The 288,358-nt window shown below is 45.6% G+C and overlaps 1 protein-coding gene across 1 annotated transcript; it reads left to right on the forward strand.

Moving 5' to 3' along the window:
* Window positions 1-7,656: 7,656 nt before the first annotated feature.
* CPZ (carboxypeptidase Z) lies at window positions 7,657-167,648 on the forward strand. Its single transcript, XM_063924203.1, has 11 exons — window positions 7,657-8,094; window positions 45,247-45,276; window positions 65,783-66,157; window positions 71,548-71,763; window positions 79,676-79,872; window positions 89,836-89,997; window positions 119,144-119,302; window positions 122,177-122,312; window positions 134,415-134,554; window positions 153,364-153,463; window positions 166,608-167,648. Exons 1-11 carry the CDS (start codon window positions 7,992-7,994, stop codon window positions 166,958-166,960), a joined length of 1,971 nt encoding a protein of 656 aa, XP_063780273.1. The 5' UTR covers window positions 7,657-7,991; the 3' UTR covers window positions 166,961-167,648.
* Window positions 167,649-288,358: the final 120,710 nt, after the last annotated feature.

The following is a 288,358-nucleotide window of genomic DNA, read 5'->3' on the forward strand; positions in this document are numbered from 1 at the left end:
CCCCCCCCAGCCCCATAATTGGCACTAGTACAGGAATGAGGCTGCGCGTGCGCTGCTAAAAGGGTGTGTGGCTTTGTTGAAATGGGCGTGGCTTCACATAAAGGGGTGTGGCATTGCAGGAAAAGACTACATTATACCCCAGTTTTGCAACCTGCACGCCCAGACGTTGGCCACCACAGGAAAGAAAAATAATCCTGATTCATGCCCCTTACATTATTTGTCATTTTTCCTCCTTATAGTAATGCCCAATATACATTATGCCACATACTGCAATGGCCCTTATACATTATGCCACACACAATAATGCACATGACACAATGGAGGTCATTCCGAGTTGTTCCCTCGCAAGGCGATTTTAGCAGAGTTGCTCACGCTAAGCCGCCGCCTACTGGGAGTGAATCTTAGCATCTTAAAATTGCGAACGAAGTAATCGCAATATTGCGATTACACACCTCGTAGCAGTTTCTGAGTAGCTTCAGACTTACTCGGCATCTGCGATCAGTTCAGTGCTTGTCGTTCCTGGTTTGACGTCACAAACACACCCAGCGTTCGCCCAGATACTCCTCCGTTTCTCTGGCCACTCCTGCGTTTTTTCCGGAAACGGTAGCGTTTTTTCCCACACGCCCATAAAACGGCCTGTTTCCGCCCAGTAACACCCATTTCCTGTCAATCACACTACGATCGCCTGAGCGAAGAAAAAGCCGTGAGTAAAAATCCAAACTTCATAGCAAATTTACTTGGCGCAGTCGCAGTGCGGACATTGCGCATGCGCACTAAGCGGAAAATCGCTGCGATGCGAAGATTTTTACCGAGCGAACAACTCGGAATGAGGGCCAATATGCACACACCATAATGCCCCCGACACATTATGCCACACACCGTAATGCATGTGACACATTATGACAGGAATCGCAATGCCCGTTATACATTATGCTACACACTGCAATGCCCCTGATACATTATAGCACATACAATGTCTGTGACACATTATGACACACACCGCAATGTCCGTGATACATTATGCCACACACTGCAATGACCCTGAGACATTATACCACATACCACAATGCCCGTGATATAGTATACCACACACTGTAATGCCTGACACATTATGACACACACCGCAATGTCCGTGATACATTATGCCACACACTGCAATGACCCTGAGACATTATACCACATACCACAATGCCCGTGATATAGTATACCACACACCGTAATGCCTGTGACACATACCGCAATCTCTGTTATACCCTATGCCACACACCGCAATGCCCGTTATACATTATGCCACACTGCAATGCCCCTGAGACATTATACCACATACCACAATGCCCGTGATATAGTATGCCACACACCGTAATGCCTGTGACACATTATGACACACACCGCAAGGTCCGTGATACATTATGCCACACACCGGAATGCCCATTACACATTAAGTCCCTCAGTAAGACTTCTCATTACTTTTAAATTACCTGCTCGTTGCCAGGGGTTTCATGCTCTTGGTTCCATGCACAGTGCCAGGGGTTTTCATGCTCAGGGTGTCATGCTCGTTGCCAGGGGTTTCATGCACTGGGTGTCATGCTCGTTGCCAGGGGTTTCATGCATTGGGTGTCATGCTCGTTGCTAGGGGGTAATGCTTGTTGCTAGGGCTGTGTTTTCCCGGTGCCACATATGCCCCCAGTGCCAGATATTCCCCCACAGTGCCAGGTACACACATGCCCCCAATGCCAAATATGCCCCCCCGCCCAAAGTGCCAGGTACACATATACCCCCAGTGTCACATATGCTCCCTCAGAGCCACATATGCCCCCCCAAGTGCCAAATATGCTCCCCCTCCCCCAGTGCCAGGTGTACAGCTCCCCCCGCTCCCCCGCTGTTTTGTGAAGGAGGGACACGGAGGGCACAGCGCGCGCCTCTCCTGTGTCCCTCCTGCGCCTCCGGCTTGTCTGTTAAATGAAGTGCCGGTTCGTGAGCCAATCAGAGCTCACGAACGGGCACTTCATTCAATAGACACGCCGGAGACGCAGGAGGAACACATGAGAGGCGCGCTGTGCCCTCCGTGTCCCTCCTTCACAGCAGCGGCTAGGGAAGGAGGGAGACAGCAGATTGACATGCGGACGACCCATCCACATGTCAATCTGCCCTAAATCAGTGGCGGCGCCCCCCGCAGCCCTGCGCCTCCAAGCCACCGCGGGGGCAGTAGTTACGCCACTGTACCCACCATATGTCGGGATTCTGAGTGTCAAGATCCCGTACCCAACCCGGCAAAGGTTATTGTCACTAGGACATGGTTTGCATGAGATCCCCCTGATATTTTTAAGTGGAGGGCTTTAGTTAACGATGTCTCTAAACACGAACAGTGTCTCTACAAGAGTCGTGACTCCATGGCCAGTTACCATAAAAAATAGGATCGATGGTGTCAGTCCAGGTTTGGTAATTACGTCAGTAGTATTTTGGACCCGTAATGTAAAGTCTAGATTTTGCCTTTTGCCTGTTTGTTCCCACTTCCTTTCTTCCCTTTTTGTGTTTTATTCTTATTGTTGTGTGCGTGTTTGTCCTTAAGTTGACATTTCTCTACCATAGGAATAGTTTGGGATATTCTGATTGGTCAGAGAGTTGGAAGAGCTGTTCTCTGACCAACCAGAGCATCTCAATCTATTCCTCTTGCAGTAGGAAGAAAAAGTTCTATTTATATGTAGCTAAGATATACCGGTGTGGAGTTTGTATGTTCTCCACGAGTTTGCTTGTGTTTCGAGCAGATGCTCCGGTTTCATCCCACAGTCCAAAAACATACTGGTAGGCAGTGGCGTCACAAGGCGGGTGCGGGGGGTGCGGCCCGCACCCTGGTGTGACGCCTGAAAGGGGTGAAACCAAAATGTGGGCTCCTCCACAGTGACAGGAGCCAGGCGCTGCAGTGTGAAAGTCTGCTACAGCACTCGGCTCCTGTCATAGAAGAGAAGCGAACAGCGCTGGGAGACTGTCTCCGGAGGCAGCCCAGCATCTCCGAAAATACTGGGCATGCCCCCAGAGTGACGATCCCATGAGGCCACGCCCCCTTTATTTATGGCCACGCCCCTTTTTGCCTCGAGCATGGCCCGGCGCGCTGGGATATCAAAGGTGCGCAACGGGTGTTGTGACGTCAGTTCCGGCCCCGATCAGCCCGATTCTATTGCACTGTAGGAGTAGGTCCTGGGCTACAGACAGGCTGCACAGACTGAAAAATCATTCGATGGTGAGTAAATTGCGAACGGATTTGCAGCTGTCCAGCGATCGCCGAGATATTTGCAAACCATACGCAGACTCGCATGGGGCGGTGTTTCACTCTGTCTAGGCAGCTGCTATCTGATTGCAAACCTCTACAAATTCGCAGAGGACGATCAGGTCTGAAAAACCCCCATAGTGAGAGAGATTTTGAGCAAAAGTTTTGCAAGATAAATTCATTTGAATGCTGCATTAGAGTTTATACTGAAAAATACACTATTTGTCCAAAAGTGTGCCATCACCCAAAAATCACACCACTGGAGGTAGTGCCGCATGCAATGGCAATGTAGATGGAGTATAGAGATTTTTTTACTACTGCACATGAGCACAAAACTCTAAAAACTCCCACGGGGGCATGTGTTCCAGTATCAGGGATGTCGTGGAAAAGTGCTGCCCGTTATTGGATGGTGACTGGGAGGTGGCTAAACAGACGCACAGAGATCGTCCGTCTTATGGGAGTGTTATGTGAGTGATACGGGTGTGTGGCTGATGTGTTTTTGTACGCAGACGCTCAATCATGCACTTTGGAGGCCACACTCAGACAGTAAATCTGCCAGCAAACACTAGCATGCAGCGGCTGTGGCTTTTTCCATACCAAGTTCTGTTGTGCACACAGATATATAAGTGTTGTATATGAAAGTAATCAGCGCAGTCTCCTGGTGTGTCCTAGTTACACCGTGCTGCGATATAGATGCATTTTCGGGGGGGAAAAAGAAGCCTAATACTAGCAGAATTGGCATATCGCTCGCACCATGCATCTCCAGCTGTGTGGCATATCAAGGCTACACGTACATCTGTAGGAGCTGATTGGTTGCTAGTTTATCTCTCTCCACTTTATCACTCTCCAAGGCTTAGTACATCGTCCCCCAAAACTGAAAATTACACAATGTCAAACCCTACTTCTGCTGACACTCTCAGCCAAAGGAAAGCTCAACAACTGACACAGCACGGGATGCACTGCGAATGTGATGTATCATTCATATCGGCGTTTACTAACACCATATGCATGAATATTTCAATAAAGTACAGCTCTCCCAATGAGAGCTGTCCTTTGAAGTGGAAAAACATTTGTGTTTATAATGTAGGAGTCTGTCGGCGCATGCGTCGTACGATACACAGGCTGCAGAGGGTGCTGGGAAGGATCCAAAGCAATAGATCCCAGAGGCATCTGTAGGTAATACATACCATTTGGGAGCTTGATGCATACAGTATGAGAAAAGCAGCCAAACCTCCAAAAAACGGCACAGTTTTATCATTGCTGCATTCCGACCACAGACTTTACCGCTGTGCAGATTGCAGATCTGCCTACCGCAACATGCCTTGCACTGGGTAAAATAAAACGTACATATGTATATACGTGTGAGGGTATTAGTAAAACTCCAGCAAAAACTTGTTTATTCAACCATTTAAAACAAAAACGTTCACAGATAAGCAGACATTTAAGCCAGAGGGAAAGCCAATTTTCAAACATATTTAAGCCTAAAGGAAATTGGTGACCAATATCACACAGGAGACTTGTTGCAACCTACGGGGGCTGTGGGAAATGAAGGGATCGCAGGAAATACTAGAAATATCTTCTGTGGTTCCTCCTTCTTACATTTGGGGGATACTTAACATTTATGGGTAACCCGCGAAAAACGCCCATTTTATTTAATGATAAATAAAGGAGGCCTATTGTAAATCATGCAAATTTGGTACCCCTAGAATTTTTTTTTTACAATTTTTATTGGCATATTTTCAATGGGTTTGATTGCAGCGAAGAGCCCTAAAAGGAAGGGGGAGGAGCGGGACACTTTACACTCGCAGTGAAGTGTGGTGAGGTCTGTGGCTGGGGAGGCACTTGATGATTCACTAGCTGCCCCCCCCCCCCCCCCCAGTATTAAAAAAAGGCGCCTATCGGTGCCTCCCAAAGTAAATTTAAAAGTCGGAATGTTTAAAATAATATGAAGCAGATACTTATGACACAGAATATGTGTCATAAGTATCTTCTTTGTATTATTTAATCATTAAAGACAGGGGAGGCACTGTCCCACAGTATGGGTGTAGTATGGTATGACGGTGGCCAGGCTCCCGGCGACCATCATACCAGCGCCGGAATCCCGACCGCGAGCATACCGACTAGCTGGGCAAGAGCAAATGATCCCCTTGCGGGCTCGCCACGCTGTGGGCACGGTGGCGCACTACGCGCGGCCTGCTATCTATTCTCCCTCCAGGGGGGTCGTGGACCCCCAAGAGGGAGAAAAGGTGTAGGTATGCCGGGTGTCGGGATTCCGGCGCCGCTATACTGTGCGCCGGGATCCCGACAGCAAACTGAAGACCACCCCACAGTATAATGTATATTTACGTTATTATAGTACCAAAAGAGAGGCTTACCATCTGTGCCCAGGTCAGGATGCCCATTCTTGCCTGTACTCAGTGCCGTTTCTTGCGGCGGGCGAGCCGTGCAACCGCACGGGGCGCCCACCGCAGCACTTTTTGAGGACTTTGAAACCCTCCTCCCCTCTCCTCCCGAGTGCCCAGCTCGGGAGGCGAGGTCTCGCGGAATGACGCGTTTGCGTCGTGACGTCACGATGCAATCGCGTCATTCCACGAAACCCCGCCCCCTGAGCTGGGCACTCGGGAGGAGGGAGAAGGGGGAGCCAAGGCGGCCGGCCGGCGCCGCGCAGACGAGGTAGAGGAGGCTGAAGAGCGGGAAGAACCGCTTGAAATGTAAGCCAGCCCCTCTCCCTCCCCCCCCCCTACCTGCCGTACTGTGTAAAATGGGGACACCTGTCTGCCGGAATGTGTTAAATGGGGACTCTTGCCTGCCTTAATGTGTAAAATAGGGACACCTGTCTGCCGGAATGTGTAAAATGGGGACACTTGCCTGCCGGAATGTGTAAAATGGGGACACTTGCCTGCCGGAATGTGTAAAATGGGGACACCTGTCTGCCGGAATGTGTAAAATGGGGATGCAGTCTGCCGTAATGTGTAAAATGGGGGCACGTGCCTGCCGCAATGTGTAAAATGGGGACACTTTCCTGCCGCAATGTGTAAAATGGGGACACTTTCCTGCCGCATTGTGTAAAATGGGGGCATGTGCCTGCCGCAATGTGTAAAATGGGGACACGTGCCTGCCGCAATGTGTAAAATGGGGGCACTTTCCTGCCGCAATGTGTAAAATGGGGGCACTTTCCTGCCGCAATGTGTAAAATGGGGACACTTTCCTGCCGCATTGTGTAAAATGGGGGCATGTGCCTGCCGCAATGTGTAAAATGGGGACACTTTCCTGCCGCAATGTGTAAAATGGGGACACTTTCCTGCCGCAATGTGTAAAATGGGGGCACGTGCCTGCCGCAATGTGTAAAATGGGGACACGTGCCTGCCGCAATGTGTAAAATGGGGGCACTTTCCTGCCGCAATGTGTAAAATGGGGACACTTTCCTGCCGCATTGTGTAAAATGGGGGCATGTGCCTGCCGCAATGTGTAAAATGGGGACACTTTCCTGCCGCAATGTGTAAAATGGGGACACTTTCCTGCCGCATTGTGTAAAATGGGGGCATGTGCCTGCCGCAATGTGTAAAATGGGGACACGTGCCTGCCGCAATGTGTAAAATGGGGGCACTTTCCTGCCGCAATGTGTAAAATGGGGACACTTTCCTGCTGCAATGTGTAAAATGGGGACACTTGCCTGCTGCAATGTGTAAAATGGGGACACTTTCCTGCCATGCTGTGTAAAATGGGGGCACGTGCCTGCCGCAATGTGTAAAATGGGGACACTTTCCTGCCGCAATGTGTAAAATGGGGACACTTGCCTGCTGCAATGTGTAAAATGGGGACACTTTCCTGCCGCAATGTGTAAAATGGGGACACTTTCCTGCCGCAATGTGTAAAATGGGGACACTTGCCTGCTGCAATGTGTAAAATGGGGACACTTTCCTGCCGTGCTGTGTAAAATGGGGTCGCGTGACAGCTGTAATGTGTAAAATGAGGGCTTTTTTTTTTTTAATCCTGTGGCCGTGATGATGAGATCAGATGAGGTCACGCCCACTTTAATGAGGCCACGCCCCCTTGCCGGGAGCGTGCGCACCTTCGGCGCACGCGTGCTTTCACTCTTTATATCTATGGGGGGGGGGGGGGCATTTTATTTAGTGTGAATGGGGGGGGGGGCGCATTTTTAAATCTCGCACTGGGAGCCAAATTGGCTAGAAACGGCCCTGCCTCTACTACACAATAATGCAGTCACCTGAGCACAATACAGGAACATACCTATGCCTTCTAAGTTCTAAAGGGTTAACATTTTCTAACGGGTTACAGTTGCACAGCAAGAATTTGTGAGCATTTTTGTGGCAGTGTGGTTAGTTGTTTCTGCACTTCTGTAACCTGGGGATGGGAGCAGTTACACAGAGTGCATTCCCTGCAAGCTGTATATAAGACATCAGCCTCCTTTACACAACCACTCACAGGCAGCCCAGCCAGCACTTCCAGCAGCCTTCTCCTGTATACCTAGTACACATCTCTACCATTAATGACTGCCCCATGTGCAGACAGAGGGATTATCAGCTGATCAGGGGGAATCCTATGCGGGATTTGCAGTACAACTTGCATCTGTGTAACATGACCCAGGGGACGTATTCATTGTAATACGTGAGCAACTTGGCTGTCTGGAGGATAGAGCCCAGGCTGTGTGTGCACAGCTTCCTATCACTGCCTCTGCCACATCAGTCTGCTGCTCAGTGCTACCATGGCTGGACACAGGCATCCCCTGCTGCTGGGCTGCCTACTCACCCTCCTGGCTGGCTTCCTGCACTGCTCCCCAAGCTGCCCCCCTGGAGATCGAGCCCTGGGTAAGAAGAACACAATGAGATATAGTATTGCACATGTTAGCTAGCTCAGAGTTATAACTTGTATTCTACTTAATCAGCTACTGCAGCTAGGAGTGTGGTACCTGACTGACACGTGTAAGTATGTATCATGTATAGAATTTCTCTGCAAGCCTCTCTCTCCGTCTCTGTATATGTGTGTGTATGTGTAAATAAATATATATATATATATAATTTTATTTTTATTTTTTTCCTTCTATATTTTTCATTTGTAATGTTATGCTATTTTTTTGCTGGTTTACCTGTCTTCATATATACAGTGGCCTACACCCAAGATAAAATAATTTTTTTTTAAATTCTTATGAGTACTCGCACTCATAACGCTGTTGGAGCTTTAGGGGTACATTTACTAAGCAGTGATAAGAGCGGAGAAGTGAGTCAGTGGAGAAGTTGCCCATGGCAACCAATCAGCACTGAAGTAACAGCTATAATTTGCATACTATAAAATTATACAGAGCTGCTGATTGGTTGATGGGGCAACTTCTCCACTGGCTCACTTCTCCGCTCTTATCACTGCTTAGTAAATGTCCTCCTAAGTGGATTATTTACGTTTATTTGTGATTTATCCCCAATAAGTACAATTTCTTTTTCAACGCATATCACACCAATGGGAAATTAGATATCGAGCGTTGTATGAAAGAATACCTGCAGGAACACGACCCATATCTGCAAAGTGTAAAAAGGACAGTGATTAATATCTAGGGATCAATTCAGTTAAGGTGAATACACACTGGGTGATATATCGGGCATTCTGTTGATCGCCCGATATATCATTGGTCCATCGTCCAGTGTGTACCAACGATATGTCTGTGAACACCGTCGTTCACAGACATATCGCATCGGCCCTGCGGCACACATGATGATATATCTAGAGCTATATTAGTGCATCGTTCTGTGTGTATGGGCGGACAGCCCACCGCCCGTACACTTCCTGCACAAGCCTGCGGTGATTGACGGTTCAACTGGGTGGGCGCATGTAAATGCCCGGCCAGTGTGTGACGTTAGTCACAATGGATTGGGCATTGTGTATGCACAACACACTGCCTTATCCGCTTATAGATATACAGTATCTGCAGATCCATTGATCTGCAGATACAGTATATTTATCAGTGTGTACCCACCTTTAGACTGACTTGTTGCATCTGTGAGTAAGTACTGCCGGAATTGCGGATATTGGTGCGGAGCTGTGTACAGCAGGGCTGTTGGCGGCGTTTCCATGCTGTCACCAGTGGCAAGTCACCCCCGTTGCATCTAATTGCATACCGCCCAACTTTGGAGAGCTGAGAAGCGGGACTCCTCAGGCACCGAAGGCGCCCAGGCGGCCAGAGGGGATGGGGCCCTGCAAAGGGGTGGAGCCTGGCTGGACCACCCATTTTCATCACTATAGGGGCATACCCAGCATTCTCAGAGATACTGAGCTGCCCCAATGCTCCCCCCAGCACGTGCACGACATCTATTCTCTTCATCTCCTGCGGCTGTGCCATGCAGAACAGCGTTGTTTGCGCTACCCCCCACACCGCGGGACACTGCCATCTGCAGGTGGGACAGCAGAAAAGTCCCAGGAAAACGGTACTGTCCCGCTGAATGTCAGTTGGGAGGAGTGTTTTTGCGCATGCCAGCCATTGGACCATGCATGTGCAAGAAGGAATATAAGCCAAAGAGATAAAGTACCAGCCAATCAGCTCTTAACTGCCATGTTATAGGCTCTGTTTGAAAAATGTCAGGAGCTGATTGGTTTGCACTTTCTCTCTGTCCACTTTATTTTTCTAGAAGGCTTAGTACATAGACCCCTGTGTCTCCTGAAAAAAATTGGCAAAATGTAGCACATACTTAGGTTACAATGTCTAACAGCATCTAAAGATGGAGTTTGCTACTGGCGCCAATCACCAGAAAGCATAGTTTTTCGGAGCAAGGTACATTTTATAAGTTAGCATCCCCTGTAGAAACCTATGGAGGCTGTTTAAGTGATCGAAATAGGAGGGACCCCAGCATACTCGTATATATCGCCAATATCGGCTGCGGTGACCACCTCATACATTTGGGGGAGCCTTCATTTTTGTGGGCCTCATCCGAAAATGTCTCTTTTTTGGAAGATTAATAGGCCCTACACACTGGGCGATATCAGTCAAAGATATAAACGATCTCGTTCATTAATGAACAAGATATCGTTCATATCTTTGAGTGTGGAGGCACCAGCGATGAACGATGCGCGGCCCCGTGCTCGTTCATCGCTGGTTCCCCGTGGCTGTGCATGCAGGCCAATATGGACGATCTTGTCCATATTTGCCTGCACTTCTGTGGAGCTGGGTGACGGGGGGAGTGAAGAAACTTCACTCCCCCCGTCACTGCCCCCCCCCCCCCCCCCGCCGCCGGGTCCGCCGTCGGCCAGCTCGGCGGCGGATCTTTAAAAGTGTAGGGCCCTTAACCTTCACAATGCTGTTAATAAATTGGCCCCTAACTCATCTCAGTACGATGTGCAAGAAGTGTATTCAGCTGTGTCAGATTAGTTTAAACACTACTTTTCACACTCACTAAATCAAAGCTTTGTAATGTGTCTTTTGACCCAACATCAAGATTCCTCTAGAGCAGGGGTTCTCAAACTCGGTCCTCAGGACCCCACACAGTGCATGTTTTGCAGGTAACCCAGCAGGTGCACAGGTGTATTAATTACTCACTGACACATTTTAAAAGGTCCACAGGTGGAGCTAATTATTTCACTTGTGATTCTGTGAGGAGACCTGCAAAACATGCACTGTGTGGGGTCCTGAGGACCGAGTTTGAGAACCTGTGCTCTAGAGATAAGTTTATCCTTTTCCATGTGATGGGTAATCACATTGCTCATTCCTTTTACCTAAACATAGCCAGGGGGTATAACAGAGTTTAATGAGCTTCTCCTGTGAGTAGGTATTTTTACCCTGGAATAAGTATTGTGGATATGCTGAACCAGTGATGAAGTGATCCCAGTGACCCTGCGTTCATTCACATGCCAGTATAGTGATACACCTCCGGGTGCAGGATTATCGCATAATGAATTCTGCATTATAATAATGTGACAGGATGTGTGTAACAGGCAGGTCATGCTCAATTCTATTAGTGGAGGTGGTCAAGTTATTCAGTTATATGTCCAGATAACTGGTGGTGATTGTTCAGACTTGTCCATTAATTGGAATGTGGAGGATTTACCTGGACAATTAAATCTTTAACCACCAGTAATTATAGCACAACATGTTTTCATCTTGTTAAAGAATGTTTGTGATTTTGAAAAGAAAAAACAGAAAAGGTAAATATATTTTTCTGTTTTTATTCAAATTTGATATACATCTTCCCATGCATCACTTTATAGTTTGCTGCGCTGTATTGTAGTTCCACACCCTCCAACATTTTACACATAAAAATCGGTACAAATTAGGAAAGGGGCGTGGCCATGCGTAAAGGGGGCGTGGTCACGTCCCCCTTTTCTATACTTTCAATGGAGATTTGGAGAGTCAAAAATCGGTACAGACAGTTCTAATTTTGTAGGTTTTATCAGAGGTGTTACTATGTTGGTGCAGTGAGTGCCATTGCTATGGCGCCCCGGAGGCTTAAGGGGCCTGCCTCTCTAGGACCATCCTACCCTTCGTCCAGCTCACAGCCAGCGCCTGACCAACCAACAACGGGCAGACTGGCCAATGGCCATGGCATCATGAGATAGATATATATACATACATACATACATACATACCAGTGCGGCACTCAGCAATCAAAAACCAGGTACAAATATCAGTTTTATGAGCAACGTTTCAGTGCTATTTTATTCAGCACTATCTTCAGGATACATGTATCCTGAAGATAGTGCTGAATAAAATAGCACTGAAACGTTGCTCATAAAACTGATATTTGTACCTGGTTTTTGATTGCTGAGTGCCGCACTGGTATGTTTTATATTCAAAAATGATTGTGAAGGCACCGGCGTGATTACATTGAAGTTCTCATGAGTGCCGGACTGATGTATTGCTATATACATTGCTCCAAAAAATAAAGGGAACACTAAAATAACACATCCTGGATCTGAATGAATGAAATATTCTTATTAAATACTTTGTTCTTTACATAGTTGAATGTGCTGACAACAAAATCACACAAAAATGATCAATGGAAATCAAATTTATTAACCCATGGAGGTCTGGATTTGGAGTCACCCTCAAAAGTAAAGTGGAAAAACACACTACAGGCTGATCCAACTTTGATGTAATGTCCTTAAAACAAGTCAAAGTGAGGCTCAGTAGTGTGTGTGGCCTCCACGTGCGTGTATGACCTCCCTACAACCCACATAAGAGGCTCAGGTAGTGCAGCTCATCCAGGATGGCACATCAATGCAAGCTGTGGCAAGAAGGTTTGCTGTGTCTGTCAGCGTAGTGTCCAGAGCATGGAGGCGCTACCAGGAGACAGGCCAGTACATCAGGAGACGTGGAGGAGGCCGTAGGAGGGCAACAACCCAGCAGCAGGACCGCTACCTCCGCCTTTGTGCAAGGAGGAACAGGAGGAGCACTGCCAGAATCCTGCAAAATGACCTCCAGCAAGCCACATATGTGCATGTGTGTACTCAAACAATCAGAAACAGACTCCATGAGGGTGGTATGAGGGCCCGAAGTCCACAGGTGGGGGTTGTGCTTACAGCCCAACACCGTGCAGGACGTTTGGCATTTGCCAGAGAACACCAAGATTGGCAAATTCGCCAATGGCGCCCTGTGCTCTTCACAGATGAAAGCATTTTCTCACTGTGCACATGTGACAGATGTGACAGAGTCTGGAGACACCAAGGAGAACGTTCTGCTGCTTGCAACATCCTCCAGCATGACCGGTTTGGCAGTGGATCAGTAATGGTGTGGGGTGGCATTTCTTTGGGGGCCGCATAGCCCTCCATGTGCTCGCCAGAGGTAGCCTGACTGCCATTAGGTACCGAGATGAGATCCTCAGACCCCTTGTGAGACCATATGCTGGTGCGGTTGGCCCTGGGTTCCTCCTAATGCAAGACAATGCTAGACCTCATGTGGCTAGAGTGTGTCAGCAGTTCCTGCAAGATGAAGGCATTGATGCTATGGACTGGCCCGCCCGTTCCCCAGATCTGAATCCAATTGTGCACATCTGGGACATCATGTCTCGCTCCATCCACCAACGCCACGTTGCGCCACAGACTATCCAGGAGTTGGCGGATGCTTTAGTCCAGGTCAGGGAGGAGATCCCTCAGGAGACCATCCGCCACCTCATCAGGTGCATGCCCAGGTGTTGTAGGGAGGTCATACAGGCACGTGGAGGCCACACACACTACTGAGCCTCATTTTAACTTGTTTTAAGGACATTACATCAAAGTTGGATCAGCCTGTAGTGTGTTTTTCCACTTTAATTTTGAGGGTGACTCCAAATCCAGATCTCCATGGGTTAATAAATGTGATTTCCATTGATAATTTTTGTGTGATTTTGTTGTCAGCACATTAAACTATGTAAAGAACAAAGTATTTAATAAGAATATTTCATTCATTCAGATCTAGGATGTGTTATTTTAGTGTTCCCTTTCTTTTTTTGAGCAGTGTGTGTGTGTGTGTGTGTGTGTGTGTGTGTGTGTATATATATATGTATGTATATATATATATATATATATATGTGTGTATATATATATATATATATATATATATGTGTATGTGTGTAAAGACGAAGTCTATGACGAAACGCGTTGGGGCGGAGTCTGGTGACGTAAACGATCGTTGGTACTGCTGAGCGAGGAGTCGAGGGACGTGAGTGATTCCTGCCCGAGAAGTCTGGGGAAACCAGCCGCCGACGGGTGGAGGTATCCGGTACGATTGCCTGACACTTGTTCCTGCTGCCTATCGATCTAATGTTTTGAATCACGTGGTAACCAGCCCACACTGGTTGCCTTCTGGTACGAATATTATCAATAGGATTTTAACATTCTTTGTGTGTACATACTTTTAAAATAAAAACTTTTATGCACTATGGAGCGCCCCCTATATATGCTCTATTGACAGATATCTTTTTCTCCGGAGGAGTTCGGACTGTTGAAAGGGGAGCTGCGGTCCAAATAATACAAGAAGGATCTAGTGCCTATGTGCAGCATTCAAGAAAAGCTGCAGTGATTCAAATATATGGACACACGCTAAGTGTATTTTATACACATACATATTATAATCACCTTGCTAATAATCAGCGCTATATCATAATTGTCTGCATATATATATATATATATATATATATATATATATATATATATATATACACATTTATTTTTTTTGTAAAGTGCCTTGGAGTGGGGGAAGGGTGGTTTTGCAGCTTGTGGGCAAGTAGTTCATTCCTCCTTTTACGGGACCTGTGCAATTTAATGACAAAATGCATGGCTAGTCCTGCTGACACAGTGCACTGGCTTCACTTCCTCTTTGGCGAACCCTCCTCCTCACATAAACCGATTCCCTTGCAGCTTTCAGCGCTTAATAACAAAATGTAAATTAGGGGCACTACAAAGTGGCATATGTGACCAGGAGGCACTACAATATGGCATAAGGTGAACTGTTGGCACTAGAATGTGGCATTATGTGAACTATCTCGGGGCACTACAATGTTGCAGTATGTGAACTGTCTGGGGGCACTACAATGAGGCATATTGTGAACTGGGTGCACTACAATGCGGCGTTAATGGAACTGGGGGCATTACAATGTGGCATTAAAGGGGCGGGGGGGCACTGCAATGTTGTATAATGTGAAATGGAGGCCCTACATTGTAGCATAAAGTGTACTGGAGGCACTATGTGGCATAATGTGAACTGGGGCAGTGTGTGCTATTATATGAATTGGGGGCATTACAATGTGGCATAATGTGAAATGGAGGCCCTACATTGTGGCATAATTTAAACTGGAGGCACAGTGTGGAATAATGTGAACTAGGGCACTACCATGGTGAATAATGTGAACGCAGACAGAACTGTGGGGTGTAAAATGAACTAGGGCACTACCGTGAGGTATAAAATTAACAAACACTGCGGAGAGGAGTGTCTCATTAAAAGCATTGGACCTCCGTCAAATGTTGCTATACAGATGTGTCCACATACATGTATTCTCCTTTCAAGTTACACAGCCCTCCTAGTCACGCCATGCCGTGGTGTGACTCGGTAGCACAGAGCGACTTTTCATGCAACTTTTTCCATTAAAATCCATCTTATTCTCAAAACAATGCGAACAGGACGCACAAGCAGCTTTTACTGATTAAAATGATATGCGTCCTAACTATATTCTGTGTGTGGCCGCGGCTGTATCTGCATACGAAATGCTATGCTATAGTGTTTTTCAAGAAATCCCTAGGTAACAGTTTTAAGGAGGTGCCGAGACTGTTGGAGACGAGCAGCGGGAACCTGTCATGAGTCGGAAGCATGCCATAGGACTTGCCTTCACAGGGTAAACCAGGGCGGGATTAAGGTGGTGGGGGGGCACAGGGGTGAGTACCCCCGGGCCCCCCTCACTCAGCCCATCTTTAATTGACTTTGATTATGACTGGGCAACGTGCCTGCGCTACTGGACTAATCAGCAGGGCGCAGGCAGACTGTGGAGCCTGCTGCCGCACTGCCTTAAGGAGGAGTAATAGGAAGATCCAGGTAAGAAGTGGTGGGGGGATGGGTAACTCAAACACAGGCTGCTGCTGCAGAGATATACGGGGGAGAGACACAGGCTGCTGCAGTAATGCAGGAATGGGGGCACACAGAGACTGCTGTAGAGACACCATGGTAGTCAAAATTACTGCCTTGCCCTGGCTGACAGAAATCTAAGTTTCCACCCTGGTTACTGGTTTCTGGCAATGTTCTGCGTGCTGCCTATATCATTGTGTCTCCTCCAGTGTGTCATGATCACTTTAACACATTGATCGGAACATGCAATTCACAAACTGCTCATGAGATTACAGTTTTTAGCATTTAAAAAAGGGAAAGCTTGCAAAGGCGCCAAAGTATTCAGTGAAAAACACATTTATACAAATTAGGAGCAACTTCATTTTCCTTATACACAATTTACAAGTTTACAAATTTACGAGGAATTAGATCAGGGACGCAACAGGACGATAAAGCACCATGGATCTGTTCTGTTCCCCCCCCCCCTTCCCCCACATCTGATGTCACAACAAGGGGACGGGACCACCACCAAGGAAGAAACTGTGCAACTTGAGCTTCCTACGAACGCTGTGGCTGTCCAGGTTGCAGGCTGCCGTTCCAAGGACCCACAAAGGCAAATACAGCAACTGTGCTGCCCCTAGGACCTGCAACCTGGATGGTGGGACATTTTGCACACCCCTAATTAATATTTTTAATTGGCTTTACAGGTTCCTTTAATACTATAAACAGAACACACGTCAAGACTAAAAAATCGATACAAACTATGCAGCACCAGACAGAGTGTAAATCACATAAACATAATAACAGATCATACAAGTACAAATGAAACAAACATAATAACAAATCACACAAGTACAAGTTACTTACAGTAACATCCTCACACAGTCCAGATTGGTTGGGAACGTGGCACAGCAAAACCAGCCATTGCGGCCCCTCCTTTCCTTGAAGATTTACTGCAGTGTTTTGAAAAAAGAAAAAAGCATCATCAGGCGCTTTGCCTCATCCACGTTACCCAGAAGATACCCCCAAATTTGGGAGTCTCATGGAAATTCACAGAGAATGGAAGACTATGGGTTACCTGTGTACACTTATTCAAATGAGTTTAGTACTTATGGGATTAGTATTAATGCGGTAAGTGGCAGGATGTACCGCAAAGGCTTGGTACATACCAACTTATGACTGACATGTTAAAGGAAGTGTTATGAGGTGAAAGAGATGTAAAAAATGTTGCTTGTATATCCGTGCGCTGTAGTTAACAGACAACTCCAGTCAAAAGTGGTAAAAAATAATAATTTCCTAATCAAAATAACTTGAAATTGCCCATAACCAGTAATTAAAGACTTCCAAATGGCTGTTGCTATAATTTTACAGACATGGAAGGTGGTTTCTACGGATATATAAGTTGCTAAGTATTGTACACCTTACACATTCCTGCAAAATAATAATAATAATAATAATAATAATAATAATATTTATATTATTATGAATTTTATTTATATAGCGCTCTTTCTCCAACAGGACTCAAAGCACTAAACAGAATTAACATAATACAGTACAGAACCAATGAGGTAAAGAAAAGCTTTTCATAAAATACAGAGAACATGGAGATACTAAAGGGATAATTATGGAAATGACTGAGTAAACAGGAGAATCGTAACCCAGCTTTTGAAGGATTCTAGAGTGGGGGCCTCTAACACTGTGTGGGGAAGAAAGTTCCATAGAGTTGGAGTTGCATGGCTAGAAGGTGAATTACAGTAGACTCTAGGTACTGCTCATAGTCCTTCATTACAGATCGTAATAATCGAACCGGGCTGAAAGGAATCAGAAGATGCTTCAAGTACCTTGGGCCCTGGTCATGTAGGGCTTTGAAATTGAGTTAGCTAATCTTGTAAGGGCTTCGCCATCTTACAGGTAGCCAGTGGAGGGAGTAGAGAATAGGGTGGTCATTCCGAGTTGTTCGCCCGTTGCCGTTTTTCGCAACGGAGCGATTAGGTAGATAATGCGCATGGTACGCAGCACGCATGTGTTAAGTAATTTAACACAAAACTTTGGAGATTTACACAAGCTCGAGCGACGTTTTCTCATCGCTCGAGTGATTGTAGTGTGATTGACAGGAAGTGGGTGTTTCTGGGCGGAAACTGGCCGTTTTCAAGGAGTGTGCTAAAAAACACAGGCGTGCCAGGTAAAAACGCAGGAGTGGCTGGAGAAATGGGGGAGTGGCTGGCCGAACGCAGGGTGTGTTTGTGACGTCCTACCAGGAACTAAACGGACCGAGGTGATCGCAATCTAGGAGTAGGTCTGGAGCTACTCAGAAACTGCAAGGAATTATTTAGTAGCAGTTCTGCTAACCTTTCGTTCGCTATTCTGCTAAGATACACTCCCAGAGGGCGGCGGCCTAGAGTGTGCAATGCTGCTAAAAGCAGCTAGCGAGCGAACAACTCGGAATGAGGGCCCAGGTGTTATGTGGCTGTAATGGGGCTGATTGGTTAATAGCCTGGCAGCTGCATTTTGTATCTGCTGTAAACGGTGCAATTCTTTTGCTGGGGGGAGACCCAGGTACTGTAGAGGGCATTTGCAGTAGTCAAATCGAGGCAGTAGGCAGATCTTCAGAGGGAAATAAGTGCTTGATTCTGGATATGTTCCCCAGATGAAAGAAAGAGGATTTGTCACCAACAATATATCTCAAAGCCAACTTTGAGCATCAGTGATATGTTGAGTAGCACACATTTTTTCCAAGAAGTTGTGGTAAATTGATTAATGATATTAGTTAGCCAGCATTGTTTTTTTTTATTTTTTTTTATCATTGTTGGAAAGAGTTACATTTAAGGCAAAGTCCTGCCTCTAGTGCCACACAACCTATTCTATAAGTAAAGGAAATGGCCAACCCTATCGAGATAAAAAATATTAAAATTCATAGAGTGTGCGTCTCTCCAGTCATCATAAGCATAACTGTGATTTTTAATGTCGTAAACTTGAAGAAAATCGCAAAAAGGACAGTTCTCCCAGTAAGAGCTGTCCTTTGTGATTGAAGGACTTCCGGATTTAGGTCTCTGGAGGCCTTCTGCACATGCGTCGCGTGGGTGGGGGGTGTTAGGTGCTGTCTATCCGCAATAGAGAAATCACCGAGTAAATGTTCCCGCCATTTTACTGAAGGCCACTCAGGCACTGCACATGTGTCTCCTCCCCTCATTAGACGCGCTTGAGTTTGTGGTCATATGTTTGAGCACATCAGGGCATTGTAGGGATAAAACTGGAGAAATGCTGTTTGCCATGTGACCGACAGCCGTCTAGAAAAAGTATTGACAGAGAGCCAAGCATTATCTAGCTGTGCAGTCCTACATTTGACTGCAGAATAGGCCATGTTCAAGTTTAAACCTGTTGTTTCTCCCAAACACCTTTTTAATGTGATTTGTTGTGGAGAGAGTGCAGACGATGACAGTGTAGAAAAGCTCCATTGCTGTGACCTAATTTCTCCTTTCCCCCCCTTGAAGCACAGTTCAGACTGAAAACTGCAGGGAACTCATTTATTAAACTGTGTTGACAAGTTATGTTTTTTTTCTGTCCCATTCCCTGGATAGTTTTTCCCACTTATTGCTCAATTCTCTGTTTTGAAAAGTCATTGTTATTGTCCTCCGGGGTGAGTGAGCTGTTTATAAAAATACATTCTCATGCAAGGAGAGTACTGAGTGATTGGAGTTTCTAAGTGAAAATATATATTTATAAACTTTTACGCCAGTCTTTGTATTTCTTCAGGTAACTACTTTTGAGAAGAAGCAACAGTAAAATATATATTTCAATGATAATTACCGTAAACTATAAACAAAGTTGTACTATGTGGTAAAATGGATTTTGTGCTCTACAGAAGTAAAATGAATGCCCTTATTTATCAATGAGTGATACATTTCACTGTGATGCTGCATTTAGATCGCAAATGCCGGATCCTACCCGGTAAGAGAAACGTGTACTTACCGGGTGGGATCCGGCATTTGCGCTCCGTTGCTGGCTTTCCGACCCGGCAATATACCGGGTCGGTTGCCATAGCAGTGGATGGCGCAGCAGCAGCAGGGGCGGGGGTGGAGGCGGCGCTGGGAGATGAGCTCATCTCCTGCGCCGCCTCTCCCTATGCTGTGAATGGGAGCCGTGTCGCATCGGAACGGCTCCCATTCACACTACGCCTGACCCGGTAATCAACCCGGTAATTACCCTTCTTTTTTACTGGGTTGAATTACCGGGTCAGGCGACCCGCTAATTCTGAAAAGGACCTTACACATCGCACACTGACCCGTTTCGACACGGCAATATGCCGTGTCGATACCGGGTTTTTAGTGCGATGTGAAAGGGGTATGAGTGACAAATTTCACCAGCCAATCTGCTCCTGTCATTTTTCAAACACATGCCCTTATTTATCAATGAGTGATAAATTTCACTGTGAGTGATAAATTGCACCAGCTAATCCGCTCCTAACTGTCATTTCTCTTACGTCCTAGAGGATGCTGGGGACTCCAAAAGGACCATGGGGTATAGACGGGATCTGCAGGAGCTTGGGCACACTATAAAGACTTGTGTGAACTGGCTCCTCCCTCTATGCCCCTCCTCCAGACCTCGGTTAGACTTTGTGCCCAGGACTGACTGGACACACACTAGGGGAGCTCTACAGAGTTTCTCTGGAAAGACTTTTGTTAGGTTTTTTATTTTCAGGGAGACCTGCTGGCTACAGGCTCCCTGCATCGTGGGACTGAGGGGAGAGAAGTCAGACCTACTTCTTCTTAGTTAAGGGCTCTGCTTCTTAGGCTACTGGACACCATTAGCTCCAGAGGGTTCGATCACTTGGTTCGCCTAGCTGCTTGTTCCCGGAGCCGCGCCGTCACCCCCCTCACAGAAGCCTGAAGAAAGAAGTCGAGTGAGTATGAGAAGCACAGAAGACTTCAATGACGGCAGAAGACTTCAGTAACGGAGGTACAGCGCAGCGGTAGCGCTGTGCTCCATGCTCCCACACACTTCAACAACGGCACTCACTGGGTGCAGGGCGCTAGGGGGGAGTGCCCTGGGCAGCAGTTACTGAGGTTTTTTGGTGGTAAAAGAAGGCTATACGGTGTCCGATCGCCATATAGAGCACCCCTGCCACTTTGTAGTTTCAAATTTTAACGGGCTACAGCGCGCTGGGAAGGGGGCAGGGCTTAGCCGCACATTGCTCACCAGCGCCATTTTCTCCTATTCTTACAGCGCTGCAGAGACGCTGCCCGGACCTCCGAGCTCCCGCAAGTACTTGGGGAGGGAAAACTGGGGGGATGGGGGGGTGACACTTAAATTTGGTGCTTTTCAAGTTATATTGTCGGCGCTGAACATATTACTACATTCTGTTAGTATATGGGCGCTGGGGTGTGAGCTGGCATACTCTCTCTGTGTTCTCCCTAAGGGCTTCTCTGTGGGTCTGTCCCCGGGCTTGTGGACTGTGTGAGTGTGTCGGCAGGAGGTGTCGACATGTCTGAGCCTGGGTGTTCCTCCCCGGAGGAAGTTATGGGGGCTGCAGAGAAAGATTTAAGTATGTGTTTGTCGGCACAGCCGACTGCTGATTGGATGACTATGCTGAGTACACTGAATACGAATGTGGCTTTATTGTCAAAGAGACTAGATAAATCTGATTCTCAGACACAAACATGGAGACAGTCGGTGGAGGACGCATTGTCTCAGGTACAAACAGTCTCAGGGTCACAGAAGCGTGTTTTTAACCAGATGGCAGATATAGGTACCGACACGGACTCAGACTTCGATGTCGATTTGAATGAGGCTTCTTTGCATCCACGGGTTGTCAAGAGTATTCAGTACATGATTATAGCCATTAAATATGTTTTACGTATATCTGAGGATCCTGCCGTTCCTAACACGAGGGTTTGTTTATTTAAAGGGAAAAGACCTGAGGTAAAATTTCCCCCTTCTCATGAAATGAATGAGCTTTGTGAAAAGGATTGGGAGTCGCCTGAAAAACGGTGACAAATTCCCAAGCGAATTTTGATGGCATATCCTTTCCCCTCTGACGATAGGGACAAATGGGAGTCGTCTCCAAATGTGGATAAAACTCTCTCGCGATTGTCCAAGAAGGTGGCGCTTCCGTCTCCTGACACGGCTGCTCTCAAGGATCCGGCAGATTGCAAGCTGGAGACAACATTGAAGTCCATTTTCGTCAATACTGGTGCATTGCTCAGACCTGCTGTGGCGTTGGTATGGGTGAGTAGTGCTATTGCAAAGTGGGCTGAAAATTTGGCCTCTGATATGGATGCTCTTGATAAAGATAATATTCTTTTGACTCTTGGTTATATTAAGGATGCTGCAGATTACCTAAAGGATGCGGCGAGGGATGTTGGCCTCTTGGGATCGAGAGCCAATGCCATGGCGATTTCGGCCAGGAGGGCACTGTGGATTCACCAATGGAATGCTGATGCCGACTCCAAGAAGAATATGGAAGTTCTCCCTTTTAAAGGTAGTGTCTTCTTCGGTGACGGCCTGGCTGACCTGGTATCGACCGCTACGGCGGGTAAGTCATCTTTTCTTCCATATGTTCCCACACAACAGAAAAAGGCATCCCATCAGCAGATGCAGTCCTTTCGGCCTAATAAGTACAAAAGAGGTAAGGGCTCGTCCTTCCTCGCTTCAAAGGGTAGAGGTAGGGGAAGGAAGTCGCCTGCAGTGTCAGGCACCCAGGACCAAAAGTCCTCCCCTGCCTCTACCAAGTCTACCGCATGATGCTGGGGCTCCCCTGGGGGAGTCCCTACCGGTGGGGGGCCGTCTCCAATTCTTCAATCAGGTCTGGGTTCGTTCGGCCCTGGATCCTTGGGTCTTAGACATAGTGTCCCAAGGGTACAGACTGGAGTTTCAGGAGATGCCCCCCAACCGGTTTTTCGTGTCGGCTTTGCCAACTTCTCTTCCCGAAAGAGAGATGGTGAGGGATGCGATACAAAAGTTGTGTCAACAGAGGGTCGTGGTGCCGGTTCCCCCGTCCGATCGGGGGAAAAGGTTCTATTCGAGCCTCTTTGTGGTGCCGAAGCCGGGCGGTTCGGTCAGACCGATTCTGAACCGAAAATCCCTCAACCCATATTTGAAAACTTTCAAGTTCAAGATGGAGTTTCTTCGTGCGGTGATCTCCAGCCTCGAAGGGGGGGATTTTATGGCATCTGTAGACATAAAGGATGCTTACTTACACATCCCGATATTCCCTCCTCATCAGGCTTTCCTGAGGTTTGCGGTGCAGGATTGTCATTACCAATTTCAAGCGTTGCCATTTGGGCTTTCCACGGCCCCGAGGGTTTTCACCAAGGTAATGGCGGAGATGATGGTCCTCCTTCGCAAGCAAGGGGTCACAATTATCCCGTACTTGGACGATCTCCTGATAAAGGCGAGGTCCAAGGAGCAGTTGTTAAGAAATGTGGATCTCTCCCTGTCGGTTCTGCGACATCACGGTTAGATACTAAATTTGCCAAAGTCTCAGTTGATCCCGACCACTCGGCTGCCCTTCCTGGGCATGGTCCTAGACACGGCAATACAGAGAGTGTTTCTTCCGGAGGTCAAAGCTCTGGAAATCCAGACCATGGTCAGGGAGCTTCTGAGGCCGACAAGTGTGTCGATTCATCAATGCACTCGGGTGCTAGGGAAGATGGTTGCAGCTTACGAAGCCATTCCGTTTGGCAGGTTTCATGCCCGGGTGTTTTAGTGGGATCTGCTGAAAAAATGGTCCAGGTCTCACCTGCACATGCACCGGAAAATAAGTCTATCTTCCAGGGCCAGGATTTTGCTCCTGTGGTGGCTGCAAAGCTCTTACCTTCTAGAGGGATGCCGTTTCGGAATCCAGGACTTGGTCCTGCTGATAACAGATGAAAGTCTCTGAGGCTGGGGCGCAGTCACGCAAGGAAGAAATTTCCAGGGAAAATAGTCGAGCCAGGAATCTTCTCTCCACATAAATGTTCTCGAGTTGAGAGCCACTTACAATGGCCTGCTGCAAGCAAAGAACCTTCTTCAGGGTCTCCCTGTCCTTATCCAGTCGGACAACATAACAGCGGTGGCGTACGTAAACCGCCAAGGCGGAACAAGGAGCAGGGTGGCTATGGACGAGGCCACAAGAATCCTACGCTGGGCGGAACAGCACGTGAGTGCTCTGTCAGCAGTCTTCCTCCCGGGAGTGGACAACTGGGAAGCAGACTTCCTCAGCAGACACAATCTCCATCCGGGAGAGTGGGCTCTTCATCAAGAGGTATTTGCAGAAATGACAAAGCGTTGGGGAATTCCTCTGATAGACATGATGGCATCTTGCCTCAACAAGAAGCTTCCGAAGTATTGTTCCAGGTCAAGGGACCCCCAAGCCAGTGCAGTGGATGCCCTGGTGACTCCGTGGGTGTTTCAGTCAGTGTATGTGTTCCCTCCTCTTCCTCTCATTCCAAAGGTGCTGAGGATCGTTCGACGAGCAAGGGTTCAGGCGATACTCGTCGTTCCAGATTGGCCACGGAGGGCCTGGTATCCAGATCTTCAAGAATTACTAGTGGAAGATCCCTGGTCGCTTCCGCTAAGAGAGGACCTGTTATTGCAGGGGCCCTGCGTGTTTCCGGACTTACCGTGGCTGCGTTTGACGGCGTGGAAGTTGAGCGCCAAATCTTAGCTCGGAAGGGTATTCCCGGGGAGGTCATCCCCACTCTCCTTAAAGCTAGAAAGGAGGTTACGGCACAACATTATCAACGTATTTGGAGGAAATATGTTTCATGGTGTGAGACCAAAGCAGCTCCGGTGGAGGAGTTTCACTTGGGTCGGTTTCTCCATTTTTTGCAGGCAGGCGTAGATGCTGGCCTGAAATGAGGTTCCATAAAAGTGCAGATTTCGCCTTTATCTATTTTCTTTCAGAAAGAATTGGCCATCCTGCCTGAGGTTCAGACCTTTGTGAAGGGTGTGTTGCATATACAACCTCCTTTTGTGCCGCCAGTGGCGCCGTGGGATCTTGACGTGGTCTTGCAGTTCCATATGTCTCCTTGGTTTGAACCTTTGCGTAAGGTTGAGTTAAGGTTTCTCACTTGGAAAGTGGTCATGCTTTTGGCTCTGGCGTCGGCCAGGCGAGTGTCTGAATTGGCGGCCTTGTCTCACAAGAGCCCTTATTTGATATTCCATTCGGATAGAGCGGAATTGAGGACTTGTCAACAATTTCTGCCGAAGGTGGTTACTTCTTTTCACATCAACCAACCTATTGTGGTGCCTGTGGCTATGGATGCTGTGGCGGTTCCAAGGTCTCTTGATGTTGTAAGAGCCTTGAAAATTTACGTCGCCAGAACGGCTCTTACCAGGAAAACAGAGGCTTTGTTTGTCCTGTATGCTTCCAACAAGATTGGAAATCCTGCTTCTAAGCAGACTATTGCTCGCTGGATTTGTAGTGCGATTCAGCAAGCTCATTCTTCGGCTGGGCTACTGTTGCCGAAGTCAGTACAGGCCCATTCTACCAGGAAAGTGGGCTCATCTTGGGCGGCTGCCCGAGGGGTCTCGGCACTTCAGCTTTGCCGAGCAGCTACGTGGTCGGGTTCAAACACTTTTGCTAAGTTTTACAAGTTTGATACCCTGGCTGAGGAGGACCTTATGTTTGCTCAATCGGTGCTGCAGAGTCATCCGCACTCTCCTGCCCGTTCTGGAGCTTTGGTATAGACCCCATGGTCCTTTTGGAGTCCCCAGCATCCTCTAGGACGTAAGAGAAAATAGGATTTTAATACCTACAGTGATCGCGCTGATCCAAAAAAAAAGTGGGTCCCAGGGACCCCTCACTTTCAAAAATTGGGGTCCTACCGTTCTTTTTCTGGGTCCCATCGGAATAAAGGTTCTTATTAATCTTAATCTTGTTTGGACATTACAAAAGTTTTGCAAGGTGGGGGGATGGGGTGACAGTGCTGCTGGGCTGTGTAGCATGCAGGACACCCTGCACCAGAGCTGTAAGTAGACATTTTGGTGCCCTAGGCATGAAGTGAATTGGTGTTCCACCTGCGAGATAGGAAAGGGTAGGCAGTGCGCGCCGAAGGCGCGCTGCAAAATTTAAGGGGCGTGGCTTCATGCGGAAGGGGCGTGACTACATAATAGTGCCAATTCACATTACACCACACAGAAGTGCCGCTTATACACATTGCACCAGGTAGAGCACGTTATACACAATGCGTCCGGTAGTGCATGTTATATACATTGCACCAGGTAAAGCAAATATAAACACTGCACAAGGTAGAGCACGTTATACACAATGCGCCAGGTAGAGCACGTTATACACATTGCGCCAGGTAGAACACTTAGACACACTGCACCAGGTAAAGCACATATAAAACATTGCACCAGGTAGAGCACGTTATACACATTGCGCCGGGCAGAGCACGTTATACACATTGCGCCGGGCAGAGCACGTTACACACAATGTGCCGGGCAGAGCACGTTATACACATTGCGCCGGGTAGAGCACGTTATACACATTGCGCCGGGCAGAGCACGTTACACACAATGTGCCGGGCAGAGCACGTTATACACATTGCGCCGGGTAGAGCACGTTATACACATTGCGCCGTGCAGAGCTCGTTACACACAATGCGCCGGGCAGAGCACGTTATACACATTGCGCCGGGTAGAGCACGTTATACACATTGCGCCGTGCAGAGCTCGTTACACACAATGCGCCGGGTAGAGCACGTTATACACATTGCAACAGGTAGAGCACGTTATACACATTGCAGCAGGTAGAGCACATTATATACATTGCGCCGGGCAGAGCACGTTACACACAATGCGCCGGGTAGAGCACGTTATACACATTGCAGCAGGTAGAGCACGTTATACACATTGCAGCGGGTAGAGCACGTTACACACAATGCGCCAGGTAGAGCACGTTATACACATTGCGCCAGGTAGAGCACGTTACACACATTGCACCAGGTGACCACTTAGGGACATTGTAGCCACCATCTTGGACCCCCAGTTGTCGTCCCCAGACACAGTGATCACGAGTGTCAGTGGAGGGGGTGTCAGATGGGTGTGTGTATAATGGGCAGTGTGAACACGTTGTGGGGAGTGTGTATGATTGGCACTGTGTGTGTATAATGGGCAATGTGTGGGTATTGGGGGTGTGTATGATGGGCACTGTGTGGTTGGTGGGGTGCATGTGATGGCACTGTGTGGCTATGGAGGGTGTATGGAGGGTGTGGGTATATGGGGGTGGGGCTGGCCAATGTGTGCATTTGTGTTGGTGTATGCTGGGCACTGCCCCCACCCCCAGTGTTTGAATCGTTAGCTGCTGCCATCCCAATTACCCATATGTTTATTACTAACATGAATCCTCCATGCCAGGTGCTGCTTGAAATTCTTCTCTTCAGATCCTTACTGCTGTGGGCGGGATGTAATAACCTCTTCTACAGCATTAACAGGCTTTCTCTGCGGCCACCCGTCTCCTCCCCGTCCCAGCCCTGCTATTCGCTTTTACCCCCCACCGCCGCGGGCACTCAGGACTCAGCGTTGTAAGTGCCGCGCTGAGCCTTTGAATCCACCGGCGCATGACCCCGCATCCTGAGTGGCCGCGGCGGTGAGGGGGGAGAAGTGAATAGCAGCGGTGGGACGGGGAGGAGACGGGAGGCTGCAGAGAGAGCCTGTTAACGCTGCAATTCGGGCCGCCTTCTGAGTACGGGTGCCGGCGCTGCATACAGGAGTAAAAGGCACCAACAGCTCCTCCTCCCCGTCTACTAGCCCTCCCGGAAGCCCGGCTATTGGAGGGGTTTGAGAGGGAGAGCTCTGTGTATACATGTGATTGGCCGCTGGACCTGGCACCACAGGATTAGCCGCTGGACCTGGCACCACAGGATTGGCCGCTGGACCCAGAGACATCAATGAAGCCACAAGATTGGCAGCGGGACCCGCGGAGAGATCAAAGGAGCTACAGGACGGCCTACAACGGAGCGCGTCCCCAGGGACGCACTCATTTTGTAAAAGAGAGTCCCCGATCCTCATTATGGGGTAAAATACGCGCTATAGCGCGTTTTTGCGATCACTGTTGTCCTACCGGTAAATCCTTTTCTCCTAGTCCGTAGAGGATGCTGGGCACCCATCCCAGTGCAGACTGTTTCTTGCAGTTGTATTATTACTGGTTGTACTTGTTTACACACGGATTGTGTATTGGTTTTCTTCAGCTTGTTGCTGTTGCTTGTTCATACGGTTATCTGGTTTCATTCTATTCCAGTTGTACGGTATGTGTGGTGTGGGCTGGTATGTTTCTCGCCTTTGTTTAAACAAAAATCCTTTCTTCGAAATGTCTGTCTCTCCTGGGCACAGTTCCTATAACTGAGGTCTGGAGGAGGGGCATAGAGGGAGGAGCCAGTTCACACCCAGTTTAAGTCTTTATAGTGTGCCCAAGCTCCTGCGGATCCCGTCTATACCCCATGGTCCTTTTGGAGTCCCCAGCATCCTCTACGGACCAGGAGAAAAGGATTTACCGGTAGGTATTAAAATCCTATTTTTTTTCAAACCCAGCCTGTGACATGGAAGTTAGGAGCTGATTGGATGGTGCAGTTCATCACTCACTGTGAAATTTATCACTCAATAATAAATAAGGGCCTAAATGTACGAAACAGTTGAGTGAAGCATTTTAACCATGGTAAGCAGTTTGCCAGGAATTACTGAAGACTTTCAGCTTCTCGCTCTCATTTATCTAGCACAGTCTATAGATGGCTACTTAGCTGCCATGGGCAACTTTTCCAGTTTTTCTCTTAAGAACTTCTCATGTATCTACCCCATTGTCTTATGAAATAGTTTAGAATCAATTAAATTGAGGTCAAATAAAATAAGCCAAGAAGGGATTTACAATGTACCAAAACCTCCCGTGGGCACTCAGTGGTGGTGATGATCCTAGGGCACATGGAGCTACAGCCCCAACTGCCCATTCATGGACCCATCAGAGCCTAATTGTGGGTGGAAAAGTGACTGAGTGTGCCCAAAGCCCATTGACACAGACCAGTAGTTAGAAGGGAGCAGAACCATTGTCTCTGGGGTTCTTCTCGGCAGCCCTTGGTGTATGTAAGTGAGAATGCTCCAGGAAGTATACTGTAGGTTAGTGGTCATGTCTCAGAAGGTGAATGTTATACCCCTTTCAGACCGCCAGCAATAACCCAGGTTATTGCACGTGAACGCATAGCGAAGACTGAAAGGGGCCAGTTGAAATAACCCGGGTCAACTCAGGTAGCGAGAGCAGTGTTGAACATGCATTCAACCTAGCTCGCGGAGCAGTGTGAACGGGTAAGTCGAGTCGATGCGACCTGGGACCTGTTCACTGAATAGGAAGAGCCGGTGCTTGAAGATCATCTCATCTCCAAAAAGTGCCTCTGCACGCATCGGCTGTGATGTTCCCAACCCAGCAATAAGCCGGATGAGGCCGCCAGTGTGAAATGAGTCTCTGCCTGGGCCGCACCCAGGAACCTATGCACAAATCCTGGGTGTGACCTGGTATAATCGGTCTGAAAGGGGTATAAGTGAACCTGTGTCAGGAATTATGGCTATGTCTGAGGATATGTATGTTAGTTTATGTGTCTATAGGTATAATATAGGTTAGTAGGTTTCATAAGCTACAGTATATGTTAGTGTACTGTACATGGTTCAGGAAGTATGGGTTTATACTAGCCATATCTAAGGAGGTATGAGGGCAGTACGGATGGTGTAATGGTTAACATACTGTGTCCCAGTACTGAGGTCATGGGTTTGATGCCCGCCATTTGTTCCTTTGTGGAGTTTGTATATTCTCCACGTCATTGGCGTTTCTGTAATGGGTGCAATGTGTGCAGTGCACATGGGCCCCTGGGTCCAGGAGGGGCCCACATTGCACACACTGCACCCGTATTTTATTACCTTTCCGTCGGGCGCTGCAGCCGCTGTGAAAATCACAGCCAAAATGACCGCTACACATGCGCAGTAGTGAAATTGGTCTCATGTTTCCGGAGACCTGCACATGTGCAGTAGACTCCAGCACGGTGTCGGAGCCTACTGTTCCGTGCAGAGGAGGTGGCCCACCCGGAGTCTGCACATGGGCCCCCTCCTCTGGTAAAATGCCCCAGCTACACGTGCTTGTGTGGGTTTCCGACCACAATCCAAAAATATACTGAGAGGTCAATTGTCTTCCAACCAAAAAATTTACCTAATTGGTTATATGCCATCAAATTCTATATTTACTGTAGGTGGCATTGTGCATGTCTCATCAGGAACAGTTGGCTGAACACTAGTAGCAGCCGACCCTTTTGAACAGGGGTGCTGACAATATATGAAGCCCAGGACACATCTGTCACAGATCCGACTCCACAGCCATCTCTGATTCCTTCTGGTGCATTTAGAACGGTCAACAATCATATTTGTCTAATCTGCTAACAGATATCCATCTTCATCACATAAAGCAAGGGTCATTCTTCTACATTAGCTGTGATTACCAGTGTGCTGAGGCGCTTGGTGATATTTAAATACCTTAATGAATCTCCGATACTACTTACTCCAATACTCTGGTGAATATATCTCCGATAGTATTTGCAGCAAATGAGGAAGAATCTCGGTTCTTTTAATACTATCCTACCCTCTTGGAATGGCTGGGGGACTCCCGGAAATCATGTGGCTATTCTGGTCCCCCAGAAAGGTGGGTAGGTCGCTCATATCCTCCTCCAGCCCCCCGCACCTCTCTCCCCCGGCCACCCACAACAGAGCACAAGTGTGTGGTTCCTTAGTACTCAATCCTGAAATGCATCATCTTAGCCCTGCCCCCGATATATTACAATGCCCGTTTTCTCGGCTCTGTTTAACAGGGGACAACCCCCCCCCCCCACTGTGCATGTGCAGCCCACCTTCATTATGGCCACGCCCCCTGGAGGAGGTGACAGCCAATTTGGATAAGTAGGATTCTCTCTTTAATCTTTATAGTGAAGTTGATTAACTACCAGTCCAGCTAAGTGGAAGCAGTAATCACAAATTTTTAACAATGTGGCCAAAAAATTGCGCTACTTCCTGTCCTCCAGGGAGGCTTCATGCCCTATCTCAAGATGGATGCTGAAATCTTTGCTGTGCATGTGCAGGGCCATTTTATCTTTACTGTAAAGAATGACATAGTAGGAGATCTGCCTCAAACTGCCCAAGTATTTATCACCAGCCAACTCAATTTGCAGCACTCTGTAAATAGACAGTTGTCCAGGGGCACACGGCTCCTTACCATCAACTAGCAGCTACAGCTCATAGACTATTGTTAAGGAACATAGGGGGTAATTCCAAGTTGATCGCAGCAGGAAATGTTTTAGCAGTTGGGCAAAACCATGTGCACTGCAGGGGGGGCAGATATAATGTGCAGAGAGAGATAGATTTGGGTGTGGTGAGTTCAATCTGCAATCTAAATTGCAGTGTAAAAATAAAGCAGTCAGTATTTACCCTGCACAGAAACAAAATAACCCACCCAAATCTAACTCTCTCTGCACATGTTATATCTGCCCCCCCCCCCCCCCCCTGCAGTGCACATGGTTTTGCCCAACTGCTTAAAAATTTCCTGCTGCGATCAACTTGGAATTACCCCCATAGCCAGAATAAGCGATTCAATTATAAAGCACTATTCTTTAGAAAATGACATGGATCACACATTCAGCTTCTAATGGAGGGTCATAGACTTCATCCAACAGCACTAACTACAGCTGGCGAGTTTTAGCAAATGAGTAGGTTTTTAAATAACTAAGGCCCTCATTCCGAGTTGATCGGTCGCAAGGCGAATTTAGCAGAGTTACACACGCTAAGCCGCCGCCTACTGGGAGTGTATCTTAGCATCTTAAAATTGCGACCGATGTATTCGCAATATTGCGATCACAAACTACTTAGCAGTTTTAGAGTAGCTCCACACTTACTCTGCCTGTGCGATCAGTTCAGTGCTTGTCGTTCCTGGTTTGACGTCACAAACACACCCAGCGTTCGCCCAACCACTCCCCCGTTTCTCCGGCCACTCCTGCGTTTTTTCCGGAAACGGTAGCGTTTTCAGCCACACGCCCATAAAACGCCGTGTTTCCGCCCAGTAACACCCATTTCCTGTCAATCACATTACGATCGCCGGAGCGAGGAAAAAGCCGTGAGTAAAAATACTATCTTCATAGCAAAGATACTTGGCGCAGTCGCAGTGCGAATATTGCGCATGCGCACTATGCGGAATTTCACTGCGATGCGATGAAAAATACCGAGCGAACGACTCGGAATGAGGGCCTAAGATTGCAGTGTACCGATAAATCGCAATTGAGCGATTTTCGGCACACTGTGCACATTCTGCGGCCTCACAGTACATGCGTGTGCAGCCACAGTGTGATCACATTCCTGAAGGATACAATCACACCTTGGAGTAGATGTATTAACCTGGAGAAGTGATAAAGCAGTGATAGGCGCAAGCTGATAACGCACCAGCCAATCATTACTGATTTGAAAAATGACAGTTACAATCTGATTGGCAGGTGCGTTATCACCTTGTACTTATCACTGCTTTATCTTCTTTATCCATTCTCCAGGCTTAACACCTTTGTCCCTATGATTGCATACCCTGCAACTGTACCTTTTTAATAGGTACAGTACCTTTTTTTTTATGGTCTGTACCTATTTTTGGCTCTCCAACCTTCCATTGAAAGTATGGGAAAAGGGGCGTGGTTTACCCGTTGCCACGCCCCTTTTTCTAATTTGTACCGATTTTTGTGTGTAAAGTGTTGGAGGGGATGTGATTGACAGCGGCGGCTGTTGGGGTCGGGGGCGGGGGGGGGGAGGCAGCATTGTGGAGGAGTAGTCCGGCCAACACAGGCGTGCCCAGACAATTTTCAGGGCAGCTGCGTGCCCCCAGCATGCTACAGAAACAGTTGCGGATTCTTTTTAGCAGAATCTGCAACTGAAGCTGAATAGGGTCCAAAGTTACTAAAAATGATTGCTGAGTTACAGCAAAGGAAAGATTGCTTCATTGTTAGGTTATTGTTACAGCCAGGAGAGAACTGCAAACCCGAATCAAAACCAGATGAATTTTGTATATATCAACCTCCCAGTTGTTACATTTACCTCAAACCTCAGGAGATGAACTTATAGCTAGCTGTAAAGGCTATACAAGGTTATTGGGGCCCCAATTGCTGGGATATTTGAAACGCAGTTGTACCTGTATCTTGTATCTTAAATGTGATATGATTGTTAAAGGTTAATATGTGTTCCTGTACTTTATGATTTATACTTGCATTTAATTTATCGAATGTGATAATCTCTGAAAGTTCTTTGTAGTGTAGGAATCCTCACTGTAGCATCCAGTTAAATAAAATAATTCCTTTGTAGAAACTTGCATAATCAGTGAGTGTGCGTACAATACATTTAAGTTGCTTTGTATTGTAGGTTTTAGTATGAAATATCTGGAGTCAAAATCCCGAAGACAACTGACCTACGGACAAAATCCCGACAAGGTCAATATACTGACATTTAAAATTTCGACATGTCAAAAAGTTGACAAGTTTTTAATTGTTTTTGATGTGTCGACATGGACACTGTATAAGTGTACTGCGTCCCCTCGCATGGCTCGCTGCGCTTGTCATGCCTCAGGCACGGTGCCTCACTGCACTCTGCACACTATTATATTCCCCCTCCAGGTCCACTGGGATGGTAAAGTATGGGCAAGTCTGTTTCAATGAAAAAATCATGGAAAACTGATGTTGACTTTTTGACCTGTCGACATTTTAAATGTCGATATTTTGACCTTGTCTGTATTTTTTAAATGTCGATATTTTAACCATGCCGGGATTATGACCTTGTCGGATTTTGACCGTCGGTTAATGGTTGTCGGGATTTTGATTGTAGGTAACTTGACCGCATCCCGTATTGTAAGTTGCAGTAAACACTTAGTTTATAGGATTTTGTGATACTTACCCCGGTGTGTGTCACATTCAGTGGTGCCGGGGGAGGGGGTACAGATTACCCAGGCCCAGGCATGCCAGCGGGTCCAGGACATAGCACACCAGTAGCCATGTTTTGGGTTGGTATTTTCTATTCTTTATTATAAATCAGTGATGGACGGATGTGCGAGCGACTGGTCAGGCCACCGGGAGGGGGGATGTATGAGTGTGTCACCTGGCTGTTTATTCCCTGTCGTGGATGTCCCTCACAGCCACTTCCAGCTGCCACACCGCTGCTAGGACCTCACAAGATGATGACATTGTGAGTCAATCTCTGCAGCCGGCTCTGGACGGCCTCTTCAGAATCAGCAGACTCCAGGCGGCGGCCAGGGACTGGAAGGGGCAGGTATGCAGCTGGCTGGGCATGGCTAGTGGGTATAAGAAGTGGCGCAGCTCAGCTCAGTTGTAAGAATCAGCAGCAGGGCTGGTAATCTCGTTAGGCTGTGACACTTTGCGTTGAGAACAGTGACTGTGAGAAACAGAGGCAGCGCTGTGGTGCTGCAGGCAGCTGCTAACAATACATAAATTCTTTATTAGTACTAGCTGAATACTTGTGCTTAAAGAATAATGCCTATATTTGTCAGGCTCTGGGCTTCCCCGGATTGATGCTGTCAAAATACTGGTGCTGAGGAGAATAATCCACCTCCTTCTCTGCCCCCGTCCTGCCTCTGATGCTGCCAGCGATGGTCTGGGGCTCTAATTCGGCCCGGGCATCCGTGAGCATTCACGGGGGGTCCGCACGCCCTTCACGGGGGTGCACCGCCATGATGTACGGGGCGTGCCGCGAGTCATGGGGGGCGTGAACTCATGGCACGGCCCCATTACCATGGCGATGCTTACTGGGGGCGGGGGCGCGCCGCGAGTCCGGGGGCGTGGACTCACGGCACGCCCTCATTTCCATGGAGACGGTGGGGGGCGGCTGAAGCAGAGAGCCGGAGGCTGCGCTGCACGCGACCTTCCCGGCTGTCTGAGGGACCGGATCGGGCCACCTGCCCATCGGCCCTTCTGGCATGTGCTAGAAGTGCCAGATGGCCAGGCCGGCCTTGGATGTTGCCCTGTTCAGTGCTGTAAATGCTGGGACGACAAGCCAAGCTCCGCCCACTGTATATTAACTATGTTAGGTTTGCAGGCTGACTCTATGTCAAAGGGCCCTAGGTCTCATTGCTTAGCTTTGACACAAGAGTATGCCTCTGCCCCCACCCATGTGTGCATCTGCCCCTACCCGTGTGTGCCTCTGCCCCTACCCGTGTGTGCCTCTGCCCCTACCCGTGTGTGCCTCTGCCCCTACCCGTGTGTGCCTCTGCCCCTACCCGTGTGTGCCTCTGCCCCTACCAGTGTGTGCCTCTGTCCTTACCTGTGGGTGCCACTGCCCCTACCTGTGTGTGCCTCTGCCCCTACCCGTGTGTGCAGCTGCGCTTACCCGTTGATGCATCTTTCCTTACCCGTGTGTGCCTCTATCCTTACCTGTGGGTGCCTCTGCCCCTACCCTTGTGTGCCTCTGCCCCTATCCGTGTGTGCCTCTGCGCTTACCCGTAGGTGCCACTTTCCTTACCCGTGTGTTCCTCTGCCCCTACCCGTCTGTGCCTCTGCTCCTACCCATGTGTGCCTTTGTCCTTACCTGTGTGTGCCTCTGCCCCTACCTGTGTGTGCAGCTGCGCTTACCCGTAGGTGCCTCTTTCCTTACCCATGTGTGCCTCTGCCCCTACCCGTGTGTGCCTCTATCCTTACCTGTGGGTGCCTCTGCCCCTACCCATGTGTGCCTCTGCCCCTACCCATGTGTGCCTCTGCCCCTACCCATGTGTGCCTCTGCCCCTACCCATGTGTGCCTCTGCCCCTACCCATCGGTGCCTCTTTCCTTACCTGTGTGTGCTTCTGCCCTTACCCGTGTGTGCCTCTATCCTCACCTGTGGGTGCCTCGGCCCCTAGTCATGTGTGCCTCTGCCCCTACCTGTGGGTGCCTCTGTGTGCCTCTGTGTAAATTGCTCCAGGCATTCCAGAGTTATGCTGAAAAGTATGGCTTTTTACATGTCACCCCCTTCCCATCCCCACCCCTAGGGGTGCTGGGGGTGTCTTACCCCATAGTATTTTTGTCCAGATTGTAAGTCATATGTATACCAAGTTTGGTGTAAATTGCTCCAGGCATTCCAGAGTTATGCTGGAACATACACACATACGTCCATTTGTACACATTTCCAAACCATATTTCATGAAAGTCTACCAGAACCTGCCCTTATTCAATGACTGTTTTAGGCTGTGTTTCTTATAGCCAGTCTTACCCAGACAGCTGAGTTCTTCCAAAGCAAGGCTGACATCCAGGTCATCCAGATGCATCAGTGCTGCACAGTAGCTAATGTTACCTGCAATTCTCTCCATGAGCTTCTGAGATATGGAATCTATTAATACACCCTGGAGCCTCCTCTCACAGTAATAGCAGGCACGTGTTGTCTTCTTTGTGTTTCTCCAAATCATTTAATTTCATAGTACAGTACCTGCTTCTCCCTCTCAAGCAGTCCAGAGCTTTATCAATTCAGTGGAAATTATTCTGGTCGGGAACTGTTCTGTTCAGGAATGTGGTTCGTAGGGTCGACCACACTTAGGTCGACAGTGTCAAGGTCGACCACTATTGGTCGTCGGTGACTAAGTCATCATTCAAAATAGGTCGACACAAGCATTAGGTCAACATGACAAAAGGTCAACATGAGTTTTTTTTTTTTTTTTGGTGTTTGCTTAGTAGAGTGACCGGGAACCCCAATTAGTGCACCGTGTCCCCTCGCATGGCTCGCTTCACTTGCCATGCTTCGGGCAAGGTGCCTCGCTGCGCTCGGCTCAGGTTACCGTTCCCAGTTGTAGTCCACGTGGATCGTAAAGTATGAAAAAGTAAAAAACAATTACAAAAATTGTGAAAACTCATGTCGACCTAGAAACCATGTAGGCCTAATGCATGTCGACCAATAGTGGTTTACCTAATGACTGTCGACCTAGGTGTGGTAGACCTAGAGACCGGATACCCTGTTCAGTGTAGGTAATTTACACATAATCTAATTTTTTTTCTCATACTTCCTAGAAGATGCTGGGGACACCATAAGAACCATGGGGTATAGACGGGATCCGCAGGAGACATGGGCACTTTAAGACTTTAAAAGGGGTGTGAACTGGCTCCTCCCTCTATACCCCTCCTCCAGACTCCAGTTTAGAATCTGTGCCCAGGCAGACTGGATGCACACTGAGGAGCTCTACTGAGTTTCTCGGAAAAGACTTTGTTAGGTTTTTTTATTTTCAGGGAGAACTGCTGGCAACAGTCTCCCTGCATCGTGGGACTTAGGGGAGAGAAGTCAGACCTACTTCCAGTGAGTTTAAAGGCTCTGCTTCTTGGCTACAGGACACCATTAGCTCCTGAGGGTTTAGAACACTAGGCAAGCCTAGGGGTTCATTCCCAGAGCCCGCCGTCACCCCCCTTGCAGAGCCAGAAGTCAGAAGACAGGTGAGTAGAAGAAGATAGAAGACTTCAGTGACAGCTTCTGAGGTACCGCACAGCGATCGCGCTGCGTGTCATGCTCCCACATACAGCGGCACTACAGGGTGCAGGGCGCGGGGGGGGGGGGGCACCCTGGGCAGCATATAACTCCTCATTTGAGACTGGCAAAGTGTGATTGAAGTGCCTAGGCACTAAATCCTTACCTCCACCAGTATAATTATTTTGAAAAATAGCCGGGCTGAAGCGCGCCATGAAGGGGGCGGGGCTTAGCCCTCACAGCTCTCATCAGCGCCATTTTCTCTTCACAGAGCTGCAGAGACGCTGGTCCTTCCTCACCACTGCTGTACAAGTAACAGGGTGCAAAATGGGGGGTTAATTTGGTGCTAAAATATGTTATTATAAAAGCGCTGCAGGGTCTGAGGCATTATATTATAGTTTCAGAACTGGGATAAGCGCTGGGTTGTGAGCTGGCTCCCTCTGTGTTTCTCTGACAGGCTTTACTGTGGGTCTGTCCCCTTTTTGCCCAGTGTGTCTGTGGGTGTCGGTACACGTGTGTCGGCATGTCTGAGGCGGAGTGCTCTTCCCAGGAGGAGACTGTGTTAGGGGCAGAAACGGCTGTGGGAGTGACCCTGTCGGCGCCGCCGGGTAAATGTGTTGAATGCTTTGAATGCTAATGTGGCGCTTATTAATAAGAGATTAGATAAATCTGAGTCTCAGAACCAGACATGGAAGAAATCTGTGGAGGATGTGTTATCACAGGTCCAGACCCCCTCGGGGTCACATAAACGTTCGTTTGCTCAGTTGGCAGACACAGATACCGACACGGACACTGACTCCAGTGTCGACTATAGTGATACCAGATTAGACACAAAATTGGCAAAGAGCATTCAGTACATGATTGTGGCAATAAAAGACGTGTTGCACTGAGGACCCTGCTGTTTCTGATAATAGGGTCTGTATGTATAAGGGAAATAAATCTGAGGTAACGTTTACTCCCTCTCATGAACTGAATATCCTTTTTTTAAAAATGTGGGAAAATCCTGACAAAAAGTTTCTGATTCCCAAAAGGATTCAGATGGCATATCCGTTCCCCTCTGAGGATAGAGAAAAGTGGGAGTCACCTCCCATTGTGGACAAGGCTCTATCACGGTTGTCTGAAAAGGTGGCTTTACCGTCTCCTGACACGGCAGCCCTTAAGGATCCTTCGGATCGTAGACAGGAAAATACGTTAAAATACATTTACGTCACCACAGGTACACTACTCAGACCAACCATTGCATCTGCGTGGGTGAGTAGTGCTATCGAAAAGTGGGCAGATAACTTGTCATCTGATATAGGGGGTCATTCCGAGTTGTTCGCTCGTTGAGGATTTTCGCAACGGAGCAATTAAGGCAAAAATGTGCATGCGCATGGTACGCAGCGCGCATGCACTAAGTATTTTAGCACAAAACTTAGTAGATTTACTCACGTCCGAACGAAGAATTTTCATCGTTGAAGTGATCAGAGTGTGATTGACAGGAAGTGGGTGTTTCTGGGCGGAAACTGACCGTTTTCTGGGAGTGTGCGGAAAAACGCAGGCATGCCAGGATAAAACGCGGGAGTGTCTGGAGAAACGGGGGAGTGGCTGGCCGAACGCAGGGCGTGTTTGTAACGTCAAACCAGGAACAAAACGGGCTGAGTTGATCGCAGTGTAGGAGTAAGACTCCAGCTACTCAGAAACTGCTAAGAATTATTTAATCGCAATTCTGCTAATCTTTCGTTCGCAATTCTGCTAAGCTAAGATACACTCCCAGACGGCGGTGGCCTAGCGTGTGCAATGCTGCTAAAAGCAACTAGCGAGCGAACAACTCGGAATGAGGGCCATAGATACCCTAGATAGGGATAGCATCCTTTTAAAGCTGGGTTATATCAGGGACGCTGCAGCCTACCTAAAGGAAGCGGCGAGAGATATTGGCCTTTTGGGATCAAAAGCCAATGCCATGGCGGTTTCAGCTAGGAGGGCATTGTGGATTCATCAATGGAATGCTGATGCCGACTCAAAGAAAAATATGGAATCTCTCCCATATAAAGGTGGTGTCTTCTTTGGTGAAGGTCTCGCTGATTTGGTATCTACGGCTACCACGGTTAAGTCGTCATTTTTGCCTTATGTCCCTCCACAACAAAAGAAAGCTCACCACTTGCAGATGCAGTCCTTTCGGCCAAATGAATACAAAAAAGGCTGAGGTTATTCCTTCCTTGCTAATAGAGGAAGAGGAAAAGGTAAAAGATCTCCGGCTGTGGCAGGTTTCCAGGAGCAGAAGTCCTCCCTGGCTTCTGCCAAATCCACTGCATGACGCTGGGGCTCCTCTGCAGAAGTCCGCAACGGTGGGGGCACGTCTCAAGCTCTTCAGTCAATTCTGGGCTCGTTCGGCCTTGGACCCATGGATTTTAGAAATAGTGTCACAGGGGTACAAACTGGAGTTTCAAGACGTTCCCCCTCGACGATTTTTCAAATCGGCCTTACCAGCTTCTCTTCCGAACAGGGAGGTAGTATGCAATGCAATACAAAAGTTGTGTCTGAATCACGTCATTATCAGGGTTCCCCCGTCACAACAGGGAGAAGGCTTTTATTTGAGCCTGTTTGTGGTCCCGAAACCAGACGGCTCGGTCAGACCAATTCTGAACCTAAAGTCCCTAAATCTTTACCTAAGAAAATTCAAATTCAAAATGGAATCTCTCCGAGCAGTGATCTCCAGTCTGGAGGAAGGGGATTTCATGGTGTCGGTCGACATAAAGGATGCCTACTTACACGTCCCCATATATCCTCCGCATCAGGCTTACCTGAGGTTTGCTATTCAGGATTGTCATTACCAATTTCAGACGTTGCCGTTTGGTCTGTCCACGACTCCGAGGATTTTCACCAAGGTAATGGCGGAAATTATGGTTCTCCTTCGCAAGCAAGGAGTCACAATTATCCCTTACTTGGACCAGTAGCGGATCTTGCCACGGGCAAACAGGATTTTTGCCCGGGGCGGCGCCATCCGGAGGGCGCTGCACCAGGGCAAGATCCGCTGCAGCTGTGCCCCCCGCTGCCGCTGGCCGCTGTGAAGGGAAACTAGAGTTTCCCTTCGTGGAGAGGTCCTTTACTGTGCGGTGCGCGATGACGTCATCGCGTACCGCACATTAAAGGACCTCTCCACGAAGGGCTTCACAGCGGCCAGCGGGGGGCACATTTCAGAGCGCTACAGTAGTCTGTACAGGGGGCGTAAATGGCCACGCCTCCTGTACGAAGCCACGCCCCCCCCATTGCCGCCCGGGGCGTGCAAAGCCCCAGAACCGGCCCTGACTTGGACGATCTCCTGAAAAAGGCGAGATCCAAAGACAAGCTGGAGCAGGACATTGCGCTCTCCCTGACCGTTCTGCAACAACATGGTTTGCTCCTAAACTTGCCGAAGTCACAGTTGAATCCGACAAAACGGCTGTTGTTTTTGGGAATGATTCTGGACACAGATTACAGAGAGTTTTTCTTCCAGGAGAGAAGGCTCTGGAAATTCAGAGTTTGGTCAAACAAATTCTGAAACCAGCGAGAGTATCAATCCATCAATGCACTCGATTGCTGGGGAAGATGGTGGCGGCCTACGAGGCCATTCAATTTGGCAGATTCCATGCCAGAGTGTTTCAGTGGGACCTATTGGACAAGTGGTCCGGATCCCATCTGCACATGCACCGGAAAATAATCCTGTCCTCCAAGACCAGAATCTCGCTCCTGTGGTGGCTGCACAGCTCTCACCACCTAGAGGGACACAGGTTCGGGATCCAGGACTGGATCCTAGTAACCACGGATGCGAGTCTCCGAGGCTGGGGAGCAGTCACACAGGGGGAAACCTTCCAGGGAAAATGGTCAAGCCAGGAATTTTGTCTACACATAAACGTTCTAGAGTTAAGGGCCATTTACAACGGCCTTCTTCAAGCGGAACGTCTTCTTCGCAATCTGCCCGTCCTAATACAGTCAGACAATATAACAGCAGTAGCGCACATAAACCGCCAGTGCGGAACAAAGAGCTGAGCGGCAATGGCAGAGACCACAAAAGTTCTCCGCTGGGCGGAAAGACATACAAGCGCTCTGTCCGCAATCTTCATTCCAGGAGTGGACAACTGGGAAGCAGACTTCCTCAGCAGACACGATCTCCATCCAAGAGAGTGGGGTCTTCATCAAGAGGTCTTCACAGAAGTGACAAGTCTTTGGGGAATTCCTCAAATAGACATGATGGCGTCTCGCCTCAACAAGAAACTTCAGAGATATTGTTCCAGGTCGAGGTACCCTCAAGCAATAGCAGTGGACGCGCTGGTGACACCATGGGTGTTTCAGTCGGTGTATGTGTTCCCTCCGTTTCCACTCATTCCAAAGGTGCTAAAGATCATAAGAAGAACGAAGGTTCAGGCGATCCTCATTGTTCCGGACAGGCCAAGGAGGGATTGGTATCAAGATCTTCAGGAATTACTCATAAGAGATCCCTGGCCTCTTCCTCTACGAGAGGATCTGTTACAGCAGGGGCCGTGCGTATATCACGACTTACCGCGGCTATGTTTGACGGCTTGGCGGTTGAACGCCGGATCCTAGCCCGAAAGGGTATTCCCAGTGAAGTCATTCCCACTCTTCTTCAGGCTAGAAAAGGAGTAATGTCTAAACATTATCACCGTATTTGGAGAAAATATGTGTCTTGGTGTGAATCCAAGAAGGCTCCTACGGAAGAATTTCAGCTAGGGCGTTTTCTCCATTTCTTGCAAGCAGGTGGGGATGCGGGCCTAAAGTTAGGCTTGATTAAAGTACAAATTTCGGCCTTATCGGTTTTCTTTCAAAAACAATTGGCCTCCCTTCCAGAAGTTCAGACTTTCGTGAAAGGTGTTTTGCACATCCAACCTCCATTTGTGCCCCCAGTGGCACCATGGGATCTTAACGTGGTGTTGCATTTCCTTCAATCACATTGGTTTGAACCTTTACAGAAGGTGGAGTTGAAATTTCTCACTTGGAAAGTGGTCATGCGACTGGCCTTAGCATCCGCAAGGAGGGTGTCGGAGTTAGCGGCTTTGTCTCACAAGAGCCCTTATTTAATCTTCCATGAAGATAGAGCAGAGTTGAGGACTCGTCAACAATTTCTGCCGAAGGTGGTTTCATCGTTCCACATGAACCAGCCTATTGTGGTACCGGTGGCTACTGACGCCTTCGCGGAGTCAAAATCTCTTGACGTTGTCAGGGCCTTAAAGATTTATGTCACCAGAACGGCTCAACTTAAGAAAGCGGAAGCTTGTCCTGTATGCTGCCAACAAGATTGGGACGCCTGCTTCCAAGCAGACTATTGCGCGCTGGATCTGTAATACGATTCAGCATGCTCATTCTACAGCTGGATTGCCATTACCGAAATCAGTGAAGGCCCACTCTGCCAGAAAGGTGGGCTCATCCTGGGCGGCTGCCCGGGTGGTCTCGGCATTACAACTTTGCCGAGCAGCTACTTGGTCGGGTTCAAACACTTTTGCGAAATTTTACAAGTTTGATCCCTGGCTGATGAGGACCTCATGTTTGGTCAATCGGTGCTGCAGAGTCATCCGCACTCTCCCGCCCGTTCTGGAGCTTTGGTATAAACCCCATGGTTCTTATGATGTCCCCAGCATCCTCTAGGACGTATGAGAAAATAGGATTTTAATACCTACCGGTAAATCCTTTTCCCTTAGTCCGTAGAGGATGCTGGGCGCCCGTCCCAGTGCGAACGCTATCTGCAGTTATTAGTTATGTTTACACACGGGTTGTGTCATGTTATAGTCGGCCTGTTGCTGACGTTGTTCATGCCGTTGACTGGAGTTCTGTTAAATGCCATGTTGTATGGCGTGTTTGGTGGTGTGAGCTGGTATGTATCTCACCTTAGTTTAACAATAAATCCTTTTCCTCTAAATGTCCGTCTCCCTGGGCACAGTAACTATAACTGGAGTCTGGAGGAGGGGCATAGAGGGAGGAGCCAGTTCACACCCCTTTCAAAGTCTTAAAGTGCCCATGTCTCCTGCGGATCCCGTCTCCAGCATCCTCTACGGACTAAGAGAAAAGGATGTACCGGTAGGTATTAAAATCCTATTTTTCTATACATTATTATATGCAGCAGGAGGGGGAGGGGCCACAATTATGCAAACCGCATCATTAATTCCCCCCCCTCCCCCTCCATCCCAGGATCCTGCCCGCTTCACTATGAAGCCGGAAGGATGTGGGAAACCTGCCTACTCCTCTGGGGATGCGGGGGACTACCTGAAGATCATGAGTCTCCCACAACTTCCAGGAGAGTAGGCAGGTATGGTGTAGCAGTGTTTGTAATGTTAGTCCTACATTCCTCTACTATATTTGCATGCATGACTCTATAACACATGGACTTATTCTATGCCAATATGCACACTGGGGGTCATTCCGAGATGATCGTAGCTGTGCTAAATTTAGCACAGCTACGATCATGTCATCATTCACACTGACATGCGGGGGCACGTCCAGCACAGGGCTAGTCCGCCCCGCATGTCAGTGCTGGCCTCCCACCCGCAGAAGTGCAAAGGCATCACACAGCGGCGATGCCTTTGCACTTCAAGAGTAGCTCCCGACCAGCGCAGCTTTAGCGTGCTGGCCGGGAGCTACTCATCGCTTCCCGGCCCGCAGCGGCTGTGTGTGACATCACGCAGCCGCTGCGGCCCGCCCCCCATTCGGTCTGGCCACGCCTGCGTTGGCCGGACTGCGCTCACGAAACGGCAGCCAAACGCCGCCGTTCCGCACCCCCCGCCCAGCGACTGCCTCTGCCTGTCAATCAGGCAAAGGCGATTGTAGCGGCCCGACGGCCCTCACAGTTCTTACCCGATCGCACCGCTGAGATAAACTGCAGCGTGCGATCGGGTCAGAATACCCCCATTGAGTACACATAATGTTATCAGCATAGGTGTGCGCAGGGGGGGTGCCTGGTGCGCACAGGTACCCCCTAATATTTGGCATCCCGATCTCACATGCCTGATGCAGCGATCACCGAACAGGCTGATTACTGTCCCCTCTGCGCTGCACCCTGTCAGGAATGCATTACTGACCGGACGCCTGGGTTAATCAAGGGTGCCACTGCCACGGCTTTCAAACTCCCGGCTCCACCTCCATGTACAAAAACAGCGTGATGTGATGTGATTACATCATGCTGCTCGCACGCCCACCCGCCACATGCCCACCTCTCTCCTTCTATGCTATGCCGACGCCAGCCACTGATGAGGATCAGCATGCAGCCAGCGTTCCTCTTAGGAAGACAAATTCAATACTGGCAGGCGGTCGGCAGCAACATTGACACATCACTCGTTTTTCCAGCAGCAGCAGTACTAGTCTGCAGCTTGCAGGGGAAAGAGAGGGGGAGCCAGACCAGGCTGTGGAGGAGCAGTGTAATTGCAGTGAGTGCCATCAGGGGTGTTTGCTTGGTGCACACCACAACATCTGACAATGTATCTGCTTTATTAGGATTGGTACAAGGGTGGATATTTTATATTGCGTTGACCGTCAATAGATGGTGCTAGACACGCCCTAAAGGCGGTGCTAGACACACCCCTCCGACGGTGCACCCCCTAATAAAATGTGCTGCGCACGCCTATGGTTATCAGACATGTTGATTTTGTAAGTGTCCCCAAACCATCTTCTGGGTGTGCATGGAAAGCTGATACAAGTCTATGGAATTGAATCCAGCACCTGATTGGTCAGGTGGGGTCTACAATACATACACTGAGCTTTCCAGGGAGGGAAACTACAAGGCAAGTAATAGTTTGCATCACTGAAGACTCGCCCTCCAAAGCCCAACTAAAAAAATTAGACAGCTTAGACCATTTATATAATAGATATTTTGATCTACTATTTAAGCATACTGTATATCAGCTTTTATCAGTTATTTAGTAAGAGATAATATCCTGCACCTTGTATTATTTTACTAAATAGACCCCATGGTCTAGGCCAGCGTATGTCATGTCTGCAGTGTTATAAACCTGTATAATAAACCTCTTTCTTCTTTATGCTTTGCAGGTAGGTGCGTGGATCCCGCAGCAGCAAAAGGTGAGTCTTTTGCATTTTGAAGAGAAACTAAACTCAATATTATCCATTGCTCTACTAAATGGGCCTCATTCTGAGTTGTGCGCAATGCCGATAGTCACACAAAGGGACGATGTTTTTCAACTGTGCATGTGCCTAAGTAGTTATAAAGTCTCACAGCAAATGTGTCCCTTGGGGTGTGCGCACAAAGAGGCGCAGCAGTGATTGGGACGCATGTATGCGGGTACGGAGTACCCATAAGAATTTGGCAACGGGTACGCAGTACCACCTGCCACACACTTTACCATTACCACAATTATATTGTGCCACAAAGCAACAAGACCATGGTGTCTGGCAGCATGATGGCTCCTCCCACTTTGTCAGGGTTACTGGGAGTGCGACAGTGGCTGTATTTTCCTGTTGTTATAATGGAGGCATTACTATATATTGTTATTAACCACTTAACTGACTATTTATTTCGCCGAAAACTGCTCCGAAATTGTCGTGGTTTTTTTATGAGTGAATTAGGTGAAGAACATGAATTTAACTCTATCCCAAATGATTTTAGTTAAAAAAAAAAAAAAAAAAAGGGAAAAAATATATTTTTTTTAAAAATTGCCCCCCCCCCCCCTTCAAAAATCGAAACATCGATCGGGAACACCACGACCATCGGAACATCGGGAACATAGCGGCTTTCATTTTGAAAGCCAGGACAGCCTGTAGGTGTACAGGGGGTTCTGGGGGTGGCTTGGGAGGGTTCATTTACTCTCCCCAGCGGCTGCCATTGTCTGCAGCTGCTGGAGGAAGGGGGGGGCAGTGATCAGCAGCATGGCAGACAGAGGGGGAGAGTGCAGGGAGGCAGAGGGACCTTCCGGTCCCCCTGACAGCAGCAGCGGAGGGAAGTGTCTCTTCCCTGCCACTGCTATCACTCTCTATCTGACTGCTCACATCCGGTGTGACCAGGTCAGATAGAGCACTTGCAGGCATGGTCGCATCTGATGCGACCATGCCAGGCAAGTGGTTAAATTGGGGGCATTACTATATATTTCTATTATACTGGAGGTATCACTATATATTTCTATTATACTGGAGGCATTACTATATATTTTTAGCCTTGCCTCCAGATAAAAAAAAAAGGGGGGCTGTTGTGTGGCCACGCTGCTAGTGTCATGTGGCCACTCCCACTAGCAGCATGTGGTCACGCCCTCTCACAACACATGACGACGCCCATTTTTTGGCACTCAGTACCACTAAGAAAATATTTGTACTTGCACCACTGTGCTGCAGATGAAGTTTGCGTACACACAGAAGCAGCTATATGTGGCCCTCAGAGGTCCTTCCCCCATACTACTCTCCTGTCCTTCTTCCTCAACTCCTAACAAATGTCTTATCTGTAGTATGACTATACATTTTGCAGTGTCACAGATACTTTTATGCTCCCCCAGGTCTAAAAACACATAGGGGCAGATGTAATAAGCTTTGGAGAGAGAAAGAGAGGTGAGAGATAAACTACCAACCAGAAGAAGTTTAAGGGAGGAGAGGACCCATGTGCAGGCTCCTCTCTCTGGGCCCCTCCCTCTCAGGTCACCATAGACTCTGCGCATGTACTGTTCTGTACCATATGCCATCTTGCATGGAGTGTAAACAGGTAGGACATGCACTTACTGCCCCTGTAACCTGTCTACTTAGTAAATAATATGTATACCTAAATAAAAAAATGCCATAGTTGGAGGCTTTTTTTAATTATTCTATTAAAATTGGCTATTATCAAAGGGCTTATAACCAATCAATGAAAATAATAAAATTAGGCAAGGGGGACGGCCATTACTGTTGTGCCTAGGGGCGCCTTTACCTCTAAATTCGCCTGTGGCAGTTAGAATCTGATTGACTGGTACTTTATACAGTAGTTGGTATACAGATGTCGGACATGCTGGCATGCATGACACCCTAACACACTTTCTTTAAATTGAATAGAAAGAAGTACATGGTCGTAACTAGATCTGATCCTTACACTTTGAGGGGGGTTTCAGAAAGTTAATTATGTGAAATGTAAATTAATGTGGGTGCATCAGGAGTCTTAAAAATGTGGGACTATAACAATATCAGCATATGGGGGAGGGGTGCAATCCAGTTAGTCACAAACTGCTTCCAACGTGAACAATTGCGTATGTATGCTGTACTTAACATACCGCCGGACTCACAGATTATTTGTTTGCAGTCCCATTGGGCTATGAGCAAAAAATGTGTAAGCCCGTTTACACGCCATCACAACAGCAACTTTTTTGGGGAGAAAGATGAAAACTTGGAGAGAGATACAATTCCAGCCAACCAGCTTCTAACCATCATTTTTCTAGCACAACCTGTACAATGATAGTCAGAAGCTGATTGGTTGGTGCTTTGTCTCACTCCACATTATTTTCCTCCCAAAATATGATAAATCTCCCGCACTGTATCTTCCCATTAACCTGATGTGGGTGGGACTGTACCATTTCCTAACGGCTAATCTTGGTAGGCACCAGAAAGATATGACACTCATTGATAAGGGCAAGAAACTGCCCTTTCCGCACCTCTTTCAGTATTCTGTATTTGTAAAATATGTTTTTACAGATAATATAATCCAGTCCCTGAGACAAGGAAAGTGTAGAGGGTTAACAGTGGGGTACTAATAGCACAGTGATTATCAGCAGGTTACATACCCAGCACAGCTGTAACTAAGCAAAGTTCAAGAGGACAGATTGCAAGGTTTGCAAAGTCAAGTTCATAAAACATCTGGCATACCAGAGTCAAAGGAATACACAGTAGGAGAGGAATATATGGAATGGGAAATATAATTATAACAAAAGCCAGCGTGATCCATGCAGTACGTACAGTATTCCCATATTTTCCCACAGACAGACACTTTTGTATATACTGCATGTACTCACACCATGGGAGTCATTCCGAGTTGATCGCACCAAGCAACTTTTTGCTGCTGGTACGATCAACTAATCCCCGCCTATGGGGGAGTGTATTTTAGCATAGTAGGGCTGCGAACGCTTGTGCAGCCCTGCAATGCTAAAAAAGTTTCACTCAAAACAAGACCAGCCCTGGACATACTTACCCTGTGCGACGGATCCAACGATGATGGGGCCGGCTTTGACGTCACATCTCCGCCCTCCGTTCGCCTGGACACGCCTGCGGTTTACTTACCACTCCCCGAAAATGGCAGCAAACGGTAAGTTGACGCCCCGGAACGTCCTCTTGCTGTCCATCTTCTTGCGGTCACCACTGCGATTGCTTTCTTCTCTGTCAGCGTCGTTGGCCAGTGACCTCTGTCGCTGGGCAACAATGCACGTGTGCAATTCGCACGCCGCGCATGTGCATTCCAGACTCGTTCGCACCATAGCGAAGAACTGCTGCGTGCAAACGGGTCGGAATGACCCCCCATTTCCATTGGTCACATTCCTCCAATGCAACCTATCAGCTTGGGGCCTGTTGAGGGCTGGCACTACAACTAGGTGTACCTAGGAGATTGTTCTGGACCAAGGGAATTGGGCCCTATAATTAAAATTTCTTATCTCCACAATAACAGGACCCTGTCACTGCAATGTGTAAGAATAAAAGGGATTGCTACTGTGCATGTACGGTTATCAGACCATACATGCCATCTGATAATGCTTTACATTCTGGATATGGCAATGTAGCAGCCCCTGTAGAAATCTATAGTGGCTGCATTTGAGATCGGAATAGCACTTGCTATTGACATGGTGGCACAACCATAGGTATGATCACGGTGTGTGCAGTGAGGCAGCCTTAATGTCTATCTACAGCACCTCCTCCCTGCATCTCAGATGGCTCACAGGGAAGAGGCAGCCTCTTTTTGAAGCAAATATGGCGGATATGAAAATGATTTATCCAAATAGAACACTTCCTCATCGTCATATTGGCTTCAAAACTAGGCTGGCTCTTCCCCGAGAGCTGACTGAGATGTTGGGGAGCAGAAAGTCTTATGTCCTGAAAGGGGCTTATAAAATCTACATCCTGGGGGTTGTATTGTTGCTCACTCATTGTCACAAGCTAGTGCATGCTGATTCGTACCTGTAAAGCTGCCAGATACTGCACTGCCATAATTGTAATGGGTTGGGGGTATGGTGTTGGCTATAGTTTCTTAGCAAAGAAGGCATCAGACCCCCCAAAAATACAAGCCAGGAAGTGATGCATTGAGGCATGTTGAGGTCAAGATGGTGCCTGGTGGGGGGCTTTCAGGGATTTAGAGTGGCACTGATGCGAGTAAAGTAGTGTAGATAAAAGTGAGTTATTACTCCTCTGTATGGCAGAATAATATTTTTACAGTTCTTCTGCCCAGTTTTCCTAGCTGTAGAGCATTAATCTGTAAGGGACAAAGCTTTTCAACCATTAGTATCCGGCAACCATTTTTTCTTTTTTATTGAATACTGCGGGTATGGGAAGTGGGCATAACCGCAGTAATTTGAAACTGGGGATGGGGTATGCAAATTTATTTTTGCCGGGAAAACCCCTGCACCCCATTGAATATGCCCCTCAGAGTCTAATGACTAAGAACATAAATATAGTGGTAGTAATTTTCCACGCAGCTCTCACCACACCTAAGTAGAGTAATACACAATATGAGAGCTGCTGGTACTGTATATGAAGACTATGGTGTTGGTATAAGAGTGCGCTACTGCACATACTCCAAGATGGTTCCTCCAGGGAAGCTTCATCCCCTATCCAAGATGGCTGCTGTAGAGTATACTGCCCATTTTGTTAATGTGTAGAGTGACATAGTTGGAGATGGACTCCCCGCTCATCTCCAGAGAGATCTTCCATTACCTGCCTTTTACTGCTGTTCCAGCATCCTGCCACCGCTACTCGCACCTTGTGTACAGACCTTGCCTGGTGACCTACAGTACTACAACCCAGCTCCACTACAAGCTCTGCTTCATGGCTTAACCGGTGTAACCACAGAGAGTATGGCTGTATATACTATTCTCAATAAACCACACTACTGGTTAAGCCACCGGATTGCTAATTGGGTCAATACATTTTGCTGGCGTGGACATACCTCTGCCATACCTCCACGTGTACACACATATTTCCATCAAATAGAACCCTTTAAAGTTGACTTAGTGCACCTTTTACTACTGTAGCTAAAATATCCCCAGCACTCCTGGACAGGTTCCAGGTTGAAACAGATGGAAGTGAGCTCCAGTTTTGGAGGAATACTGCAATGGAATGTCCATAAATACATGTCCACACATGCATACTGATACCACTACCACTAGAATCTAACAAAGCAATGTTTCTGTGCTGCAGCAAAGAACGGAATTAGGTACAAGTATTCTTATATTCAGATCTAATTTTCTATATGTAATAATTACAGTATACGTGATAGAAAATCAGCACGTTCTGATACAGTGTAGTATTGTTTCCATCCTGCTGTCTACTGCACTGTTAGCTATGTCCATTTTTAGCCAGCTACTTATTTCTTATACTGTATGTATTTTGGCTCCTGGCAGAAGTTAATAAATGTTGCCATTGGTAACTAACCTGGGTTTATCTGTCAGCTCAAGTTTCTATCCAGCAAAAGATAAAGCTGCATTTCTTCCTTTTTCCAGTGCTGTGAAACAGAAATCTGATGATACCCAAACCTGTGATTTTTTTTTGTGTGGTCCTCATGTAATAAATTGTGATCATCTCCCCCTCTATCCTCCTGCGTAGTGACACTTTAGCTTGCTGGTAAGCAGGATTATCTACTTTCCTGGGCCAGCTTTTCCTATACTTCCAGGTTTATGATCCGGGGATTAAAATGCACATGTGCGGCCATCGGCCAGAGAATGCACAAGCGGCAAATAATGGAGAATTTTGCAAAAAGTAACGCATAGGTTTCTATAGCCAATACCATCTATTGATGTCTTTCTCTATCAAGCCCAAGTTCCGGAAAAGTTGCAATCTCTCCAATATCTGCTGTGGACACTTTCCATACATACTGGGAATCTATATATTATGTGTAAACCTTCAAAAACAGCATTTTAGGAAGGATTTGCTGCATTTTTTCTTTTGATACGTCCTGCTCTTTGTTTGTCCATTTTCAGTGGAATATTTTTTTTTTTTCTGGGATCAACAAATGAACAAATAACAGAATATCTGGGATCATTGATGAATGGGTGGCGGAAAGCATAACTCCTGCTAAAACAAATGTTTACATATTAAAATTGCGGAAGTCAAACAGATTTGTCCAAATTCAAGCCTGATAGTATGTACGCAGAGCGCATGGCACATAAGTATATCTCTGCACATACAAGAAGGTGGCATGTGCCCAGGTTGCATTAAGGGTATGCCTAGCCCCCCCAGGCGCATGGCACTCCTAATTCAATTCCCTTACCCTAAAATTGCTACTACTCACCTTTGCCACTGCTACAGTATTGCAGAGGTTATCAACATGCGGCCCTCCCGCTGCTGTGGAACTACACATCCCAGCATGCCCTACTACAGTTTTACTACCAGGGCAGGCTAAACCTGTAGCGGGGAATGCTGGGATGTGTAGTTTCACAGATGCTATGGGACGCATATTGAATACGCTTGACATAGTGGGAGGTGTTATCCAACTCTTCATCAATGTTAATATTTTTTAATTGTGAACCTTGACTGGAATTTCAAGCATAGAGGTGCTGGCTTATCAGATTTAAAAAATATTATATAATGCATCTTTAAAAAAAAAACCACCCCATTATTTCTCTAGCATCCATAAGGGATATTGGAGAAATCTAGTACGATGGGGTATAGACGGGGTCCAAAGGAGCCAGTGCACTTTAAATTTCTTCAACTGGGTGTGCTGGCTCCTCCCCTCTATGTCCCCTCCCACAGGCACTTTAGAAAAAAGTGCCCTCAGGAGAGGATGCACATCTCTGCAGCTTCAGAAAAGTTTTCTTAATTTTCTTTTAAACTTTTATTATTTTCGGTATGCTGTCTGGGCAACAGCATACCTGCACCGTGGGAGTTAGGGGAGGGACGTTCACCGGCCTTACGAGGTGCAGAGCCGCTTCCCCGCTGCAGGACCACCGTCCTGAGGGGTTGTTCTACAGCGGACCACTGCGCCTTGGCTGTCACAGCCGCAGCACACGGCACACCCCTAACGCTGCCTGAAGGTGACATCGGTGGTGAGTACAAACCGGGGGTCCCGCTAGGAGGGTCCCCCGGTTCAAAGTGCGGCTGACCACGGGCGCGGCATACAGGACCCTCCCAGGGGGTCCAGCTAAGATTCCCCATGTAGAACTGGCACAAAAGGCTTGACTAGCACTTGTGTGATGTTTTAAGCTAACTAGGAGACTTTGCCAGTATATTAAATATATATGTAACTCTAGCGCCATTGAAGGGGGTGGAGCTACCTCAGAGCGGGACCTGAGGCGTTTTGGCACCATTCCTCTGCTTACTGCAGCCATATACAGCACACACAGCGCTTCCTGACTCCTCAGCCACGCTGGATATCTGGTACAGGGTGTAGTAAAGGGGAAGCTCCGCTTGTGTACACTATCCTGATCCTATTTAGGACTAAGATTATTAGTGTTTGCTGTATTTTAGGGAGCTGATAGCCTCACTGGGGCTGTGCCGCTCAGGGTGTGCTGGTGTCCATCTCTCTCTGTGTCTCCTCTCACATACAGTAGGGCAGGCTTTAGTTATAACTGTCTGTGTGTATGTGCATACCTCCCAACTGTCCCGATTTTCGCGGTGGGGGGGTCAGTTGGGAGGCTCTGTCAATCGCTGCTCTGCTTAGCAGAGCAGCGGTGAATAGACGCTGTGCGCATGCGCACAGCGTCTATTCAGTGGAGTCAGAGGGAGAGGGAGCATGCCAGCGGCTCACAGAGCGCTGGGCATGCCCCCTCAGTGACGAAAATGGGGGCGTGGCTCGCGATCACGGATCCTCCCGTGAAGCCACGCCCCCTTTTCATAGGCCACACCCCCTATGGTGTAGTAAAGGGGAAGCTCCGCTTGTGTACACTATCCTGATCCTATTTAGGACTAAGATTATTAGTGTTTGCTGTATTTTAGGGAGCTGATAGCCTCACTGGGGCTGTGCAGCTCAGGGTGTGCTGGTGTCCATCTCTCTCTGTGTCTCCTCTCACATACAGTAGGGCAGGCTTTAGTTATAACTGTCTGTGTGTATGTGCATACCTCCCAACTGTCCCGATTTTCGCGGTGGGGGGGTCAGTTGGGAGGCTCTGTCAATCGCTGCTCTGCTTAGCAGAGCAGCGGTGAATAGACGCTGTGCGCATGCGCACAGCGTCTATTCAGTGGAGTCAGATGGAGAGGGAGCATGCCAGCGGCTCACAGAGCGCTGGGCATGCCCCCTCAGTGACGAAAACGGGGGCGTGGATCCTCCCGCGAAGCCACGCCCCCTTTTCATAGGCCACACCTCCTTTTCGGGAGCGCGCGGCTTCACAAATCATGAAGGGGCTGGGAGCGAGGGTCCTGAGCCCCACTGCTTAGGGTCTCTTAAGACTATGATGTCTGATATGTCATCCCAGCTCGCTGCTAATGTGCAGAAAACTTAGCTACTGCAACAACCTGTTGCAGATTTAGCTGCTAGGGCAGATGCACAGCCCCACCCCCCCTCTCTCATGCAGGTCCACAGAAGCATACCTCCCAACTGTCCCGATTTTCGCGGGACAGTCCCGTTTTTTTGGGGACTGTCCCGCTGTCCCACCCACGGGCCGCAGTGTCCCGCGGTGGTGGTGGTGGTGGCAGTTGGGAGGCTCCTGTACTCGCTGCTCTACTTAGCAGTGCAGCAGTGAATAGGCACTGCGCGCATGCGCACAGCGTCTATTCAGCGCAGACAGTGGGAGAGAGGTCATGCCAGCAACTCACAGAGCGCTGAGCATGCCCCCTCAGTGATGAAAATGGGGCGTGGCTCACGACCAAGGGTCCTCCCGTGAAGCCACGCCCCCTTTTCATAGGCCACACACCATTTTCGTGAGCGTGCGCGGCTTCGCCGCACGTGTGTCCCTCTTCATAGGAGGACAAAGTTGGGAGGTATGCAGAAGAATGGTTTACCTGCACTACTATCTGATACAGATGATGATATACAGGAGGATGGGGATGACCTGGATCCCGATTCTGCTCATGCTATTGAACCCCTCATTTTGGCTATAAGGGAGGGATGTGTTAAAGCTCCCTCTAGAGGACACTGCGTCACAGCAGTCGTTTTTGTTTGTACAGAACAAGCCTAATGTCACTTTCCATGACTCTTCAGAGTTAGATGACTTATTTAAACAGGCCTGGAAATATCCAGATAAAAAATTCCAAGTGTCCAAAAAGTTTTTGCGCACTTTCCCATTTGCTCCTGAAGTTAGAAAATTTTGGGAAGAACCCCTGGGGTGGATGGCTCGGTCTCTCGTCTGTCTAAAAAGGCGGTGCTGCCTGCCTGGGCTCCTTTACCATGAAGGATCCTGGAGATAGGAAGATAGAGACTACCCTAAAGTCTATATACACAGCAGCCGGTATATCACAAAAACCGGTCATTGCGGGTTGCTGGATGACCCAATTCATACATTCATGGGCCACTACAATTCAGGGGGCCTCTCGGGAGATATGCCCTTAGCTAGTATGGTAACCCTCCTGAAGCACCCGTGTCCTCTGTGATTCACTCAAGGAAATGGGGAACATTAATGCTCTGACTTCTGCCATGGCAGTGTTGTGGTTGCGTCAGTGGATTGCGGACCAAACAAGGCTATCCGAAAGTTGGTCCAGTCCCATGTCATTGTTCCAGTACCACTACCGCAACACGGCAAGGGGTTTACTCAAACCTGTTTGAGGTACCGAAGCTGGACGGTTTGGTCAGACCCATTTTGAATATGAAATCCTTTAATCCTTATTTGAGGGTGCTCAAGTTCAAAATGGAATCCCTGCAAGCAGTGACTGCGGGCCTGGAAGAACAGGAATTTATGGTCTCCTTGGATATCAAGGACACCTCCGATTTGGCCGCCTCATCAGGCGTACTTGCTCTGCTGGAAGATTATTTCCAATTACAGTGCCCTTCGGCCTGTCTACAGCAGCGAGGGTATTCATGAAGGTGATGTCGGAGATGATGTTTCAACTCCGGGTCCAGGGAGTCAATGTGGTCCCTTATCTGGATGATCTTTTGCTAAAGGCAAGATTCAAGGAGCTTTTGTTGTTCCATATTGACCGCACCATCCATCTTCTGTCAGACCATGGGTGGATCCTCAACTTACAGAAGTCCCACCTGGAGCCAACTCAGAGGCTCCTGTTCCTAGGGATGTTGCTGGATACTGTGGCCCAGAAGGTGTTTCTACCAGAGGACAAGGCTAAAACAGATGGTCCGCATGGTGCTCTGACCTACTCCAGTGTCCATCCATCTTTGCATAAGATTGCTAGTAAAAATGGTTGCTCATACGAGGCGATCCAGCATGGGAGGTTACATGCCAGAACATTTCAATTGGATCTCCTGAACAAGTGGTCTGGATTGCATCTCCAGATGCACCGGATGATTCAGCTGTCACCTCAGGCCAGGATTTCCCTCCTGTGGTGGCTACAGTCCTCTAATCTCCTGGAAGGCCGGAGTTTCGGGATTCAGGATTGGACCCTCCTCACGACAGATGCATGTCTACGGGGTTGGGGAGCTGTCACCCAAGGGGTGCAGTTCCAGGCAGGTGGTCAGCCCACGAGGCCCTCCTTCCGATCAACATTCTGGAACTTCAGGTGAGCTACAATGCTCTGCTTCAGGCCTCTCCTCTGCTCAAAGATCACGTGATCCAGGTACAGTTGGACAACGCCACGGCAGTGGCCTATATCAATCGTCAAGGAGGGACAAAAAGCAGAGCCTGCATGCGAGAGGTGTCAAAGATACTCCTCTGGGCGGAAAGAAATGCAAGAGCAATGTCTGCAATCTTCATTCCGGTGCGGACAACTTTGAGGCGGACTTCCTGAATAGTCACGATCTCCACCCGGGTGAGTGGGGGCTCTACCATGTGGTGTTTCAGCAGATCATCGACCGGTGGGGTTGCCCACAAATAGACATGGTGGCTTCTCGTCTCAACAAGAAACTTCACTGGTATTGCTCATGGACCAGGGACCCTCAGGCGAGGACAGTGGACGCACTGGCGTCGCCTTGGCCATACCAGCTGGTCTACCTGTTTCCTCCGATTCCTCCCAAGGGTGCTAAAGCGAATCAGGAATCAAGGTGTGCAGGCAATTCTGATTGCCCCGGATTGGCCTCGGAGGGCGTGGTACTCGGATCTTCTGGACATGTCCGTCAAAGACCCTTGGCCTCTACCACTAAGAACAGATCTTCAACAAGGACCATTCATCTACCCAGACTTACGGCGACTTCGTTTGACGGCATGGAGGTTGAGCGGAACATCCTAGCTCACAAGGGCCTTTCCAAGAAGGTTATTGCTACCATGGTTCAGGCCAGAAAAGCTGTGACGTCAAAACACTATCATCATATCTGGAGGAGATATGTCTCTTGGTGCGAGGAACGCACATATCCGCCTGCAGTGTTTCACTTGGGATATTTCCTACATTTCCTGCAGGCTGGTGTGGATAAGGGCTTACGTCTGGGTTCCATTAAGGTCCAGATTTCAGCACTCTCCATTTTCTTCCAGAACAAATTGGCAATGTTGCCTGAAGTTCAGAAATTCTTGCAAGGGGTACTCCACACACAACCACCTTTTGTGCCACCTACGGCACCCCGGGATTTGGATGTAGTGTTGGCATTTCTACAGTCCTCCTGGTTTGAACCTCTGATGATGGTAGAAGATAAGTACCTCACATGGAAGACGGTGATGTTACTGGCCCTGGCTTCTGCTCGACGTGTTTCAGAATTGGGAGCCTTATCGTGTAAAAGTCCGTACTTGGGGGGTCATTCCGACCTGTTCGCACGCAGCGGTCGCAATGCGCGTGCGCGACGTTGCCCGGCGTTACATCGCGTCTAACGAAGGAAGCGGTCGCAGAGCGGACCGCAAAGAAGATTGACAGAAAGAAGGCTTACCTGGGCGGATCCGGAGCGTTGGAGACGGTTTTACTGAAGTGGTGAAGAAAACACAGGCGTGTCCAGCAGAACGGAGGGCGGATGTCTGACGTCAAAGCCGGCCCCAGCATCGCAGAGAACGTTGCACAGGGTAAGTAGGTATAGGGCTTGTCTACTTCTGCTTTACATTTTTTTAGCTTAGCATGGCTGCACAAGCGATCGCAGCCCTGCTAAGCTAAAATACACTCCCCCATAGGCGTGTACTAGTTGATCGCAGCAGCAAAAAGTTGCTGGCTGCGATCAACTCGGAATGACCACCTTGGTCTTTTACGAGGATAGAAGTTCTACAAATTTGATACCCTGGCCAAAGAGGATACCCAGTTTGGGCAGGCGGTGCTGCAGCAGTCTCCGCACATTCCCGCCCGTACTGGAAGCTTTGGGACGTCCCCATCATATTAGATTCCCCCAATATCCCTTATGGATTCTAGAGAAAATGGGATTTTAATACCTACTGGTAAATCCTTTTCTCGTAGTCCGTAAGGGATATTGGGGGTAATTCCAAGTTTATCGCAGCAGTATATTTTTTTAGCAGTTGGGCAAAACCATGTGCACTGCAGGGGGGGCAGATATAACATTTGCAGAGAGAGTTAGATTTGGGTGGGTTATAAACATCCTAGTGATATTTGGTGGACCCCCTCATTCGAAGTAAAGCATTCGTTACCCCTACTAACAAGAAATAAAGACACGGAGACTTGAATTTGGCAGAAAAATTGCTAGCTATTTATTTGACCCTAACCATCGCAAACCTGTAAATGAAAACTTAGTTAAGATACCGATTCAGCCGGTATATGGTGGCAGAAAAAAGAACGGCTCTATTAAACTAACGCTAACCTTAAAAAGCTAAAATTCGAAACCATCCTATTTTAACTACAAACTATCAAAATCGGTAATAGGTGACAACTCAACCCCCACAGTGACTACCCACCCTGATGGGTGCCCTGCCGCTGCCTCCCGGACGGGTGGTCGAGCGGCCAATAAGTCAATGGAGGTGAGTGCACCTAAACCACACCAAACTGTAAATCACTACAGCTTACCATACAACAACAAACTGCCGTTCTTTTCCGCCAACAGCGAAAGACTCCTTTCCAGAGTCTTCGCACCGCCACCATAACCTCACCCTAACTCCTGCAACACTAGGAACAGATCCTCCAGGAAAAACATCATCCCCTCATTGGATAGATGCACACCATCAGGCCGAAAAAGGTGACTGTCTCGGAACCGAATCCTAGGGTGGCGAACTACTTTGCCTCCGTGGGCCAGCACCCACTTCGCCACCGCCCCATTCACCTTCTTTCTGGCCTCATCGATCAGGCGACCATCCGCCACACCTCGCCAACTCAACCTTGGCACCATCAAGGAGAAGACCAATACACAATTGGTCCATGCTGCGGCCACACTTGCCAGATCCTGTATCATGGCCCACCGCAACCCCAAAGATGTCCTCTTCCCCAGGTCGTTGCCACCTAGATGGACAACCAGCACCCTAGGGACTCCATGCTTGCTGGCCTGACTGACTAGTCTACACCTCAGGTCTTTCCACATCATCCCTCGCCAACCAAGCCAACGAACTCCTTGAGCCCTAGGAAACATTTGAGCCCCATCCGAGGCCAGAAACTTGGCGGCCCAATACACATAAGAGTGGCCAACCACCCAAATAGCCAAGTCATCTTCAAACCAACCTGAAGAGGAGGAAAAGGGGGTAGAATTGGTTACTAATTATCTATACCAGTGTTTATTAAATGTATTAACCTGAAGGATCTGCCAAAAAGAAAAAAATTAGTTTTAGTTTATTGCAGAAGTCACGGCCTAGCCGATCTGCACAAGCTTCTAGCCAATTTGAAGCGAACATAAACACACAAATGGGAAAATTTAAATTAAAATAAGAAATTAAACGGGTGGGGGGGGGGAGGGGGGGTATAAAATGGAAAAAACATGTAAGAACTCAGCTGGAGGTGAAAGCGTAAAACCTGCTGAGGGACTTAGATTAGAACTGATCAGCCGAATTGTGGATTAGAATTCAGTCCGTCAAGTCAGGCAAAAATCGCAAAAGAACTCCAGACCCCCGTTGCCGGCTCATGCCAGCAGCGGCGAGTGGCTAATCCCTGAGTAGGATAAAAACGGGAAAACAAACAAACGCACAACACAAGAACTTACTGAACTGTAACAACATGATTAAACAAAAACCACGCGCAAGCCAACATCTCATGCGACGGGACGAATAGAACGTCTGTAACTTGACGACTTCCATCGCCCCACCGCCTGGATCTCAGCCATGGAAAATCCCGCCGACGCAGCCGACGTCGCAGTCCCGATGCGGAAAGAATGTGTCCCGAAAGCAGCGGGTGGAAGGCCCAAGCTCGCCAGACAACGACCCAGCATCCAACGAAATTGATATTTCGTCACCGGCAGCCCGTCATAATGCAGCAGCCATGACCCCCTCCTGTCGGGCCGTACTGCCTCATATTGCACTGCCAATCTTACTGGGCAAATGCTCTCCTCAAGTGCCGGAACCAAGGTGACCCATCGACCTCTCCCCACTTGGTCCGTCTTAGAGTGCCGCAATCTGCAAAGCAAGGACCTCTCACCCACCACCACGTCCCCGACAAGCATGCGCGAATCTGCTCGCTTAGAAGGCGCTACCAATTCCGAAACCCTAAAGGCCCCGTGGTAAGCCATGGAGAACGCCAAACTAAACAACAGCGACTCAAACATGGACGACGCGATACCTCCAACTGCCCTGATGACAGCCGGCAGCAAAGCCGCATCAATGGGCCGCCTCTTGTCAGGCGGCGTCGGCGCTACGCGCGCCCATCCTTTCATCGCCTTCAGCAGAATCCCGCTTTTTGTCACGTCAGGGACACCCTTGATTTTGCTGAAAAACGAAATACCAGTCAAGTACCGGGATACCACCGCTCTGGACCTACCCTAAACATACAGCTGCCAAATAAAAGAAAGCATCATCCGATGCCCGCTCTTACCTTGCTGATTTCGTCCTCGAACAAACTCCTCCCACTCGCTCCAAGCTTGTCCGTAAGCCTTCAGCGTGGTTGGCGCGACTGACCGCAACGCTAGACCTTCCAGTCCGGCCCGATCACCTGCCAGACAATAAAAACCATGCTCGTCGGCCTCGGGTGCCAACAACCAAAACCTTTCCCACTGCCCTCGTGATAATGCGTCGGCAATTCCGTTCTCCAGACCAGGCACATGTTGCGCACGGAACCACAGGTTCCTACGTAGGCACGTCACTAGCAACTGTCCCAGCACCCGCAGAACCACCAGCGACTTCGCCCTCTGGTTATTTATCGCGTGCACCACGCCCAGATTGTCACATCTAAACAAGATGCTGCGATGAGCCAGCCGATCGCCCCAGACCTCTAGCGCCACCATAATGGGGAAAAGCTCAAGAAGCAAAAGGTCCTTAGTTAAACCCTCGCGATGCCATTCCGCCGGCCATGAAGCCGCGCACCAAGATCCCTCCAGATAGCAACCGAATCCAGAGGCACCCGCTGCATCGGTGAACAGCTGCAACCTAGCGCTGGCGACCGTTGAGGCCTGCCATATACACACCCCTTTGAAGTCCTCCAGGAACGAGGCCCATACGGCCAAATCCCTCTTAATCTCTGAGGACAGACGCACGAAATGGTGTGGTCTGGCACACCCCGCAGTCGCCCTTTCTAGCTTCCGGCAAAAAACCCTGCCCATCGGTATTACCCGACAAGCAAAGTTCAACATGCCCAGCAAGGACTGCGCCTGCCGCAGCGTGACTTTACGCGACCCCTCGAACCGGCAAATAGCGTCGCGGAGCTTCACCACCTTGTCCCGAGGCAGTCGACACGATCCCGCCACCGTGTCAATCTCAATCCCCAAAAATGACAAACAGGAGGCCGGTCCCTCTGTTTTATCCTCGGCCACGGGAACGCCGAAGTGGAAAAACAGAGCTCGGATGCTGAACAGCAAGTCGCCGCACCGTGATGAATTTGCCGGACCCGCACACAGGAAGTCATCGAGGTAATGGGCGACCCCGTGACCCCCTGACGAAGCCTCCACGCACCAATGTAGAAACGTGCTAAACCGTTCGAAAAACAAGCATGAAACGGAACATCCCATCGGCAAACATTTGTCGATGAAATACTCCGCTCCTATCCGAAAACCCATAAAACAGAATGAGTCCGGATGTAACGGCAGCAACCGAAAAGCGGACTCAACATCAATCTTAGCCATGAGGGCCCCAGTCCCGTAACTGCGGACCATCTCCAACGCCTTGTCAAACGACTGATACACCACCGAGCAATGCGCCGGCGGTATTGCGTCATTGACCGACGCCCCCGACGGGTAAGAAAGATGCTGAATAAGCCTAAAAGCGCCTGGAGTCTTCTTGGGAACCACCCCCACTGGGGAGATGACCAAGCCTTCCACCGGGGGTGAGGTAAACGGTCCCTCCATCCTGCCCAACCTGACCTCTTTATCCACCTTCTCCTGCAGCACCAGCGGCAAGGCTCGGGCAGACTGGAGGTTCCGCTGGGCCCTAACCGACACCTCGCTCGCAACAGGCAAACGAAAACCAAAACGAAAACCTGAAAACAAAAATAACGCGTCGGCCCTATTTGGATACCAATCCAACCACTTGCCCATCGTATCCAAATTAATTGGCATTGGCGCTCTGCGGAGCGCTCCCGCTCGCGGCCGATCTTGGGTAAGTTTGCTTACCCCGGGTACCTTGACGACTACCTATGAAGCAGGAGGAGGCCGGGTGGGAACCGCCACATTGCAAGCATGCATGTCGAAAACGACACTGCTTGCCAAAGGAACATGCCGCGTTGTTAAATGCGAAGCATTTTCCTTTTGCGGCGGCCTGTCCCCCTGTACGGACGGCCAACCTACCTGGCTTGGCCGACCCGCCGTCCACGCCGGGCCCTTGGGCGGACGACCCTGCGCGGTGCCCGTCCGCCCCCGCGTTCCGGGGCTCCTTACCCTGTTGCAAAGCCCGAGTGACCTTGAGCCAGACTTCTACGTCCTTGAACACAAAGTTCATCACCTGTAACCTGTCCTGCTTCTCCCGGAACTCTTCGTCATACCTACGCCATTCAGTGCCCGACGATGTGCGTTGCATATCATGTACGAGATGCAGGTATCGAATGATATTCATGTGCTCGTCCGGCCTATCTTCTAGGTAACAAGCCGCGAAGACCCAAAAACCGGCCAGCCAGTTGTCGAAGGTACGGAAGGCCTCGGCCCCGATGCCCTTCTTCGCGTCCTTTGTCAAGACGAACACATCGACGTAGTCCCCCCTGCGAATCTTCCTACGGCAGCTGTCCCTCAGCCCCCGCATCACGGCAGTGTACTCGCAGCGGACTACCCCGGGCAGGTCGCGTCGCTTCTTGGCCCTGCGAGCGTCCTCGCTAAGCCGCCTACGCCTCTTACGCCTCTCCTGCTGCCCCGCCGCCCTCTTGGCGAATTTCGTCGCGCGTTTCTTCGCCCTAGTCGTACTACTGACTTCGGACGCTTGCGACGACAGAGAAGAAGAAGAGGAAAAGGAAGAGCTGTGGGAACTTGAGCGCGTGCAAGAGCCCGACCCCGACTGCTCCACCTCACCTGATGCCGTCGACTGCTCAGACCCGGAATCCTCTGGCGTGGCGAAACAGACATCCTCATCTTCTGTCCCCGTCATCTCCACGTCTCCGCGCTCACCTGCAGAAGAAAGAGGAGCAGAGGACCCAGACAGCAGTCGCGGCGCGCGCCTAGCACCCCGGGGGGAAGGCGTTCCCTCTAAACGCCCCCAATCGTTCCGCCCGGGCTGCTGATGGAGTTGCGACGCGGCCACTCCTAGCTCCCGGCAGGCGCGAGCAACCCGCTGTGCTGCCGACATTGCTCGCATCCCGGAACCGCCAGCCGCCGCCGGCGCGCCGGAACTGTTTGCCAGCTCCGGGGCCGCGGCCAGCGGCCCCAGCGCCGCCACCACCGTGGCCAGGGCCGACGCCAGAGTTCCGGGAGGGTCAGGACCACCCCAAAACGCGGCGCCGTCCCCCGCGGGTTCCCGCGCCGATCCGCCCGGCGCCCAAAAGGTGCCACACGGGGCCCCGCTGTCCGGCGCCCAGATCGGCCCGGCGGGGAACCGCCAGCGCCCCTGAGATCCCGCGGCTCGGTCTCCCACCATCACTTCTCTCCTCCTGCCCCTGCACTTCGGGGCCAGCGCCGCCATGACTCCCCTCCTCCCTGCGGGCACCCACCCCCTGCAGGCCGGAGCTACCTCCGCCTACTGGGAGGGCCCCGCGTCGAGAGTGCTCTCTTGTATGCGCATCCCCGCTGTCACTTAAATGCTCCCTGCTTCTCCCCCCCCCCCCCCTCGCCGGGCTCCGGCTGTAGGGGAGAGGGCTGGGGAGACGTCTGAGGCGCGCGCGTCCCACTGCTTCCCGCCCTCGACCACCCGGCCGAAACTCCTTGATCTACTGCCGGGCGAGGCCCCGCGACGGGCCTTGCTCGGTCAACCACCGCCTCCCGCCCGGCTTCCCCCCCCCCCCCCCCCTGCCTGGCACCTCCACTCGGCCTCGGCAAGGGGGGAGTATTCGGAGCCGAGTGCGTCTCCACGGACGGGCGCCCGCGGGCACCCGACACGGATGTTTCCTCCGCTGCGCTCGGAGGTGAGGGCTGCTGCCCTACCACCTCCGGGCGACCTGACAGGACCTCTGGCCTACCCTGCCGCCCGCGCCCGGCCGGCAAAGCCGCCCTGGCCTCAAGCGGCAAGGCTGACTGGGTCCGCCGGCCCGAGTATCTTTCCAAGCCTGTGGAGGCCCCAGGGGACGGGGCCCCGTCCCCCAGGCCAGCCACCTCGTCCACGGGTCCAGCCCCACCGCCAGACACGCGGTACCGAGCTGGGGTCCCGGCGGAACGACGAGGGCGGGAAGCCATGATGAAGGCTTCAAAATGGGAATGCAGGAAGCGAAATTGCAATAAAAGATGGGGGAGACTCTGCTATGCAGCACTCACCCACTCACAAAGGCAATTCACCAACAAGAGAGGCAAAATGGCCCAGCCTTCCCTATATATATTAACCCTCCCCTTTTCCAAAGGCTGTACTTTCCTCACAACTAGGTCCACCCCTCACAAGATGTTTAACTCATTCCTTTCCTATGTAGTCAATTCTCTCTCCTTTTGTTTCTGTGCAGGGTAAATACTGGCTGCTTTATTTTTACACTGCAATTTAGATTGCAGATTGAACTCACCACACCCAAACCTATCTCTCTCTGCACATGTTATATCTGCCCCCCCCCTGCAGTGCACATGGTTTTGCCCAACTGCTAAAAAATTTCCTGCTGCGATCAACTTGGAATTACCCCCATTGGGCGCCCGCCTCAGTCTTTTCTGCAGGTTCTTGTTCTATAATTACCTGTTCAGCTATTGCTGTTGTTGTTACCAGCCGTTGCTGGTTGTTGTATGTTAGTGGTGTGCTGGTGTGTAAATCTCACCACCTTTTTCTGTTATCATGTTCCTTCTCATATATGTGCTTTCTCCTTCGGGCACATTTTTACTTATAACTGCCTGTGGGAGGGGGCATAGAGGGGAGGAGCCAGCACACCCAATTGAAGAAATTTAAAGTGCACTGGCTCCTTTGGACCCAGTCTATACCCCATCGTACTAGATTCCCCCAATATGCCTTATGGACTACGAGAGAAAAGGATTTACCGGTAGGTATTAAAATCCTATTTTAAATACTGTTCCAAAATCAAATTCTTCTAAAATGAACGGTCTGCCTCAATCAAATATATTCTTCAATCACAAATTTGAATTGGCGTTAAGTGGTGCAACTACCATAAACATGCTCATGGGCAGGTGTGTAATGAAGTCCAAGTTCGGTGGCCGTGTGGGATGGATCCCACATGGCCGCCGAACTAGGACTTCTTTACATCCCTGCCATGGTCTTGTAACCAGTGAGATTGTATCATATTTCAAGTCTCTTTAATTGAATAGTATAGAAATATTAGAAAAAGTAGAATTAGACTAGAAGTTGGACAAAGAGACTACAAGAATATGAAACGTTGACATTTATTTGACCACGTCAAACTAAATGATAAAAGGTCTATCACTATGCACTAGACGTGATTAGACATACTGTAGGGGTGGTCTTCAGTATGCCGGCGGTCGGGCTCCCGGCGACCAGCATACCGGTGCCGGGAGCCCGACAGCCGGCATACCGACACTTATTCTCCCTCGTGGGGGTCCACGACCCCCCTGAAGGGAGAATAAAATAGTGTGCCGTAGCGTGGCGAGCGCAGCGAGCCCGCAAGGGGCTCATTTGCGCTCGCCACACTGTCGGTAGGCCGTCCTCCCGGCGCCGGTATGCTGGTCGCCGGGAGGCCGGCCGCCGGCAGATCGTAGTGAACCCATACTGTAGTACTTAATGTGCTGTTTGTTTTTTTAGCTCAATAACATTTTGTGATCTGTTGTACGTGGGCAGAATTTTTTTAAAAATAATTTATCTATCTGTCTTAGGAACATGCAGTGATAATTCCCTGGGATATTGCGATGATTTACCCTACAGCAAAATAATGTTTCCAAATGCATTAAACCATCAATCAAGAGGGGACACAGAGTTTAGTGCCGAATACATTCTCCTAAGTGTTATAGACAACTTGCTCCAAGGCGAGTGCAATCCTGATATCAGACTTGTAGGGTGCTCCATTCTCGCCCCACGGTGTGAGAAGAACAAGATCATTAAACCCTGCAGAAAGGTTTGTGACGCTTTGAAGAAAACTTGCCTTCCTGCCTTCGATGCAATTGACATGGCATGGCCTTATTTCTTGGACTGCGACCGTTTCTTTGCTGGAGAAGAAGAAGGCTGTCATGATCCCTTGGAGAAACTAAGAGGTAAACTAAACATTTGTTTCTTCCTAGTTGGGAGACCCCCCTCCCCCCATGTGGAAACAGTAACCTATGCCAGGTTTACGCCATGAGAGAACAGTAACATATTCCAGTTTTACGCCAGGAGAGAACAGTAACATATGCCAGGTTTATGCCAGGAGAGAAAAGAAGCATCCACCAGGTTTTCACCAGTAGAAAACAGTGACATGCACCAGGTTTACACCAGAAGAGAACAGTAACATATGCGCCAGGCGAGAACAGTAACATACGCCAGGTTTACACCAGGAGAGAACAGTAACATATGTGCCTGTTGAAAACAGTAAAATATGTTCCTGGTTTACACCAGGAGAGAACAGTAACATTTGCACCAGGTTTACACCCAGAGAGAACAGTAACATATGCGCCAGGTTTACACCAGGAGAGAACAGTAACATATGCGCTTGGTTTACACCAGGAGAGAACAGTAACATATGCGCTTGGTTTACATCAGGAGAGAACAGTAACATATGCGCCAGGTTTACACCAGGAGAGAACCGTAACATATGTGCCAGGTTTACACCCGGCGAGAACAGTAACATATGCGCTTGGTTTACACCAGGAGAGATCAGTAATATATGCACCAGGTTTACACAAGGTGGTCCAGATCCTTCCATAATCATCCATCTGAGTTATTTTATGGTCGTACAGAATGACCGTGGGATCTGCGATGCTGGCACCAGGTTTTCTGCATACGGGATCCCAGTTGTAGGCTGAGACACCCCCTGGGTCGCCACAGGCTTGCATTTTTGCCACCGCTCCCCATGACTGAAACGGTCCCTGACTGTCAGTCACTTAGTGAAGAAATCCTCACTGCTCACTAGGGTACCTTGGTGCATACACAGTGCGACTGTCATGCACGCACAGTCGGCTGATTATACTCCAGAATTACCAAGTGGTCAGATAAGGTTAGTGACATGCTTTTGGTAAGAACTGTTAAGGTGCATACACACTGAGCGCTTCCCCCCCCTGCCCAGCAATGTCAGCGTGGGTGAGTGGCTTTCCATAGCAAGACGCTATGGAAAGCCGTCCACCCCGCCGTTCATCTGCTGGTAATACCAGCAGATGAACAGCGGCCACCAGCGATGAAGCGGGAGCGCACATCAGCGCTCATCGCCGGGGCATACACACTGGGCGGTTTTCAGCTGAAAGCAGCTCAACACATAAAAAGTGAACTGCTTTCAGCTCAAAATCACCCAGTGTGTATGGGCCTTAACTGTGGTTGGAATCTACGGCAAAAGCTTTTTTTTTTTTTTTTAATGACTCGTTGATTAATTCAGCATCTTAGCAACAAAACTTCAAAATAAATATAGTCCTTATAACTAACTTAGCCCTGCAGGAGAAGTGTCCCCTCCATCTGAGGAACTAGTGAAAAGAGAACGTGGAATCCTTCAGTGTGGAGGAGAGATCCTTCTGCTCCCTACAGAATTTCCATCTTCACATATTTTTTCCTGGACAGTATAAAACATTAGAGTGAGAAGTGAGAAATGGTTCTGTGAAAGCGCTTATCACACCCTAGCTCTTGGAATGTACCCAGAGTGCATAGAACAGTGTCTAGACCTGGAAATGAGAATTTATTACGGAAACGTTGTTATTGTATATCAGGAATTCTCTTGACATTGTGATGTTACACAACAGGAAATAATAAATGTTGTTTAGGATCTTTTTCCTGGAAGGACCCTTACTGCAGTTATTCCGCTCTCCAATAAAATAACAGCTGTGATAGGTAATGGTATTTATTAGGGCTTGTATTCACAGGACCTGACTATCCGTACACCTGGATGCAGATTGCTACATGTTTTGTTTGTTCAGCATTTGCAGTGAGCACTGTAAGGATAGTCTGAAATACAATGTTCATTCAGCCATATCAGCGCTCTAACCTTCTGGCCAAAACTACTCCACATGGCTACGCATCTAGTAATACTGTGTGTTGCCAGCAACTGCCTGTTCTTTGCTGTGTTCTGCATTCCCCATGGGCAATTATAATGCTTACATGAATACTTGCAATCTCAGTTTCAGGGAGCTCAAGCAGACTCACAGGAGAATGGAACCGCTTTCCCGATATCACAGTGAATCATATCGTAGCTCCACTCCCAATGCCGCAAATTGTGGCATAGAGTAGCAAGAGGCCAGGCTGCAGTGACGTGTTTTACTGCACAATACTTCCCACATCTCCCACCCGGGCCTTCCCCTTACAAGATGCCATCAAGTATGCTTCAGTGGCTTATGTGATATCCATTGGATGTTGTAACCCAGGGCCATAAACTGGGAGTTCACGAGCGGTGTCCCGTCTAGGTTGCAAGGCTCACAGTGTGGCACCGTTGTTGCCCCATAGCACTTGCATTCAGCTTGCAATGTGCTTTGAGCTGCTCCCTAAAGCCTGTGAAGCTACCCCTGAGCTTTATAATGTCACCTGTTTGGGGACAGGGCTTGCACAAGGGATTTTTAGCCCTAATGCCACCTCCAGTGCAAAGTGAAATGAATTACATTTACATGTTGTAATATGTTGCGTTAAACAAATATCTTCCTTTACATTTATTATACTTATAGTCTTATACACTTATATATATTTTTTATACAGAAAAAATAAAATGCAGGTGCACACTATAAACACTAAGAATTCTGGCAATCAGAACTATTATAATAAACTCAGTGCTAAAAGTGTTACATAGGTAAGAAGTAGCAATTAGTACTTCTCACCTATGTAACACTTCTAGCACTGAGCTGCTACTTCTTATTAATGTAACACCTTTTAATACTTAAACTTCTATTTTTTTGGCCAGAAATTATGCCTAGAACCTCAATTTTACTCCATCTTAAATTACAGTTTATTATAGTTGTTCTGACTGCCAGTGTTCTTAGTATCTAGAGCAGGGGTGTCCAATCTTTCGGTATGACATTTGTAGGAGTATGATCTTGTGCCCTAACCTAATTTTTAGTCATGTTGTACGTTGCCACATACATATAATGCCCCAGTACAGTGCAACATACATATGCAACGCCAAAAACTGGGTGCCTCCACAGTGCCACATACAAATATGCCCCCACAGTGCCAGATACACATATGCCCCCACAGTGCCAGATACACATATGTCCCCACAGTGCCGGATACATATATGCCCCCAGTGACAGATACACATGCCCCCACAGTGCCAGATACCCATATGCCCTACAATGCCCGGTACACATATGCCACACAGTGCCAGATACACACATGCCCTACAGTGCCAGGTACACATGTGACCCAAAGTGCCAGATACATATATGCCCCCACAGTGCCAGATACACGTGTCCCCATAGTGCCAGATACACATGTCCCCCCACAGTGCCAGATACACATGTCCCCAGTGCCAGATACACATGTCCCCACAGTGCCAAATATGCCCCCAGTGCCAGATATACATGTCCTCACCGTGCCAGATATGCCGACAGTGCCAGATACAAATGTCTCCACAGTGCCAGATACATATATGCCCCCAGTGCCAGATACACCTGTCCCCACAGTGCCCCCCTCCCAAGTGCTGCTCACCGCGCTGCTGCTGTTCTTGAGGGCGGGGAGGAGAGCGCAGCGTGCACCTCTCATGTCCCTCAGTCTCCGGCGGTGGTGTCTAGCTCCAATTAGGCGCCAGTCCGTGAGCCAATCAAAGCTTTCGGCCCGGCAGCCAGTCAGGAGCTTTAGCTGCCTGTCTGCGAGCTCTGATTGGCTCATGGGCCGGCGTCATTAGAAACAAGTGTGCCGGGCTGTCAGGCAGTGGGAGGCGGGCCGCGTTAGCTGACCAAGCCACATGCGGAGTGCAGAGGAAGAAAGAGCCGCATGTGGCTCGAGAGACGCGGGTTGGCCACTGCTCATCTAGAGAGTGCACCTACATTTTTTCTATTTTTGGTCTGGCACTACAAATCTCAGCATGGTAGCACCTCTTATTATGTTTAAAATTTGGGTGTGCAGTCCAGCAGATATGCCCCCAGTGCCAGATACAGAAATGCCCACAGTGCCAGATACACATGTACTCACAGTGCCAGATATGCCCCCAGTGCCAGATACAGAAATGCCCACAGTGCCAGATACACATGTACTCACAGTGCCAGATACAGAGATGCCCCCAGTGCCAGATACAGAAATACCCCCCAGTGCCAGATAAAGAGATGCCCCCAGTGCCAGATACACATGTCCTCACCCCCCCCCCCCCTTCCCTTGATGATTACCACGCTCCTGCTGTCCTGTGTGTTATGGGAGGAGAGCGCCTCTCCTGCCCCTCAGTCTCCGGAGGCAGTGCGGGTGTCTACCTTCAATTATCCATTAGCCAATCAAAGCTTGCAGTCCGGCAGCCAATCAGGAGCTTTGGCTGCCGATTTGCGAGCTCTGATTGTCTCACGGGCCGGCGCCGAATTGAAGGTAGACACTGAGGGGCAGGAGAGGCGCATGCTGTGCTCTCCTTCACAGAAGCAGCAGCGGCGCGGTGAGCAGCAGTGGAGGGAGGGAGCGGCGGCCCGGCGGCGGTGGGTACGACATACCCATGGCTAAATTCTTAAGGGTACGCCGTACCCACCCGTACCCGCCCACTTGCACCGCTGTATTACTCACTGTCACATTTTATAAGATCCACAGGTGGAGCTAATTACTTCACTTGTGATTCTGTGAGGAGTCCTTGAGGTGATTATGGGATTGATGTATCGAGCAGTGAAAAGAGTGGAGACATGGATCAGTGGAGAAGTTGCCCATAGAAAACAATCACCTTAGAGGTAGCATTTGTCTAGTACATTCTATATATTATAGGTAGATGCTGATTGGTTGCAATGACAACTTATTCACTGATTCACTTCTCTGCTTTCACTGCTTTGACACATCAATCCCTATTTGGGACAGCACAGATTGCGTAATGGTTAGTATTACTGCTTCATGGGTTTAAATCCCACCATGGCAGAAACTGTGTGGAGTTTGTATATTCTCCCTGTGCTTGCGTAGATTTCCTCCGGGCGCTCCTGGTTTCCTCCCACAATCCAAAAATATACTTGTAGGTTAATTGTTTCCCAACAAAATTAACGCTAGCGTGTAAGTGTGTAACTGTACATGTGATAGGGAATATAGACTGTAAGCTTCACTGGATCATTTTCTGGTCAGGAATTGTTCATGATTCCAATAATGTGGGGCAGCAATGCTAATCACTGTGCCACTGTGCTGGTATACTGCACCACCTACAGTTAGACCAAAAGATAGCTGTCACAGAAGTCCATGGCCTTATAAAGGCTGCAGGATAAGTTATATTATACAAGTGGAGGGATTCCCAGACGACTTGTGATGTTTGGAAAAGGAGAATGTGATATTCAGTGTCTGGACATGGTTTTTATTTTTTTATTCACAGTTAATGTAGAGATAACCGCAGAAGACCAGCTTCCGCCAGCGGTATCTACCTTCATCCACTTCACTCACCACAGCTACACGCAGATGGTCGGTGTATTGAAGAAAACCGCAGGCAAATGCTCGCACATAGCTAAGACCTACAGCATCGGGCGGAGCTTTGAAGGAAAAGAACTTCTTGTTGTTGAGTTTTCAACCAAGCCTGGGTACCATGAGCAGCGTGAGTATCCACTTCTATTTATTAGAAGGACTTTGGTACAAAGAGGGCAGTTATGAAAGTGCAGTAAACTTTGTGCCACTCCCCGGTTCCGATCCTATCACTAGTGAATGCTGGTAGGCATGCTGTGCTGTTATATTATAAAAAGACACTAATACAGTAAGCCTTGCTTCCTGCATATCTCTATCTGTGCCTGCTTTATTAGACTACACGTTGCCTTCATGCATGCCCACATTCTGGAGAAATAAGTCACAAATATATAGTGTAAAATGTAATCGTTAATCTCATATTTTCTGTTTCTCTTACGTCCTAGAGAATGCTGGGGACTCCGTAAGGACCATGGGGTATAGACAGGCTCCGCAGGAGACATGGGCACTATAAAGAACTTTTAGTATGGGTGTGCACTGGCTCCTCCCTCTATGCCCCTCCTCCAGACCTCAGTTAGATCTTGTGCCCAGAGGAGATAGGGTGCATTACAGGGGAGCTCTCCAGAGTTTCTCTGAAAAATAATTTTGTTAGGTTTTTTATTTTCAGGGAGCACTGCTGGCAACAGGCTCCCTGCATCGTGGGACTGAGGAGAGAGAAGCAGACCTACTTAAGTGATAGGCTCTGCTTCTTAAGCGGTTCCGGTATGAATGGTCGACCATGTTATGGTCGACAGTCATTAGGTCGACCACTATTGGTCGACATGGACACATGGTCGACACATGAAAATGGTCGACACATGAAAAGGTCGACATGCATTTTTTTTACTTTTTTGGTGTAGTTTTTTGCGTAAAGTGCACCGTGTCCCCTCGCATGGCTCGCTTCGCTTGCCATGCTTCGGGCATGCTGCCTTCGCTCCGCTACCGCTTCGCTCGGCACAGATTACCGTTCCAATCGTAGTCCACGTGGATTGTAAAGTATGGAAAAGTTCCCCAAAAGAAAAAAGTAAAAAAACTCATGTCGACCTTTCATGTGTCGACCATTTTAATGTGTCGACCATGTGTCCATGTCAACCATGCCAATGTCGACCGTGTGAACGGATACCATCTTAAGCTACTGGACACCATTAGCTCCAGAGGGAGTCGGAACGCAGGTCTCACCCTGCAGTTCGTCCCAGAGCCGCGCCGCCGTCCTCCTCGCAGAGCCGGAAGATAGAAGCCGGGTGAGTATAAGAAGAAAAGAAGACTTCAAGGCGGCAGAAGACTTCAGATCTTGCTCCCACACACAAAATACAGGGCATTGACGGGTGCAGGGCGCAAGGGGGGCGCCCTGGGCAGCAATAAACCTCTAGGGCTGGCAAACATTCATATATAGGCTACAGAGGCAATATATATCATAACCCCCGCCAGTATTGTAAAAATGAGCGGGACCGAAGCCCGCTGGTGAGGGGGCGGAGCTTGGTCCCTCAGCACGGAAAGCTCCATTTTCTCCACAGCATGGAGCTGGCTCCCCGGACTCTCCCCTGCTGAAGACACAGGGCAAAACAGAGGGGGGGGGGGGCACTTATTAGCAACAGTGAGTGTATTATATATGTAATTATATAAAAGCGCTGTTTTATCTGAGAATTCTATTTCCGGTGTCCGTGGCGCTGGGTGTGTGCTGGCATACTCTCTCTCTGTCTCTCCAAAGGGCCTTATTGGGGATCTGTCTCCATATAAATATCCCTGTGTGTGTGGGGTTGTGTCGGTACGTGTGTGTCGGCATGTCTGAAGCAGAAGGCTCATCTAAGGAGGAGGTGGAGCAGATGATTGTGGTGTCTCCGTCGGCAACGCCGACACCTGATTGGTTGGACATGTGGAATGTTTAAATGCAAATGTAAATTTATTACATAAGAGATTGGACAAAGCAGAGTCAAAGGATTTGTCTGTGTCACAGGGCCCTTCTGGGTCTCAAAAACGTCCCCTGTCCCAAATAGTAGACACTGATACCGACACGGATTCTGACTCCAGTGTCGACTATGACAATGCAAGGTTACACCCAAGGGTGGCAAAAAGTATGCATTATTTGATTATTGCAATAAAAGATGTTTTGCATATCACAGATGACCCCTCTATCCCTGACACGAGGGTACACAGGTTTAAGGTAAAGAAACCTGAGGTAACATTTCCCCCATCTTATGATAAACGCATTCGTTGAAAAAGCTTGGGAAACTCCAGACAAAAAACTGCAGATTCCCAAAAGAATTATTATGGCGTATCGTTTCCCCTCAAAGGACAGGTTACGGTGGGAATCATCACCCACGGTCGACAAGGCCTTAACACGCTTGTCCAAAAAGGTGGCCCTACCATCCCCGGACACGGCGACGCTAAAAGGTCCTGCGGATTGCAGGCATGAAACTACCTTAAAATCAATTTATACACATACGGGGGCTTTTGCTCAGGCTGGCAATAGCATCGGCTTGCGTTTGTAGCGCGGTAGCAGCTTGGACAGATACCTTGTCAGCTGATGTTGATACCCTAGATAGGGATACCATTTTATTGACCTTAGGTCACATCAGAGACGCAGTCTTATATATATGCTCCAGTCTTATATATATGCTGTGGACTCGCCAATGGACGGTTAATGCCGACTCAAATAGGCATATGGAAATTTTGCCTTACAAGGGTGAGCTTTTAATTGGGGAAGGTCTCGCGGACCTGGTTTCAACAGCTACCGCGGGTAAATCTACCTTTTTTTTGCCTTATGTCCCCCCACAGCAAAAGAAAAAGCCGCAGTATCAGATGCAGTCCTCTCGGTCGCATAAGTCCAGAAGAGGTCGGGGCTCTTCCTTCCTCGCCAGAGGTAAGGGTAGAGGGAAAAAGAATGCCTGCTACGGCCAGTTCCCAGGAACAGAAGTCCTCCCCGGCTTCTACTAAATCCAGCGCATGACGCTGGGGCTCCACTGAGGGAGTCCGCTCCAGTGGGCGGCACGCCTTCGACTCTTCAGCCACGTCTGGGTTCAGTCGGATGTGGATCCTTGGGCGATGGTAATTGTGTCCCAAGGTTACAAGCTGGAATTCAAAGACGTGCCTCCCCGCCGATTCTTCAAATCGGCTTTACCGGCGTATACCCCAGAGAGGGAGATAACGTGGGCTGCAATTCGAAAACTGTGTCTACAGCAAGTGATTATTAGGGTTCCGTTAATGCAACAGGGAAAAGGGTACAATTCAACCCTATTTGGGGCAACCGAAACCGGACGGCTCGGTCAGACCCATTCTCAACTTAAAATCCCTGAACCTGTACTTAAAAAGGTTCAAGTTCAAGATGGAATCGCTCAGGGCAGTGATCTACAGCCTGAAAGGGGGGGATTTTATGGTGTCACTAGACATAAAGGATGCATACCTTCATGTCCCCATTTATCCTCCTCATCAAGCGTACCTGAGATTCTCTGTACAGGCCTGTCATTTCCAATTTCAGATGTTGCCGTTTGGGCTTTCCACGGCCCCAAGGGTTTTCACCAAGGTAATGGCGGAAGTGATGGTACTCCTGCGCAGGCAAGGAGTCACAAGTATCGCATACTTGGACGATCTCTTGATAAAAGCGAGATCAAAGGAACAGTTGCAGAAAAGCGTGTCGTTCTCCCTGAGAGTGCTGCAGCAACATGGCTGGATTCTAAATCTACCAAAGTCACAGTAGGTTTCAACAACTCGGCTGTCTTTCTTAGGCATGATTCTGGACACAGAACAGAAGAGGGTTTTTCTCCCAATGGAAAAAGCCCAGGAACTCCAGAACATGGTCAGAGACCTGTTAAAACAAAAAAGAGTGTCAGTCCATTAATGCACTCGAGTACTGGAGAAAATGGTGGCGACGTACGAGGCCATCCCCTTCGGCAGGTTTCAGGCGAGGACTTTTCAGTGGGACCTTCTGGACAAGTGGTCCGGGTCTCACCTTCCAATACATCAAAAGATAACCCTGTCCCCCAGGGCCAGAGTGTCTCTCCTGTGGTGGCTGAAGAGTGCTCATCTTCTAGAAGGTCGCAGGTTCGGCATTCAGGACTGGTGACCATGGACGCGAGCCTCCGAGGATAGGGAGCAGTCACACAAGGAAGGAATTTTCAGGGACGGTGGTCAAGCCAGGAGGCTTGCCTACACATCTACATACTGGAATTAAGGGCCGTTTACAACGGCCTACGACAAGCGGAGAATCTTCTTCGCGACCTACCGGTTCTGATTCAATCTGACAACGTCACAGCTGTGGCTCATGTCAACTGCCAAGGCAGTACAAAGAGCACAGTGGCAATGGTGGAAGCCACCAGGATTCTGCGGTGGGCAGAAAATCACGTAAGCGCTCTGTCAGCGATATTCATTCCGGGAGTGGACAACTGGGAAGCAGTCTTCCTCAGCAGACACAATCTCCATCCAGGAGAGTGAGGACTTCATCAAGAAGTCTTTGCAGAGATAACAAGTCGTTGGGAGCTTCCTCAAATAGTCATGATGGCATCACGCCTCAACAAGAAGCTTTGGAGGTATTGCGCCAGGTCAAGGGACCATCAGGCAGTAGCGGTGGACGCCCTGGTGACACCATGGGTGTTTCAGTCGGTCTATGTGTTCCCTCCTCTGCCTCTCATCTCAAAAATATTGAGAATCATAAGACAAACAAGAGTGCAGACAATACTCATTGTTCCAGATTGGCCTCGAAGGGCCTGGTATTCAGATCTTCAGGGGATGCCCACAAAAGATCCGTGGCCTCTTCCTCTCAGAGAGGACCTGTTGCAGCAGGGGCCCTGCGTGTTCCAAGACTTACCGCGTTTACGTTTGACGGCATGGCGGATGAACACAGAATCCTAGCAGAGAAGGATATTCCGGAAGAAGTCATCCCTACTCTGATAAAGGCTAGGAAGGAAGTGACGGCGAAACATTATCACCGTATCTGGAGAAAGTTTGTATCTTGGCGTGAAGCCAGGAATGCTCCTACGGAAGGTTTCCACTTGGGCCGTTTTCTCCACTTTCTGCAGACTGAAGTGGATATGGGCCTAAAGGTAGGCTCCATTAAGGTACAGATTTCGGCCCTGTCTATATTCTTCCAGAAGGAATTGGCTTCTCTCCCAGAAGTTCAAGCTTTTGTAAGGGGAGTGCTACATATCCAGCCTCCTTTTGTGCCCCCGGTGGCAGCATGGGACCTTAACGTAGTGTTACAGTTCCTTAAATCGCACTGGTTTGAGCCTTTTCAAACAGTTGAATTGAAATTTCTCACTTGGAAAGTGGTCCTGTTATTGGCCTTGGCATCTGAAAGGAGGGTGTCCAAATTGGCGGCTTTGTCTCATAAGAGCTATCTGATTTTCCAGGTGGATAGAGCGGAATGGAGGACTCGTCCTCAATTTCTACCTAAGGTGGTTTCGTCTTTTCGCATGAACCAACCTATTGTGGTGCCTTTGGGTACGGGGGACTTGGAGGACTCCAAGTCCCTGGATGTAGTCAGGCCCTTAAATATTTATGTAGCCATGACGGCTAGGGTTAGGAAAACAGAGGTTCTGTTTGTCCTGTATGCAGCCAACAAGGTCGGCGCTCCTGCTTCTAAGCAGACTATTGCTCGCTGGATCTGTAACTAGATTCATCAGGTTCATTCTACGGCTGGATTGCTGTTACCAAATTCGGTAAAGGCCCATTCCACTAGGAAGGTGGGCTCTTCTTGGGCGGCTGCCCGAGGCGTCTCGGCATTACAGCTTTGCCGAGCAGCTACTTGGTCGGGTTCAAACACTTTTGCAAAATTCTACAAGTTTGATACCCTGGCTGATGAGGACCTCGCGTTTGCTCAGTCGGTGCTGCAGAGTCATCCGCACTCTCCCGCCCGGTTGGGAGCTTTGGTATAAACCCCATGGTCCTTACGGAGTCCCCAGCATTCTCTAGGACGTAAGAGAAAATAAGATTTTAAACCTACCGGTAGATCTTTTTCTCCTAGTCCGTAGAGGATGCTGGGCGCCCGTCCCAGTGCGGACTAAATCTGCAAGACTTGTATATAGTTGTTGCTTACATAAGAGTTATGTTACAGTTGGAATCGGTCATTGACTGATAATGTTTTTTGTTCATACTGTTAACTTGTTGCGTATATTCCAGGTTATAGGGTATGATTGGTGTGGGCTGGTATGAATCTTGCCATTAGATTAACAAAATCCTTTCCTCATATTGTCCATTTCCTCTGGGCACAGTTCTCTAATTGAGCTCTGGAGGAGGGGCATAGAGGGAGGAGCCAGTGCACACCCATACTAAAAGTTCTTTATAGTGCCCATGTCTCCTGCGGAGCCCGTCTATACCCCATGGTCCTTACGGAGTCCCCAGCATCCTCTACGGACTAGGAGAAAAAGATTTACCGGTAGGTTTAAAATCTTATTTTTTCTCATATAGGGGGAGATGTATCAAACCTTGGAGAGAGGTCAATCCAATCAATCAGCCTCTGTCATTTTTACGTGCTGTAATAAGCAAATGACAGAAGCGAATTGTTTGTACTGTATCTCTCTCTTTTTGAGGCTTGATATATCTCCTCCTTAATATTGCTTAGTTCATCCTCATGTACTTCATCTATTAACCCAGAGAGTGAGGGGACACTGTTACTTTCTTTATTATGTGTGTTTGAAGTAGAGATGAGCGGGTTCGGTTTTACTCGGATTTACCCGAATCTCCTTACTGGCTATCGGACGTCACGTGTTTTGGTTAGGCAATAAGAAAAATCCAGAAAATAAGAAATGGCGATAATTCTGGCGTAAAGAACGGAGTAAATCCGAACCCGCTCATCTCTAGTTTGAAGTTACACTGATGGAAAAGCATCGGCGGGATGTAATGGAGGCCGACTTCGGCGGCTGTGCGGGATGCTGGCCGATCTCTGAATTTTTTTAAAAGGAACAGTCACTTACAAGGCATGATTTCCTATGAGATCGACCAGGATCCCGCACCTCCGACGGTCTTGGACTCCATTAAATGCCGCCGCATGTGCTAAAAGTACACATCAAGGACTCGGGGTAAATTTGCTAAGATGGGAGTTCTATTTAAGATGAGATGTTGCCCATAGCAACCAATCAGATTCTACTTCTCATTTATCTAGCACCTTCTAGAAGATAATACCTGGAATCTGATTAGTTGCTATGGGCAACATATCATCTTAAATAGAACTCCCATCTTAATAAATTTACCCCCCCCCCCAGTTTCCACCATATCTGAACCATCACTAAAGCCAGGTAAAGAACAGAAATGCTCTTTAAAGACCAAGAAACCCTAACGCACCTATTATAATGACCGAATTGCCTTTAAATATCTATGGACCACAAAACAACATCTAATTTTCGCCTGTTGCTGATTCGCCCTCCTCCATTGATCATCGGCAGATTTACCAATAGATCTAAAGCATCAAAAGTAAAGGGTGATATACCAGGCTTGTTTGTTTTACAGATGTGTCCTCATACATCCATCCTCAAAATGCAGAACATGCGTCTTAATCGCAACTAGGGCGCACAAGGAGACTGTTCTGAATAATTTGATATGTGACACTTGTATATTGTGTGTGTCTAAGTCTGTATAAGGAGCACAAAGGAACTTGTGGAAGTAAGCTGCTGCTGCTGCTACATTGTAGCACTTCGTATACAGAGTCGGAGACTCAGTCTCACACAGATATACAGGTGTCACCTATTATATTAATCAGCACAGTTTCCTCATGCGTGCTAGTCACATGCTTTGCGACTACGATGTATTTTCGGCAGAAAATATGCCCGCCGCTTGCAGAGTCTCACGGGACCTGGCACAATGAGAGGGGCTGTTTGGCGCTACTGCAGCAGTGATGTCTGAGAGTTGGACACATCTGTATCTTCAGTCATTAGGACTCAGAGGTGTAAACCAGTGACTTCCAAACACTGTATCTTAGCATATGTATTTTCAGTGCGCATTACTGGTTTGCTAATATTATACAGGATAAATTGATGTTCAGCTCAATGAGCCCTATATCTTTAAATTGTGACTTTTTATAGTTAAGCCTGAAGTGAGGTACATTGCCAACATGCACGGGAATGAAGTTGTGGGAAGAGAATTGCTGATCTACCTGACTCAGTATTTGTGCTCGGAATATCTCCTTGGAAATCCCAGAATCCAGGAATTAATCAACACTACCAGGATTCACCTTCTGCCTTCCATGAACCCAGATGGCTATGAGCTTGCATCCGAGGAGGTAAAGGCAACTTACTTTATAGTATACAGAATGGAAAGAGTGCGAGTTCTGAAAGTCAGAAAGTGATATTGTATCTTATGGAACATATGTAGCAGTAACTAGTTTTTTTTTTGTTTTTTTTACTAAGCTACAAAAAATCATTCACCTGTTTCCTAACAATAGGATTTTTGGACTCCTGATGACCAGACCAGGTTTTACGCTTTCAGCTACAATTTTCAGAGAATATACTGTGCTATACAAAATACTGTGATGTTTAATTATAAAATGTAATAATTAATTACAAACAACACATTTTTCGTTCAATGCAAGAAGAAAAGAATATATAAATAAATATATATATATATATATAGTGTATGTATGTATGTATATGTATATATATATATATATATATATATATACAGCAGCAGGTAAGGCACTCTCCATGAATAGCTAATCAAACCACCGGTGCCTCCGTGAACAAAGACCATTCACAGCATACAGACGTGGCACTCCCGGTAAAATAAATAAAGTTTCACAACTCACATCAAGAGTTTAACAGCAACTAATATACGTTTCCCTGGTGAACCAAGTATACAAATGCACACATACCTATATGTACCCCCACATCTGTATAAACATACTTGTCTACCCACAAATATAAAAACCATCAGAAAACATATAACATAAAACACAATACAAATATTTCGCAAACAATGTAGGCAAAAGACACAGTGAAACAAGCCAAACTGTCATAACATATCAGCCATTCTAGCAACAAACAGCCCTCAGCACGGAGCGCGAGGCTGTCTCTCAAGCCAGTCGTCCACATCACGCGGATTAGCAAAGAAATGAGTAGTGTTGTCGTGAACTACCCGTAATCTGGCCGGAAATATCTCAGAGTACTGAATATTGCGATCCCGCAATTTATGCTTGACTTGTACAAATTGAGCACGGGATTTTTGTACATCCAGAGCGAAATCCGGAAATGCAGATATAGAATGATTTTCAAACTTGAGAGGGCCGCCAGTGCGCGCCAGCCGCAAAACAGTGTCTCTGTTGTTAAAGTGAAGGAAGCGAGCAATAAAAGGTCCGAGCAGGGGCTCCAGGCGGAGGAGGCCGTGAGGGAAGCCTGTGTGCGGGCTCCACTGCAAATTGAGGACTAAAAGCATCTCTAGCAAAAAGACTGTACAGCCAATCCGATTTTTGCTATACTGCGATTAGTCGCTTACTGCGCATGTGCCAGGTTCGCAGAGCGCATGCGCTTAGTTATTTTACACAAAAGTTAGGTATTTTACTCACGGCATAACAAAGCTTTTTCATCGCTGTGCTGATCGTAGTGTGATTGACAGGAAGTGGGTGTTTCTGGGTTGAAACTGGGCGTTTTATAGGAGTGTGCGGAAAAACGCAGGAGTGGCTGGAGAAACGGGGGAGTGGTTGGGCAAACGCTGGGTGTATTGTGACGTCAAACCAGGAACGAAAAGGACTGAGCTGGTCGCAATGGCTGAGTAAGTCTGGAGCTTCTCAGAAACTGTGGGGTAATCGTTACGAGAAAATTAGCGAAGCTTTCGTTATCAATTCTGCTATGCTAAGATACACTCCCAGTAGGCGGCGGCTTAGCGTGTGCAATGCTGCTAAAAGCAGCTAGCGAGCGAACAACTCGGAATCACCCCCCCTTGTTATATCTCAGTCGCCCCTCTACATCAGGCAATTTAGTTTGAATCGTGGCCATCTGAGATGAGACATCATCCACTAAAGGATTAGTAACATCCTCCAGGTCAGAGATACGGTGCTCAGTTTCACCAACCCGTTCCCTAATTTTTTGTAAGTCCTGCTGCAGCAGAGAGACATCGATCTGTACTTGACCAATCCTGTCAGTTACTCTCTGCTTCGAAGCAGATATAGCTTGCAAAATTTGCTGAGTACAGTGCAGGGGGTCACCACCACCAGCAGCTTGTGGCGTGACCCCAATTACCTTCGGGGTTAACCGCAGACCGCAAAGTTCCCATCATAATGGACCACTGCGATCCTCCATTCTAGCCACTGCGCTGAGCCTGATTGGCTGTGTGCTCCTTGCCTGTCAAGCAGGAGAGCGCCATGACATGGCGCTCCCTGATTGGCTGATGGGACCTTCACTGACCGTAGTCACGGGGGGTCCCGGCAGTCGGAAAAAGGGGTTTCATGTGTAAACATGGAACCTCTTTAGTGCGATGGTTCTGGTTTTAGCAGTTTGTTGTTTTTTAACCCCCTGGATGCTACATGGAATGAAGAGGACCGAACTACACCGGATAATAGGTGAGTATTTTGGGCATCTTTTCACAGGTCCACCGTGGATTCTACAGGACAAGAGGACCGAGGGGCTCCGTGGGACAATAGGTAAGGATGTGAGTGTGTAAGTGTGCATGTATGTAAATTAAAGCTTTACTGTCACGGTGTTTGTGTTGTGTTTTTTTGGGGAATATTTCTTTGTAGTAGAACTACAGGTACCAGCGGGCCTGTTCTTTCCCCGCATGCTGGTACTTGTGGTTCTCCAAGTATCAGCTTGCAGGGGAGGCTTTCTGGGACTTGTATTTCTCCTACAAAAAACAATATTCATTATTTTTACACAAAGGCTATCAGCCTCCCATCCACCGCCCACGGTTGGGGGGGGACAGCCTCGGCTTCACCCTTGGCTCTTGGGTGGCTGGAGGGGGGGACCCATTGATTTAAGGGGTCCCCACTCCTCCAGGGTACCCCGGCCAGGGGTGACTAGTTGGGGTGTAATGCCACGGCCGCAGGGGCCTACATAAGTGTCCCCCGGCTGTGGCATTATCTCTCTGGCTAGTGGAGCCCGGTGCTGGTTTGAAAAATACGGGGGACCCCTACTCTTTTTGTCCCCTGTATTTTTTTAACCAGGACCAGACACAGAGCCCGTTGCTGGTTGTTTAAATATGGGGGGACCCTGCGCAATTTCCCCCCTGTGTTTTTACAACCAAGACCGGCTCAAAGAGCCCGAAGCTGGTTATATATAGGAGGGGGGACCCCGCACAATTTTATTTTTAACCCTTTCAACACTTAGTAGAATGTACACAATGAAGCCCAGCATGGATCTCACTGATCCGTCCGGACTTCATTGTGTTATGTCCGGCAGTGTTTTACTAATCACTCCCGTAAAACACTGCCCGACAATACGATTCACATCGACATCGGAACATACGAAAGAAGAGGACTCGGCAGCTTAGTAAATTACATTAAAAAAAACATAAAGTGGCAAAAAAACACGACCGGATTCATCGAGATGAATCTCCCATCAAATCGTCACAAATACGATTCTTTGTAAATATACCCCCAAGGCTTAGTAAATAGACCCCACATGGGTTCACGTTTGTGTCAGAATCTAGTTAAACTAGCAGTATGTTTTTTGAGTTTTAGACGAGACCTGAGCACCCAGATGGAACACAAAAGAGCACAGGGAGAAAATACAAACTCCACTATGGAAGGGCCTTGTTCAGATATGTAACTCATGATGTCTATGCTGTGATGCAGTAAGAATAACTATTATACCATCATGCCAGGATATTCCAGTACATAGTATACCCATTTGCAGAAATATATATTTTTTGCTAGAAATAGGGCAGAATATGGGGTAACAAAGTTATGTTCTTGGAAATACATTTCTGCAAATTATTATATAAGGTCTAATTTACAGGATAAGTACTCATTTACTTAGTTGATGCTAATTCTTTTTTTTATATATGTTTATTTGAAATTTTAACATACATTACATAAGCAGAGACACACATACACTGATAGTGATTGTTAGTAACCTTCAAACAAGCCGTACAGTGCAAAACACTTAAGTACAATTATAGGTTAATCTTGGCACACAGATTCAAGCAAGAGTGCATGTCTCTAAAAAGAAAGGGCGTTGGCCCTCATAGCACGTAGCCAAAAACAGGTATAAAACAACAATTAACCCTAAAACAGGAGTGCGAATGTATAAGATAGACATTTGTAGACAGGAAGTTGAAGCAGAAGAGGGAGGGAAAGGGAAATAGTAAGAAAGAAAAAAGAAGAGAAAGAAGATACGAGGAAGGTAAAGCAGATGAAGGAAGCTGAGTACAAGAAGGAAAAAATAAAAAGAAGTAAAAAAAAAAATACTGACAACAGAGGCCTAGTCCGGTTCCGAAATATAAATGGGAGCAGTAATCGGAGGGGTGTTTGTAGCTATCTCAGACAGAGAGTGAAAGATTATGAAAGAAATTTCAGAGCAAGAGACCCGAAAAACCGGAAGGGAAAGCGCGTGTGGAGTAATGTTATATAAAAACCAGTTGTGCCAGATTATGAGGAACCTAGGGGAAGAATTATGAAGGTAGGTCGAACTTTTGTCCATTGTTGCGACAAACCAAATTTTATTTATAAGTTGCTGTCGCGAAGGGAGCGGGGGGGGGGGGGGTCAAGACATTTTCACTGTTTGGCTACAAGACAACGGGCTGCATTTAAAATATGGGTGGAGAGTTTGTCTGCGGGATTGTCAAGGCTCTCTATCGGGCAATCTAGGAGAAACGCCCAAGAGGATTTAACTATAGGGGTCTGAAGGACTCCGTACAAGATGTGGGAAGCCTCATCCCAAAACTTTTCTATCTTGGGGCATGTCCACCAGATGTGTAAAAATGTTCCCTCCTCTCCGAACCCCCTCCAACATTGGTTCGTATCAGAGCTATACATCTTACGTAACCGGGTAGGTACCAGGTACCATCTGGAATATACCTTATAGGCATTTTCTTTGATTAGAGAAGAGATGGATGCTTTAGAAACCCTTTCACGGACAGTAGTTAATGGGTCTTCATCAGGTGGGGGACCCAGATCTTTTTTCCATTGAATCTCATGGTTCGGGGTAGCAGGGGTGTTAACTTGCAGTAAATAATTGTAGAGCGTTGAGATAATACCCTTGCGAAGGGGGCAGTTGAGACAGAGGGAATCAACGTCTGTCAGAGGTCTGTTTATCGAGTTAATTGGGAGTGAGTTATAGAAGTGATGAATTTGGATGTATATGAAGCAGTTAATGGCAGGTAAGGTATATCTATTCTGTAAGAGATCCAGAGAGGCACAGCCGTTCGAGTCTAACAGATCTTAAATGACTCTAATGCCCCCTTCATACCACGGATGAAAATGTCTGTAGTTGAAGCCTGGAGGAAATGCCGGGTTATGCCAAAGGGAAATGATGGGGGAAGGGAAGGAAGTCGTTGCAAAATGAGTATTGCAGAAGTCCCATATGGAACATGTAAAATCTATGACGGAGTGTCTACGAACTTAGAGCAGGTCTGTCTGAGGGCGCTAACCCAATGACAGAGGACAGGAGTTAGCCTCTAATGTGACCCATCGAGGAGCTTGAGAAAAGGTAAACCAGGCTATTGCTTGACTGAGGTGAGATGCATAGTAGTATAAATGTATATCAGGGAACCCTGTTCCACCATTGTGATTAGGGGGGCGAAGGCTTGTAAAGCTGATGCGGGATGGTTTGAGTCGCAACACAAATTGAATTAACCATCTGTGCAATTGCAGTAACTATGCTTTAGGCACCTGGACAGGGAGAGTCTGAAAGAGGTAAAGTAATCTCGTTAAAATTTTTATTTTAACTGTTACAATCATGCTTTACCATGAGATAATGAGGCCTCTCCATCGAAATAAATCTAATTTGCTAGTCTTATATAGAGGAACAAAGTTGGCAGTGTACAGGGAGCTATAGGGATTTGTTATATAAAATCCCAGATATTTGATTTTGGAAGTGCACCATGCCATGGTATACTCGGGACGTAACAGTTTTAACAATAGCAGGGACAGATTAAGGGCCATCGCCTCCGATTTAGAGAGATTTATTTTATATCCAGACAGAGCACCATACACTTCCAGAGACCTAAAGAGGTTAGGGATAGATGTATTAGGGGATGTTAAGGTAAGAAGGACGTCGTCCACAAATAGAGATATTTTATATTCATCCTTGCCGAGAAAAACTCTCTGTTAATATCTGTGGCAATGCGAATTTATGCAGCTAGAGGCTCGATAACCAGGGCAAAGGTCAGGGGCGACAAGGGGCACCCCTGTATTGTGCGGTTGGTTATGGAGAGTGGAGAGGAAAGAATCCCATTCACAGAGAGCCTAGCTGAGGGGGAGGAATACAAGATCTGGACACCACAGAGAAAGATACCCGTTAGACCGAAGGCCTGCAGAGTATAATTCATAAAGGACCAATTGATCCGGCCGAAGACCTTCTCTGCGTCTAGGGACAACACTGTGGCAGGAGTGCGAGAACTATTAAGAGAATGGATAAGACTAATTATCCGCCTAGTGTTGTCCCTGGCTTGATGACCAGGTATGAAGCCTACCTGATCGTTGTGGATCAGACAAGGTATGACACTATTCAAGCGGTTCGCGAGGATCTTCACGTATATGTTAATGTCGGTGTTCAAGAGCGAAATGGGCCTGTAATGAGCGCAGTCGGAGGGGTCCTTGCCATCTTTGGGGATAACAATAATCCTGGCCTCTTAGGCTTCTTTGGAGAAGGAACCCTCCAACATCACATCGTTGAACACCTCCAGCAGATAAGTGGAGATTATAGAGTTAAATGTCTTGTAATAATTGGCAGTAAAGCTATCCGGGTCCAGGGCTTTATTAGTCTTAAGGTTCTTAATCACAGTGGTAATCTCTTGAATCAGGATCTTAGAACAAGTCAAGGTCTGTGGGTGATAGTTTGGGGAGGTTGCAATGAGATAAAAAGGCCTATATAGCGTCAACAGTAGGAGGGGGGAGCAGCACTAGAAGACGAGAAGTTGTATAAGTGCGCGTAGAACTTCCTGAACTCCTCCGCAATACTGGTGGGATCGTTTACCTGATCGCGATTTGATCAATAAGATGTTGTTCTGTGACCGTTTATCATGGAGTCTGGATGCTAGTAACCTATCGGCTTTGTTAAGCCATTGCATAAAATGTTTGGTTAAGCCATGGAAGAGAGGTTTCTGCGTTAGCTGTAAGTAGAAGGTTGAGTTACCCTCTGGCTGCCGAGAGCTTGCGATAGTCATCGGCGGAACCCAAGGTTTTATGGAGCATTTCTAGTTGGGCCACAGTATCCATGAGGTCACGAAGTCATTTGGACCTGGTTTTCCTGGCAAATGCTGCAGACTTAATCAGGGATCAACGGATCACTGCCTTATGGGCATCCCAAAGTATTTGAGGTGAAATACTTGGGTCAGCATTAAGGGCAAAATAAGTTTAATATCAGAGTCGATTTGAGTACGGAGGGAAGGGTTCAAGAGTAGTTTATTGTCTAAACGCCAGGTATGTTGATGCTAATTCTTAATATACTATAGGGGTCTATTTACTAAGCCTTGGAGAGAGATAAAGTGGACGGAGGTAAAGTACCAGCCAATCAGCTCCTAACTGCCATGTCACATGCAGGGTTTGAAAAATGACAGTTATGAGCTGATTGGCTAGCAGTTTATCTCTGTCCACTTTCAATAGACCCCCTATGTCCCTGTAGCTCAGAGGCCATGCAGGTCTGCCAGCGGTGCATTTAGAATGAGAAGAAGATGGGCTATGGCAAGATGAAAGATATCATGTTAGTGACTCACATACAGGTGATGTGTACAACATAGGGTTATGGGAAACAGTAGTAATATTCACAGGCAAACGTAGTATAGGCAGAAATGGGGAAAAAGAACAATGTAGAGGAATTGATAATAGGTGAGGTACAGGACTGCAGCGAGGTCAATAAATAGAAAAATGATAGCATAGGGGTACAGTACTTTAGAGTGCTGGATTTAAATAAATACTCCTACAGTGGCCCTTTAATAATAAGTAACAAGGTTTCTGGACGGTGTCAGCAAGCTGCTACAATTGGTGGCTAAGATCATTGCTCAAGTCTTTGTTGCTCTAGAAAGGTAAGAATGTTGCAGAAGAATTGTCTGTGCATTAGCTCCACTGTCATATCCTGGTAACGTCTGCCGCTGAGTATGCTATGTTGTGTGTGACATCACACTGCTACGATATCCAGTCCTACCTTACCGACTGGCAGATGTACCCTGCATAATTCATTACTGTAAAGATATGCTAACCTTAATCAGCTGTTTTATATTCTACCAGCTGAAGTACCCGGGATTGCCCGGGTTTATATTTTTCAGTGATATAGGGGTCTATTTACTAAGCCTTAAATGGAGATAAAGTGCATGGAAATAAAGCTCCAGCCAATCAGCTCCTAACTACCTTGTCACAGGCTGGGTTTGAAAAATAACAGTTAGGAGCTGATTGGCTGGTACTTCTCTGTGTGTTGGACGCAACTGTCAACATATAAAAAATAATTAGTAGCTCTTCCAACACGCCCATGATGTGGCTGCCCAGTGTCGTTTATTGTTTTTGGGGTGTTGCCAGTAGCCCTGATCCCCAGCTTTCCTTTCTGCTCAGTTTTATAATCACTTTTCCATTGTGAGATGGGTTTATAGTTTTCCTTCGGTTATCAGTGTTGCTATTCCAAGGCTTTGTGTACACAACATTTTTTGTCTTCCGACCTCCATTTTTGTCACTTATTTTACTCCACTAATTTATGATAATTTCACTCAGTTATTTCAGGTCACTGAATTATGGTTATTTATTTATTTAAATTTTTTATTGAAGCATAAGAAGTGTCATATACCCAGACATTGTAAGGAATAATGGTGTGATTATATACATATAGCGATAATCACAGAAAATGGTGTAATACATGGAATATATAAGGTCTTCGAAACAATCAAGTAATACACCAATAGTCTCTATCATAGACGTTCGTTACAATAAAGATTAGCATGACATATCAAAACTGTAAGAACCACAGAGAAAAGGTGCCTCGCCGTCTCCCCCATCCCAACCCCGAATTATGATTATTTCTGTCAGTTATTACAGTTCATTCAAGTTTTCATCCAAATCCATCCAGTTTAAGGCCCAGAACAGGCTGCCTGTGTCAAAGTAATGCCCAACGTACACCAGCGGGTGGTCCGATCGGAACCTCAACCCCCTAGTGTTCTGGGATCCATTTTTACCACTCTGTAAAGTTTTCTTCCAAATCCATCCAGTGGAAAGCTCAGAACAGGCTTCGTGGGTCAAAGTTCTGTCTGGCGCTTTCCGCCATGTGATTCGACTGGGGCCCCAGCCCCCCTAAAATCTGGCCATAATACAACTAGACCAACTCCCATTGGTTTCCATTCCAGTCGGTTCAGGGGTGTCCGAATGCAAAACCGGACAGACAAACAAACAGACCAATGAATTTTATATATAAAACTACAAATTCTGTCACCATTAGATATCTCTGTGTGATAAGTCAAACGTTTATAGGGAGGAGAAGAATGTTTCTGTAAATGGTGGTAATTAAACGTTTTATTCTTTTTTAAAAAACAATAAAATCATCCAACTTTTATATCGAGTGTAGTACGAGAACCTGGTTCACAAGATACCTGTGTACCTGTGAGGTGGAACCTGTGTAGTTTATTTACTGCAATGTATTTACTGCAATGTAGCTACATGCTTTCTATTAGGCCCTACACACTGGCCGATTTGTTTGAAAGATATGAACGATCTCGTTCATAAATGAACGAGAACTCGTTCATATCTTTCAGTGTGGAAGCTCCAGCGATGAACGATGCGCGGCCCCGCGCTCGTTCATCGCTGGTTCCCCGTCGGCTGTGCATGCAGGCCAATATGGACGATCTCGTCCATATTTGCCTGCACTTCAATGGAGCCACGTGATGGGGGGAGTGAAGAAACTTCACTCCCCCCGTCACTGCCCCCCCCCCCCGCCGGGTCGCTCGTCGGCCGTATCCGCCGTCAGCCAGCTCGGCGGCGGGTCGGCCAGTGTGTAGGGCCCTTATCACTTTTTATTAGTAATTCAAAGAAAATATTTAGATTAAACACAAAGCCGTAAATATATGATATTTGCCTATGAGAATGTAATGGATTCCTCACAATGCATTTCTCTCACAGGGTGCTGGCTACAACGGATGGACAAACGGGCGAATGACAGCTCAGAATATTGATCTCAATAGAAATTTTCCCGATCTGACTTCCGAAGTTCATAAATTAATGAGAATGCGCTTAGCGCGCGTTGACCATATGCCCATCCCCCAGTCGTATTGGGAGGGTAAGGTATGACCAGTTTTTAACTTACAATGTATAAAATTCATAGAAGAGAATGTCATTCACAATTAATAGATTGTTGTCACAAGAACTAATGATATTAAAATAAATCAAGACATATTTAGGCGGAGATTTATCAAATGTTGGAAAGAGAAACCGTGCCAGCCAATCAGACTGTAATTGTCTTTCACAGACTGTGCTAGAAAAATGACTGTTAGAAGATGATTAGTTGGTACTTTATTTCTCTACACTTAATCTCTCTCCAAGATTTGATCAATCTCCCCCTCAAGGCCAGTACTCACTGGCAGATGTGGGGAGAGATGTGTGCTGAGCGAACCGCTCAGCACAGATCTCTCCCCCCCCCGCTCAGCACAGCGCGATGCTGAGCGTGCGGGGGGGCGCTCATTTCACCCAGCGGGTGAATCTAGCACAAGCGATAGCGATGCGCAGGACTGCGCATCGCTATCGCTGTGAGGGCTACACACGGAGAGATCACTGCTTAAAATCTAAGCAATCTAGTCAGATTGCTTAGATTTTAAGCAGCGATCGCTCCGTGAGTACCCCTCTTTAGAGTAAATAAAATCATATTTTTGGTATATGGATTATTTTCAATCAGGATGCTCAAGTGGAAGGAACTACTGTAGTTCAGTGGTTCCCAAATGTTATTGAATCACGGTGCTCTAGAGCAGTGATTTTCAACCTTTTTAAACTCGTGGCACACTAAACAAGATTTTAAAATTGCCAAGGCACACCATCAGTTTTTTAAATCAAATATAATACAAATAATAATAAATATTGACATATATTTAATATATGTTGATATTTTGTTATTATTTCTCTTAAAATTAGTAGAAATAAATAGGTTTTACTTACATAAGAATATCAGTGGAAAACCTGTGCTTGGTGATGTCTCATGATGTCTCTTGTCCGAGGACGGATGATTGACAAGCATACCCTCAACACACCAGCTGCCCCTTACCAGCTCCCCCCTTAGTAATTCCTCACACCAGCTCCCCCCTTACCAGCTCCCCCCTTAGTAATTCCTCACACCAGCTCCCCCCTTACCAGCTCCCCCCGTAGTAATTCCTCACACCAGCTCCCACCTGACCAGCTCCCCCCTTAGTAATTCCTCACACCAGCTTCCCCCTTACCAGCTCCCCCCTTAGTAATTCCACACACATGCCCCCCCCCCCTTAGTAATTCCTCACACCAGCTCCCCCTTAGTAATTCCACACACCAGCTCCCCCTTACCAGCTCCCCCCTTAGTAATTCTCACACCAGATCCCCCCTTAGTAATTCACACACATGCCCCCCTTAGTTATTCCACACACCTGCCCCTCATATTTCCAAACACCTTCCTCCCCCCTTAGTAGTTCCACACACCAGCTCCCCCCTTAGTAAGTCCACACACCAGCTCCCCCCTTAGTAATTCCACACACCAGCTCCCTCTTAGTAATTCCTCACACCAGCTCCCCCTTTAGTAATTCCACACACCAGCTCCCCCCTTAGTAAGTCCACACACCAGCTCCCCCCTTAGTAATTCCACACACCAGCTCCCCTCTTAGTAAGTCCACACACCAGCTCCCCCCTTAGTAATTCCACACAGCAGCTTCCCCCCTTACCAGCTCCCCCCTTAGTAATTCCACACAGCAGCTCCCCCTTAGTAATTCCTCACACCAGCTCCCCCCTTAGTAATTTCACACACCAGCTCCCCCCTTAGTAAGTCCACACACCAGCTCCCCCCTTAGTAATTCCACACACCAGCTCCCCCCTTAGTAATTCCACACACCAGCTCCCCCCTTAGTAATTCAACACACCAGCTCCCCCCTTAGTAATTCCACACACCAGCTCCCCCCTTAGTGAGTCCACACACCAGCTCCCCCCTTAGTAATTCCACACAGCAGCTTCCCCCCTTACCAGCTCCCCCTTAGTAATTCCACACAGCAGCTCCCCCCTTAGTAATTCCACACACATGCCCCCCCTTAGAAATTCCTCACACCAGCTCCCCCACTTAGTAATTCCATACATCAGCTCCCCCCTTAGTAATCCCTCACACCAGCTTCCCCCTTAGTAATCCCTCACACATGCCCCCCCTTAGTAATTTCACACACATGCCCCCCCTTAGTAATTCCACACACATGCTCCCCTTTAGTAATCCCCACACCAGCTCCCCCTTAGTAATTCCACACTCCAGCTCCCCCCTTAGTAATTCCTCACACATGCCCCCCTTAGTAATTCCACACACCAGCTCCCCCTTACCAGCTCCCCCCTTAGTAATTCCACACTCCAGCTCCCCCTTACCAGCTCCCCCCTTAGTAATTCCACACTCCAGCTCCCCCTTACCAGCTCCCCCCTTAGTAATTCCACACTCCAGCTCCCCCTTACCAGCTCCCCCCTTAGTAATTCCTCACAGATGCCCCCCCTTAGTTATTCCACACACCCACCCCTCATATTTCCATACACCGTCCTTCCCCGTGCTTTATATAAAAAATTGCGGTGAGGAGTGCCTGGACCTCACCACGGAGCAGGAAGCAGAGCAGGATGTGAGCGGGCGGCAGCAGCGACAGCCGGACCGTGACCTATGGTGAGTCATAGGTCACAGTCCGGCTGTCGCTGCGGAATGGGTATGAGAAGGGCTGGATGATGCAGTGCAGATCTGACAGGCGTGCGGTGATCTGCTTGGCACCAGTAACAAATCTTGCTGGCGGCAGCGAGCGGGTCTGGGAGGCGGGCGGTGTGCGGCGCACGGCGATTTGCTTGCCAGTGACAGGTCTTGCTGGCGGCAGCGAGCAGGTCTGTGCAGCGGGGGCGGGCGGCGACACACCTAGCAACTCGTCGCGGAGTGTGCCGCGGCACACCAGTTGAAAAAGGCTGCTCTAGATTATAAACATTTTTTCACACCACCCCTAGGCCAAGAGTTTCTTATTGTGAAATTCAGAAACCATTATTGCAGTTTGTAAATTGTCCCTACTTAGAGTCGGTATCCGGACTTTGGGTCGTCACCACTTAGGTCGACACCCATTAGGTTGACACCTATTGGTCGACAGTGACTAGGTCGACACTAGAAATGGGTCGACATGCAAAAATGTCAACATGAGTTTTTCACATTTTTTTTCCTGTTTTTGAACTTTTTAAAAATGTATGATCCACGTGGTCTACAATTGGGAACAGTAACCTGCCCAAAGCATGTGCAGAGAGTTAGATTTGGGTGGGGTGTGTTCAAGCTGAAATCTAAATTTCAGTGTAAAAATAAAGCAGCCAGTATTTACCCTGCACAGAAACCCATATATAACCCACCCAAATCTAACTTTCTCTGTACATGTTATATCTGCCCACCCTGCAGTGCACATGGTTTTGCCCAACTGCTAACAAATTTGCTGCTGCGATCAACTCAGAATTAGGCCCCTGGTGCAGTAATTTGGGTTCCCGGTCACTTTACAAAGAAAGCGACACAAAAAAAACATAACAAACACGTCTACCTTTTTTCATGTCAACCATGTTCATGTCGTCCTAATGGCCATGTCGACCTAGCCACTGTCGACCAATAGGTGTCGACCTAATGGGTGTTGACCTAGACACTGTCGACCCTGAGTCCCATACCCCTTAAAGTCAGTGATGTGGTGGTGGACAGAGTTGCTCTTCTGTTTGACCACCGTCATTGGTTTTGCCTACCAAATTGACCATCATTTTTTTTAATTGCTACTGGACAGACAACCGCTGGAAGAGCCCTGCGGCACCTCAGTTTGATGGTTTTCGTTTGTTTGCTTTTTACAAATGTTAACCTCTTGGACTGTGGTTCATCCTCTGCATGTACATTAAGAATTCAGGGCATGTACTTTATATTACAAATATTCTTCTGTATTTCTTACAGACAGATAAAAATAATTTACTGCATCTGCATATACATTGTTTAACTTGCTTCCATGTAATTGCTACTATTAATTTGATAATTAATGATACCAGTGTTTGCAGATCTTATATTCGTATGCAGACACTGACTTGGTTGGGGTAAGACTGAGCATCACCCTAAAGTTCTTGATCTCATTTAACTTCATCTCTAGTTATAGAGAGCTTATAATAAGTTCCAATTTGTGTGTAATGAGTTTTAGCCGTAAGAAGCCTTGGCAAGTGATCATTAAAAGCAATTATGGAGATTATTCAAAGAAGTGGAAACAATTACCGGGGGCCACTCATCACTAAGCTGTCATTTACATTTTTTCTCCAACGTATTCATAGCTAATAATATTGAAGTCATTTGGAATGCATTGCTTGTTGTCATTTTAGTAATAGAATATTCCGTATTATATGCTTTTCCTTTTCAGCATGGCAAAACCTATTAATGGGATTTTGTATGAGATACAGTACATTTATTCTAAACGTATTAGTTAAGTTCAGTGAACAGTTAGCATTGAATGGTATTCTTTCATACATTGCTATTCTGCTACAGATACCTTTGCCTGGGCCATACCTTTTATATATTATTATATGTTGTTTTTTTATTTAACAAACTACTAAAATTGCAAAGTTTCCCTGAGGAGTATTAAATACTGGGGGAGTCAGCAGTGACATCAGGTCAGAGGGTCATGCTTTCAGCTATGGTACATGCAGGGCCGGTTCTAGCCCTTGTGGCACCCCGGGTGAAAATAGGGGCGTGGCTTCATAAAGGGGCATGGTCAGTTATGCGCCCTGTAGAGCTGTGCCCCCGTTTATGCCTCCAGTAGAGCTGTAAAAAAATAAATGAATTAATTAATACTCACCATCCCCGCTCCTGATTCCCAACCACTGCTGCCCTCCCTCTCTGGCAACCGGCACCGCTCCTCTGATCTATGGGAGAGATATCATGACGTCTCTCCCATAGCACCACATAGACACTAGAGGTCAATCATGACCCCCTAGTGGCTATGTGCCGCTCCCACAATGTCGCGCAGTGCGCGATGACTTCATCACGCACTGCACTGCACCGCATCTACCGAGGACCGGGGGGGCACCAGTAGCGGATCTTGCTACGGCGGCGGCACTCTCCGGACGCCGGCGGCGCCTCGGACAAAAATCCTGCGTGCCCGTAGCAAGATCCGCTACTGGGTACATGATGAAGATAACAATGATTAGAGTTATTCTTATCATTTCTTAGGCATCACAAAGTGTAGGTAGCGCCACACAAAAGGTAGACATATATCCAATGCACAACAGTGAGTACAAAACGGTATCCGGTTGATAGAGCTACAGTAAAAAGATAGACAATCAATAGGTCAACCCCAAATGGTCGACGTACAAAAGGTCAACAGGCAAAAGTAGACAGTGCTTAAAGCCGACAGGTTCATAAGGTCGACAAGTACAAAAGGTCAACATGGCTATGGTCGATAAACATATGGTCGACACAAGTTTTTCTTTTTTTAAACTTTTTCATTTACCATCCACGTTGACTACGACTGAGAAATGTAATCTGTACCGAGTGCAGCGGGAGGGGAGCGAGGCACCTTGCCCGAAGCACAGCAAGCGAAGCGAGCCCGCGAGGGGACACGTTTGCACTCATTTGGCTCAGATATGGTAAAACATACAAAATGACTCCTAAAAACCTTGTGCCTAACATTTTTATGTTGACCTTTTGTACCTGTCGACCTTTTCTGCTGTCTACCTTCTCCACATCGACCGTTTGATCCGGTTGACCTTTTGCATGTCGACCATTTGGGGTCAATCTATTGACTATCTTATTAATGTCTATTGAATCACACCCTTACAAAACATAAGTATCAGATTCAGCCCCATAAACTGCTATCCTTGCTTCAGCACAGTAAGGGAATGTCACATAGGGGGGAATTCAATCAACAGCGGGATCAACCCCGTGACTAATTGCTATGCCAGACTTATTGAATTAGCGAGGTTTTTCCACAGCGCCTTGTGCGCTGCAAGGAAAAGTCTGTGTAAAAAACCCAAACTCTGGTCGTGTGCGGGGAAAAAAAAAACCTGATTCCGCAGTTTGCACAGAATCGGTTGTTTTCCGCAAGTGAATTACGATTTTTGGGCGCGGGAATAGCCTTTTTTATTGAAAAGCCTTTGCCCATGCCATAGGGATTTTTGCCGGCAATTAGTCGCGAAGTAAACCTGTGGTTCATTTAATTTCCACTTGGTGTTCATAATACACCCTGTAGACACTGCTTTCAGAAAAAGCAGATTGACGTAATATTTTTAAAACGGGAACCACAGATAATTCCATTCAGCTGAATTTAATTTGTCTTGTATCACAACCACAATAGCAGTAGTATATAATGCGAATGTGCTAGAGCTACAGGGCCTAATTCCGAGTCACATTCAGAGGTAAATTTACTAAGATGGGAGTTCTATTTAAGATGGGATGTTGCCCATAGCAACCAATCAGATTCTACTTCTCATTTTTTTTAGTACCTTCTAGAAGATAATACTTGAAATCTGATTGGTTGCTATGGGCAACATCCCATATTAAATAGAACTCTAATCTTAATAAATTTACCCCTCAGTGTTTTTTGTTTTTGTAACTGCGCATGCGGAAACATTTGACATCTGGACAAAGATGCTTTTGTGATCGGTACAGATGGTGTCAGAAATAGGACGTAAAAGTGATGGGCGTTCCTGGGCTGGGTGGCTAAAGTGCACGCATATATTGTCAATCTCATGGGCATGTTATGGGAGTATCACGGGTGTGTCAGTGAAAGCGGCAGCATTCCCAGATGCACAGTTGCAGCCATCGGACACCAAAGTCATTTGGTGAAACTGCACCTGCCATAGGGATTTTGCAGGTGTCACTGGTGCAAGCGATGGTGCACTGATGGTGTCGTCTACATAAACACCGGCAGAGACACAGAAAGTGAGCGTCTCAGTCCTTGCACAATCAGACGCTTGTACACCATGGGAAGGGCCAACACTAACATTTACATACGAACAGCCACGACTCCGGCAACAAAAGCAAGAGTGAGCGCATCTGCATCCATCTGTGAATCATAGCTCATAGTGCTATTAGTACAAATGTATGAGGAGAACAATGTGTACATATATGTACAGGGCCGGGGTCAGGTTCTTCTGCTGATCTCAGAGACTCCCAGACACTGGCACTGTATATGTCTGTATTATACACACTGCACTGTGTATGACGCAGAACTATAGATTTGCCCTAGCGGAGGGGCCTGTGTGCAGAAGACTGTTATCCCCTCCCCCTGAAGAAAACGGCACTGGCTCTAGCCATATTTCTGGCACGGTCTACAGAAACTGGTGCTTGTGTCATATTTGTGGTGATGAAAACTGGGTACACACCAGGCCAATCTGCCGACCTACCTGATGATTGATATACACACTTACCAATTGTCCGCCTGATGTGTTGTGCCTGATGTCACAACTGGGCAGGCATTTGAGATTTCAGTAACCCGCTGTCCCTGCAGCAATTCCTCCCATACACACAGCCAGATGTGTCGATATATCTGTAGGTATATCGGCCATCGGCTGTGCTTCAGGGCCGATGCGACATGTCTGTGAACAACGTCGTTGCGGACGCTCTGGTGGGTGTCTCTAATCTTTTCTGGGCTGCTGCGTCACTTGCGATGATAAGCAAGAGCTTGGACTGAAAGGTAGGCCCTAAGAACTTGGTAACATCCAGACCAGTGCTTCTCAAATCGTTTCCTACCTGGGCTTTCCCGTGGCAGACCATTTTACTTCAGTTCTCTCAACATTTGCGAAGCAAAAGATTTGTAATAAAATATATCATTGCTGTTAGGGAAAAGGTGTAGGCGTCACTATATAAAAATGCTTATTAATGTGCTATAAATAAGATTTAAAAAAAAAAAGACAAAAGAACAATTTTTTTTAAATTTATCACTCTGAATTGAATAGAACCTGCTAACATGCAATATTACAGGCTTATGTCATAACTGCAAGTGTGGCGCTGGGTCAGAAATCTGGATTTAACTATATTCAGATAATCTCTTTTTATGTAGGATACATCAGTGATCATGTCACTGAATATTCCAGCCTGTTATTCATACTGTGATAAATTGTGGACAGATGATTCCTGGGGCACGGCTTTTCCTAGAGTATGTGTCCAGAGGCGTCACCCGGTGTGTGACACCCGGTGCGCACCCTTCATATGCCAACGCGTGCTCGTGGCAAAAAGGGGGCATGGTCGCAAAGAAAGGGGGCGTGGTCTTGCAGACCGTCACTCCGGGGACGTGCCCAGCATCTCCGGAGATGCTGGGCTGTACTGGGCTGCCCCCGGAGACTGTCTGGAGCGCTGTCGGCTCCTCTGTTATGACAGGAGCCAGGTGCTATAGCAGAATTTCACACTGCAGCACCTGGCTCCTGTCACTGCGGAGGAGCCCACAGATTGGTGTTAACCCTTCTAGGCGTCACACCCGGGTACGGGCCACACCCCCTGCACCCGCCTTGTGACGCCACTGTATATGTCTAATTATTACTGGTGTTAGCAGGGTTCCTGGGATGGAGCCAATTGACTGTGCAGCAGCAGCAGGTGTGCCACAGAACTCCATTGGAAGAGCAGCGGTCACACTTGGATCCAGCTGTGAACCACACAGGTTCTATTGTACATACAGGTGCCCCTTCAGAGCTTGGAGCCCGGAGGCAGGCCTCTCCATTGCCTTTGAGAGTTACGCCCCTGGTGCCTAGGCCAAGGTCTCTGTCAGTACAGAGATTTTCTGGCCTCATGGCCGATGGTGTCACATTCTAGGATGCATCACGGACTCACACAAATGAATACAGGAGGCTTATATCAGATGCCTCCTGCTGCATTACCATATTAGTGCATTGCTGCTGATCCATCCACATCTGAATTAGGCCCAGGGTGAGTCTCTGCATATAGCAAGTAGCAGGATCACTGTAAGTGAGGGAGAGGAGGATCCCGCAGAGGTGCTCCCCAAGGGAAAAGGGGGGTGGGGCCTCTGCACTTAACAACATTGAGTATGTGCTTACTGCTGATATATTCAGACAATGGGGGTAATTCCAGGTTGATCGCAGCAGGAATTTTGTTAGCAGTTGGGCAAAACCATGTGCACTGCTGGGGGGCAGATATAACGTGCAGAGAGAGTTAGATTTGGGTGTGGTGTGATCAAACTGAAATCTAAATTGCAGTGTCAAAATAAAGCAGCCAGTATTTACCCTGCACAGAAACAAAATAACCCACCCAAATCTAACTTTCTTTGCACATGTTATATCTGCCCCCCCCCCCCCCCCCCCCTGCAGTGCACATGGTTTTGCCCAATTGCTAACAAACTTTCTGCTGCGATCAATTACCCCCATTAGACGCTATTAGGGTATATTAGGACATGTATTTCTATGGCAACCATTAAGCTTCATTATGCTGGTAAATAAGCTCCACTTGTTTCCTGTGTACAAAGCACCCTAATATGTGGGGGCTTTCTGGAACTCCAGGGTGTTTCCACATATCACATTCATGCATCCCTATTCACTGTAACCTTGTGAGCAGAACCATCCTACCGACTTGTCTGTTTGTTAATATAAAATGTTTGTTCCCAGGACTATGCTGGCACTATCTGTAGAATAGGGACCTATAAACTAAGCCTTGGAGAGAGATAAAGGGGAGGGAGATAAAGTACCAGCCAGTCAGCACCTAACTGCCATATTACAGGCTGTGTTTGAAAAATTACAGGAGCTGGATGGCTGGTACTTTATCTCTCTCCAAGGCTTAGAACATAGACACCATGGGGTATATGCAATTGCGGTCGAATTCCCGAAAATGTTGAAAACTGGACATTTTCGCCAAAAAAAAAATTTCCAAAATGCAATTCAGTACTTTTCGACTAAAAAACGGACTTTCCAAATTCGACTTTTTGAAATTCGACATTTGTCAAATTCGACATTTCTGCAATGGTACAAATGTGGCAATTCGACAAAAGTATATTCAATTTAAGTTTGTAAATTCGACAACAGTGCTTTTAGACAGTAAATTCGTCATTTTCAATCCGCCACACTTTGCTGGCGGAATCTAATAAAATTTTTTAAAAACATGTTTTTTTATGTGTTTTTTTTTATTGGTAATAGCATATCTATTTATATTAGAAGGGATTAGGTACTTGGTTTGTCTATTTTGGAGGCACAAGTATTATTTATATATTTTTAAAAATATATATATATATTTTTATTATTATTTTTTAATGGAATGTAAAAAATCAGAAAAAAAATTGCATGGGGTCCCCCTCCTAAGCATAACCAGCCTCGGGCTCTTCGAGCCGGTCCTGGTTCTAAAAATCCGGGGTAAACACTGACAGGGGATCCCCTGTATTTTTAAAACCAGCACCGGGCTCTGGGCCTGGTGCTGGTGCAAAAAATACGGGGGACAAAAAGTGTAGGGGTCCCCCGTATTTTTTACACCAGCATCGGGCTCCACTAGCTGACAGATAATGCCACAGCCGGGGGTCACTTTTATACAGCGCCCTGCGGCCGTGGCATTAAATACCCAACTAGTCACCCCTGGCCGGGGTACCCTGGGGGAGTGGGGACCCCTTCAATCAAGGGGTCGTCCCCCCCAGCCACCCAAGGGCCAGGGGTGAAGCCCGAGGCTGTCCCCCCCCCCATCCAAGGGCTGCGGATGAGGGGCTGATAGCCTTGAGAAAATTGAAAGAATATTGTTTTTTCCAGTAGTACTACAAGTCCCAGCAAGCCTCCCCCGCAAGCTGGTACTTGGAGAACCACAAGTACCAGCATGCGGGAGAAAAACGGGCCCGCTGGTACCTGTAGTTCTACTGGAAAAAAAATACCCAAATAAAAACAGGACACGCACACCGTGAGAGTAAAACTTTATTTCACACATGTCGACACACACACATACTTACCTATGTTCACACGCCGACCTCTGTCCACTTGTCCAAGTAGAATCCACGGTGTACCTGTGAATAAAATTATACTCGCCTCAATCCAGTGTCCGGATCTTTTAAAATAATCCTCGTACTTGGCAAAAAAAAAAAAAAACGAACACCCGAACCAGGCGGACTGAAAGGGGTCCCATGTTTACACATGGGACCCCTTTCCCCGAATGCAGAGACCCTCCGTGACTGCTGTCACAGAAAGGTCTCTTAAGCAAATCAGGAAGCGCTACTTCGTGGCACTCTCCTGATTGGCTGTATGCGCGTCTGCTGGCAGACAGCACATCGCACAGCTCCCTCCATTAGTTTCAATAGTGGGAACTTTGCGGTCAGCGGTGGGGTTACCCGCGGTCAGCTGCTGACCGCGGGTGACCTCACCGCTGACCGCAAAGTTCCCACCATTGAATATAATGGAGAGGCTTTGCGATGCGCTGTCTGCCAGCAGACGCGCATAGCCAATCAGCAGAGTACCAGGACGTTGCGCTCGCTGATTGGCTGAAGAGACCTTTCTCTGATAGCAGTCACGGGGGGGTCTCTGCATTCGGGGAAAGGGGTCCCATGTGTAAACATGGGACCCCTTTCAGTCCGCCTGATTTGGGTGTTCGTTTTTTTTTTGTTGCCAAGTACGAGGATTATTTTAAAAGATCCGGACACTGGATTGAGGTGAGTATAATTTTATTCACAGGTACACCGTGGATTCTACTTGGACAAGTGGACAGAGGTCGGCATGTGAACATAGGTAAGTATGTGTGTGGGTCGACATGTGTGAAATAAAGTTTTACTCTCACGGTGTGAGTGTCCTGTTTTTATTTGGGTATTTTTTTCCAGTAGAACTACAGGTACCAGCGGGACCGTTTTTCTCCCGCATGCTGGTACTTGTGGTTCTCCAAGTACCAGCTTGCGGGGGAGGCTTGCTGAGACTTGTAGTACTACTGGAAAAAACAATATTCTTTCAATTTTCTCAAGGCTATCAGCCCCCCATCCGCAGCCCTTGGATGGGGGGGGGGGGGGGGGCAGCCTCGGGCTTCACCCCTGGCCCTTGGGTGGCTGGGGGGGGACCCCTTGATTGAAGGGGTCCCCACTCCCCCAGGGTACCCTGGCCAGGGGTGACTAGTTGGGTATTTAATGCCACGGCCGCAGGGCGCTGTATAAAAGTGACCCCCGGCTGTGGCATTATCTGTCCAGCTAGTGGAGCCCGATGCTGGTGTAAAAAATACGGGGGACCCCTACACTTTTTGTCCCCCGTATTTTTTGCACCAGCACCAGGCGCAGAGCCCGGTGCTGGTTTTAAAAATACGGGGGATCCCCTGTCAGTTTTCCCCCCGGATTTTTAGAACCAGGACCGGCTCGAAGAGCCCGAGGCTGGTTATGCTTTGGAGGGGGGACCCCACGCAATTTTTTTTTCGGGTTTTTTCCCGTTTTTTAAAAATCTGATCAAAATCCGTCGAATCCGTTTTTTATTGAATATGTTGAATTTCGGCACCCACTTGCCGGAATTCGACGGTCGAATTGTGTCGAATTAAAAAACGGGCGAAAAATTACCGCGATTCGCCGGTAATTGCATATACCCCCATAAGTTTTAAGTTCTGTCCCATCTCCAACATGTGTGCTCTACTACGGCTTCCACTGCTAGGGACATGGGGCAGACCTTAACCTAGCAGGAGAGAAGGAAGAAATGCCAGGAACACGGCAAGTATGGTGGTGGGACAAGTGGGGATAACAGGGGATGCATAAGAGAATATAGAGTGGGGGTATAACGACGTGGAGGGTGAGGCGGAGCAGCAGACGGACACCGTAAGCTTACATATTTCCAGCTACTGTACATGAGAGCCCTTTTTATATTTGACCCAGATTTATCAAGCCTTGGAGAGTGAAAAATTGCACGGTGATAAAGTACCAACCAATCGGCTCCTAACTGCCATTTTTAAAACACAGACTAACATGGAAGTTAGAAGCTGATTGGCTGGTACTTTATCACCCTGTAATTTATCACTTTCCAAGACTTGATAAATCTGGGCCATGTTATTTGTGGAAGAATGGATTTGATCTCGCCCACATTTCAGGAAAGGGTTGACTTCCTGTGGCTCAGGGAAGAACCACGCGCTTACCTCAGCTAAGAGGAGATCCGTTATATAAACCTGCTTGTGTGACCTGTCAGTGGGGAGAGACAGGAGGGTGTGCGGCTTTAGCACTCAGCTGGAGTGCAGGATTCTACAGACCCTGATTTATACCTCTTTCACATACATGAGGCTGAGATTTCATGGCTCCGACCCTGGATCTATTTACTCGGCTTCAACCCAGATCTCACCTTGAGACTCCCTTTTACACCAGACCCGGGTCTACCATCAAGCAGTGGACGCGTGGAGATGATGTCATCACTGTGCCCACCGACACACCTTTTAGGCATGAGTTAATACATCTTGTCGATGTCCCTTCCTGCTTCGCCTCGGTAATGAGGTGAAGCTGGAAGTGTTATAGCGGCTCGATCTGTGTCGCTATAATACATTTACCCCTGCATTTGAAAAAATACATTTAGGAGCTGGTTGGTTGGTAGATTATCTCTCTCCACTTTATCCCTCTCCAAGGCTTAGTACATCTGCCCCATTACATTCTACATTAAAATAGAACATTTACAGAACCTTTCTATAGGGTATTTAGTTTTGCATGAGGTGCGCTAAAAGGAGCCAAAATCCATATGCATTAAATAAATTGCAGTAGAAGCTTCATTGTATATAAAGTAAGCTCACAAACCAAAGACCTGAAGGAGTTCAAGCCTCATCTATTGAAATGCACGGGGAGATCGCCAGAGCACTGACTCTTTAAGTTTTTACCTTACTGCACACTTTCAATCAGAGGTTTAATAACTTAAGACGGGCATACATTATATAATTATTAACCTGAGCCTCAGCTTATCGGCGGATCTGGACAATAATTGCATAGGCCCTCATTCCGAGTTGATCGCTCGCTAGCTGCTTTTAGCAGCCGTGCAAACGCTAAGCCGCCGCCCTCTGGGAGTGTATCTTAGCTTAGCAGAACGAAAGGATCGCAGCGCTGCTACAAAAAAAAGATTGTGCAGTTTCTGAGTAGCTCCAGACCTACTCAGCGCTTGCGATCACTACAGACTATTTAGTTCCTGTTTTGACGTCACAAACACGCCCTGCATTCGGCCAGCCATGCCTGCGTTTCCCCAGGCACGCCTGCGTTTGCATCTGACACGCCTGCGTTTTTCCACACACTCCCAGAAAACGGTCAGTTACCTCCCAGAAACACCCACTTCACGTCAATCACTCTGCGGCCAGCAGTGCGACTGAAAAGCTTCGCTAGACCTTGTGTGAAACTACTTTGGCTGTTGTGAAAGTATGTCACGCATGCGCATTGCGCCGCATACGCATGCGCAGAAGTGGCGCTTTTTTGCCTAAGCGCTGCGAATGAAAACAGCGAGCGATCAACTCGGAATGACCACCATAGTGTATTGCTAGCTTAAGTTATTAATGGGCAGATGTACTGTACTGAGCCTTGGAGAGTAATAAAGTGGAGAGAGATAAACTACCAACTGTCTTTTTTTCAAACACAGCCTGTGACACGACAGTTAGGAGCTGATTAGCTGGTACTTTATCACTCTCCAAGACTTAGTACATCTGCCCATTTATATCTCTAATTTGGAGAGTGTTGTAAGTCACTGAAGATTATACAGTCGGGCATGAAAACTCTTCCAACATGCCCAACTGATCTGTTTATCCGTCGGCTGCATCTGGTAAGGTATACGCTGCCGAGGATGACCGTCCGACATTTACCCTGGTCCTTCACAGGGGATGCCAGCTATTGTGTGGCCATTCACTGATATATCTCACAGTGTATCCAACCTTGAATAGAGATAAAACAGCAACCAATTAGTTCCTGTCACTTTTCAAACACAGATGGATATTTATTTATTACCAGTTATTTATATAGCGCACACATATTCCGCAGAGCTTTACAGAGAATATTTGCCCATTCACATCAGTCCCTGCCCCAGTGGAGCTTACAATCTATATTCCCTACCAAATGTGCACACAGACACATTCACACTAGGGTTAATTTTTTTGTTGGGATCCAATTAACCTACCAGAAACCGGAGAACCCGGTGGAAACCCACGCAAGCACGGGGAGAATATACAAACTCCGCACAGTTAGGGCCATGGTGGGAATCAAACCCATGACCTCAGTGCTGTGAGGCAGTAATGCTAACCATTACACCATCCGTACTGCCAAAGCTTAGAGCGCAATAAAATGAAGAGAGATAAAATGGCAAAAAATAAAATCATAACTCACATAACTCAGGGGCAGATTTAATAACGAGTGATATTCTTGCAGCATTTATCATTAGCAAGTACAGGTTGAGTATCCCATATCCAAATATTCCGAAATACGGACTTTTCTGAGTGGGATTGAGATAGTGAAACATTTGTTTCTGATGGCTCAATGTAGACACACTTTTAATAATATTGTATTAAATGACCTTCAGGCTGTGTGTATAAGGTGTATATGAAACATAAATGCATTCTGTGCTTAGAATTCGGTCCCATCGCCATGATATCTCATTATGGTATGCAATTATTCCAAAATACGGAAAAATCCGATATCCAAAATACCTCTGGTCCCATGCATTTTGGATAAGGTATACTCAACCTGTAATAACAAGAATATCACTCATTGTTATCTGCCCCATAGTCTGTAAAATGATAGGAGCTGGTTGATTAGTATATTATTTCTCTCCACATTATCTCTGCAAAGCTTTGCTAAATATCCTCCACAGGTGGTATATAGCAGTTAGAAGCTGATTGTCTGGTACTTTATCTCTCTTCAGCTTAACTCCCTGATACATCTCCCCCAGTGTATGGCCATGGTATCTTCTGGATTCAGGGGGTAAATCAGAGTTGATCGCAGCAGCAAATTTGTTAGCAGTTGGGCAAAACCATGGGGGTCATTCCGAGTTGTTCGCTCGTTGCCGATTTTCACTATACTGCGATTAGTCGCTTACTGCGCATGCGCAAGGTTCGCAGAGCGCAATGCGCTTAGTTATTTTACACAAAAGTTAGGTATTTTACTCACGGCGTAACAAAGTTTTTTCATCGTTTTGCTGATCGGTGAGGGATTGACAGGAAGTGGGTGTTTCTGGGCAGAAACTGACCGTTTTCTGGGAGTGTGCGGAAAAACGCAGGCGTTTCATGGAAAAACGCGGGAGTGGCTGGAGAAACGGGGGAGTGTCTGGCCGAACGCTGGGTGTGTTTGTGACGTCAAACCAGGAACGCAGCGGACTGAACTGATCGTAGTGTAGGAGTAAGTCTGGAGCTACTCAGAAACTGCTAAGAATTTTCTATTCGCAATTCTGCTAATCTTTCGTTCGCAATTCTGCTAAGCTAAGATACACTCCCAGAGGGCGGCGGCTTAGTGTGTGCAATGCTGCTAAAAGCAGCTAGCGAGCGAACAACTCGAAATGAGGGCCTATGTGCACTGCAGGGAGGGCAGATGTTACATGTGCAGAGAGAGTTAGATTTGGGTGGGGTGAATTCAAACTGAAATCTAAATTGCAGTGTAAAAATAAAGCAGCCAGTATTTACCCTGCACAGAAACAATATAACCCACCCAAATCTAACTCTCTGCACATGTTACATCTGCCCCCCCCCCCCCCCCCCCCACACTGCAGTGCACATGGTTTTGCCCACCTGCTAACAAATTTGCTGCTGCAATCAACTCTAAATTACTCCCTCAGTCTGTCAGAATAAATGTCTGTTGGTCTGACAACTCACATATATAGTCAGAATCCTGTGAAAATGTGACCTAAAACTAGTGCACAGGTTTTAAAAGTGGGGACACAACAGTAAGACATTTTTGACTACTTCATAATTGCACTAACTCAATAACCTTATCTCACTGGTTGCTATGGGTTAGCGCACCTATTCGGTCTACCCCAACTTTCACTGATGTCTCCGATGGGTTCTACTAATTTAAGATTTCTGTACAGAACTACCGGTAAAATTATGTTGAAATTGTTAGAGACGAAAATAATAACACTGTAAATGTAATAAATACCTTAGCCCCTTAAATGGGTTCAGTATGATTTCCCGATGGACGGGATGCCAGTGGTCAGAATACCAACAGTGGCATCCCATCTATCAGAATCCCGACAGCCCCCTCTAAAGTACCCTAACCCTCCTCTGCCCCCTTCCCTAACCCTCCATTGTGGGTGCCTAAACTTAACCCTCCCCGGTGGTGCCCAACCCTTACTTCCCCTCCCATGTGCCTAAACCTAACCCTCCCTCCCCGCAACCCTAACCTTCCCGACCCTGCCCCCTAACCCTCCTTCTCCTGCCTAATCCTAACCTCACCCCGTAACCCCCCCCCCCCCTCCCCTCTTCCCGCTGTCAGGATGATCAGGAGGCTGGCTGTCGGTATTGTGACACTGGTATCCTGTACAGCGTCGGTATCTGGACACTGGGATTGCGTCCTCCTTCGGAATCCCGGCGTCGGTATATTAACCGCCGGCATCCCGTCAGTCGGGAAGCCAACTGCTTCCCCTTTTAATTATTAACTCCCTCATCCTAACCATTAACCACTCCCAACATCACTAATTAATTTCATTAAAATTCATTAACACCCTCGTGCATAAAATGGGCATTGAGACAAGGGACGAGGATGTAATCCTGCCGCTGAATAAAGCATTAGTACAGCCGCACCTGGAATATTGTGTTCAATTTTGGGCACCATATTATAAAAAAGATATCGGGGAACTAGAAAGAGTTCAAAGGCGAGCTACTAAATTGATTAATGGGTTAGAGACTCTGGAGTACGAGGAAAGGCTTACTAGGTTAAATATGTATACTCTAGAAAAGAGGCGTCTAAGAGGAGACATTATTAATATCTTCAAATCTGTAAAGGGTTATTACCAGGAGTTAGCAGGGGATTTGTTTATGAAAAGAAGGACACGTGGGCACTCGCTGAGGCTAGAGGAGAGAAAATTCCGTACACAACGTAGGAAAGGGTTCTTCACGGTAAGGGCAATAAAGATTTGGAACTACCTGCCGGAGAAGGTAATAATGGCGGATTCTGTAAACGCAATTAATAACGGATTGGACAAATGTCTAACTGGAGTCCAGGGTTATATCATTTCTCTTACGTCCTAGAGGATGCTGGGGACTCTGTAAGGACCATGGAGTATAGACGGGCTCCGCAGGAGACATGGGCACTATAAAGAACTTTAGAATGGGTGTGCACTGGCTCCTCCCTCTATGCCCCTCCTCCAGACCTCAGTTAGATCCTGTGCCCAGAGGAGATTGGGTGCATTACAGGGGAGCTCTCCTGAGTTTCTCTGATAAAGATTTTTGTTAGGTTTTTTTATTTTCAGGGAGTACTGCTGGCAACAGGCTACCTGCATCGTGGGACTGAGGAGAGAGAAGCAGACCTACTTAAGTGATAGGCTCTGCTTCTTAGGCTACTGGACACCATTAGCTCCAGAGGGAGTCTGGACGCAGGTCTCCCCTCGCTGTTCGTCCCAGAGCCGCGCCGCCGTCCTCCTCGCAGAGCCGGAAGATAGAAGCCGGGTGAGTATAAGAAGAAAAGAAGACTTCAAGGCGGCAGAAGACTTCAGATCTTCACTGAGGTAAGCGCGCAGCGGTAACCCTGCGCGCCATTGCTCCCACACACTACACACACTAGCGGGCACTGATGGGTGCACAGCGCAGGGGGGGCGCCCTGGGCAGCAATAAAAACCTCTAAATCTGGCATTATAAGGTTAGACACTGCGGAGGCAGTAATTCTATAAATCCCCCGCCAGTTTTGTGATACTTTGAGCGGGACCGAAGTCCGCCGCTGGAGGGGGTGGAGCTTGGTCCCTCAGCACTAACCAGCGCCATTTTCTCCACAGAGATCTGCAGAGAATCTGGCTCCCCGGTCTCTCCCCTGCTGAACACGGTGACACAGGGCTGAAAAGAGGAGGGGGGGCACTTGTAAGGCGCAGTGAGTGTATTAACACAGTGATTAAGATAAAAGTGCTATTATCTGGGAGATTATTTTCCAGTGTCAGCTGGCGCTGGGTGTGTGCTGGCATACTCTCTCTCTGTCTCTCCAAAGGGCCTTATTGGGGAACTGTCTCCTTATAACTATATCCCTGTGTGTGTGGGGGTGTCGGTACGAGTGTGTCGGCATGTCTGATACGGAAGGCTCAGCTAAGGAGGAGGTGGAGCAGATGATTGTGGTGTCTCCATCGGCAACTCCGACTCATGATTGGATGGACATGTGAAATGTTTTAAATGCAAATGTGACCTTATTACATAAGAGATTGGACAAAGCAGAGTCCAGAGAAAAAGCTGGGAATCAATCCACCGCTTTGACTGGGTCACCGGGCCCTTCTGGGTCTCAAAAACGTCCCCTATCCCAAATAGCAGACACTGATACCGACACGGATTCTGACTCCAGTGTCGACTATGATGATGCGAGGTTACACCCAAGGGTGTCCAAAAGTATTCATTATATTTATTTATTTATTACCAGTTATTTATATAGCGCACACATATTCCACAGCGCTTTACAGAGACTATTTGCCCATTCACATCAGTCCCTGCTCCAGTGGAGCTTACAATCTATATTCCCTACCACATGTACACACAGACACATTCACGCTAGGGTTAATTTTGTTGGGAGCCAATTAACCTGCCAGTATATTTTTGGGATTGTGGGAGGAAACCCACGCAAGTACGGGGAGAATATACAAACTCCGCACAGTTAGGGCCATGGTGGGAATCGAACCCTTGACCTCAGTACTGTGAGGCAGTAATGCTAACCATTACACCATCCGTACTGCCCTAATAATAATCATTATATGATTATTGCAATAAATGATGTTTTGCATATCACAGATGACCCCTCGGTCCCTGACACGAGGGTGCGCATGTATAAGGAAAAGAAACTTGAGGTAACCTTTCCCCCATCCCATGAGCTTAACGAGTTATTTGAAAAAGCTTGGGAAACTGCAGATTCCCAAAAGGATTCTTATGGCGTATCCTTTCCCTGCACAGGACAGGGTACGTTGGGAATCCTCACCCAGGGTGGACAAGGCTTTAACACGCCTGTCCAAGAAGGTGGCGCTACCGTCTCCGGACACGGCAGCCCTCAAGGATCCTGCTGATCGCAGACAGGAAACTACTTTAAAGTCTATTTATGCGCATACAGGTGCTTTGCTCAGACCGGCAATAGCATCGGCATGGGTGTGTAGTGCAGTTGCAGCTTGGACAGATACCTTGTCAGCTGACCTTGATACCCTAGACAGGGATACAATTTTATTGACCTTAGGCCACATTAAAGACGCAGTCTTATATATGAGGGACGCTCAAAGAGACGTTGGGCTGCTAGGTCCGAGAGCCAACGCCATGGCGATTTCTGCTAGGCGAGCCCTGTGGACCCGCCAATGGACGGGTGATGCCGATTTAAAGAAGCATATGGAGGTTTTGCCATACAAAGGTGAAGTTTTATTTGGGGAAGGTCTCGCGGACCTGGTTGCCACAGCTACCATGGGTAAATCTACCTTTTTGCCTTTTGTTCCCCCACAGCAAAAGAAAACTCCACAATATCAGATGCAGTCCTTTCGGTCGCATAAGTCCAGAAGAGGTCGGGGCTCTTCCTTCCTCGCCAGAGGTAAGGGTAGAGGAAAGAGAGCACCTGCTCCAGCTAGTTCCCAGGAACAGAAGTCCTCCCCGGCTTCTACTAAATCCACCACATGACGCTGGGGCTCCACTGAGGGAGTCCGCACCAGTGGGGGCACGTCTTCGACTCTTCAGCCAGGTCTGGGTTCTGTCAGACGTGGATCCTTGGGGGATGGATATTGTATCCCAAGGCTACAAACTGGAATTCGAAGAGGTGCCCCCTCGACGATTTTTCAAGTCGGCCTTGCCAGCTTCTTCCCCAGAGAAGGAAGTAGTGTTAGCTGCAATTCAAAAGCTGTGTCAACAGCAAGTGATTGTCAAGGTTCCCCTAGTCCAACAGGGGAAAGGGTACTATTCGACCCTGTTCGTGGTCCCGAAGCCGGATGGTTCGGTCAGACCCATTTTAAATCTAAAATCCCTAAACCTGTACTTGAAAAAGTTCAAATTCAGATGGAATCGTTCCGGGCTGTGATCTCCAGTCTGGAAGGGGGGGATTTTATGGTGTCACTCGACATAAAGGATGCATACCTTCATGTCCCCATATATACTCCTCATCAGGCGTACCTGAGATTCGCTGTACAGAACTGTCATTACCAGTTTCAGATGTTGCCGTTTGGGCTTTCCACTGCCCCGAGGATTTTCACCAAGGTGATGGCGGAGATGATGGTGCTCCTGCGCAGACAGGGAGTCACAATTATCCCATACTTGGACAATCTCCTGATAAAAGCAAGATCGAGAGATCAATTGCAGAAGAGCGTGTCGCTCTCCCTGAGAGTGCTACAACAACACGGTTGGATTCTCAATCTGCCAAAGTCGCAATTGATTCCAACGACTCGACTATCATTCCTAGGCATGATTCTGGACATGGAACAAAAGAGGGTTCTTCTCCCGATGGAAAAAGCCCAGGACCTCCAGAATATGGTCAGAGACTTGCTAAAACCAAAAAGAGTGTCTGTTCATCAATGCACTCGAGTTCTGGGGAAAATGGTGGCAGCCTACGAGGTCATCTCTTTGGCAGGTTTCATGCAAGGACGTTTCAGTGGGACCTCCTGGACAAGTGGTCCGGGTCCCATCTACTAATACATCAGAAGATAAGCCTGTTCCCCCGGGCCAGGGTGTCTCTCCTGTGGTGGCTGCAAAGTGCTCACCTTTTAGAGGGTCTCAGGTTCGGCATTCAAGACTGGGTTCTGGTGACCACGGACGCGAGCCTCCGAGGATGGGGAGCAGTCACACAAGGAAGACATTTTCAGGGGCTATGGTCAAGCCAGGAGGCTTGTTTACACATCAACGTACTGGATTTGAGGGCTATATACAACGGCCTACGACAAGCGGAGAATCTTCTTCGCGACCTACCGGTTCTGATTCAATCAGACAACGTCACAGCCGTGGCTCATGTAAACCACCAAGGCGGGACAAGGAGCAGAGTGGCAATGGAGGAAGCCACCAGGATTCTTCGCTGGGCAGAAAATCACGTAAGCGCTCTGTCAGCGGTCTTCATTCCGGGAGTGTACAACTGGGAAGCAGACTTCCTCAGCAGACACGATCTCCATCCAGTAGAGTGGGGACTTCATCAAGACGTTTTTACAGAGATAACAAGTCTTTGGGGAATTCCTCACATAGACATGATGACGTCACGCCTCAACAAGAAACTTCGGAGGTATTGTGCCAGGTCAAGGGACCCTCAGGCAGTAGCAGTGGACGCCCTGGTGACACCTTGGGTGTTTCAGCCGGTCTATGTGTTCCCCCCTCTTCCTCTCATCTCAAAAATATTGAGAATCATAAGACAAAAAAGAGTGAAAACAATCCTCATTGTTCCAGATTGGCCTCGAAGGGCCTGGTATGCAGATCTTCAGGAGATGCTCACAGAAGATCCATGGCCTCTTCCTCTCAGGGAGGACCTGTTACAACAGGGGCCCTGCGTGTTCCAAGACTTACCGCGGTTACGTTTGACGGCATGACGGTTGAACACCGAATCCTAGCTGGGAAAGGTATTCCGGAGGAAGTCATCCCTACTCTGATAAAGGCTAGGAAGGAGGTGACGGCAAAACATTATCACCGTATCTGGAGGAAATATGTTTCTTGGTGTGAAGCCAAGAATGCTCCTACGGAAGATTTCCATCTGGGCCGTTTTCTCCACTTTCTACAGACAGGAGCGGATATGGGCCTAAAATTAGGATCCATTAAGGTACAGATTTCGGCCCTGTCTATTTTCTTTCAGAAGGAATTGGCTTCTCTCCCAGAAGTCCAGACTTTTGTAAAGGGAGTGCTGCACATCCAGCCTCCTTTTGTGCCCCCAGTGGCACCTTGGGACCTTAACGTGGTGTTACGGTTCCTGAAGTCTCACTGGTTTGAACCTCTTCAAACGGTTGAGTTGAAATTTCTCACTTGGAAGGTGGTCATGTTGTTGGCCTTGGCATCTGCAAGGCGGGTGTCCAAATTGGCGGCCTTGTCTCACAAGAGCCCCTATTTGACCTTCCATGTGGATAGAGCAGAGTTGAGGACTCGTCCTCACTTTTTGCCTAAGGTGGTTTCTTCATTTCAAATGAACCAACCTATTGTGGTGCCTGTGGCTACGGCTGACTTGGAGGATTACAAGTCCCTGGATGTAGTCAGGGCATTAAAAATCTATGTAGCCAGGATGGCTCGGGTTAGGAAAACAGAAGCACTGTTTGTCCTGTATGCAGCCAACAAAGTTGGCGCTCCTGCTTCGAAGCAGACTATTGCTCGCTGGATCTGTAACACGATTCAGCAGGCTCATTCTACGGCAGGATTGCCGTTAACAAATTCAGTAAAGGCCCATTCTACTAGGAAGGTGGGCCTCTTCTTGGGCGGCTGCCCGAGGCGTCTCGGCTTTACAGCTTTGCCGAGCTGCTACCTTGTCAGGTTCAAACACTTTTGCAAAGTTCTATAAGTTTGATACCCTGGCGGATGAAGACCTTGTGTTTGCTCAGTCGGTGCTGCAGAGTCGTCCGCACTATCCTGCTCGGTCTGGAGCTTTGGTATAAACCCCATGGTCCTTACGGAGTCCCCAGCATCCTCTAGGACGTAAGAGAAAATAAGATTTTAAACCTACCGGTAAATCTTTTTCTCCTAGTCCGTAGAGGATGCTTGGCGCCCGTCCCAGTGCGGACAAAATCTGCAAGGCTTGTATATAGTTGTTGCTTCCATAAGGGTTATGTTACAGTTGAGATCAGTCTTTAGCTGATACTGTTTTTTGGGGGTAATTCCAAGTTGATCGCAGCAGGATATTTTTTAGCAATTGGGCAAAACCATGTGCACTGCAGATATAACATGTGCAGAAAGAGTTAGATTTGGGTGGGTTATTTTGTTTCTGTGCAGGCTAAATACTGGCTGCTTTATTTTTACACTGCAAATTAGATTGCAGATTGAACATACCCCACCCAAATCTAACTCTCTCTGCAGATGTTATATCTGCCTCCCCTGCAGTGCACATGATTTTGCCCAATTGCTAACAAAAATCCTGCTGCGATCAACTTGGAATTACCCCCTTTGTTCATACTGTTAACTGGTTGCGTATTTTCCAGGTTTTACGGTGTGGATGGTGTGGGCTGGTATGAATCTTGCCCTTAGATTAACAAAATCCTTTTCTCGTATTGTCCATCTCCTCTGGGCACAGTTTCTCTAACTGAGGTCTGGAGGAGGGGCATAGAGGGAGGAGCCAGTGCACACCCATTCTAAAGTTCTTTATAGTGCCCATGTCTCCTGCAGAGCCCGTCTATACCCCATGGTCCTTACGGAGTCCCCAGCATCCTCTACGGACTAGGAGAAAAAGATTTACCGGTGGGTTTAAAATATTATTTTAACATAGTGACATTAATATCTGGGAGTGGTAAGAATCATAGTTGTCAATTGGTACTAAACCATTACTTCAGCAGGTGCATTATAATATGAACATCTTAACACAGAACACAGGTGGAACCCGATGGGCATTTTGCCTCTCTTCGACCTCACTAACTATGTAACTATGTAACCTTACTCATTGCGGGTGTATCAAGCATCGTATTTTGAATGTGATACATCCTGACCGCCACTGCTATGCATAGCAGTGTTTAGGAATGCAGTAGGTACTGTATGTACGGTTGTGATTAAAACTGCAAAGGACAGCTCTGCCAGTAAGAGTTGTCCTTTGTGATGAGGGGACTTCCGGGTTTATATCCCTGGAGTCCTTCTGTGCATGCACAGCCATTGACCAGTTCATGTGCGAGCTGCGGGGGACACTGGAAGGGATCTGCGAAAAGAAGCCCATAAGCTTTTGTTAGGTAACACCATCTAGATAGCTTGGCTTATCGAGAACAAGCTCCAGAACATGTTGCTTCTTGGAGCTTTGTGCAGATGGGAAAAGTGGTCAGACCTATGGAAACTACAGTTTTCTGAGTTGTAGCCGCATTTTGTTGTTCGTATCTCCCACCAAGCCTAATAACCCTTCACTTTAGTTAAATAGAATATAGCATTAACAATAAAGTATTAAATGAAACCCAAACCAATGAAACATACCCCCTTATACTTATTAACTTTGCTAAACTATACACATTATCTCTCTATCCTCGAACTCCCTCTATCCCCAGTGTCACTTTCCTATTGCTGATATCATTATCTCTTATGTGCTGTTTACACTATGGCCCAGATTTATCCAGCCTTGGAGAGTGATAAATTGTATGGTGATAAAGTCCCAACCAATCAGCTCCTAACTGTTGTTCTATTATATTTTTTTTATTTAATATAGTTTCAAAATATTTTTTTTTATATTTACATATTATACTATGCACATCTGCAGAACAGATCTCCATGTTAAAAACTGAGGGACGCAGTGGGGCGCTGCGGTCGCATGTGATCTGACCATGCCAGTTAAGTGGTTAAAGGACATTATTTTTAACATGGGTAACATAGCCTAACGCGCCTCTGCACCATGGAGAGGAGGAAACACCAGGGAACAGGCAATGTATCTTTTTATACAAGTTTTAAAGTGAGCATTAAATCCATCATTTTTAGGCTTTCTGCTGTAGCTTGACTTACATACAGTACTACATATTTTTTGTAACACTTCATGAGTGCATTATGGTGTTTGCCCACAAGATGTCGCTATTGGTCTTTAGAATAGAATGAAATGTCTGCTCACCAGGTGTCGCTCTTTGCAAGCGCATGTTATTTGTTCTGTTTCATTTTTACATTGTATATCTGTTTTGATATTATGGGTGGTGCATTACACCTGTTTTCTGCAGCACATCACTATGGAAAGTTGCCTCTTGCAATTAAAAACTGGTACACATTCAACATAATGTACTTCTTTCAGAGTTGGACATAAATGCAGGTTGTGACATTTTTTAGACGCAACTTGCTCTTTATTTTAGTGCACATGCAAATATTTTTCCACTGCACTTTTTCCCCCCAGGTAACTTGCTTTTGTGTCTTCCTACGACATTAGAGCATGGGTTGGAGGTTGGAGGATGCATGTATAGATGTCCTCATACATCATTGCTGCAGTCGCACCAAATAGCCCCTCACATATAAAGTTCCAATGTGCTTTGTACACAGACTCCGACATACAGGTGTGTTCTCGTACATCTAGCCTCAATATGCCTTGCAGCTGGAGATGCCGGACATGAGTGAGCCGGCAGATTCTGTGCAACTCTGTTAACGTCGGACGTCTTTTTTTTTTTGCTGAAAATGCATCTTAGTTGCAATTTGATGTGACTAGGACGCACGAGGAGACTGTGCTGATTAATTTGGTAAGCAACTCGTGTTTATCTGTGCGACTGAGTCTGTAAACACAGCACAAAAGAACAGGGCATGGAAAAAAGCCACAGCTGCTGCATTGGAGTACTTGCTATACACGAATTACACGTGTGCACAACTCTGCATAGGCTGCAGTTCCTTCCGCAAACTTTGCCTATGCACAAATACCCTTGATACCACCCAATTAAGCCCTTCAGCCACAAGTGGAGTTGTGACTGAGCTGCATAGGCCCGTTCTGTTGGCATGCACAGCGCCAAAGCATGCAAGATACGCTCACCAATGCAACACAAAGCGTTGGAAAATGCCATGTGTCACAAGCTACTGTTTTTCTGTCTTTCAGCTAACCCAGTTGCTTTTGTTTTTCCCAATAACTACAGTATTGCAGCAGGTGTGGTTCAAATTGTTATGTTATGACTGCATAGAAAAACGTGTAAACACTTTATAAAAAAAAAAAGACATATCTCTGATAAATTTGTCTGGCTCACATGAAACTGCACAAATTGCAACAATGTGTACTTCTGTGAATTTCTACAATTGTATGCTATACATGTTGCTAGAAAGTGAACTATGGGCCTAATTCAGAATTGATTGCAGCAGCAAATTTGTTAGCAGATGGGCAAAACCATGTGCACTGCAGGTGGGGCAGATGTAACATGTGCAGAGAGAGTTAGATTTGGGTGGGGTATGTTCAAACTGAAATCTAAATTGCAGTGTAAAAATAAAGTAGCCATTATTTACCCTGCACAGAAACAAAATAACCCACCCAAATCAAACTCTCTCTGCACATGTTACATCTGCCCCACCTGCAGTGCACATGGTTTTGCCCAACTGCTAACAAATTTGCTGCTGTGATCATCTCTGATTTAGGCCCTATGTTTTATGTGGGTGTGGTATGCAAGGTTGACAGTGTCTAGGTCGACATTGTTTCTAGGTCGACAGGTACTAGGTCGATATGACAAAAGGTCGACATGATTTTCCCCACTTTTTTTGGTGTTGTTTTCTCCGTACAGTGACCGGGAACCCCAATTAGTGCCCGGTGTCCCCTCGCATGGCTCACGCTTCGGGAAAGGTGCCTCGCTCTGCTACTGCTGCGCTCAGCACAGGTTACCGATCCCAATTGTAGTCCCATGTGGATCATAAAGTATGAAAAAGTTAAAAAAGTGAAACTAATGTCGACCTAGAGTCCCTGTCGAGCTATTTACTGTTGACCTATAGTGGTCGACCTAAGTGTGGTCGACCTAGAGACCGGATACCATTTTTTTGTTTTGTAAACAAAACAAAAAAAGGAGGAGGAATGCAATTTTTGCCTTACGTTGTCTTTGGACTGATTTTGTATATGATACTGTATAGCGTTATTTTTGTTGCCTCTATGATAAAATATATATTTTTCTAAGAAAGTTTACCAAACATGGCTAAATTTTAAATAAATATTTAAAATCAGGACAGTGTGTTCTGGGATGCACAATAATGCAGTTCTGGAACTTATTTTTGCTCCATAGTTATTGATGTACTGTATACATTCATTTTTTATGTCCCTCTCGTGTAATGTACTTTTTTTCTTTTTTTTGTTACCTACAAATGAAGGGTGAAAAATTAATAGTTGCTCAATTTAGTACATAAGAGAAAAAAGGGGGGACCTGGACTGCACATCCTATTACTAAAGACAATTTAGTACATTTGAGAACATTTTCAGATTCCCTTGATGTTCTTTCCCTCTGGATCCAAATCCCTCCCATCTTTCTCCTGAATCCTGCTCCTACCTTGCCCATCCCATTTTCTATCACTCTCCCCAGGCTTTGAAACGCATTTGGTATGCGAGACCGGCGTTCAGGATCCTGTCAGTCAGCATACTGACGTTGGGATCCTGACCGCCAGAATGCCGACAGGAGGGTGAGTGCAACAAAGCCCCTTGTGGTCTCGGTGGCTCTCTGCGCTCACCGCAGGTTCTATTCCCACTCCATGGGTGTCATGGACACCCACGAGTGAGAATAGCTCTTGGCCCCCTATTGGCATTCTGGCTGTCGAGATCCTGGTGGTCAGGATACTGACGCCGGAATCCCGACAGCCGGGGAAAAGCCTGATATTCCCACTTGGCGCCACCACCCGATAGGGAATATAATAGTGTTGCCACCAGGCCCGAAGCATGGCGAGTGCAGCAAGCCCACGAGTGGACTTGCTGTACAAGCTGCCGAGATTCTGGCTGTCGGGATTCTGCCGTCTTTCTCCTGACTGCCAGTATCTCATACCGAATCCATCTGTACAGTCCTCCCCTTAGTATGTGATCTCCAGGCAGGGAACTCTTACCCCGTGTTCCTCCCTTAGTACTATCTATGTTATCCTTGTCTGTTTTCTCCTAGTCCATTCAGCAGCTCTGATACTGTGTGCTAGCCCCTTACCTTGTCAACAGGCTCATCACGTGCCAAATTGCCTTCCCCTCCCAGTCACGACAAGTTAGTGAGTTCCGTGTTCTCGTACTACATAGTCTGTCATATTGGTATGTCAGTTGGCACTACATTGTACTTATAAAATATCAAGTTACACTGAAACTATGTATATTATTTGTATGACGTGGTGGAAACTTTCTGGTTCCTGTAAATAAAAGATAATAAAATAAATGTGCACATCTTTTTTCCTGTTCTGCTTTATAGTTATAGGGCTAACTTGTTGACATTGCAGTAGTGGGCCACACCAACCAATCAAAGACTTGCTTTCATTGTCTACTTTGCTCTAGATATCGAATAGCTTATTGGTTGCTGAGGTTTACTGCAGCTTTTGTACCTGAATGCAGTGACTCTAATAGAGAACAATTCAACCAAGCCTTTTGAAGTCTTCTTTTAAATACCTTGTTATGTATATATCATGTAGATTGCACCAGAGACTAAAGCTGTCATGAAGTGGATGAGGTCCGTCCCATTTGTTTTATCCGGTAGCCTTCACGGCGGTGACCTGGTTGTTAGTTATCCTTATGACTTCTCTAAACACCCCTTGGAAGAGAAGATGAATTCTCCCACTCCAGATGACAAGGTGAGACAAAAAATATACCCATGGTAATCTATTGGACATTATAAACTTAATGATTCCATGCATACGGATGGGGCTTCTAAGTGTCTTATTTGTCCCAATCAAAGTTTTTTACTGACCATGCTTAGTTACCTACAATACAACCTTACGATTTATTTAATTCCTGGGTATAGGTGTAGAGACACACAGAAATCAGTCCTATTCTAGCCAACCAGAACTTAGCCATCTTAGGCTACGGCCATACATAGTGGCCAAGCTGGACGCGCTTGGCCGGAAGGAGAGTGCACACATGTACGGCAGTCCCGCCACCGCTGGGTCCGATGACAGGACGGTGGGATTTCAATGTGAACACATACATTTCAGTGTATTTGTTCACACAGTGCAGCTGTGCCGCACTGTGTTACATTGAAATCCCGTGTGTCACTGGCCGTATCCTGTTCTGCAGCATCCCGCAGAACAGGATCCATGTGCACACAAACTCCCCCTCCCGGCCAAGCGGGTTCCGTTCAGCAGGACCCACTTGGCCACTATGTGTGGCCTTAGCCTAACTCCACAACTAATGATTCATTCTGTTGGGTCTAGACTTGATGGCTAGACTTGTTGGGCAAACAGATATTACTCATGATTTTATTAAGCAAATATATATTTTTTATTATCTGTACCTATAAAATTCTTATAAAATGAATTAAACAATTTCCCATAGTTGCCAACTGTAACAATTACCAGTAGACAGTCCAGGGAACGGAATATTTCACTTGTGTCCCTGACAATGTCATTGGTTTTCAGTTTTGAGCATCCTCCACCGATGGGTATAGTTCAAAATCTATATACCCGTACTAATAGCGTAATGACGATTTTTATGAGTGACTAATTTCTATGATGCCTTTGCCTGAGCAGGGCACATCTGCTCAGGCAACAGCATCATAGAAATATACCAAATTAAAACTCTTGGTCTGTAGATTTGCATAATTATATTGGCATTGCGATTGGTTGCTTTGTTTTGGAGTTACGTGGCAAAACATCCGCCAGTCAATACAATGCATCACCATTGTGCTCTTTGAATATATGACAGTTGGTGAACTCTCCCTGTGTACCTGCCGGGTGACCTGGAACATGTGACCTGCCAGATGGTCTGGAAACTGTGACAGTTATGTGCAGCTGCCTACTAAACAGGGATACTACGGGGTATCAACTCCTAAGGGGGTGAAAAGGAGTAAAACGATCTGCCCAACAAACCTTTGCTATCTAAATCATGCTAGAAAAGAATATTAAAAATGAAAAAAGTTGTGTAATAATTATGTTTCATGGTCAAGTCATGTTGGGTAGAGGCAGTTATGTCTGTGTACTATGCCCACTAGTCAGACCATGTTGGGAGTGTTGTGTTCTATGTGTTTATAGAGCATTATAGAATTGTGTTTATATCTTGACCAATGGACATGTCATGTTGGGGTTGTAGTGTCATACAGTATGTCTGTATAGGGGGTAATAGAAGTGTATTATATGGTCATGTACAGGGGTCAGGGCATGTTGGGGGTGTAGTGTCCTGTGTCTGTATAGGGTGTAATGGAAGTGTGTTATGGTCATGTGCAGTGGTCAGGTCATGTTGGGGGTATAGTTCCCTATGTCTCTATAGGGGGTAATAGAAGTGTATTATATGGTCATGTACAGGGGTCAGGGCATGTTTGAGGTGTAGTGTCCTGTGTCTGTATAGGGTGTAATGGAAGTGTGTTATGGTCATGTGCAGTGGTCAGGTCATGTTGGGGGTATAGTTCCCTATGTCGATATAGGGGGTAATAGAAGTGTATTTTGATCATGTGCAGTGGTCAGTGTTGGGAGTGTTGTGTCAGGTTGGTATTGATATCCTGAAGGTTGAGATCCCGACAGTTAGAATGCCAACAGCTGTATCCCGACGTTAAAAATCTTGATGGATCCCAGTGAGTATTTTAACCCTAATCCTAACCCACCAGTCTCGCATCTTAAACCCTAACTGCCTAGCCCTGACACCCCTACCCCCAGCCTAACCCTAACCCTTCCCCTAGTGCCTAACCTTAAACCCATTACTTACCGTCAGGATGCTGCTGCTGGAATTCTGACCGTCAGGATCTCAACCATCAGAATTTTTACTCCATCTGTAGTGCCCCATGTCTGTACAGAGTGTAATAGAACTGCAATATGATCATGTCCAGTGGTCAGGTCATGTTGTGGTGGTAGTGTCCTACAGATATGTCCCCCTACATCCTTGCTGCAGTCACGTTAAACAGCCCTTCTAGTAACGCCATGCTGTGGTGTGACTCTGTAGCACTGGGTGTCTTTATGTGCAACGTTTTCCATTTAAATACACATAAGTCGCATAGCTATTTGAACAGGATGCATGAGCAGCTTATGCTGATTAAAATGATATGAGACATGCCTATATTCTGTGTGTGACTACGGCTGTATCTGCATACAAAATGCTATGTTACAGTGTTTTCCTGGAAATCGCTGTAATGTATCATTTCGTATGCAGATACGGCCACAGTCGCATGCAAAATATAGGATACCATTTTAATCAGCGTAAGCTGCTTGTGCACCTTAGTCACGTAGCAATGCGAATAAGACGCATTTTCAGCAATAAAAGACGCCCGATGTTAGCAGAGCCAGGTATCTCCTGCTGTGCGGCGTATTGAGACTAGATGTATGAGGACAAATCTGTATGTCTGTATACAGTATAATAGAACTACGTACAATATGCTCATGTCCAGTGGTCAGGTCATGTGACTATGTAGAGTATGACAGACATGTACTGTAACATGGGCAAGCTATGTTGAATGTGTGCCGTACTGTTTTTAATCAGTAGTCATTTTTGTTACACAAGTCATTATTATTCTCTCTTTTCAGGTATTTAAGATGCTTGCAAAAACCTTTGTGGCCTCACATCCCAAAATGTCAGACAAATCAACTGAAAGATGTGGTGGCAATTTTGTTACGAAAGGCGGAATAATAAATGGTGCTGAATGGTACAGCTTTAGTGGAGGTAAGTTACTTTGCTTCACATTAATCTGCATCTACGGAAATTAAATATATTACCTGTCTTGACTACATGTTACATAACATTAAACTTAGTTTACATTCATAAAATGTTGGTGTTATTGCATAGTTAGTCATTGTTTTAAGATAATATAAATCTTTAGTTTGTTTTCTACGGAGAAGTTTTATCTATAAACAAAACCTATTCTTGAACAGTTACAGCAATTGTAACATTAGCAGATGAGAAGATACAGTAACCTACCGTGGGGGGGGGGGGGGGACTGTCACCATAAACATTTATCCAAAAATCTAATTATATTTACAATGTGTAATCTTATGTAGCTTGTTAATTATTATTATTATTATTATTATTATTATCATCATCACTATCATTGATTTTTGTCTTTTTTTTTACTTTAATCTATGAAATCAATATGTCAACATAGTTCAATTAATTACCACCAGTCACTATGCACATCACACAATGGATGAAGCTGTTTTATAACTATGGCCCTCATTCCGAGTCGTTCGCTCGGTAATTTTCATCGCATCGCAGTGAAATTCCGCTTAGTACGCATGCGCAATAATCGCACTGCGACTGCGCCAAGTAATTTTACAATGAAGATAGTATTTTTACTCACGGCTTTTTCTTCGCTCCGGCGATCGTAGTGTGATTGACAGGAAATGGGTGTTACTGGGCGGAAACACGGCGTTTTCGGGGCGTGTGGATAAAAACGCTACCGTTTCCGGAAAAAACGCAGGAGTGGCCGGAGAAACGGGGGAGTGTCTGGGCGAACGCTGGGTGTGTTTATGACGTCAAACCAGGAACGACAAGCACTGAACTGATCGCAGATGCCGAGTAAGTCTGAAGCTACTCTGAAACTGCTAAGTAGTTTGTAATCGCAATATTGCGAATACATCGGTCGCAATTTTAAGAAGCTAAGATACACTCCCAGTAGGCGTAGGCTTAGCCTGAGCAACTCTGCTAAATTCGCCTTGCGAGCGATCAACTCGGAATGAGGGCCTATGAGTTAATCTTTATGAGAATGCAGCATGGGTTGAGTAGACACAATTTGACTGTCTGGTTGTGAACTGTAATCTTTGATAAAAGTTCTTGTGAAATGTCAAGGCACAGAACCGTATATAAGTAGCGCTGCACAGCGAAGAAGTCAGTAGGTTCACTTCCTTCACAAACTTGTTAGTGAGCTCAATAGATGCTACTGGAGAGCCATGATCTTCTACAACTACAAGAGTGGTCTGCAACAGCAGGATAGCTTGACCGACTGCAAGCTGCTTTTGGGAAGGAAGCAGCACCCCTAACCACTGTAAGTGGTTTGCAGAATTTCGATGCAGGAGACGGTCCCTAGAAGGACAACATTACTGTCTTGCGGGCCATAGCTGAGTTGAAAGCCAGGTTGACTGTGGTCCTATTAGAGAAGGAGATATGCATCTTAGCATAATCCACCTGCTTGATACTCCATGAAAAGCTTGACCTGAGCAAGGTTTCTGCACGCTCAGTGCCCCATCAGCTGACTCAAGAGCAGAGCAGACTCGTGGTGACTTGGTGCCGCAACATGGTGGCCAGGTTTGATGGTGGTCACTCAAACTGTGTCTGGGAGATCATTAGTAGCAATGAATCCTGGATCTATAGTTTCAATCCCCTGACCAAATAACAGTCGGCCCAGTGGACCCCAGTTGGAGTTGTGGCACAACAGAAGTTCAGATGTGAGCGCAGCATGTCCAAGCAGATGGTGGCTGTTTTTGAAGCCAAGACTGGTTATGTAACTACAGTACCATACCACTCATGCAGCAGTGCACACGTCACTGGGGACTGGTATGCCAATTCCTGCTGAAAGTGCTGAGAGCCATTCCCAAGTGCTGTCCAAGAACTTGCACTTGTGGTGCCCTTCTCCATCACGACAATGTACTTGGCCGCAAGCCTAGAAAAATGGTGGATTTTCTGGTCCATGAATGCATGTAGGAGCTTGGTCGTACAGCCCAAACCTTGTGTTCCCACAAATCAAGCACAAAATGTGTGGGATTTGCTTTGAGTCACCTTCATCCAGCATGTAGAAAACATAACCTTCTTCAGACTGGTCCAGCTGCTTGACCAAGTGGCATGCAACTTTGCATAGACTCCTCTGGTGAATACTATGAACAAAATGTAATGTTCACTCTGTTTGTAAATATAATACTTTTGTGCATGTGGAAATTTATTGCACACCCCTCATATGGATATTGATAAAGTGTAGAAATATAAACTACTAGCTGTCATTTTCAAACACAGCCCGTGACAGGTAAGAGCTGAGTGCCTGGTACTTTATCTCTCTCCATTTTATCACTCTCCAAGGATTGGTACATCTCCCCCTAAGGCTTTATCCAGGCAGATGATTCATTTCTCTTTTACTTTGATTTTACTATACCATAAATTTAGTTTCCTCACTACGGAGGAGATGTACTAAGTCTTGGAGAGTGATAACGTGGAGAGATAAAGTACCAGCCAATCAGCTCCTAACTGTCATGACACAAGTTGTTGTTTTTAAAAAAATGACAGTTAGGAGCCAATTGGCTGATACTTTATCTCCACCCAAGGCTTAGTAAATAGACTCCTTTATCTCTTTCCAAGGCTTAGAACATCTTCCCCGTAGACATGTGAGCTGGGAAATGAGGCAGTGGTCTTTCTACACTCTGGTACCATTGCTGGGGCTGCTGAATTATCTCCCAGGCCTCGATACTAGAAAGGGTGTGTTGCCTCACTCACTCGTAAAACCATTCAATAAGAATAGTGTGAGTACCAGTGATGTGCAGTGAAGCAAATGGCTGGGGAAGCACTGGTTAGTAACAGAGCCAGATTAACACACATTCTGTATATGAACTCGAGGGTTCATGTGGGCATTATACACAGGTGCAGCAGTATCTACTGCTGGCAGTTTGATGAGTTTTGATCAGAGATGTGTAGACAGTGTAGGCAGGTTGATTAGAATAATACTCATATCATTTTAATAGTCAAAACACTGGCATGTACTGAAGAATGTCAGGAGATGCACTGCCTCACCACACGTCACTGATGAGTAACTATAGGGGGCATTACTTCTTATCCATGGCTTGACCGCATCCCCATCTGGTCCCCCAGACAAGTATAGACCCAAGTAATTAGTACCTCCACCCCCTTGACGCCCCTGATCCTGGCTTGTATGAATTACATTTTAAGCATACAAGTGAATCGAGAAACATTTAGAAGAGTATGTAAGGGATCATATGGGTTAAAATGTTTTTGACTTGCTCCTAAGAAATGTTTCTTCTTCAGGGTCTATAGTCTCCACAGGGTTAACCTTGGGGTATGCTTGGTGGAGACCAGGATTCAGGCACAGAACAGCAAAGCTTTTGAGCCTCCAAGGATGCAATGGGTCCCTCTCCCCTCATACCGTGCCCACAGCTCAGGCTCTTTCATTTTTGTTTGGTGCCAGCAGGAGCTGTTCACCGTTTGACAGTGGGGCTACATGCTGCAGCCCAAGTTTTAAATTTTTTTAACTTTTTTATTTTTACTCTTTACTTCGGCAATGAATAAGCAATGCTTCCAGTGCTGCTTCTCCATCACCCCCACCGCTGCCACAATGCCAGCCACTGCTTGTGGATTTCAGCGGGACCCAACAACCTTCTACTAGCAGGGGTACACAGGGGCACCCCAGACTGCAAACCGTACTCATGGGGGACAGGTAAGGCAAGTTCCCACTTGCAGGACCTGCGATCGTGACAGTCCTATACCGCCAGTCCCAGGAGACGGACCAGTAGTGCTGACCTGGACCAAGACCAAGGTGTACCCTTGGGCTTCACTAGACCACCAGGGCCTACGTTACTGCCCAGGGTGCCATTCCGATGAGGTCTTCCCGCCCTGGGCTGCTCCTCCTTCCTCAAAGAAATGCTGGGCAGCCATTACAAGAGCTCTGCAGGTCTCCAGGAATGCTAGGTTTTGTCTCCCTGTATACCTCTTCATGGAGTCAGGTTATACACAGTGCTACATCCTACCAGCTCTAATAGATGGATAGTTGTTGTTATTATTATTATTATTATTATTATTATTATACTTTATTTATATGGTGCCACAAGGGTGCCGCAGCGCCCAATTACAGAGTACATATGCACATAATCAAAACAGGAAAACAGTGACTTAAAATTGAAGACAATATAGGACAAGTACAGGGTAACTAAGCATAACTACATAAGTAGACGACACTGAGATAAGTATCAAGGTGGCCGAAAACAGCAGGATATGAACAGTTGAGGATTATTGAAGTAAGAAAAGGATAAGCACATGAGGGAAGAGGGCCCTACTTGTGAGAGCTTACATTCTAAAGGGGGGGGGGGGCAGACAGACAGGGGTGACACAGATGGGGTAGACCAAGTGTCGGATAGAGGGTTAGGATGAGATTTGGCTGGGTTTGGTAAAGAAGTGGGTCTTGAGAGCCCGTTTTAAGTTCTGTATAGAGGTGGAGAGTCTGAGGGGGAGAGGTAGAGAATTCCAGAGTAAGGGAGCAGCACATTAAAAATCTTGGAGATAGGAGTGGGAGGAAGTAATCAGAAGATAGGAGAGTCGGCGTGGATTAGCAGAGCGAAGAGGACTGGTGGGAGTGTAAGGGGAGATAAGGTCAGAGATGTAAATGGGAGAGGAGTGGGTGATTGCTTTGTAAGTGAGCGTGAGAAGTTTGAATTGGATTCTGAAATGGAAGGGAAGCCAGTGAAGGGCTTGTAGGAGAGGGGAGGTGGATGTAGTGCGTTTGGTGAGGAAGATGAGCTGGGCTGCAGCATTGAGGATAGATTGGAGTGGAGAGAGGTAATTGTCAGGAAGGCCAGTTAGGAGGAGATTACAGTAATCCAGTCTGGAAATAATCAGTGTATGAATAAAGATCTTGGTGGCATGGGTGTGGGTGTGCTCATAGGCAGTTAAAAGATAGACAGTCATTAGTTAGACACTATATGGTCGACAGTCAAAAGTCAGACAGGGTCAAAAGTCAGACAGGGTCAAAAGTCAGACTTTCAAAAGACCAACATTAAAAGATAGACAGTCATTAGTTAGACACTATATGGTCGACAGTCAAAAGTCAGACAGGGTCAAAAGTCAGACAGGGTCAAAAGTCAGACAGGGTCAAAAGTCAGACAGTCAAAAGTTAGACAGTGTCATAAGTCAGACACAAATAGTTTTTTGTGTTTTTAACCCAAATTTGGTGAAATTCATCGCCTCGCAGGCTCGCTCCCCTCGCCACGCTTCGGGCTCTGCGTCTCGCTCCGCTCCACTTTGCTCGCCACAACATTACTAAAGGTAATAGTTTGTGACATGGATAGTAAATGAGGCAAAAAACACAGAAAAACAAAAACATTTTTTTTTTGTGTCTGACTTTTCACCCTGTCAGACTTTTGAATATCTGACTTTTGACTGTCTGACTTTTGACCATGTCTGACTTTTGACTGTCGACCATATAGTGTCTAACTAATGACTGTCTATCTTTTAACTGTTTATCTATAGACAGGAACCCGGTGGCATCCTGGGTGAGAAAGGGTCTGATCCTGGAAATGTTTTTGAGATGAAGATGACAGGTTTGTGAGAGGTGTTGAATGTGTGTTTGAAGGAGAGGAAGGGGTCAAGGATTATGCTAAGACAGCATACTTGGGGGCTAGAGGAGATAGTCGTGCCATCAATGGATAATGAGATTGTGGGAGGTGAGGATGTGCGGGAGGGTGGGAAGATGATCAGCTCGGTCTTGGACATGTTGAGTTTAAGAAAGCGCTGGGACATCCAGGAAGAGATAGCAGAAAGACAGTTGGAGGTACGAGTGAGGAGAGCTGGGGAGAGATCAGGGGAGGAAAGGTAGATTTAAGTGTCATCAGCAAAGAGGTGATATTGGAAGTTAAAAGAACTAATAAGTTCACCTAAAGAGGACGTATAGAGAGAGAAGGAGAGGACCAAGAACAGAACCTTGGTGGACACCAACAGTTAGTGGAAGTGCGGGGGAGGTAGCTTCATGAGAGGAGACAGAGAAGGAACGATCAGAGAGGTATGAGGACAGCCAAGAGAGGGCAGTATCACGCAGATCAAGAGAGTGAAGGGTTTGCAGAAGGGGAGGGTGGTACACACTGTCAAAGCAGCAGAGAGGTCAAGAAGAATAAGCAGAGAGTAGTGGCCCTTAGATTTGGCTGCATGGAGGTCATTGCAGACTTTTGTGAGGGCAGATTTAGTGGAGTGGAGAGAGCGGAAACCAGACAGGAATGGGTAAAGCAGTGAATGGGAGGAAAAAAAGTCAGCGAGGCAGTTATAGACAATATACTCAAGGAGTTTGGAGGCAAAAGGGAGGAGAGAGATGGGTTGATAGTTGGAGAGGGTGTTTGGAACAAGGGTAGGTTCTTTAAGAATAGGGGAGACAAGAGCATACTTGAAGGCAGAGGGGACACAGCCTGATGAGAGGGAGAGATTTAGAAGGTGGGCAAGATGGGAACAGGCAGAAGGAGAGAGGTAGCGGAGGAGGTGGGAGGGGATAGGGTCAAGTGGGGAGGAACAGATGAGGGCCATGACTTCCTCACTAGATACATGGGAGAAAGATGTCAGAGTTGGTGAGAGGGAAGGGGAGGGGTGAGGAAAGGGATGGGTGGTGGCTGGTTGCTGGACTGATGGGATGTGATGTCCTGACGTACTTGGAGGTAAAATAAGTGGCAAAGTCAAGAGCAGACAATGAAGATGGGAGAGGAGGTGGTAGTGGGCAGAGAAGGCAGTTCACAGTGGTAAAGAGGTGCCGGGGGTTGGAATACTGGGTAGTTGATATCAGTGCCCATTGCAGTTAAATTGTATTATCTGCATTGTATGTGACTTATGCTAGTTCTGTGCTTTTCTCTCTGTACAGTACTGTAAATTGCTTTCCCTGTACCTTTCTTTCTACAGTAACCCTTAGATACTGGTGTGTACAGGGTTTACTTTGCCCACATTACAAGTTATTGTATTTGTGCACGCTTACTGTCATATACTGTTCTCAGTTACACACTGCACATTACCATATTGTGTGTGTACTCTCCTTGCAGTTATGTCTAACAAAGGTAAGGCATCTAATAAGGCTGGAGCTCCTACTCTAGTGTCATGTAAGACATGTTCCATGGAGGTTTTACCCCCGAATATATTACAAGACGGTCAGTGCACCTCGTTTTGTATCCCCAGGCCCATCAGCTCCCCCAGTGCCACCACAGGAGCCTCCATGGGCCTCATTTTCTAACATGGTGGCTAAAATCGCTGACCATATTGAAGCCCCATCTGTGACTCCCCCTGCGGGTCTCCCACAGCAATTGCATCCTGTTTTTCAGCCTATTACAGTCCCACCTGTACCTACTTCCTGGTTGGACATGTTTCAAACTCTGTATTACAGGGCCAGGTAACACTACCTACACCTACTGCCACTAAGCGCACTGTGCCATCTTCACAGTCTACGCCACTCTCAGATTCTGAGGAATCTTCTGCTGCAGCAGATAATGCTGATGTCTCTGATGCAGGCTCCTCCTCTGAGAAGGTAGAGATGTAGTCCAAATTTAATGTGGCTGCTTTAGTTCGGGTGGTTGAATTCTCACTCCAGCTTGAAGACACTGAACCAGCCCCAAAATCTAAAGATCATTTGTGTAAACGCCAGAGGGGGTAATTCAGACCTGATCGCAGGGATGCCTTTTTTGCTGCCCAGTGATCAGATAGTTGCCACCTATAGGGGGAGGGGAAAATGCTGTGCAAGTGTGCGATCGCTTCATGAGCAGAGCTGCACAAACATCAGTTTGTGCAGCCTCTGCTCAGCCCAGGACTTACTCTGCCGCTGCGATGTGATACTGCTGATCGTCAGACACCCTCCCTGAAAACGCCAGATCCTGCCTGCGTTTTTACAGACATTCCTGTAAAACGGTCAGTTGCCACCCACAAATGGCCTCTTCCTGTCAATAACCTTGCAATCACTTTTTTTACACCATCCCATCGCTAGGCACCAATGCCCGGTGCAGTCGTCTGACGCACTGGCGCATTGTGGTGCATGCGCAGTTCAGATCTGATCGCCTGCTGTGCAAAAATGCACAGCAGTGATCACGTCTGAATTACAACCACAAAGTAGTAGTGGCTGACCATTTCTATGACCATTTTTCTGATGCTATGAATGAGGCATGAAAAACTATATTACCGTATTTGGCACTTTCAGTGGGGTGCCTTCACCACTATGATCCTATGGTGTTTTGGATTTCTAGACTCCTAGCATTTATACAGGCTGGCCTTGACATGGGTCTCCACCTTGCATCTGTCAAAGTTAAAGTCTCTGCTTTGTCAGTCTGGTTTCAGAAAAGACTTGCTCCTTTGCCAGATGTCCATACCTTCCTTCAGGAGGTAGTCCGGATTCAGCCTCCCTTTGTCCCTCCAGTGGCTCCTTGGGATTTGTCCTTGGATCTTCAAGCCTTGCAACAGCCTCTCTTTGAACCATTGGATACTGTTTACCTCAAATGGTTGACCAAGAAGACTCTCTTCCTCTTGGCCATCGTCTCAGCCCGCAGAGTATCTGACTTGGGGGCTTTTCTCCTGCAGTCCCCACTTTTGGATTTTTCATCATAAGGCTGTCCTTAGGTCTAAACATGGATACCTCCCCAAGGTAGTATCCAAGTTCCATATCGATGAGGAAATTGTGGTACCGGCCTTCCATACACCTGGCCTTTCACATGAGGAAGCTTCGTTGGATGTGGTCCGTGCTGTAAAGAGCTACGTGGACTGTACCAGTTCCATTAGGAAAATGGATTCTTTGTTTGCCCTCTATGCTTCCACAAGCGTGGCTGTCCATATAATAAACAAACTTTGAAGCGTTGGCTCCGCTTCACCATCTCACAGGCCTACACCAAAGCTGATCTTCCAGTACCAAGTACAGTCTCTGCTCACGCTACTCGCTCTTTGGGACCTTCATGGGCAGCCCGTCTGTGGTGCATCTGCTGAACAACTATGCAATTATGCAAGGCCGCTACGTGATCCTCTGCCCACACGTTTCTTAGGTTCTATGCCTTTGATAAGCTTGCCTCTCAGAATGCAATCTTTGGGCACAATGTCCTCTTTTCAGCTTAGGAGCATTCCCTCCCTATTACATTTGCTTTGGGACATCCTCAAGGTTATCCCTGTGGAGACTATGGACCCTGAAGAAGAAAATAAGAGCTATGGTAAAACTTTTTCTTCGAGGTCCATAGGATCCACAGGGAGCCCACCCTGACGCACCGAGCTTCAATGGGTTACTCTTCTCGGTCATCAGTTCCCTTTTACTGCCAGTGAGAGTGTGTTTCCTGTGTACCAGTCTCCCTTCTCTCTTCTTCATTTCCTGCTTTGGGCTTGTTAACTAAAACTGAAGAGCCTGAGCTGTGGGCGGGGTATGAGGTAGAGAGGGACCCAGTGCATCCTGGGAGGCTCAAAAGCTTTGCTGTTCGGTGCCTGAATCCATGTCTTCACCAAACATACCCCAAGGTTAACCCTGTGGATCCTGTTGACCTCAAAGAAAAAGTTAACAAAGGCAAGTTTTACAATAACACTTATTTTTTAGGGATCTTTTTCAATGCTTCACCACAAGGTTGCAGAACAACTCACTATAAATAGCTTATATTTTGGATATTTCATCTGATTTTGTGTTCTGAAAATATATATGCAGATTACTTCGTAAATCTGCTTAAGATTTTTAAAAGAGCAAGTCTCCTTCTGACTACTCTTAGTATTTTATTTCAGACAATCAGAGACTTTTGGTTTTGTCAATGCCTTCATGAATGATAAGTAGTTTGCATTAAGAATTGTTTCGTATTAATCATTTATTATTTAGGTGTAGTCTAAATTATTGATACTACTTTTACATTGATTGTTTAATTTTTGTCCCGTGTTTATCATCTCTGCCCCAAAATTAATTCTGATTATAAATGATTCTGGCTACAACATGTCGCTTCCTGAGGTCGTTATTTGTACAGTATGTTACATTCACAGTTTAAGCTGATCTGCAGTAGAACTATATTAAATGAAAAAGCACAGGAAATACTGTACACTGCAATATACAGAGATGTTAAAATAGTCTTTAGTACAGTTATCAAAAAACAACCAGTAAAAGATTAACCATTTAACAATAATACTTACACGATGAAAGGAATCTGGCCAATAAATATCAATTGCAAAAATACAAATAATTATTGGTGTATGCTGTTAATAATGAATCTCACTAATGGAACATTATAATGTGTAGGAATTAATCTAAAGATCTTTAAGATATAATATTTAGGGGCCTGTGTACTAAGTAGGGAGGCCAATCCCGGGACCGGGATCGGCGGGATCCCGGGATTTGGGTCCAAAAATGCCAGGATTTGAATCCCGGGATTGGAGCCTCCAATCCCGGGATTCACGGGATTAGAGTGCGCATGCGCAGTTTTGCCGGACAGTGCTGAGCACTATAACACAGCGCTGCCCGGCTGTCAGCGAGGGAGTTACATCAGCTAAGGACACACGTACTGACTGCGCTGGCGGCATTTCAAACGTAGCGCCGGCCGCCAGCCAATCAGAGCTGGCAGACCGGCAGCCAATCAGGGAAGCGGCAGCAGCCGCGGCCCCTGATTGGCTGCCGGACTGCCAGTTCTGACTGGCTGGCGGCCAGCGCTACGTTTGAAATGCTGCCAGCGCAGTCAGTGTGTTCGTCTATAGCTGGTGCCCGCGGCCCGCCCGTAAGTGTCTATCTTCGCTACCTACACCCACACTCTCTGCTCCTGACATCCTCCCTCTGCTCGCTACACCCACTCTCCCGCTTCTCCCTACTCCCACCCTCCCGCTGCTCCCTACTCCCACCCTCCCGCTGCTCCCTACTCCCACTCTCCCGCTGCTCCCTACACCCACCCTCCCTTCCTGTTCCTTACATGCTCCCTACACCCACCCTCCCTTGCTCCCTACATCCACCCTGCCTTGCTGCCCTCCACATATACTTTCCCTGCTCCCTACACTGATCCTTACTGCGATCCCGGGAATCCCGGGATTGAGCATTTTTCAATCCCGAATCCCGGGATTGAAAAAATGCCCCGGGATTGGCCTCCCTAGTACTAAGCCTAGGAGAGAGATAAAGTGGAAAAGAGATAAAGTACCAGCTGATCAGCTCTACACTGCCATTTTATAGGCTGTTTTTGAAAAATAACAGGAGCTGATTGGTTGGTACTTTATCTCTCTATATTCCATTTTTGGCAATATAGGTATACATAATTCCCATAACTGTAGGTGAGTGGACTGGGGGAGTGGCCTGTCATGGAGGGGGTGTGTCTGTGACACTGAGTGGGTGTGGCCACCCCAGTAGACATACCTAGTGCTCAAAGACTGCACCTTATCTGCTGTTATTTCCTTTCCTACCATACTTTAACTTTCGTGCGCGATAATAACATTTTACACACAAACTCCATTTTACCATTTGAGTAAGTTTAGTGCTGCAGTAATTATCTCTAGTTTTTTCATCTTTCAACTTTAGAGGCGTTTCACTTTCCAATATGCTGCCTTGTCGGTAATTGGCTTATAGTGATGCCTGTAGCTCACAGTACTTGCATGAACACAACAAAGCAATTAAATAAACATAAATAAAGGCTCAATAAAATTAACTTGTGTAAATGCATAAATAAAGCAGTCTCTGGAGAAAACGATTCGTCACCAAAACTTGATAAAGGAACTGGTAATGTAGGGGTAAAATGATACTGCTCATACAGTACATGTGGGGCAGATGTATTAAGCCTGGAGAAGTGATAAAGCAGTGATAAGTACAAGGTGATAATGCACCAGCCAATGAGCTCCAATATGTAAATTGGCAGTTAGGAGCTGATTGGCTGGTGCATTATCACCTTGTACTTATCACTGCTTTATCACTTCTCCAGGCTTAATACATCTGCCCCACAGAGTCTAAACACTTCCCCACTTCTACATCCCAAGTAGCTTTGGATTCTGGTTTGGGGACCACGCTTGTGCGTCTCTAATTGTATAACCATTGCTCAGTCAGACCTTGTTGCATATTTCATAGATACAAATGGTCTCTCCGTCAACACCGGTTTTATGCCATAACATTCTCTCTTTTAGGAATGTCAGATTTCAGTTATCTCCACACAAATTGTTTTGAACTGACCCTGGAGCTGGGATGTGAGAAGTTTCCAACTGAGGATGAACTGTATTCTGCCTGGCAAGACAACAAAGAGCCTTTGCTGAGCCTAATTGAAATGGTACAGTGCACGGGTTTAGCATGCAAAATGATGACATCATATTTCACTTCTATGTCAAGTCTCACTCCTAGTGAATAAGAATAGATGGGGGTGGGAGAGAGTTAGGGGGCGACTATTCAGAACTTTTATCAGTTTCAGAGGATGCCCTCACTCACCCCACTCATTGACTGTGCTCCTCATTGATAGTTGGCTTATGGGGCAGTGTTTCAGGGCAGGCAAAACGACTAAAAAAGAGAAAACGTTTGAGGGAAACAAATTCCAGATATAACCTGTGTCATTTTTCTTTTCCCCAGCTTGAGTACTGCCAATCTTACATTCCACTGCACCAGAGGGGAATCTTTTTCATCTTCCTCCAAAAAAAAATAAAATATCACATGTCAGGAAGGGCCTTCACGTATTTTCACTTTTAGTTCCTTTTAACATGCTAATTTATTAAACGCCCCCTAGACTTGCAAGCTGATCTAACGAGAGAACATCTTGCACCATTTATAAATATGTACAAGTTCTCGCACACAACAGAGCTTAAATGGAGCGTGCACCCTTCCAATAAGTGTTCAGCAAAATATATGGATAGAAGTCATTCTTCACAGACAAGCTCATTTCCTTGCATATGCGCATTCATTAGCATGAGTAGCCGTCGCCTGGCTCCTAGCGGTTTGCAAAGTTTTCAAAACTTTTCACTGACATATTGTATTGGCCCGATTCCACATTTGACCTTGAAATGATGCATGTTTCGCCAGCGGAATGTAGCGTTAAGTGTTCTCAGCCCAACCGCAATCACACCACACAGCAGAATGAATTGGTCATTGTCATCCCAATTCTATTCATAGACTATAAATTCAGAGATATATACAATACAGAATTGCATTTCATGGAATTTACATACAAAAGAGGAACTCATGCGGCTTCTCACATTTCTACTACCTTCCAAATAATTTCCATGCACTTCTGTAGTACAGCGCCCCAAGTCAGGGCTGTAACTAGGGGCGTTCGAGTGGCGCTGCCGTAAGACCAAGGGTGCAACACCGTAGCTGCCCTGGTAAAACCTCGATTTGGCTGGTAAGGGGCCGGAAACGATACCGTGCAGCTAGGGGACTTGCCAGAAAGCTGACCGTTGGGCTATTAGGATGGGTCAGGCACTCCGCTTCCTGGTCCGAGCCCCCCTTTTCCAAGAAGTTACATGTGGAGGGAGGCAGAGCTGGCCCAGAGCACTAATGTACATTTATCCATTAATAACTTCATATCCGTTAATAGACTTGTTCATTGGACATCTCACACGCATATAGTATGGGTAGAAGTAACAGAAAGACGTTTATTTTATGGATTGATTATATTCTAGCAGAAGCAAAGCAAAAAAAATCACAGCAGAGTTTTACATTTTACATCTGTTTAATGCCTGAAAATGTAAAAGGTATTTTTGCTTGTAATACTGTCATTTTTTTTTTTTAAAAGCTCTACCTATCTCCCATCAAATAGTTCCATTTGATTGGCTAAAGTAAAAAGTTTCAAAGTTATGGCTGGCAAAACTGATACAGTGTAAACGTGAAAAATGGGGGTTCTCATGAGCAGGGCTGTAGCTAGGGTAGCTCCAGTGGAGCTCGAGCTACGGGCGCCGGAAAAGTTAGAGGGCGCGCCACCACCTGCCCCCCCCTCACTCTGCACAATATACCGCAGGCCGCTGTAGAGGCAGCCTCATAGCAGGAGAAGGAAAAGCAGAGGGGCACACACTGACTGAGACTCTGAGACTAGGTAGGGAACAGGACAGGCCAGAGGCGACAGCAGGAAACACTGACAGCCGGAACTCTGACCACCCTCTTTATATGTCTCACTGTCTGCTTGCAGCTGTGCAGCAGGGTTACTTCTGTCCTGCTACATCACTCTTTGTCCCCTCGGCTGCAGCACCTCTTCTGCTCCAGCTGCTGCAGCACCTCTCTCTGTCCCAGCTGCTGCAGCAGCACCTCTCTCTGCATTATAATCTGCAGAGTAACATGTATAAGCGGCTCTACTGCAGCATAACATGTGTAAGCGGCTCTACTGTGTTGTGTAATGTGTATACGGGGCTCTACTGTGTGCCGTAAATTGTATAAGGGGTACTACTGATTGGTGTAATGATAATAACGGACACTACTGTGGTGTAATGTGAATAACGGACAATACTGTGCGGTGTAATGTGAATAGCGGACAATACAGTAAGGTATCATCTTAATTGGTACTATGCTGTGGCCACGCCCCTTCCCCATGAAGCCATACCCCTATATTTTTGCTGCGCGCCCCTATTTTAGACATGGGGGTGCCCAAATGAAACCTTCGCCCTGAGATCCACAAGGTCTAGAACCGGCCGTGTCATCGATTTTAGGATTTTTAAATATTTTTTATTTTCAAATGTAACATGTACCCAAGTCAGTACAGGAGAGGGGGTGCCGAAACATACCCTTGCTCCGGGCACCATGGCACCTAGCTACATCTCTTCTCATGAGGGGCAGAAATCTAGCAGCAAGTGTCACTCAATGACCCTGGGTTGGGCAAACAGGAAAGATTGTTGACTACAACCATTAATGGGAGCGCACTGGTAAGATGGTCAGTACTGGGAGAGAAAAGAGGAGGGACTTGCGTATTCTATGCAATACATCCACCCTTATCGCATGCATAGCGCCGTATGCATGAGTACTAACAAATAATTTCCTCAGGGCAACTATTCCAATAAGAAGTTATATTCCAGTTGGGTGAAGGTGCAGTATGATGTTCCGCACTTAGCTGGTTATGTTCCCATTATACATTGTATCCCTTGCACTGTGGGATGCATTTTCACAGCTTTGTATACAGATGTGTCCTCTTACATCTTTGCTCTGTGCACTACAAGTAACTTTACGCATAATGCGTGAGTGCCGTGTGACTCGGTAGTACCAAGCGTCTTTTTTTTTTCCAACGAAAATGCGTCTTAGACGCAAAGTAATCTAATAGGACGCACAAGCAGCTTCTGCTGATTACATTATATGCAGCATGCCTGTATTTTGTGTGACTAAACTTTGGTTAGTTAAATGGTAGTGAATCAGGTTACAAACGAAAGAAGTCGGTGGGAGCGGGTGGAGATCACTGACTGGAAAGTGGAAGTGGATCATCAGACTATTTATAAGACATACTTAACCCCACCCATTAAAGAACCTAAGTAAATAAATAAATAAATATTGACAACTAACCGGTGACATTACGTAAAGTTTAAACCTTAACAATTCTGGCAGTAAGATTATAGTAAAAAAAATAAGAATTTACTCACCGGTAATTCTATTTCTCGTAGTCCGTAGTGGATGCTGGGAACTCCGTAAGGACCATGGGGAATAGCGGCTCCGCAGGAGTCTGGGCACAACTAAAAGAAAACTTTTAGACTACCTGGTGTGCACTGGCTCCTCCCACTATGACCCTCCTCCAAGCCTCAGTTAGGATACTGTGCCCAGAAGAGCTGACACAATAAGGAAGGATTTTGAATCCCGGGTAAGACTCATACCAGCCACACCAATCACACCGTATAACTCGTGATACAATACCCAGTTAACAGTATGAAATATAACTGAGCCTCTCAACAGATGGCTCATAACAATAACCCTTTTGTGAACAACAACTATGTACAAGTATTGCAGACAATCCGCACTTGGGACGGGCGCCCAGCATCCACTACGGACTACGAGAAATAGAATTACCGGTGAGTAAATTCTTATTTTCTCTGACGTCCTAGTGGATGCTGGGAACTCCGTAAGGACCATGGGGATTATACCAAAGCTCCCAAACGGGCGGGAGAGTGCGGATGACTCTGCAGCACCGAATGAGAGAACTCAAGGTCCTCCTCAGCCAGGGTATCAAATTTGTAGAATTTTGCAAACGTGTTTGCCCCTGACCAAGTAGCAGCTCGGCAAAGTTGTAAAGCCGAGACCCCTCGGGCAGCCGCCCAAGATGAGCCCACCTTCCTTGTAGAATGGGCTTTTACTGATTTAGGATGCGGCAGTCCAGCCGCAGAATGCGCCAGCTGAATTGTGCTACAAATCCAGCGAGCAATAGTCTGCTTAGAAGCAGGAGCACCCAGTTTGTTGGGTGCATACAGGATAAATAGCGAGTCAGTTTTCCTGACTCCAGCCGTCCTGGAAACATAAATTTTCAAGGCCCTGACTACGTCCAGTAACTTGGAATCCTCCAAGTCGCTAGTAGCCGCAGGCACTACAATAGGTTGGTTCAAGTGAAAAGCAGATACCACCTTAGGGAGAAACTGGGGACGAGTCCTCAATTCTGCCCTATCCATATGGAAAATCAGATAAGGACTTTTAAATGACAAAGCCGCCAATTCTGATACACGCCTGGCCGAAGCCAAGGCCAATAACATGACCACTTTCCACGTGAGATATTTTAGATCCACGGTCTTTAGTGGCTCAAACCAATGTGATTTTAGGAAATTCAACACCACGTTGAGATCCCAGGGTGCCACTGGAGGCACAAAAGGGGGCTGAATATGCAGCACTCCTTTTACAAATGTCTGAACTTCAGGTAGTGAAGCTAGTTCTTTTTGGAAAAAAATCGACAGAGCCGATATCTGTACCTTAATGGAGCCTAATTTTAGGCCCATAGTCACTCCTGCCTGTAGGAAGTGCAGAAATCGACCCAGCTGAAATTCCTCTGTTGGGGCCTTATTGGCCTCACACCAAGCAACATATTTCCGCCATATGCGGTGATAATGTTTTACCGTTACATCTTTCCTGGCTTTAATCAGCGTAGGAATGACATCCTCCGGAATGCCCTTTTCCTTCAGGATCCGGCGTTCAACCACCATGCCGTCAAACGCAGCCGCGGTAAGTCTTGGAACAGACAGGGCCCCTGCTGCAGCAGGTCCTGTCTGAGCGGCAGAGGCCATGGGTCCTCTGAGATCATCTCTTGAAGTTCCGGGTACCAAGCTCTTCTTGGCCAATCCGGAACCACGAGTATTGTCCTTACTCCTCGTTTTCTTATTATTCTCAGTACCTTTGGTATGAGAGGCAGAGGAGGGAACACATAAACTGACTGGTACACCCACGGTGTCACTAGAGCGTCCACCGCTATCGCCTGAGGGTCCCTTGACCTGGCGCAATATCTCTCCAGTTTTTTGTTTAGGCGGGACGCCATCATGTCCACCTGTGGCCGTTCCCAACGATTTACAATCAGTGTGAAGACTTCTGGATGAAGTCCCCACTCTCCCGGGTGGAGGTCGTGCCTGCTGAGGAAGTCTGCTTCCCAGTTGTCCACTCCCGGAATGAACACTGCTGACAGTGCTAGCACGTGATTTTCCGCCCATCGGAGAATCCTTGTGGCTTCTGCCATTGCCGTCCTGCTTCTTGTGCCGCCCTGTCGGTTTACATGGGCGACCGCCGTGATGTTGTCTGACTGGATCAGTACCGGCTGGTTTTGAAGCAGGGGTTTTGCCTGACTTAGGGCATTGTAAATGGCCCTTAGTTCTAGAATATTTATGTGCAAGGAAGTCTCCTGACTCAATCATAGTCCATGGAAGTTTCTTCCCTGTGTGACTGCCCCCCAGCCTCGAAGGCTGGCATCCGTGGTCACCAGGACCCAGTCCTGTATGCCGAATCTGCGGCCCTCTAGGAGATGAGCACTCTGCAGCCACCACAGCAGAGACACCCTGGTTCTTGGAGACAGGGTTATTAGCCGATGCATCTGAAGATGCGATCCGGACCATTGGTCCAACAGGTCCCACTGAAAGATTCTGGCATGGAACCTGCCGAAAGGAATTGCTTCGTAAGAAGCCACCATCTTTCCCAGGACTCGCGTGCAGTGATGCACCGACACCTGTTTTGGTTTCAGGAGGTCTCTGACTAGAGATGACAGCTCCTTGGCTTTCTCCTCCGGGAGAAACACTTTTTTCTGGACTGTGTCCAAAATCATTCCCAGGAACAGTAGACGTGTCGTCGGAACCAGCTGTGACTTTGGAATATTCAGAATCCAACCGTGCTGGTGTAGCACCTCCTGAGATAGTGCTACTCCGACCAACAACTGCTCCCTGGATCTCGCCTTTATTAGGAGATCGTCCAAGTACGGGATAATTAAAACTCCCTTTTTTCGAAGGAGTATCATAATTTCCGCCATTACCTTGGTAAACACCCTCGGTGCCGTGGACAGTCCAAACGGCAGCGTCTGGAATTGGTAATGGCAATTTTGTACCGCAAATCTGAGGTACTCCTGGTGAGGATGATAAATGGGGACATGCAAGTAAGCATCCTTGATGTCCAGGGATACCATGTAATCCCCCTCGTCCAGGCTTGCAATAACCGCCCTGAGCGATTCCATCTTGAACCTGAATTTTTTTATGTATGTGTTCAAGGATTTCAAATTTAAAATGGGTCTCACCGAACCGTCCGGTTTCGGTACCACAAACAGTGTGGAATAGTAACCCCGTCCTTGTTGAAGTAGGGGCACCTTGACTATCACCTGCTGGGAATACAGCTTGTGAATTGCCTCTAGCACAGCCTCCCTGCCTGAGGGAGTCGTTGGCAAGGCAGATTTGAAGAAACGGCGGGGGGGAGACGCCTCAAATTCCAGTTTGTACCCCTGAGATACTACTTGCAAGATCCAGGGATCCACCTGTGAGCGAGCCCACTGATCGCTGAAATTTTTGAGGAGGCCCCCCACCGTACCTGGCTCCGCCAGTGGAGCCCCACCGTCATGCGGCGGACTTGGAAGAAGCGGGGGAGGACTTTTGCTCCTGGGAACCTGCTGTTTGTTGCAGCCTTTCCCCCCCCTCTGCCTCTGGACAGAAAGGACCCGCCTTTTCCTCGCCTGTTTCTCTGGGTCCGAAAGGACTGTACTTGATAAAACGGCGCTTTTTTAGGCTGTGAGGGAACCTGGGGTAAAAATGCTGATTTCCCAGCTGTCGCTGTGGAAACTAGGTCTGAGAGACCATCCCCGAATAACTCCTCACCCTTATAAGGCAAAACTTCCATGTGCCTTTTGGAATCTGCATCCCCTGTCCACTGCCGAGTCCATAAGCCTCTCCTAGCAGAAATGGACAATGCACTTATTTTAGATGCCAGCCGGCAGATCTCCCTCTGTGCATCTCTCATGTATAAGACTGAGTCTTTTATATGCTCTATTAGGAGAATAGTGTCCCTGTCTAGGGTGTCAATATTTTCTGACAGGGAATCTGACCATGCAGCGGCAGCACTGCACATCCATGCTGACGCAATAGCTGGTCTAAGTATAATGCCTGAGTGTGTATATACAGACTTCAGGGTCGCCTCCTGCTTTCTATCCGCAGGCTCCTTTAGGGCGGCCGTATCCGGAAACGGAAGTGCCACCTTTTTAGACAAACGTGTGAGCGCTTTATCCACCCTAGGAGGTGTTTCCCAACGTGCCCTATCCTCTGGCGGGAAAGGGAACGCCATTAGTAATTTTTTAGGGATTACCAATCTTTTATCGGGGAAAGCCCACGCTTCTTCACACACTTCATTTAATTCTTCAGATGGGGGAAAAACTACGGGTAGTTTTTTCTCCCCAAACATAATACCCTTTTTAGTGGTACCTGGGTTTATATCCGAAATGTATAATACCTCCTTCATTGCCTCAATCATGCAACGAATGGCCCTAGTGGACATTAGATTTGACTCATCGTCGTCGACACTGGTATCAGTATCCGTGTCGACATCTGCGTCTGCCATCTGAGGTAGCGGGCGTTTTAGAGCCCCTGATGGCCTTTGAGGCACCTGGGCAGGCACGAGCTGAGAAGCCGGCTGTCCCGCATTTGGCATGTCGTCAAATTTTTTGTGTAAGGAGTCGACACTTGCACGTAATTCCTTCCATAAAACCATCCACTCAGGTGTCTGCCCCGCAGGGGGTGACATCACTTCTATGGGCATCTGCTCCACCTCCACATAATTTTCCTCATCAAACATGTCGACAAAGCCGTACCGACACACCGCACACACACCGGGAATGCTCTAATAGAGGACAGGACCCCACAAAGCCCTTTGGGGAGACAGAGAGAGAGTATGCCAGCACACACCAGAGCGCTATATAATGCAGGGACTAACTGAATTATGTCCCCTATAGCTGCTATAATATTTACTGCGCCTAAATTTAGTGCCCCCCTCTCTTTTTTACCCTTTTCTGTAGTGTAGACTGCAGGGGAGAGCCAGGGAGCTTCCTTCCAGCGGAACTGTGAGGGAGAAATGGCGCCAGTGTGCTGAGAGAGATAGCTCCGCCCCTTTTTCGCGGACTTTTCTCCCGCTTTTTTAAGGATTCTGGCAGGGGTAATTATCACATATATAGCCTCTGGGGCTATATATTGTGATTGTTTTGCCAGCCAAGGTGTTTTTATTGCTGCTCAGGGCGCCCCCCCCAGCGCCCTGCACCCTCAGTGACCGGAGTGTGAAGTGTGTATGAGGAGCAATGGCGCACAGCTGCAGTGCTGTGCGCTACCTTGGTGAAGACAGAAGTCTTCATGCCGCCGATTTTCCGGACTTCTTCTTGCTTCTGGCTCTGTAAGGGGGACGGCGGCGCGGCTCCGGGACCGAACACCAAGGCCAGTTCCATGCGGTCGATCCCTCTGGAGCTAATGGTGTCCAGTAGCCTAAGAAGCCCAAGCTAGCTGCAAGCAGGTAGGTTCGCTTCTTCTCCGCTTAGTCCCTCGTTGCAGTGAGCCTGTTGCCAGCAGGTCTCACTGTAAAATAAAAAACCTAAATTATACTTTCTTTCTAAGAGCTCAGGAGAGCCCCTAGTGTGCATCCAGCTCGGCCGGGCACAAAAATCTAACTGAGGCTTGGAGGAGGGTCATAGTGGGAGGAGCCAGTGCACACCAGGTAGTCTAAAAGCTTTCTTTTAGTTGTGCCCAGACTCCTGCGGAGCCGCTATTCCCCATGGTCCTTACGGAGTTCCCAGCATCCACTAGGACGTCAGAGAAATGGGTGCTTCTTGTAGAGCAACTTAGATAAGTATCAACTTTTATTAGTTTTACTTGTCTAAAGACTACATTATTTGTAGTGCACACACATGGGAAGACTACCTTATGTATAGCGCACACGCATGGGAAGACTACCTTATGTATAGCGCACACACATTGGAAGACTACCTTATGTGTAGCGCACACACATGGAAAGACTACCTTATGTATAGCGCACACACGTTAGAAGACTACCTTCTGTATAGCGCACACATGTTGGAAGACTACCTTATGTATAGCGCACATACATGGAAAGACTGCCTTATGTATAGCGCACACACGTTGGAAGACTACCTTATGTATAGCGCACGCGCATGGGAAGACTACCTTATGTATAGCGCACACGCATGGGAAGACTAGCTTATGTGTAGCGCACACGCATGGAAAGACTACCTTATGTGTAGCGCACACACGTTGGAAGACTACCTTCTGTATAGCGCACACACGTTGGAAGACTACCTTATGTGTAACGCACACACGTTGGAAGACTACGTTATGTATAGCGCACACACGTTGGAAGACTGCCTTATGTATAGCGCACACACGTTGCAAGACTACCTTATGAGTAGTGCACATACATCAGAAAACTACCTTATATGTAGCGCACACACATCGGAAGACTACCTTATGTGTAGCGCACACATATCGGAAGACTGCCTTATGTGTAGCGCACACACATTGGAAAACGACCTTATATGTAGCGGACACACATCAGAACACTACCTTATGTGTAGCACACACACATCGCAAGACTTCCTCATGTGAACATAGTACCAAGAACTTGCAGGGTGGTTCAGTCCCTGGAGGTTAGGGGGGGGGGGGGGGGGGGAGCAAGAAGCCCCTATAGACAGCTTTATGGCTTTTTACACATTTGCATTTCTGCTACTAATTAGCCATCACTGTTTTTAAAACAAGTAATTGAGTAGTGTAATTATTATATCATTGTGCACATTGTTACAGAATCTACCTTCTTGATATGGTTTACATATGTGACAAAGGGGTAGATTTACTAAAACTTCTAAAAAAATCAAGTAGTGATGTTGCCCATAGCAACCAATCAGATTCTGTCATTTCTCTATTGTATTCTGGAAAATGATAGACAGAATCTGATTGGTTGCTATGAGCAAATATCACCACTTTCATTATTAGAAGTTTTAGTAGACCAAAGAATCAGTCATGAGATTTGCCAGATTTTTGCTGGTTCATCAAATAGAAAACAAATTCGCTTACTGAATATTTGCTTTTTTACCCTTACAATACAAGGTATCCTATTATCCACAAAAAATTTCTGTGGCTATTTACCGCCGATGGGCTATCCTATTAGTCCCGATACAGGCAATGATCAGGTAATTGAAATCAAATCTCTGATAAGAGTCAATTTTATCTGCAGTAGCTGGCACGAGAAGCACATAGGTCCACTGCAAATTATTGCGATAGGATACCCCTCAAAGTTTTTCAAATTAATTTGCATGGTCTTAAATCCAAATCAGGAGAACTTTGCTCACCTTTATGTGCCGTTCTGCAACATTTTAGGTTCCCTGTAACATGCAATCTGTAACAATTTCCTAAGTCGTTTGCTTTAACAATTATTGTTGAATGCCTGCTATATCTTTCATATCATCTACAACTCCCCAATCCAGATAAACTGTGAGCTTTCATCCACTTCTAAAGAGACTGATGAGCTTGGAGTCGGATGCAACCTTTTTTTTTCTCTTTAATGTAGCAAGTTATTACAGTTTTACGACTAGCGTAAAACTAATGTGAACAACTCACTGTAGTAATTGTAAGCAGAGATGTCCTTGGATTGGGTTTCATCTTTGGGTTATGCTTTATTTATTCCTCTTGCTGCCTCCACTAAGTCTAGACATGGTTTGAGGTTTTATGATTATGACGGACTATTGTCCCAGATCTACCGACCATATTTAATTCTCTAATTATTAACTGCTACCAGGGATGTTATATCTATTATAAATCTGCTGTTAGGGTGCTAAAGGTTAAGTGATGTTTCATATTATTGTAACTGGAGTTGTTACTCCTGGGGAACTGACTTTGCAAATCTGCAGAGCACACAGTGAATAGATCTTAGCTGGGCACAAGTGAGATGTCAGCTTTGGTCGGTGGATTTGCATTTCCCCCGCGTGCATATTTTGGTTAGTTAAATGGTAGTGAATCAGGTTAAGCACAGAGAATATAAGCTTACAGTGCCGAGAGAAAGCTTAATAGTTTCCTTTATAGAGAAAGAAGGATGGATGTGCTAAGGAAGCAAGATAGACAGCAAATAATTTATAGTTTTTACCTGCAGGCATATGTGTAATTGATGGCTTCTACAAACAGACGTAAAATATATGTAACAAGTATAGTAAACAATATAGTATAATAAGTTAGGTATGTGTCTTTTCTTATTAAAATTTAAAAAAAGCCATTGCAGGCATTGAAACATGCTTTTAGCTCTTTGCTAACATAGCGTAGCAAAATTGTTACTTTAATATATTATATTTATTAGTTTTATATTTATTTTTAACTAATAATTCACAAAACTCATAAAGAAAATGTAGATTAAACTGGATTGTAATAGACAGAGGACCTGATTTTGAGTTTGCCACTTCACCGATGTTCCGTATACCGGTCGCGAAGGGAGGTCCGATAGACGCGTGGTATATTTTGTTGATGTTCATTTTGCTCACAATCCCGACATTGAACACGTCAACATTCATGTTAACATTGATTGAATGTCAACATTATTAGAAGGTTGACTAAACGTCCCTGAGTGTCAAGTGGTGACTTACCTGCTATGACGGGTCTGGCCGCTCCAGTGTTGTCCAGCAGTCGGCCGATGAGGACTTGTGGCAGATCCAATTGCATTTTTGGTGGTCAGTTTCACTATTCACTAACCCTAGCACCCCCCCTCCCAATGGTAATTCTTAAGCGTGACCTCACTGCCTGTATCCTAACCCTCTGCTAGATCCTGCAGTAAATCTCCCCTCCGACAGCCTAACTTTAGCACTCTGCTGCAGCTTCATGAAGAATGTCAGCTTTTAAGTACATCCCCACGGCATCGTCTGGTCCACTTGGGAATGTCCGGTCCATTTCTATGGTAAATGACCCATGAACACTAAAATTCCCATCATGAACATGTACTTTATTATCTTATTTTAATATTTTAAACATTGGAATTAAAGTGCTGGCGTGTCTTGTAGATGAACTGCAACATTTTAAAATAGAACATTTTAACCTTTATAATGTATATCTATAGTTTGAATAAAATAATAACATTTTGAAGATCAAAATATCTGATTATTGGACAACAATGGAAAGACTACTTTATAGCGGTGACAGACCGGGGTTTATTTTTTATGTTTTCTCATTTCTTTAACTAACAGTGAAGATATTGATACTGCTGGTGGCCTCACTGGAGTATTGAAGGCTCTCTCTGCAGAACATTAAAGTTTCTTGCGGCGAGTTTTATTAGAACTTAAGTACTGCAGTTCAGACCACCAAGCCCATTCCATTTTACAGCTCTCTGGTGAAAATTGTTCTTGGTGAGTACAATACGGAAGAATAAAATCCATACACATTACACATTAAAGCTTTCAAGATTAAAGATTTGAGAAATGGAGACACAGTCAGAGTCTAGCCTTTAGAAAACAATGAGAGAATACAGAACACTGATAAAACGTTTTGATAATGTTTAGTGATTTAACTGCAGCTATTGGTAAAATTTGCCAAGACCAATCAAGAAATATTATACGCTGATATGCACCAGATCCACTTATAGGGATGGGAGATATCTGGCAGATCAATTATCCTGCAGCTGGATGAAACAGTTTTATATAATTATTTTACATTTTTTTTATAAAATGTTGTTTAGGTAAGTGCAGTGCTTAAATAAAGTGTTTGAGATTTGGCAGTTCAAAAATCAATATAAACTGGGTAGACGAAGTTAGCTGCTAGAAATTAAGGTTTTATTTGGCAGACAAAATGGCTCAATAAAATAAATGTTAGTTTTAATTTTAAAATTATGTTCTCTGGATAAAACTTGCCTGAGGGTTCTTTTTCGTACGTATAAAACACTGGGTTGTGTATAAACTAAATGGCCTAAGATGCCCTTTGGACAGGAAAAACAACTTTTGCTGAAAGTTTCAAAAATATACCGTGTGGATCGTAGAACACTCTGTCCCCCCTCCCTAAATATATGTAAAGCAATTCACTCACAAAAAGAAAAGAATGTTTGGTAGACTGTCATAATAGACTAATATGTTGTTCATAATTTGACCCCACATAGGGTAAGTAACAATGTATAGGCAGTATTCATAGAACAAAATACAATGAATTTCGCGTATTGCTAAATGTTGAGTACATAGATTATTAATTCGTATATGCCATTTTTGTTTCTCCAAATTTGTCAGGCTGCCCAGTTTATTTATTTATATATATATATATATATATATATATATATATATATATATATATATATATATATATATATATAGAGAGAGAGAGAGGAGAGAGCGTTTAGTAGTAAGAATGCTCCAAAAGTTTAAACGTGTACAAACTTTTTTTTAATTTTCAACAAATCTCTAATATGTTTGCAGTTCAGTCTTCAACACAGGGCAAGGAGTACCAGTTGGCCTTGATGCAACTCACAAAGGGCACTTGATGAGAAGGTGTACCACCTGGCTCAGCCACTAAAAAATGTAAACCATTGGAGGCTGGTTTCCACCCCATCCCCACCCCCCTTAATGCCAGAGAAGGCTTTTGTCAAATTACCCCAGCTTTGCCTTTGGGTATGAGCTCCTGGCTTGGGTCTCCATTGTGGAGCCTCCATGATGTTGTAGCCTAGAAGTGCATCCATTGTGATGTCGTGGTGCAGATTACAAGTCCTTCACTTCATACGCTACAGCTTCAACATCTGCCGATTGGATTTGGTAAATTGCTTCTTGCTGCTTCCAGTTTGCATTTCAGCTCTGCCACCCACGTTTTCTCCTCATATTTTACATTTGCTATACTCCCAATTGTCACTCAGTCGACATTTCAGTCGATAAGAATTTTTTCAATGTGTGTATATATATATATATATATATATATATATATATATATATATATATATATGCCTAAACAATAAAAGTGGCACTGAAACGTTAACATACCAGCCTATCTGAGCCGTGATTTCTACTAAAGACCAGGAGTGCCACACCCGGAGGTCTGTGTGTGTGTGTGTGTGTGTGTGTGTGTGTGTGTGTGTGTGTGTATATATATATATATATATATATATATATATATATATATACAGCTCAAAAAAAATAAAGGGAACACTAGAATAACACATCCTAGATCTGAATGAATGAAATATTCTTATTAAATACCTTGTTCTTTACATAGTTGAATGTGCTGACAACAAAATCACACAAAAATGATCAATGGAAATCAAATTTATTAACCCATGGAGGTCTGGATTTGGAGTCACCCTCAAAATTAAAGTGGAAAAACACACTACAGGCTGATCCAACTTTGATGTAATGTCCTTAAAACAAGTCAAAATGAGGCTCAGTAGTGTCTGTGGCCTCCTCGTGCCTGTATTCCCGTGTTCCGTAAGGCCATTGCTATTTATCAGGGTTGCAAAACCTGTTCATCTCAAATTTTAGAAAAGTTTTTATTACATTTCCCATGGATGCTGTTGTTGTGATTATTATGGTATTTAATGGAGTCCTTTAGAAATTAACAAAACGTTATGTAAAATGTTGTCATTGGTTGTAATTTCCCTTTTTCAGGAGTTTCCCTTTACTTTGCAAACGGGAATGAGGGGGTAAATTTAAAGCCTTTCCAAGGGTGGTAAAGGCTGGCACTCATCCACAAAGCAGGAAGTGTCCCTATAAATATATCTTCTCCTTGTGTGTGTTACAGAGTATTAATGTTTGGAATGTTGACATTCAGGATGTGAACACCAGAGTGTCGACATGCTTTTAATGATTGCATTCACAATGTAGACATGTTCAGGAGATCAACATGTCAAATGGTGACATTGTCATAATTTCGACATTGTAAATATCAAAAGTCTACATCTGTGGGGATTTGAATTAGTGAGATGCTAAAAGATTCTCACGCGACCTGGCATGCCAAGAGGGGCTGTTTGACATGACTGCAGCAAACATGTTTGAGGATATATCTGTATTCCAAACCCTAAATCTAACCCTAGTCACAGCCTAACCATAATGGTAGCCCTAACTAAAATCGTGAAAATAATCGCCTGTCGAAATTCTATTGTCAGCTTTTTGTCATTGTCTTCATTGTAAATGTCAACATGATAAGTACCGTATCTACATTTTGTCAATATTGGACATTCAGATCATGTCAGCATTCTGGTATCAACATTGAGGCCATTGACACGGTTTCCTTATCCTCCCAGCTTGACTCACCTCTCTCTCCTTTTCTCTCACTCTGTCTCCTGTCCTGAACAAACCACTTCCCTATATTATGCATCCCTTACTTCTACTCTTGACTGCTTCAACAACCACTATTCACCCTTGAAGATCAACATCTCAATCCCTGCATTCCAAATTCACCAGATATCTGCAAAAATGTCCACGTACCGCCAAGTGACAGTGGACGAAATCATACTCTAAAGTGGACTTCCTCCATTTCAGAATTATGTTCTCATCTTACAGTACTGCCCTGTCTGTCTCTAAACAATCGTACTTCAAGAACCTCATCTCCTCCCAATCTTCTAACCCCCATCTCTATGCCACTGTCAACTCCCTTCTCTGCCCACTGCCACCTCGACCCTCTTCTTCACACTTTGCCCTTGAATTTGCCACTTACTTTAAATCCAAAATTGACTCTGTACATCAGGACATCACATCCCAACAGACCCTCAACATTCTATTCATCCCCATCCATCTCACAAACTCTGACTTCGTTTTCCCCTGCAACTGGAGATTAAGTAATGCCTCTGCCTTCAAGCATGCCCTTGTCTCCCCTATTCCTAAAAAACCTACCCTTGATCTTAACTACGGACCCATCTCTCTCCTCCCTTTTGCCTCCAAACCCCTTGAGTGTATTGTCTACAACTGCCTTACTGCCTTTCTTTCCTCCCACTCCCTGCTTGACCCATTTCAGTCTGGGTTCCGTCCTCTCCACACCACTGAAACTGCCCTCACAACAATCTGCAATGACCTCCATGCTGCCAAATCCAAGGGCCACTACTTTCTGCTTATTCTCCTTAACCTCTCTGGCTATCCTCTCTTTGACTGTTCCTTCTCTGTCTCCTCTCATGACTCCACCAACAGAATCTTGAGGGACACCTACAGTTAGTGGAAGTGGGGCTTCCACTAACTGTAGGTGTCCCTCAAGATTCTGTTCTTGATCTGCTCCTTTTCTCTCGCTATACGTCCTCTTTATGTGAGCTCATTACCTCTTTTGACTAACAATATCATCTCTATGCTGATGACATTCAAATCTGCATTTCCTTCCCTGACTTCTCCCCCTCTCTCCTTACTCATATATCAATTTGTCTCTTTGCTATCTCTTCTTGGATGTTCCGGCGCTTTCTTAAACTTTACATATCTAATACTGAGTTGGTCATCTTTCCACTCTCCCACATAACCTCACCTCCCACAATTTCACTATTTATTGATGTCACAACTATATACACTAGCCCTCAAGTATGCAGTTTTGGTGTTATTCTTGATTCGTCCCTCTCCTTCAAACCACACATTCAGTACCTCTCACAGTCCTGCAGTTTCTGTCAAAAACATTTCCAGGATCAGACCCTTTCTCACCCTGCATGTTACTAAAGCCCTCATCCACTCAATGGTCATCTCCAGATCGGACTACTGTAATCTCCTCCTATCCGGACTCCCTGACAAATGCCTTTCTTCACTCCAATGTATCCTCAATGCTGCTGCCCGACTCATCTTCCTCTCCAAATTAACTACGTCCACCTCCTTTCTCATACAAGCCCTTCACTGGCTCCCCTTCCAAATCCAATCCAAGCTTCTCACACTCACTTACAGAGCCCTCACTCATTCCTCTCCCATTTACATATCTGATTTTATCTCCCTTTACACTCCCAGCCACCCTCTTCGCTCAACAAATGCATTCAGCCTCTACTGCCAGCTGTTTACTTCCTCCCATTCTTACCTCCAAGATTTTGGCTGTGGTACTCCCTACCTTTGAAATTCTCTACCTCTCCCTATCAGACTTTCCACCTCTTTACAAAACTTTAAATGGGCTCTCAAGGCCCACTTCTCCATCAAACCCAGCCATCTCTCATCCTAACCCTCTGTTACATGCTCACTCCTACCCCATCTCTCATCCTAACCCCATGATACATGGCTCACTTCTACCCCATCTGCGTCACCCCTATCTGTCTGGCCCTCCCCTTCAGAATGTAAGCTCTCATGAGCATGGCCTTCTCCCCTCATGAGCTTTTCCCTCTCATAGACTATTTTCTATTCAATGCTCCATACGGCACATAACCCTGGTTTCTGCCACCCTGATGCTTATTTCAGTGTCCTGTCCCCACACGTACAGATGTGTAGCAATGTTTATATTCCATATATTTGTCCTATATTGTCTTGTACTGTGAGTCACTGTTTTTCTTGTGTTGCTTATTTGCTTATGTACTTTGTTAGGCGCTACTGAACTATTGTGGCGTCATATAAATAATAATAATAAAAATATTACTGTAACATTCTGAACATATACTTTATGTATCTCCGTTGATACAAACTGTTGCCCCTCACCCACAAACAAAACATGATGCAATCACTTGGCCTGCATATTAGTAAACATCAATTATCAAATTCTATAACAAATTTTAAATAAATTACAACGAACTGAACAAGGTTACATTATTACATTTTTATACACAATAAAATAACAGTGCTTCGATTCTCTAAAAATAATTTTTTTCAACTTTAAGATGACCACATGCTCCAATATCAACGCCAAACATCGACGAATTAGCCCAGTATCTCAAAATACAGTATGACTCATAGTCAAATTAAATTTAAATAAATCATTATTTAAATGTTCAATGTTGTATACAGTAAATTTAGCTATTTTAAATTTATTTAAAATTAAGTGGTTTTTGTTTATAGGGTGTATAACATTAAATGGCAGGGGGGCAGATTAATTGAACCAAGGATCAGAGAAACAATGAATGAATGATTAGTTGAGGGGTTGTTGGCAGTTTCTTGATTACTAAATTACTCTTAATCCATCATTGGTTCCTATAATCCACAGGTTCTCAAACTCGGTCCCCAGGACCACACACAGTTCATGTTTTCCAAGTCACCTGTGGATTTTTAAAATGTGACAGCTGGTCATACATAGTGCACCTGCCGGGTGACCTGGAAAACGTGAATTGAGGTTTGAGCACCACCGGATTAGATTATGTAACCCAATTAATCCAATCTTGTAATTTTAAAATCTTTAACATTGTGCAAAACTGTCTCACATACAATGATGCAAATATAATAATCCATACAAGATAACAATAAACATTCCCAGAGACAGTGACAGGTTTTCATGATTTCCTTCTACAAGTTTTTGTCCTGACCAACTACTCAATGTCTGTTTCCATTTCTGTGCGTAAGGTATCTTTTAGTGTTTCTTTCATTATCCTGTGTAATCCTGTATATAGTATCTCATGCATGCAGTATAAATTAGTACCTATTTAATAGAATCAGATTGTTTTATGATCATGTCGTACAACCAAGGGGAGGTTTAGTGTTACACAAAGTATAAATGGAAATAGTTATCAAATGATAACCTACAGTATAGGTAATAAATATTAAACAGATAAATTAAATGTAGAGTAAAAATCAACTTCTTTTTCTCCTAGGTGCACCGTGGCATTAAAGGAGTAGTCAAGGATGAATATGACAATCCAATAAAAAATGCTCGTATCTCAGTAAAAGGAATTCGTCATGATGTAACCACAGGTAAAAAGAGCCATTTTATTTTTTATTTATTTGATATGGACAAATGAATAACACTGATCTCCACTAATTTTATTGTCAATCATATTACAGGTTGAGTATCCCTTATCCAAAATGCTTGGGACCAGAGGTATTTTGGATATCGGATTTTTCCGTATTTTGGAGTAATTGCATACTATAATGAGATATCATGGTGATGGGACCTAAATCTAAGCACAGAATGCATTTATGTTACATATACACCTTATACACACAGCCGGAAGGTAATTTTAGCAAATATTTTTTGTAACTTTGTGCATTGAACAAAGTGTATCTACATTCACACAATTCATTTATGTTTCATATACACCTTATACACACAGCCTGAATGTCATTTAATACAATATTTTTTATAACTTTGTGTATTAAACAAAGTTTGTGTACATTGAGCCATCAAAGAAACAAAGGTTTCACTATCTCATTCTCACGCAAAAAAGTCCGCATTTCGGAATATTTGGATATGGGATACTCAACCTGTATAGAGATTTTGGGGTTACTTTGTGGTGCTGATTCTTAGGGGTAAATTTACTAAAGCTTCTAAAACAGAGAATTAGGGATGTAGTCAATAGCAACCAATCAGATGCTGTCTATCATTTCTCTGTTGCATTTCAGTAAATTGACTCCTTTAATATCAATTTAGCTAGTGATGAGCGGGTTCGGTTTCTCGGAAACCGGACCCCCCCGAACTTCACCCTTTTTACACGGGTCCGAGGCATACTCGGATTCTCCCGTATGGCTCGGTTAACCCGAGCGCGCCCGAACGTCATCATCCCGCTGTCGGATTCTCGCGAGATTCGGATTCTATATAAGCAGCCGCGCGTCGCCGCCATTTTCACTCGTGCATTGGAAATGTTAGGGAGAGGACGTGGCTGGCGTCCTCTCCGTGTATTGTTGATGCAAATATTTGTGCTTGCTTTACTTATTGCTTAATTGTGGGGACTGGGGAGCAGCTGTATATTAATATAGGAGGAGTACAGTGCAGAGTTTTGCTGATCAGTGACCACCAGTTTTATCCGTTCTCTGCATGAAAAAAACGCTCCTTATCTGTGCTCAGTGTGCTGCATATATCTGTGCTCACACTGCTTAATTGTGGGGACTGGGGAGCAGCTGTATTATATAGCAGGAGTACAGTGCAGAGTTTTGCTGACAGTGACCACCAGTATACGTTGTCTGCCTGAAAAACACTCCATATCTGTGCTCAGTGTGCTGCTTTATTGTGGGGACTGGGGACCACCAGTATAATATTATATAGGAGGAGTACAGTGCAGAGTTTTGCTGACCAGTGACCACCAGTATACGTTGTCTGCCTGAAAAACACTCCATATCTGTGCTGCATTGTAGACAGTATATAGTAGGAGTACAGTGCATAATTTTGCTGACCACCAGTATATAATATATAGGAGTACGGTACAGAAGGCCACTGCTGTACCTACCTCTGTGTCGTCAAGTATACTATCCATCCATACCTGTGGTGCATTTCTGTTTCGCACAGTTTGCTGACCACCAGTATATACTATATAGCATTACGGTACAGTAGGCCACTGCTGTACCTACCTCTGTGTCGTCAAGTATACTATCCATCTACATTCTATACCTGTGGTGCATTTTAGTTTTGCAGTTTGCTGACACAGTGACCACCAGTATATATAGCAGTACGGTACGGAAGGCCACTGCTGTACCTACCTCTGTGTCGTCAAGTATACTATCCATCTACATTCTATACCTGTGGTGCATTTTAGTTTTGCAATTTGCTGACACAGTGACCACCAGTATATATAGCAGTACGGTACGGAAAGGCCACTGCTGTACCTACCTCTGTGTCGTCAAGTATACTATCCATCTACATTCTATACCTGTGGTGCATTTTAGTTTTGCAGTTTGCTGACACAGTGACCACCAGTATATATAGCAGTACGGTACGGAAGGCCACTGCTGTACCTACCTCTGTGTCGTCAAGTATACTATCCATCTACATTCTATACCTGTGGTGCATTTTAGTTTTGCAGTTTGCTGACACAGTGACCACCAGTATATATAGCAGTACGGTACGGAAGGCCACTGCTGTACCTACCTCTGTGTCGTCAAGTATACTATCCATCTACATTCTATACCTGTGGTGCATTTTAGTTTTGCAGTTTGCTGACAGTGACCACCAGTATATATAACAGTACGGTACGGTAGGCCACTGCTGTACCTACCTCTGTGTCGTCAAATATACTATCCATCTACATTCTATACCTGTGGTGCATTTTAATTTTGCAGTTTGCTGACAGTGACCACCAGTATATATAGCAGTACGGTACGGTAGGCCACTGCTGTACCTACCTCTGTGTCGTCAAGTATACTATCCATCTAGATTCTATACCTGTGGTGCATTTCAGTTGTGCAGTTTGCTGACACAGTGACCACCAGTATATATAGCAGTACGGTACGGAAGGCCACTGCTGTACCTACCTCTGTGTCGTCAAGTATACTATCCATCTACATTCTATACCTGTGGTGCATTTTAGTTGTGCGCAGTATATATAGTAGTAGGCCATTGCTATTGATACTGGCATATAATTCCACACATTAAAAAATGGAGAACAAAAAAAATGTGGAGGTTAAAATAGGGAAAGATCAAGATCCACTTCCACCTCGTGCTGAAGCTGCTGCCACTAGTCATGGCAGAGACGATGAAATGCCATCAACGTCGTCTGCCAAGGCCGATGCCCAATGTCATAGTAGAGAGCATGTAAAATCCAAAAAACAAAAGTTCAGTAAAATGACCCAAAAATCAAAATTGAAAGCGTCTGATGAGAAGCTTAAACTTGCCAATATGCCATTTACGACACGGAGTGGTAAGGAACGGCTGAGGCCCTGGCCTATGTTCATGGCTAGTGGTTCAGATTCACATGAGGATGGAAGCACTCATCCTCTCGCTAGAAAAATGAAAATACTTAAGCTGGCAAAAGCACAGCAAAGAACTGTGCGTTCTTCTAAATCACAAATCCCCAAGGAGTGTCCAATTGTGTCGGTTGCGATGCCTGACCTTCCCAACACTGGACGGGAAGAGCTTGCGCCTCCCACCATTTGCACGCCCCCTGCAAGTGCTGGAAGGAGCACCCGCAGTCCAGTTCCTGATAGTCAAATTGAAGATGTCACTGTTGAAGTACACCAGGATGAGGATATGGGTGTTGCTGGCGCTGGGGAGGAAATTGACAAGGAGGATTCTGATGGTGAGGTGGTTTGTTTAAGTCAGGCACCCGGGGAGACACCTGTTGTCCGTGGGACGAATATGGCCATTGACATGCCTGGTCAAAATACAAAAAAAATCAGCTCTTCGGTGTGGAATTATTTCAACACAAATGCGGACAACAGGTGTCAAGCCGTGTGTTGCCTTTGTCAAGCTGTAATAAGTAGGGGTAAGGACGTTAACCACCTCGGAACATCCTCCCTTATACGTCACCTGCAGCGCATTCATCATAAATCAGTGACAAGTTCAAAAGCTTTGGATGACAGCGGAAGCAGTCCACTGACCACTAAATCCCTTCCTCTTGTAACCAAGCTCCTGCAAACCACACCACCAACTCCCTCAGTGTCAATTTCCTCCTTACCCAGGAAAGCCAATAGTCCTGCAGGCCATGTCACTGGCAAGTCTGACGAGTCCTCTCCTGCCTGGGATTCCTCCGATGCATCCTTGAGTGTAACGCCTACTGCTGCTGGCGCTGCTGTTGTTGCTGCTGGGAGTCGATCGTCATCCCAGAGGGGAAGTCGGAAGACCACTTGTACTACTTCCAGTAAGCAATTGACTGTCCAACAGTCCTTTGCGAGGAAGATAAAATATCACAGCAGTCATCCTGCTGCAAAGCAGATAACTCAGGCTTTGGCAGCCTGGGCGGTGAGAAACGTGGTTCCGGTATCCACCGTTAATTCAGAGGCAACTAGAGACTTGATTGAGGTACTGTGTCCCCGGTACCAAATACCATCTAGGTTCCATTTCTGTAGGCAGGCGATACCGAAAATGTACACAGACCTTAGAATAAGAGTCACCAGTGTCCTAAAAAATGCAGTTGTACCCAATGTCCACTTAACCACGGACATGTGGACAAGTGGAGCAGGGCAAACTCAGGACTATATGACTGTGACAGCTCACTGGGTAGATGTATTGCCTTCCACAGCAAGAACAGCAGCGGCGGCACCAGTAGCAGCATCTCGCAAACGCCAACTCGTTCCTAGGCAGGCTACGCTTTGTATCACCGCTTTCCAGAAGAGGCACACAGCTGACAACCTCTTACGGAAACTGAGGAAGATCATCGCAGAATGGCTTACCCCAATTGGACTCTCCTGGGGATTTGTGACATCGGACAACGCCAGCAATATTGTGCGTGCATTACATCTGGGCAAATTCCAGCATGTCCCATGTTTTGCACATACATTGAATTTGGTGGTGCAGAATTATTTAAAAAATGACAGGGGCGTGCAAGAGATGCTGTCGGTGGCCCGAAGAATTGCGGGCCACTTTCGGATTTCAGCCACCGCGTGCCAAAGACTGGAGCACCACCAAACATTCCTGAACCTGCCCTGCCATCATCTGAAGCAAGAGGTGGTAACGAGGTGGAATTCAACCCTCTATATGCTTCAGAGGATGGAGGAGCAGCAAAAGGCCATTCAAGCCTATACATCTGCCCACGATATAGGCGCAGTGGAGAATGATTTCAACGTTGTGCAAGGTTCTGCAACCCTTTGAACTTGCCACATGTGAAGTCAGTTCAGACACTGCCAGCCTGAGTCAGGTCATTCCCCTCATCCGGCTTTTGCAGAAGAAGCTGGAGACATTGAAGGAGGAGCTAAAACAGAGCGATTCCGCTAGGCATGTGGGACTTGTGGATGGAGCCCTTAATTCGCTTAACCAGGATTCACGGGTGGTCAATCTGTTGAAATCAGAGCACTACATTTTGGCCACCGTGCTCGATCCTAGATTTAAAACCTACGTTGTATCTCTCTTTCCGGCAGACACAAGTCTGCAGAGGTTCAAAGACCTGCTGGTGAGAAAATTGTCAAGTCAAGCGGAACGTGACCTGTCAACAGCTCCTCCTTCACATTCTCCCGCAACTGGGGGTGCTTGGAAAAGACTATGAAATTCCGAGCCCTCCCGCTGGCGGTGATGCAGGGCAGTCTGGAGCGAGTGCTGACATCTGGTCCGGACTGAAGGACCTGCCAACGATTAGTGACATGTCGTCTACTGTCACTGCATATGATTCTCTCACCATTGAAAGAATGGTGGAGGATTATATGAGTGACCGCATCCAAGTAGGCATGTCAGACAGTCCGTACGTATACTGGCAGGAAAAAGAGGCAATTTGGAGGCCCTTGCACAAACTGGCTTTATTCTACCTAAGTTGCCCTCCCTCCAGTGTGTACTCCGAAAGAGTGTTTAGTGCAGCCGCTCACCTTGTCAGCAATCGGCGTACGAGGTTACTTCCAGAAAATGTGGAGAAGATGATGTTCATCAAAATGAATTATAATCAATTCCTCCGTGGAGACATTCACCAGCAGCAATTGCCTCCAGAAAGTACACAGGGACCTGAGATGGTGGATTCCAGTGGGGACGAATTAATAATCTGTGAGGAGGGGGATGTACACAGTGAAAGGGGTGAGGAATCGGAGGATGATGATGAAGTGGACATCTTGCCTCTGTAGAGCCAGTTTGTGCAAGGATAGATTGATTGCTTCTTTTTTTGGTGGGGGCCCAAACCAACCAGTCATTTCAGTCACAGTCGTGTGGCAGACCCTGTCGCTGAAATGATGGGTTCGTTAAAGTGTGCATGTCCTGTTTATACAACATAAGGGTGGGTGGGAGGGCCCAAGGACAATTCCATCTTGCACCTCTTTTTTCTTTCATTTTTCTTTGCATCATGTGCTGTTTGGGGACAATTTTTTTGAAGTGCCATCCTGCCTGACACTGCAGTGCCACTCCTAGATGGGCCAGGTGTTTGTGTCGGCCACTTGTGTCGCTTAGCTTAGCCATCCAGCGACCTCGGTGCAAATTTTAAGACTAAAAATAATAGTGTGAGGTGTTCAGAATAGACTGAAATTGAGTGTAAATTATGGTTATTGAGGTTAATAATACTATGGGATCAAAATGACCCCCAAATTCTATGATTTAAGCTGTTTTTTAGGGTTTTTTGTAAAAAAAAAAACCGAATCCAAAACACACCCGAATCCGACAAAAAAATTTCAGGGAGGTTTTGCCAAAACACGTCCCAAAACACGGCCGCGGAACCGAATCCAAAACCAAAACACAAAACCCGAAAAATGTCCGGGGCACATCACTAAATTTAGCTAGATTAGCTCTAACTTTGTAGATACACTGAAGAGAAACAAGAAAAGCACAATAGTGTAAATCGCTCAACTGCCAATTAGCTACTGACAGTGACCACTCACTTTTACATGGAGAAGGAATATAGGATGATCTTGGAGTGAACACCTAGAATATTGCGTGTCTCACCTTCTAGAATGTTCCGGTAGATTCCCATATGCAAGCATTATGGCTACGTTTTCTATTGAGGCTATCCATTATCTAAAGAATTAGAGCAAATTTGAATTCAGCATCCCCAAAATATCCTATTTTCGTTCAAATATCCTTGGCAACAAGGATTTGTTGGGCTGTGTAATTAATGAATAATAAAGGTAATAATAATAATAGCTTATGAGTATATTCTAAATTATCTTTTTTGAAAAATAAACCTAATACATATAAAATACTATTTGAAAAAAAAAAACAGCAAAAGAAAGTGTTAACGGTCACGAAAAAACTATATCAAATTCACTCTGATACTAAAACCAAATATGCTAATATGTGTCTTGTCACAAAACGACAGAGTCAAGGGGTGATTAAATGATAGCTATAAATACAATTCTAAATTCTGTTTTATGTGGAGTTGATGGAGTCAATAATAAAATGTAACTCATACTTACCTTGTATTCACTGTTTGCCAGATCTATGTCCCTGACGGCTCTAAGTGCTCCACATTGCTTTCCTCTCCTCTCTTACCACCTGTAGCATGTCATGCAGACTTTGGGGGGAATTCAATTAGCAGCGATAACCCATGTTCATGGTAAAAAGTTAGATTTTATCATGACCCGCAATAAGCCCCTAGTCAGGTGTCTTCAATAAATTACCTGCAATAATTCTCCATAGGATTTACAGTGAATTTCCCTTCACCACCTCTGAGCAGGTGATAAGCTTGGGTAAAATCCCTATTTTAAAGTAAAAATTACACCACCCTGAATGACTAATTAGGCACTTAGAAGTTTGTAATTATTTTTAGTTGGCCGGTATTTGTGTCATCTATTGCGCAAAACAATGCAAAGTGATGGAAATTGGGGTACAAGGTATGGGACGGGTATATTGGGGTGCTTTATGAGTGGAACAAGTGTTTTTAGGCTTGAAGGTGGGAGTAATTGTTTTTTTGGAAGTTATATTAAAGTAGCTTAAAATTACACAAATATATACTTACTAGGTGATTCATCGCGCCCTAAGGGCACTCTTCACACCGTCGTAAAGGGGCTACACCCCCATAACCCTTGCACGCCCTTGTGGCATGCAATATTTGTATTATATGGAGTATAACCTCCAATCATAATTGTGTGAGTGGTTAAATATTGCACGGAAAAAGGGCGTGCGATGGTTAAGGGGGCGTGAACAGCGCACGCAAGGCCTGATGAATCACCTAGTAGATGCTGTGGTTGGGGGAGTGGCGGATGCAGGGGAGACCCAGATGGGGAGGGGGTCCGGGGGTGCTGCGGGTGAGGGAGGGGTGGTTGCGGAGGTTCCGCGGGTGGGGCTGGTGCGGTGGTGGCACGGGTGGGGGAGAGGCTGGTGCGTGGGTGCCGCGGCTGGGGGAGGGGGTCTGGAGCCACTGCGGGTGTGGGAGGAGTGGTTGCGGGGATGTCGCGAGTGGGGGAGAGGCGGGTGTGGTGGTTCCACTGGTGGGGAAGGGGCGGCGGTGCTGCAGGAGGGGAAGGGGGTCCGGAGCCACCGCGAGTGGTGGAGGAGTGTGTGTGGGGGTGCCGCGGATGGGGCCCGGAGGTACTGCGAGTGGGGGAGGGGCGGGTAATTCTTCTCCTGCTTCTCCTCCTGGAAGCAGCTAAGCTGCTGTCCTCCTTTTGGCAGTGGCGCTCCCGGAGACTCGTACAGCAGTCAAGCAGCCAGTCACTATTGTTAGCGCCGGTGTCCCAACGCACCACATTACAGGGAAGAAGTTTGACTCAAACTACAGCTCCCAGCAGCCCTTAGCGCCGGAATGCTTCGGTGCTTAGGGCTGCTGGGAGCTGTAGTTTTTTTAGTGCTTCTACTTCCCTGCAATGGAACGTGTTGGGACACCGGCGCTAACAATAGTGACTGGCTGGCAGAACTGACTGACTCGCTGAATCAATGTAAAAGGTGAGAGTGCTATGCAGTGTAAGTGACACGGCACAACCACTGCACTGCACAGCACTGTCACCTTTTACATTGATTCAGCGTCCAGACATTACCCTCCGGGTTATCACTCTATCTGTTACATTAGGCATCTTGGGGCTTCCAGGCCGGCAGCCCAGGTGCTGTGTTGCGGAGTCAGGGCCTCTGGGGATCTGGGCGCGGCTGTGGCTGGGAGGCACTTCTGTGACATCACTCGCAGAGGAGGCTCCGAGGCTCAGAGAGTATGCGGCGCAGGGAGGGCTCTGAAAGCCTTCCGCTGCGCCGCTTTCATACACATCTATGCCGGTGGTCACAGCAGCTTTTGTTCCACCTGCGCCGCAGCTAGGGAGTGGGGATTGTTGATGCGGGAGGGGGCAGGTGGACTGCCAGCAGGACACAGGGTGTCATTCCAACCTGATTGCTAGCAGGCTACTTTTAGCACTGCTGCGATCAGGTAGTCATCGCCTACAGGGTGGGGGGAATCGCTGCGCAGGGCTGCAAACGCTTGTGCAGAGAGCTGCACGAACAAAAGTTTTTGCAGTCTCTGCACAGCTCAGGACTTACTCACCCGCTGCGATCATCCAGGACGGAGCTGACATCTGGGTCTCTCCCTGGAAATGGCTGGGCACTCCCTGAAAACAGTTAGTTGACGCCTCCAGCCGGCCTCTTCCTGTCAATCTTCTCGCGTTCGCCGCTGCGAACGCTTGCTTCGTTATTCTCCTCACTGCCCGGCAACGGTCGTTGCCATTGCCGCCCACACGCGTGCGCAGTTCTGACCCGTTCGCACGGCTGCGAAAAAGTACAGCGTGCGAACGGGTCGGAATGACCCCCATAGGACACTGCAGTAAAATGATTTTCTTCCCTATTTACAGCGCAGAGACTTGCTGCAGATGCAGTGGCATGCCCTCCGGCTGTACCTTTTTGGCAGGTACAGTACCTTTTTTTTTATGGTCTGTACCGATTACTGGATCTCCAAACTCCCATTGAAAGTATAGGAAAAGGGGTGTGACCACGGCACTTTCCCCGTGGCTACGCCCCCTTTTCGAATTTGTGCCGATTTTTATGTGTATATTGTTGGAGGGTATGTTGCTGCAGATGCAGTGGGCCTATTTTGGGGTGTGGACCTGGAGCTGCAGCTCCATCAGCCCCATTGTTAATCCTGCTCTGGGAACACACAGCAGCCAAAGGGCAGAGCCTCCCATTGGATGTAACCTGTGTGGGAGGGCATTTCTTGCCCAATCAGCTGTGGATTGGTTGTGATAGACCTGCTGCTAACCCAATGAAAACTCCTAGCCACGCCCAGCATTATACACACACAGGCACAGAGTCACAGATCTGGGCTATTATATAGGAGATACCCAATATTATGTACCCCTAATTTAATTTGTACACTTACTGTATTTTGCTGAAAAACACTTGCTTTCTATCATTTTTCCACTTAAAAAAAAATGCATATAACAACCATTTGACTCATTTTAGGTAGCGCAAATGTTTATATTATGTCCACAAATAGATTTCTGTACTGTTTTCCTACAGTATGTTAGTTTGGCTTGGCTTGAATTATGGGCAGAATCCTGGTTTCACAAATTTGTAATAGTACAGGTCGAATTGTGGGAGCAAGCAAACCCCTGATAAGCCACTGTGTGCGGTAATGTTTTGGCGAAGTCCGCAAAAGTCCGATCGTGGTAAACCACTGCGTTATCGCAGCTAATGGAATTCCCCCCGAGTGTCAATTCCCATACACATGAATAAATTTACGTGGTGGCGAAACATCAGCTACTTTATCTGTTTCAATGGTCAAGTGGTAAGTATAAGATGCGTGTGGCATGGGACCGTTTGAGCCATCAGAAGTACAGTAGTGGCACATTGAAAACATGCTTTTGTTCTCTGTATTAACTCTTTCAACTTCAGGCAAATTTATGTTGCTCACTAGATATTAACCTCTATGTTGGCATTATACAAAAATAGTAATTGTTTTATAAATATCTGAAGTTACAACATAGCAAAATGCTTAATTTTGTACTGAAATACTTGCTAAGATAAGTCATAAAAAAATGTAGCATTATGAAAAAATGAATTACTTTTAATTGGTATTGTCATGGCTATATCCATGGAAAAGGTTGCATTTTAATGATTGCAATTGAGATCGATATTGGGGGAAATCAGCAAAAGTGGTAGATTTTTCTTGTGTAAAAAGTGACAATTTACCCACAGCTGCTACCATGAAAGTTGTTTACCATATGTTTGCCAGGATCAGGGTAATGAGAGGTCCACTGCCGTATTGAGAGGTTACAAAATTTAGAAGCTAGTGCACCAACACTCTGGAGCTGCGAGCCATGAAATGAATGTTTTAAATTAGAGTTTACAGAGCATGGCATTGGAGCACAAATGATATGATTATACAGATGTGTCTATACACCATACAGCGCGAGATTCCGGCATGACTGAGACACTCCAAGAGGTGTAGTGTACTGTCTTTCTCTTTGAGTTTTGTGTCTTATTCGCATTGCAGATGTAGCATAATACCACTAGTGACTGGAAACGCTGGTCTACGGTTTTAACAGCACAAGAATAAGTATTAAACACGTACAAAGTCACAGATGAAGCACAACACAAATTGGCGACAGAAAACACTTTATACATAAATTCAGATTCATTTGCACACAGATATACATACTGTATGTCTCATGCCAAATTGATCAGTGCAATTTAGTATAGTAGTTTTGACACTTCTAAATTTTAGTTATGTGAATAAAATACACATTTTTTTGAGCGAGAAAAACCCTTGACGCAGATGAGTCGTCTGGGACCTGTCATGCCAATAGGGCTATTTGACGTAACCGAAGCCACAGTGTATAAGGGCATATGTATATTTTGACCGGTTTTACAAGTACAGTATATGTCATTTATTGGTTCCAAGAGAGGAATCTATTTATCATGACTGTTTTTATTTGTACTGGTTATTTGGACCAAAAACAAAACTCTTTCATAAGCCTCTTATAGATAAGGATGGGCATCAATTTGCAACTATCGATGGTCGGATGGCAATGGTAACTAGTTTTAGCATTGATAGGAGGCCACCAATGGTGAACATTCATGGTGGAGTCCTGGTGGCTATTGTCAACCGCAGTCTTAACATTGATAATCATCGTTGGTTTCTTAGCGTTGAATTAAAGCCATTGACCATCGATGGCAGAGCCATCAATCCTACGTTTTGAACATGAAAGAAGAGTTTAACTTAAGTATTCAGAAAATACCCCTGATCTATATGCATGCTTCCAAACTTCTGCATTCTCTGATTCCGCACCATTCACTCACTGTAACTTGCACATTGTAAGCAACACATTACGATCGTGCAAAATTGATCATCAATCTCATTATTTACAAAATTCACGGATCACAATAATGCTTTTCCTGAAAATTGGACACATTCTGTGCTGGGATTTATTGGGAGTGATTATGTTTTTTTAAGCATTTCACTACACAGTGAGGAACATATATAATATTTTAGTAAAATACCGAAAATTTGATTGCTTTATGATGTACGACTTATACGGTTGTTTCTGTATACATGTGCAGTTCTCTAAAATATTATTTACAACAAAAATACAGAAAATGAGGCGCATGAAAATTAACGTGTATATACAAGCAAGCAAATTAAAACTCTTGTTTACTTTTGACAACAAGTGGCCCCACCAAAAGGGTTGGGATTGTTTTGCCAGTGGTCGGGATCCGGGAGATCAGCATACCGACCCCAAAATCCCGGCCGCCAGAATGCCGGCGGGGCGTGTGGGGGGGGGGGGGGAGATGTGAGCACAACAGAGCCCCTTGGGTGCCATGGACGCACAAGTGGGAATAGTGTGTGTCGGCATTCCGATCGTCGGCATTGCCAGCGATCGGGATCCTGGCATTGGCATCCTGACCGCCCGGATCCCAACCATCAGTCATATGACCGTATCGCCACCAAAAGTTTGAAATGGAATAAGTATGCCTGTTCACTGGGAAAGTGGCATTTAGTTGGGAGTTTGTAAGCTACAGCTCATGCACATGTCACCTCCCAGAATGCACCATTTTCCACCCCCTTTCCTATCTCATGCACTTGAGCACAAGCACAGCAGTCATATTTTACACTGGGAGGGAAGAGGTGCTCAAAAGGTAATTTTGGCAGTATGGCAGAAAGCTCAAATTATTATTAACGGCGATGGCAGTCAATGTGTGCGGTGGACATAGCTGTAAATTCTACAGTAAGTCGGCACTGAAGGGGTTGCTAGCATAAAAAAATTAAGCGTGACATTGTAAAACATAAGTGTTGCTAAGAGGTGAAGTATCTAACAGGGTCCGTTAGAGAATAAGTAGGTGGCCCCTTGCGTCAAATAAATATTACATGTAGAGGCTCTTATTATTATTATTGTTATTTATTTATATATTTGCTAAAACGTCTTAGTTATTACGGTAATGCTCTTCCCATAAACATCCCCAATTTGTCTTCATACGTGCATTTTGTATGAGCTGTGAATTTTCTGTCCTACAACTGTTACCTAACCTCCCCCGGGAGTGCTTTCTAGATGCTATTTCATCATTTATTTATAGCAATATTGTGAAGTTATTGATTATTTCATTTTAGTCAACTGATTTTTCTTTTTGTGCTTTTTCTGTTTTTTAAAGGTGAAGATGGAGATTACTGGCGACTTTTGATTCCTGGTGTCCACGTGGTCTCGGCAGAGGCTTTCGGTTACTCTAAGGTTACAAAAAAAATTACTCTACCAGCTAAAATGACTAAGGCTGGACGCGTCGATTTTGTCTTGCGCCGCGTTGATGTGAAAAACCGAAAATTTGACAAAGTTGCTCCAGAAGATATTTATGATCGATTTGACCCACTGGATTCTTTTAACCCTCATGCCCAGCATGGACAAGATGATCTAGATGAAGAATCTCAAGATAGAGAAAAGCCTTGGTGGTGGTCTTATTTCAGTATGTTAGGTCATAATAGACCATCATGGTTACTTAAAAACAATTGAACATAATAAGTCATATGTAATTGAATTGTAAAATGGGTACAATTGCTATATTTTCTTGCTACAGTATATGTGTCACCTTAGTTTTCTCAGTATAACATTCCAAACTGTTTGGCTGATCTTAATTACTTTTACATGTTTTAATTAACATTAATATTATTTTTCTCCATGTTTTTTTTTTTTTTTTTGTATTTTTAATGCAGTTTTTAAACTTCTTGTAAAAATGTTTGTATATTTTTATGGTAATGAACACAAGATACAGTACTTTCAAAAATACACATAATGCAAAAGGATAAATAAAATTAATGTAGAATGTGTGCGCACAAGTTTATATTGCCATTTTTTGTTAATATTTATACTACAATATATTAAAGAAAATGCATAATTACTCCTTTTTCTTTAGGGTTTAGACTACAGATCTTGTACTTGTGAAGTTTTTATTTTGTAACAATAAAGTTCAAATCCATTAGCTATTTACAATTGCCATTTCAGTTACTCAAAATGCTAAGCTTTAAATAAATGTAACAATTTATAACTTTATTTCTTCACTATTGCAATATAATGTAGAATGTTTTATTGTTAACCAAATGGGTAGTAGGCAGGTACAGTCATTAGTGAAACCTAATAAATTATTTGGAATAAAGTGACCCAATATTTGGCTGCACCCAGTGACAGTCTTTCATGAGATTAACAGACATAACATATAGGGTACTGTGAATAAAAAACTATATTATTAAGTGTGTCTTTGGGGAAACATATGTTCATGGTACCTTGATCAGTGGTCATGTAGGACTTTGAAAGCGTAAGCAAATCTTGAAATACATTTGCCATTTTACAGGCAACCAGTGAAGGGAGTAGAGAATTGGTGTTATGTGGCTGGAATAGGGCTGGTTGGTTAATTGCCTGTCAGCTGCATTTTGTACCAGCTACAAGTGGCAGAGCCGTAACTAGATGTTTTAGTGCCCTGTGCCAGAGAGATAATTGGCGCCTCCCCCCATCCCCCCATTTTTTTCAATAGGGACATAAGGCACATGCCTCATGGGGAAGGGCATGAGAAGATTGATCCCAGAGAAAGCCCATGCTATGATGCCCCTTCCCACATTTTATATATAAAATGTGAGAGTTCGTTGTTATTCAGTTACAATACCTTTTATTAAATAACGCATTTCGATAAACTGCCATAACCAGGATTCAAACCTATAACCTGTTGCATTCTTACCAAACACCCTACTCATTGAGCTGTTTGGTCCTGCATAAAAAATTATGAACATATGATGCTAGGGGTACTTTTTTTTAAAAATAATCAGCATTGCAAATGAGCTGATCTATGTAGTGTGCAGCCACACATCCAATCTCTTGCAGCTACACACTACATAGATCTGCTCAGCCACAATGCTGATCATTTTTTCACAGAGTACAAGGTAAGCTTCAAATAGTTAGAATTCTCTAACTTATCCACCTTTCTATGCGAGGGAAGATATCTCAATGAATAGAGTGTCTGACTGCGATGCCACAGACAATGGGTTCGAATCCTGGGTATGTCCGCATCTTTACATTTAATAATGGACAGTGTGATTGAATAACCAAGAAATCTCAATTTGAGTTCATGAATGTTTTATAGGTATTAGCGACAGAAGGGGTCAGTGAGTGTCAGGAGATACTGGGCTTCAAAAAGGAGGGAAGCTGCAAGTGAAAGAAATTAAAACAGATAATTGAGACGTGCCACCCAAAGCGCCCCCGGTCCTGCAGCGCTATGTGTGGTGCCCCCTCTGCACACACCTAGTTACGGGACTGGCAAGCGGAGCAGTTCTTTTGCTTTGAAACCCAGGTAGAGGGCATTGCAGAAGTCTAGGCGTGATGACACACATTGTATGACTTTAGGCAGATCTGAGGGAATTAAGTGCTTGATCCTATCTTTGTTCCTCAGATGAAATAATGAGGTTTTGGTTGTTGATTTTTGCTGACACCTATTGTCTAAGTGTCAAGTTCTGCACTTTAGTAAAAGATGGGAGCATATTTAATTGCATGTAGGTGCTGTATTAGAAATAATGAAAGTATAGTTCTGACACCTAATCCAGATAGAGATCATTTTTCCAAATCTGGGTTTCAATATTTAGGATATAGGGTGGGGGTATTTAGCCCAAAACCTGCAAAACCTACAGTAGTCTTCTCGCTATAAACACCTAAGTTTCAGTGTCAGCATTCATTGAAACAGGTGGATATTACCTTTATAATTATATATGATTAAAATTCATCCCTAAATATAATATTACAGGTTGAGTATCCCTTATCCAAAATGTATCTAGACAATTTACAAGATGCAGAAGGGCGCACCCCAGGGTAATAGAGGTTGTCCAAATAAATTTTTTGTGTTCAGAGATTCTCCCTTTTTAAAACAGAACAGGGTTCCTCGGGAGCGGCGGCGCTGACACACCTACGCAGGCACTCTTAGAGAGGGAGAATCTCTGAACACAAAAAATTTATTTGGACAACCTCTATTACCCCGGGGTGCGCCCTTCTGCATCTTGTAAATTGTCTAGATACGTTTTTGGAAGTGGGGGTGACCACTTCGGCTGACGGTGCAGCACTGCTGACTTGGAGCGCTGGTTGGAAAACGTTTTCTAAACACCTTATCCAAAATGCTTGGGACCAGGGGTATTTTGGATATGGGATTTTTCCGTATTTTGGAATAATTGCATACCATAATGAGATATTATGGTGATGGGACCTAAGTCTAAGCACAGAATGCATTTATGTTTCATATACACCTTATACACACAGCCTGAAGGTAATTTTAGCCAATATTTTTTATAACTTTGTGCATTAAACAAAGTGTCTATATTCACACAATTAATTTAGGTTTCATATACACCTTATACACACAGCCTGAGGATCATTTAATACAATATTTTTAATAACTTTGTGTATTAAACAGTTTGTGTACATTGAGCCATCAAAAAACAAAGATTTCACTACCTCACTCTCACTCAAAAAAGTCCGTATTTCGGAATATTTGGATATGGGATACTCAGCCTGTATTGCAAAGAGAAATATCGTATGCCACAATACTGAGTGACCATTGTGTCGGCTCTCAATAAATGACATTTGTATTTGTATAACCAAGAATTTACAGTGATCCCAGACTGTAAATCCATTAAAGTAGTTTTAAAGAGGCTCTTTAGAAAATGACAGCATATTGTGGATGACTCTAGCATTAAACAACAATGCAGTTTCACTAATCCGCATCAAAAAGGGCGAGAACATGGAACTGCAGATTGCCCCATCAAAAAAGTGTCCAGGATTATTTTACAGATTCACCACAATGTTTGTGATCAAACTGGGCTCAAGAAATCTTTGGATGAGGCGGGGACTGTTTCTCAAAATACAGTTCATTTACTAATTTATGCTTTACTTTGATTGTTAGCCATCATCGGCATACTGTAGCTGCGTGTGCTAATCATTCTAGAGAGAATCAGGAGAGTGTTTAGTGTGTTACAGATGCTGGTGGAGCAAGTGATGCAGTGATTCATTATATTTATGGCTTAGCTGCTAAGTATAACAGCACATGTATGACTGATGTCCCTAGAGCAGAAGGTGGGCTGTACCTATTATCGTAGATTGATTAGCTGACGACTGGAGACAAGGTTTTGGATCTATAACACAGATCAGAACTGTTAATACAGTAACACAGGGAGTTGCCAATGGGCCTAACTCAGCATGCTATGCTGAAGTGCAGAAATCGCTATTCGCTATACTTCTGCGCATGCATGCACACCACTGCATGCATGTACGAGGACTTAGTTTGCAATCGCAATCTAAGACCCTGCAGGGGAGGCGAAGGGGAGGTGATGCAGTGTTTTATGGGCAGCAACGTGGCGTTGAAGGGGGGGGGGGTGCGGTCCGGACAACGGAGGCATGGCCATACCGTTTGCGGGGCAGGGGGCAGCGGCTACGTGATATCTCATGCAGACGCTGTGACCCGAAACATGGCGGCCCTGCGACTGCCTTCGCAGCTAGGCTGTGGAGGCGGAGGGTTACCCTAAAGATGCGAGAGCATCACTGTTTAACGATGCGCTAGCATTTCAGCAGGGTGGAGGAACCGGCAAGCGGGGCGACCCCCCCCCGCATGCTGTAGAGATGAGTTTTAGTTTTGTGATTTCTTGCAAAACTACAACTCATGCTGAATTAGACCAATATTCCCTCACTGTATCTATGCCAAGACAAATTCTCAAAAAGCCAGTAATGAAACCTGGGGCGCTGGTGGGATATTAAATTGAACAGGTGGAATGTAGAACCACAAATCATATAGTACAACTGCCTACATTGTCATGGTAGCCTCCTGTGAGAAGGAACGGGGCAGGGAATGTGCCCTCACCAAAAAGGATGTGATCACTTCATTTTGGGGGAGAGGGCACTGTACATTGCGGGCATCCCACATTTCCTGGGGGCACTGGAGAATCAGAAGCACTTGCACCAGTGGCACAGCACTCCCTTTTTCTTGCTCACACCAATGGCACAGCACTCCCTCATTGTTGCTCACACCAATGGCACAGCACTCCCTCTCTGTGGCTCACATCAGTGGTACAGCACACCCTCATTTTTGCTCATACCAGTGGCACAGTACTCTCTCATTGTTGTTTTCACCGGTGGCACAGCACTCCCTCCTTGTTGTTCACACCAGTTGTACAGCACTCCCTTTCTGTGGCTAACAGCAGTGTTACAGAACTTTCTCATTGTTGCTCACACCAGTGGCACAACACACTCTTTTTTGCTCACATCAGTGGCACAGCACTCACTCTCTGTTGTAAACAGTAGTGGCACAGCACTCCCTAATTGTTACTTACACCAGTGGCACAGCACTTCCTCATTGTTGCTCACACCTGTGGCACAGCACTTCCTCATCTTCGTTGTTCACACGAGTGGAACAGCACTATCTCTTTTTTGCTAACACTAGTGGCCCAGCACTCCCTTATTGTTGATCACATCAGTGGCACAGCTCTGTCTCATTGTTGATCATGCTGGTGGCACAACAGTCCTTCATTATTGCTTACACCAGTGGCACAGCACACTTTCATTGTTGCTCACACCTGTGGCAGAGCACTTCCTCGTTTTTTTTTATTTTTTAAATCAAGTAGTATTTTTATTTGGTTTTGTGATATTTATACAGTACATAAAATATACAACAGCAGTAAAACTAACTGTAACAATTGCCATCAATAAAGATATATATATTAAATTCAATGTGTAATGTGTGTGTCAGATAAATTTACTGAGATTTCCAAGGTAAATGATATCTAGAAGAAAAAAAAAAAAAAAAAAAGGGGAAGGCCTAGGTGTCCAATACCGGTCCCCCCAGCCTTGTGCTGCACCAGCGATCCCACTTCACTGTAAATTGAGAGGTGGAACCCCTTATCTTATACATATGTCTCTCATGTTGGATTACAGAATTTACTAATGCCCTCCACTGCTCCACCCTAGGCATGCCAGCCGAGAACCAAACCCTAGCAATGACAACCCTCGCCAGCGTAGTGAGACACAGGACATATTTGTACAGCACGACAGAGTGTGTTTCCTCAAGGTCCAATCCAAACAGGCATAGGCCAGGGTCTAATGCAGGGAGGGATGGAGCAGTCAAGGTTATGTCACACCACACCCTACTCCAGAAAAGGGAAACCACAGGGCAATCCCATAGCAAGTGCCAGAATCCGGCTTCGGCCTCCCGGCATCTGGGGCAGCAAGAGTTATCCCTAAGACCAGCCCTTTGCATAGTGACAGGAGTTCTATACACCCTGTGCAGAATATAGAAAAAGACTTGCTTGTATCTTATACATGGCGTAGTATATTTAATGGAGCCTAGAATCTGGATCCACTGCTCCTGGGACAAAGGTCCCAAATCTGTCTCCCATTTAATACGAAGAGTATTCAAATGATTAGGGCCATATCTAGTATTTAAAACATTATATATGACAGATATTTTTCCCCTTCGACTAAGAGAAGTGAGCAACGATTTAACAGGTGAATCTACAATTGGAGGTGGGCCATGAGGAAACTGGGCCTGCACTGCATGTCTGAGCTGAAAATACCGAAATAAGGCAGTGTTGGGTATATCAAATTCGATTTTCAATTGCTGAAAAGACTTGAGCACTCCATCGCAGTACAGTTGATTCAAGAATATTACCCCCTTAGATATCCAAATATTATCTGAAGATATCTTGTACAACTCAGAATACGTACTATTAAACCATAGCGGAGTACAAGCATCCTGACCCCCCCAATCATAGAGAGTGTGCGCATAGCGCCAGATTAGCAAGGCTTGACGTAACAAGGGAGACAGACCAGAAGCTGAACGGCCAGAGAGAAGCAGTTGAAGAGGAGAAAAGGAAAAAACAGGAGAGCACACCGCCCGCTCAGCCGGCAGAAACCCCCCCATTGTTGGATCCAAGGAATCCCCAGTCCACTCACTCAAATGGGACAATTGTGCCGCTACGTAATATAGTCTTAGATTAGGGAGACTCGCACCCCCCGAAAGTTGTGACCTGCACAGCGTCTTAATGGAGACTCTTGCTGGTTTATTACCCCATATAAATGAGGACAGAACGCCCTCAATAACAGTGAAAACTTTTTTTGGGAGGTAGACCCGAGAGTTGTACAGGGCATATAGGAACTTTGGTTGCATCACCATTTTAAATAAATTAACCCGACCTAGGACAGACAGTGGTAGTTTTCTCCAGCTATGAGCTTTCTCTTTAAATGTTATCAGAATGGGGTCAATGTTTTGGGCCACATAACTGCGTGCCATAGGCGTGATCCAGATACCCAAGTATTTGAACCGCAGCGTCCATTGTAAGGGGTGCACCCCCTGGGTATTCTCAGGGAGAAGATCAGACAAGGGAAAAATATGTGACTTATCCCAGTTGATTAGTAGACCAGAAAAAACTCCAAAATCCTCCACCACCTGTAATACAGCCTGCAAGGAGTCCTCAGAGTCCTGTAAGAAAAGGAGCATATCGTCTGCGTACAGGGCCACAATATCCTCATGGCCCCCAACCTTAACACCCCTGATCCTGCAATCAGATCGTAACAAGCCAGCCAACGGCTCCACGGCTATTGCGAACAGCGCAGGGGATAGGGGGCAACCCTGCCGAGTGCCCCTCTCCAGCGCAAAGATCTCAGACGTGAAACCATTGGCCGTCACACGGGCCACGGGCAAGGAATACAACAACTGGAGAAACCTAATAAAACGAGGGCCAAAAGCAAACTTCTCCAGCACCCCCCACAGATATGTCCACTCCACTGAGTCGAATGCTTTGGCCGCATCGAGAGACACCACCACCGCATCCAACTCCACCAGATCTCGCCTCTGCAAATGACAAAACAGTCTACGCAAATTTTGGGCAGTGGACTTACCCGGCATAAATCCTGTCTGGTCCGGGTGAATGATTGTTGTAATAACTAAATTCAATCTAGATGCCAAGATCTTTTGCCAGTATCTTGACATCCGTGCTGAGAAGGGAAATGGGTCTGTAAGACTCGGAGAGGAGGGGGGTCTTTCCCTGGCTTTAATAAGACAATGATATTAGCCTCGGCCATAGAGCGTGGAAGAGTCCCGCCCTCTAATAATAAGTCAAATAATTGTAAAAGATAGGGGGCAAAAAATGTGCAAAAATTCTTATAGACTTCACCCGGAAGGCCATCACACCCCGGTGCCTTAGACGCCGGAAGAGACAGGATCGCAGCCTCCACCTCCTCCAAAGTAATTGATGCATCCAAGGCCCCAGAATCTTCCTGAGACAAACAGGGCAAATCCAGCCGAGCCAGATATTCCCTCAGTTGTTCACTGGAGTAAGTGGCCCGGGACGTATACAACGAGGAATAATAATTACGAAATGTCTCAGTCACCTCCGAGCCAGAGTAACACATTTGGCCGTCAGAATTCCGCACACATGGAATCATAGTTCTAGTAGATTCAGACCGAGCCAGAAAAGCCAAGTAGCTACCGTTCATCTCCTCCCGAAAATAGTGTTCATGTACTGCAAAAAGGAGTCTACGCCTGGACTTCTCGAATGAGCAATCGGACCACTCTCCCTGCGCGTCTCGCCACAACAGTTCATCAGAACGTAAACGGGTAGCTATATATTGGGATTCCAATTGCTGACATTGGGCCTCCAATCGCATTTCCTCTTACTAGAGAATTTAACCTCGGATATCCGTTTTTATAAAGGAGCCCCGCATGAACGCTTTGAAAGCGTCATGTTTGAGCACCAGATCATCATAAGGTAGATTGTCAACCTGGAACCCCTCCCAGGCAGCAATCAGATCCGCACCCTCCCCTAATAAGGTTAACCAAAAGGGATTAAGTTTCCACATTTTTGCACCGCGCTCCCAACCAACACTAATCGTAAGTGATACAGGAGAGTGGTCCGATATACCCCTAGGGAGATAGTCCACCGCCAACACATCAGGGGTCAGGTCAGGAGAAATCAGAATCAGATCAATACGAGAGAAGGCATGATAGGTAGTGGAGTGGCATGAGAACAGACTAGCCGTGGGGTTGCGACTCCTCCATATATCCACCAGCCCCAGCTCCCCCACCAATCGTGCAAACGGAGTAGGGGATACCGAAGGAGAGGGAGAAGTAACCGACTCCCTCCATCTATCCAGGGCACGATCCATAACATTGTTAAAATCTCCCAAGCATATTACAGGGGTAGCAGGGGACCGGGCAAGGAATCGGGCAGCATGACGGAGAACCTCATTGTTATATGGCGGGGGGACATAGACAGCTAAAATATGGAACAGTCTACGATTAATATGGGCACGCAGAAAAACGTACCTGCCATATTGATCCGCTTCACAAAGGTCTAAGTGAAATTGTATAGATTTTCTAATTAGTACCGAGACACCCCTAGCATTACCGGAGAAAGTGGAGTGGTACACATGACTAATCCAGGGTTTCTTGAGCGCCATCACCCTACCTCCAAACAAATGGGTTTCAGAGAGACAGATTATGTCTGCCTGGTATTTTTTAACCTGAGTCAAGACCAACGATCTTTTAATCCTTTCGTTCAAACCCCTGATGTTCCAGCTGAGCAGACGGAGCCCCTCAGAAACAACAGACATAAAAAGTATGTAAGAAAAGGGTGCTAGGATATAAAAGAGAGACAGACATCAGGGCCCGGCGGTGCCGAGCCGCAAAGCAGTGTAGGCTGCGGATAAGGACAGCCAGTCCCCCCATATCTCTGGAACCAGAGGAAATCAAAGCAATATCATTCACAAATAACGCAGTATAGCAGAACACACACATAGGCAAAAATTGATGGCATGAAAAAAAAAAAACTAACCCCCCCCCCCCCCCACACACACACCCACCCTGTATAACCTTGCGAACATAAGGTATACCTGGATCCCATAACTCCCACCAAAGTAACTAAGCTAAGGGATAGGGGCCTAACCAAGAACCCAAAGAAATGCCCCTACACTATCTTCGGCATAAACTCTCCACAGAGTACCAATAGAAGTAGTACCCTAACCCTGAAAAAAGAAAAAAACATATCTAGCAGCGTACCCCAGCGTATAAAAAAAAACAAAAACAAAGACTAATATCAACATTAGGCTGCCCAGCATTACCCCATTAGAACATTGCATATACACCCACAGCATGACTAGCATAATAGGAGTTTGAAACAGGCTTAGCCAGCAATAAGAAAGTAATAAACCAACAAGTGTATAATAACACATCAACGAGGAGGACGAGGCTGTCGTTCCAACCATGCGACAGCATCTTGAGGAGTGGAGAAGAAATGAGTGGTGTTATCGAACACCACCCTCAGTCTGGCCGGAAACAGCATAGAGTACTGTATATTACGGTCACGGAGTTGACGTTTGACATGCAGAAACTATGATCTACTCTTTTGCACCTCCAGGGCAAAGTCAGGGAAAACGGATATATTATGTCCATCCAGTTGGATAGGGCCCTGTGTCCGGGCCAGGCGGAGTATAGCGTCACGGTCCTTAAAGTGTAGGAAACGAGCAATAAATGTTCTAGCCGGAGCCCCGGGCGGTGGCGGTCTAGGCGGGAGCCTGTGCGTTCGTTCCACCGCGAATTGAGAGGTAAATGCTTCTTTGCCAAATAATTTAATAAGCCAATTTTCCAGAAAGGATTCCGGGGAGGTGCCCTCTGCCCTCTCAGGGAGCCCAACAAACCGAACGTTGTTGCGCCGTAGCCTCCCCTCGATATCGGACATTTTAGCCTGCATAGATATCACCTGGGTAGACAAATCGGCCACTTTCAATTGTAAGGGTGATGTAGTGTCTTCCAGAGCCGATATCCGATGCTCAGTTTCACCCACTCTTTCCCGGATTTTCTGTAGATCCTGTCTAAGAAGAGAGACGTCCGCTTGGACCTGCCCAATCTTGTCCGTGACCCTCTGCTCAGACGCAAAAATGGCCTGTAGTATTTGCTGGGTAGAGTGAACCTGCTCAGTGGGGTCAGAGGCAGCGACCTCAGCCGCAGGCGGGGATGGGTCAGTGTCACCCTGCTTTGCCGAATGAGATGCCTGTTGCGACCTAGCAAATTTCTCCAGTTTCGCAGCGGCGTTCGCCGCGCTCTGACCTCCTTTCACCATTGCAGCACTGGACGCGGAGTCAGGGCCCCAAGGATATTACAGCAAAAAAGTCCCCAAGCAGTATCAGGTCAGCACAGGTGCTGGAGCTGCTCGGATCAGGCAGATATGATAAACAATAATGTAGCAAAGTAGAGCAGGCTTATGAGCACACCGCAGAATAGGTTGTATACAGAGAATAGGAGACTAGCTGGTTCAGCACAGGAGCAAAACTATGGGCACACGTGTGGTTATTGCAGATTTGCAGTGAGCATATAGGGACTGTGCTGTATCCTTCCTTATTATTGCCATCTATTCCCTTCCTCCTTCTGTATAAATAGGAACTCCTCAATGGATGTAGGGGGGAGTAATATCTTTGGCACCACACTTTTGAGCAGTTATTAAGCCCAGGAGGGGGACAGAGAGGCAGCCCCAGCCACAGCTCACCTCACTGTGCGGCACCACAGGATGGGGAGGACGTCAGGAGCTGGGAGACAAGCTTCACATGAAGAAAAAAAAATGGCGGCTTCGCGGGCTTTCCTCCCCGCACTCACCCGCCCGCTGAGTCTTCAGGCAGGCACCGCTGCGTTTCCGGCCGTCAGTCAGGGCCTCCTCCGTCTCGGATCCCCAGCCGGGGGATCACTGCAGGGCCGCCGTCAGAAGCGTCGTCGCGCGTCTTCCCGCGAGCTCCGGCACGCAGAGAGGCAGGGAGCCGGGCCAGCACACTGGAGGGGTCAGGTACAGGGAGCTGCTTCACGCTCCGGGCCAGCGCGGATGACAACAGGGGTAACACACCTTCCTTTAGAGATGAGCGCCTGAAATTTTTCGGGTTTTGTGTTTTGGTTTTGGGTTCGGTTCCGCGGCCGTGTTTTGGGTTCGAACGCGTTTTGGCAAAACCTCACCGAATTTTTTTTGTCGGATTCAGGTGTGTTTTGGATTCGGGTGTTTTTTTCAAAAAACACTAAAAAACAGCTTAAATCATAGAATTTGGGGGTCATTTTGATCCCAAAGTATTATTAACCTCAAAAACCATAATTTACACTCATTTTCAGTCTATTCTGAATACCTCACACCTCACAATATTATTTTTAGTCCTAAAATTTGCACCGAGGTCGCTGTGTGAGTAAGATAAGCGACCCTAGTGGCCGACACAAACACCGGGCCCATCTAGGAGTGGCACTGCAGTGTCACGCAGGATGTCCCTTCCAAAAAACCCTCCCCAAACAGCACATGACGCAAAGAAAAAAAGAGGCGCAATGAGGTAGCTGTGTGAGTAAGATTAGCGACCCTAGTGGCCGACACAAACACCGGGCCCATCTAGGAGTGGCACTGCAGTGTCACGCAGGATGGCCCTTCCAAAAAACCCTCCCCAAACAGCACATGACGCAAAGAAAAAAAGAGGCGCAATGAGGTAGCTGTGTGAGTAAGATTAGCGACCCTAGTGGCCGACACAAACACCGGGCCCATCTAGGAGTGGCACTGCAGTGTCACGCAGGATGTCCCTTCCAAAAAACCCTCCCCAAACAGCACATGACGCAAAGAAAAAAAGAGGCGCAATGAGGTAGCTGTGTGAGTAAGATTAGCGACCCTAGTGGCCGACACAAACACCGGGCCCATCTAGGAGTGGCACTGCAGTGTCACGCAGGATGTCCCTTCCAAAAAACCCTCCCCAAACAGCACATGACGCAAAGAAAAAAAGAGGCGCAATGAGGTAGCTGACTGTGTGAGTAAGATTAGCGACCCTAGTGGCCGACACAAACACCGGGCCCATCTAGGAGTGGCACTGCAGTGTCACGCAGGATGTCCCTTCCAAAAAACCCTCCCCAATCAGCACATGATGCAAAGAAAAAGAAAAGAAAAAAGAGGTGCAAGATGGAATTGTCCTTGGGCCCTCCCACCCACCCTTATGTTGTATAAACAAAACAGGACATGCACACTTTAACCAACCCATCATTTCAGTGACAGGGTCTGCCACACGACTGTGACTGATATGACGGGTTGGTTTGGACCCCCCCCCAAAAAGAAGCAATTAATCTCTCCTTGCACAAACTGGCTCTACAGAGGCAAGATGTCCACCTCATCTTCACCCTCCGATATATCACCGTGTACATCCCCCTCCTCACAGATTATCAATTCGTCCCCACTGGAATCCACCATCTCAGCTCCCTGTGTACTTTGTGGAGGCAATTGCTGCTGGTCAATGTCTCCGCGGAGGAATTGATTATAATTCATTTTAATGAACATCATCTTCTCCACATTTTCTGGATGTAACCTCGTACGCCGATTGCTGACAAGGTGAGCGGCGGCACTAAACACTCTTTCGGAGTACACACTTGTGGGAGGGCAACTTAGGTAGAATAAAGCCAGTTTGTGCAAGGGCCTCCAAATTGCCTCTTTTTCCTGCCAGTATAAGTACGGACTGTGTGACGTGCCTACTTGGATGCGGTCACTCATATAATCCTCCACCATTCTATCAATGTTGAGAGAATCATATGCAGTGACAGTAGACGACATGTCCGTAATCGTTGTCAGGTCCTTCAGTCCGGACCAGATGTCAGCATCAGCAGTCGCTCCAGACTGCCCTGCATCACCGCCAGCGGGTGGGCTCGGAATTCTGAGCCTTTTCCTCGCACCCCCAGTTGCGGGAGAATGTGAAGGAGGAGATGTTGACAGGTCGCGTTCCGCTTGACTTGACAATTTTGTCACCAGCAGGTCTTTCAACCCCAGCAGACCTGTGTCTGCCGGAAAGAGAGATCCAAGGTAGGCTTTAAATCTAGGATCGAGCACGGTGGCCAAAATGTAGTGCTCTGATTTCAACAGATTGACCACCCGTGAATCCTTGTTAAGCGAATTAAGGGCTGCATCCACAAGTCCCACATGCCTAGCGGAATCGCTCCCTTTTAGCTCCTTCTTCAATGCCTCCAGCTTCTTCTGCAAAAGCCTGATGAGGGGAATGACCTGACTCAGGCTGGCAGTGTCTGAACTGACTTCACGTGTGGCAAGTTCAAAGGGCATCAGAACCTTGCACAACGTTGAAATCATTCTCCACTGCACTTGAGACAGGTGCATTCCACCTACTATATCGTGCTCAATTGTATAGGCTTGAATGGCCTTTTGCTGCTCCTCCAACCTCTGAAGCATATAGAGGGTTGAATTCCACCTCGTTACCACTTCTTGCTTCAGATGATGGCAGGGCAGGTTCAGTAGTTTTTGGTGGTGCTCCAGTCTTCTGTACGTGGTGCCTGTACGCCGAAAGTGTCCCGCAATTTTTCTGGCCACCGACAGCATCTCTTGCACGCCCCTGTCGTTTTTAAAAAAATTCTGCACCACCAAATTCAAGGTATGTGCAAAACATGGGACGTGCTGGAATTTGCCCATATTTAATGCACACACAATATTGCTGGCGTTGTCCGATGCCACAAATCCACAGGAGAGTCCAATTGGGGTAAGCCATTCCGCGATGATCTTCCTCAGTTGCCGTAAGAGGTTTTCAGCTGTGTGCGTATTCTGGAAAGCGGTGATACAAAGCGTAGCCTGCCTAGGAAAGAGTTGGCGTTTGCGAGATGCTGCTACTGGTGCCGCCGCTGCTGTTCTTGCGGCGGGAGTCCATACATCTACCCAGTGGGCTGTCACAGTCATATAGTCCTGACCCTGCCCTGCTCCACTTGTCCACATGTCCGTGGTTAAGTGGACATTGGGTACAACTGCATTTTTTAGGACACTGGTGAGTCTTTTTCTGACGTCCGTGTACATTCTCGGTATCGCCTGCCTAGAGAAGTGGAACCTAGATGGTATTTGGTAACGGGGGCACACTGCCTCAATAAATTGTCTAGTTCCCTGTGAACTAACGGCGGATACCGGACGCACGTCTAACACCAACATAGTTGTCAAGGACTCAGTTATCCGCTTTGCAGTAGGATGACTGCTGTGATATTTCATCTTCCTCGCAAAGGACTGTTGAACAGTCAATTGCTTACTGGAAGTAGTACAAGTGGGCTTACGACTTCCCCTCTGGGATGACCATCGACTCCCAGCGGCAACAACAGCAGCGCCAGCAGCAGTAGGCGTTACACGCAAGGATGCATCGGAGGAATCCCAGGCAGGAGAGGACTCGTCAGAATTGCCAGTGACATGGCCTGCAGGACTATTGGCATTCCTGGGGAAGGAGGAAATTGACACTGAGGGAGTTGGTGGGGTGGTTTGCGTGAGCTTGGTTACAAGAGGAAGGGATTTACTGGTCAGTGGACTGCTTCCGCTGTCACCCAAAGTTTTTGAACTTGTCACTGACTTATTATGAATGCGCTGCAGGTGACGTATAAGGGAGGATGTTCCGAGGTGGTTAACGTCCTTACCCCTACTTATTACAGCTTGACAAAGGGAACACACGGCTTGACACCTGTTGTCCGCATTTCTGGTGAAATACCTCCACACCGAAGAGCTGATTTTTTTGGTATTTTCACCTGGCATGTCAACGGCCATATTCCTCCCACGGACAACAGGTGTCTCCCCGGGTGCCTGACTTAAACAAACCACCTCACCATCAGAATCCTCCTGGTCAATTTCCTCCCCAGCGCCAGCAACACCCATATCCTCCTCATCCTGGTGTACTTCAACACTGACATCTTCAATCTGACTATCAGGAACTGGACTGCGGGTGCTCCTTCCAGCACTTGCAGGGGGCGTGCAAATGGTGGAAGGCGCATGCTCTTCACGTCCAGTGTTGGGAAGGTCAGGCATCGCAACCGACACAATTGGACTCTCCTTGTGGATTTGGGATTTCGAAGAATGCACAGTTCTTTGCTGTGCTGCTTTTGCCAGCTTGAGTCTTTTCATTTTTCTAGCGAGAGGCTGAGTGCTTCCATCCTCATGTGAAGCTGAACCACTAGCCATGAACATAGGCCAGGGCCTCAGCCGTTCCTTGCCACTCCGTGTGGTAAATGGCATATTGGCAAGTTTACGCTTCTCCTCCGACAATTTTATTTTAGGTTTTGGAGTCCTTTTTTTACTGATATTTGGTGTTTTGGATTTGACATGCTCTGTACTATGACATTGGGCATCGGCCTTGGCAGACGACGTTGCTGGCATTTCATCGTCTCGGCCATGACTAGTGGCAGCAGCTTCAGCACGAGGTGGAAGTGGATCTTGATCTTTCCCTAATTTTGGAACCTCAACATTTTTGTTCTCCATATTTTAATAGGCACAACTAAAAGGCACCTCAGGTAAACAATGGAGATGGATGGATTGGATACTAGTATACAATTATGGACGGGCTGCCGAGTGCCGACACAGAGGTAGCCACAGCCGTGAACTACCGCACTGTACTGTGTCTGCTGCTAATATATAGACTGGTTGATAAAGAGATAGTATACTCATAACTAGTATGTATGTATAAAGAAAGAAAAAAAAAACCACGGTTAGGTGGTATATACAATTATGGACGGGCTGCCGAGTGCCGACACAGAGGTAGCCACAGCCGTGAACTACCGCACTGTACTGTGTCTGCTGCTAATATATAGACTGGTTGATAAAGAGATAGTATACTCGTAACTAGTATGTATGTATAAAGAAAGAAAAAAAAACCACGGTTAGGTGGTATATACAATTATGGACGGGCTGCCGAGTGCCGACACAGAGGTAGCCACAGCCGTGAACTACCGCACTGTACTGTGTCTGCTGCTAATATAGACTGGTTGATAAAGAGATAGTATACTCGTAACTAGTATGTATGTATAAAGAAAGAAAAAAAAAACACGGTTAGGTGGTATATACAATTATGGACGGGCTGCCGAGTGCCGACACAGAGGTAGCCACAGCCGTGAACTACCGCACTGTACTGTGTCTGCTGCTAATATATAGACTGGTTGATAAAGAGATAGTATACTCGTAACTAGTATGTATGTATAAAGAAAGAAAAAAAAACCACGGTTAGGTGGTATATACAATTATGGACGGGCTGCCGAGTGCCGACACAGAGGTAGCCACAGCCGTGAACTACCGCACTGTACTGTGTCTGCTGCTAATATATAGACTGGTTGATAAAGAGATAGTATACTCGTAACTAGTATGTATGTATAAAGAAAGAAAAAAAAACCACGGTTAGGTGGTATATACAATTATGGACGGGCTGCCGAGTGCCGACACAGAGGTAGCCACAGCCGTGAACTACCGCACTGTACTGTGTCTGCTGCTAATATATAGACTGGTTGATAAAGAGATAGTATACTCGTAACTAGTATGTATGTATAAAGAAAGAAAAAAAAACCACGGTTAGGTGGTATATACAATTATGGACGGGCTGCCGAGTGCCGACACAGAGGTAGCCACAGCCGTGAACTACCGCACTGTACTGTGTCTGCTGCTAATATAGACTGGTTGATAAAGAGATAGTATACTCGTAACTAGTATGTATGTATAAAGAAAGAAAAAAAAACCACGGTTAGGTGGTATATACAATTATGGACGGGCTGCCGAGTGCCGACACAGAGGTAGCCACAGCCGTGAACTACCGCACTGTACTGTGTCTGCTGCTAATATATAGACTGGTTGATAAAGAGATAGTATACTCGTAACTAGTATGTATGTATAAAGAAAGAAAAAAAAACCACGGTTAGGTGGTATATACAATTATGGACGGGCTGCCGAGTGCCGACACAGAGGTAGCCACAGCCGTGAACTACCGCACTGTACTGTGTCTGCTGCTAATATATAGACTGGTTGATAAAGAGATAGTATACTCGTAACTAGTATGTATGTATAAAGAAAGAAAAAAAAACCACGGTTAGGTGGTATATACAATTATGGACGGGCTGCCGAGTGCCGACACAGAGGTAGCCACAGCCGTGAACTACCGCACTGTACTGTGTCTGCTGCTAATATATAGACTGGTTGATAAAGAGATAGTATACTCGTAACTAGTATGTATGTATAAAGAAAGAAAAAAAAACCACGGTTAGGTGGTATATACAATTATGGACGGGCTGCCGAGTGCCGACACAGAGGTAGCCACAGCCGTGAACTACCGCACTGTACTGTGTCTGCTGCTAATATATAGACTGGTTGATAAAGAGATAGTATACTCGTAACTAGTATGTATGTATAAAGAAAGAAAAAAAAACCACGGTTAGGTGGTATATACAATTATGGACGGGCTGCCGAGTGCCGACACAGAGGTAGCCACAGCCGTGAACTACCGCACTGTACTGTGTCTGCTGCTAATATATAGACTGGTTGATAAAGAGATAGTATACTCGTAACTAGTATGTATGTATAAAGAAAGAAAAAAAAACCACGGTTAGGTGGTATATACAATTATGGACGGGCTGCCGAGTGCCGACACAGAGGTAGCCACAGCCGTGAACTACCGCACTGTACTGTGTCTGCTGCTAATATATAGACTGGTTGATAAAGAGATAGTATACTCGTAACTAGTATGTATGTATAAAGAAAGAAAAAAAAACCACGGTTAGGTGGTATATACAATTATGGACGGGCTGCCGAGTGCCGACACAGAGGTAGCCACAGCCGTGAACTACCGCACTGTACTGTGTCTGCTGCTAATATATAGACTGGTTGATAAAGAGATAGTATACTCGTAACTAGTATGTATGTATAAAGAAAGAAAAAAAAACCACGGTTAGGTGGTATATACAATTATGGACGGGCTGCCGAGTGCCGACACAGAGGTAGCCACAGCCGTGAACTACCGCACTGTACTGTGTCTGCTGCTAATATGTAGACTGGTTGATAAAGAGATAGTATACTCGTAACTAGTATGTATGTATAAAGAAAGAAAAAAAACCACGGTTAGGTGGTATATACAATTATGGACGGGCTGCCGAGTGCCGACACAGAGGTAGCCACAGCCGTGAACTACCGCACTGTACTGTGTCTGCTGCTAATATAGACTGGTTGATAAAGAGATAGTATACTACTAATATTATATATACTGGTGGTCAGGTCACTGGTCACTAGTCACACTGGCAGTGGCACTCCTGCAGCAAAAGTGTGCACTGTTTAATTTTAATATAATATTATGTACTCCTGGCTCCTACTATAACCTATAACTGGCACTGCAGTAGTGCTCCCCAGTCTCCCCCACAATTATAAGCTGTGTGAGCTGAGCAGTCAGACAGATATATAATATATATAGATGATGCAGCACACTGGCCTGAGCCTGAGCAGTGCACACAGATATGGTATGTGACTGACTGAGTCACTGTGTGTATCGCTTTTTTCAGGCAGAGAACGGATATATTAAATAAACTGCACTGTGTGTCTGGTGGTCACTCACTATATAATATATTATGTACTCCTGGCTCCTGCTATAACCTATAACTGGCACTGCAGTAGTGCTCCCCAGTCTCCCCCACAATTATAAGCTGTGTGAGCTGAGCAGTCAGACAGATATATATAATATTATTTATATATAGATAATAGATGATGCAGCACACTGGCCTGAGCCTGAGCAGTGCACACAGATATGGTATGTGACTGAGTCACTGTGTGCTGTGTATCGCTTTTTTCAGGCAGAGAACGGATTATAAATAAAACTGGTGGTCACTGGTCACTATCAGCAAAACTCTGCACTGTACTGAGTACTCCTAATGCTCCCCAAAATTAGTAAATCAAGTGTCTCTCTAATCTATTCTAAACGGAGAGGACGCCAGCCACGTCCTCTCCCTATCAATCTCAATGCACGTGTGAAAATGGCGGCGACGCGCGGCTCCTTATATAGAATCCGAGTCTCGCGATAGAATCCGAGCCTCGCGAGAATCCGACAGCGTCATGATGACGTTCGGGCGCGCTCGGGTTAACCGAGCAAGGCGGGAAGATCCGAGTCGCTTGGACCCGTGAAAAAAAACATGAAGTTCTGGCGGGTTCGGATTCATAGAAACCGAACCCGCTCATCTCTACTTCCTATGCCTGCAGGCAGATCACAGGAGCCACGGGTTAGGGGAAAACGGATGTTTGAGCAGGATTTATATGGAGAGCCAGAGCTGCACACTGCTACTCCATTCCGATCCAAGCCACGCCCCCAGCACTTCCTCATTGTTAATCACACCAGTGTAACAGCTGTTCCTAATTATTGCTTACACCAGTGGAACAGTGCTCCCTCATTGTTGCTTACACCAGTGGAACAGCACTCCCTCATTGTTGCTTATACCAGTGGAACAGCACTCCCTCATTGTTGCTTATATGAGTGGCACAGCACTCCCTCGTTGCTCGCACCTGTTGCACAGCACTTTTTTTACTGTTGCTCACACCAGTGGCACAGCACACCCTCATTGTTGATCAAATCAGTGGAACAGCACTCCCTCATTTCTCTAATATCCTAGTGGATGCTGGGGTCCATTTAGTACCATGGGGTATAGATGGGTCCGCAGGAGCCTTCGGCACTTTAAGACATTTTTACAGTGTGAACTGGCTCCTCCCTCAATGCCACTTGTATAAGCAGCAATGAGGGAGTGCTCTTCCACTAGGTTGAGCAACAACGAGGGAGCACTGTTCCACTGAAGTAAGCGACAATGAGGGAGTACTGTTCCACTGGTGTAAGCAACAATGAGGAAAAGCTGTGCCACTGGTGTGATCAACAATGAGGGAGTGCTGTGCCACTGATGTTTGCAGCAATAAGGGAGTGTTGTACCACTGGTGTATATAGCAAAGAGGGAGTGCAGTGCCACTGGAGTAAGCAACAATGTGGGAGTGCTGTTCCACTTGTGTAAGCAACACTACGCAAGTGCTGGGCCACTGGTGTAAGCAAGAATGAGGGAGTGCTGTTCCACTGATTTGATCAACAATGAGGGTGTGCTGTACCACTACTGTGAGCAACAGTAAGAAAGTGCTTTGCAACAGGTGTGAACAACAATAAAGAAGTGCTGTCCCACTGGGTTTTTGCAACAATGAGGGAGTGCTGTTCCACTGGTATAAGCAACAATGAGGGAGTGCTGTTCCACTGGTATAAGCAACAATGAGGGAGTGCTGTTCCACGAGTGTAAGCAACAATGAGGGAGTGCTGTTCCACTGGTATAAGCAACAATGAGGGAGTGCTGTTCCACTGGTATAAGCAACAATGAGGGAGTGCTGTTCCACTGGTATAAGCAACAATGAGGGAGTGCTGTGCCACTGGTATAAGCAACAATGAGGGAGTGCTGTTCCACGAGTGTAAGCAACAATGAGGGAGTGCTGTTCCACTGGTATAAGCAACAATGAGGGAGTGCTGTTCCACTGGTATAAGCAACAATGAGGGAGTGCTGTGCCACTGGTATAAGCAACAATGAGGGAGTGCTGTTCCACGAGTGTAAGCAACAATGAGGGAGTGCTGTTCCACTGGTATAAGCAACAATGAGGGAGTGCTGTTCCACTGGTATAAGCAACAATGAGGGAGTGCTGTTCCACTGGTATAAGCAACAATGAGGGAGTGCTGTGCCAATGGTATAAGCAACAATGAGGGAGTGCTGTTCCACGAGTGTAAACAACAATGAGGGAGTGCTGTTCCACTGGTATAAGCAACAATGAGGGAGTGCTGTTCCACTGGTATAAGCAACAATGAGGGAGTGCTGTTCCACTGGTATAAGCAACAATGAGGGAGTGCTGTTCCACGAGTGTAAGCAACAATGAGGGAGCGCTGTTCCACTGGTGTGATTACCAATAACTGGTAATAAATAATAATAAATAATACCACAACAAGAGCATATTGTGCAATATTTGCTAGTCTCAATGGCAGCTGTAGACTGGCAGCATTGGCACCGTGTACCACTCAGGCTGTATGTTCCGGGTCATATGAGATACACATACAGATAGATATACATATGATATAACACACACACACACATATACATATATATATATATATATATATATATATATAGATATACATATGATATAACACACACACATATACATATACATAATATATTATATATATATATATATATATATAATCTGAATGATCCGACACTCCAAATATTAGACAGCAGCCTGCGTACCATTATCCCATATCACAAACATGGTGTGGTCAGAACAAGTCAATGTTCAAAACGGACACGGCACTTCAGGACTTAACATCAACATGTGTTTTTAATGTCCATGGAATTGAAACCTGCATACATACATATCCTGGGTGAAGCATCCACAGATACAAGTCATGCAGTATATGAAGTAAAAGCACAGGCATATTAACTATGCAGCATTTCGGGCCACGGCGGGTCCCTTCATCAGGTTATGCTAGTGCTCTCAATGCGCTGTTTTTGGACTTTTCTCTTAATTTATGATTGACGACACCTGGTTTGGACAGCTTGATGGATAAGAAAGGTGTTTCTGCACAGGTGATAGCAATCAAAAATTAAGAGGGAAGTCCAGGAGCAGAGCATTCTTTCCCTCCTGTAGAGGGTCATGTTGGGAGGTATGGATAAGTGCAAGGTGATAACACACCAATCAATCATTATGGATTTGAAAAATGACAGGAGGTGACTGGCTGGTGCGTTATCACCTGGCACTTATCACTGCTTTATCACTTCTTTGTCCTTTCTCCAGAATTAGTACATCTGCTCCTATGTTCAGGAGCAAGTGTCCCTGTTAGAGTGAGGTGAAGTGATCGAGCAAAAATCTGGTAATGTATGAGAGCAAATGACAATCAACCATTTGCTCCCAAACACTGGAAAACAGACAAAAACAATTGTTTGGAGAAATTTATTATATCTAATGGATTTAATCAATTTGTCTGACTGACCATTGTCTGTTTTCCAGTGCTTGGGAGAAAATGGTTGATTGTAGAGATGAGCGGGTTCGGATCCCTGAGATCCAAACCCTACTGAACCTCCCTACCCGAGTCCGGATCAGAGTCAGGCTCAGGTTTTCCTGCCTGGCTCGGAAACCAAAACGAGGCAAAACGTCATCATCCCGCTGTCGGATTCTCGCGGGGTTTGGATTCCATACAAGGAGCCGCGCGTCGCCGCCATTTTCACTCCGGCATTGGAGAGTGTACAGAGAGGATGTGTCTCCGTTCTCTAAGTGTCCGTGTCTTGTGCTGCATCTGTCCAGTCACAGTGGTGGTGTCCTCTGCTGCCATATGTCCAGTGCTGCTGTATAGGGTGCTGTGTTGTGCTGCATCAGTTCAGTGGTGGTGTATTGTGCTGCATCAGACCAGTGGTAGTGTCCTGTGCATCAGCCATCAGTCATTCCAGTGACCAGTCATAGTGGTATCCTCTGCTGCCATATGTCCAGTGATGCTGTATAATAATAAGTCCCTTACAGTGTTGCTGTGTTGTCCTGCAATAGACCAGTGGTAGTGTCCTGTGCATCAGCCATCAGTCATTCCAGTGACCAGTCACAGTGGTATCCTCTGCTGCCATATGTCCAGTGCTGCTGTATAATAATAACAACAAGTCCCCATACAGTGTTGCTGTGTTGTCCTGCATCAGACCAGTGGTAGTGTCCTGTGCATCAGCCATCAGTCATTCCAGTGACCAGTCACAGTGGTATCCTCTGCTGCCATATGTCCAGTGCTGCTGTATAATAATAACAAGTCCCTTACATTGTTGCTGTGTTGTCCTGCATCAGACCAGTGGTAGTGTCCTGTGCATCAGCCATCAGTCATTCCAGTGACCAGTCACAGTGGTATCCTCTGCTGCCATATGTCCAGTGCTGCTGTATAATAATAACAAGTCCCTTACATTGTTGCTGTGTTGTCCTGCATCAGATCAGTGGTAGTGTCCTGTGTATCAGCCATTCCAGTGACCAGTCACAGTGATATACTCTGCTGCCATATGTCCAGTGCTCCTGTGCTGCATATTGTGTTAAATAACTCCAGAAAAATAATGGAGAACAAAAATTTGGAGGATAAAATAGGGAAAGATCAAGAACCACTTCCTCCTAGTGCTGAAGCTGCTGCCCCTAGTCATTACATAGACAATGAAATGCTATCAACGTCGTCTACCAAGGCCGATGCCCAATGTGATAGTAGAGGGCATGTAAAATCCAAAAAGCCAAAGTTCAGTAAAAAGACCCAAAAAAGAAATTTAAATGGTCTGAGGAGAAACGTAAACTTGCCAATATGCCATTTATGACACGGAGTGGCAAGGAACGGTTAAGGCCCTGGCCTATGTTCATGACTAGTGGTTCAGCTTCACATGACAATGGAAGCCCTCATCCTCCCGCTAGAAAAATTAAAAGAGTTAAACTGGAAAAAGCACAGAAAAAAACTGTGCGTTCTGAGATGGTATCACAAATCCCCAAGGAGAGTCCAAGTGTGTCGGCGGTTGCAATTCCTGACCTTCTCAACACTGGACGGGAAGAGGTGGCTCTTTCCACCATTTGCACGCCCCCTGCAAGTGCTGGAAGGAGCACCCACAGTCCAGCTTCTGATATTCAAATTGAAGATGTCACTGTTGAAGTACACCAGGATGAGGATATGGGTGTTGCTGGCGCTGAGGATGAAATTAACGGTGAAGATTCTAATGGTGATGTGGTTTGTTTAAATGAGGCACCGTGGGAGACACCTGTTGTCCATGGGATGAAGAAGCAAATTGTGATGCCTGGGCAAAATACCAAAAAAGCCACCTCTTTGGTGTGGAATTATTTCTTCACAAATCCGGACAACAGGTGTCAAGCCGTGTGTTGCCTCTGTCAATCTGTAATAAGCAGGGGTAAGGATGTTAACCACCTAGGAACATCCTCCCTTATACGTCACCTGCAGCGCATTCATCACAAGTCAGTGTCAAGTTGTGAAACTTTGGGTAAGAGCGTAAGCAGTCCAATGACACCTAAATCCCTTCTTCCTCTTGTACCCAAGTTCTTGCAAGCAACACCACCAACTCCCTCAATGTCAACTTTCTCCTCAGCCATGAACATCAGCAGTCCTGCAGGCCATGTCCCTGGCAAGACTGACGAGTCCTCTCCTAACTGGGATTCCTCGGGAGTATCCTTGAGTGGTACACCTACTGCTGCTGTTGCTGCAGCCGCTGCTGTTGTTGCTGCTGGGAGTCGATCGCCATCCCAGAGGGGAAGTCAGAAGACCACTTGTACTACTTCAACTAAGCAATTGACTGTCCAACAGTCCTTTGTGAGGAAGATGAAATATGACAGCAGTCATCCTGTTGCAGAGCGGATAACTGAGGCCTTGACACTTATGTTGGTGTTAGACGTGCGTCCGGTATCCGCCGTTAGTGCAGTTGGATTTAGACAATTGATGGAGGTATTGTGTCCCCGGTACCAAATCCCATCTAGGTTCCACTTCACTAGGCAGGCGATACCGAGAATGTCGCCAGTGCCTCCCACAACAACAACAGCAGCGGCACCAGTAGCAGCCTCTCGCAAATTCAAACTCGTTTCTAGGCAGGCTACGCTGTGTATCACCGCTTTCCGTAAGAGGCACACCGCTGACAACCTCTTACGGAAACTGGGGGACATCATCGCGCATTGGCTTACCCCACTTAGACTCTACTGGGGATTTGTGATATCATACAATGCCACCAATATTGTGCGTGAATTATAACTGGGCAAATTCCAGCATGTCCCATGTTTTGCACATACAATTAATTTGGTGGTGCAGAATTTTTTAAAGAATGACAGGGGTTTACAGGAGATGCTGTCGGTGGCCCGAAAAATTGCAGGACACTTTCGATATTCTGCCACTGTGTGCCGAGGACTGGAGCACCAGCAAACACTCCTGAACCTGTCCTGCCATCAATTGAAGCAAGAGGTGGTAACGAGGTGGAATTCAACACTCTATATGCTTCAGAGGATGGAGGAGCAGGAAAAAGCCATTAAAGCCTATACATTCACCTATGATATAGGCAAAGGAGGGGGAATGCACCTGACTTAAGCACAGTAGAGAATGATTTCCGTCTTGTACAAGGTTCTCCAACCCTTTGAATTTGCCACATGTGAAGTCAATTCAGACACTGCCAGCTTGAGTCAGGTCATTCCCCTCATCAGGCTTTTACAGAAGCAGCTGGAGAAATTAAAGGAGGAGGTAAGATGGAGCGATTCCGCTAAGTATGTGGGACTTGTGGATGGAGCCCTTCATTCACTTTGCCAGGATTCAAGGGTGGTCAATCTGTTGAAATCAGAGCACTACATTTTGGCCACCATGTTCAAACCTAGGTTTAAAGCCTACGTTGTATCTCTCTTTCTGACAGACACAAGTGTGCAGAGGTGCAGAGACCTGCTGGTGAGTAAATTGTCAACTCAAGTGGAATGTGACCCGTCAACAGCTCCTCCTTCAATTTCTCCCACCACTGGGGCTGCAAGGAAAAAGATAAGATTTCCTAGCCCACCCGCTGGCGGTGATGCAGGGCAGTCAGGAGCGAAAGCTGACATCTTTTGCGGACTGAAGGATCTGCCAACGGTTACTGACATGTCTACTGTTACTGCATATGATTCTGAAAAAGTGTTTAGTGCAGCCGGTAACCTTGTCAGCAATCGGCGTAGGAGGTTACTGCTACAAAATGTGGAGAAGATGATGTTCATCAAAATGAATTATAAATTCCTCCAGGAAGATCTTGACCAGCAATTGTCTCCGGAAAGTACACAGGGACCTGTGATGATGGATTCCAGTGGGGACGAATACATTTTCTGTGAGGAGGGAGATGTACACAGTGAAAGGGGTGAGGAATCGGAGGATGAGGTCGACATCTTGCCTCTGTAGAGCCAGTTTGTGCAAGGAGAGATTGATTGCTTCTTTTTTGGCGGGGGCCCAAACAAACCAGTCATTTCAGCCACAGTCGTGTGGCAGACCCTGTTGCTGAAATGATTGGTTTGTTAAAGTGTGCATGTCCTTTTTATACAACATAAGGGTGGGTGGGAGGGCCCAAGGACAATTCCATCTTGCACCTCTTTTTCTTCTTTGCATCATGTGCTGTTGGGGACTATTTTTTTAAAGTGCCATCCTGTCTGACACTTCCGTGTCCAGTAGTACTGCCAAATAATTCCAGTGATACTGCCGTATATGTCCAGTGGTACTGCCATATAATTCCAGTGATATTGCTGTATAATTTCCCTATTCCAGTGATATTGCTGTATTTTTCCAGTGGTAATTGTTTATGTCGCTTGGCTTAGTCAGACAGCTACCTCATTGTACCTCTTCTACATCTTTGCATGAGGTGCTGTTTAGGGCATTTTTTTTTTATATCTGCCCTCCTGTCTGCCACTGCAGTGCCTCTCCTAGATGGGCCAATTGTTTGTGTCGGTTGGCTTAGTCATACTGCAACCTCATTGCACCTCTTCTACATCTTTGCATGAGGTGCTGTTTGGGGCCTTTTTTTTTTATATATGCCCTCCTGTGACACTGCAGTGCCACTCCTAAATGGGCCAGGTGTTTGTGATGTCCTCTTGTGTTGCTTAGCTTAGTCATCCAGCAACCTCGGTGCAACCTTTTGGCCTAAAAACAATATTGTGAGGTGTTCAGAATAGACTGGAAATGAGTGGAAATGAATGTTATTGAGGTTAATAATACCGTAGGATCAAAATTACCCCTAAATTCTGTGATTTTAGCCGTTTTTATGTTGTTGTTTTTTCAAAAATAATCTAGATCCAAAACCAAAACCAAAAAACACGAAAGAGTGGTTTTGGCAAAACCAAGCCAAAACCAAAACATGAAAGTAGAATTAGATCCAAAACCAAAACACAAAACAGAAAAAGTGCCAGCCGCACATCTCTAGTTGATTGTCATTTGCTCTCATACTTTCCCAGATTTTTTTTCCCACCAGACAGATTGGACAGATATATTTTGGATGTGTAACCTATTTCTCCTCTGCACCAAGCCATTTGCACACACAAGGTTATTTACATTTTCAGATGGTAAAGAAACTCTCTTCTTCTGTACAGTATGACCAGCAAGAGAAACATCCTTTCACAGGGTACTGATGTTATAGGTGTGGCCAAGTACTTCTGTGCAATGGAGGCCAGCCTGCTGTGTGAGTCTGCATCAGGGCCGTTTCTTGGGGCAGGCGAGCAGTGCAACCGCACTGGGCGCCCGCTGCGGCACTAATTGTGGCTCCCTGCTTTCCCCTCCTATTTCTCCCCGAGTAACCCGCTCGGGGGGCGGAGTTTCACGGAATGACGCGGTTGCGTCGTTACGTCACGACGCAACCCCGTCACTCCGCGAAACCCCCCCCCCCCGAGAGGAGTACAGAGGGGGATCCAAGTTAGGAAGAGGGAGAGGCCGGCGCGAGGAGCGACTGGTGAGGCGGGCCGAAGAGCGGTAATCGCCTCTGTAAGTATTCTCTCTCTCTCTCTCTCTCAATGTGCAAAATGGGGACACCTGCCGTAATGTGTGAAATGGGGACTCTTGCCTGCCGTAGTGTGGGGATTTAATGTATTAAGGGCATTGCGGTGTGTGGCATAATATGGTGCAGGGGGCATTACTGTGTGGGGCTTAATATGGTAGAATTTTTTTTTCCTGTCGTGGTCGTGATCTGTTGGAGCAGGGTCAAAAACTGGATTGTGAGGTAGTCTTTTCAGACGAGGCCATGCCCATTTTAATGAGGCCACACCCATTTAGATGAGGTTACGCCCCCTTGCCGAGAGCGCGCACAAGTTGTTGTTTTTATCTAGGTGTGTGTGTGGGGGGAGGCACATTTTTTTATGTCATGGGGGGGCGCATTTTTAAATCTCGCACTGGGAGCCAAATTGGCTAGAAACAGCCCTGGTCTGCATGTTTGGACCACCACTCTAATGGACAGGACTCTATACTGATGGTGGGCTCCGCTCTGTATCGACTCACACTGTTCTGAACTGAATCGTCCTCCTGCTAAGAATCAGACTCTTATGAAGCAGCCAATATGGCTAACTTTTTATTTGATGGCTCTGATGTTGTTGCTTCCACAGGTTTCTCTGCAACAAACCTCTGTTCCTTGAGTAAATTTGACTGTTTAACGTGGCCTACAACTTTTCTGCATTTGGCCAGGACATTGTCAAACGCACTGTACTGCAGAGATACTGTGACAGAACGCTGGAGACTGTGTGCAATGCAGGCGACATGTTCAAAAGGCCGGTGTCTTGCAGCAGCAATCATATTTCTTGCACTATCTGTGCTAAGTGTGCCAACTTTGGTGGTCATTCCGAGTTGTTCGCTCGGTAATTTTCTTCGCATCGCAGCGTTTTCCGCTAACTGCGCATGCGCAATGTTCGCACTGCGACTGCGCCAAGTAAATTTGCTATGCAGTTAGGTATTTTACTCACGGCATTACAAGGTTTTTTCTTCGTTCTGGTGATCGTAATGTGATTGACAGGAAGTGGGTGTTACTGGGCGGAAACTGGCCGTTTTATAGGAGTGTTTGAAAAAACGCTACCGTTTCTGGGAAAAACACGGGAGTGGCTGGAGAAACGGAGGAGTGTCTGGGCGAACGCTGGGTGTGTTTGTGACGTCAAACCAGGAACGAGAAGCACTGAACTGATCGCACTGGAAGAGTAAGTCTCGAGCTACTCAGAAACTGCACAGAGAAGTATTTTCGCAATATTGCAAATCTTTCGGTCGCAATTTTGATAAGCTAAGATTCACTCCCAGTAGGCGGCGGCTTAGCGTGTGCAAAGCTGCTAAAAGCAGCTTGCGAGCGAACAACTCGGAATGAGGGCCTTTATCTGAAATGTTCCACTCCTGTGCAACATGAATAAAATGTTCTGCACACGTCTTCTGTTTTCATTACAGTCAGAGCATGTGAATGTAGCTCCCACTGTACATCAATATAATACACTGTAACTCCGAGGTAATTATGGTTACCCAGCGGGGTATGGGTCGTTGAATAGACACAACTTAGGTCGATAGTCATTAGGTCGACTATGGAAGGTTGATGTGCATTAGGTCGACAGGGACAATAAGTTGACTTGTCACTAGGTCGACATGTACTAGGTCGACAGGTAAAAAGGTCACATGAGGTTTTTGACTGTTTTTGGTGAAGTTTTCGCCGTAAAGTGACGGGGAACCCAAATTAGTGCACCGTGTCCCCTTGCATGGCTCGCTTCGCTCACCATGCTATGGGCTAGGTGCCTCACTCCACTACCATTTTGCTCGGCATAGATTACCGTTCCAATCGTAGTCCACGTGGATTGTTAAGTACATGTGGTGCACGTTGTAACGCCGTCGCTTTTGTAGTCCTCTCCTTTTCATACAAGTCATGTATTCTTCTTGTGATGGTGCATCTTGAGGGCGACTTGTTCGTGCTGTCATTCGTTGTGATCCTAAGAACGTTCCTCAGACCGACATCTTCCACAATACTAATCGGCCTGCAGTTTGTAGCTATCCACTTTGCTATGTTATTTGTTAGCTTTTCTTGCTTTTGCTTATCTATACTTCTCCCATATGCTGTATCCAACGTAGTCTGCCGAAGCCTCCCTCCACTGTTTGTTTTTGGGTGGGTGATTTGCTGGCATCAACGGTGTGTATTGCATTTAAGTGATACTTCAGACTCAAAGTACTCCGGTGATAAGAAAATTCAACTTTGCAGTGGTTACAAATAACTTTGGTTTTATCAACTCTGCCATCTGGTAGAGATTTAAAATGAAAATGTCCATGTAAGATTTTGGTTCCTTTCTCCGTTTTCTCATTTCTGTGAGAGAAAATTTTTTTTTTTTACAGCAGATTAGGCACCCCAGCAATAAAAGGGAGGATAATAGCTCAGCCTGGACACCTTAATGAACGAAGGAGGTCTTTTACGTAGAAGGCCCAATGCTTTCAATCCCATCCACTACCTCTCCTGTTAATATAAGCAATATCAGCCCCAATGTACATAAAACCTTTGGCATCCCAGATTAGGCACCCCAGCAATAAAGCAGGGAATTCTTAATGAACGAATGAGGGTTTATGTAGAAGGCATTTCAATCCCATCCACTACTTCTCCTGTTAATATAAGCAATATCAGCCACAATGTACATAAGTCTGGCAGAGCACTGTCACTGTATTATATTTCCTTTCCTGCTAGAACCCCAAGTGCACGTACCCAGGTGTGTGGGAGATCTGGTGTCCCAAGGCCGAGTGTCCAAGAGGGAGTCTGCCCAGTCTCCCTGAATCACAGCACAGTCTGGTGGCTGGCAGCTTCCAGGTCCAGCGGCTTCCGCCACAAGCTGGTCTGATGGCTTGGGATCCAGCGGCTTCCACCACAATCAGGTATGGCGCCTGGTGGCTTCCGAGTCCAGCGGCTTCCACCGCAAGCAAGTCTGGCGGCTTGTGGATCCAGTGGCTTCCACTGCAAATGGGTATGGCAGCTGTCGGCTTCTGGGTCTGGCAGCTTCCACCGCAATCAGGTATGGGGGCAGGCAGCATCCGGGTCCAACGGCTTCCACCGCAAGCGAGTCTGGCAGCTTGTGGATCCAGCGGCTTCCACTGCAAGCGGTTATGGCGGTTGGCGGCTTCCTTTTCCGGCGACATCCAGCGGCTTCTGCATCAAGGGGATCCAGTGACTTGCTGCTTCCAAGTCTGGCAGCTTCTGGTGACAAATGGAGCAGCAACAGCTCTGTACATGGCTCTGCAGCACACATGTAGCCCACCAGTAGCGTTAACGCAATAAAAATATTAACACCGTTATTAAGTTACGGCGTTAACGTGATAATATTGTGTTAACTTGCCCAGCACTAAATATATATATATATATATATATATATATATATATATACAGGTTGAGTATCCCTTATCCAAAATGCTTGGGACCAGAGGAATTTTGGATATGGGATTTTTCCGTATTTTGGAATAATTGCATACCATAATGAGATATCATGGTGATGGGACCTAAATCTAAGCACAGAATGCATTTATGTTTCATATACACCTTATACACACAGCCTGAAGGTCATTTTAGCCAAAAAATTTTTATAACTTTGTGCATTAAACAAAGTGTGTCTACATTCACACAATTCATTTATGTTTCATATACACCTTATACACACAGCCTGAAAGTCATTTAATACAATATTTTTTAATAACTTTGTGTATTAAATAGAGATGAGCGGGTTCGGTTTCTCTGAATCCGAACCCGCCAGAACTTCATGTTTTTTTTCACGGGTCCGAGCGACTCGGATCTTCCCGCCTTGCTCGGTTAACCCGAGCGCGCCCGAACGTCATCATGACGCTGTCGGATTCTCGCGAGGCTCGGATTCTATCGCGAGACTCGGATTCTATATAAGGAGCCGCGCGTCGCCGCCATTTTCACACGTGCATTGAGATTGATAGGGAGAGGACGTGGCTGGCGTCCTCTCCGTTTAGAATTAGAATAGATTAGAGAGACACTTGATTTACTAATTTTGGGGAGCATTAGGAGTACTCAGTAGTGTACAGTGCAGAGTTTTGCTGATAGTGACCAGTGACCACCACTTTTATTTATAATCCGTTCTCTGCCTGAAAAAAGCGATACACAGCACACAGTGACTCAGTCACATACCATATCTGTGTGCACTGCTCAGGCTCAGGCCAGTGTGCTGCATCATCTATATATATTATATATCTGTCTGACTGCTCAGCTCACACAGCTTATAATTGTGGGGGAGACTGGGGAGCACTACTGCAGTGCCAGTTATAGGTTATAGCAGGAGCCAGGAGTACATAATATTATATTAAAATTAAACAGTGCACACTTTTGCTGCAGGAGTGCCACTGCCAGTGTGACTAGTGACCAGTGACCTGACCACCAGTATATAATATTAGTAGTATACTATCTCTTTATCAACCAGTCTATATTAGCTGCAGACACAGTACAGTGCGGTAGTTCACGGCTGTGGCTACCTCTGTGTCGGCACTCGGCAGCCCGTCCATAATTGTATATACCAGTGACCTAACCGTGGTTTTTTTTTCTTTCTTTATACATACATACTAGTTACGAGTATACTATCTCTTTATCAACCAGTCTATATATTAGCAGCAGACACAGTACAGTGCGGTAGTTCACGGCTGTGGCTACCTCTGTGTCGGCACTCGGCAGCCCGTCCATAATTGTATATACCACCTAACCGTGGTTTTTTTTTCTTTCTTTATACATACATACTAGTTACGAGTATACTATCTCTTTATCAACCAGTCTATATATTAGCAGCAGACACAGTACAGTGCGGTAGTTCACGGCTGTGGCTACCTCTGTGTCGGCACTCGGCAGCCCGTCCATAATTGTATATACCACCTAACCGTGGTTTTTTTTTCTTTCTTTATACATACATACTAGTTACGAGTATACTATCTCTTTATCAACCAGTCTATATATTAGCAGCAGACACAGTACAGTGCGGTAGTTCACGGCTGTGGCTACCTCTGTGTCGGCACTCGGCAGCCCGTCCATAATTGTATATACCACCTAACCGTGGTTTTTTTTTCTTTCTTTATACATACATACTAGTTACGAGTATACTATCTCTTTATCAACCAGTCTATATATTAGCAGCAGACACAGTACAGTGCGGTAGTTCACGGCTGTGGCTACCTCTGTGTCAGCACTCGGCAGCCCGTCCATAATTGTATATACCAGTGACCTAACCGTGTTTTTTTTTTCCTTCTTTATACATACATACTAGTTACGAGTATACTATCTCTTTATCAACCAGTCTATATATTAGCAGCAGACACAGTACAGTGCGGTAGTTCACGGCTGTGGCTACCTCTGTGTTGGCACTCGGCAGCCCGTCCATAATTGTATATACCAGTGACCTAACCGTGGTTTTTTTTTCTTTCTTTATACATACATACTAGTTACGAGTATACTATCTCTTTATCAACCAGTCTATATATTAGCAGCAGACACAGTACAGTGCGGTAGTTCACGGCTGTGGCTACCTCTGTGTCGGCACTCGGCAGCCCATCCATAATTGTATATACCACCTAACCGTGGTTTTTTTTTCTTTCTTTATACATACATACTAGTTACGAGTATACTATCTCTTTATCAACCAGTCTATATATTAGCAGCAGACACAGTACAGTGCGGTAGTTCACGGCTGTGGCTACCTCTGTGTCGGCACTCGGCAGCCCGTCCATAATTGTATATACCACCTAACCGTGGTTTTTTTTTCTTTCTTTATACATACATACTAGTTACGAGTATACTATCTCTTTATCAACCAGTCTATATATTAGCAGCAGACACAGTACAGTGCGGTAGTTCACGGCTGTGGCTACCTCTGTGTCGGCACTCGGCAGCCCGTCCATAATTGTATATACCACCTAACCGTGGTTTTTTTTTCTTTCTTTATACATACATACTAGTTACGAGTATACTATCTCTTTATCAACCAGTCTATATATTAGCAGCAGACAGAGTGTTTAGTGCCGCCGCTCACCTTGTCAGCAATCGGCGTACGAGGTTACATCCAGAAAATGTGGAGAAGATGATGTTCATTAAAATGAATTATAATCAATTCCTCCGCGGAGACATTGACCAGCAGCAATTGCCTCCACAAAGTACACAGGGAGCTGAGATGGTGGATTCCAGTGGGGACGAATTGATAATCTGTGAGGAGGGGGATGTACACGGTGATATATCGGAGGGTGAAGATGAGGTGGACATCTTGCCTCTGTAGAGCCAGTTTGTGCAAGGAGAGATTAATTGCTTCTTTTTTGGGGGGGGTCCAAACCAACCCGTCATATCAGTCACAGTCGTGTGGCAGACCCTGTCACTGAAATGATGGGTTGGTTAAAGTGTGCATGTCCTGTTTTGTTTATACAACATAAGGGTGGGTGGGAGGGCCCAAGGACAATTCCATCTTGCACCTCTTTTTTCTTTTCTTTTTCTTTGCATCATGTGCTGATTGGGGAGGGTTTTTTGGAAGGGACATCCTGCGTGACACTGCAGTGCCACTCCTAGATGGGCCCGGTGTTTGTGTCGGCCACTAGGGTCGCTAATCTTACTCACACAGTCAGCTACCTCATTGCGCCTCTTTTTTTCTTTGCGTCATGTGCTGTTTGGGGAGGGTTTTTTGGAAGGGACATCCTGCGTGACACTGCAGTGCCACTCCTAGATGGGCCCGGTGTTTGTGTCGGCCACTAGGGTCGCTAATCTTACTCACACAGTCAGCTACCTCATTGCGCCTCTTTTTTTCTTTGCGTCATGTGCTGTTTGGGGAGGGTTTTTTGGAAGGGCCATCCTGCGTGACACTGCAGTGCCACTCCTAGATGGGCCCGGTGTTTGTGTCGGCCACTAGGGTCGCTAATCTTACTCACACAGCTACCTCATTGCGCCTCTTTTTTTCTTTGCGTCATGTGCTGTTTGGGGAGGGTTTTTTGGAAGGGCCATCCTGCGTGACACTGCAGTGCCACTCCTAGATGGGCCCGGTGTTTGTGTCGGCCACTAGGGTCGCTAATCTTACTCACACAGCTACCTCATTGCGCCTCTTTTTTTCTTTGCGTCATGTGCTGTTTGGGGAGGGTTTTTTGGAAGGGACATCCTGCGTGACACTGCAGTGCCACTCCTAGATGGGCCCGGTGTTTGTGTCGGCCACTAGGGTCGCTTATCTTACTCACACAGCGACCTCGGTGCAAATTTTAGGACTAAAAATAATATTGTGAGGTGTGAGGTATTCAGAATTGACTGAAAATGAGTGTAAATTATGGTTTTTGAGGTTAATAATACTTTGGGATCAAAATGACCCCCAAATTCTATGATTTAAGCTGTTTTTTAGTGTTTTTTGAAAAAAACACCCGAATCCAAAACACACCCGAATCCGACAAAAAAAATTCGGTGAGGTTTTGCCAAAACGCGTTCGAACCCAAAACACGGCCGCGGAACCGAACCCAAAACCAAAACACAAAACCCGAAAAATTTCAGGCGCTCATCTCTAGTATTAAACAAAGTTTGTGTACATTGAGCCATCAAAAACAAAGGTTTCACTATTTCACTCTCACTCAAAAAAGTCCGTATTTCGGAATATTCCGTATTTCGGAATAATTGGATATGGGATACTCAACCTGTATATATATATATACTCAGAGCCGGCCCTAAGCAATATGATGCCCTAGGCGAGATTTTGGCTGGTGCCCCCTAGCGCCACCGCTAGTTCCGCCTCTGACCCTGCACCCCTTTCCCAGCACCATCACCCCCACCCATAGCAGTCCTTTTTTTTTGTTTTCCTACCCCCTGTAATTAAAATAAGAACATTGTGCACATTCGGTGCACAGCCCAAAAAGGTATGTGTTTTTGCTGGCAAGGGGCATGGCCACACAATAGTACCCCAAATTTAAATTAGGCCTCACAGTAGTGCAACTTTATTCACAATTTATCATGCAATAGTGTCCCTTATTCACATTACATCACACAGTAGTACCACTTTACCTTATATACGTTACTCCTCACAGTAGTGCCCCTCATTCACATAACGTCATACTGAATTGCTCCTTATTCTCATTACACCACACCATATTGCTCCTTATTCACATAACACTACACCATATTTCTCTTTATTCACATTAGACCACACAGTAGTGCCCTTTCTATACGTTACGCCACACAGCTTATACGCACCTTATACACATAATGCCACACTTGGTAATGCATTTATACACATAATACCACACAGTAATGCCCTTTACACATATGACACACATTATTAATGTCCTTATAAACATAATGCACCTTACATATTATGTCAACCCTTATTAATGCCCTTATACACATAATTTCCCTTACACATATGCTGCACATTGTTAATGCCCTTATACACATAATGACACACATAATGGGGGTAATTCTGAGTTGATCGCAGCAGGATCTTTGTTAGCAATTGGGCAAAACCATGTGCAGTGCAGGGGAGGCAGATATAACATGTGCAGAGAGAGTTAGATTTGGGTGTGGTGTGTTCAATCTGCAATCTAAATTGCAGTGTAAAATAAAGCAGCCAGTATTTACCCTGCACAGAAACAAAATAACCCACCCAAATCTAACTCTCTCTGCAAATGTTATATCTGCCCCCCCTGCAGTGCACAGGGTTTTGCCCAACTGCTAAAAAATTTCCTGCTGAGATCAACTTGGAATTACCCCCAATGTCCCTTACACATATGCCGCACATTATTAGTGCCCTTATACACATAATGACACACAAAGTGCCCCTTACACAAATGTTACACATTATTAATGCCCTTATACACATAATGACACATATAGTGCCTGGCGTGAGTCCACTCTTCTAATGTCGGGTGCCTATTTTTTATGAAAATGCATCTTATTTGCATTGCCTGGTGGCTAGGATGCACAAGCAGCTTCTGCTGATAAAAATGATATGCGGCATGCCTATATACTGTGTGCGACTGTGGCTGTATCTGCATACGAAATGCTACACACAGAATACAGGCATGCCGCATATCATTTTAATCAGCAGAATCTGCTTGTGCCCCTAGGCTTACCAGACGCCCTAGGCAATTGCCTAGTTTGCCTATGCCTAGGGCCGGCTCTGTATATACTGTTCATTTAACCGCAAGGTTATGGCACTGGATAATTTGGCTGTGCCCTGAAGAGAAAGGTAACATAAGGTATATAAGCATCTGTAGTAAACTATTAGTGAAAAAAATGGCCATTTACAATGAATATCAGATTATTATTAAGCAAGTAGCAGTCAGTAGGAATCAGTCACAAGTTTGGCATGGCACAGCAACCCTGCGCCCCCAGGTCACACAGTATTGGGCACATAGCATATTACCTCTGCTGACATTTCAGCCGTATTGCATTTTTACAACACTCTTCACAAAGAAGTTATTAGGTAGAGATACATTGCAAATAGACACCAATGTTATACTCTAACCTGTCTACATAATCTGCTGTGCTGGCAACCCTCCACATATGGATAAATGTTAGGAAAAACAAACCTGCACCATTCTAAATACGCTATTACTGCGGCAGATCATTTAGGTAACTGATGGCCTGCAGAGGACACTTCTATTAAATACAAACATTGATGATTAAAAAAAAAACTAAAAAAAAATTGAGTCTTGTAATAATACTACAGGCAATAATAATTGTATAAACATCATCAAACAGAGACTGACAGATTGTTGGAGTTTGAAAAGGATAGGGTGCAGTAAATAACTTACAGCATAAGCACATAGCCATAAATTAATACGTTTATCGACATTCTACATTGTGGTACTGACCAGCTGAGTTTTAGCCAAACCTGATTTCACCAGTTATGAAATGGAACAGAGGGAGCTGACAGTACTTCAGTGTAGTGTCTGTCCCAGCTGAATCCGACACAAAGGTATGGAGCTTTGAATAAATAAATTGAAAAAGCACAATATGAACCATTCTATAAGTAATAGTAACATGAGATGTCTGGCTTCAGTGGTGCAGTTATAGGGATCACGGAGGTCATGTTTATAGTCTGACATGCTTTTTGTAATATGTCCCTATGTTATCCTCGCCCTCTGCCTCTACTACTACTTTCCACCAGGGGTCAGGTCAGTTGTTGTAGTAGCTCAAATCAATCCGTTTTTCCTGGCTATTACTTCCAACAGTTACTAATCCCTAAGTCAACTCCAGCAATAAACTTAATTTCACAGAACTGACCATGACAAAGGTACTGCACTCATTGCAACACTAGAGCCATGTCCTATGTAGTATCTTCTTATTATGCATAGAGTATGTTAACACATAGTTATTTATCTAATATATTATATGTTACAAAGTGCCAGACTTTCTTTTGTTTCCACATATACTGTACAGTCAGTGTCTAAATTGTCCTGGAGGCACTATCCAAATGATGGTAATGTATTTATTTACTTTTATGCACATATTGTATTAATTTCATACGTGCCTGCTTTTGAAAAAGCATTTCAGGGAGATTGTGAAAGTAACACATAGCAGTCCAGGCATGTACTGCTACATCTGAGAGGCGTGTCATAAAAATTACTTACATCCAAATGTAAATGAGCCCCAAAGTTAGTAAGATCTACTTGTTGAAGAAAAGACTCTTACATTTTGCAGGATTTGTTTGTGTATTGTGTATTGTGTTTTACAAGAGGTTCCATGTACTGTAAGTGGCCAGAAGAAACATCTAAAAGGCATGTAGCCATAGGGATCGTTGTGCCTTATATCCAATACAGGGAACTGGCACTGATGATACCATTTAAATGTATGTATCTATGATTTCTTTTTTTCAGGGAGATTGAGGGACCATTCAGGGAGTGAGGGAGATTGCTACTATTTCAGGGAGTCTCCTGCAGAATGAGGGAGGGTAGGCAACTATGATTCATTTAAATGAGTAAACTTGGAAAGCACTAATTTCTAGACACTGAATCACCATCTCTCCTCCTACTCCATGACATCTACCATACTCTAGTTCTAGATACTGCGGTGTACCTGGCCTCCAGATGTCCACTCTCATCCGTCGATTGGTCTTTCTCCTGAAAATTGGTAATAGACTTTGTGCCTGAGTTAAATGCAGAAGCACATATAACAGCATCTCCCTACTTTTTAGAAACTTCGACTCTCCTCATCTCACCTATACTGCAACATTAGGGGCCCAATCATCTGGCCTGTATCAGGGCAATTGTCTGTCCTGCCAAAGCCGGGTACGGGGTTTTTGGAGAAATCCAACATGATGCATTTCCCCGACTTGCTGGTTTTGACAAAAAAAAGGTTGGTATTGGCAAGTCTCAGATTATTAGCATATTGAATTTCCCTTGATCATCGATGTCCACCAATTGACATGTCCCTTGATCATGTCAATGTCCCTTGATCATCGATGTCCACCAATCGGCAAATTGGATCACCAATCGAGGGATCAGATCGTCAGAAAGTGGAATCTTAGAAACTTTACAAACTTTTTTCAAATTCCTTTGCCAGAGAACCTGCCGCTGACTCCCTTCAATGTGCTGGTCCTACCATTTCTTTGAAGTTTTTCCTTGAAAGTAACATGGAAAAAAAGATTTTTGGGAGGATCTGGTTGCAGATGTCTGGTCAGATTGATGTTCCGAAGTGTATGAATTTCACATCAGTGACTACATAAAAGAAAACATGTATAAACTCCTATATAGAGGGTATTTGGTCCCAGTCAGATACACAAAATATTTCTCTCTGTCTCGTTTATCTTTTGGAGGGGTTGTCAGCAATCAGGGCCATTCCGACATATTCGGTGGTCCTGTCTTATTATTCAAGTATTCTAATCTCAGCTTTATGTTTTTTTCCAGCTTCCATTGTAGGCCTGGATATCCTCTTTTGTCCCAAATATATATTTTTTCCCCTACCATTCCTGATTTTTCTAAGCACCTTAATAAGCTTAGCAAGTACATACTAAGGAGTTATTTCAGTGTCATCTGCTATTGTAGCTATGGTTATTTACCCTGTACTTGTCCTGTATTGTCTTCAACTGTAAGTTGCTGTTTGCCTCTTTTTATTATTTGTTTATGTACTCTGTGATTGGGTGCTGCGGAACCCTTGTGGTGCCATATAAATAAAGGATAATAATAATAATAATAATAATAATAATAATAATAATAATAATAATAAATAAAGGAAGCTCACTTGCCTGAGAGCTACCCGCTAGCACAGTGCCCTCCCACCATGGCTGTTCTTCTGACCACTACCTTGAGAAATGTGTCCATCTCCTTTAACAAAGTTTGGAGCCCTTGGTCCCAATATAATAATTTCATATCAGATTTTCTACAAGATTGTTCCCACATCCTTTTCTTTCTGTTGTTACATTTTATGTATTTATAGCATCTTGTGACTTTTTGATCATTATTCTATTATTGCCCTTTGCACAGGACTTCCACGCATTTCAATTATTATTACTTGTATTTGTCGGACTGGAGTATGAAGTGCCCACCGAGAGTATGCAGTGGTAGAGGCTTATCTCCAGAGTCTCTACCGCTCTGGGTATCTCCAGAGAGGCTAACCTTTAGGGAGTGCATTGTCTGGGCCCCATGTTAAATATATATAGTAAAAACTGCTACTGCATGCATAATAAAGTACCAGATTAGTAACAGGAATGCACTGTAGAATATACACCATAGTCCTGTGCAGTATAATGTAAGGAAATGGGCCCTCGGGCAGTGGGGCCCACCGGGCGTTTCCCCTGTACCTCTGTGGGCCAGTCTGACCGTGCTGTTGCCTCTAATAGACTAGCAAAATATTATGAAAACACCAATATGTACCCCCATTATCCATCATTTCTAGTTTACTAACACTCTAAAAATGCCACTGGTACACATTACATTCCAATATGCAGAACATGTGTATACCTTTTCAATGAGAACAAGTCATAAGCAGGGTTGGACTGGCCCACAGGGGTACAGGGGAAACCACCAGTGGGCCCTACTGCCTGGGGCTCCACCCTCTCCTCTAGAGATCAGGTTCCAGACTGTGCTGTTACTAATCTAGTACATTATCTTGCATACACAACAGTATTTACTGTATATATTTATCTAGGGGACCAACACTTGCAAAATGGTTAGGCAAACCAATGTGGTGGCTGGGCACACCCCCTCTAGAGACTGACCACACCCCTAAACATGGGCCCCTACCACTGCATCCCCCCCGGTGGCCCTACATGCCCCAGTCTGACACCGGTCATAAGAAATATAAAACGTTTGCCTGCAGCCTGCTAATACATGTCTTATACTGCAGCATGATACACAGGTGGTTGATATATTCTTTACAACAGATGACTCAATGGTAAGTGGCAGAGCCGGCCCTAGCCAATATGATGCCCTAGGCAAGATTTTGCCTGGTGCCCCCTAGCACCACTGCTGGTTCCGCCTCTGACCTTGCACCTCTTTCCCAGCACCATCAACCCATAGCAGTCTTTATTTTGGGGTTTGTACCCCCTATATTTTAAATAGGAACAGTTCGCACATTTGGCGCGCAGCCCAAAAAGGGGTGTGTTTTTGCTGGCAAGGGGCATGGCCACAGAATAGTACCCCACATTCCAATTACGCCACACAGTACTGCAACTTTATTCACATTTGATCATGCGATAGTGTCCATAATTCATATTACATCCCACAGTAGTATCACTTAACCTTATAAACGTTACTCCTCACAGCAGAGCTCCTTATTCACATTACATCACACTGAATTGCTCCTTATTCACATTACGCCACACCATATTGCTCTTTATTCACATTAGACGACACAGTAGTGCCCTTTCTATACGCAACGCCACATAGTAGAGCACCTTATACACATAATGCCACACAGTAATGCCCCTTACACATATGAGACACATTATTAATGTCCTTATAAATATAATGCACCTTACACATTATGACAACCTTTATTAATGCCCTTTTACACATAATGTCCCCTACACATATGCTGCACATTATTAATGCCCTTATACATATAATGACACACATAGTGCCCCCTACACATTTGCTGCACATTATTAGTGCCCCTATACACATAATGACACACATACAGTAGTACCCTGTTACACATATGCCGCACATTATTAATGCCCTTATACACACAATGACACACATAGTGCTCCTTACTCATATGTTGCACATTATTAATGCATTTTTACATGACACACATAATGCTCCTTACACATATTCCGAACACTACTGCACAACCAACCTACTCACATGCACACAGCACTCACACTGCCACTAACACTGTGACCTCTGCCTCTGCTTGAATACAGATGTGTCCTCATAAATCTTGCCTCAATGCTAATGTTGGGCACATTTTTTTTATGAAAATGCATCTTATATGCATTGCTATGTGGTTAGGATGCACAAGCAGCTTCTGCTGATTAAACTGATATGCAGCATGCCTATATACTGTGAGAGACTGTGGCTGTAACTGCATATGAAATGCTACACACAGAATATAGGCATGCCACATATCATTTTAATCAGCAGAAGCTGCTGATGCCCCTAGGCATACCAGATGCCCTAGGCAATTGCCTAGTTTGCCTATGACTATGGCCGGCTCTGGTAAGTTGGAAAGCTGAAATAGCTAGACCACTGAATTCATCTGCTCTGATAGAGGATCTGAGGCAAATCTGTCAATTGCGGACTAGTGAAAATTTCAAGCCCCTGATTTCTTCATGAAACGTGAAAACAATCCATCATATATGGTCAATTTGGGCTGATTTGACAAAACTGCAGAAATAACAATAGACACTGCTCAAAAAAATAAAGGGAACACTAAAATAACACATCCTAGATCTGAATGAATGAAATATTCTTATTAAATACTTTGTTCTTTACATAGTTGAATGTGCTGACAACAAAATCACACAAAAATTATCAATGGAAATCAAATTTATGAACCCATGGAGGTCTGGATTTGGAGTCACACTCAAAATTAAAGTGGAAAAACACACTACAGGCTGATCCAACTTTGATGTAATGTCCTTAACACAAGTCAAAATGAGACTTAGTAATGTGTGTGGCCTCCACGTGACTGTATGACCTCCCTACAACCCACACAAGTGGCTCAGGTAGTGCAGCTCATCCAGGATGGCACATCAATGCGAGCTGTGGCAAGAAAGTTTGCTGTGTCTGTTAGCATAGTGTCCAGAGCATGGAGGCGCTACCAGGAGACAGACCAGTACATCAGGAGATGTGGAGGAGGCCGTAGGAGGGCAACAACCCAGCAGCAGGACCGCTACCTCCGCCTTTGTGCAAGGAGGAACAGGAGGAGCACTGCCAGAGCCCTGCAAAATGACCTCCAACAAGCCACAAATGTGCATGTGTCTACTCAAACGATCAGAAACAGACTCCATGAGGGTGGTATGAGGGCCCGACGTCCACAGGTGGGGGTTGTGCTTACAGCCCAACACCGTGCAGGACGTTTGGTATTTGCCAGAGAACACCAAGATTGGCAAATTCGCCACTGGCGCCCTGTGTTCTTCACAGATGAAAGCAGGTTCTCACTGAGCACTTGTGACAGAAGTGACAGAGTCTGGAGACGCCAAGGAGAACGTTCTGCTGCCTGCAACATCCCCCAGCATGACCGGTGTGGCAGTGGGTCAGTAATAGTGTTGGGTGGCATTTCTTTGGGGGGCCACACAGCCCTCCATGTGCTTGCCAGAGGTAGCCTGACTGCCATTAGGTACCGAGATGAGATCCTCAGACCCCTTGTGAGACCATATGCTGGTGCGGTTGGCCCTGGGTTCCTCCTAATGCAAGACAATGCTAGACCTCATGTGGCTGGAGTGTGTCAGCAGTTCCTGCAAGACGAAGGCATTGATGCTATGGACTGGCCTGCCCGTTCACCAGATCTGAATCAAATTGAGCACATCTGGGACATCATGTCTCGCTCCATCCACCAATGCCACGTTGCACCACAGACTGTCCAGGAGTTGGCGGATGCTTTAGTCCAGGTCTGGGAGGAGATCCCTCAGGAGACCATCCGCCACCTCATCAGGAGCATGCCCAGGCGTTGTAGGGAGGTCATACAGGCACGTGGAGGCCACATACACTACTGAGCCTCATTTTGACTTGTTTTAAGGACATTACATCAAAGTTGGATCAGCCTGTAGTGTGTTTTTCCACTTTAATTTTGAGTGTGACTCCAAATCCAGACCTCCATGGGTTAATAAATTTGATTTCCATTGATATATTTTGTGTGATTTTGTTGTCAGCACATTCAGCTATGTAAAGAACAAAGTATTTAATAAGAATATTTCATTCATTCAGATCTAGGATGTGTTATTTTAGTGTTCCCTTTATTTTTTTGAGCAGTGTATAATCCAAACAGATGTCCATCCAAATTTTAGTAATGCTATATTATATTTATTATATTATATTTATTTTGATAAGTTCAGTTTTCATAATATAGTTGCACAGTAAAAAAACAATTCATATTTATTACATTTAGAAAACTGTTTAAGTCTTAAGTGGCATAATTAATTAAATTAATTTTCTTATAATGGAAAAAAACCCTCACTTCTTGATTTGTATTTGTTTTTGTTTTCTTTCTTTTTCCAAAAATAGATTCCAGTCAACCCTCCAAAAACATTTCTCCGCAGCCTCGTTCCTCACTGTTTGTAAAAGAGGTCATGATTTGTGGAAGGAATAAAAATCTTTTAAAGCTTTACGCTCGAAATCCCTGGAGTGAATAGAATTCAACGTAGCATAGATAATTTGTTTGCTTTGCAATTATTTTCCGTCAGTGGAGACAAATTGATTCATACTATAAAACTGACTGTCACTGCAAGACAGCATACTCTCTAAACTGCAAAAGAATTTGACTAGATTAAGTGAGTGTTGAAACTCTGATATATGTCGTTTTGCAAACTGGGTTGCGGCTAATTATAACATTTGATATATACCATCCACACTTATATGGGTCAGCCATGGCAATTTGAGATTTATGCATGCTTGGATGGTCACCTTAACTGTAAATGCTTTCCTTTTTAAATGAAGGCAATCTAAAGACGCTCAAACAGCTTGTGTGCTATATTTAAAGCATCTTACATTGGCTATATAAATAGTACCTTTAATGCTTTGTTAATAATTAATCAAAATGACTTAGTTTAAATGGGCCGCATTTCACAGTCTCTTGCACTGTCATAGCTTATGTGTGCACGTTGGGAAAAAAAAGTTTATGTTAAAGCAACGTTACCATCTGGAATATCTTGTTTTATTGAATGTTTCTAAATACAATGTGTAATTCTCAGACCTCTCTGACCCCCAGAGGCACCAGAATGTTTTGTGGTTTGGGGGGCGTAGGAAAAAATATATTTTGGCACTCCCCCCGCACCCGATTCACCCCCAACCCCAGTGCAGGGAGTGCTTACCTCCGGATCGCCACAGAGACTCCTACTTTAAAAAGTCTGCCGCCGCAGCCTGCTGCCCCATGTCCTGTTCCAGCTGGCTTTTCATTCTTCACGTATGCATTACTGGGAGGAGGCGTGGCCATGCTGAGCCTGCTGGGACATCCCCTCCTTCTCCCAGTAATGCATCATCTGTGAAGAGCCGGCTAGGACAGGACGTGGGGCAGCACGCTCGCCTCTGACATGTTTGGGGGGGGGGGGCATGCTGCCCCCTTCCCTCCCCCCATTCCGACGACTCTGCTGACCCCTCTATCTATCTATCTAATATATATATAGTATCTACTCTCTATGTCAATGACGGAGTCTCCAGCTCACCTAGGTCCCTTTGAGTTAAGTGTGACCATTGTGACTATTCTATACCAGTACCCCAATGTACACACTGGGCAGGATGTAATGGCTTACGAGACAGCCAGAGCTCAGAGTCTACGGACAAACTGGTACGTTTTTTTCAAGCAGCAAACGTTTACAAGGCAAAACCAACCAGGTTTTGCCTTGTAAGTGTTTGCTGCTTTAATAAAAAAACGTACCAGTTTGGCTGGAGTCTCAGAGCTCCGGCCGTCTCACCAGCCATTACATCTTTATATCTCATTATGGCATGCAAATATTTCAAAATACAGTAAAATCAGATATCCAAAATATTACTAGTCCAAGCATTGTGGATATGGGAACTCAGCCTTTGTACCTTTAACAATAAAAAGACAAAAGAAAAGAAAAACTTTAATTTTTACTTCATTGTAGAATGTTTTCCAAGCATTTTCTCTTATATTGGAAATTCCTTTACTGCCAAGAACGTCATTGGAATATATTCAAACTATCTGATCCTAATTTATTTGTTAAAGCATTAAGCCAAATTTAAAATAATGCAAGTGCATTATTAATTCTGACTATAAAATGAGCCTTTTTAGGTATGATTAATATTACCTTAGCATTATCTACACTAAATGACACATGATTCATTGCCTTATTACAATAATCACTAATCACTCTGTTTTACTTGGTATTGCTCCAACTTCAAGCTTCTATTTATATCAGATTGCTTTAATTTAAACATTTATATAATAAAAAGAAACTTAATACGATGATTGTGTCTATTCAATGGCATATCTAAAATGGGTGCACACGGCCTCTGGGTCCAAAGGGGCCCACACACTACACACCCTACACCCATTTAATTATACTCACTGCTCCGTTGGCCCAGCTCTGGCTGCAGAGCTTCAAATATCACTGGGAAAAAGGCTGCCTTGGCCATTTTCTGGTGATTTGCACATGCGCAGTAGAGATGTCACTGGGAACATGGCATGGACGCCATGTTCTCCGAGATCCTGTGCATGTACAGCAGACTGGCTGACGGAGAGGAGGGGGTCTGATCAGAGCCTGCATATGAGATATGAGACCCCTCCTTTCTTAAAGCCCATCTGGTCTATTAGAGAAAAAGAAAAGGACATTAGGACATGAAAAAATAATCAAATAAAAAAAAAGTTTTATCCTCTTATATATGTTCTTTTCCCCTTTCTTAGGGACATTTATGCAATGTAATAGAAGATCTTGTGTCGCCCACAGCAATCAGTTTGAATGTAAAAATTACTCTAGTGAGGAGAGGGTGTTAATAATTCTGTGGAAAACACTAAGGGGTATATTCAATTAGGGTTGAATCCATTCCGACATGCATTTGTCGGAATGGATCCGACAAGGGCTATACAAAGCCCATCTCAATTCGACTTTCAAAAAGTCGAATTGAGATGAAGGGGGAGAGAGGGGGAGAGCCGCGGGCAGACGGGGGACAGCATCGCTGCAGGAGGATGTGGCACAGCCGCCAGACCTCACGGCAGCATCCACCCAGCTCCAGCAAGCAGGACCTCACTTGCTGGAGCCGGGTGGACGCTGCCGTGAGCGGAGGCTATTACACATCCTCCTGCAGCGCTGTACTGTAGCGCTGCTGTCCCCTGCCTCCCCGCTGCTCTCCCCCGTCTGCCCGTGGCTCTCCCCCATCTCCTCCTCTCAGGTCCCACATCTCAGTTCGACTTTTTTTTTAATGGTCGGAAACTGGGCCAAAACCTGTCAAATTTGGCCTAGTTTCCCGCAGAAGTACGTGAATCGGTAGCTATGCCGCCGATTCACGTACTATTCGACAAGTCAAATTCCACGACTTGTCGAATAAAAATGCTCGGGACTGAATAGGTCGGAACCTCTTCTGACCTGAAACAGTCGAATCCTGCCTTCTTTTCAACAAGACGGCAGTTTCGACCTAAATTGAATATACCCCTAAAAGCTAAATTCTACTGTAGAAAAAATGATTTACCCAAAGGTAGAATCAGGCAAATATTACACGGAGCAAACTGTATGTATTTTTAAGGAACAAGTAATAGAGTAAGAGTTTACAGCTATTCTGCAGCAGAGTAAATTAAGGGGGGCGTTCCTTTGCCGGCAGTAATTTAAAGCATGGCAAAAAGGCGCTATTTCCGTGATTTTAGCCAGATGGTATTAATGGATTTTCCAATTATTATAGTCCAATTTTACCGTATGGTAAATGCCCTGCTTTCATGCAATAACACATGGGGGTAAATTTACTAAGATGGGAGTTCTTTTTAAGATGGGGCGTTGCCCGTTGAAACCAATCAGATTCAACTTCTCATTCATCTAGCACCTTCTAGAATATACAGTATTACCTGGAATCTGATTGGTTGCTATGTGCAACATCCCATCTTAAATAGAACTTCCTTCTTAGTAAATTTACCCCATGGAATGTGGACCCATGTGTTATCATGGAAACACGGGTCTCTAAGGGCTGGTTATCAGGGATTCTGCTTTGCATGTCTGAGGCACATGAAGCATAATCCCTGATTAGTGTCGCGGGGAAGGCTAATTGGATATCCCCGGGGGATCTATTAGGCATGAGAATTTACCGTGGCTTATAGGATACCCCTTAAGCATTGATTGTTGATGTAAACAATTCCTACATGTTCCCCAGCTTTTGCTGATTACTTCATTACAAACCCCTGTATGTTTAAAAGCAGTGTTGGAATATACTGTTATTACACCATCTGTAGCATTATTTGGACAACATTACAATGCAGGAAGTAGTATACTGATATCACAAAGGCAAGACTTAAGGCCCGTACACACTGGGCGATTTTGAGCTCAAAGTAGGTCACTTTTGGTGTTTTGAGCTACTTTGAGCTGAAACTCGGCCAGTGTGTATGGCCAGGCGATGAGCGCTGATGCACACTCCCGCATCATCACTAGCCACCGCTTTCTGTCGGGCTGTTTGTACAGCCGAGTGAAGCACTTTCCACAGTCTCCTACTGTGGAAAGTGCTTCACCCAGAGGCGTCGCTCTGCCTCTTTACACCCGGTGTGGCAGGTTAAAAGGGGGGCGTGCCTTCGTGGGACGGGGGTGTGGCTAGCCATCTCGACCCCCGTTTTCATCACGCCGGGGGTCTGGGAGGAGCGGGCTGCCCCGGGTAGTGCTCCTTCTGCAGTGCCGGCTCCTGCTCAGTGACAGGAGCTGGGTTGCTGCACTGTAACGTTACAGTGCAGCACCTAGCACCTGTCACTGAGCAGGAGCCGTCACTTTGTTGTCACCCCTCGGCAGGTGACACCCAGGTGTGGGCCGCACCCCCGCACCCCCCTTCTGACGCCAGTGGCTTCAACCCCCCATGAACATCGCTGGCACAGGGAAAATAGCTCAGTGTGTATGCACTGAGCTATTTTCCTGCTAGCGATGTTCACGATCATTGCTGTGCATACACGCTGGGCAAAAACGCCCAGTGTGTATGCACCTTTAGGCAATTAACAATAGAAGACGACAAAACATTTTTACCCTTAAAAGTGTAGCTCTTTCCTTTAGAAGGATTGGAAAAATTAAGATAAGTCAAGTTTCCATTGAGTAGTTTCCTACACCATCAAAAAGCATTTGGAAATTCTGACTGGAAGAGGGCTGGCAGGCCCAAACCAACAACAGAGTGTCTGAGAGCAATCAACGTACATACTATGTGGCTCATAGGAAAACAGCTTCAAACACAGCTTAACAGTGGTCAAAGAAACAAGTTTCAGTTTTAACTTCGAAGTGAAGACTTCAAGCTGCAGGTTTGAAAGACTGAGTAGGTGTAGGAAAGCCATTGCTAAGATAAGAAAAAGAGGGTTGCCTGGACCAGGAAGCACTGCCAGTGGATTGCTGAATCCTGTAAAATGGTATTATAGACCAAGGAACCAAAATATTAAATCTTTGTGTTATCACGCAGGGTTTTTGTTGGTCTTCGAGGTGGTAAAATGGATGGTTCACCGGTGTGTGAAACCAACTGTTAAACATTGGAGGGGAAGCATGACAGTCTGGCCTCTTTTGATGGTTCCCGAGTTGGCAACTTGCATAGAGTGACTGGTACCCTTAACCAGAAGGGATACCATGGCATTTTCCAGCACCATGCAGTATTCTGTAATCTGTACATAGTTGGTCAAGAGTTCATCCTACAGCAAGATAATGAACCAAAATATACAAGATTGTAGGAACAAGATGGTAGGCTTAGAATCATGGAACAGCCAGAAATGTCTACATACCTAAACCCCATCAAGCTGGTTTCTGTTGAACCTAACAGAAGGGTGACATCAAAGTGATCTACAAGTGCAATACATTTGTGTGAACTTCTGCAACAAAAGCTGCAACGGGTGGATGAGGCAAAACTTTAGATTACATTTTGTCAAACAAACTGATTCTATGATTTCTAACTTATCTCCAATGGTACATTTGTTCTAGGGCCCTCATTCCGAGTTGTTCGCTCGCAAGCTGCTTTTAGCAGATTTACTCACGCTAAGCCGCCGCCTACTGGGAGTGAATCTTAGCTTCTCCCCCATTTCTCCAGCCACTCCCGCGTTTTTCCCAGAAACGGTAGCGTTTTTCCGCACACACCCATAAAATGGCCAGTTTCCGATCCAGAAACACCCACTTCCTGTCAATCACACTACGATCACCAGAACGATGAAAAAGCCGTGAGTAAAATTCCTAACTGCATAGCAAATTTACTTGGCGCAGTCGCACTGCGGACATTGCGCATGCGCACTAAGCGGAAAATCGCTGCGATGCGAAAAAATTTACAGAGCGAACAACTCGGAATGACCCCCTATGTTATAATTTCAGAGTATTTGAGACATTAAACTGTGTAAATTAGAAAAAAAAAAGAATTGGCGAAAATGGGATGTTCTAAAACTTTAGACTAGTTGTGAATTGACAGGCTGCTCAGTTATTACCTCATTTCACCAATTATAAGTTTCCTCTGGGTACCAGTGCAAGTAATTTTCAAGTGAGGAAGTAATTATTTTGTTTGGTGGTTTTAATAGATGAATCAAATAATTGAATGGTAAGTCAAATTTATAACAGTGGTAAAAACTAGAGATGAGCGGGTTCGGTTCCTCGGAATCCGAACCCGCCCGAACTTCATGTTTTTTTTCACGGGTCCGAGCGACTCGGATCTTCCCGCCTTGCTCGGTTAACCCGAGCGCGCCCGAACGTCATCATGACGCTGTCGGATTCTCGCGAGGCTCGGATTCTATCGCGAGACTCGGATTCTATATAAGGAGCCGCGCGTCGCCGCCATTTTCACTCGTGCATTGAGATTGATAGGGAGAGGACGTGTCTGGCGTCCTCTCCATTAGAATAGAGATAGATTAGATAGAGAGAGAGAGATTGTGCAGAGTCGCAGACAGAGTTAGTTTACCACAGTCAGTGACCAGTGCAGTTGCTAGTTAACTTTTATTTAATATAATATATCCGTTCACTTCTCTCTGCTATATCCGTTCTCTGCCTGAAAAAAAAAACGATACACAGCACAGTCAGTCACACAGTGTGACTCAGTCTGTGTGCACTCAGCTCAGCCCAGTGTGCTGCACAGTCATCAATGTATAAATTAAAAGCTTATAATTAATTGTGGGGGAGACTGGGGAGCACTGCAGGTTGTTAGCAGGAGCCAGGAGTACAATTATATTAATTAACAGTGCACACTTTTGCTGCAGGAGTGGTGACCAGTGCCTGACCACCAGTATAGTATTGTTGTATACTACTAATATCTCTTTAAATATCAACCAGTCTATATTAGCAGCAGACACAGTACAGTGCGGTAGTTCACGGCTGTGGCTACCTCTGTGTCGGCACACGGCAGGCAGTCCGTCCGACCAGAATTGTATTATTTATTATTATATACCTACCACCTAACCGTGGTTTTTTTTTCATTCTTTATACCGTCATAGTGTCATCCTAATTGTTACGAGTATACTACTATCTCTTTATCAACCAGTGTACAGTGCGGTAGTTCACGGCTGTGGCTACCTCTGTGTCGGCACACGGCAGGCAGTCCGTCCGACCAGAATTGTATTATTTATTATTATATACCTACCACCTAACCGTGGTTTTTTTTTTCATTCTTTATACCGTCATAGTGTCATCCTAATTGTTACGAGTATACTACTATCTCTTTATCAACCAGTGTACAGTGCGGTAGTTCACGGCTGTGGCTACCTCTGTGTCGGCACACGGCAGGCAGTCCGTCCGACCAGAATTGTATTATTTATTATTATATACCTACCACCTAACCGTGGTTTTTTTTTTCATTCTTTATACCGTCATAGTGTCATCCTAATTGTTACGAGTATACTACTATCTCTTTATCAACCAGTGTACAGTGCGGTAGTTCACGGCTGTGGCTACCTCTGTGTCGGCACACGGCAGGCAGTCCGTCCGACCAGAATTGTATTATTTATTATTATATACCTACCACCTAACCGTGGTTTTTTTTTCATTCTTTATACCGTCATAGTGTCATCCTAATTGTTACGAGTATACTACTATCTCTTTATCAACCAGTGTACAGTGCGGTAGTTCACGGCTGTGGCTACCTCTGTGTCGGCACACGGCAGGCAGTCCGTCCGACCAGAATTGTATTATTTATTATTATATACCTACCACCTAACCGTGGTTTTTTTTTCATTCTTTATACCGTCATAGTGTCATCCTAATTGTTACGAGTATACTACTATCTCTTTATCAACCAGTGTACAGTGCGGTAGTTCACGGCTGTGGCTACCTCTGTGTCGGCACACGGCAGGCAGTCCGTCCGACCAGAATTGTATTATTTATTATTATATACCTACCACCTAACCGTGGTTTTTTTTTTCATTCTTTATACCGTCATAGTGTCATCCTAATTGTTACGAGTATACTACTATCTCTTTATCAACCAGTGTACAGTGCGGTAGTTCACGGCTGTGGCTACCTCTGTGTCGGCACACGGCAGGCAGTCCGTCCGACCAGAATTGTATTATTTATTATTATATACCTACCACCTAACCGTGGTTTTTTTTTTCATTCTTTATACCGTCATAGTGTCATCCTAATTGTTACGAGTATACTACTATCTCTTTATCAACCAGTGTACAGTGCGGTAGTTCACGGCTGTGGCTACCTCTGTGTCGGCACACGGCAGGCAGTCCGTCCGACCAGAATTGTATTATTTATTATTATATACCTACCACCTAACCGTGGTTTTTTTTTTCATTCTTTATACCGTCATAGTGTCATCCTAATTGTTACGAGTATACTACTATCTCTTTATCAACCAGTGTACAGTGCGGTAGTTCACGGCTGTGGCTACCTCTGTGTCGGCACACGGCAGGCAGTCCGTCCGACCAGAATTGTATTATTTATTATTATATACCTACCACCTAACCGTGGTTTTTTTTTTCATTCTTTATACCGTCATAGTGTCATCCTAATTGTTACGAGTATACTACTATCTCTTTATCAACCAGTGTACAGTGCGGTAGTTCACGGCTGTGGCTACCTCTGTGTCGGCAGTCGGCAGGCAGTCCGTCCATCCATAATTGTATTATTATTATAATATATACCACCTAACCGTGGTTTTTTTTTCATTCTTTATACCGTCGTCATAGTGTCATACTAGTTGTTACGAGTATACTACTATCTCTTTATCAACCAGTGTACAGTGCGGTAGTTCACGGCTGTGGCTACCTCTGTGTCGGCAGTCGGCAGGCAGTCCGTCCATCCATAATTGTATTATTATTATAATATATACCACCTAACCGTGGTTTTTTTTTCATTCTTTATACCGTCGTCATAGTGTCATACTAGTTGTTACGAGTATACTACTATCTCTTTATCAACCAGTGTACAGTGCGGTAGTTCACGGCTGTGGCTACCTCTGTGTCGGCAGTCGGCAGGCAGTCCGTCCATCCATAATTGTATTATTATTATAATATATACCACCTAACCGTGGTTTTTTTTCCATTCTTTATACCGTCGTCATAGTGTCATACTAGTTGTTACGAGTATACTACTATCTCTTTATCAACCAGTGTACAGTGCGGTAGTTCACGGCTGTGGCTACCTCTGTGTCGGCAGTCGGCAGGCAGTCCGTCCATCCATAATTGTATTATTATTATAATATATACCACCTAACCGTGGTTTTTTTATACCACCTAACCGTGGCAGTCCGTCCATAATTGTATACTAGTATCCAATCCATCCATCTCCATTGTTTACCTGAGGTGCCTTTTAGTTCTGCCTATAAAATATGGAGAACAAAAAAGTTGAGGTTCCAAAATTAGGGAAAGATCAAGATCCACTTCCACCTCGTGCTGAAGCTGCTGCCACTAGTCATGGCCGAGACGATGAAATGCCAGCAACGTCGTCTGCCAAGGCCGATGCCCAATGTCATAGTACAGAGCATGTCAAATCCAAAACACCAAATATCAGAAAAAAAAGGACTCCAAAACCTAAAATAAAATTGTCGGAGGAGAAGCGTAAACTTGCCAATATGCCATTTACCACACGGAGTGGCAAGGAACGGCTGAGGCCCTGGCCTATGTTCATGGCTAGTGGTTCAGCTTCACATGAGGATGGAAGCACTCAGCCTCTCGCTAGAAAACTGAAAAGACTCAAGCTGGCAAAAGCACCGCAAAGAACTGTGCGTTCTTTGAAATCCCAAATCCACAAGGAGAGTCCAATTGTGTCGTTTGCGATGCCTGACCTTCCCAACACTGGACGTGAAGAGCATGCGCCTTCCACTATTTGCATGCCCCCTGCAAGTGCTGGAAGGAGCACCCGCAGTCCAGTTCCTGATAGTCAGATTGAAGATGTCAGTGTTGAAGTACACCAGGATGAGGAGGATATGGGTGTTGCTGGCGCTGGGGAGGAAATTGACCAGGAGGATTCTGATGGTGAGGTGGTTTGTTTAAGTCAGGCACCCGGGGAGACACCTGTTGTCCGTGGGAGGAATATGGCCGTTGACATGCCAGGTGAAAATACCAAAAAAATCAGCTCTTCGGTGTGGAGGTATTTCACCAGAAATGCGGACAACAGGTGTCAAGCCGTGTGTTCCCTTTGTCAAGCTGTAATAAGTAGGGGTAAGGACGTTAACCACCTCGGAACATCCTCCCTTATACGTCACCTGCAGCGCATTCATAATAAGTCAGTGACAAGTTCAAAAACTTTGGGTGACAGCGGAAGCAGTCCACTGACCAGTAAATCCCTTCCTCTTGTAACCAAGCTCACGCAAACCACCCCACCAACTCCCTCAGTGTCAATTTCCTCCTTCCCCAGGAATGCCAATAGTCCTGCAGGCCATGTCACTGGCAAGTCTGACGAGTCCTTTCCTGCCTGGGATTCCTCCGATGCATCCTTGCGTGTAACGCCTACTGCTGCTGGCGCTGCTGTTGTTGCCGCTGGGAGTCGATGGTCATCCCAGAGGGGAAGTCGTAAGCCCACTTGTACTACTTCCAGTAAGCAATTGACTGTTCAACAGTCCTTTGCGAGGAAGATGAAATATCACAGCAGTCATCCTACTGCAAAGCGGATAACTGAGTCCTTGACAACTATGTTGGTGTTAGACGTGCGTCCGGTATCCGCCGTTAGTTCACAGGGAACTAGACAATTTATTGAGGCAGTGTGCCCCCGTTACCAAATACCATCTAGGTTCCACTTCTCTAGGCAGGCGATACCGAGAATGTACACGGACGTCAGAAAAAGACTCACCAGTGTCCTAAAAAATGCAGTTGTACCCAATGTCCACTTAACCACGGACATGTGGACAAGTGGAGCAGGGCAGGGTCAGGACTATATGACTGTGACAGCCCACTGGGTAGATGTATGGACTCCCGCCGCAAGAACAGCAGCGGCGGCACCAGTAGCAGCATCTCGCAAACGCCAACTCTTTCCTAGGCAGGCTACGCTTTGTATCACCGCTTTCCAGAATACGCACACAGCTGAAAACCTCTTACGGCAACTGAGGAAGATCATCGCGGAATGGCTTACCCCAATTGGACTCTCCTGTGGATTTGTGGCATCGGACAACGCCAGCAATATTGTGTGTGCATTAAATATGGGCAAATTCCAGCACGTCCCATGTTTTGCACATACCTTGAATTTGGTGGTGCAGAATTTTTTAAAAAACGACAGGGGCGTGCAAGAGATGCTGTCGGTGGCCAGAAAAATTGCGGGACACTTTCGGCGTACAGGCACCACGTACAGAAGACTGGAGCACCACCAAAAACTACTGAACCTGCCCTGCCATCATCTGAAGCAAGAAGTGGTAACGAGGTGGAATTCAACCCTCTATATGCTTCAGAGGTTGGAGGAGCAGCAAAAGGCCATTCAAGCCTATACAATTGAGCACGATATAGGAGATGGAATGCACCTGTCTCAAGTGCAGTGGAGAATGATTTCAACGTTGTGCAAGGTTCTGATGCCCTTTGAACTTGCCACACGTGAAGTCAGTTCAGACACTGCCAGCCTGAGTCAGGTCATTCCCCTCATCAGGCTTTTGCAGAAGAAGCTGGAGGCATTGAAGAAGGAGCTAACACGGAGCGATTCCGCTAGGCATGTGGGACTTGTGGATGCAGCCCTTAATTCGCTTAACAAGGATTCACGGGTGGTCAATCTGTTGAAATCAGAGCACTACATTTTGGCCACCGTGCTCGATCCTAGATTTAAAGCCTACCTTGGATCTCTCTTTCCGGCAGACACAGGTCTGCTGGGGTTGAAAGACCTGCTGGTGACAAAATTGTCAAGTCAAGCGGAACGCGACCTGTCAACATCTCCTCCTTCACATTCTTCCGCAACTGGGGGTGCGAGGAAAAGGCTCAGAATTCCGAGCCCACCCGCTGGCGGTGATGCAGGGCAGTCTGGAGCGACTGCTGATGCTGACATCTGGTCCGGACTGAAGGACCTGACAACGATTACGGACATGTCGTCTACTGTCACTGCATATGATTCTCTCAACATTGATAGAATGGTGGAGGATTATATGAGTGACCGCATCCAAGTAGGCACGTCACACAGTCCGTACTTATACTGGCAGGAAAAAGAGGCAATTTGGAGGCCCTTGCACAAACTGGCTTTATTCTACCTAAGTTGCCCTCCCACAAGTGTGTACTCCGAAAGAGTGTTTAGTGCCGCCGCTCACCTTGTCAGCAATCGGCGTACGAGGTTACATCCAGAAAATGTGGAGAAGATGATGTTCATTAAAATGAATTATAATCAATTCCTCCGCGGAGACATTGACCAGCAGCAATTGCCTCCACAAAGTACACAGGGAGCTGAGATGGTGGATTCCAGTGGGGACGAATTGATAATCTGTGAGGAGGGGGATGTACACGGTGATATATCGGAGGGTGAAGATGAGGTGGACATCTTGCCTCTGTAGAGCCAGTTTGTGCAAGGAGAGATTAATTGCTTCTTTTTTGGGGGGGGTCCAAACCAACCCGTCATATCAGTCACAGTCGTGTGGCAGACCCTGTCACTGAAATGATGGGTTGGTTAAAGTGTGCATGTCCTGTTTTGTTTATACAACATAAGGGTGGGTGGGAGGGCCCAAGGATAATTCCATCTTGCACCTCTTTTTTCTTTTCTTTTTCTTTGCATCATGTGCTGATTGGGGAGGGTTTTTTGGAAGGGACATCCTGCGTGACACTGCAGTGCCACTCCTAGATGGGCCCGGTGTTTGTGTCGGCCACTAGGGTCGCTAATCTTACTCACACAGTCAGCTACCTCATTGCGCCTCTTTTTTTCTTTGCGTCATGTGCTGTTTGGGGAGGGTTTTTTGGAAGGGACATCCTGCGTGACACTGCAGTGCCACTCCTAGATGGGCCCGGTGTTTGTGTCGGCCACTAGGGTCGCTAATCTTACTCACACAGTCAGCTACCTCATTGCGCCTCTTTTTTTCTTTGCGTCATGTGCTGTTTGGGGAGGGTTTTTTGGAAGGGACATCCTGCGTGACACTGCAGTGCCACTCCTAGATGTGCCCGGTGTTTGTGTCGGCCACTAGGGTCGCTAATCTTACTCACACAGTCAGCTACCTCATTGCGCCTCTTTTTTTCTTTGCGTCATGTGCTGTTTGGGGAGGGTTTTTTGGAAGGGCCATCCTGCGTGACACTGCAGTGCCACTCCTAGATGGGCCCGGTGTTTGTGTCGGCCACTAGGGTCGCTTATCTTACTCACACAGCGACCTCGGTGCAAATTTTAGGACTAAAAATAATATTGTGAGGTGTGATGTGTTCAGAATAGGCTGAAAATGAGTGTAAATTATGTTTTTTGAGGTTAATAATACTTTGGGATCAAAATTACCCCCAAATTCTATGATTTAAGCTGTTTTTTAGGGTTTTTTGAAAAAAACACCCGAATCCAAAACACACCCGAATCCGACAAAAAAAATTCGGTGAGGTTTTGCCAAAACGCGGTCGAACCCAAAACACGGCCGCGGAACCGAACCCAAAACCAAAACACAAAACCCGAAAAATTTCCGGCGCTCATCTCTAGTAAAAACCCTGAACACTTCTTCTCTAATATCCTTCAGAAAATTCAGTAAATCCAAAAATAGGAAGTAATCCAAATTTCAGAAAACTGTTTTTTTTTATTTTTTTTTTTATTTTTGGAATCATGTAGACTTGTCTACAATCCAATTTGTGTCTTACTTTGAAGAAAAATTATAGTGCTGTTAATAATGATGACTATTATGAGAGTCAACATATCTTTACTGTGTGACATAAATAAATAGCAACTACAATTTTCATCTTGATCTCTTTCAGAACTAGAGATCTGTGCAGTGGAACTTAGAGGAACATTGCTTTGACCATCTGTGACATCTGTGCCCAACAGCAAGCAGTCTGGTATTAACTGGTGCCAAATGAATTATCGATCAGTAGTTAATAAAAAGAGAAGTGTTGCTTCATTAGACAAAAGATTATACTTTTTTTCATTAATTTATATAAACTACATTTACTTAAGGGGAGATATAGCAAGTCTAGATAAAGTGTAGAAACAACCACAAAGAAAAAACAAGTACAACAAGGTACTTCCCTGGCGCTAATTATGTGACTCAGTGTTTTTATTAATTTTATATATAAAAATCTTAAATTGTCTGCATGCAGCTCACTGCAAAAAAAGGGGACTCTTCTACCCCTTCACTACAATCCACCAAAAAAAGCACAAAGCACAGACAGCGCTAGCAGACTTATTTTAAAAAAGGTTTTATTTCTCTTAGATCATAAATTTAATTTAGCACTCCTTTCTATTGGGTTCTATATACTAATAAATTATTTTAAGTCTATATAGAACCCAATATAGTGGTATAGAAAGGAGTTCTAAATTAAATTTATGATCTAAGAGAAATAAAACCTTTTTTAAAATAAGTCTGCTAGCGCTGTCTGTGCTTTGTGTTTTTTTTTTAAAAAGTGTAGAAGTTGCCCAAAGCAAACAATAACTTCTGTAATTTCAAATAAGTGACATAACAGATTGGCCTCTTTGGGCCACTTCTCCACGTTAATTCTCTCCAAAGCTTGACAGATCGCCCCCTAAAACTAATACATAGTTACTGCACAAGGATAACTGGAATAAATGTCCTACAGTAATTCTATTAGTGCTTTATAAATATCTTATTTTTATTATGATAGATTTCTTTTTGTATTAGTTTTAAAAAGAAACAAGCTCTATTCCCCTGAGATTTCATAACCGGAATACGGTTAATATCCCTATGTTAGGATCCCCGTGTACAAGATACTGGCACCAGAATACTAACACACTGTGCAAGGCCGATGTCTGAATCCCAAAAGGGAACACAACACTGACGCTGGCTTCCAGACCCATGGAATCCCAATCGCACACTCTGCGGACCAGGTAAGTACTACGCAGTGGATGGGAGGTCTTCAATTTAGCCAACCCCAAGGGGACTTAGGGTTATGGTGCACGGGGAAGTGGGGGGTAGGGTTAGGTTTAGGCTGCGGGGAGGGGGGCTAGGGTTGGATACCACCGGGTAGGGCAAGGGTTAGGCTGCGAGGGGGGGCAGTTAGGTTTAGGGTGCGGAGAGGGGGGGTTAGGTTTAGGTGCCACCAGTGGGGGTTAGGGTTAGGCTGCGGGAAAGAGGGGAAGGTTACGGTTAGGCACCTAAAAAGGAGGGTTAGCGTAGGGTACAGGGAGGGCTACAACACTTAACAACCCCTGTTGGTATTTTAACTGTCGGGATGCCAATGTTGGTCTCCTGACCGCCGGCATCCTGACTTCTGGCAATTCATACCCAATGCTTAAGAACCTACAGTAGCTACCATCCCAAGCTCACAACTGAATTAAAACATTTAGGTATTTAACAGCTTTATGCCGATTTTGTACTATTTACTCAAGGGGACGACGACTAAAGTTTGCTGTTAGAGTGTTGTATTACGTACTATTAAATTGTGCTTTTAAGTTAAACATATGCCATAAAAACTTTTTGGTTGTGAAAGAATTAATGTTACTGGTGAAGCTTGAAGATTATAGTTGTAAAATTCAGCTACTTTGTATATGTACAAATCTTGCATGTAGATAATTTTGTCTTGGGCAGAAGGGCAGGTGCGATATAAAGGTGTGAACAGTAAAACTTTGCAGGACAAAGTCACAAGTTTGCTTAATCAGAGAAGTGGATGTCAGCCTGACCCAGCTGCTTAACCAAGGGTTGTTTTTTTCCACCAGTTATTCAAGTGATGTAGAGCAAAGGTCACCAATTACCTAGGGATGAAGACAAAGTTGTAAAGATCAGCTCTTAGCTGCCACCTTACATTAGAATCATTGCACATACAGGTAGAATGTCATGTGCAAAATATTGATTTTATTATATTGTGTGTCTATAGCTATTAAGTTTATTTTACATACAAAACTAAACCTCCAGTACAAATGATGGCTTTACTAATGGCCCCTTGTATTTATCATTTAGGGAAACCTTAATCTCTGTACTAAATCTTTTGTGTGCAGAGTTCATCATGTACAACTGCTTCCCACCTCCCCCCATTAAATTTCCATACTGTTTATTCTTACTTTGCAATTTCAGGCAATATTATCATATCGTAACCGCATTAAAAATGTAGGCTGTGATAAATGTGCCCTTAATGTTGCAGTGCCCAGAAATAGTGTCACAATTTTTTTTTTAAGGCCAAATAAGTTTTTGCAGCAGAATAATTTATAGTTGCGGTTCAGGCCAATAAATTCTACAAAATGTGTTTGTAACTAGGACATACATTCATATACACAGACATATTTGAGCCATATTACAGCACATGAACAGATTTTATTAAAAAGATTATCGGTTACTTTTGGATCTTAGAAAAGACATGTATTCATGTTTACTATAAATGCTTTCCAAGTATATCTCACCCCTAAGTACGGGTGTAGTATGTTACGCCGGCGGTCGGGCTCCTGGCGGCCAGCATACCTGCGCCGGAATCCTGACTGCCGGCATACCGACAGCTGGGCGAGCGCAAATGAGCCCCTTGCGCGCTTGCTGCACTCGCCACACTGCGGGCACGGTGGTGCGCTATGCACGCTACGCTATCTATTCTCCCTCCAGGGGGGTCATGGAACCCCAAGAGGGAGAAAAGCTGTCGGTATGCCGGCGGTCGGGATTCTGGCCCCGGTATGCTGGTTGTCGGGAGCCCGGCCGCCGGCAAACTGAAGACCACCCCTAAGTACACTACTCAACACATTTTAAAAAATTCTCTGCACTTGGCATGTGAATATGTGTTTTTACTAGTGATGTACACCGGACATTTTTCGGGTTTTGTGTTTTGGTTTTGGATTCGGTTCCGCGGCCGTGTTTTGGATTCGGTCGCGTTTTGGCAAAACCTCCCTGAAAATTTTTTGTCGGATTCGGGTGTGTTTTGGATTCGGGTGTTTTTTTACAAAAACCCCTCAAAAACAGCTTAAATCATAGAATTTGGGGGTTATTTTGATCCCATAGTATTATTAACCTCAATAACCATAATTTCCACTCATTTTCAGTCTATTCTGAACACCTCACAATATTATTTTTAGTCCTAAAATTTGCCCAGAGGTCGCTGGATGACTAAGCTAAGTGACCCAAGTGGCCGACACAAACACCTGGCCCATCTAGGAGTGGCACTGCAGTGTCAGACAAGATGGCACTTCAAAAAAATAGTCCCCAAACAGCACATGATGCAAAGAAAAATAGAGGAGCAATGAGGTAGCTGTGTGACTAAGCTAAGCGACCCAAGTGGCCGACACAAACACCTGTCCCATCTAGGAGTGGCACTGCAGTGTCAGACAGGATGGCACTACAAAAAAATAGTCCCCAAACAGCACATGATGCAAAGAAAAATGAAAGAGAAAAGAGGTGCAAGATGGAATTGTGCTTGGGCCCTCCCACCCACCCTTATGTTGTATAAACAGGACATGCGCACTTTAACAAACCCATCATTTCAGCGACAGGGTCTGCCACACAACTGTGACTGAAATGACTGGTTGGTTTGGGCCCCCACCAAAAAAGAAGCAATCAATCTCTCCTTGCACAAACTGGCTCTACAGAGGCAAGATGTCCACCTCCTCCTCATCGTCTGATTCCTCACCCCTTTCACTGTGTACATCCCCCTCCTCACAGATTATTAATTCGTCCCCACTGGAATCCACCATCTAAGGTCCCTGTGTACTTTCTGGAGGCAATTGCTGGTGAATGTCTCCACGGAGGAATTGATTATAATTCATTTTGATGAACATCATCTTCTCCACATTTTCTGGAAGTAACCTCATACGCCGATTGCTGACAAGGTGAGCGGCTGCACTAAACACTCTTTCGGAGTACACACTGGAGGGTGGGCAACTTAGGTAAAATAAAGCCAGTTTCTGCAAGGGCCTCCAAATTGCCTCTTCTTCCTGCCAGTATACGTACGGACTGTCTGACGTGCCTACTTGGATCCGGTCACTCATATAATCCTCCACCATTCTTTCAATGGTGAGAGAATCATATGCAGTGACAGTAGACGACATGTCAGTAATCGTTGGCAGGTCCTCCAGTCCGGACCAGATGTCAGCACTCGCTCCAGACTGCCCTGCATCACTGCCAGCGGGTGGGCTCGGAATTCTTAGCCTTTTCCTCGCACCCCCAGTTGCGGGAGAATGTGAAGGAGGAGCTGTTGACGGGTCACGTTCCGCTTGACTTGACAATTTTCTCACCAGCAGGTCTTTGAACCTCTGCAGACTTGTGTCTGCCGGAAAGAGAGATCCAACGTAGGTTTTAAATCTAGGATCGAGCACGGTGGCCAAAATGTAGTGCTCTGATTTCAACAGATTGACCACCCGTGAATCCTGGTTAAGCGAATTAAGGGCTCCATCCACAAGTCCCACATGCCTAGCGGAATCGCTCTGTTTTAGCTCCTCCTTCAATGTCTCCAGCTTCTTCTGCAAAAGCCTGATGAGGGGAATGACCTGACTCAGGCTGGCAGTGTCTGAACTGACTTCACGTGTGGCAAGTTCAAAGGGTTGCAGAACCTTGCACAACGTTGAAATCATTCTCCACTGCACTTGAGTCAGGTGCATTCCCCCTCCTTTGCCTATATCATAGGCAGATGTATAGGCTTGAATGGCCTTTTGCTGCTCCTCCATCCTCTGAAGCATATAGAGGGTTGAATTCCACCTCGTTACCACCTCTTGCTTCAGATGATGGCAGGGCAGGTTTAGGACTGTTTGCTGGTGCTCCAGTCTTCGGCACGCGGTGGCTGAATGCCTAAAGTGGCCCGCAATTCTTCGGGCCACCGACAGCATCTCTTGCACGCCTATGTCGTTTTTTAAATAATTCTGCACCACCAAATTCAATGTATGTGCAAAACATGGGACGTGCTGGAATTTGCCCAGATGTAATGCACGCACAATATTGCTGGCGTTGTCCGATGTCACAAATCCCCAGGAGAGTCCATTTTGGGTAAGCCATTCTGCGATGATATTCCTCAGTTTCCGTAAGAGGTTGTCAGCTGTGTGCCTCTTCTGGAAAGCGGTGATACAAAGCGTTGCCTGCCTAGGAACGAGTTGGCGTTTGCGAGATGCTGCTACTGGTGCCGCTGCTGCTGTTCTTGCTGCGGGAGGCAATACATCTACCCAGTGGGCTGTCACAGTCATATAGTCCTGAGTCTGCCCTGCTCCACTTGTCCACATGTCCGTGGTTAAGTGGACATTGGGTACAACTGCATTTTTTAGGACACTGGTGACTCTTTTCTGAGGTCTGTGTACATTTTCGGTATTGACTGCCTAGAGAAATGGAACCTAGATGGTATTTGGTACCGGGGACACAGTACCTCAATCAAGTCTGTAGTTGCCTGTGAATTAACGGTGGATAACGGACACACGTTTCTCACCGCCGAGGCTGCCAAGGCCTGAGTTATCCGCTTTGCAGCAGGATGACTGCTGTGATATTTCATCTTCCTTGCAAAGGACTGTTGGACAGTCAATTGCTTACTGGAAGTAGTACAAGTGGTCTTCCGACTTCCCCTCTGGGATGACGATCGACTCCCAGCAGCAGCAACAGCAGCACCAGCAGCAGTAGGCGTTACACTCAAGGATGCATCGGAGGAATCCCAGGCAGGAGAGGACTCGTCAGACTTGCCAGTGACATGGCCTGCAGGACTATTAGCTTTCCTGTGTAAGGAGGAAATTGACACTGAGGGAGTTGGTGGTGTGGTTTGCAGGAGCTTGGTTACAAGAGGAAGGGATTTAGTGGTCAGTGGACTGCTTCCGCTGTCATCCAAAGTTTTTGAACTCGTCACTGACTTATGATGAATGCGCTGCAGGTGACGTATAAGGGAGGATGTTCCGAGGTGGTTAACGTCCTTACCCCTACTTATTACAGCTTGACAAAGGCGACACACGGCTTGACACCTGTTGTCCGCATTTGTGTTAAAATAATTCCACACCGAAGAGGCGATTTTTTTTGTAATTTGACCAGGCATGTCAATGACCATATTCGTCCCACGGACAACAGGTGTCTCCCCGGGTGCCTGACTTAAACAAACCACCTCACCATCAGAATCCTCCTTGTCAATTTCCTCCTCAGCGCCAGCAACACCCATATCCTCATCCTGGTGTACTTCAACAGTGACATCTTCAATTTGACTATCAGGAACTGGACTGCGGGTGCTCCTTCCAGCACTTGCAGGGGGCGTGCAAATGGTGGAAGGCGCCACCTCTTCCCGTCCAGTGTTGGGAAGGTCAGGCATCGCAGCCGACACAATTGGACTTTCCTTGGGGATTTGTGATTTAGAAGTACGCACAGTTCTTTGCTGTGCTTTTGCCAGCTTAAGTCTTTTCATTTTTCTAGCGAGAGGATGAGTGCTTCCATCCTCATGTGAAGCTGAACCACTAGCCATGAACATAGGTCAGGGCCTCAGCCGTTCCTTGCCACTCCGTTTCGTAAATGGCATATTGGCAAGTTTACGCTTCTCCTCAGACGCTTTTAATTTAGATTTTTGGGTCATTTTACTGAACTTTTGTGTTTTGGATTTTACATGCTCTCTACTATGACATTGGGCATCGGCCTTGGTAGACGACGTTGATGGCATTTCATCGTCTCGGCCATGACTAGTGGCAGCAGCTTCAGCACGAGGTAGAAGTAGATCTTGATCTTTCCCTATTTTACCCTCCACATTTTTGTTCTCCATTTTTTAATGTGTGGAATTATATGCCAGTATCAATAGGAATGGCCTACTACTATATATACTGCGCACAACTGAAATGCACCACAGGTATGGATGGATAGTATACTTGACGACACAGAGGTAGGTAGAGCAGTGGCCTACTGTACCGTACTGCTATATATTATATACTGGTGGTCAGCAAACTGTGCAAAACTGAAATGCACCACAGGTATGGATGGATAGTATACTTGATGACACAGAGGTGGGTAGAGCAGTGGCCTTCTGTGCCGTACTCCTATATATTATTTACTGGTGGTCAGCAAAATTATGCACTGTACTCCTACTATATACTACAATGCAGCACAGATATGGAGCGTTTTTCAGGCAGAGAACGTATAATACTGGTGGTCACTGGTCAGCAAAACTCTGCACTGTACTCCTCCTATATAATACTGCTGGTCCCCAGTCCCCACAATAAAGCAGTGTGAGCACAGATATATGCAGCACACTGAGCACAGATATGGAGCGTTTTTCAGGCAGAGAACGTATAATACTGGTGGTCACTGGTCAGCAAAACTCTGCACTGTACTGCTCCTATAATACTGCTGGTCCCCAGAATAAAGATATTTACAGCCCCCTGAAAGTTCTGAAACTAAGTGAGAGACGCCAGCCACGTCCTCTCACTATCATTTCCAATGCACGAGTGAAAAATGGCGGCGACGCGCGGCTCCTTATATAGAATCTGAATCTCGCGAGAATCTGACAGCGGGATGATGACGTTCGGGCGCGCTCGGGTTAACCGAGCAATACTGGAGTATCCGAGTCTGCCTCGGACCCGTGTAAAATGGGTGAAGTTCGGGGGGGTTCGGATTCCGAGGAACCGAACCCGCTCATCACTAGTTTTTACCTAATTTAGCGATGCTGAATCGGGTGGGAAATTCAGATTTTCTTTATCTCGTTGCATTAGATACATACAAAAATGGTTATAGCCTTTGGCGGCTCTTACCTTTTTCGGCAGGGGGGCAGCCGATGCCCATGCCGGAGATGGAGAGGAGAGAGCCTGCCCCTGGATAGCCAAGTCCCGGCACCTGCACAATGGATCTGGCAGGCGCTGGGACCTGTGCATGTACACAAGCAGCTGCTTGAGTGCGCATGCGCAAAGCCATGGCTTCTATGGACTGTATTGGCTACAGCCCATAGAAGCCGGATTGGGTTGATAATCAGGAAGCCAGCTCTCTGCTAATTGCAGTCCGGGCTCGCAGTCCTGGGGGGAGGAAACACCTCCCAATGGAACTGCCTGTCCTGCGGGTGATTGAGAGGTAGGACTTCCAATAGGAAGTCACTGCCAGTCACAGTGAAGCCACTGAGCCAGTTCCATCACACAAACTGCAACTGGCTCAGCTGAGTTCACTGAAGTGGTGGCTTTTACTGGAGGGGGGGGGGGGGGGGGCTGCTTTCCTGCAGCACATAGATAAAATCCGCCACTGGTAATAGCTATATCTGAAAAAGTAAGATAAGTGAAAATTTTAATTAATCTCTATAGAATTGAAATAGTCTCTTTGTATTCATTTATAAAATACTAATAAAACTGCAGAAAAACACTAAAAACTGCAGAAACTAAACCTGACAAACTCTTAACAAACCAAATGAGCCATAATGTAACTGTTAATAAAAGATACATTGTAAAGTCTTTGCTTTAGGGAATGAGGATCCTGACACTTTGTTTGTACAGTATCTCATTGTCTCTCTAGAAAGTAGCCCCCCATCTTTGCAGGGTCCCAGCTTCCTTGGTAGTGATGCTCCATTGTCAGAATGTCTTTGTGAAAATTTTCCCCTGCGTATCACCTACATTACCCGGGAAAACAGTCTATATGGGAATGTCAAAATTTTAAGTGACATTCTACAACCCATATTCTTGTAGTTGTCCAATGGTTCTTTCACGATGGACACATAATTGGCCTCTTTTCTGTTCTTTAAGAATCCACGCTCAGAGTCGTGAAAGAGGACCAAGCAGCAGACTCAATTTCCGTCAGTTTAGGGTTAAATATTTACTCCGTAAGCAGTTTCCTTATCAGGTGGCCAACAAATATGCCTTCTTTTAGCTTTGCCTATCCTCGGAAACTTTTCCTACAGATAACTGAAAGTCTGGCCTTCTTTATCCAGAACTTTCACAAAATTCTTCATTAGGCCCAACTTAATGTTATGCAGAGGTAAAATTATTTTATGCGACCGAACCAACGGGGTGTGCTTGACATTTCCCTCCAGCAACATAGGTTCTCTCTCTGGCCACTTCTTTGTGATATAGAGGGACAGGAGCCTACAAGTAACATAGCATTCAGCGCTAAGAGGAGGGTTCTGTCCCAGGAACAGCACATGGCAGAGTATGAGGAAGATGAGGAGGGGGGGTTCTGATGACACAGAGGATGTGTACTGCATAGCGCAGGCAGAAGAGAGTTTTGCCGAGCATTTACTGTGATGAAATACTTTCCTTTTCTAATTTAAAATTTTCAAAATATCTCAAAAACCTTAAGTGATACATTTCTGATGGTATATTTGGATTCTACGCACAAAATTATAATGAAAGTTATATATATCCTGTCAGATGCAAAATGGCTGTTGAGTAGTGTTAGTTATGTATCCTCTCTGACTCCCTTTCCCCTTAGGGCAAGAGTAGAATGGATTGAAGGAGGAAGAGGTAATTTTAGAGTGAAAAGGGGGTGTAGATGCACAGTACCAGTTTACTATCCTGCTCTAGGTGCCATACACTCCTGCTACCACAATGTTCATGATCTTATTTTAGCCTAGGGAACTCTGCTTTCATCGCAGGCAGCATTCCTGAATGACAAGCACTGCATTGCTCCTTGATCAGGGCTGACAGCATTTATAGAAAGAATCAGTGTAATTTATGCACTAGGAACTTATGTTGCCTGTTTTGTGCAGGAAAACAGTATATATACAGAGATGCCCTGGCACAGCTGTCACCAAGCAGTGCTGTCAGTTTTCTCTCAATGTTTACAAAGCATTCTGGTCCAAGATGGGAAAAAAGCAGACACATCGTTCTAATCGTAAAGCGCAACGGAATATGTTGCGCTATATAAGAAACTGCTAATAATAATAATAATAATAATAATAATAATAATAATACAGGTTGAGTATCCCTTATCCAAAACGCTTGGGACCAGAGTTATTTTGAATATGGGATTTTTCCGTATTTTGGAATAATTGCATACCATAATGAGATATCATGGTGATGGGACCTATGTCTAAGCACAGAATGCATTTATGTTTCATATACACCTTATACACACAGCCTGAAGGTAATTTTAGCCAATATTTTGTATAACTTTGTGCATTAAACAAAGTGTGTCTACATTCACACAATTCATTTATGTTTCATATACACTTTATACACACAGCCTGAAGGTCATTTAATACAATATTTTTAATAACTTTGTGGAAAAGAGCAAACGTAGTCCCACTGCACAAAAGTGGAATCAAGGAAGAGGCAACTACCGACCAGTGAGCCTTACATCAGTATTAGGGAAATTGATGGAAATATCAATGTAGATCATCTCAAAGCCAGCAATTTACAGGATTCCAAGCAGCATGGATTCACTGGGAGAAAATCATGTCAAGCAAACCTTATTGACTTTTTTGACCTTGTTACTAGTAATAGATAAAGGTGGAGCCATAGATATAGCTTATCTAGACTTTAGTAAGGCTTTTGACACTGTCTCACATCGCAGACTGCTAAATAAACTCTAAAGCTTGGGATTGAATACTAAGATGGTTGAATGGATAAGATCTTGGTTGCAGGATAGAAAACAGAGAGTTGTAGTAAATTGAGTGCATTCACAGTAGGGAAATGTTACCAGTGGGGTACCCCAGAGATCTTTACTCAGACCAGTGCTTTTTAATATCTTTATTGGTGACATTGCAAATGGCATTAAAGGGAAAGTATGCCTTTTTGCAGATGATACAAAAGGTATGCAACAGGGTAGACACACCAGGAGGGGTAAAACAAATGATTGAGGATCAAGGTAGAATAGAGGAATGGTCAAGAGCATAACAATTACAGTTTAATGCCAAAAAATGCAAAATAATGAACTTGGGTCTCAAAAATCCAAAGGCTAAATATAGTATTAAGGCATTATACTGAAAACTACTGAGGAGGAAAGGGATCTAGGAGTCACTATTTCAGGTGACTTAAAGGCAGGTAAGCAATGTAAGAAAGCAATGCAATGAGGAAGGCTCAGATGCTAGTCAGATGCTTGGTTGCATAGGGAGAGGAATCAGCAGCAGAAAGAAAGAAGTAATAATGCCACTGTATAGGTCATTGGTATGGCTTCATCTAGAATACTGTCTTCAATTCTGGAGGCCATATCTTCAGAAGGATATTAATATATTAGAGACTGTACAAAGAAGAGCAACTAAAATGGTCCATGGCCTACATCACAAAACATACCCAGAAAGACTAAACAAATCTCAATATGTATAGTTTGGAGCAGAGAAGGGAAAGGGGGGACATGATAGAAACTTTCAAATATATCAAGGGTTTTAACAAAGACCAGCAGGGAAGCATTCTTCAAATGAAAAGAAGTATTAGAACACGAGGACATGCACTGAAACTGGAGGGAGGTAGGTTAATGTGAAATTTGAGGAAAATGACTTCACAGAAAGAGTAGTGGACAAGTGGAATAGCCTCTCATCAGATGTGGTAGAGGCTAGGGGGTATATTCAATTGCAGTCGAAAACTGCCGTCTGTCGAAAAGACGGCAGTTTTCGACTTTTTAAGGTTGAATTCTGATTCGACCTATTCAATATTTTGCTAATTTTTTCAACAAGTCGATAAATTCGACTTGTCGAAAAGCACGTGAATAGGCGGAATAGCTGCCGATCCACGTGTTTATGTTGAAAATGGGGCCAAATCCGACAGGTTTTGGCCCCCTTTTCGACCATCTCAGTCCAACATCAAAATGATGTTGGACTGAGATGCGGACCCGGAGGAGGCGAGGGGGGGGGGAGCCGCAGGGAGATGGGGGGACAGCCGGCGGGCATACAGGGAGATCAGCACTACCGTAGCGCTGCAGGTGGATGTCACTCACCCGCCCGACCTCACGGCTGCTTCCAGCCGGCTCCAGAAAGCTGCCGTGAGGTCGGGTGGCTGAGTGACATCCAGCTGCAGCGCTGATCCTCCCTGTATGCCCGCCGGCTGTCCCCCCGCGGCTCGCCCCCCTTCTCCTCCTCTGCGTCCCATCTTAATTCGACTTGAAAAAGTTGAATTAAGATGGGGATTGAATAGGGTTTGTCGGATCCATTCTGACAAATACATGTCGGAATGGATCCAACTTTAGTTGAATATACCCCTAAGACTGTAGAGCAATTTAAACATGCATGGGATAGACATAAGAATATCCTTACAAAGATATGAGGAACAATAAGGTTTGCAGTAAAAATATGGTAAAAAAGGGGCAGACTAGATGGGTCAAGTGGTTCTTATCTGCCATCACATTCTATGTTTCTGTTTCTACCATGCAATTTTCTCACTCTCCAAGGCTTGATAAATCTGGGCCCATGTTCTATTCTACTGGAGTTTTCTGTGATCATCCTGTTAATTTTGCACCTTGCTTATAGAGTGCTTTTTGTTGGACTATCACTCTTGTAAAGAGTAACACTGTCATTGTTATCCTCGTTCTTAAAAAAATCTAAAAATCTACTCACAAATTTTGAGGCCAAAGTATGTGAACTGGTATAAAATTGTGATTATCAACAAATCTCACTATCACATTTTAAGTATTATGTCTTGGTAAAGTGATCTTAAAAATGAGGATAAAAGCAATTCACATTTAATTTCACATCCTATTCATAAGGGTCACTGATGAAACGCATAGGGTTACCACCCATACAGTGTTTTCTAAGCCTCAACATCCTCCTCCTCATTTGGGTAGAACAACATCCAAGCCAGTAAATGAAGTCACAGCATGCTGGAGTCTGAGGTCTGAGTTTTCCAAACAAGTTTATTTTTCAGATAAAACATAAGACTTTAATTATGTCTTAATAAAGTTTTGTGTAAAAAAAAAAAAGGTCTTGCACATGTATAACCATATAACTTTATATTCTTCTCTAGAAGATATGTGCCCAATTTTGAAGTGGTTGTCCGTAGCAGAGGCGTGACTAAGGGGGGTCGAGCAGGCACAACAGAGGGGGGTGCCGGCGGCGGCCAGGGCATCATGACCACTCGACCCCGAGCCCGGGCTGTCCCCAATCCTGCTGCTAGCACTGCTATGTGAATGTGAGGGGAGGAGAGTGCATCGCCTCTCCTGCCCCTCAATGTGCTGTAACCTGGTCTCCGTTTGTTAGCCAATCAGAGCTCGCAGACTGGCTCCTGATTGGCTGCCAGTCCATGAGCTCTGATTGGCTTATGAACCGGCACCAACCTACCCGCCGCCGGAGACCAAACAGTCTTCATCATGGAGCAGCATTGAGGGGCAGGAGACACGCTGCACTGCGCTCTCCTCCCCTCACATTACAGATGCAGCAGTGACACGGTGAGCAGCCAGCGGGTGAGCGAGAGAGTGGTGGAAATGTGTATCTTGGGGCACTGTGTGGGGCAATGTGTATCTGGCACTGTGTATCTGGCACTGTGGTTGGGCAATATGTATCTGGCACTGTGGGGTAATTGTGTATCTGGCACTGTGGGGTAATTGTGTATCTGGCACTGTGGGACAATTGTGTATCTGGCACTGTGTGTACTGTGTAAAAAGGGGACTCTGCATGTGTACTGTGTAAAAAGGAGACTGCATGTGTACTTGTAAAAAGGGACTCTGCACGTGTACTGTGTAAAAAGGGGACTCTGCACGTGTACTGTGTAAAAAGGGGACTCTGCATGTGTAATGTGCAAAAATTAAATGAAGGTGTGCTGAGAGACGACAAAAGAAATAGGTGATAGTGTGCTGAGAGGCGACACAGGGGGTAGGTGATAGTCATGTTGGCACGCCCAATTTTCAGTGGCCACACCCCTTCTGGTATGTGGCCATGCCCCTTCTGGTGCGTGACCACACCCATTTCCAGTTTCTGACGCGTGCCTTCGGCGCACGCACACATAGTTGGTTTTATGTTGGGGGGGGGGGGTTGCCACTTTTCATCTTGTCCTGGGATCCGAAAACCCTAGTTACGCCTCTAGTCCGTAGTGTCCTACAGATTGTATTTGAGATAAACTGTAAGAATTTACAATGTTTGGCACTTGGCATGGTGATTTGAGGTCTGTGTGTAGCTGCTCGGTGATGGAAACCCAATCCTATACAATCTGTGTAACAATGCTGCTTCCAGAGCAAAACAGGATGTTAAGGGCAACACTTTAGAGATACTGGGCGTGATTTAATAAAGTCTGATTTCGTTGACCGTGTGGGATTCCGGCAGAGCTCAGACTTTTTTTTTTTTAAAAGGGGAACTCATGTACAAGACATGGATTAGCTTTGTATTTGATTGTTCCTTTAAAAAAACATCCGAGTTAGGCCGGCTTCCCGCATGGCTGCCAAACTCGGACTTCAATACATCCCGGTCATTTAATCTATTTCATAAGGACATTAGTGTACAATGCAGGACACTGCTCTTGGCGGAGTCCCGAGTGCACCAATGCACAGGCGTACCAGCAAACTCCTATGGGGTCATGACAGCTGAGACGTATATCATCACCATGGAGACCGACTGCATGTAAATAAATATACATAAGCAATCACATACTAGTGTGAACACTAACAATAGTATAATTTAATAGAATATAGACTTAGAGCTAACAGGCACAGATCATGGGGGTATAAATCAAACAGAAATAAAACACATTCTGACATAGGGGTCTACTTAGTAAGCCTTGGATGAAGATAAAGTGGACGGAGATAATGTGCAAGCCAATCAGCTCCTAATTGTCATTTTTCAAACACAGCCTGTGATGTGACAGTTAGGAGCTGATGGTTGGTACTTTATCTCTGTCCACTTTATCTCCATCCAAAGCTTAGTAAATAGACCACAATGTCACAAACATTATAAAGTAGCATTATAATAGCATATGAGCAGAGAGCCTTAGGGCTCAAATCATGAAAACCCTGTAAGGAGGAAATATATCACAATAACTTAACTGGCAATTAAATGAAACTGTTATAAGAAATCATTTCATTCAGTCCCAGTGGTTGTATATTCTGCATAGTGTCAGCATTTTCTGTTGTGCTTTACAAATTCCAAATAGAACTTTAATAGGATCAGGGCTGGTGCCACCATTGGGCAGCTTTAGGCAGCTGCCTATAGGCGACAGCACTTGAAGGGCGGTGCCGCTGAGTGGAACAAAAAACAAAGGCTCCAGGATGTGTGCTGAGCATGCTGGGAGAATTGTGAGGCGCCCGCTCATGCTCACCCGATGTCGGAATAGCCAGGCCGGTGCTGGAGTCGAGCCACATGTCCCGGACCTGCCCCCGCCTCTCCCTCATGCCTCACTAGTTCCACCCTGCCCTTCCTTCCCACGACCCAATGAGCTGGGGGAAGATCTGCTCCCTGTGTCTGGATCCCAAGCTGCACAAGGACCTGCTGAGGAGAACGCCATGACCGGGGGCGGCACCTTCAGCCGGACGGTAACCATAAATAAAATTCTCTATCTATATAAAATGCTGTACATGCCAAAACAGTGTGGGGAAAAATAAAAAAATAAATATATCTGATCTATCTATCTATCTATCTATCTATCTATCTATCTATCTATCTATCTATCTATATATATACAGTTAGTATGTAAAGTTGCACTCACAAATTCAATGGTCACAGCTGCTGGGGTGCATAATCCAGAGTCCTCTCCAACGTAGACAGGATCTCATAACACAAATGTTCTTTGTAAGAATGCACTCACCGGACTTTGTCAAATAGGCAAAAGTGATCTTTAATCCAGACTCACATACTCACAGGGTCAAGGTCAACGTTTCGGTCCATATCAGGACCTTTTTCAAGACCAAAGCATCAGGCTGCCATCCCCCTGCACCATTGTTCCACTGTGGAACTATAAATACCATAGGAGCAAACTCGCCCACCAATGGACCAATCATCCAATTAACACAACAACTGTGCATATATTAGCCATACCGTCCCTCATATCCCACTCATAAACTCCATTGAATAACAACAGTATCCCTGTCAAATCACCTGCTTATTTCATAAAGTGGCATCTCTGACCAGACTATCACAGTCATTCAATCCCCGCAGTGGAACGCACGCCGCCGAGCTGGAGCGCATATCACTTCCTGCCCTGCGTTGTGTACTTCCTGCACCGCGTAGCTAAGCAACGGGCCAAACAGTTCAGTCACTGGCTCCACCAGGTCATGTGTAGACAGTCTTAATTACGTGACTCCTCCTGTGGACCGCATGACGTCGCAGTGGAGCGTGAAGCGCTTCCAGTCCGGCGCAGCGTCCTTCCTGAATTTAATAGCATAGCAACCCACCAAAACGCTACCTAGTACGTGTCATATGGATCACCCAGACCGTAGTAAATTTAAACAGAGTATCATATAGCTGTAAACCAGACAGATATTTTAACCATAACAAGTTGTCACTCGATGCAAAAATTAGATGAAACAGGTTACAGACATACTGGAGGTAATTATGCATGATCATAGCATGAGCTAATCATATACATATAGGCTATTAATCTCCCAGGCATACATAGTTCCACAGTGTTACATGTGGGCATTTAATAATTGCCCCATTATCAATTTCTAAAGCATCATACAAAAAATACCTCACCATATTAAAATAGTGAAATATAAGAAACACATACAAAACATATAAAACATATAGAAATGTCAGTATATATACGGACATGTCAATGTCAACAACAAAAACTGAAAATAAAGTTAGTCAGGGATCAGAGGACAAAATAGATGATATGCTCAATAGACCGGACAATTCCTGGACTATTGAAAAATAAAGCAGGACTCATAGGAGTCTACATTGCTTAAATCAAAAAAATATATGTAGAAGATTCTGTTCATTAAGTCCTTTCGGCGACATTGTCCCCAAAAAGTGGATCCAATATGCCTCGCGTTTTAGGAGGAGCCTTCCCCGGTCACCACCCCGTAGATGTCGGGGAATCCAGTCAATGATCATGCATCGTAAAGTAGATATTTGATGTTTTGTTGGAGAAAATGGGCTGCTACCAGTTTATCTGTTTTCCCTGATGAATATGCCAAGTGAATTGAAGACCTATGCTGATTCATCCTTTCTCTGAAAGTTCTAATGGTCTTAACAACATACATCTTGCCACAAGGGCATGCCAGGTAGTAAATGACATGGTCCATCAAACAGGTTAAATGATGTCGTAGCCATATCTTGGTGCCATGTAACGGGTGACAGAAAAATTGTCCAGTGACCATTGATCGACACGTGGTGCATTGTAGACATTTATAACACCCATTACGTCTCTTTAGCCATGTATCACCACCAGACACAACAGGACTCATGGATGGCCTTAATAGCATATCCTTCAGATTCTTTCATCGTTGTATGCTCATCACTGGAGGTGTTGACCCTACAGATTTAAATTTGGGGTCTGACTCTGAACTGATGACATTCCAGTTATTTTTAATTGACCTGTCAACCACGTTAAGTTTAGTATTACATGTTGTTTTGAAAATTAAACGGTCATCCATTCTGCATTGTTTGGAAGAGGTGCCACATCCTTGATATAACCTGCGTGCCTTGGCTAGAAAGTCACGCACAGCAGCCTTCCCATAACCACGATCAATAAACCGGTGTGCGCATTCATCCAATTGAACCGCGGCTGTTTCTGCATAGGAATTGTTCCTAAGAACTCTTAGGAATTGCGATACAGGTAGATTGGACTTCAACCTTTCTGGGTGATGACTGGTCGCCCATAACAAAGTATTATGATCAGTCGGTTTTCTGAATAGCTTATATTCTAAAACAGGTTAAGACTGTGACATCCCAAAAATCAATCGAGATGTCACTAATGGCAGCAGTAAATGTAATTGGACTGTCCAATCCATTGAGCACATCAACCATTGTAAAAAATGAATCAGAAGAACCTCGCCATACTGTAAACACATCATTGATATATCTTTTATAATATACCAATAGGAAAGATATGTTCAGTTTCATATTTTGCCATATACAGGTTGGCGAACCCTGGGGCCAAAATCAACTCCATCGCAGTTCCTGTGCATTGAATAAAGTATACATTCTGATATTGAAAATGGTTGTGGGTTAATACCAATCCAATCAATTCCAGTATGATTTCTATAGGTGGTCCATAGTACGGGCCAGTTATCAAAACTTCACATACAGCTGCCAAGCCCTCCATATGCGGGATGACAGTGTACAGCGAGCTGATATCCATCGTTGCTAAAAGACAATCAGATGAAAGATCACAAATAGAGGTCAAACCACTGAGAAAGTCACTGGTGTCACGGACATAACTGTCCATTGATTTAACACATGGTTGAAGATAATGGTCAACAAACACTGCCAAAGGATGCAGCACTGACCCACGGGCAGAAATAATCGGCCGTCCTGGTGGTTTACTCAGAGATTTGTGCACTTTAGGAAGAGTGTAGATTACTGGACAAACTGGTAACTCAATTGTTAGGTATTCAAGTACATCATCATTAATCCAAGAATTCTGGATGGCTGACTTAAGTATTAGGTCAACCTCTCTCTTAATCCTTGGAATGGGATTGAATTCAACATGTTAATACACATCTTTGTTAGCCAGTTGAGATCTAATTTCTTGATCATAGTCTGAAATGTTCTGTAGAACGACAGCACCGCCCTTATCGGCGTTCCTAATAACTAGGGACGAATTAGCTTTATATATGAATGATAACAAAAAAGTTAAAATACATCAGCGGCAACACTCTAACAAGCAACATAGCAAAAAAGGGGTGGTCTTCAGTTTCCCGGCTGTTGGAATCCCGGCGCGCAGTATACCGGCGCTGGAATCCCGACACCAGTCATACCGACACCTTTTCTCCCTCTTGGGGGTCCACGACCCCCCTGGAGGGAGAATAGATAGCGTGGCGCGTGTAGCATGCCACCGTGCCCACAGCGTGGTACGCACAGCGAGCCGGCAAGGGGCTCATTTGCGCTCGCCCAGCTGTTGGTATGCCGGTGGTCGGGATGCCATCCTACACCCCAAAAAAGATACATAGGTGCAAAGAGCTTATATAAATAGGAGTTATCCATTAGTTGCCGCTGATGTATTTTAACTTTTTCTATGTAATCTATGTATTGTTTATTAGACAAAAAACAATGAGAGGGTAGATCAAAGGCGATAACAAAGCAAATGAATAAATGGATATACGTCACATGTTAAGATGTCCTTTTCTGAATGATCACTCTTTGAATCGCCTCACAACATCCAGATAATAGACATGAAAAAAAGAAAGATAATACACATGCATGGGTGGTATTGCTTTAAGAACTAATTATGTAGTCCATAAGTGTCCAGAAAAGGAAAGCCTAAAGTGCCGGACCAATTTTGATAGGAGAGGAGGACAGTATCTCGCCACCACTTTAATATATTCGTAGACGTACCGAAACTCACATCAAAAAGGATAGGAACAGGTATATAAAGGTATCTTTTGATGTTATATCCCACGTGATATAAGGCAGAAGGGAGGCTACTACAAATGACGTACCCCACTTACTTGAGAAGGGGGATTATTCCCACGTATCAAGGTTTCTTTCAAGCCAGGACCAGGAATGACATCCAGAATACTTCAAAAAGGTTTATTTGAGAAAATGTTCATAAAACAGCAATCTAATACTTTTATATGTTGTTTCCACTCTCTGGTTTATACAGAAAGCATGCAGGTCAGATGTAATAGACAATGCAACTGATGTAATACGGTTTTACACCAGTGCTATCATGCTGCGCATAGTTCCAAAGTGGTGTCCCATGAAAAGAACAGAATGTCTATTTTAAAAACGGATAATAATAATAATAATAATAATAAAAACTAGATGAGATTTTCCTTCTGTTACGAAGGGTTGAAGATAATGATCAATCATTTCTGACAGATTGGTGGTCAGACTTCCTGATCCTGAGATTATAGGCCGTCCGGGTGGTTTATCAGGGTTCTTGTGGATTTTCGGAAGCGTATAAATGGTTGGTGTTTTAGGGTGTTCAATATTTAGGAAGTCATACTCCTTCTTGGTTAGAGTACCCTTCTCTAGGTACTTAGTGATCAGTTTAGAGTAATTATTTTTAATCCTGATCGATGGATCGGATTTTAACTTTTGATAAGTACCATCGGTATTAAGTTGTGATGTTATTTCCTTGATATAGTCTTCCATATCCTGTATTGTGATCCCCCCACCCTTATCACAAGGTTTAATTATGATGTTGGTGTCATCTTTCAATGATTTAATAGCCGATCTCTCTTTCCTAGTTATGTTTTGAGAGAAGTTGTGTTTTTTATTCTTAGTGGATTTCATCTTGCGTACATCTTCTAAGACCGATTTGGTGAAGCTTTCAACCATGCAACCCTTTACATGAGATGGAAAGAAGGTGGATTTTTTTTTTTTCCTTTTTGAGTTATTTGTAAATTTGCAAAATTTTTACCCATCATGCCATGGGATTATACTGTTTCCTGTCTGGGAGTATAAATATCTATGCTATCACTGCCTGGATCCACACCTTGAAAAAGACCCAAGAGGTTGAAACGCCGTTGGTGAAATCAGGCAGTGAGTTTTATTATTATTATTATTATCCGTTTTTAAACTAGACATTCTTTTCTTTTCATGGGACACCACTTTAGAACTATGCGCAGCATGATAGCACTGGTGTAAAACCGGATTACATCAGTTGCATTGTCTATTACATCTGACCTGCATGCTTTCTGTATAAACCAGAGAGTGGAAACAACATAGAAAAGTATTAGATTGCTGTTTTATGAACATTTTCTCAAATTTTTGAAGTATTCTGGATGTCATTCCTGGTCCTGGCTTGAAAGAAACCTTGATACGTGGGAATAATCCCCCTTCTCAAGTAAGTGGGGTACGTCATTTGTAGGAGCCTCCCTTCTACCTTATATCACGTGGGATATAACATCAAAAGATACCTTTATATACCTGTTCCTATCCTTTTTGATGTGAGTTTCGGTACGTCTATGAATATATTAGAGTGGTGGCGAGATACTGTCCTCATCTCCTATCAAAATTGGTCCGGCACTTTAGGCTTTCCTTTTCTGGACACTTATGGACTACATAATTAGTTCTTAAAGCAATACCACCCATGCATGTGTATTATCTTTCTCTTTTTCATGTCTATTATCTGGATGTTGTGAGGCGATTCAAAGAGTGATCATTCAGAAAAGGACATCTTAACATGTGACGTATATCCATTTATTCATTTGCTATGTTATCGCCTTTGATCTACCCTCTCATTGTTTTTTGTCTATTATTGTTTGATCTGTTATTTGGACGGATTGAGGATTGAGATTGGGCTGATAACTTGTTGCGCCAGAAATTTACACTATTGTGTTTTTTTATGTATTGTTTATTGTTTATATGTATATTCATGACGTCATCTGCCGCAGTCCGGACTTTGCTGACTGGAAGCGGGAACTGGCGTCCGTGTGGTGGTGGGACCTGACCCTTCATAACTGTGGTGAGTTATACTTGTTCTGTATTCTTGAGAAAAGCGCAATAAAGCGCTGAAACATTGCTATATATCAGAGTGTGTCGACATCTTTATTTCGGAGTGTTGCCGTGGACATATTATTTCGGAGTGTTGCCGTGGACATATTATTTCGCGCTACTCAAGGGTAGCAAGATTGGATGGCACCTGGTGAATTACACCCATCATGAGCAAGTGAGTGCCGGTATCCTGTATATGTGTGTATATGTATGTATGTATATATATATATATATATATATATATATATATAACACAGAACATCCGGCACTCAGAAAACAATGAGTAAATTAATGCCAGGGTGCCCTCCTAATGATAATGCAGAGGAGATAACCTTCCCCACCTGTGGCTCAGGTGTTAGCAGCGAAGGAAATGAGGCGGCACTCCATGGACTTGTGCAAAAAAAGTTATATGTATTTAAAACATAGTGGCATCAAAATTGCATCGTGTCAAACAAAACAAAAAGCAGGTATCTTACAACGTTTCAAGGCATGGCAGCCTTTTCATCAGGTAAGTGAACCCTGGTGCTGTGAAAGAACAAAGAACCAAACCAAACTAAGAAACACTCACCTGTTAAGTAGCGTGGAATACAGGAGAGAGGTGTTCCCGGCGTCTGTGTCCGGGACTTCCGGGTGAGTCACGTGAGCGGCTCACCAGTGACGTGTTGCGTTGCTAGGCAACGTGAACAAACAGAAGCAGGCGCCGGGAAAGCCTGTCAGTGAAATGAAATGGTAAGGTGAATAGAGGCATGTGTTTACATGCCATGCCCAGCAAGAGTGTGATGAAAACATTTAAAGTGAAACAAAGCAAGTATAAAAAAGATTAAAAAGTTACTAGCAGCAGCTGCATTAGAGAGATAAAGTGCAATCATACGTGCATGTATATTACAAACAGGTAGGCATGTTGCTAAAAAAAATTCTGTATACATGGTAAATCGAATTGGCTTCTGGCACTTTGCACATGCAGTTACCTATCACAGGACCAGAGTGGAAAAGGGGGGGAGGGAGGGGGGGGGGGTTGGAAAAAGGAAGGGGAGGGAGGGGTTGTGTGAGGAGGAGGAAGGGAGGAAAAAAGGAGGGTGGGGGGGAAGGAGAAAATGGGAGAAAAGGGAGAAACAAAGGGGGGCACCAGAAAAGGAGAAAGAAGGGGAAGGACGGGGAGGAGGGGAAGGGAAGAGTAGAGACAGTAAGACAGGAACCCCTATTATGATTTGAAAATGTTGACTATGGCATAATATATTGTCTCTATTATAAGAAGACATTCCAGGTAAACTTTTCGTTTAGTCCTTTAGGGGACAATGCATCTAGTAAGAAGATCCATTTGGATTCACACTTGGATAGAGCCCGCTGTCGATCACCACCTCTCAGTGGTGTGGGAATGTGGTCAATTATTTTGTATCTTAAGCTGGACAATGGGTGGCGCATAGTTTAAAGTGGCGTGCCTAGTCCCTAACCGTAAAGCTCTTATCTGTGAAGAAAATATTTTTTTAGTGTGGCCCTAACTCACATTTATCAGGCAGTTTCTGTGGAACTTGTAAGACACCACCTCTGCATTTTTTAACATTTCATTGCATTGAAGATTTGCCTAGGGTGCTGAGAAACTTTGCTCTAGCCCTAAATAGGATGAGACTAGGTAAAGTCAAAGAAACAGGGCTGCTTACAATAGATAGGGAAATAGGAATTTGATACATGACAATAAGTGCTACAAATTGCCTTTTAGTCCAGTTATATTGCAGAGGTGCTTGGTGAGCTGTATAGTCAAGTCACACAGCCTTGTTGGCCTGGGGTCAGTGGTATGCGTGACTATATAAAGAAAACATACTGTATTGTAAACTTATGTTCACACTGTGTAGGGGATAGACATTTGGGTAGAATAGTCTATAGAGGTTTTTGTTGGTGGTTCTGGAATTTTATAAGCTGAGTTTTCATAGAATGCTTGAAGGTTTGAAGGCTAGAAGAGAGTCTTGGGTGAGGGAGAGCATATACTATACATATATTGATATAATAAATAAATACATTATTTTACATAAATATTCTAAGGATGTATTGTTTATGGATTATGATAATACATTGAAAATAATCTTAAAAAATAAAAAATGTAAAAAAAATTTAAAAAATTCAGCCATCCCAGCACATTTTAAGTAATGAGTTTATGTTAAAACATTGGCTGTTTGGCAGTTTAACTTACAACCTTGAAGGCTAAGATTACAATTTTATGAAACATCTCACGTAGTTTGGTATTTTGGTTCCCATACCTCTGTGACAATGAAGTCACTAGCATTGCCTTACACTCTATATGACTGCAACATAGATCCATTGTTTTTTTTTTTTTTCTTCTTCTTTCAGGAAGCTGAGTAAGAACAATCAAACAAGAGGACAAAAGTGCCCAGGGCATCGGTAATTCTTGATCTGATTTCATTTAGGGAAAATTCAGGAAGTCAGCAAAATGCATGATATAACATGTTTAAATGCTTGTTCTTTGACAATGAATGCACAGTCTTCATTGATACCTAACCCAACCCCTGTGCACTCAATGATTATATCATAAAAACGGATATTTGAGTAGAATCATCAAGTAATAACCTCTACCATGTAAATAAAGCCAGCCTTTATTCTAAACCAAACCTATGCTGTCACTGCAATTAGATCTAAATTTACTTGTTTTACATTGTAAGTGTCAGATGAAAGATTTCTGCACATTAGGTAATAAAAATGTATCTTTATAACTCTCCTTCCACTTCAAGCAAAACGGTGGTGTGTTTTCAGTAGTAAGTAAGTTGCAGAACTTTTAAAGTGAAATGACACACACACACACACACACACACACACACACACACACACACACACACACACACACACACACACACACACACAATAAATACATGAATGCACTTTTCTAGTTCTGTTGGAAAATCTCAGCCTTTGCTAGTGGGGTGCTGCCATGATGCTCTATGTGCAAGTAGACAGTACATTATAATGTGTTCAGTTGATTGTTTTTCTGTAAATGTTATATACTGTATATATACAGGAAAGGAAATACAAATAAATTAGTCATATGTCAAAGGTATTTGATAGATAGAATGATAGTAAAATGTTAATAGAATGTTAGTAAAATGTTACACTGTAACTAGAATGTTAGTAGAATTATAGGAAAATGTTAGTAGAATGTTAGTGGAATTATTATGAATGTTAGTAGAATGATAGTGAAATGCTAGAAAGTTAGCAGAATGTTAGTACAATTATGGTAAAATTCTAGAATGTTAGTAGAATGTTATAAGTATAGCAAATTGTTAGTATAATTTTAGAATTATATAGTAGCAAAGTGTTAGCAGGATGTTAGTATAATAGTAAAATGGGTATCCGGACTCCAGGTCGACAACAAAAAGGTCGACACACCTTAGGTCGACGCCAATTGGTCAACACACCTTAGGTCGGCGTGGACAAAAGGTCAACATGGACAAAAGGTCGACAGGAACAAGGTCGACATGGAAAAAGGTCGACATGAGTTTTTCCCGATTTTTTTCTTTTTTTTAAACCTTTTCATACTTAACAATCCACGTGGACTACGATTGGAACGGTAATCTGTGCCGAGCGAAGCGGTAGCGGAGCGAAGGCACCATGCCTGAAGCCCGCGAGCCATGCGAGGGGACGCGGTGCACTAATTGGGGTTCCCCGTCACTCTACGAAGAAAACGACACAAAAAACCCATTAAAAACTCATGTCGACCTTTTTCCATGTCGACCTTGTTCCTGTTGACCTTTTGTCCATGTCGACCTAAGGTGTGTCGACCAATTGGCATCGACCTAAGGTGTGTCAAACTTTTTGTTGTCGATCCGGAGTCCCAGACCCGGTAAAATGTTAGTACAGTTTTAGTAGAAGTATAGTGAAATGTAAATAGAATGGAGCATCAGCTTCCAAAGAAATATAATAAATTACACTTGGAACTTTTTTTATATATACATAAATTTGATTTCCCTTGATAATTTTTGTGTGATTTTGTTGTCAGCACATTCAACTATGCAAAGAACAAAGTATTTAATAGGAATATTTCATTTATTCAGATCTAGGATGTGTTATTTTAGTGTTCCCTTTATTTTTTTGAGCAGTGTATATTAAGTAAAACTACAGCATTTAGGCGTACCTTTATTATACTTTCTCAACTCAAAATATGGCCTACAACAGTAAATGTTTTACATTCTCAAAATATTAATTGATCCACTGCACTTACCAATCCTATATATGGGGTGCATGTGGTATGTGACCACATAAATTAACCACTTAACTGATAAATTTGTCTCAGAAATTGTCGGGTTTTTATGAGTCAATTATATGAATGACATGTATTTAAACTTATCTAAAATTATTATTTTTTTCAAAAAAGCAAAAAAACTTTTAGTTGAAATTTGTTTCCTTTCCAAACATTGGAACATCGGTCAGCACCATTGCAACATTGCAATTGCAACCGGGGGGTTTTCCTGCCGTGCTGACTGATCAGCAGTGGTCAGCAGAATGACAAACAGTGGCGGAGGCAGGGAGATCTTCCATGTTAAAAGCTGTCCAGCTGTGACAAAGTCTTCCCCTTCTAGTCAGTCCTCATCTATTAGAATTATAAATATTGCAATTGTTATCACATTAGTGTTAAACATAACACATGCATGCTGGTTTGAAGCTCACATGCACACAGGCTTTTAAAGGTAAGACCTCCACCAAGCATACAGGTTATACAAACCCTAGGAAAGCACCAGACATAAATTGTATTACATGAGCTAACAGTAGGGTCATGAGAAGATGTGATCACAAAAATATTAATAAAAAAATGAATTAAACAAACAAAATAAATTGATCCACGGCACTTACCACTCCTATATCTTGTTTAAATAAAAATCACAGAAGTACTGCACCCAGGGCCTTAAGCTAGGTACACACAATACAATTATTTGGCTGATAATCTGCCAGATCTGACTAGTTGGAATGAAAATTTGGTAATGGATGAGAGCAAATGACAATCGACCATTTGCTCCCAAACACTGGAAAATGGACAAAAACTGTCGATCATCCAAGTTGGTTTAATTTTGTGTTTAACTTGTCTAAATCTCTCTCACATATGTTACATCTGCCCCACCTGCAGTGCAACATGGTTTTGCCCAATTGCTTACTTTCTTGATTTGCTAACAAACCTGAATAACCCCCTATATACATACAGTATGATAGACACCCCAAGCTGTTTTTTCTATACTTAGGAGCACATTCATTTGCGCGTTTGTATTTGAAAACCCTGCGGCGTGTGGGTTTTCCCGCAGGCGCAGGGATTTTCCTATTCAATTTAAAGGGAGAAAATGGGACGCATTGTTCCCTATAGAAATCACTGTGTCTTTTTTTCTCGCACCCCCACAGCAAGTCTGATTTTTTCTAAAATATTGATTTTTAGGAAAAATAATTGAGGCTTGCTCTGGCACCCCGGTGGCACCCCCTCCCCCCTCCCCTTCATGACTAATTAAGCCAGGGATGGGGAACCTTCGGCCCTCCAGCTGTTGTTGTACACATACCAGCATGCCTTGCTACAGTTTTGCTATTTGGCCATGCCAAAACTGTTACAGGGCATGCTGGGATGTGTAGTTCAACAACATCTGAAGGGCCGAAGCTTCCCCATCCCTGAATTCAGCGTTCGGAAGTTTCCAATTAGCTTAATTCGTTCTTAATTACTCACCTTCCATAGGGGTGTCTTTTCCCTCCAGCTTGTTGGGATCCGGTCTTCTCCAGCAGCATATGTGGTATGTTTGTGTGAGTGTGTATGTATGTGTTAACGTGTGTGACCCCCATGTGTGTGACCCACCCCCCAATCTCCCAGCAGCCATCTCCCGTCCCAGCACCCACGTTCCCAGTGGAAAGAGGGAGGAAAGATCACTGGGAGCCACAGTGACCACCAGAGACCACCAGACCAGTAAGTATAAGACCTTTTATTTTACTTGCGCCCTGGAGTTTTCTAAGCAGAAAATCCCTGCATGCATTATTTTTAATTGGATACCTTTGTAATCCAAAATTGTGTACAACATCCGCAATAAATTTTTTGCAGGCAAAACCTTGCACCCATTTGAATACCCCCCTTATGCTTACCATAATATCCCTTTAATCAAGGGCACCTATGAAATGCAGGCTTGAATTTAGCTAGACACAGAACATGTGTAAATCATAGGTGTCCCGAATTAAAGGGGTATTACGGAAAGCCCTATCTATACTTTATAAACAGGGAATGCTAATTTCAGTTGTTGCAACATTTGTTATATATATAAGAAAAAGGAATGTGTTCATTTTGTTTAGCTTGTAGTTTGAACAGTATGCAAATGCTTTTAGTGAAAACATGCTGACTACTCTGCATACTTATTTATAGTTTTATGATTATTTTATTGTATAATAATGAACTTGAGTTTTTTCCAGATGCCACAGTAATTTGGAATAATACATTTTACTTGTCTCTACATAGTCTAAATAATTTATTCTAAACATGCAGTAGGCTGATACATTTCCAAACACTTCCTGGGCCCTTTATGATATAAGTAGGTGTAACAATTGCATGTACAGTATGTTTTGTGTTACTTCTGTATCGAATGACTGACATTTGTTCTACTTAATAAAATATACAATACCATTTTTTTTTTCATTTTCACAATTTTTATCACCTGCACATGGAATAAAAAACTTTCCCTACATTGTCAGATTTTCCACGAGATATATTGCAGCACTCACTATGCAGCAGCAAAATGAACACTACCATCACTGTGCTCCATTATGATTTTGTGCAAAATCAATATTAAAACAACCAAAGTCTAGACACATAAATGCCAAAGTATTTAGCAAAGCTAAGGAAGACCAGAACTATTACAATGTAACTGCAAGACGTTAGAATGTAGAGAGCTTTTTCCACAATTTATGTATAGCCATTATGAAACGGGAAAGTGTATATGGAAAAACAACCACCTGTCTTTTGTTGTTGTTATTATTACGGTACTATTATTATTATTATTATTATTATTATTAATATCATCATCATCGTCATTAGTTACCATTTGTCCTTAATGCAGGGCCCAGGTACGTTTCAGGGGGTGTGGCCTAATCATGGAAGGCGTGGCCCTGCACACTTAGAAAAACATACAGAAAAAAATTGTACTTTAAGTACCTATTGGTATTATCCCGCACAAGACTAAGGAGTCTATTTACTATGCCTTGGATGGAGATAAAGTAACAGCCAATCGGATCCTAACTGTCATTTTTCAAACACAGCCTGTGACATGGCAGATAGGAGCCGATTGGCTGGTACTTTATCTCCGACGACGTTATCTCCATCCAAGGCTTAGTAAATAAACCTCTAAGGGGCTAATTCAGACCTGATCGCTACAGTGTGTTTTCGCACAGCGGGCGATCAGGTCTGAACTGCGCATGCGCAGGCGCTGCAGTGCACCGGCACATGCCAGAGATGCGATCAGCACCTCAGCCCAGCGATCATCTCTGCCTGATTGACAGGCAGAGGCGTTCGCTGGGTAGGAGGGGGCGGGCAGGCTGCGTTGGGCTGCCATTTTAGGGGCGCAGTCTGGGGAACGCAGGCATGCCTAGACCGTGCAGGGGGAGGGCCGCGGCGGCGGCTGCATGATGTCAAATGCAGCCACTGCGACCCGGAGAGCTACGGGTAGCTTCCTGTTAGCGTGCAGGAGCTGCGCTGGTAGGGATCTACTCTTCAGGTACAAAAGCATCGCCGCCATGCAATTCTTTTGTAACTGTGCGGGAGGGGGGGCAGAGTCAGACATGCGGGGCGGACTAGCCCTGTGCTGGGCATCCCCCCGTATGTCAGAGTAACTGAACGTAGATGTGATAAATTTAGCACATCTACGATCCAGTCTGAATCACCCCCTAAGTCGTGTCACAAATTATGAAAGTATCCAGCTTATCATAGTATTAAATCACTCAATGTAATGCCTATGTCTGTGCAGCTGGAGGTGCTCAAAATCACACATTTTTGGTAGTATTCTACAAGAGAAGGGGACCAAAGAGAGAGTCCCAAAGAGCGATTCCTTCGTGGAGCACACTTTTATCAGCCAGTTACCAATGATAATTTGAGCTACTTAAAATATAACTTTTATTACTTTTATCGTCTAAAAAAGTTCTCATACAAATAAACAATTGCTGGAAAGAAATGTCCTTAATAAATAGTTATAACAGGTGTAGAAAAAAATCATCAATTACAAATATATTAAATATTAGTATAAGTGGTGCTAATTAGTTTTAATTACAACTCTTAAATAGAAATGTCAGCAAGGCAGAAAAACCTTCCAAAATTGTAGTTATAAAATATGTTATTTCTCGGGTAATAAAAGCTATGTTTTAATTAACTCAAATTATCATTGTTAACTGACTGATAAAAGTGTGCTCCATGAAAGAATCACTCTTTGGGACTATCTCTCTTTAGTCCCCTTCTCTTGTAGAATACGCTAAGTGCCGCCCAGGCTACACTGCAGCCCAGTACACAGCAGCCTGTGCTTGGCTGAGGAGAAGAGCTGCAAGTGCTGCTGCCAGGTAAGGGGGGAGGGGGGGGGATTTGTTTGGGCCTCCTCTGGTCCTCTCCATCAGCCCTAAATAGGCGGACAGGAGACCGGAATCCCGGAGGTGAGGGGTGAGTGCAGCAAGCCTTTTGTGGGCTCGCTGTGCCCGCCACGCTGTGGGCTCAGTGGCGACCGCTATTCCCACTATATGGGTGTCGTGGACACCCAGGAGTGGAAATAGTCCCTGTTGGTCGGCATGCCGACCATCGGGATAGTGAGGGGGCGGGATATTGGTGGAGGTCATGTGACCGTCAGTCTCCCGACCGCCAGTCACATGAAAACCACCCCTAAATAGTACCTGCTCCCCCCTCCCCTCTTGTCACTACTGCGTTAATGTATAAAGGGATAGAAAAGGAGAATATTACATAGTAGACTGGCAAAAGATGGCTACCATTTAACTGGCTAATATTTTTTCCAAAAACTGCTCAGAAATTAACGATTTTTAAAATATGATTAAGGGCCTAATTCAGTAAGGATTGCAAAATCTGCTAATTAGCAGAATATGCAATCCTTTTCCTAGCATGTTGACCGCCGCCTCCGCTCCTTGATGAAGCAGAAATAGCGATTGCATCACAATTTCTGCTTCATCATAGAAATTAGTGAAACCTCCTGCTGGCGCAGCCTAGCTGAGCCTGCCGGAGGTTCCGCCGCCATGTTCACGATCGCAGTGGTTGCGTGTGATGTCACGCAGCCACTGTGATCACACCCCGACATGCCCCCGTTTGCACTGCACTGCCTCCATTCATCTGGCTCCGCCCCTGCAATGCTCTGTCTCCTCCCTGGAAACAGAGCGTTGCCCACCCACCCCACACCCCGCGACTGCCTCTGCCTGATTGACAGGCAGAGGCGATCGCATTTTCTGTGGGTGCATGCGCAGGATGGGCGCTGCGCATGCGCCTACATCTTTTTCTAAATAATTCCGGTTGGATAGCACACTACGATCCAACCTGAATTAGGCCCTAAATTAGGTTCAGAACATCTATTTAAAACTTATTCAACATAAACTCCCAAAAAAAGAAATAAATAAACACATAACTGTAATATCGATTATTAAAAATAATAATAATAATAATAATAATAATAATCAAATGGCGATACATAGTAAAATCGATAATTGGACATCACACATCTTTACATTACCCCGGTGGCTGCTCCTGCCTGCAGCTGCCTGGTATACCCTGGGTGGCTGAGGGCTGCTGGATTACATTTCCCTGGCAGCTGATCCTCTCTGCAGCAATTAGCAGTGATCGGCTGCAAGTCAGACCCTGGGGGAAGTAACAAGGATGCAGAGGAGCTGGGAGGTCCCTCTGAGATTGGCGGCTGCTGGAAGATTATTTAAAAGTAATATTTAAAAGTAATTTGTCTAGAGTGGAATTACTGCTTTTGTTTATTTGGTTTATTTATGATGACACACCCTATGGCTCTCTGTGTACGTTGGATAAAATGAATGGTTGATTAGCTTGAAATTGCATATCAAGTACAATGTAGGGTCAGAAATAGGTGCACTTGTGTTTTTTATTTCAGGCAGACTGAGAACCTGGACAAGGTCTTCCAATATTTTTGTGAACTTGGACTGGGTTCTGAGGTGACTGATAAAGAATGTACAGAAGGCAAGAAACTCGCTGGCCTTATGAAGTTTCTTTTGATAAAGCCTAATATTTATCTTACTTAAAACCCTCTAAAAGGTGAAAGAACACAGTACGCTATTGGCGTATGGTATACCGTAAGGGTACGCACGTTGCGTAACAATCGCTTAGCCGTAGTCGAGACGCTCGAGCGTCACGTTCGCTCACGGCCAAGAGATCACAGGCAGGCACGCTATAGGCTGCCGACTAACGTAATGATATGCTACTAGCGTAGCGGACGCTTGGGACCACGAGGAGATCACAAGCGGCGCTGATGCTCACAATGTTAAACCTTTATAACTATACCATAAACAATGTATTTATGCAATAAACCTTGGTGCAGTGATAGGGTGTAAATGTAACACAGTGTAACCTTATTAACTTGAAAGCTGTACGAGCGTCTCCGACGCTCTGAGAATACTTAGAAATATAATAAATACACAGATACCGGTATTAGGTTCTAACACCTTATATGAACGTTCTATTTGCAAAAGAATAATACAATACAAGTCATACACTACCAAAATAACATTGACTACCTAACCAGAAAACTACACATGAAATACAATAGCAGTACAATAACACTTAAGAGAAAGAGAGAGAAAGAGGAGAAGAGAGAGAGAGAGATATGGCTCACAATAACAATAAAGGCAATATGGTTGCGGAGAAACTTACGCTCAAGGGAAACAATCGCATGCGCCTCTGGATATCCAGCTCCCGATTATCAGTGGTGAGAACCGTTGAAGAGAATAGAGAGCTGGCCCAGATCGGCTTGTCCTTTTATACCCTACACATAATACAGTACAATGGTCCCTATATTCTTATTGTTCATTGGACACAGGAATTCGTCTTCGCATTATAACAAAAGGTCATAGGTTGATTCATACAGGTGGGCTGTGACTATTTCCAACTGCTCAGGTGGGTGGGAAACTAGGTTTCCCGCCGCATGGATAATAAAGTGCAAATAATAGTAAATGTCCATAAACTTATGTCCATAACTATTCGCACAAGCGTTTAATCCGCTTCAAGCCAACACCGGAATATTGCTAATTAAATACTCTTCCGATGGATACTAAACACCACTGTGACCCTTCTTATCAAACAAAGAGGGATCTCTTTGTCTATGAACATGCTACATTAACTAAACTTTCAGATTCTATCAAAGGGACCATAATCTACAAAATACATTATATAGTTAAAATATGTTACGAACGAGTCGCCCGCTAGACGCACATAAACTTTACCGTAAATGCGCACACCGTGCGCCTGCGGGTACCCGCAACGGCGAGTATGCGCACGCACGGCAGGGCTCACGAACGTGCAACAGGCACTCGCATGAGGTGCAAATATGGCAGTGTGTAGCGTGATATTTTTCTGACTTTGACAGTCCACCCTTTGGCAGTCACCAATAACTGCCACTTTCTAAAACATTTCAAAACGAGAAAAATATATATGTCATGTGTAAATATTTCTATGGTTGGGTAGGGGAGGAAAGGAGAAGGTGAGAAAAGGGTATGACCTAGTGAGATAGCAGAAGCATGTGTGTATGAGTCCATGTTTGGAGGGTCATGTATCATCGTGCCGTACGTGTTTTAGATCAAGCTTCGAGGTATTGCGAAGTATACATTTGAATTCCTTCTTATCCCGTGGTACGGGTCTGTGGATGGGCTGTCAAACTTTACCGAGCTCTCTTCGGCTTTTGGTTGCAACAAAATGGGGGAGCACATTTTAGTTGATGATACATGAATGGGGGAATATGTGAATGCTGATATCTGTGCCTATATTCCCTATCGATTATGTGTGTTATTACCTGAAGGTTGTAGTGATGAAGATAAAGAACAATTATGGTAAATGCAGTGATAAACTATGTGAGTTTAATATACATTTGCCGATTGAGGTCTTGTCTTGTGTCTAGTCTTGTTTTGTCTCGATGTACATGCTGACTGTAGTCTCTTTGTGCTTTTGCCAATAAACGCAAGCAAAGCTTTATCAATGTCCATAGACTTACAAAAAGTGTTGGGCTAGCGTAAAATTAAAAGTACTAGGGACATGGGGGGTCTATGGCATAGTCCATCAGTTGTCTGTGTAAAAGGTTGTCAAACTTCTTCTTTAGTCCATCTGTTGTCTGCATACAAGGTCGTCAAATTCCTCTTCCAAGCGGGTCTTTTTACCTTGGAGAAAAACGAGAAACAGGTGAAAGAAACGGACCGTGGAATCACATTTTCATCACAACATTGTCTCTATCGTTGGGTCATAAATCACATCAGTCGTTGTTATTACAGTATCTTCACTCCTTAAACTCATCACTCGGGCGCTACGTTTACACTTTGTTAAAATCCGAACGCATCTAAATATCAGTCCGACCAATATGATGACACCCAGAACACACAAAAGGAATTTCCCTACATCCATGATAATACATTGGGTCCATTCTCCTAAACCAGAGAACCAATTTCGCGGGTTCAACCATGACACCCAACTGGTCAGCTCATTACCCACAGCGGCAAGGGTGAGATTGTGTTTCCTTCGGAACTCCCATTTTAATTGGAGAATGTCGTCCATCTTTTTGTCTATGACCTCGACCGGGTCCTCGGTGCTGTTTGTGATATACGTGCAGCACTTTATTCCATACTGAGTTGCTAGGGTGACACAATACCCACCCGTCACAGCTGTGAGATAATTGAGAATCATCCTATGCTGAACCAGTTCTGTTTTATAAGCTTGGAGCTCCCTTCCAGTATACCTGAATGTGTCATCATACATTTCAGTGATGTTGTCTAATAAATTTGCAAGCGCAGATATATATTTATAATTTATCACTCCTCTGGCGGTACGAGTGATATCTAACGCGATTAGGAATTGAATCCCGGTGGATTCACTGATCAGGTCAGAGGCCAGATGCTCTGTTCTCTCTATCAGGTGCCGTTTAACGATGTGCTCGTAATGAGTGTGAGTATAAGGAGCTTGGGCACTGCGGTGAATATCCTTCATTTTAGTGTGGGATACGGTCATTACCTCAGGCAGTACTTTTCCAATATAACATAACCCTTCTGAATTTGGGGCAAGCCACTTATACGCCTTCCTCCCGCATATGAAATATGCATCATCGGGGAGAACATATGGGACGGAGTAGGACATAACCATATTACACATTTTCCATATGAAATTTCCTAACCCTAATTCTCCCATCTGTTTAGTACACGTATCGGTTTGTACGATGTGTGCACAGTATCCTGGTGATACCTCTCCAACTCTCATGGTCCTACTTCCTAGGGTATACCTATATCGGAAATATTTTCCACTACCAGCTATGTGGCGTATAAGTTCTGTATCTGTTGGCATTCTATCGGCTCTGTATGAAAAGGTCATGGTTTGGTTATTCCATGACACTTCCCAATTTCCCGGATTTCGGGGATTGGAAATGTTAAAACATACTAGGGATCTATCCACATGATATTGGTGGAGCTTCAAACTAGGAGGACTGGAGATATTAAACCTCCTGTCCACCGGCCTCCCACCACTTAGCTCAAGTACCTCCCCTATAGTTAAAGGGAAGGGCACTAATCCTGATTTGCTATGGCCTTGAGGTACTTGAGAGCATACCCAACAATCTGTCTGATTTAACACTTTACCCACTAAGGAGTGATAGTCACTCAATGGATGCCGGTCCATGTGGATATTAAAACTAGATTGGCATTTCTTGATACACCCATCCTCAACTACACTGTCACAGAGCCTACAGATACAGTTCTCTTCAGCTAACAATCCTTCACAATTTCTTCTATTGTCAATGCTACCAGATCGTTTTCTGATACTCGCCTTTACTCTGTGATTATGTTGTTCTTGGAAATCTATGCCTCCATCTCTGTCATCAGAACCCATTCCAGAACCTCTCTCGACCTCCATGGTACTCTCGCCGGAACAGACTGTTCTGGTCAACATCATGGTCAACAGGAAAATCCGGATCACAGTCTATTGGGGCAAGTCCATCTTATAGGAGGAAATGGAGAAGAATGAGAAGGGGGAAAGAAATAATTGAGGGAGATGGGATGGGAAGTGGAGAAAAACAATAAAAGGGAACAGGGGAACAACTGCCTCTGATCTTATTATTTTCAATGCTCAGGTGCCGTCTCAGTCCTCCTGAAACAGACACTCCAGTGATACAACTTCCTCTACCGTCTGTTCTTTATCACGGGACCTCTCTGGATCAGCAACCTTCTTACAATGGGACGAATGAACCCAAGTCTCTCTCTCGGCAACCTTCAATGCTCTCGTGCTAATCAATAAGACTTGGTACGGTCCTTTCCATCGGTCAATAAGGCAACCTGAGCGTAGAAAATTCCGTATCATTACATAATCCCCAGGTTCAATGTCATGACAATTACTATCTGGCAAATCAGGAATCACTAACTTCAGATTGTCATTTTGATTCTTTAGCTGTTTACTCATGTTAACCAGGTATTTTACAGTCACTTCATTGTTACACTTCAAATCATCCTGAGGGTTAATCATAACATGCGGTTGTCGACCAAACAGAATTTCAAAGGGGGACAGATTAAGAGGGGACCTGGGAGTGGTTCTGATGCTGTATAGTACAATGGGTAAAGCTTCTGGCCATGTTAATCCTGTTTCTGCCATAACTTTGCTCAATTTATTTTTAATAGTGCTGTTCACTCTTTCCACCTTCGCACTCGCCTGGGGGCGATATGGAGTGTGCAGCTTACTATCAATTCCCATCAACTTACACATTCCTTGAAAGACATCACCTGTAAAATGGGTACCCCTATCACTTTCAATTATTCTAGGGATACCATATCTACACACAAATTCCTGCACAATTTTCTTAGCAGTAAACATAGCGGTATTTGTGGCCGCCGGAAATGCTTCGACCCAATTTGAAAACACATCTATACAAACAAGTACATATTTCAAATTTCGACAAGGGGGTAATTGTATAAAATCAATCTGTATTACCTGAAAAGGGCCGCCTGTAGGTGGGATATGGGATGGTTCTGTTGGTATTGCCTTTCCGATGTTCTTCCTCAAGCAGGTAAGGCATGACATTGCTCTCTTACCTGCATGGGATGAGAATCCTGGGGCGCACCAATATGCTCTTACCAACTTGCACATTCCCTCCTTGCCCAGATGAGTCAGCCCATGTGCTGCTTCAGCTAAACATGGAAGGTATGCTCTAGGTGCCACTGGTTTACCCTGTCCATCTGTCCAGAGTTCTGAGGACTCCTGGCCATATCCTTTTGACCTCCAAACTGCCTTTTCCTGTGTGGAACACAAATTTTGCATTTCACACAACTTCTGTGTGTTGATGGTATTGAATACCATCAATTGTGTGGTGTCTGTCTGTCTGGGGGTACCAGCTGCTAACTTAGCAGCTTCGTCTGCTCGGCTGTTACCAAGTGATACTGGGTCTTGGCTATATGTATGTGCTTTACACTTGATAACAGCCACTCTGTCGGGTTCCTGTATCGCTGTTAGAAGTCTTTTGATGTGGGCTGCATGCGCTACCGGTGTACCAGCTGCCGTCATGAAATTTCTGAGGCGCCATAGGGCTCCGAAATCATGGACTACCCCGAAGGCGTATCTAGAATCGGTGTAGATATTGGCTGACTTTCCCTTAGCCAATTCACATGCTCTGGTTAGGGCAACCAGTTCAGCAACCTGGGCTGAGTGAGGTGGGCCTAGCGGTTCTGCTTCTATGGTGCCTTGGTTATCTACGACTGCGTATCCAGTACACAAGTCTCCCGAGTCCGTCTGTCTGTGACAACTACCGTCAGTGTAGAAAGTAAAATCTACATCTTCCAGTGGGTTGTCACTGATGTCAGGTCTTGCCGTGAAATTTTGGGTCAAATATTCCATACAATCATGTGTGTCATCCCTTGTATTAAATCCTCCTTCCCCATCACTCTCGTCCTCCACCCTTTGTGCCTGTCCAGGCACACCTGGGAGATATGTTGCAGGATTTAATGCACTGCATCTCCTTATGGTGATGTTTACGGGGGCCATTAATGCCAATTCCCATCTTGTAAACCGCGCTGATGAGACGTGCCTGGTTTGGGCAGAATTCAGCAAGGCTGACACTGCATGTGGTGTATGAATTGTGAGGTTGTGTCCTAGCACTACATCTTCGCTTTTTGTGACTAGCAATGCTATCGCAGCGACACTTCGCAAGCATGTAGGGAGGGATCGCGCTACCGTATCTAGCTGAGCGCTGTAGTATGCTACCGGCCTGCTGGTATCACCGTGCTTTTGGGTTAGGACGCCTGCCGCGCAACCAGCACTTTCTGTTCCGTACAGCTCAAAGGGTTTCCCATAGTCTGGCATACCTAATGCTGGCGCCTGCGTTAGGCACTGTTTGAGTCTCTCAAATGCCATCTCGGATTCGTCTGTATGCGAAATCCGATCAGGTTTGTTTGATGAAACCATCTCCTGCAAAGGTAATGCTAGAATGGAAAACCCTGGGATCCAGTTACGGCAATACCCACACATTCCTAAAAATGTTCTGATTTGTTGCTGGGTTTGTGGCAGAGTCATGTCTCTAATTGCTTGAATTCTATCAGCGGTCAGGTGTCTCAGTCCTTGTGTTAGACAGTGTCCCAGATATTTTACTTTAGGCTGGCATAATTGCAATTTGTCTTTGGAAACCTTGTGTCCTGTGTCTGAAAGATGAAACAGGAGCTGTTTCGTATCCTTCAGGGACGCTTCCAGTGAATCTGAACACAGTAGTAAATCGTCCACATACTGTATCAATATTGATCCACTCTCTGGTTGGAAAGATTGTAAACAATCATGCAAAGCTTGTGAAAATATACTTGGACTGTCTATGAAACCTTGTGGTAATCGAGTCCATGTGTATTGGACTCCTCTGTATGTAAATGCAAACAAATATTGGCTGTCAGGATGCAGGGGTACCGAAAAGAAGGCGGAGCAGAGGTCAATAACAGTGAAAAATTTCGCAGTGGGAGGGATCTGCATAAGGATGACAGCTGGATTTGGCACTACAGGGAACTGACTCTCAACTATTTTGTTAATCCCCCTTAGATCCTGCACTAGCCTGTAACCCCTCCCCCCACTCTTTTTCACAGGGAAGATGGGACTATTGGCAGTGCTGGATGTTCTTACCAGAATGCCCTGTTGTAGCAAGCGCTCTATTACGGGGTATACTCCTAATTCCACCTCTGGCTTCAGAGGGTATTGTGGGATTTTTGGAGCTATCCTACCATCTTTTACTTGCACAGCTACTGGAGCTACGTTTGCCATTAATCCAGTGTCTTGTCCATCTTTAGTCCACAGTGACTCTGGTATTTGGGATGTCATTTCTTCTACCTGGGATGGACTCCTATTTAATATAACAGTGTGGGACATTAATTTTGATGGGGAGTCTAACATGTCTCGCACTTCCTGAGCGTGATTCTCAGGTATGTCTAAGAATACACCTTCAGGAGTACAATAAATGACGCACCCCATTTTACACAATAAATCTCTTCCCAGGAGATTAGTCGGTGCCGATGCTGCCAGCAAAAAGGAATGCTTGGTATGCAGAGGCCCTATTGTAATCTCTGCTGGTTTGCTAACAGGGTAGTGCTGGACTACTCCCGTTACTCCCATGGCTGGAATTGTCTTACCAGTGGTTCTCATGCCCACTGTCGAATTTATCACTGATTTGGCCGGCCCCGTATCTACAAGGAAGTTTAATGATTTACCAGCTACATCGATTGTGACCTCGGGTTCACTTCCAAGGCTTGCAATCAATTTCACTGGCTGCAGATTACAGGTATGGCCACACCCCTATTGGGTATGGTGACCTCCCTGAATCGCGCTGGCAGCAACTACTTGAGAAGGGGGTAAATGGGAACTACCAGAGACTTGCCAGTCTCGTTTTGGGGGATACCTTTTTGTTTCCCCTGCATGTGGCTCATGACTCCGTCTCTGCGGTCCCTGATCCCAATTTCGTGTGTCATGTCGTTGTCTAGGGGGTTGATATGATTTTTGTGTGTTTTTCGATCTACAGTCTCGTGCAAAATGTCCCTCTTTATGACAGTAATAACAGGTTACCACATTTGACTTACCCACAGGGTTTGGAGATTTATACAAAGGTTGCCTTGTGGTCAGGGCCTGTATACTTACTGCCATTAACTTATCACTTTGTGACTCCCTGTGTCTGGTGATATTGCGATCATGATCAACAGCGGCCTCTCTCAAAGTAGCCACCGACAGACCTCGCCAACATGGTTGCGTGGTCTGTACTCTTGTCTTTAATGCTTCTTTTAAACCATCCATTAGCACAGATACTGCTACTTCTCTATGATTTACATTTGTCTTAATGTCTTCAATGCCTGTGTATTTAGCCATTTCTAGTAGTGCCCAATGAAAATACTCAGCAGCTGTTTCTGACTCTTTTTGTTTAATGGAGAAAATTTTGTTCCATTTAACTACAGCTGGAAAATACTCTTTTAACTGTAAATTTATCCTCTTTACATTGTCTTGGTTGTACACATCCGTAAGGGGTACATCTTCATCTAATTTACAGTCAGCTAGAAATTGTGCTGAGTCGACATTGGAGGGTAAACATGCCCTCAGCAATATCTGCCAGTCTTTGTTATTGGGCTCTACCGTATTCCCTAGGTCTCTAATGTATTTCTGGCTAGCAACTAGATCTTTTCTAGGGTCAGGGAATTCAGACACTATTGCTCTTAATTCCATTCGGGAAAATGGGCAGTGCATGGCAATGTTTCTGACAGGAGTGACTCCTGAAGTGTCCGTTTTCCCATTTGGCACTGCTATTACCCTAACGGGATTAAGTTTAATAACATCATTCTGAGTAGATTCTACAGCCTGTGGTGATATGGTTTCAGCATAGTGTATGGTGCCGTACTTACCCGTTGATACGACCTCACCTGTCCCTCCGCTAGGGGCCTTTGATACTAATCTCGGGGGTTGGGACGTGCCTACTGCTGTTTCTGATATGGTGGCTGCTAGAGAGAGCGCCGATATTGTTGCCGATTCGTCCTCTTGATCACACTCCTGGGGAAAGTTTAAAACAGGGTACAACTTGCACGGGTTAATACTTGCATTACTCATATTATTCATGTTATCCTTAACATTTATACAGTTACTAAGTGCCTGTTTATTACACATTAGTGCGTCATTCTCCGCAACCAACTTCTCTCCCGTTATGTAAGGTGGCGGTGGTGCCGTAGCTATCAGTTTCCTGATAGGGTTAGATCCCGCCGCCTGAGCCAATCCTCTCTGTATTTCACCCTCCTGTTGCCATAACTGTAAATAATCATAATGTTTGATCCGTCTCTTTGCTGATTTAATGAGACATATCCTTCTCCTTAGATTTAGTAACACATCTGGGCTAAAGCTGCCTACTCTTGGGAACTTCTCCCCGTCATGTACAGTCATTCTTTCCCATTCATCACATAAAACCTCTGTGTGTGAACCGTATTTTTCACACATTACATACCTTGCTGACCCGATTGGTCGGTTTACTGAATCAACCCGAACCGAGGTTGATCGCCCCCTACCTGAACAACTGGCCCCCATAACTTGCAGGTGTTGCTTTCACTACCTCTGACCTTAATCAGGGTCTTCAGCGAACCCTTACAAAAACCAAGATGTTCAAGATAGGCCGACGGTGGCGGTTTACCGAGTACCCCACTTACTCGCCCACGCCGACCAATACGCCCACACACTGCCTTAGCGCTGGCGTACTCGACCTAGGGCCCCTATGAACCTTTATTTACTGGAACATGTGAGTGTGTTCCGCAGAGCATTGACCCTTTCCAGTAACTATTGGTTGTTGGATAGTCCCTGAGTGATCAGCGAACCTCCCTTAAAATAAATTTTTTTTCACAAATCACGTTAAAATGTACAAATAGCGTTTATGACCCCTCTAGCGTACGTAAATGGTACTGGGTCAAATTACTAACTAATGCACACAATTACGTGCGGTACAATCGTTCGGCACATAAGCAACTAATCTTATGTGCGGAGCGACCAGTGGAATCAAAAATTTCGGCTGCGAATTCCTTCAGCCAGAGCTTTAATGGCCTATATGGGTTCTGCACCAACCCCCTGGGTTGTGCTCTTTTCTCTATAGCGGACTTCTTAGTCTGCTGTACCTGGACCTCCTGGTCTGTTCCGGACCTCCTGGTCTGTGCTACAGTAGACCTCCTGGTCTGCTATACTCTAATGCTCAAATTTATGTTTAACAAGGGATGCCTCCCCAGCCACCATGCACGTCACTTACATGTATGTACCTCACGAGAACTCAACTTCTTGTGGTTAAACCCAAAAATTGTAAAAACATATATATAAAAACACTCACTCACCACATGTACACTTTACTTTTGTTTCTATTTCTGCGCAGAAATTTCTTTCCTTTAGACCAGATGAGTCGTAAATTTAGAGAAGGATCTATTAGTTTAAATTTCGGACACTAAAATTGACTTGCGCTATTTATCGCGTTGCCACCTTTTTGCCTGTTAAAATAATACTATAGTGTGATTTGAGTTACGTGGGCGTACCCAGATGCTCCGTTGCGTAATATACGCTGCGTGCGTCGGCCTTTACGTTGCGTTCACTAGTCTAACCCTTTTGTTAGAAACACGTGTATGCCAGCCAGATATGTCCACAGAAATACAATTAACACGTTTATCAATGTAGATGGTCTTTAATTGTAATCATCTACCGAGCACCACCCAGGTCTTTCCTTGTATCTTAGGCAAAGCTGTGTGCGTGCTTTACAAATTACCCCTTAATGTATTACTTTTACTCTTTAACTACTAATAGCAACAAATCTTTCTTAGCACGTTATCAATTGTGAAATGGCAAACAGGAGAGTGATATGTGAAAATACACGAATGAAAAGAAATGCAGATATATGCGTGCGTGCGTACGCAAGACAGAAATAAACAGTTTTTAAAGACACTAGCGTATTGTTCTTACCTCCGGTTCCGGATTCCTTCAGCACCCTTTACTAAGCAAAGCAGACGCTTATCCAGTCAGCACTACGAGGAATATGACCTCCCGCCCTTTGCTGATGGATAATGTCTGCTGAAATTACCTAGTGCAGATATGTGAAGGACGGACGAGCCGCCAATTGATAAAGCCTAATATTTATCTTACTTAAAACCCTCTAAAAGGTGAAAGAACACAGTACGCTATTGGCGTATGGTATACCATAAGGGTACGCACGTTGCGTTACAATCGCTTAGCCGTAGTCGAGACGCTCGAGCGTCACGTTCGCTCACGGCCAAGAGATCACAGGCAGGCACGCTATAGGCTGCCGACTAACGTAATGATATGCTACTAGCGTAGCGGACGCTTGGGACCACGAGGAGATCACAAGCGGCGCTGATGCTCACAATGTTAAACCTTTATAACTATACCATAAACAATGTATTTATGCAATAAACCTTGGTGCAGTGATAGGGTGTAAATGTAACACAGTGTAACCTTATTAACTTGAACGCTGTACGAGCGTCTCCGACGCTCTGAGAATACTTAGAAATATAATAAATACACATATACCGGTATTAGGTTCTAACACCTTATATGAACGTTCTATTTGCAAAAGAATAATACAATACAAGTCATACACTACCAAAATAACATTGACTACCTAACCAGAAAACTACACATGAAATACAATAGCAGTACAATAACACTTAAGAGAAAGAGAGAGAAAGAGGAGAAGAGAGAGAGAGAGATATGGCTCACAATAACAATAAAGGCAATATGGTTGCGGAGAAACTTACGCTCAAGGGAAACAATCACATGCGCCTCTGGATATCCAGCTCCCGATTATCAGTGGTGAGAACCGTTGAAGAGAATAGAGAGCTGGCCCAGATCGGCTTGTCCTTTTATACCCTACACATAATACAGTACAATGGTCCCTATATTCTTATTGTTCATTGGACACAGGAATTCGTCTTCGCATTATAACAAAAGGTCATAGGTTGATTCATACAGGTGGGCTGTGACTATTTCCAACTGCTCAGGTGGGTGGGAAACTAGGTTTCCCGCCGCATGGATAATAAAGTGCAAATAATAGTAAATGTCCATAAACTTCTTATGTCCATAACTATTCGCACGAGCGTTTAATCCGCTTCAAACCAACACCGGAATATTGCTAATTAAATACTCTTCCGATGGATACTAAACACCACTGTGTAACCCCTGTCTGACCCTTCGTATCAAACAAAGAGGGATCTCTTTGTCTATGAACATGCTACATTAACTAAACTTTCAGATTCTATCAAAGGGACCATAATCTACAAAATACATTATATAGTTAAAATATGTTACGAACGAGTCGCCCGCTAGACGCACATAAACTTTACCGTAAATACGCACACCGTGCGCCTGCGGGTACCCGCAACGGCGAGTATGCGCACGCACGGCAGGGCTCACGAATGTGCAACAGGCACTCGCATGAGGTGCAAATATGGCAGTGTGTAGCGTGATATTTTTCTGACTTTGACACTTTGCATGAGAGGACAACTGTCGCAAATATGAGAAGTACTGTACTTCAAGAAATGAAGAGGAGGCCGAGTTGGGAAACACAGGCAGAAGCAAATGAGGACCGGACAAAGGGTCTGGATCTTTGGCACTTAGATCTTCTGAATGTGGAAGCCTGAGTAGCTCCATCCAGGAGCAGATCTAGGCACGGGCAAGCAGGACAGCCGCCCTTGGCGCTACGTCCAGCGGGCGTGGCCGCAGTCACCCCGCAGGCGCCCACCCGCAACCGTCACTCACATCACGCTCCCAGCTCCATGCTCAGCCCGGCTGCAGCAGGCGCCGTGGGTTGTGTGGGCGCCCGCTGCAGCCAGTGCCACTGACATACGCTAGAGGTCATAATTGACCTCTAGTGTCTGTGTGGCGCTGCTATGTGAGAGACGTCATGACGTCTCTACCATAGAGAGGAGCGGGTGGCCAGAGATGGAGCAGCAGCTGCAGCAGTGGTTGGGAGCAGTAGCGGGGCTGGTAAGTATTGTTTTTTTGTTTTGTTTTTTTGTGTGTTTGTAAGTGGTGCTACTACAGGGGGCACAGCTAAAGCGGTCACAGCTACATGAGGCATAACTACTGGATGCACAGCTACAGGGGGCACAGCTACTGGGAGCACAACTACTGGGGACAAATCTACTGGGGGCACAAGTACTGGGGCATAACTGTGGCCACGCCCCTTCCCTATGAAAACACGCCCCTATTTTTTGCTGTGCGCCTCTGGCGCGCGCTAACTCTGTTTTAGCCCTGTGTGTGTATATGGTGGTGGTGGTGGTGGAGGAGGAGGGGAGGGCGCCAAAGGAAACTTTCGCCCTGGGCGCCACAAGGTCTAGAACCGGGCCTGGCTCCATCCTACGTCTGGGTGAGGACACAGGGACACCAGAGGAGGCTGCAGCCCTTGGAGTCATTTAGCGGTGAGATGTGAGCAGTTCTCCATATATTAAATACTGCATCTAATTGCTGGATTTGTACTTTTTGAAGCCGGTGGATGCAAAGTCTTTTGGGATACTTGATCTGAGTGTGGACAGCAGTTACATACACAGCAGCACCTTGGTTGAGGTTACATATTTCCCTGGCACCTCCTGATTGAATAAGTGCTTCACTACTGGCTAGCTCAGGCATGAAACTCCTAAACCATCACCTATGTGTCTTATACTTTCCTATTAACTGTTGTCCGTAGATGACCCACTGTTATATCAGTGCAAATTTCTATTAAGCGGCAAAAATTTTCTAAGAATCTTCTTTATATCCATATTATTATTATGCCTTCTAAAAGCCCAAGGGGTTTACTCCCTCCCTAGGTGACCTTTCCCACTCAGAATGCAGCATGTACATCCTCTTCCCCATCTGATTTGTCTGTTTCCAATCTCAAGCAGCTCTCAGAGTGGCCTTTCCATTTCAGGGATCGCCTCTGAATCTGATCCCCCCCTTACAGTTGAATCCTTATACCAAATTTTATCAGCCTTCAAAACGGATCTGACTAATGACCTTAGAACTGTAGATTTAAAAAATAGGCCCCAAACAGCACATCATGCAAAGAAGTAAAAGAGGTGCAATGCGGTAGCTGTATGACTAAGCTAAGCAACGAAAGTGTGCGGCACAAATACCTGGCCCATCTAGGAGTGGCACTGCAGTGGAAGACAGGATGGCACTTAAAAAAACTAGGCCCCAAACAGCACATCATGCAAAGTAGTAAAAGAGGTGTAATGAGGTAGCTGTATGAGTAAGCTAAGCGACACAAGTGTGCGGGACAAACAACATGGGACATGCTGGAATTTGCCCAGATGTAATACACGAACAATACTGGTGGCACAGGAGACTGTACCCCTTAACCATAACCACAAACACACACGGCAAAGCCTGTAAAATTAATTTGGATAATAATAACCCTTTTATTTGTAGCTATTATAATAATATGCAGCACAGGCGAGCGTACCTCTACACCACACAGGGCAAACCCTGTAAAAATTATTTGGATAATAATATAAGTAATTTATATAACCCTTTTATTTGGAGTAAATAATATACAGCACAGGACACCACCACTGGGCTGGACTTATACAGCAGTATCACTGGACTTATACGCCAGTACCACTGGAATTATAAGGCAGTATCACTGGATGTATACGCCAGTACCACTGGAATTATAAGGCAGTATCACTGGAATTATACAGCAGTACCACTGGAATTATACGCCAGTATCACTGGAATTATTCGGCAGTATCACTGGAATTATACGGCATTATCACTGGAATTATACGGCATTATCACTGGAATTATATGGCAGTACCACTGGACTTATACGGCAGTACCACTGGACTGGATTTATACGCCAGTACCACTGGAATTATATGGCAGTACCACTGGACTTATACGGCAGTACCACTGGACTGGATTTATACGGCAGTATCACTGGATTTATATGCCAGTACCACTGGAATTATATGGCAGTATCACTGGAATTATACAGCAGTTTCACTGGACATATACGGCAGTATCACTAGGCATATACGGCAGTATCACTGGACTGGATTTATACAGCAGTACTACTGAATTTATACGGCAGTACCACTGGACATATACGGCAGTATCACTGAATTTATACGGCAGTACCACTGGATATATATGGCAGTATCACTGGACTGGATTTATACGCCAGTATCACTGGATTTATACGGAAGTACCACTGAACATATACGGCAGTATCACTGGACATATACGGCAGTATCACTGAACTGGATTTATACGCCAGTACCACTGGATTTATATGGCAGTACCACTGGACATATATGGCAGTTTCACTGAAATTATATGGCAGTACCACTGGACATATATGACAGTATCACTGGACTGGATTTACACGCCAGTACCACTGGCATTATACGGCAGTACCACTGGACATATACGGCAGTATTACTAGGCATATACGGCAGTATCACTGAACTGGATTTATACGCCAGTACCACTGGATTTATATGGCAGTACCACTGGACATATACGGCAGTATCACTGAAATTATATGGCAGTACCACTGGACATATATGACAGTATCACTGGACTGGATTTACACGCCAGTACCACTGGCATTATACGGCAGTACCACTGGACATATACGGCAGTATCACTGGAATTATATGGCAGTACCACTGAACATATACGGCAGTATCACTGGATTTATACGTCAGTACCGCTGGACATATACGGCAGTATCACTGGACATATACGGCAGTACCACTGGAGATATACAGCAGCAAGGGGACACCACTACTGGACTGATGCAGGATAACACAGCACCACTGCAATGGACTGGATTTATACAGCAGCACTGGACATATGGCAGCAGAGGACACCACCACTGTGACTGGACTGATGCAGCACAAGACACTACCACTGTATTAATGAAGGACAACACAGCACACTGCAATGGACTGGACTTATACAGCAGCAATGGACATATGGCAGCAGAGGACACCGCCACTGTGACTGGACTGATGCAGCACAATACACCACCATTGAACTGATTCAGCACAACACAGCACCACGGTACTGGACTTAAAACAGTTTGAACATGATGGGCAATTTGCCTCTATTCAACCTCAAATACTATGTTTCTATGTTACTATGTTATACAGCAGCACTGGACATATGGCAGCAGAGGAAACCATCACTGTGACTGGACTGATGCAGCAGAAGACACTACCACTGTACTGATGCAGGACACTGAGGACGGAGACACGTCCTCTCTTGCTATACTCTCCAATGCCGGAGTGAAAAGGGCAGCGACGCGTGGCTCCTTATATGGAATCCAATCTCCGTGAAAATCCGACAGCTAGATGATGACGTTTTGCCTCGTTCTGGTTTCTGAGTCAGGCCGGAAAACCCAAGCCGGACTCGTATCTGGGCTCGGGTAGTGAAGTCCGGTAGGGTTCGGTTATCAGGGATCGCATGTGCAGCCGAGCACTACAAAAAAGTTTTGTGCAGTTTCTGAGTTGCCCAGGACTTACTCAGCCGCTGCGATCACTTCAGCCTGTCAAGTCCTGGAATTGATGTCAGACACCTGCCCTGCAAACGCTTGAACACGCCTGCGTTTTTCCAAACACTCCCAGATAACTGTCAGTTGACACCCACAAACGCCCTCTTCCTGTCAATCTCCTTGTGATCGGCTGTGCGAATGGATTCTTTGTAAAATCCATCACACAGCAACAATACATTTTGCACCCGTACAACGCGCCTGCGCATTGTGGTGCAGATGCATGCGCAGTTCTAACCTGATCGCAGCGCAGTGAAAAATCTAGCGTGATATCAGGTCTGAATGACCCCCTTAGTTACAATACCATGAGTTAAAAAGATGGTTATTAACAATGCCTGTTTTGGCATAAAAAGGTATTTGGATTAGAAATTATCTCTATTTGTGGACGATGTCATTCTTACCCTCTCCGACCCACTTACCTCTATTCACAACCTCTTTTGGGTTTTATCATCTTACTCATCCCTCTCCGGTTATAAAATCAATTACTCAAAGTCAGAGGCTCTGGAATTACACCTGTCATGTGATGCTGAATCACTATTGGCGTCTAATTTCAATTTCACTTGGCGCTCTAAAAAAACTTTGATACGTAGGTATATTTATCATGGACTCCTATAGGACCCAGTACAAGGTGAATTTTTCCCGTTTATTTGCCTCCATCGTGTCTGATTTATGGGCTTTGTGGAAGCCAGTCATCTTGTGGATTAGAAGAATGGTAGCGGTCAAAATTAATATATTGCCTGGAACTCTTTATTTAATGCAAACCATCCCTGTTCGCGTTACAGCTGTGATATTACGTGGACTGCAGAAAGAAATTAGCAAATTCATCTGGTTGGATAAACACCCTAGATTAAAAACATCTATTTTAACCATAAGTCCACTTTACGGTGACAGAGGTCTTCCGGGCCTCCAGAAGTATTACTTTGCTACTCACCTAAGTCAAGACCTTACTACCATTAGCCTACCTTAGGTGTAAATAGAGATGTCCAAAACTAGCCTCTCTTCCCTAGTATCATTCCTACTACCTACCATTCTGGGCCGGGAATGCCAGGTTTCTAATCATTCTTCCTCTTTTACCCTGTCTATTTTGCTACTTTGCACTCACCATTTTGGTCTTACCACTTACTCTGCCCCACTTACTCCCCTGTGGTATAACCCCACTTTCCCCCCAGGTTCCTCGATGTCTCACTCACACTCATGGTACAAGATTCCCACTCGTCCTAGATATGTAATTGACCTTATCAAGCGTACCTGTTGGTGCTCATTAGATACTATATCCCAGAAATTTAAAAATACCCGTCCTAGGCCTTTTGAACATTTTCAATTACTGTCTTTCCTGAATTCCCAGCCTAAATCATCTGTCTTCAGATGCTTGACACCTTTTGAGAGGATTTGTGGTCATTCTCCCCTTCGTATGGGCATTATTTCTATTCTATGTTCCATGCTCCACTCCTCAGGTCCAGATTCAGAATTGCCACATGAAAGCTGTTGGGAGATAAACTTAGACACCCCACTGGGTGATGAACTCTGGCAGACCATAAGGAAAAACATTGCTCAATCATCCGTTTTCTCCCTCATCAAGGAAAACTTGTATAAAATATATATGAGATGGTATCTGGTACCATCTAGGTTCAATGAAATGTACCCGACATCCTCCCTTTTGTGTTGGCGTGGTTGTGGCTTAACAGGGGATTTCACTCTCTTTCGGTGGAACTGCCCCAGAATACGGCCTTTTTGGACTAAAATGTAAACTCTTTTGGGTGAGATTTCCCAGGTCCAAATTGCTCTTAGCCCTTGAAAAGCTTTATTAAGGCTTCCAATAACAGGCCTTAGTGCCTCCATGAATAAACTGGCTCTACATGCTGCTAGAGGTGCCTTGGCCTTATGCAGGAAGCATTCCTCCCCTCCTACCATGCATATAGTGATGACCAAAATATGATTTATTGTCTCCATGGAAAGAATTGCCTACGCTTTACATGAAAACCGCGATAAATTTGAAAAAATGTGGGGTCCGTGGCTTATTTATTCTGCTGCTCCCCCTTCCAGGAGATAAGTTTATGGGTTTTTTTCCGTATATTTACCCTTAATGCTTTCAGTTATTACGCCAAATGTGGCCTTTCCCCGTTCCGCAGAGTTGGGAGTAGTGTCCATATTCTTTTGCAGGTTAACTTGGCGTTTCTGAAATGTTGGATTCTCCCATTGATTTTGTCCCTGGTCTGGGAGTGCTCTACAACTAGTGGATTTAGGTCTTATTCTTTGTTTGGCTCCTTGTGCTTGGTGGTCCTTCCTTTCTCTCATCTTTTTCTTCTTCCTTTTTCTCTCTTTCTTTCCTTGTTCTCACGTTTATCTGTTTTTCTTTCACTATTTTTCCTCTCCCCCTTTCCCTTTTTGTTCATTTCTAGGTTTTCAACTTCTCTAAGTTCTTTAATTTATGTTAAAACTACATTGCATTTACGATGTCAGTATACTCTGACATCGTATCATGTTGAACATGTTTTGTGCTTTATACCATTGTTGGTTATTTGTAGTGATGAGCGGGTACGGATCCTCGGGATCCGAACCCGCCCGAACTTCACCTTTTTTTTCACGGGTCCGAGCAACTCGGGTCCTCACGCCGCAAGATTTGTATTCTATATAAGGAGCCGCGCGTCGCCGCCGCCATTTTTCACTCGTGCATTGGAGATGATCGTGAGAGGACGTGGCTGGCGTCCTCTCAGTTTCTATGTTCAGTGGGCTGCAAATTGTGCTGCAAATATCGGTGCTCAGTGTGCTGCAAATATCTGTGCTCAGTGTGCTGCAAATGCAAATATCTACGTTCTCTGCCTGAAAAACGCTCCATATCTGACTGTGCTCAGTGTGCTAATTGCTTTATTGTGGGGACTGGGGACCAGCAGTATTATATAGTAGGAGGACAGTGCACAGTTTTGCTGACCAGTGACCACCAGTATTATACGTTCTCTGCCTGAAAAACGCTCCATATCTGTGCTTCATTGTAGTATATAGGAGGAGGACAGTGCAGAATTTTGCTGACCACCAGTATAACAATATATATAGCAGTACAGTACAGTAGTCCACTGCTCTACCTACCTCTGTGTCGTCAAGTATACTATCCATCCATACCTGTGGTGCATTTCAGTTTTGCACAGTTTGCTGACCACCAGTATATACTATAAAGCAGTACGGTACAGAAGGCCACTGCTCTACCTACCTCTGTGTCGTCAAGTATACTATCCATCCATACCTGTGGTGCATTTCAGTTTTGCACAGTTTGCTGACCACCAGTATATACTATAAAGCAGTACGGTACAGAAGGCCACTGCTCTACCTACCTCTGTGTCGTCAAGTATACTATCCATCCATACCTGTGGTGCATTTCAGTTTTGCACAGTTTGCTGACCACCAGTATATAATATATAGCAGTACGGTACAGTAGGCCACTGCTCTACCTACCTCTGTGTCGTCAAGTACACTATCCATCCATAATTGTGGTGCATTTCAGTTTTGCACAGTTTGCTGTCCACCAGTATATAATATATAGCAGTACGGTACAGTAGGCCACTGCTCTACCTACCTCTGTGTCGTCAAGTATACTATCCACCCATACCTGTGGTGCATTTCAGTTTTGCACAGTTTGCTGTCCACCAGTATATACTATACAGCAGTACGGTACAGTAGGCCACTGCTCTACCTACCTCTGTGTCGTCAAGTATACTATCCATCCATACCTGTGGTGCATTTCAGTTTTGCACAGTATATATAATAGTAGGCCATTGCTATTGATATATTACTGGCATATAATTCCACACATTAAAAAATGGAGAACAAAAATGTGGAGGGTAAAATAGGGAAAGATCAAGATCCACTTCCACCTCGTGCTGAAGCTGCTGCCACTAGTCATGGCCGAGACGATGAAATGCCATCAACGTTGTCTGCCAAGGCCGATGCCCAATGTCATAGTAGAGAGCATGTAAAATCCAAAAAAATAAAGTTCAATAAAATCACCAAAAAATCTAAATCAAAAACGTCTGAGGAGAAGCGTAAACTTGCCAATGTGCCATTTACGACACGGAGTGGCAAGGAACGGCTGAGGCCCTGGCCTATGTTCAAGGCTAGTGGTTCAGCTTCACCTGAGGATGGAAGCACTCATCCTCCTGCTAGAAAACTTAAGAGTTAAGATGGCAAAAGCACAGCAAAGAACTGTGCGTTCTTCTAAATCACAAATCCCCAAGGAGAGTCCAACTGTGTCGGTTGCGATGCCTGACCTTCCCAACACTGGACGGGAAGAGGTTGCGCCTTCCACCATTTGCACGCCCCCTGCAAGTGCTGGAAGGAGTACCCGCAGTCCAGTTCCTGATAGTCAAATTGAAGATGTCACTGTTGAAGTACACCAGGATGAGGATATGGGTGTTGCTGGTGCTGGGGAGGAAATTGACAAGGAGGATTCTGATGGTGAGGTGGTTTGTTTTAGTCAGGCACCCGGGGAGACACCCGTTGTCCGTGGGACGAATATGGCCATTGACATGCCTGGTCAAAATACACAAAAAATCACCTCTTTGGTGAGGAATTATTTCAACAGAAATGCGGACAACTGCTGTCAAACCGTGTGTTGCCTTTGTCAAGCTGTAATAAGTAGGGGTGAGGACGTTAACCACCTAGGAACATCCTCCCACCTGGACCGCATTCATCATAAGTCAGTGACAAGTTCAAAAACTTTGGATGACAGCGGAAGCAGTCCACTGACCACTAAATCCCTTCCTCTTGTAACCAAGCTCCTGCAAACCACACCACCAACTCCCTCAGTGTCAATGTCCTCCTTACACAGGAAAGCCAATAGTCCTGCAGGCCATGTCACTGTCAAGTCTGACGAGTCCTCTCCTGCCTGGGATTCCTCCGATGCATCCTTGAGTGTAACACCTACTGCTGCTGCTGGCGCTGCTGTTGTTGCTGCTGGGAGTCCATCGTCATCCCAGAGGGGAAGTCGGAAGACCACTTGTACTGCTTCCAGTAAGCAATTGACTGTCCAACAGTCCTTTGTGAGGAAGATGAAATATCACAGCAGTCATCCTGCTGCAAAGCGGATAACTCAGGTCTTGGCAGCTGCGGTGGTGTTTAACGTGTGTCCGGTATCCATCGTTAATTCACAGGGAATTAGAGAATTGCTTGAGGTACTGTGTTCCCAGTACCAAATACCATCTAAGTTCCATTTCTCTAGGCAGGCGATACCGAGAATGTACACAGACTTCAGAAAAAGAGTCACCAGTGTCCTAAAAAATGCAGTTGTACCCAATGTCCACTTAACCACGGACATGTGGACAAGTGGGGCAGGGCAGACTCAGGACCATATGACTGTGACAGCACACTGGGTAGATGTATTGCCTCCCGCAGCAAGAACAGCAGCGGCGGCACCAGTAGCAGCATCTCGCAAACCCCAACTCGTTCCTAGGCAGGCTACGCTTTGTATCACCGCTTTCCAGAAGAGGCACACAGCTGACAACCTTTTATGGAAACTGAGGAACATCATCGCAGAATGGCTTACCCCAATTGGACTCTCCTGGGAATTTGTGACATCGGACAACGCCACCAATATTGTGCGTGCATTACATGTGGGCAAATTCCAGCACGTCCCATGTTTTGCTCATACATTGAATTTGGTGGTGCAGAATTATTTAAAAAACGACGGGCGTGCAAGAGATGCTGTCGGTGGCCCGAAGAATTGCGGACCACTTTTGGCATTCAGCCACCGCGTGCCGAAGACTGGAGCACCAGCAAACAGTCCTGAACCTGCCCTGCCATCATCTGAAGCAAGAGGTGGTAACGAGGTGGAATTCAACCCTCTATATGCTTCAGAGGATGGAGGAGCAGCAAAAGGCCATTCAAGCCTATACATCTGCCTACGATATAGGCAAAGGAGGGGGAATGCACCTGACTCAAGTGCAGTGGAGAATGATTTCAACGTTGTGCAAGGTTCTGCAACCCTTTGAACTTGCCACACGTGAAGTCAGTTCAGACACTGCCAGCCTGAGTCAGGTCATTCCCCTCATCAGGCTTTTGCAGAAGAAGCTGGAGACATTGAAGGAGGAGCTAAAACAGAGCGATTCCGCTAGGCATGTGGGACTTGTGGATGGAGCCCTTAATTCGCTTAACCAGGTTTCACGGGTGGTCAATCTGTTGAAATCAGAGCACTACAGTTTGGCCACCATGCTCGATCCTAGATTTAAAACCTACGTTGTATCTCTCTTTCCGGCAGACACAAGTCTGCAGAGGTTCAAAGACCTGCTGGTGAGAAAATTGTCAAGTCAAGCGAAACGTGACTCGTCAACAGCTCCTCCTTCACATTCTCCCGCAACTGGGGCTGCGAGAAAAAAGCTAAGAATTCCGAGCCCACCCGCTGGCAGTGATGCAGGGCAGTCTGGAGCGAGTGCTGACATCTGGTCCGGACTGAAGGACCTGCCAACGATTACTGACATGTCGTCTACTGTCACTGCATATGATTTTGTCACCATTGAAAGAATGGTGGAGGATTATATGAGTGACCGCATCCAAGTAGGCACGTTAGACAGTCCGCACGTATACTGGCAGGAAAAAGAGGCAATTTGGAGGCCCTTGCACAAACTGGCTTTATTTTACCCAAGTTGCCCCCCCTCCAGTGTGTGCTCCGAAAGAGTGTTTAGTGCAGCCGCTCACCTTGTCAGCAATCAGCGTACGAGGTTACTTCCAGAAAATGTGGAGAAGATGAGGTTCATCAAAATGAATTATAATCAATTCCTCGGTGGAGACATTCACCAGCAATTGCCTCCAGAAAGTACACAGGGACCTGAGATGGTGGATTCCAGTGGGGACGAATTAATAATCTGTGAGGAGGGGGATGTACACAGTGAAAGGGGTGAGGAATCGGACGATGAGGAGGAGGTGGACATCTTGCCTCTGTAGAGCAGTTTGTGCAAGGAGAGATTGATTGCTTCTTTTTTGGGTGGGGGCCCAAACCAACCAGTCATTTCAGTCACAGTCGTGTGGCAGACCCTGTCCCTGAAATTATGGGTTCGTTAAAGTGTGCATGTCTGTTTATACAACATAAGGGTGGGTGGGAGGGCCCAAGGATAATTTCATCTTGCACCTCTTTTTTCTTTCATTTTTCTTTGCATCATGTGCTGTTTGGGGACTATTTTTTTGAAGGGCCATCCTGCCTGACACTGCAGTGCCACTCCTAAATGGGCCAGGTGTTTGTGTCTCTTACCTTAGCCATCCAGCGACCTTGGTGCACCTCTTTTTTTCTTTGCATCATGTGCTGTTTGGGGACTATTTTTTAAATCTGACATCCTGTCTGACACTGCAGTGCCACTCCTAGATGGGCCAGGTGTTTGTGTCGGCCACTTGGGTCGCTTAGCTTAGTCACACAGCTACCTCATTGCACCTCTTTTTATTCTTTGCATCATGTGCTGTTTGGGGACTATTTTTTTGAAGTGCCAACCTGTCTGACACTGCAGTGCCACTCCTAGATTGGCCAGGTGTTTGTGTCGGCCACTTGGGTCGCTTAGCTTAGTCATCCAGCGACCTCGGTGCAAATTTTAGGACTAAAAATATTGTGAGTTGTGAGGTGTTCAGAATAGACTGAAAATGAGTGGAAATTATGGTTATTGAGGTTAATAATACTATGGGATCAAAATGACCCCCAAATTTTATGATTTAAGCTGTTTTTGAGGGTTTTTTGTAAAAAAACACCCGAATCCAAAACACACCCGAATCCGACAAAAAAATTTCAGGGAGGTTTTGCCAAAACGCGTCCGAATCCAAAACACAGCCTCGTAACCGAATCCAAAACCAAAACACAAAACCTGAAAAATTTCCGGTGCACATCTCTAGTTATTTGTGTATATTCTACTGTCTGTATGGTTCTGTATGATGCTTTGCAATAAAAATGACTCTTTAAAATAAAACAAAAAAACTGTTTTGGTGTCAAATCTCTTTATATGGCTATGGTCATCTTAAATATATTTTCTCATTATACTTCCTTTATATGGCTATACATATGTTTTTGCTTGAAACTTCAAATGTACCATATTTTTGCTCTAGGTATGCTATCTTTCAATTTTGTTGTATGTATTGCCTGGATGGGTGGTGTTGCTAGGCCACAAGTACTACTGCATTTATGGGGTCATTCCGAGTTGATCGCTCGCTGCCGATTTTCGCAGCGATCAGGTGAAAAAATGGCATTTATGCGCATGCGTATGGGCCGCAATGTGCACGTGCGACATACGGGTACAAAGCTCTTTGTGGTTGTGCACAGGTTCTAGCGAAGTTTTTATTCACACTGATGGCCGCAAGAAGATTGACAGGAAGGGGGCGTTTCTGGGTGTCAACTGACCGTTTTCAGGGAGTGTTTGCAAAAACGCAGGCATGTCTGAAAAAACGCAGGCTGGGCGTTTGCTGGGCGGGTGTATAACGTCAAATCCGTACACGAATAGGCCGAAGTGATCGCAAGCGATGAGTAGATTCAGAGCTACTCTGAAACTGCACAAACTGTTTTTGCAGAGCGCGGCTGCACAAGCGTTCGCACTTCTACTAAGCTGAAATGCACTCCCCAGTGGGCGGCGGAATAGCGTTTGCAAGGCTGCTAAAAACTGCTAGCGAGCGATCAACTCAGAATGACCACCTTAATTCCCACCCCTGCAGTAGTTATGCAGATCCTAAATACTGGGTCTTTTAGTTTGTCTCTACCTCCCCTTCTTCTTTCTTTTCTCCCCTTGCTGTCCCTCTTTTTTCACCCCTGTGGATTCTGGGATCTATATAAATCAGATATTCTATAAAATATATATATTTTTTCATTCTCATGGGATTTAATCCAATTTGCCATCATTCCCTTTCCTGTGTATAAATGGTATGTGCCCTCTCATTAAATGTTAATGGGTTGAATTCCCCCAATAATCATAGACTGGCTCCTTCTTTTTTCTCTAAACATAGGCCCTCATTCCGAGTCGATCGCTAGCTGCCGTTGTTCGCAGCGCAGCGATCAGGCTAAAAATCTGCACTTCTGCGCATGCGTATGGTGCGCACTGAGCACGCGTAAAGTACTTTCACAAAAGCCGATGCAGTTTTACACAAGCTCGAGCAACGCTTTTCAGTCGCACTGCAGGCCGCAGAGAGATTGACAGGAAGTGGGTGTTTCTGGGTGATAACTGAGCGTGTTCGGGGAGTGTGTGTAAAAACGCAGGCGTGCCAGATAAAAACGCAGGAGTGGCTGGGGAAACGTAGTCGTGGCTGGCCGAACGCAGGGCGTGTTTGTAACGTCAAAACAGGAACTAAACAGTCTGAAGTGATCGCAAGCTAGGAGTAAGTCTCGAGCTACTCAGAAACTGCACAATCTTTTTTTGTAGCAGGGCTGCGATCCTTTCGTTCGCACTTCTGCTAAGCTAAGATACACTCCCAGAGGGCGGCGGCTTAGCGTTTGCACTGCTGCTAAAAGCAGCTAGCGAGCGATCAACTCGGAATGAGGACCATATTGCAGATATTGTGGCATTACAAGAGACTCAGTTTTCCTCCTTGTCTCAACCTATCTTCAAAGACCATAAGAATCTACTAGGGTACTTTGCGACTGGTCCTTTCAAGTGGAATGGTGTGACTATCTTGTTTAGCAACACAACCTCTTATGTTATACTCTAAAACTGTAGACAAAAATGGCTGTTTTTTTTATTTTAACTGGTTTGCTGGAAGATAAAGTGGCTGCTTTGGTTATCGTGTATGCCCCTGATTCTAATCAGGTACCCTTTCTCTAACTATTCTCTAACTATTCAAAGTCCCTTTCTCTAACTATTCAGGTACCCTTTGTTTAACTATTCAGAAGTCCCGTAAGGGTTCTCTTGTTATTATAGGGGATTTTAACTTAGTACTATCATATCCTAAATTGGATAAATCTCCCTGATCCTCCTCAGCAGGGCCCAATCATCCTAATGGTTCCTCCACTGCGTTCTGCAATTTACTGGCGTAATTCGATTTATATGATGTTTGGAGTGTCCAGAACCCTACTGGACGAGAATATGCCTACTACTCCCCTGTCCACAATTCCTATTCTAGAATACACTTTTTATTTAAAAAAGGGCGTGGTCTCAAAAAGAAAGGGGTATGGTCACACAATAGTAATAATGCCCACAGTAGTAGCACCCCATAATACACATAATGCCCACCACAGTAGCGCTTCATATACAATTCCCACAGCAGTAGTGCTCCTTATGCAATGTCCACTGTACTCGTAGGGGTATATTTACTAAAATTCGTATTTGTGTCGATTTGGAGGGAGATTAAACACGAATGACATCGAATGTGTGAATTTGCAAATTTTTTAATTTTTTACGCCACATTTACTAAGCTGTCGTATTCTGCATTTTCCGATGTCGATGTCATTCTTAATTTCGGCCAGTGTTTTACGGGAGTGAATAGTAAAACACTGCCGACATTAACACAATGAATCTCGGCCGGATCTGTGAGATCCGTGCAGGACTTCATTGTGCACCTTTACAAAAAAAAATTAGTGTTAAAAATCTAGAAAAAAAATGCGTGGGGTCCCCCCCTCCTAAGCAAAACCAGCCTCGGGCTCTTTGAGCCGGTCCTGGTTGAAAAAAATACGGGGGGAAAAATTGACAGGGGTTCCCCCATATTTTTTGAACCAGCACCGGGCTCCACTAGTCAGAGAGATAATGCCACAGCCGGGGGACACTTTTATATCGGTCCCTGCGGCCCTGGCATTAAATCACTAACTAGTCACCCCTGGCTGGGGTACCCTGGAGGAATGGGGACCCCTTAAATCAAGGGGTCCCCCCCCTCCAGCCACCCAAGGGCCAGGGGTGAAGCCCGAGGCTCTCCCCCCCCCATCCAAGGGCTGTGGATGGGGGGCTGATGGCCTTGTGTAAAAATAAGAATATTGTTTTTTTGTAGCAGTACTACAAGTCCCAGCAAGCCTCCCCCGCAAGCTGGTACTTTGAGAACCACAAGTACCTGCATGCGGTGGAAAAACGGGCCCGCTGGTACCTGTAGTACTACTACAAAAAAAATACCCAAATAAAAACAGAACTCACACACCTTGAAAGTAAAACTTTATTACATACGTGCACACCTACATTCACACATACTTACCTATGTTCACACAAGGTACAAACTCCACCCCCCCACCCCCCACCCCCAGCCTCCCCTGCTGCTGTGTTGTGCTGTTTGGGAAGACACGGGAGGGCACAGTGTGTGCCTCTCCTGTGTGTCCAACCTGCATTTCCGGTGGCAGCGGCGTGTCTATCAAATGAAGTGCCGGTTCATGAGCCAATCAGAGCTCATGAATGGGCACTTCATTAAACAGTCACGCCGCTGCCGCCGGAGACCCAGGAGGGACACACAGGAGAGGCACGCACTGTGCCCTCCGTGTACTCCTTCCCAAAACAGAATCAGTGGCGGCGGCTAGGGCGCCCCGCAGCCATGCACGCCTCCAAGCGCTCGCAGTGACTGCTGACCCCTAGTTACGCCACTGGTCCCTTATGTAGACCCCATAGTAGTGGTGTCCCTTATGCAATGCCTGCAATAGTAGTACCCGTTATGTCCCCAAGAGTGATGCCCCTTATGAAGTGCCCCCTTTACAATGCCCTCATTAGTAGGGCCCCCAGTAGTAATGCCCTTAATGGTAATGACACTGTGTAGTATTGCCCCCAGTAGTAATGCCCCCAATCGTTTAGCACCCTGTAGTTTAGCCCCATTAATTATGCCCCCAGTGGTAATGCCCCTGCAGTTATGACCCCAGTAGTTTACCCCCCCCCCGCTTTAGTTTAGCTTCCCAGTGGTAATGCCCCCAGTAGTTTAGCCCTCATGTAGTTGTGCCCCCTGTAGTTATGCCCCCAGTAGTTTAGCTCCCCTGTAGTTTGCCCCAAGTAGTAATGCCCCTGTAGTTATGCCCCCAGTAGTAATGCCCGCCTGTAGTTTGCCCCCTTCTAGTTGGCCCCAGGTAATAATGTCCCCCAGTAGTTTGCCCCCAGTAGATGCCCCCCAGTAGTAATGCCCACAGTAGATATGCACCCCAGGAGTTTGCCCCGGTAGATGCCCCTCAGTAGTAGTGCGCCCCAGTAGTTCCCCCCAGTAGTAAAGCCCCCAGTAGATGCCCCTTAGTAGTAATGCCCCCCCAGTAGATGCCCCTTAGTAGTAATTCCCCCCTCCAGTAGATGCGCCGCTACAAAGGAAATAAAACAGACAAAACACAGACCATACTCACCAAGCCCCGCTCCGTGTCTGGCTGCTGCAGTCCTCTGGGCGCCTGCTCCTCTCCCATAGTGCACAATGACAGCGCCAGAAGCCGGAGCTCAGTACTGAGCTCCTGCCTCCGGCTGCCGCTGTAGTGAGGGAGACGGGCGCCCGCTGGTAACACAATCTCAGCGGGCGCCGGTCATCTCCCTGCAGCGACGGGGACACATCGCCAGGTTAGGTGAGCCGGAGGAGGCGGAACTGCGTTCCGTATCCAAGTGGAACTGACGGAACGCAGTCCCGCCTCACTTTAACCCCTGCATAGGAGCACGTGAGAAGTGTCAGCACAGCATACAGATGTACAGATGTAGGCTTATTCATTTTTTGGGGGTTACAACTAAGGGCCAAGTTCAGACCTGATCTCTCCTTTGCGAATTTGCAGAGGTGTGCGATCAGATAATCGCTGCCCAGACAGAGTGAATACCCGCCCCATGCGAGTCTGTGTACGCCTTGCAAAAATCTCTGCGAAAGCCGGTCAGCTGCAAATCTGTTCGCAACTCACTCACCATCGAATGATTTTACCATTCTGTGCGTAGCCCAGGACTTACTCCTACAGTGCGATAAAAACAGGATGATTGGAGCCGGAGCTGACGTCACACACCCTCCCAGAAAACACTTGGGCACGCCTGCAGTTTTACTGACACTCCCAGAAAATGGCCAGTTACCACCCCCAAATGCCGGCTTCCTGTCAATCAACCTGCGAACAGCCTAGCGTTCAAAAAAGGCCTCTGGATTTTTTCGCAGTTTGGCCTCGCACGTGTGCACTGCGATCTGTACGCATGAGCAGTCAATCGATAATCGCCCACCTTGCGTATTCGAACAACAGCGATCAGGTCTGGATCGGGCCCCAAATCATTTTACGCTAAGCAAATGGGCATATGCCTAACTTATTGTATGCCTAACATTAGCTAAAAGCTAGTCACCATTTGAAGCAGAAAACCATTGGTTTAAATTATATGGAAGCTTTGCCATGGTAGGTAATGCCAGCTTCATATAGTAGTCTATGGGCTACTGCTGCGCGTACACATTAGGCTCACTGGGCTCCATAGCGATAGCTATTAGTTCCAACTCTTTGCCAGGATGCGCTCTTATGGAGCCTGTGACCCAGCAAGGGACTTAGAGGTCTATTTACTAAGCCTTGGATGGAGATAAAGGGAACGGAGATAAGGTACCAGCCAATCAGGTCCTAACTGCCATGTCACAGGCCCGCGTTTTAAAAATGATAGGTAGAAGTTGATTGGCTGGTACTTTATCTCCATACACTTTATCTCCATCCAAGGCTTAATAAATAGACCCCTTAGCTTTGTGAAGTTAGTAGTTACTGTTCCATCACTACTGCATTGAAAATGCAGGATATGATAAATATGTCCCTAAAGGAGTGCGCATATGAAAAATTCCATATTTATCTACGTATGTGTCCTCATACACTGCGGCTTCAGCCGCGCCAAACAACCCCTCTCTGGGTCAGGTCTTGGGTGACTCAGCCGCGCCGAACATCTTATTCACTCCAAACGTGCATCTCATTTGCATAAATGAAACTAGAGATGTGCGGTGGCCACTTTTTCGTGTTTTGTGTTTTGGATCTGGATAGGTTTTGCCAAAACCACCCTTTTCGGGTTTTGGTTTTTTAACTGTATGATTTTTAAAAAACAACAACATAAAAATAGCTAAAATCACAGAATTTGGGGGTAAATTTTGATCCTACGGTATTATTAACCTCAATAACATTAATTTCCACTCTTTTCTAGCCTATTCTGAACACCTCATAATATTGGTTTTAGGCCTAAAAGTTGCACCGAGGTCGCTGTATGACTAAACTAAGTGACACAAGTGTGCAGCACAAACACCTGGCGCATCTAGGAGTGGCACTGCAGTGGCAGACAGGATGGCAGATAAATAAAACTAGGCCCCAAAGAGCACATCATGCAATTAAGTAAAAGAGGTGCAATGAGGTAGCTGGATGGCCAAGCTAAGCGACACAAGTGTGCGGCACAAACACCTGGCCCATCTAGGAGTGGCACGCAGTGGCTGAATGTCGAAAGTGGCCACTGACAGCATCTCCTGCACGCCCCTGTCATTTCTATGTCCATCTCTACATAAAACAACTGGAATTTCCAAAACTACTTTGCTAAATTGTAATGATCAATTCAATGTGCGACATCTACATCTGTATGTGAATCAGGATATAAAGTGTTACAATGCAGCGGCTGCAGCTTTTTCTCACGCCAAGTTCCGATGAGCTTAATCTGTGACTTTGTACAGTATGGGGTATATTTACTAAGGTCCCGATTTTGACCGAGATGCCGTTTTTTCTTCAAAGTGTCATCTCGGTAATTTACTAAGCAAAAATCTCGGCAGTGATGAGGGCATTCGTAATATTTTGGAAGTCCTAGGAAAAAATCACGAATCAATACACCATCGGTCAAATACGCCTGCAATTTGCTA

The sequence above is a fragment of the Pseudophryne corroboree genome, chromosome 1 (genome assembly GCF_028390025.1).
Source record: "Pseudophryne corroboree isolate aPseCor3 chromosome 1, aPseCor3.hap2, whole genome shotgun sequence".
NCBI lineage: Eukaryota > Metazoa > Chordata > Amphibia > Anura > Myobatrachidae > Pseudophryne > Pseudophryne corroboree.

Bases quoted from the DNA above. Each gene is read 5' to 3' on its own strand.
- CPZ (XM_063924203.1), top strand. From the start codon at position 7,992: ATGGCTGGACACAGGCATCCCCTGCTGCTGGGCTGCCTACTCACCCTC. The intron at 66,158-71,547 runs GTAAACTAAACA...TTTTATTCACAG, and splicing joins TCCCTTGGAGAAACTAAGAG to TTAATGTAGAGATAACCGCA. The intron at 71,764-79,675 runs GTGAGTATCCAC...GACTTTTTATAG, and splicing joins GCCTGGGTACCATGAGCAGC to TTAAGCCTGAAGTGAGGTAC.